Source organism: Ovis aries, chromosome 7 (genome assembly GCF_016772045.2).
Source record: "Ovis aries strain OAR_USU_Benz2616 breed Rambouillet chromosome 7, ARS-UI_Ramb_v3.0, whole genome shotgun sequence".
NCBI classification, from domain to species: Eukaryota; Metazoa; Chordata; class Mammalia; order Artiodactyla; family Bovidae; genus Ovis; species Ovis aries.
In genome coordinates, this window is record NC_056060.1 from 41,956,126 (window position 1) to 42,235,829 (window position 279,704).

Below are 279,704 nucleotides of genomic sequence, written 5' to 3' on the forward strand. Positions count from 1 at the left end.
AAATGTTTGAGAAGGACATTAAGCACCCGTAGGGAGCAGAAAATATACACCAGGAAGAGTAAATGTTTCTCATATTTAGTTTTAAAGTTTAAAAAAAAAGTGTTTCTGTTTGGTTTAAATGATTTAAAACAGAGCTTGGCCAGCATCAATGTCTAGAGTCAAACTTTCTGGTTCAGAAGTGTCACCATTGCTATGCCTCCTCATAAGCTCACTGCTGCCCCCGCGTGTCTTATCTAAATATCACAACACAATTTTCTACTCTGCAAATAAATGGTGGAAGCCCTCCACCAGTCTGTTTTGCTCCCATGACAATAAACAGTACAGAATTAACGCTTGTGAGTGAGAGCTGTGTAACCCAGGTGAATTTTCAACAAGTCTTTAGTTTTGGAAGGCTTCATTATATAGTGTTTCTCTCTCTCTTTCAATTCATTGTGCCTTTGATGAACTGATACATTTAATCCTTAGAGGGAGTGGTGATGATTATATGAATGATGTTAGTCCTACTAATGATACCCTTTCCAGAAAAACCACATGACTTATTCATTGATGTGCATTAGATTTATTTTACAGCCTTCAACAGAAATCTTATATTCAGCATGATTGAAGGTTTGCATCAAGAGTCTCTGATGTGAGATAACTTCTGATACAAGGCTCAAACAAAACACACAACAAAGTGTAACCTCCCTGGGCTCACCTGGTACCTTTATCTTCAGTGGGGAGATTGGATCCCCATTTTGATGTGGACTAGGCTGCTTTTGTGGGTGTGTGTTAAACACCAATTCTTCCTGTTTCTGGCTTATCTGTCTAGTTTATCTGAGTGGCTTCTTGCTCCACAGAAACTAGGGTCACAAAGAATATCACATTGTCATGGGTGGAATTTGGAAAATGCCTTCCATCTTGAATAGATGAAGAGGCTGCTCCCTTATGTGGAAAGGTTGAAATAGTCTCCTCCCCAGCATGCACGGAGGGGATGGCTATTTGCTCCCAATATTCCTTCCAGAGCCTTCCCATACTGCAGTGGTAGCCTTGGTGTCACTTCTCAAAGTCACCTGCTGAAGCAGCCTTCTGTGGTTCCTGAGTGCTTATTTATGGGTCGTATTGATTGTTCACTGTTCAGTCCAGGAATAGCTCTGAGGGAGAGTGCTCAGGTTTTACTTCCTTCAAAACAATCAAACAAGTTTGATCAAATTCAGTGCCCACATAGGACCCACTGGGGAAGATTCTCTTAGACCCAACCCCATGTCTACTCCCAAAGGAAAGTTGTGAGGGGTGTGGTCTGAATGGGCAGCCAGGATTACTGAAAAAAAAAAAAAAAAAAAAAACAGCTCTTGATGGAATGTTCATCATATTTTGTAATTCTGCCAGTCACTGATCCTGTGAACTAAGGTCAAGATCAGCTTTACTGCCCCAGAGGGGAAGGCTGAAACTATGGGATACAGACTGAGATACAAGTTCAGTGTTTCTGAGCCTTTTAAATTACTCTGACCAAAGCCTACCCTGTATGGCATATATGGAGATATTGAACTCTGAGAGCCAAGGTACCAGCTGAGAACCAGGCAGCAGGGGCTCCAGAATCTCTACAAGGAAGGAGCTCTGAGGAATTATCTGACTGAATGTGGGTGCCGGAGAGAATGTCCAGAGGTTGCATGTGCATTTAAGCACAGTTTCAACTGTGTCTTTATCAGAGGTTGCTCTGGGGGCTGTTGATGGAGTTGCCTACTGAACTGCATTGAAAAGACCAGTCCTCCAATTTTTCAAAGAAAAGGCTCTTTCTATGTATAGAGACCTGGTGTGAAGTGTTTAATCAGTCTAGGTTGAAGTCTTCAACAGAGCAAGTGATCTGTTGATTGTTTGACAATTTTAGACATTTCGGGGCGGGGTGGGGGAGGGGGAAATGCCACCAAGACTTGAGACTTAGCAGCTTAGCCTGGAGGGGTCCATTTCCCCAAGTGCCCTCAGGAGGGAGGCAGAGGAGGATCTGGAGTTCAAACTGACCTTTAGCCTTGTGCCCCTGCCTTTGTCACTGACTTCTGCTGTGTCCACCCTCCCTGCCAGTTGGGAGCATGCTGCTTGTATTGCTGTATGTGTGATTATAGAGCAGCAGGGGTGGGTCAGGCTCAGCACAAGTTTTTTTAAGCTACAGGATGAATACAGTAGTATCTCCTTGGATTACTGATTTTTATTTAGAGGTTGGGGAAATGTTCTATAAGAGAAATAATGATACAGAGTCTGAATTAGTTAAGACTGAATTCTGCTAGAAGTAGCAGAAAAATCCAAAGTGTCAGTTGCTTAAAGAAAATGGACGTTTCTCTTTTTCTTACATTCAGAAGTTTGATAGGTAGTCAGCTCAGAGCTGGTAAGACCTTCTGCAGGGCGAGGATGCGGGCTCTCTGTTGCTATTTGGCCTTGAGTAGCTTCCATCCTCAAAGGCATCTCATGGTCCAAAATAGCTGCTGGAGAAGAAGCCTTTGAATTTGTATTCCAGACAGCAGGAAAAGCAAGTTCTTTAGGGACACTTCCAGAAGTCACATTGATCACTCCCTTTATGTCACATAGCCACAACTATCTGCAAGGGAGGTTTGGAGAAGTGATCTTTGTTGGAGGAAGATGTCTACCATCTGAAATTTGATAGTCCTTTGATTGTGTAAGAAGGGAAATTGAGATTGGGGGTCATTTTAAGCAGACTCCCGGTGATGCTGATGCTACTGGTCCACATGGACTGCATTTTGAGTAGCAAGGGACACAGAACTGCATGAGCCAGCCCCTGCCGACCCTACCTTGCCTCCTTTCTCTCCCCATCATCCCCGTGCTTCCTTCTGGTTGGAAGTCTGCTCACAAGTCTTGTCATTAAAATCTCAGCTAAATTAGTTTCTCTATGACCCAATTTCAATTTGATAGCACTTAATCTGAATTTTTATCATGTATTTATCTGTTTGTAGGATTGGGACTTTTTGTCTTCTCCCTCTAGAATGTCAGCATCATGGGGGAAGGGAAGATATTTGTCTTCTCAACACTGAATCCCGGGCACTTTCAATAGCACTAAGAACATATCTAGAGAAATAGTACAGATGAACCTAGTTCCAGGGCAAGAGTAGAGACACAGATGTGGAGAATGGATGTGTAGACACAGGTGGGGGAAGGGGAGGGTGGGATGAACTGGGAGATTAGATTTGACATAAATACCATGTGTAAAACAAATACCTAATGGGGACCTGCGGGGTAGCACAGGTTGCGCAGCTCAGTGATCTGTGATGGCCTAGATATATGGGATTGGGGGTGGGTGGTAAGAATGAGGTCCAAAAGGGAGGGATATCCATATATACATATGGTTGATTCACTTTATTGTACAGCAGAAACTAACACAATGTTATAAAGCGATTATACTCCAATAAAAAAAAAAGAACATATGCTCAAATGTCTGTGGGATAAATGAAGAATGATGCATCTCCCTAACTATAATATTAGTTTTGAGATGACAGGCCTTATCTTTATTTACACTCTCCCCCACAGTACCTAGCAGGGTGTAATATGTACAGTAGGCATTTGATGAATGTTGAGTGGGGTCTCACAAGAGAAGGAATACCTGTCAATTCCTCAGATGGGTCAAAGGTAGAGTAGGGCATGATGACTACACAGAGCCAGGATTTTGGCTCTGGGTAGGGAAGGTGAGAACAAGCGGTGGGCCCTGTAATGGCTTTCACAGCAGAGCTTCCAGCCCTGGATTCTTCCTTTCTATCATCATGCAGTTTAGAATTTTATACATGTGAATCAGAGGATGCCAGAGGGGGTTACAGAGAATGCATGAGATGTAAAGATTGTAATTGTGTGGTACTGGACTGATTGCAATACAGAGAGATTCAAGTTTGGCAATTATGCAATTACTCATTCATGTACTTACGAGCACCTGCTTTGTGCCAGGTGTTATGCTAGGTGCTGGGGATACTTACAGCCTGTGTGCATGACATTTTGTTCCACGCTGGACAAAGTAATGTCAAGCCCAAGGATTCCTAATTCCTATGGTGCAAGACTATAAGGTTGCATGTTAAACACTATAGCCTTTCTGCTTAACAATTGTTCAGTGGGTCACCTCCCAATACTACTCGCACTCATGACTGGATTAATGAACCGATGTTTGCTAAGTCATCTGTGATTGCTGGGTTGGGTGGGCTCCTTTGTGAGTTCCCACCCTCTTTGATTCTCGGCAGGAGGGAGAGGGAAGAGTACCCCCACCCCGACCTTCTTATGTTCCTTTGTCTCACACACAGTAAGGAAGGGAGGGAATCCCCTGATGACATCAATTTTAATTCCTTTCAGTAGACCGTGAAGTAGAAGAGAGTTTCGGCACAGCCTCCTCTGTGTGTATACTTGTTTATATACTAGCATTTATTAGTAATTAAATTTCAGTGTTAGTCTGTAAGCCATAATGCTGATAATCATCTTTTTAAATTAATTCATTTGGATATGGCTAGGAACCAGACAAAGATACTATCAAATACATTCATTAATAAATAAGATCAATACTGTGAATTTGTGGGTTAAAAATCTTAGCTTCAAAAGAAGAGTTCTTGTATCTATGATCTCATTTCACACTACATATGATTATTTTAAAACTCCTCTCTAGGGGCGGGTTGTTCCACACATGCACAGCCCGGGTGAGGATAATGAAGACCTGCCTCAGGCTACCTGACTTGATTCTGCACCACAAGTCAGCAAGTACTCCTGTCTGGGTCCCCTTGGGTCTCTCCCTGCTTGTTAAAAAACTAAAGGCAAAGATGAAAAAATATACTAATTTCAAGATGTGCTGAGAGCACACACTTGGGGCATGAACAGGGGAGCTAAGGAAATGAGGCTACTTTCAGGATCGTCTTTGGAGACAAATAGAGACGCACACAAACTCAGGCACAGACGACGTCAACTAATATTAGGCATCCAGAAAGCCCAGAATTGGAAACCTTTAGTCTCTTGGGACTGAAAAGCCAGTTCCTGTTTATTTTTTCTACAGCTGTGACTTATTTCCTGTCTTCAATAATTTCTCTATGCATGTGCCTTCAAGAAGATATTTTTACAGATTCTTGCCATATCGGTTAGCTTTTCCTGTAAGACTTCCTCTGGAGTCAAAGCCCCATGTCTCTGTTTCCCCTATGACTGGAATGTGGACCAGGAAAGTGCTCTAACTCTGAGCTTGTTCGAGGGGCATTTAAAGAACAACTCAAGTAGAAGAAAAAAAAGAATCCTCGATGATGACTCTCTTCTCCCCTCCCAGTGTGTCTTGTCCTGAAATCAGCTGCAGTGTTTCCACTTCCCAAGAATTCAGCTGCGTCACAGGGTAAAGATAGCTTCAGAATCTCCTACCCGGATGTCTAATGAGACAACAGGACCCTGTAGGTGGTGGTGAATTCCTTCACCCTGACTGCTCACAAAACATTAATGACTAGCCCGTGATTAACTGTTTTAATTCTTTTCTTTTCAAGGGTTAGTGGGAGGACCAGTAACCCAGCTTACAGCTTGGCCATCACAGCCCTGCCCCTGGGGATGCTCTGACACAGCTTTAGTGTCCTACTAGATCCGGGTGCCCTTGGAGAACCAGCCTCACCTTGCCCTGCTCTTCTGAGTGTGCAGCGCATGCTACGTGTTCACATGCAGTGGGTGCTCAACACACACCGAATGAATGCAGCTTATCACCCATCGTTTGGTGTCGCTGAGTCTCATTTCCTCCATGTAAACTGAGAATATCAGCAACTGATTGTTTATATATCTTCCAGTCTGAACGTTCTAAGGGTCCTTTTGGACAGCCATATAGAATTATATCCCCTCTCCAAAGCTGTTTCTAAGCAACAGAATAGTACTTCCCTGAACTCCTTGTTTGACCTCTTCAGCCTACAGAGATGTTTATCACTGAGCCTGCAGCACTACATTATCTGTAATACATATTTTTCATCTGGTGACACATCTCAGATTGGTATTGAGCTTTTCATCTGTGTAGATCCTGTTCTTTCCTACCATTAGAGTGTAAGCTCCCGAAGCCAGACATTGTATAAAATGTGCTCTGTAAATGTTTGTCAAATAAATAGATAGCACATCAAGAGATCATCTTAATTTTATCCAGAGGAAATTCTGGGCTTAAGAGAAGCAGAATAATTCAAGGGTGAATTCCAAGCTTGTAGTCTGGGAAACTTGTGTGTGATGATGCTGTTCTTCAAGAGAGAATCTCGCAAGAGGAACAGGTTTGGAGGAGGGTGTGGAGGAGGTAAGCTTAGTGACAAGCTGCATTCTATACCTCCTTCTTGGAGATTTTCGAAGAACATTATCCAAATCATTATTTGAGATGAGATCCTGGCCAAAGGAATGTATTTTACTGTGTGTAGCCTAGAGTTCCCCAAATAATTGGACATGACTTCGGACACACTGATATAACATAAGAAGAGAAGCAGGGCTGGGAAAGAAGCCTGCAGAACAACTAACTATTAAGGAAAGTCAGGAGGAATTTGAAAAGGAGCTGTTAGAATGGCTGTTACCAAAAAGACAAGAAATATGAAGTGTTAGTGAAAATGTGGGGAAAATGGAACCCTTATGCCCTGTTGGGAATGTAAATTGGTGTTGAAAATGAAACTACCATACGATCCAACAATTTCATTTATAGGTATTTATCTGAAGAAAATAAAAATATTAACTCAAAAAGATATGTGTCCAGTGTCCATTGTATCTTTATAGTAGTCAAGACATAGAAACAAGCAGTGACCATCAATGGATGAATGGATAAAGAGAATGTGATATATATATATATATATATATATGTATATATACACAGTAGACTATTATTTAGTCCTTAAAAGAAGGAAATCTTGCCATGTATGTGACAACATTGATGGACATTGAGAGTATTATGCTAAGTGAAATAAGTCTGAGAAAGACAAAAGACAAAGGTCTCACTTACATGTGGAATCTAAAAATAAACAAAAGCTGAATTCATACATACGGAGAACAGACTGGTTGCTTCTGCCAGAGGTGGGAATGAGGATGGATGAATGGGTGAAGGGGTCAAAAGATACAAAACAATCTTCCGGTTATAAAATGAGTAAATCCTGTGGATGTAATATACAGCTTAGTGGCTACAGTTAATTATACTGTATTATGTATTTTAAAATTGTTAAGACAGTAGATCTTAAAAAGGTTCTCATCACAGGAAAAAAAATTATAGCTGTGGTGATGGATGTTAATGAGATTTAATGTGGTGATCATGTCAAAATATATAAAAATATGGAACCATTATATTGTACACCTGAAATTGATTTAATGTTTCATGTTAATTATATCTCAATAAAAGAAGAAGATGAGAAAGATGTGGGCTTGATCTCTGGGTTGGGAAGATTCCCCGGAGGAGGGCACAGCAACCTACTCGTATTCTTGCCTGGAGAATTCCCATGGACAGAGAAGACAATCCATGGGGTCGAAAAGAGTTGGACACGACTGAGTGACTAAGCACAAAGCACAAAAAAGAAGAAAATTCAAAGTGAATAAATACTTTCCTTCCAAGAAAAAACATTCTCCAAGTAATGGAAAAATCAGTGATTTGTTGCTTGCTATGTCTTCGTTCCTCAAACACTTTCTCACCAGTGGTTTACCACCACAGCTGTATAGGACAGCTGTTTGGGACACTCTTTTCCTCTAGAATAATCTGAGGTGGTAAAATTAACCTATCTCTAAGTTGGATCTTTTTTCCTACTAGAAGCACAAATAACGTTCAGCTATCGGTTTCATACCCATAGCCTTGTCTTGCCATTTCTATGACATCAGAAAGGATGTGTTCACTTACGCAGTTTATCTGTGCATTTCTTAGGTCACTTGTCTACAAGTCAGGCTGTTTAAGGTATAATTTATGTTTAGTCAAATTCCACCTTGGAAGGTTTCCAATTCAGTGAATTTTGGGAGCGTGTGCAGTCATGCAGTCACTGTCACACTTGAGAGGTAGGCAGTTTCCAGCAGCCTAAAATGCTCCCTCGTGTCCCTTTGTAGTCAACCCCTTTCTCCAGGTCCAGGCCCTGGCACGCCCCTTCCCACAACTGTATTGATTTCTGTCCTGAGGGCCCTCTTCAATCCCTATTTTGTGCTATCATTTTATCTGCAGGTAAGTGTCTCCGCCAGACAGGATCCTGCTTTGTGTCCCTGTAACACCAAATGTGGTGCCTGGCACCTAACCTGTACACAGGAAATAGGTGCTTAATGAATAAATGAATCACTTGCTTTTTATATTTTGCCAAATCATTGCAGACTCTGCTCTCTGACTTATAGGATGTGTCTTTTGAAAAGGGGCCATTAATGCTGGAGAAAGTTTTCTACCAGGACTTTAAAAAAATTTTTTTATCTTTTAATTGGAGGTAAATTGCTATACAGTGTTGTTTTGGTTTCTGTTGTACAAACAAGCAAATCAGCCATAATTTTACTATATATGCATATATATACATATATATGTATATATATCTCCTCCCTCTTGAGTCTTCCTCCCCTCCCCCCATCCCACCTCTATAGGTCATCACAGTGTCAGGCTGTTTTCTCTTAAGGTTTTAATTTATACAGTCTTTAAAAGAAAAAAAGGGCCATAGTGATTTCTAACTTCAGAGATTTTGCTGAGCATTTCAAACATTTCCATAGACTTGGGGCTTACAACTTTGCTCAATCAGCACATAGGCCTCTGAGCTTTCAACCTGAATAAACAGATGGACATAGAATCTGGGACCAAAAATATCTGCTCTCTCTCCCTCCCTGTCTGCCCCCCATCTCTGATCCCTCCATCTCCACAAGGCATGCCCCAGGGGATCCTCCGGAGCTCCCCAGAATAAGACCTAGGAGATTCCAGACCCACTGATGAATGACTCCAGGTATGGAATCTGATGCTGGCATAACCTTTCTCACCACGCAGGGTGTGACCCACCTGCAGCTGGCTCATCAATCAGGCTTAGAATCCTTTAGTTCTTCCTGATCTGAATCGGTTTCTATCTTGATGTGCAGCCAAAAGTTGACATTCCTAGAGCAATTCCAAGAAGCAGTGAAGAAAGCTCCTCCTCCTCTGACCACTTATCTGAAATTGCCCAGCCCTGCAAGGGCTTTTGGTGCTTTGCTCCAGTCTGGCCAGTTGCACTTTCTGTGGGTGAGCAGTCCCCCCTTGTGCCTTCTGCTCAACTGGCAAAGCCCCCAAAGCTTAGACACACTAGAGACCACATTTTCCCTCTGAGAAGGCTGCACCTTGCCTCCCAGATGTAGTCTTGGTGCTGACATCAAATTGCTTTCAGGTGGAAACTCATTCTCTTTTTATCCCTTATCGTCACACTTTGCCTGGTGGCTTCCCTGGAACAGCTTTAGCGGAGGACAGTTTCTGCTCCCAGGAGACAGTGCGCTATGCAAGCATAAGCGCATTCCCACCAAATCTTTCAAAGCCACAACTTCTGATGCAAGAGGGGTGAGTTGGGGGGGGGGCGGTTTCTGCTACCTGCAGCTAGGTAAACAAAACACCAAGAAGGTGGTGAATTTGGACACATGGAGGAACTGTGTAGTTCATAACCCTGCAGACAGATAAAGTAGTAGTCAATGGAAGTGAGCCAAAGACATTTTTACTATAGTAATGATGACAGGTGTGTGTGTGTGTGTGTGTGTGTGTGTGTGAGAGAGAGAGAGAGAGAGAGAGAGAGAGAGAGAGAGAGAGAGAGAGAGAGAGAGAGAGAGAGGAGGGAGAGAGAGGGAGGAGATGGGGGTTGGGAAGGGAAGATTCCGGAAAAGGGGGAAAACAAAAGGGAGAAAGAAAAAGAGGGGGTTAAAGTGGAGGAAAGTGTAGATTCTTCAGGAGGGTCTTCTAAAGCTGTAACTCTCAGACTTTTATTACTATCAGAGTAAGAAATGTATTTTAGTCCACCCAGGGCGCGCACACACAGAGACGTACAGGATGAAATAGAAATGAATTCGCGCGTGGCCTGCTGGAAGAGTAAGGCACTTGTTCCTATCACAAATCTCTACGTGCGGCCGAGGGTGCGCGAAGACAGCCCGGCTCGGCTGCGCCCCGCCCTGCGCTGAGTAGGACGCCCCGCAGCACCCGCCGCAGGGCCCCGGGGTAGTCGCCGCCCTCGCGGGGGAGGAGGGAAGCCGGGGCACGGCTCCCGGCTCCCGGCTCCCGGTTACCTGCGAGAGCTCCTGTGGTGGCGGATCGGGACGCGACGCGGGATGGAGCCGGGCGAGCGGGACTCCGTGGCCGCATGGTGGCACATGGTCGTGCGGAACCTGCGGTGAGTGCGCGCGGCGCCCTGTGCGCCCCGCGGCCCGGGATGCGGCATGGAAGGTACCACCCAGCGCGGACCAGGGGGCTGGTGGCCCCGCGCTGACTCTTGGTGCTTCGGAGGCCCCCAGGGCTCTTGCACGGCTGTTTCCTCAGCCCCTACCAGGGCCAGTGAGACTCAATCCTATGATTTTTCAGGAACGTGTATCCCTTTGGTGCTTCTGAAATAGAGATTATAGAGATTCCAGAGAGCTGGTTCAGGTTTCTATAAATCTCTTAACTGCCTTGACATTTTACTAACAGCGGGATAACACCAGTGACAATAATAATCTGTGTTGTCTTGGATGGCATTCTGTTAGATCAAGGGCCTATCTGTATAGATGGGAAGGGTCAGAAAACCACCTCCCTGCGTGTGAACTCTGCCGTGGAGTTAAGGAAGACCTCTCCACGATGCTAGAGACGCACAGTACATCGCAACCATGACTAGCTCAGCAGGTTTTAAATTTTCTTCCTTCCATGAATCCTTGGCTTGAGCAGTAATCTTAGACTACCTGAATCAACCAGCAAGCAATATGCTGCCAGTCTTGTTGCCCTGAATCCAGGTATTGGTTGGAGAACCCAGACCCACGAGCCTGGGTATCTTGTTTTGTTTTGTTGGTGGGGGAAGGTATTGACTGTTTTGTATACTTTTCTTCTTTGTCTTCCTTTGCTTTGTTTTGCCTAACTTTTGTTGACTACAAAATATCCAAGAATCACATCCAGGCATAGAAGACCTCAATTTGGAAAATCTGAGGGGCTAAGACAACCCTGATTCCCTGTCTTCTCTTCCTGCTGTGGCTGAGGGCAGGGGGCAGAGTGCAGCTCTCCCTGGCTGCGCAGTGCAGGCTGGAGCTCCCTTTTGCATTGGATCCGAACACCAGGCCCAATGTCCTGACTGGCTGCACTTCTCAAACTTCACAATCATGGGCCTTACATCCCTGAAGCAGCTGTTTTGGGAAAGCTGGCATTTACCACCTTTTACTTTTGAGTTCTTTACAGAATGCGTGACTGGTTATTTAACACTTATTTGACAGAGAATCAAAGCTGCTTTGTGATTTTAGAGAACAGCCCACTTTGTTGATAGAGGAGTGGAGATGGGGCGTTGGGGATCCTCTGTTACTTCTACACGTGTGCACGCTCAGTTGCTCATTCATGTCTGACTCTTTGGACCCTGTGGGCTTTAGTGTGCCAGGCTCCTCTGTCCATGTGATTTTCCAGGCAAGAATATTGGAGCAGTTGCCATTTCCTCCTCGAGGGGATCTTCCCAACCCAGGGATCAAACTCTCGTCTCTTGTTTTTCCTGCATTCTTTATCACTGTGCTACTTGGGAAGTCCCTGTTACTTCCAAATACTAATTACTAAAAATAGGTCTTGAATGTCTCCTGAAAGAATAAAATACTTGAGCATTTCTTTATCCGAGCGGAAAATTACTGATCTAATTTAGATCAGGCTGAGGTGCAGACTGAAATCCCGCATCTTAAGTCCTTTTTGTTTCATGGAGCCTGATTAGATCAGCAAACATTCCTGGAGGGCTCCTTGTGTGCCTGGGATGGCCTGTAGCCGTGGATCTATTGTGATGTGTCATGAGATTCAAGGAGAACATTTAATCATGATATTTACAGTGATTATTTTTTAATGCCTTGGGAATGGATTTATTTATCTTACAAAAGTCTCATCAGATGTAGTCACTTCTTAACATGGATGGGCCCAGCAGAGTAAATCTCTTGCTGCTGATTTTCTTTGAATTAGAAAAATGGAAACCATGCTCAGGAAAGAAGTTGGGGGAATCCAAAGGGCTATTTCCCCTTTTATTTGTCCCTACTTCACTTCAAGCCTTTACATTTCTAGATGATACTTAGAAAATCCCTATGAGAAGGCTGACAAACTTTTCCATCCTCCCCAGTATATTAGTCATCTACTCCCTATCAGATATTTACCTAGGCTCTGGGCATGCCATCATAAATGAGACAGGCAAAACCCCTGCTCTTGGGTAGCTCACATTCCTACTCAAAAGAGAAGGAAGCCCCTCCCTGTCCCCCAAAGCTACCAATAAGTCTTGCCTCCTTCTAGAAATACACTCTTTTCTGTTCTCACCCTGTCATTCTATGGATATTTATGACACTCAGCCCAGGGCTGCCCTGATGGTTCAGTGGTAAAGAATCTGCCTGGAATGCAGGAGGCACAGTTTCGATCCTTGGGTTGGGAAGATCCCCTGAAGTAGGAAATGGCACCCCACTCCAGTGTTCTTGCCTGGAAAATCCCATGGACAGAGGAGCCTGGTGGGCTATAGTCCATGTGGTTGCAAAAGAGTCAGACATGACTGAACGCCTAAACAACAAACAGCAACAGCCCTGTGCTAGGCAGAGTGGAAAGTAAAAGCAGCATTAGCTGGGACGTGGTTCTTATCACTGGGGATACAGGGCTAACAGTGAGAAAAAAATCAGCAAAGAATTAAGGGTCAGACTCTGGCCCTGACTATAATTAGTGGGAGGGGTGAAAAGAGAGGGTAAGTCACCATGGGAAGATCTGTCTAGAGAAGATTTGAAAAAGAAGGGACACTTGAGTGGATGTGAAGGAAAGAGAGGGTCTGGTTGGGTGGAAAGGAGGGGGGAGAAAGAGGAAACTTGGTGTTTGGTGATCAGTATGTGTTGGTGGGATGAATGGGCACAGGATGCCCGTGCAGCATGTCTTAACATTTGGAACTGTTGTCTTGCCAACTGTGGTCAGAGTTGGGCTTCCCAAAGCTGGTACTTCTGAGCATTAAGCAGGAATGATTGGCCCTGCAGCAGCTCAGGTTCCAGCGCCAGTAAGAATCATCCAGTTAGGTTCTGCGGCCCCTGCGGGATGCTGTGCAGTTACAGCCGCAGCTGATCAAAGGGTAGGCAAAAGAACACCGAAGCATCAAGGTGGCTGTTTGATGTGCTGGCCGTGAGCGAGGATTGGACTGAAACCACATCCTCTGCTCAAATAAGGTCTATTAGCCGCTGGTGACTTTTGATCCCCTATTGATCTAGGGGAAGTCAAACTGACAGCCCCCTAGTTAAAAGGAGCTGGTGTGCATTATTGATGCTCGGAGGGATCTGGTCACTGTGTTCTCTTCCCGCAGTGCTTCTCACAGAAGTGCCTTGAGCTATTTGAGAGAAGGGTCCTGTATGAATTATTCTTTAAAAACAGAAGCATATTTCCCTCTATTGCCTCTGCTCCCCAAGCACCCTGCTACCTTCAAAAGGCAACTTAGTGGGAGACTAACACGCAGGGTAGCGGGAGTTCAGAGAGTCAGGAGAAAGAAAACCGGATCCAGCCAACTGGAAGGAAGCATAAGAATTCAGTTCTGCCTGTCTGTCTGCGCTTGATCTGTGGCTCAAAGTGGCTTCTTTGGGTTTTAGTTTCTTATCTCTAAAATTGGAACAACAGTGTCCTCTCCTTCCAGCCACCTTCACAGAGGCTATTTTAAAGTATGAAACAATCATTTTCATTTCTTTTTTTGCTGATTTTATGGGTATGCAGTTGCCCACAGCTGATGTATTTGAAGAACTGTCCATCACCCTTAGCCTGCTTATCTTTTCTGCTCCCCACAGAATTGCTGGAAATTCATTAGAGATTCATTATCTTCTGCCTCCATGCCACTTCCAAATATGTATAAGTGCCCTGGTTTTTAAGTTATTACACTAGAGGGAGGGTTTTTTAGAGGTCTTTCTTTGATGCTTTTGGTATCTTCTGAGAATATGGAACAGGATGGAAGAAGGGAGTGGGAGGAAGGAGGGACCCTGAGAGAGGCAAGGATGCAGAAGAGACAAGGATCCTGATATAATTTTCTGTAAGAACTGGACTTGGCTAGAGCCCAGTCTCATTCTTGGGGCTCATTTTTGCTTCAAGGATGACGAGGAGAACTCACCAGGACTGTGACAGCTAGAGATCATCATGGAACTCTGGATTCTCGTGGCTCTGCCATTCACTGGCTGTGTGACCTTGGGAAGGGTACTTAACTTTTCAGCCTCTTCATTTGCAAAGTACAGGTATTAACCTGTACATGTAACATCTTCTAAGATGCCTCTAGCCTAGCAGAGAAACCAGGACACGGAAACAGTGCATCACACATGCTTTCCAGCCCCCACAACCTCATAATTTGATTACATCGATGGTCTTCCCGTTGACCTTTCACGGTAGGAAAAGGGATTCATTGAAGGAATGATGTGATCAAAAATTGGGAGTGGAAGGTGGTGACACTGGCTTCCTGTATCCCTCATTTCTAAAAGGTTCGGGAGATGCTCAGCTCTCATGGGAGATGTGACTAGAGACAGAGGTGGCCCGAGTGAGCCCTCATGGAAAGATCATAGGTTGTCTGCTGGTGGCTCCCAGTTTGGATGGTTCATGCCACTGGGACAGTACAATAAACAAGATGTGTGTGGCTCACCCTGCACCACCCACTCTGTGTCCCATCACCTGCCCAGGGCCTGCCCTGCACCCCACCCTGCTCCTCACGATCCCACTCACCTCAGAAGTGGGTTTTTTTCTCGCATTGGCTCATCTTTTCCCAAGACTCAGCCAGAAGGAGGGGGGAATCTGACGATTATTCATTCACTGCTTTAGGCTAGTACTAATAATGGCTAGCACATACGGCACTGAATTGTGATTAAAAACTGCAGCAGCTGTTAAACGGTCTGAACCTTGTTTCCAGCCTTGGCTTCCTGTGGGGTACACTGAGAAAGCAAGTCTGACTTGGGTGCATCCGTGTCCCCGCCTCTCCTATCCCGTCATATCGGGGCTTTCTGAGCAGCTATTGGGGGCTTGATTGTCCTTTCCTCTCCTGGTTCTCCCATAGTGCCTGGTCTGGATCTGCCCTAATTACATACAGTTCTGTAAAGGATTTTGCTTAAATGCCAGCTTGCCTGTAATTCCCAGTGTCAGTCTGTGGAATTTGATTTGGACGTTTGAAGGAAAAACAAACCAAGACAAAACTTGGACTGATTTTGAATACCTTATTTGTTTCACAATATCTTACAGATCTTTCCCACACTCCTGTTCCACACTCGGAAGGAAAATTGCCACTCTATGTGACAGCTTTACAAGTAAATCATTAAAAGAACACATTTGCCCTCCTCTGATGCACATGCTGATTTTTGTAAACTTTTGTAAGTATGTACCTTTTGTGAATCTGCCTTCATATTTTTTTCCCCAATTAAAGAACTCACTGCCCTTACAGTTATGACATAGTGAGAAAGATATGTCACCATCTTTGTGGCTAGACTTAAATTGTCTGGAACCTAATTATATTGCCTTTGGGGTCTAGGATGAATCCTGGTGAAGTGTTGGGATAGATAGAAAACCATGGCCTTGTGGGCGGGATTTCAGTCCTGGAGCTCAGTCCTCAAATTAGCTGTTAATCTGGATACGTTAGTGCTTTCTGTATTCTGTGCCTTTTCCTCTTTTTGCTTGTATCCCTAGAGAGAGACAGGTTGATGTGAGAGATCCGTTTTCCTGTGTTTCTATTGAAGGCTGTGTTAGTGTGGCACGTGGTTCTTCTGGTCACAGGTGGTGCTGTCACCTGCCTGTCTCTAAGTGTTATGTTGACCTTGGACATTTTGGGGTTTGTGGCTAGTGACTATGTTTCACTTAGTGCAAAAGGAATGCGTGACTTAAGTAGCAGAACACTCATTACTGGGACTTCCCTGGTGGACTAGTGGCTAAGACTCTATGCTCCCAATGCAGGGGGCCCAGGTTCGATCCCTGATCAGGAAACTAGATCCCGCGTGCCACACCTAAGAGTTCAAATGCTGCAACTACAGATCCCATAGGCTGCAAGGAAGACTGAAGATCCTGAGAGCCACAGCTAAGACCCAGTGCAGCCAAAGAAAAAACATCCAACCAAATAAAACAAACCTCTCCGCCCCAAAACTCACGACCCCATGGACTGTAGCCCACCAGGCTCTTCTATTCATGGGATTCTCCAGGCAAGGATACTGGAGTGGGTTGCCATTTCCTTCTCCAGGGGAACTTCCCTACCCAGGGATCGAACCCAGGTCTCCTGCATTGTGGGCAGGTGCTTTACCCTCTGAGCCACCAGGGAAGCCCCATTACCTTCTTCTATACCCTCCTATTTTTCAGATGAATGGTCTCCTTTGCTTTTCACTTGAAGCAGGGATAAAGTGGAATAAACTCTGTTAGGGGCTACCACACTGGTGCTATTTTTAAGTCTAGCTTTAGAGTATTTGTGGGGGTCAATTCTTCTGCGGGCTAGTCCTAGTTTATAAAATAAAATACTTCGGTTGGAATTGAGTGTAGTGCTTGTAACTTAGAAACATGTCAAACATGAGGCTAATTACTTTTTTGGATTGTGATTAAAAGACATGGACTTTGATTCTGGGAGTTGGTAATGAATTCTACTTTCTAGTCAAAGCACCATTTCTTGTGGATTTAAAGAAGCCAGAGTTGAAGATTCCTCACACGGTGAACTTCTACATCAAAGTCGAGCCTGGGGTAATTCTGGGAATCTGGTGAGTGTGCTGATTGGACGCTGGGGTGCTTAGCGGGCGGGGCTTTCATGTTACAGGGCACAGGTGGGCAGCGCTGTGTTACTTGCCTGTGGAGAGGTCAGTGTTCCTTGGAGGAAGCTGTTCCACACACCTTCCCTTTGTATTGACATTTGACCTGCTTAAATTTGCTTTTTGAGAATCTTACTTTTCAGGTGCCTTGGGTTGTTCTCTTCCTTGCCTTATTCCTTGTGTGATTATCTGATTAATGTGTGTCTTTTTTACGGGACAATAACTTCATAGGTGGGGACTTTGTTAGTGGGTTTTCATTGCTCAGCATGGTGCTTGGCAAAGACACTCCATAAATATTTGTCCAACAAGGTCATGCGCATCCTACTGTCTGTCTGCTGTGCTAATCTCAACATTTTCTTCTGTTTGGTCCTCCCTGCTTGTTCTTGGCTGCCAGTTTTCCAGTGCCTTCTTGGATATCTCACCTCCCTGAGTTTGAACATGTGACCGTGGAATATTTAGCAACCAATATGGGTTCACATAACTTTTTTCTAATCTGTAGGGTGCAGTTCCACTGATAGTGCTGGAATTTGAAAATATTTTTATTCTTTGCTCTTGCCCCACCCGCCCTTGGCTGAGTGAGTCAGCTGTCTTCAGGACCACTTATCTAGCTGGCAGTGATGCCTGTCTTTTTGGTACGGAGGCCTGGAGGGTTTGATATCAGACTTTTTGCCTCTAAGTGATTGGAGGATTGAAGATTCGTCATCATGTGGCCAGTTCTCCAAGTCCCTCGGTGATGTGTCATATGGTAGTATTTCTGTTATCAGAGTTCATTGATTTAACAAGGCGAGAGGGGGCAGGAACTAGAGCTCACTCAGGTGTTTAAAATCACAAGGTCACTCAGTTTCTTGAGAAGAATAGCTTAATTTCATATTTAAGTTCTTTTCTCCTACCCAGACTGGTTTCCCTTTAACTTTTTTCCAGCTTGTTTCTTCAGCCAAAATAGCAGGTGGCAAATACCTACTATCTTTTACTGGTTTCCACTCAAAAGATTGCATTTCAATAAGCCACACCTAAGAATTGCAGTTTTGGAAGCATAATTGGTATAGGAATCAGAAGAACTAAACCGTAAATGGTCCAAAGGGGTTATCCCTGGGCATGGGGGAGGTGGGCTAGGGCAGTAATAATTTTCATTATAAGATGTTCATGGTATTATATTTTAATTGGTACCATGTGCATATATTGGCTGTGTGCGTGCTAGGTTGCTTCAGTCGTGTTTGACTCTTGGTGACCCTATGGACTGTAGCCCACCAGGCTCCTCTGTCCATGGGATTCTCCAGACAAGAATACTGGAGTGGGTTGCCATGCCCCCCTGCAGGGGATCTTCCTGACCCAGGCATCAAACCTGTATCTCCTATATCTCCTGCAGTGGCAGGTGGGTTCTTTACCAGTAGGGCTGCCTGGGAAGCCCATGCGTATATGACTCAGATAAATTTTTGTATATAAATAGATTAAATATTTACATATAAAACTATAACTTAGTATATATTCTGATAATTACTATGGGCTTTCCCAGGTGGTTTTGTATATAATATGTTTTATATACATAAAGATGTATCTGATTGACATCAGGAGGTTTTAGACTGTTGGCGAGGATAGAGAATTCTTCTCTGTGTCCATGTTGGCTAAAACCTTGCCTTACTTTTCAGGCACACGGTTCCCAGCTGCCGGGGGGAGGATGCTAAGGGGAAGGGCCGGAGCTGGTATGAAGCAGCCCTCTGTGATGGCAACCCAATTATTGTTTATCTTCATGGCAGTGCACAACACAGGTCAGTGCCTTTGCTTGGATTTTTTTTTCCCCTCAAACAGAGCAAAAGACCATTTTATTCCTGTCGGGGAATGAAAGGCAGAGCTGTTTTTAACTCTGTAAGCATCCTTCCACACATTTGTTTCCATTTGTTGGAGGTCAAGGGTGTTCTGGCAATATAGGCTTCTCTTTAAAAAAAAAACAAAAAACTATATATTCCACATGTAGAATACTGTGGATCCTTAACTGGAAGGGAGACAAACTTCAAAATGTGGATACTGATTTCAAAGAAGAAGGCAGTGTTGCTTTATTCTGTAAGAGTGTTGGGAATGATGAACTGAAGCCATGGATGACTTGATAGGAAACATACATGAGGTATGGAGGATAAGGAGAGTTTCCACACAAATGGTCTTCTCACAGAACCACATGGAGATTCCTTCATATAGCAGTGAATTCTAAAAATCAAATGTATGATCTCCAGGAGAGATCCCCTAGAATTCTGATCCCAGGCTCTGGGGGCCACCTGACTAATTCTAGCCTGGAATACTGATGCCTCAGCCCACTCCTATCCTCCCAACCTTGCTTTGTAACAAAGAGTGCCTCCTGGAAGCCTGACTCTGCTTTGATGCACTGCCAGCCCCTCTGTGGGCCTGGGTTATAACAGTGGGTGATGAATATTGGCTCTGACTCGGCTCTCAGCGTGGGGGAGGGGCGACGCGCCTCAGAGACCCACAGACCTTGCCCAGTCTCTGGGCGGGGGACACTTCAAACTCAGCGACAAGCTCTGGCCTCTGCCCCTCAGCTCCCTCGCCTCTGTCTCTTTTACTCACTGTGTTTTGTGTCAGACAATGGCTTTCTCAAGCCTTGCCTTTGCTCAAGGTGCCTTCTTGAGGTTTATGCCTTAGAATCACATTTTACTGAGATTTCTTGTGAAATCAACGTTTTTCAACATTGTTTAACATTATTCCAATTGTGCAAACTTGGGTATGGTGCTACATTGCACTCTTCTTTAATGTGTCCTCTGGGTCACACTATCCCGTCTGCCCTCTGAGTGAATCGGCTCTTGCCCCCAGTCTTCCTAGATTTTCTGGCTTGGGGCTAGCTACCTTCCTCTGTCCTGAAGTCTCAGCTTGTTTCCAGCAGTACTGAGCTGGAAGGAGGCCAAATGACAGGTCACAGGGAACCTAGATGAAAAGAGTGGTTCTAGACTTAGGATCCATAGAAGCCTCAGAGGGTCCGTGAACTCCCAACCTCGAATTGTACATGAAATTTGAAGAGTCGATACATTTTTCAGGGCAGTGGGTCCATAGCTTTAATTATAGGTTCCAAGGGTTTCATGACTCACTAATGTTTAAGAAATGTGGCTCTAAAAATTCAAATGGTTTTTAAAGACTCCTCTGTCTTTTGAGTCATCTTTTTCTCCCTTTTGTTGTGGTTCATAAAGAGCAGACTATGGTTATTTGGAAGAAGGTGTTTCTTGACCCTCCAGGGTTGTGAGTTTCTCTCCTCACTTCATCATGTCCTTCATGGCAGAGCAGACAGGATGTAGGGAGATCTCACTTTAGTGAACTTGACTGTGTCATCCCTTTTCCTGAAAAGCCACTTTCTGGGACTCACGTTCCTTTGGCTTCTAGAAGTATTCTGAGAAATAGGTTTTGCTGTGCAGCAGTGCAAGAAGATGGATCGTCAGCAGTTCATCAGATGCTTATGTGGTGAAGCGCTAGTGGTCTGGGCAGGCGGTGCTCACTGTGGGGAAGGCGGGGAGTGGGGAGCCGTGGGGAGTTCACCCTGATGCAGGCACAGGGGCTCCAACACCAGGAAGTAGTGCCCTCTCCCCTGGTTATTTATTTGTCTTACCTGAAAAAGAAAGTGGTGAGATCAGATGCCAGCAGCATGATAGTGATTTTTGTTGAATGTGTCATCATAATTCCTAATTCTTGCTTTTTCTTTTAAACCTTCTCTACAGGGCAGCTTCTCATAGACTGGAGCTAGTAAAGGTATGTCTGAAGGGGCCTCAAGGCACCAATTTTACATCTCCACTTATTCTCTCCTGGGCTACAGCCCTAAGATCTTCCTAGCCTACAGCCTGGTTATTTCCTGAGAGCTCCCTGGTGTGGGGGCAAGGGGGTGGGTGGTGGTGTTCTGGGACCTAAAGTCCCTTGAATGCACTTCTTTTCCTAAATTGACCTTGGGGGATTGAGACAGATGTGAATGTCTCTGAGTCTCAAACACTTTCACGGATTTGTTCCTTTCATCACCAGATGGAGTTGAAGACACATTTCTTTGCTTTTTCTGAGGGCTGGGTTGAGAAAGTGTATTAAGTGCAGAAGCCACCCTTTCTACCGGGAGCAACCTTTCTGTGGTATGGGGTAAAGACAGAATGTCTGTTCTTACATCATTCAGGCCCTTCTTTGGCCCCACAAAAAATTCAGCAGAGGGAAGGTGGCCAGCTGCAACTTGGTGTCCTCACCAGCTGCTACAGGCTGTGGTTTATTGGGGTGGCCCCTGCACTTCCCAGCATGAGGACGATGGCAGGCTCTTCCCCTCACCATGTCTGACTCAGAGCTGGCTGGTGAGCTACTGTTAGCCCTCCCACACTCCCGTGAGGTGGTTAGGAATCCCTCCCTCAGGTGATCTGGCTGCTTGTCTTGTTATTGATCCCCAGACCTGATCTCTCCTCCCACAAGCCAGCTCCCACCCCAGAGTCCTTTCCTGATTTAACAGCATGAATGGGGTCCAGAATCCTGTCGGGCTCAGCACTGTAGCACCATCTTCATCCCCCTTCCCCTCTTCAGACAGGGCCATCCTCTCCTGTCTACTCCCCTCTCCATCACCCCGTGTGGTGGGTGGGCTGGACTACCATTTTGCCTGGGGTGATGATGCCTATTAATTTTTAGTTTTGCTTTCTACTCTGAACCCCTCTTTGTCCTTTCCAAGTGGGAGGGTGTGATGCTGATGACTGTGAGAATATATATATTTTTTTCCCCTTCTACTCTTGGCAAAACTCAATTGTATGTCTCCTATGTCGTAGGTGTAGAGGTGAAGAGAAGCCAGATCCTCCTGGTGGTGGGTGGGATGTGTAGGGATGCTATGATAAGACTTCTTCCTCCGGGTAAATTCTGGATTCCACACACCATAGTCATCATTTTCCAGCCTGACCAAACTTCCTTAGCTCTTCATTGTCTCCTTTGGATAGGCAATTTCTGTTAACAATTAAGTCCTTATTAAATTGTCCTTCTTCTCTCTCCCCCTTTCTCATTCATTCATTCATTCATCACTTCAATCATGTTTCAATCATGAAACATTTACGTGCTGTTCCCACCTAGTTTTTAATCTCTATGAAGTTTTTATGTTACTGATTGTTTCTCTATGTAATTTTATGTCATGCTCTTTTATTATTTTAAGAATGTTCTTCGATGTTTTTCCATAGTTGTCATAGTCACCAACTTAAATGGTGCTCATTCTCCATTATTTATAGACAATTATTTATTTACTTAAATATTCTACTCCTCTTTGATACAATTTTTTTTTCTAAATTCTTTTAGAATAGTATTGCTACAGAAAACTGTAAGCAGGTAGTTTATGCTTCTTTTGGAATTTTTCCCTAGAGATACATTCTTGGGAGTAGGATCTGTTGTTTAAGTTGATTGTCAAGTGGTTCTTCGACTTAAGGAACCACAAACAACACATGAGTGTTCCAGTTTCCCTGGATGCTGAACTGCCCTGTGTCTTGGATAACTTGTTTGGAAAGAATGTAGTTTAAATGTTAGAAAGTTTCATTTAGTTCTCCATTATTAGTTCAGTTGTATTTAAAGTTCAGTGTCTCACATCTAAAGGTTCCCTTGGTGGCTCATACAGTAAAGAATCTGCCTGCAGTGGAGGAGACCTGAGTCGATCCCTGGCTCAGGAAGATCCCCTGGAGAAGAAAATGGCAACCCACTCTAGTATTCTTGCCTGGAGAATTCCATGGACAGAGGAGCTTGGTGGGCTACAGTCCATGGCATTGCAAAGAGTCAAATGCAACTAACAGTTTCACCTTTCTCTTTTTCCTCCCACATCTAGGCCTGGTACAGGAAGCACAGTGTTTGAACCCAGGCAGGCCCAAGTGTGATCTTGGGTCTGTTGCTGTGGTTCAAGTTCTGGCCATTTGGATGTGTGTGAACAAGTTACTTAAGTTCTCCAAGGCTCAGTTTCTTTATCTGTAAAATACAGATAATACCTACCTTGTAAGACTGTTGTGAAAACTAAATAAAATTTTAGAAGTGCCTGCATAGTAAAGTTTTATCCCCCTTTATCTCCCTTCTTGTCATCTGTCATTTGTATTTTTTCATTAAAAATTATGTTTTTATATTCTTTTCTCATTTATCTATTCAGGGCTTGAAAGTGGTTTCATGTAATCAAGTGATTTATTTTTGATCAATATTAACTCTTTATCTGTTCATACTTAATATGAATATCTTCCCATTATTGACTGCTTCTACTACAACTCTATGTAGCATTCTTACCTTCAGGAAGTTCCTACAAAAGATATTCACTATGTGGCTCAAACAGTAAAGAACCTGACTGTAATGCAGGAGACCTGGGTTCAATCCCTGGGTCAGAAGAACCCTTTGAGAAGGAAATGCCAACCCACTCCAGTATTCTTGGCTGGAGAATTCCATGGACAGAGGAACCTGGCAGGCTAGAGTCCATGGGGTCACAAAGAGTTGGAGATGACTGAGTGACTTAACACTTTCAAGGTGCTTTAAATTTATTAAATTATATTTTTGGCTTCATTGCATCTTCCTTGCTGTGTGTGTGGGCTTTCTCTAGTTGCAACAAGCAGGGGCGCTACTCTTCATTGCAGTGCACCAGCGTCTCATATTCATGGCTTCTTTTGTTGCAGAGTGTGAGCTCCTAGTTGCATGGGTTTCAGCAGTTGTGGTGCACGGGCTTAGTTGCTCTGTGGCATGTGAAATCTTCCCAGACCAGGAATTGAACTAGTGTCCCCTGCCTTGGCAGGCAGACTCTTAACCACTGGGCCACTGGGGAAGTCCCCAAGGTACTTTAATACATCATCTCATGCAATCTTCCAACCATCTCATGTAATACTTCCGCCTGAAAGTATTGTTTTTCACTTCTCAGAATAGATTACACAAATGTTAATCTATGTAATCTATGTTACCAGCTTGACCAAGGTCAGATAGCTGGTAAGTGACAGAGCTAGGGTGTGACCCAGGCTGTGTGATTCTGCTCTGCTGTTCTTTCCTGCTGAGTCTGATCTTGAGTTTGATGTCAAACACCAGATTTCAGAAATGGATCTTTTCTCCACCTGTTAACCATTACCACCAGGATTATGGAAATGTTGAGGAGGTGAGGCCACCTTTTTGTTTGCATCTCCTAATTAAAGTGATAACAGCTCCTTTGTCATCCAGGTGCTGAGTAATGGTGGCTTTCATGTCTTGTCTGTTGACTACAGAGGTATGTGTTAAGAACAGTGTACAAAAAGTTTTCAATAAGCAGGGGACTTTTGATGGCCTCATTTTGGAGGTAGTGATATTATGTTTGCCCTTCCTCGTGGGCAGGGTTTGGGGACTCGACGGGTACACCCATGGAGGATGGACTGACTGCAGATGCAGTTTGTGTCTACGAGTGGACCAAGGCGAGAAGTGGTACCACCCCTGTGTGTCTCTGGGGCCACTCTCTGGGGACAGGGTAAGTGGGGTCTGAAGATGGGTCTTTAGGTGGATCCTTGGGGCGTTAGTGTCATATCATAGGCAGCAGTGAGCAGCAGGAGGACCCCTGAGCTGGGAGACAGTTTCTCTCAGGTTCCACAAGTGGCAAGTGTCCTTACACCCAGCTTGCTTGTTTGTAATTCAAGGGAACGTGTGATGGCTATCTATGGCTATCTGTGACACTGACGCCCATTCCAGAACTCTCCTTGAGAGTTTTAAATGAAAGGATTCTTGTTTAGGGTCAGTGGACTCCCTTGAAATCCTGTGCAAGATTTTGTGTTTATGCACATTTGAGGGTCAAGAGCTTTCATCAGATGCTCATATTGGAGGTTGCATTTTATACTGCTTACTTGACTGTTAAGTCACTGCTTCACATGTGTACTAATTTTCATTTCTTTACAGAGTTGCAACAAATGCTGCAAAAGTTCTAGAAGAGAAGGGTATGATAAAATGCTTACATGGTATACTTTCTTGGCTTGAGATGGGAAAATAAAAACAGTGAAGAGACTATTGTGTACAATCTTAACACAGAGATACCTACAAGCACCCCAACTTTAGGCAGATCTGGATACTGTAATGAATTTTCTTTTTTGGTATTTAAAACAATAGCTGGTTTTCAGAGGCATGAAATTAAAAGTAAATACTAAGGAAAGAGGTAAAAATTACCTTAAAAGAGCCATCATGTGAAGTGATAAATAAGTATTGTATGGAGTAATCTGCTACAGGAGGGGAAAATTATACTTTATGCAATAGTAGGCAAGACTTGCTTTCTGCAGCCCTCCTTATGTAATATTTATGTCATTGTTTCTCAAAGTGTTCTGAGAACTGCCTTTATCAGAATCTGCTGGGGGTGTTTGTTATAAACACAGGTATCTTGGATCCTGGCTGTCTTCATGAACTAGATACTCTATGAATAGGACTAGGTGATTTGATTCTGATATGCATTGAAAGCTTATAATCACTTGCATTATATCTGAAACTTTACTTGGCAGTACAGGTCAGGGTGAGTTACGTAAACATTTTAAAGCGGGTCACCTGCTATACACAATCTTAATTACTTATGGAAATAAAGCAAACATCATTTCATTGTTCCTTTAAGCTCTATGGCTCCTTTAGTGTTGACAATGCTGAATTACCTGAACTAAATTCCCACATAAGTGAATACTTCACTTCCTGGATAATGTAATTATCCTAGAACGTTTTAAATCCATTAAGTGCCCAGCTTATGAACTTTTGCTACCATGTATTTTAATTTTCTCTATATCAATAATCCATAAAACATTATTATTCTTATGTTACAAAGTCAATATTTAGATTTACCTCCCTTTTTTTGCTCTTTATTATTTCTAACATGTCTATGCTTCCATCTGGGATTTTTCTTCTACCTGTCTGTTGGTGAGGGATTCTTTCAATTTTGGCCTGAAAATGTTTTTATTTCCTCTTCACTTTTAAAGGGTATTTTTACTGGGCATAGAGTTCTAGAGTGGCAGTAAAATAAATATTTCACTATTTTACCATTTGTTATTTTCAGTAAGTTATTTTAAAGTCCATGTATGGTAACTTCAGCATTTGATCTTTTGTTCTCAGACAGTGTTGGCCAATACGACCTAGTCAGCTTCTGCAGAACACTCTCCCTTCCTATAATACTTTGCTTTCTTAAATTATCCAAGTCATGAAAATCTGCTTGTTTTAAAAGGTAGTGATTTTCTTTATCATGTGCACAGAAATGTTAAAAATGCACATTCTCACATTTCCCACCCTCAAGATCCTGACTTCTCACTGAAGTCTGGTGTGGGGTCACTACTTTACATTCACAAATTTAACAATTTATTATGATTCACAAATGGTTTTGATGCAGGCAGTTCATGTACAAGACGAGGATCCATTATTTAGGAAAGATGGTATTTAAATATGATAGGGGAGTTCTTTCTTTTTCATTATTTTTCAAGGATTTCCAGCTGATGCAATTATCCTGGAAGCTCCATTTACCAACATATGGGTTGCAAGTATCAATTATCCCTTGTTAAAGGTGAGTCTCATACATCTTTACAAGATGTCAAAGTGCAGGCTGTTTCTTAACCATTTTTTCTTTCTTAATTAGTCTTATATATTTCTGTTATTCTAACTTGTGATAGGTTAGTAGCCAGTTATTATTAAAGGAGGGCACATGGCTTTTGTATTTTTAGTTCTTTTATTTCCTTCTAAATAGATTGAGTGGCTTGTGTATGTGCTGTGCTAAGGCGCTTCAGTCGTGTCCGACTCTTTGAGACCTTACGGACTACAGGCCGCCAGGCTCCTCTGTCCGTGGGTTTCTCCAGGCCCTACTCCAGGGGATTTTCCCAACCTTGGAATTGAACCCGCACCTCTTATGTCTCCTGCATTGGTGGGCAGGTTCTTTACCACTACCACCACCTGGGAAGGCCTTGAGTGGCTTATTAAGAGCCAAAGCTTTTTTTCACTGGCCCCCCTCCCTCAATTAACTAAATTACACCTCTTCTCTTTTATAATTTTTTCATAGATAGATTTGACTTAGGTTCACTTATTTACTGTCCCTTTTCAAAGTGAAAACAAACCTTTCATATGTCATTTTTAGCCCTGTGAATGTCAACCACATATCTTTCATTATTTTGTGATAAGAAAGTCTCTAAAGAGTTCAAGAAGCTGCCAAATGGTTTTACATGGCATCCCAGGTGGAGAAGACAATCTTTCCAAGAAGATAAATTAGAAAAGATTGACTGACAAGATGTGTTTTTTTTAATCTGTTGTATCTGTACCATTAGCTAAATTCATAATTTCATCCCATGTCTCATGCTCAATTGCTTACAGTTACACCTCTATATAAATGTTAGTAAATGAGAGAGGGAGAAAAAGGTGAGATTCTTAGAGGGGACCTGTAGCCCAAATTTGTAAATTGTTGATTACTGTTGGAAGGCATCCTAAGGGTACTTAAATCCAACTGTCTACCCTTGGAATTTTTCATACAGTAAACCATCATAGAAGTTTCTGGAATTTGCTTAACTATTTCAGCTTATTACATCCTGGGACGGCTAGTTCACAGAACCACATAATCTTAAAATGCCTGTATACTCTAAACTCAACTCATTACAGGAATCCCCTCTACAATCCAAAATATTGAATGCTGAATAATTTAAGATTCAATAAATCATTAATTGGTTCCAGACAATTAAATATTAATTTAAAGATAGTTAATTGACATCTGTTACTATTACTCTGAATAATTACTAATAAATTCACTAGCTTGTAGACATGTTACAGTTTAGAAACAAGTTTACCATTTACTTTTTTTTGAAACTTTGTTAATTCTGAAATTGAATATGATAGAGACATCTATGATTTAATAGTTATAAACCGAACCTCCATGTAACCACCATTCAAGTCAAGAAATCAGCACCACTGGCACTCTGGAAATCGCCTGTAATGTTACTTCTCAATGCAGTGAGCCTCACCTCAGGTGTAATCCTTAGTCTGAAGTTTATGGTAATTATATTCTGCTCTCTTACTGTGTTTTCTATTTGTGTCATCTCATCTGTGTTCTTTTGCCTCTACTTTCTGGCTTTCTTCTGACTTGGCAGTTGTTTCAAGGAGCAAAGTGGTGTTGAGTGTGAGGCTCACCTCTCTGGGCATCTGTTCTCTCTGGGGTCTGGACCACTCGAGACCTCACTGCCTTGGTAGATCTCTGAAACCTTCACAGAGAGGTTTTAATATATTTTCTTTAAGAACCATCACTCTGGTGTCAGACTTCCTGGTTTTTTTTCCCCAGGGCGTCACTTAACAGCTATGTAACCTTGGGCTAATTGCTTTTAATGCTTCATTAAATCTATTCAAGATTATTTTGATAAATAAATTCACATATGAAAAGCATGTGTAAGAGTGCTGACACAGAGTAACCACTCAGTGGCCATTAGTTGTTTTTATTAGCAGTGGAGTGCCGTTGATAAGGCACTGTTGACTAAGAAAGTGTAGGTGGTATCGGCATAGGTCCTAACCCTTAAGAAGTTTTCTGCAGTTGGGGAGATAGGGATATAAAGTAGTGACATGGATTTCCATGTATCACTTTGGAATCAATTAGTTGGAATAGGAAGGCAGCGTGGCATAGTGGAAAAAGACTCTGGGCTTCATAAAGCTAGATAGGTTTGGGTTTGGGTTCAAATTTTGTTTCTGCCACTAACCAATTATGACTTTGGTAAACTACTTCCCTTCGTTGTATTTTTCCTATTTTTATAATGAGGTTGATACTGCATAGGGATTTTGTGTATTTGTATCTTTGAATTAAGTACAATAATCATGCAAAATATGGGCACTTAACAAACACCTGTTCCTTTTTCCCACTCAGGTACAAGTAGACTAAGCTAGGTGTTGGGGGAGGGCCCAGACAATAATTTCAGGGACAGGAGAATTCAGCGAAGAGAAGGGTCTTGTGCACAGGTGTGATCATTGAGGACTTACAAAGAGATGGGATCTAAGCTCATTTCTTAGTGAGGTGAGGGAGAGGGAGAGCAGTTAGGAAACACAGACAGGAGGGGCGAAGGAGAGCCACGGCACACGGCCAGAGTGGGGCGATTCTGTCTTAAAAGATACTCGAGAGGCACGGAGGACCTCTAAGTAAGAGCTTTTACATTCATCTTCCTTTTAAATCCTCACAGCACCTGAGCCTGGCACCATTGCCTCCACGGAGAGCTGAGGGAGCTGGAGGCTCAGTGGCTTGCCCCATTGCCACTCGCCCTGTAAAGAGGAAACAGGACTCAGTCCTACCTTTTCTAACTCCTGGCAGACAGTTTTTGGGATGAAAGACTGTGGCCAGATGTGGATGGCCTTGCAGCCAAGATAGGAGCTGTTTGTTTTTCTAAATAGATAGAGTTCCACTCCCTACAATCTGTAACAGCAGATTTAAAGAATATTTATCTGGTGCAATTCCAGAACCGAGAGGAGGCAGGGAGACCAGCTAGGAGCCCCTGGAGGGGAGTTGGACCTGTAAGTCCCGAGGGGTACCCCTGGCTGGAGAGGAGTGCAGGATCACGAGAGTGGATGGACTGAGGCCCACTTTCTCCTCCTTCCTCCGGAACCTGAGATGAACTGCTAAAGGGCTTCTCTTATTGAGCTCTCATCAGAGGAGTCCTGATTCGGGGGTAGAAGAACCAAAGACAAAGGAAAGAGAAGACAAGAAATCTTGCCTTAGCACTGATAAGGGCAAAGGAAGGGAGGGAAGGAGAAGCAGTGTTAGAATCTCCAGACCGCACCTGAATGTGGGTCCTGTGCTTTGTGACCATGCCAGAAACACAGGCCAGGCAGACCCTGGGGAACCACGCAGGTTCCCGCAAGCAGCAGGCCCACGTCCAAACTGTGAAGCAGAAGTTTGTCTTTACTGGCCTCAACCTGCATATTCTGTACCCATTGCCCTACCAAGTGTGAAAATGTGAAAGTATTAGTTTCTCAGTTGTGTCTGAATCTTTGTGATGCCATGGACTGTAGCCTGCCAGGCTCCTCTGTCCATGGGATTCTCCAGGCAAGAATACTGGAGTGAGGTTGCCCATTTCCTTCTCCAGGGGATCTTCCCAACCCAACAATTGAACCTGAGTCTCCCGCTTTGGCAGGCAGATTCTTTACCACTGTGCCACCTGGGAAGCCCCATGCACTGTCTACTTTATCATGTGTGATTTCTTTTTTCTTCCTTCTTGTATTTTCCAAAGTATGGAAGTGAAAGTAACATGAATTGTTTTTAAAATCATAAAAGTTATGTTTTCCAAAAAAGTTTGGTGTATTTAGAAAGTCACTACACTCTATACTACTACAGTTCATAGTGAGAACCTCTAACAAATGACATAGCTTTAGGCCATATTTTAATTTTTTTCCTTTTTGAAAAATAGATTTACCGGAAACTTCCAGGATTTTTAAGGTCAATTATGGATGCCCTGAGGAAAGACAAACTAGTCTTTCCCAATGATGAAAAGTAAGTTAATCATGTAAAGATGTCCTTTATTAGATTTCGGGGGGGTAATTATCATGTGACTTACTGAACAGGTAGATGAGAATTCTTAGATGGGCAGTAGGATATGGGATAAAGTGTCTACAGATTTTTAGTATTTGTATTATGTTTATGTCTAATTAATAACTTTACCAACTCAGTACTTTTCTCTGAAGTTATGAAGGGATTGGTAGCTTATGGTGTTTTAGGACCTTTTAAAGGTCCTGTAGGGTCTAACCTAGCATTCCTTGGAGGAGTCTCTGACTTCTAGGCCTTATTCCCCACGTAACCAAAATCCATACACCATCCAGCCGACTACCAGCAGCAAGTCCAGTGACTAGAATGTGGCAAGCTAGCTTCTCACAGTTGGAGAATCTAGGGTGCTTGCAAACAGGTAGTTGTTATCAGTAGGTTTTCCTATTTCAACACACTTGAGGAATCTGACATCCGAGGAGTAGCAGTGAGTCACTGTGGCAGGGTTGGCTGGTATCAGGATTTGGGAGGGGCCAAGGAAGGGCTTTTGCCATTCTTCATGTCATGGCCTTTTTGACTTACCAAATAGGAAGTTGACCAGGAAGCTAGTCGGACCTGTTAACATCTCATGTCCATCCTGTACATTTATGGGGAAATGTAAATAAATTGCTACAAAGAGTTCTCTTTGGTCTTGTGGTAGTTCTTATTATTTTTTGGTTTTGTTATTATTTTTTTTATTTTAATTAAAACATTCCACATATTATGAAATATGGTAGAATAAGAAAAAAGTGAAGTTCTTTTAATTCTGTACAAATTCATTTTTTTTGTTATTTTCAAAAATCACATAAGAATAAATTAAATACCTAATTAAATTATATGAGTAAATAGAAGAATCTTGGCTGGGAGGAAAATGTCATTATATGAAGCTTATTATATATAAAGTTGTTATTCCTGGTGAGGGACAGAAAGAGTGTCTTTTATTTTGGGTGAACCTCATGTTTTGCTAAAGCCTGAACTTAGAAGAGGAGGAATCTCAATGTATTTCTTGAACTGAATACTTTTCTTCCACTTGTTCCTAGTGTCAAATTCCTGTCTTCTCCCCTTCTCATCATACATGGTGAGGATGACAAAACAGTACCTTTGGAATTTGGAAAAAAGGTATACCAAGCTCAGTGGCTGATGGAAACATATTAATGTCGCCATTTTCTCAGCCAGCCAAAATTTGATTAGTGCCGAAAGAAGGGTCTCTGACATTATAAGGGATTCCGTGCACCCTGAGTTGCTTGCGGCCTGGTGTATACAATAAGTATCAGTGTGCTATGCTGTTCAGCTCAAAGGAGTGTTTGTGGGGGATCATGCTTCCTCATCTGGGGTCCGGATCAGCAAATGTAGAGAAGATCCCAGAATGCTCTGGGAACTTCCAGGCCGTCTTCCCTGCAGTGGCTCTAAAAATAGGGATGCTGTTCCTTTTTTTAAAAACAAATAGTGGGGGTCCACTGAAGCCCCTTGTCCCCCTGCAGGGAGGTGCTGGCAGGGGGACGATTAGGTCTTGTCACTGTTGTGTGTGCTGTGCAGCTTTCCTTCCTTGGTTGTAGAGGCAGCCACTCAGAGATATGCAGGGTGCCACGTCACCAATTAAATGGAACTAACTCCCTAAGACAGTTGTTTCTGTACCCTTTCAGGAAAATTAGCCTAGAAAAACAAAACGAGAGCTTCAAGGATCAGCCTTTGAGTCCTTGTCTTTCTGCCCCTTGCAGCTCTACGAAATTGCCCACAATGCATATAGGAACAAAGAGAGGGTGAAGATGGTGATCTTTCCTCCTGGCTTCGGACACAACTCCCTTTGTAAAAGCTCTGCACTGTTACATACCGTGAGGTAAGAGTTGTTTTGCTAAATGCAGTGAGGGCTACTCTGGCTTACTTAGACCATGTGGTGGGAAAGGCATGTAGGATCATCGAGGTCTTTTTCCTGCAGAGATTTCCTGAGCCAGCAGTGGGCGTGAAGTCTGAGAACAGCAGAGAGCGAAGACTTGGTCTGGACACCAGCTGTGATGTGAACTTTTTATGTAAAACTGTATCGGGCTGCTTGAGTGAGCTGAACCTACTGACATTTTTACAAGTCACCTGCCATTTTAGTAAGGGAAAGAAAGCATGGATGTTGGGCATTATGGAATGTTCTTGTTTATCTTATCATAGTCTGTTTTGGGGAACATGCAGAAACATCACCGTGGAGAATGAGAACTTGGTAAAAATTTGATTCCATCTAAAAATGTACAGTTAACCACATTCTGAGGATATTTGTCGATAAGGTGGTCTTTGATTTGGACCTAGACAGCAATATAAGAAAGATGCTCCAATAGTTAAACAATTTGTATTTCAGTTTAGTGAATTTAAAAGGCATTAAAAAGCTCCCCGCTGTTTTCTAGCCTTCTGAATAGCACTGGGGAAAGTCCTAGTCTGCTCCCCAATCTGCTACAAAATAGAGAGATATGGCACTCATATAGCCTTTGGAAAGTGACACTTTATTAGCCCTAGTAGAGTCATACACTTTCCCTTCCAATTTCCAGAGATACTTAACTAGATTATTATTTAACAAAATGAAACAAAATCAAAGAATGTTGTAAAAATGTTCAAGTCCAGTAAGAAGCTATTTTTTTCTCAGAACATTTTACGACTTACTTTCCATTGGCTTTGTTCGCCCCACCGCTGGGTTCACCGGACAGAGAAATCTTTATGTCAGAAGGCTCCATGTTCCAGATGTCCCGGGCGTACTCCTTAATCGTTCGGTCACTGGAGAATTTCCCCGAGGCGGCTATATTTTTGAGGACCATGATGTTCCAGGCCTTTGGATTCTGTAAATTACACACGCATCTAAGGCCCAGGGCCTGAGTACACACCAAGCTGTATGACAGACATCAGGCCAAGCACATCCAAGAGTAATTCAGGGGGAAAGTGACAGGAGTAAACTGTAATGAGTCACAAGGACACTTGTTTCACAGCTGGGAGCTGGATAGGCAGCCTGTGCTGTTCTCCTATTTAAGGTTGTTGTGCTGTGCTAAGTTGCTCCAGTCGTGTCCAGCTCTTTGCAAGCCCATGGACCATAGCCTGCCAGGCTCCTTTGTCCATGGGGCTCTCCAGGCAAGAATACTGGAGTGGGTTGCCTTGCCCTCTAGGGTATTTAAGATTATATTTCTCTAAAATGAAAAAGAAAGTATTTTTCACTCTCAGAGAAACCTTAATTGATCATTTCTGCCATAGTTACAATGTTCTAGCATGTAAGCTGTATTTCCTATCTTCATTTTGAATGAAGATATCTCAGCTTCCTTTAAACTCCAGGGGAAAGGAAGGGACTAACTTCCATTTTCTGCTAGATGCCATAAAAGAAATTTACCCTGTGGCTCGTGGTCAGAGCTCAAGAAACACTACTTTAGAATGTTAGCTGTCACACAGGCAAACAATCCCAAAGGAGACTTTATTCACTGAATTCTCTTTCCTCAGTTTTTTCTGAAGGTAGATACTCCAATAGGTTTACACTGAATCCCAGATACTCCACTGGGGTTTGAAAATAGGACCAATTAAGGTTTAAACTTAAATAAAAAAATATATGACTATATATCTAAATAAAATACATCTCTCATAATTTTATGTAAAAAAATAAGCTATTTATTTTATAGCCTCATGATTTTGTAAAGGACTCTAAGAAGGAGTTTGATGGCAATGACTAGAATATTATTTGAAAAAGATAGCAATGCATTAAAAGCACTTAAAAACTAAAACTGTGAGTCTGAAACTATTCACACTTCAGAAACTTACTAAAATAAGAAGAGAATAAAGGCTTCCTTTTTTCGTGTTCTTTATTTAAGGGGATAATGACTAGACTTCCCAACCACATGGGCCATGTTTTCTACGCCTCAACAGTGCAATTATTATTAAGAGTAAAAGCTGCAATTTGCACTAACAAGAAAGTGGAGCGGAATGTGGGGCCTCTAGGTGGGCATCCCTTGGATCAGGGCCATCATTTTAACAGAAGGGACTACTGTGCAAACCCCACATTCACATTTGTGCTTACGTTCACGTATATTTTCCTTTCCTGCTCTGTTTCACTTCTACTTTTCCTCAACATTCTTTCCACACACGAGCATGGGTTGAGGGCAAGAGGAAGAAGCTGGAGGTGGCCATTCTCCTCCTCTGTCTTTGCATTCCCAGAGGCCGTGTGTGGCTGCTTTCTCCAGTGTTCCGGGAGCTGGAAGTGAGCTCCTCTGCTTAACTCCAGCACTGCCTCTGCTTGGGCAGCATGTAAAACTGGCTTATATACACTTAAGGGGGGCTGGGATATGCTGTAAAGCAGTATGGGCCTTGAATGATCCTATTTTAACACTCTAGTGGGATATGTGGGATGACTGTAGGAACCGCCTTGTCACCTGGCTTTGGAAAAGAAATATAAATGTCAGTGAAGTAGGTTTCTGTTGTAAGCAGTTACTGATATGTCCCAAGGGCAGGAGGGGGAGATTGTAGGAATTTCCATGGTTCTGCTATATAATGGCTTTCTAGCTGGGGAGCAGAAATGGGGACTGTGTGGGCAAGAAGGCAGCGCTGGAGTCTTGGCACAGGGCCAGCTTTCTCCTGTATCTGTTCTCCTGTGGTTTCTGCAGTTCGCTAAAAGTCTTTCCTATCAGAGATGATCACCTTTCCATATGCTTACCAAATGTACCTAGAGGGCTGGGCTATTTGGTAACGAGGCATGATTTTGCATATGGAGGGTTCCTCACATGGTTCTAGCCTTTTTCTCTTTTCTTTCCCTCCCTCCCTCCCTCCCTCCCTCCCTTCCTCCATCTCTCTCTCTTCCTTAGTATAGTCTTTCTTGTTTCATTCCTTTTTTAAAAAAATTTAAATATGAGCCCCCTCTCTTTCCATCCATTTATATTCTGTTCATATAGCACCACTCCACGGATAGCCCAGGAGAGGTACTTATTTTGCAACTTTCAGATACCCTCCAGTATTCTAAGTCTCAGTCTAAGAATCCCTTTAGCAGATTTTTCAAATGCTGATGGTGATTCTACCCACTACTAGGTCAGAATCCCTGAGGGCAGTAGGCATCTGTACTTTGAAGAAACTGCCTGGTGACTCTGATGTGCATCTGCTTAGGGGCCTTGGCACCAAGGAGGCTCCTTGAGGGGCCACGGCTTTGTCCCTGCTGGGTCTCAGTGCTCAGCACGGTGCCTGCCTTGGAGGAGGCACTGGTGTCTCTCTGCTGAATAAACGAGTGGGTAAAGTGAGTATTTAACTTGGCTCTATACTCTTTAGTTGCTAGGACATGCTTGCTACATGGTGGGTGCTCAATAAATACCAAATAATTTGTGACTTTTTATTTGGATATTAAAAAAATTTACAGCTGCTACTGAAATGTCAAATCCCTGAACTTGGGAACAGTCCAGTTTTTATCTGAAAAACCAACATTGCTGCCTCACTTCCCTTTTTTGATTGGTTAGTGGGATCCTGTTATTTAGAAAAAGAAACTAAAATTTTAATGAACGGTAGTAAACTGGCATCGTTTGTTAAGTCTCAGCCTTGAACTCACCATGTACAGCTGGCTGACTTTTTCTTGACATTTGACGTAGGCTTCATAGTCTGCAAAAACTTTAAACCTGTTTTTGTGATTAAAAGGAAAAAACAAAGCATCAAAAAGCTTCATTAACAGATGTGTGTTCAGATTCCATTGAAAATTCTCTTTTGCTTAATGACAGGCATGGCTAGCTTACCAGTCTGATATTTCTATTCGTAAGGGTTTCAATCAGCCCTCAACCTTTCTATGGGTCTTTCCACAAGTAAGAATGTTATCACATGGATGCATTTGAAAGCTGGGTACACCACAGGAAGGAGAAAAGGAATACCATATTTGTGGATCTTATTCTTAAGTCTTCCTAGCACTGTTAGTGGAGAATACCTACTTTTTCTTTCTAAGCCTAAGTTAGTTTATCAGATCGCAGATCCATGCTAATCTACATGGTTATGTTATAGTTGATTTAAGAAGTTCTCATCCTTTTTCCATGGCCCAAGTAGCACCATCTTCTTGTGGGAACTCACCTGTCATGATAAAACAGCATGTTGACTAAGTCTTTGAAGAGGTCAGGCTGCTTGGGAGAAAAAAAGCCCTTGTCAATTTGATCAATGGCCAGCTTCAGCTCTGGAAGTGCCTCATAATATTCTTTTGCCTCATACCTGTGGGGTAGGTGGTGGGGGAATAATAAGAAAAGGTTCTGTTAGTGTTTGTGATGAACAGCACACTAGCTGGTACATCAGTTGTGAAAAAGGCATTCAAAAATACTGGCATTTATAGTCATAGAGTTCAACAGGAGTATAAGTATAAATAATATTTAACTAGATCCTGATATTTTCCCCCCACTAAATTTGATTAGTTCCTTGTAACCAAGACACTAAGGACAATAGATAATAAAAATCCTAGTCACAGAGCAATAGTCTAATCTGGTAAATAAAGTAAGATTCATTTCAAACAGACTTTATGACTCTAAACAAACAGGTGCTTTTTGGACCCACAGATCCCCAGATATGTTGCTACTGGGCAAAATTTACTTCCAAGGGCTGGGAATATATTTGACCTCCTCCAAATTTTGTGATTCCCATGGTTCCTTTGAGTGGCACTCTTTATTTACTTCTCATTTGAATCCAGGTTAATAAACTTATCCAGATACTTAGCAGAACAAGCATTCTGGGTGCTTCTATACAACCAGGTATATTCTCTACTGCCTTTTAATCCATCTCTTAGAGACCTTAAAGGAACACTAGACGGTTAAATTATAGGCAAAACTTCAACTCCACACTAATTCAGTTTTTTGATCAAAGTAAAAATCACAGATGAGGGCAAAGTGAGTAGCTCACGAGGCCAGCTCTGCCACAGCTGGTAGCAAATAGCAAGGAGCCCGTGTACCTGTGCCCAAGCTCCTTTAGCTTTCACATGCTGGGCAAAGGCTTAATCTGCAGTCAGGAAGGTCCCCTGACTTATAGGAGATGTTCTGCAGCCATGTCCCATGTGACCCAACTTGATGGGACACCTGGGTGGGGGAGGCAGCCTCCTGGGGGGATATACATGCTCAACAAGCAGGACTGCTGTCTCACCCTTTCTTGTCCAAAGCAGCCACGTCCTCTACTCTCATGCCGAAGATGAACAGGTTCTCTTCCCCGGCTTCCTCGGCCATTTCCACGTTGGCCCCATCCATGGTCCCGATGGTCAGGGCCCCATTCAGCATGAACTTCATGTTGCCTGTCCCTGAGGCTTCGGTGCCTGCGGTGGAAATCTGCTCCGACAGATCTGTGGCTGGAATGACTGCAAGCAAGGCGTCAGGGATAGAATGAGTGGTTCTGTCTCTCTGGATCTGCTTATATCGTATTAAGCATTCATCTAGCTCGTCTGTTTTGATCATTAAAGTAATACATGCACATTAAGATAAACATTCAAATGGTGTAGGATGGATCTCATTCTTCCCCTCAACTCTAGCAACCACTCTTGCCCACTTCTGATGTGTTATCTTGGTGGTTATGCCCACAACGCTAAATAGGTATATGCTTATATTGTAGTACCAGTTCATGGGGTCACAAAGAGCCAGACATGACTGAGTGACTAACACACTTTCACACTGTCTCTCTGCTACAAAAGTTGACACTACTGTGAAATAAAATTCTATTTTATGGCAGGACAAGACAAATTTAAACAAGAAAAAAATTTTTCTGCCTTTTAGTCTCCTCTCTCCCCTCTACTGTGCATTGTGTATCTTGGATTATGCATGGACCATACCTCTCCATCAGCAGAAATATCCCCATAGAATGTAAATTGATACAGCCACTATGGAAGACAGTATGGAGATTCCTTAAAAAACTGGGACTAAAACCGCCATATGACCCAGCAACCCCACTCCTAGGCATATACCCTGAGGAAACCAAAACTGAAAAAGATACACGTACCCCAGTGTTCACTGCAGCACTATTTACAATAGCTAGAACATGGAAGCAACCCAGATGTCCACTGACAGATGAATAGATAAAGAAGTTGTGGTACATATACACAATGGAGTATAACTCAGCCATAAAAAGGAGTCAGTTCTAATGAAGTGGATGAACCTAGAACCTATTATACAGAGTGGAGTAAGTCAGAAAGAGAAAGATAAATATCACATACTAATGTATATATATGGAATCTAGAAAGATGGTTCTGATGAATTTATTTGCAGGGCAGCAGTGGAGAAACAGACATAGAGAATAGACCTATGGACACAGGGAGAGGGGAGGAGAGGGTGAGATGTATGGAGAGAGTAACACGGAAACTTACATTACCATATGTAAAATAGATAGCCAATGGGAATTTGCTGTACATCTCCAGGAACTCAAACAGGGGCTCTGTGACAATCTAGAAGGGTGGGATGGGGAGGCAGAGGGGAGGGAGGCTCGGGAGGGAGGGGACATGGGTGTACCTATGGCTGATTCTTGTTGATATATGACAGAAAACCACAAAATTCTGTAATGCCCTTCAATTAAAAAATAAATAAATTAAAGAATAAAAAGAAATATCCCCATAGAGAGCAGCATGCTCCTAGCACCAACAAGACAGATCCTTAAAAGATAACATTCCTTCTTGATCTTGTTAGGACCCGATGACCTACTACTTTGTACTTGGCAGATCTGGATTCTGTAAACTGTCAGTAATATGGCATTTAGTGTAGAGCTATGTCTCAAAAAAATTTTATAGAACTGCTTTGACTTCTAATGGGTGGAACAGTTCTCAGAGCTTTCTGATCTGCAGTTCATGGGTTATAATCCTCAATTTGGCTTGAATAAAATTTTCCATTTCTTTCTTAGATTGATTGATTAATTTTTTCATCCACCTTACACTTTTCTTCTCCCCCGTCTTTCATTCAGCTTCTGTTATGGTTTTATTTCTTCTATTTGATAACTTTATAGAATGAATATTGAAACTTCTATTTCTTGATCCTTAAAATTCAGAATCTCTCCTTTAGCATCTGAGGAAACTGGATTGCGTCATGCCTGTTACTTCTTATCACCTTCCTTCCACTTGGAAGGAAGTGTCTGCCTGGAATGCAGGAGACCCGGGTTCGATCCCTGGGTCAGGAAGATCCCCTGGAGAAGGAAATGGCAACCCACTCCAGTATTCTTGCCTGGAGAATCCCATGGAGGGAGAAGCCTGGTAGGCTACAGTCCATGGGGGTCACAGAGTCAGACACGATTGAGTGACTTCACTTCATTTTACTTCACTTCCACTTTGACTGCAGGGAAATAAGACACAGGCAACTGAGGCATACCTGTGGCTTGATTCACACAGAAATACTACCTGCAGCATCCTTCCCACCCCACTCAATAAAAAGCATAGGGCTTTGAGAGCTTATTTGTGGATTAGATATACCTTCATTTGCATCCATAAGAATCTGGCTCTTTGTTCTTTATGCAGACAGTTCTTAAATTATAACATCAGAGGACCCAAAAACACCTCAAAAAGAGAAAGGTCCCTTTTCAATTTGGGAAAAGGATTAAGACACAGTTGGCACCTGCATGTGGATGATGCTTTGTGATACAAACAAGTAAAGGTCCCAGGGGAAGACAAAGGGATGTGGCTTCTTGCCAGTTGGGCTGTCCCCAGGTGGGGATGCCAGGCTTGTTCTGCGTGCCTGTCTGAGGCACATCTAAACCTAGGGCTTTGGCAGCCTGACACATGTCCTCACTCCCTGCTGCCACCTGAACAAATGACAGCCCTTCTTTCCAAGAAGTTACCAGAACAATACCTGGGGACTGGGGAATTGGTGTTCTACTGCAAAACGGGGGCTGGGAACTGAAGATCTCTTTTTTCTTTTGTAGAGCACAGTCTGTACTTTATCAAAACCTCAGGGCCACCTCATCCAGCACCCAGCTTTGACCAGCAGAGAATAAAATGTGCTTGCAAATGTAACCTCTGATGTGGACCCTGGGGACACTCACCTCAGTGTCAACTGGGCCACCTTAAACATTCTTAGCCTAGGGTCTTATTCTGCCTAAGAATGGCACCTTCTATCCTAAGTCACGGGCTCCCGAGGCCAGTGGCTCCATTTTCCTGTAGTGTGTAATCCATCCCTAGACTGTGACCCAGCCCCCATGGTTCGTGAGGACTGCACTACCTTTTTCTGCAAGAGACACTCTGTAGTTTTCCAGGAAGATGAGTTTCAACTTGCTTCCAACCATAGGGTCATTGTTCACCACCTCTGCCACTGATGTGATCAGCTTTATGATAAGTTTGGCCATGTAGTATCCAGGGGCAGCCTTGGGGAAGAGTGTGGACATAAGAGAAGGCAGGCATGAGGAAGTGGAGAAACGGCAAGAGAGGAGAGCCCCCACGTCCCCAGGGAAGAGAATCAAACTTACTTTGCCACCGATTATAACTGTTCTGGGCACGAATAGCTTCTTTGGGTCTTTCTTAATGCCTGAAAAAGATGGAGATAGGGGATGGAATCGATGACGGTGGACAGCAGGGGTGCTGAGACCCACACCTCTGGGGGGCTGGCTGGGGGCTGCAAGGCCGACTCACGGTTGTACATGGTGACCACGTGCAGGCAGTTCAGGAGCTGTCGCTTGTACTCGTGGATCCGCTTCACCTGCACGTCGAACATGGAGGACGGGTTGATCTTCACTTTGTACTCCTTCTCCAGGAACTGAGAAAACTTCAGCTTGTTCTCCTGTTGAGATAGAGCATGGGGTCAGAGCCCTTGAGACTCAGAAGGAACCAGTGCAGGGGGTGGTGGTGGTGGTCTGTTTTTAAACACTGGAGCATAAACCCTCCAAGTCAGTGCCCAGGAAAGAATTCGTGCAGGGAAGCCTCACCTGCTTCACGTTGGAGATCTCGCGGAGGAAGATGTCGTCGCCCAGGAAGCTGTTCAGCTTCGTCAGCTGGCTCAAGTCCTTCACGTAGTCCTCCCCAATTTTCTTTCAATTTAAAGCAAAAGGTGACTTTAATCAGAGAGGGCTGTCAAACCCACATGAGCAGTTTCTCTCCATCTGTGGTGGGTGCTCACATTCCTAAAACTCATCTACACCCCACAGCACAGAGAAAGGCTTGACTCACAGAAGATGCTAGAAATGCTGTGTGGGAAGAACACTGGCTAGTTCCTCACATGCAGTTTCAGTGGTTTCTGTTGGACCCCATGGACTGTAGTCTGCCAGGCTTCTCTGTCCATGGGATTTCCCAGGCAAGAAAACTGGAGTGGGTCGCTATTCCTCCTTCAGGGGAACTTCCTGACCCAGGGATGGAAACCATGTCTCCTGCATTGGCAGGTGGAGTCTTTGCCATTGCTGCTGCTGCTGCTGCTAAGTCGCTTCAGTCGTGTCCGACTCTGTGTGACCCCATAGATGGCAGCCCACCAGGCTCCCCTGTCCCTGGGATTCTCCAGGCAAGAACACTGGAGTGGGTTGCCATTTCCTTCTCCAATGCATGAAAGTGAAAAGTGAAAGTGAAGCCACTCAGTCAAGTCCGATTCTTTGCGACCCCATGGACTGCAGCCTACCCGGCTCCTCTGTCCATGGGATTTTCCAGGCAAGAATACTGGAGTGGGTTGCCATTGCCTTCTCCATCCTTGCCATTGAGCCACCGGGAAAGCCCATTAATTTCAGTGGTATTAAGTGTTAAAAACAGAAAATCTACAAAAAAGGGTGACAAAAACTCAGTCATTTATATGATCTTTGTTATCCTCTTTTATTAAATAGGGGTATCACCTGTGTATCATGAGTACTGTTAACCAGGGCTAGTTACATAATGTGTGGGGCTTCCTTTTCTGAAATTAAGATTTTTAAGATGGCTACAGCAGAAAATGAAACCAAGCACAGTGCACGTGGGGCTGCACAAGTTGCTGGCTTGCGCCTGAAGCCAGCCCTGCCGCAGGCTGGATTAGCAAATTGTAAGTGTGCTCCCTGCCTCCCGCATTCCAGTCCTGCCCGGCTTCCCCTCAGCACTCCCTGGTTGGTTACCTCTGCTATTAACTCTGCCAGGCCCGGGTTGCAGAGTAAGAGCCAGCGCCTTGGAGTGATCCCGTTGGTTTTATTCTGAAACTTGTCTGGTTCTAGCTCACTAAAGTCCTTGAATCTGGAGACAGAAGAGATACATCACTGAACTTGGCTGGAATGGCAGGTTCCTGCATGCTGGAGGAAGCTCAGAGTTAGATTTAAGCAGCACAGTGTAGGCTTAGAAAGATTAAACAAAAGTGTAGGGAGGGGCTGACAGCAGCTACTGCTGTCATTCTAAAAATAAATCCATTTGCAATTCAAAATAATGACAAGAAAAAAAGTCTAAATCACCCCCATATGATTTCCTGGCACTGACATATAGATCAGACTTTTGAGCAGAATAGTTTTTTTTGCTCCTAAATCTAGAATTAGGATGGTTAAGAGAGGAAGGTCTTTTCCTTTTACAGAATGGTTCTTTGCATAGGAAAAAAAACCCAAAAAACTTTTAAACATTTCATGGGGCCTTTCCTCATCTCCAGTGGTAGCCCTGCCTTTACTAGCGCTGTTCTGTTACTGAGCAATGTGAGATCCACTGCGACGGGGACGGAGGCTCACACTTGGGTCTTCACGATGTCTGAGTGGATTTTAGCCACGCCGTTCACAGCGTGGGAGCCCACAATGCAGAGATGGGCCATGTTGATCCTCTTGACTCCTTCCTCTTCTATCAGAGACATCCTTCTCAGACGGTCAACATCTTTAGGAAACAAGGCAGCAATTTTCTAGGCAAAGGAAGAGAAAGGCCTTACTGATCACTCAGGTTTCTGACAACCCTGGGGTAACATCATTCACTTCCCAACCAAAACCTTCCATGCAGTAAATACAAAACTTCACTCCCACAGAGAGGTGCTGGGATGTTAGCCCTGGGGAGATGCCATCCCTCCACTTCCCAATATTTTCAAAAAGGTGTTGTTAACAGAGCCCCACCCAGACTTGAATGCTTTTGATGTATCAATGACAGATAGATGTTTGGGCCTCAAGTAACAGGGAAGACTGTAGCTACCCTTAACATCTCTAGACCTCCTTCTCCAAAGGGTTATGAATCTGTCAAAGTGACTTACATCTAAGTGCTTCTGATTTATCTCGTAAATGATTTGCAAATGTCGAGGAAGCAAATTCTCCACCAGCTCTACAGGCCAGCGCTCCAGGGCTTCTGGGAGCACCGTGTGGTTGGTGTAGGCGAAGGTCTTCTGGGTGATCTCCCATGCCTGGGGGACAGGGGGTTGGGGTTAACGGGGTAGGGTTGTGTGTGTCAGCTGCTTCCCTCTGCAGAGAGGCTGCCCGTAGGTGCACCCCATCCCTCAGGCCAAACATTTCCTCAACTCTGGCCTGTCTGCCACAGGATTATTCTATCTGCAAGTATACTATTAGGAGGTTCCTGAATGGTATAGGTAGTGGGAACATGTTTTCTTGGGGGTGGGAAAAAAAAGGCAACAAAACTGTCCAATAAAACTTAAGATAGCATGCTGATAAATCTTCTCTATTATCCTAACTTGTCTTTTGTTTCTTAAATAGACAAAATTTGAGGAATAAAGCTTAAGCAATGTTCTGAGAAAGTACAAAGTATGATTAAATTCAATGGGGACACTTTCAATTAGCTCTAATCTGAGGCTAGAGAGTTTAATTTAGAATCCTTTTAGACAAAGAAATGGGAAACACAATATAAGCCTTGATATAGCTACTGAGCTGTGTCCCATTAGCAAGGTGTTTATTTCTTAGTCTTACTCGCTCCAAGAACTGAGAAATGTCAGCACCAGTGCAAAGTTCACCTTTCCTTGCTGTAAGTTATCAACAGTGACTTATTTTAAAAAACTGTAAAAAGGAGCTTTTGGCAAACTCTCTCAATCACAGATATTCTGGTCACTCAAAAGAAAAAGAAGCCAAACTCTCCAGACCTTGGACCAGGGCAGTTTTTCAATATCCACAAAAATCCTCATCAGCTCAGGGATGGCAAGTGCAGGGTGGGTGTCATTCAGCTGGATGGCAACCTATAAGGGGAAAGGAGAGCAACATGAAGGTGGCCGGCGGCCCATCTCTGTCTTCCTTGTTCTTATCCATACATGCACCAAACAAGCACCTACCTTTCATGGGACGCTTGAAGTACACTGTAGCTACGCAACTTTTTAAACAGTTGAAGTCGATTAAAAATACTCTGTCAGTTTCAAGTGTACAGCATAGTGATTCAGTTATATATATACACACACACACACACTTGTTTTATAGGTTCTTACAAGCTATTAAGTGACTTCCCCATGCTATACTGTAAATCCTGGTAGCTTATCTGTTTTATGTGTAGCAGTGTGTATCTGTTAATCCCATGGTCCTAGTTTGTCTCCCCTCATCCGCTTCTGTAACCACAAGTTTGTTTTCTACGTCTGTGAGTCTGTTCTGTTTTGTATACAGATACTCTGATTTTTTAGCACTGAGACAGCTGATGAGTAAGTCTGATGGAAGTCTTGATCCTCCCCGTGATTCCCACCTGCATTCAGACTGAGTACTTGCCTGATCTGGGAAGGCATCAAACGCAGTTTCGGCACTATTGCTGGAGTCAAACTTGGAGGCTTTGAAACGTCGGATGACATCTTGCAAGGTAGCAGCCACCACAAAATACTCCTGCTTCAATCTTAGCTCCTTCCCTTCAAAAAACTTCAAGCCAGAGAGATTGAGTGAGAGAGTTCACACTAGGAGTGGCCAAAACATGACTGGTATCGCCTGCTGAGGGGCCTATAACATCTAGGGGATGTCTGGTGGAAGATGGCAGGTTGAAGGCCAGGCATTAGCCTCCTGGAGCTCCGTGAAAATGACAGTAAGGATTTTAGAAAGGCATACTGATAAAGGATGAAGGGAATGGAGAGAAGACAACAGCAACAACTTTCAGAAGCTGAAAAACAGGTGGATAAATGGTAATTGAACCAGAATATGCAGGAAAGCTGATTCTTGACCTAGTGGGGAAAAGCCAAAGGAACAGCCCAGTGTACACATCAAAGCTCCCCAAAGGCCCAGAACCTGTCAGCATTGTGTGCCTTTAGATATAGGGATGAAGAGAGGGTAAAAAGTTAGTTGAGAGTCTAAGAAGCAGTTGGCCTCAGACCTCATCTCCAGTTCCCTCAAATGAACAGTCTCCTTTGCCACCTCAGGCAGAAGGTGGAGATCTATTCCCTGGAGATGGTTAAGCAGGTGCAGGTGGAGGCAGGGGTACCATCCCACACTAAAATGGGGGAAGAGGGTTCAGTGAAAGTGTATGTACTGAACGCTGGTACTTTCAGCCTTCTTCTCCCAACCAAATTTGAGAACACAGGCAGTTAGTGTTAATTCCACCGAGGAAGACAGCTGCAAGCATCTTCTCCAGGGAATCTGGCCTGCCCAGAAGAGAGAAACTAAAGACATGGACATGCAGAGCTCCACCAGGAAATGGCCCCAACAGGCCACAGGACAGTGAAGCCGAATAGATAAATCCCAACCAGAAGTACAGAGCTCCCCAAAGCTTGCCAGTACCTCTTTCTTTTAGTGGGCACTTAAGGGCCATTAGCCATCTAAGAAAAACTTCCAAAAGATGTTGAAATAATAAAAGTTAACTTAGAAGAAACAGAGATTAAAGAATGACTATAAGACTACTATCAATAATATACTCAGATAGATTAGATATTGTATTCAAGGAATAAGAATAAGATGCTTTAAGAAAATATCTAGAGCAAAAAAAGACTACTCAAAAATTAAAACATGATAGCCAAAACGAAACAGATTGAGAGAGTTGTGATTGCCCATAAGGTGAGTAGGAAGACAGAGATGATAAATAAAAGACAAAAGGTAAGAAAATTAAAGAACCAGTTGAGGATGTTTAATAATTCCAGACCATTCCTCAGAGAGCTGTAGTCCTGTGTTCCCAGACTGAAAGGGTACCCAGGCGTGAGGAGTGAAAACAGACTCACACCAAAGCACCTCCCCCTCTAAAAAAAACTTTCAGTACATTTTAGTACACTTGGAGATAGGGGGTTTAGAGGGGGATAGAAGGAGAGGAAGAGGGAAACTAGAAGTTTCCAAAGGGGAAAAAAGCAGAATACAAACAACAGATCAAGAATTCAAATTGCACTGTATTTTTTAACAACATCAAAAACTAGATTAAAAAAAAAAAATCTTTGTGTCTTTGATATCCAGGCAAACTACCAATGTGAGGGGAAAAAAAGACCTCTTTCAACATGAAAGGTCTCAAAAAAATTGGCCTCACATACACCCTTTCCCAGGAAGCCCTAAGCATGTGTACTATCCAAACGAGGGATCAAACAAGCAAAAAGAAAACGTGGGATCCTGGAAACAAATGACCTCAGAGAGCGTAAGAGCACAGAGGTCCTTAGAACGGTAGGAAAGTCCCTCCAAAGATGCCAGTGGAGCAGCCAACCAGGAGAGATCCAGAAGGGACTTCAGAAAGACCGAGTCAACAGAATACTGAAGGTGTTTGAATATATTGAGAGGAAATTTCTACAACTTTGGTAGAGTATAGGATAGGTTAGGGCAAAGTACTCAGAAAACCAAGCCAACAAAACAAGCATCAACTCCAGGAAAAACAAAAACTTTTTACAGAAAGGAAAAATAATGACATGAAGATACGGACGGGCATAGATCAGCTGTCTGTAGTGTTGACAGGTCATAATAATGTAAACACTAATTGAAGAGCTAGTGAAAATTACCATGTGATTACGCTGAGAGACTGTGTGCTGTGCTTAGTCGCTCAGTCATGTTCGACTCTTTGTGACCCGAGTCCACCAGGCTCCTCTGTTCACGAGAATTCTCCAGGCAAGAATACTGGAGTGGGTTGCCATGCCTGCCTCTAGGGCAGATTCCTCTGAAATGTACTGAAGTTACAGTACAGTTTCTCCCAAATAAAAAATAACATATACCATTAAGTTCCTGATAATGCTGCAGCAAATCCACTTACTCCTCCTTGAGACAGGTTTAACAGCAAGTGGATATCTAGTCTTAGGACCATTTATGTCCTAGTCCCCAAGATCCTTATTTTGTGGCATCTTTGTGGAGCAGACTACTAGTTTGGTTGCTACTGAGATTATTACTTTATTTATTTATTTATTTTGAGATTATTACTTTAAAAAAATCATTATAGCTTACAGAAAATTATTTTACTCATGGAGAAGTTAGAGCTAAGTACATTTAAGTCCACTAAGAATCGATAGTAGGAATCGATAGACTGAATTTGAGATTCAGTCTCAAGTGGTTTTGTTTTTTAAACTAAGTTATTTTTAGTGTAAATTTAGAAACAGTCTGCAGTCCATGTGCTGCAGTCCATGGGGATGCAAAGAGTTGGACATGACAGGGTAACTGAACAACAGCGACAGGAATGATCACCTGTAAGAAAAAGTTAAACAAGATAAACCAGTGGCATAAGAAACAAATGTCTGCTGCTGGGTCTGTTCTGAGGTCCATGACCCCCACCTCTCCTGGGGGCAAAGGGGCAGAGGAGACCCATGAGTGAGGGGAAGAGGACAGGCAGAACCCTTCCATGGGCTTCTGATGACGAGGATGAAACTCCTGTTTGGAAAGGAAGAAGTGCTTCATCCCAGCTGCACCTCATCGTTTATATCCAGATTTTGTTTTGAAATACATGGACAGAGCCTCCCAAATAAGGATGGGTGAAACACCAGTTCTGATTTCATGAACTGTACAAAGTTGTTTTCCTTACTGGGATAGGAGGGGAAATCTAGACAATGCAGGATGCGATATGGAGATTATTCCTCACTGACAGGAAGAAAAACATTAGTAAGTATGCGCTTTATGGCTCCTGAATAGGCACTTGTGAAATAAGCCACTTGTTTCCACTGAGAAAGCCAGCTTGACCACTCACATTATCATTGGGATAGAGGACCCGGGAGATGTTCTCGGCCAGATTCCGGTCCAGCACAGCCTGAATGTAGTCTCCAACATTAACTGAAGGAAATGTTAGAAAAATCAATAAACAGACAGGCCAGCTGCTGTCTTTAGAACCCCCATGATCTCATCTGATGCTTGCTGAATACCCTGCTTGTTGACTACCCCAACCTTTTTGGGACCAGGGACTCATTTTGTGGAAGACAATTTCTCCATGGACTTAGGGAGGGGGGGATGGTTTGGAATGATTTAAGCACATTACATTTAGTGTGGATTTTATTTCTAATCTAATGCCACTACTGATCTGACAGAAGGTACTGGTCCATGGCCCAGAGGCTGGGGACTTTCTGCCATGTGGGGTTCCTAAAATTCCTAAAAATTCAAAAGGATTTCAGCAAAACTTCAAGCTCTGATTCACAGGAAAGTCTATGAAGTTCAGACTGAAGGACTGTTTTAACCGTGTTCTCCATACCTGCTCCATAAAATGCTTAGTCACTAAAGAGTTCATATCAGAAACTCAGCTCACTTTCATTCTAATTAGTAAAGAAAAAGATTAAAGACACACGAGCCCATGCTGTACTCACAGTCTCTGAGGTTAAAGTCATTGGGCGCCCGAGCAGACCAGAGGCGCATGGTGTTGACGGTGTTGTTCAGATACCCAGGCACTGGGGTGTCATATGGAAGGGCCAGGACCACCTGTGGGGTGAAACCAAAGCAGCTGCTCACTGTTGCCCACATAGGAGGATGTAGGTTGCACAGAGCTGGGAAACAGCAATGGGAATTTGTTTCCTGGCTCCATCACCAACTCAGATCGTATGATCCCTAAACCAAGATGAAGCTCCCAGGACTGGAGTGTCCTCCTCCCACTGAAACAATCTGAATGGCTGGAATGACCCAGACAGATGGACCTCTCTATCAGTTTCATGTTGACTTCCCTTTGTGTCCTTTGCCCTGATCTGGATGCAAATCTTTTGCATTTCAGATCAAGCCATTGCTCTAAGAATAACAAAATATGATGTGCCAAGTAGCAAATGTGAATCTGTACCCATTAAGAATAGTAATCAGGATAAGTTTCATGTTGGTTATTCAATGATCTGATTTCAAATATGGTGAAAAATCAATGGAATAGGAAATGTATGAAGATAAACATGACATACCATGTTTAAAATGCTATGCTAGAGTTTTCACAGTTGCATGAAGAAGAGGTATTTTAGTGATCTAACAAATCAGCTGATAATTAGCTGAGACGGGTCTAAGAGGTGAGCTTTGGAAAATTTAGCTCAATATTTGTGATGGTCATGGAAATAGAGAACAGGAAGATGAACTGTGTTTTTACATGACTTTAAAATTTTTGTGAGAAAAGACACTTCTATTCCTGCCTCATCAGAGTCAATCTCTGAGGAAGGGCAACGACAGAACGGTTGAGATCGTTTAGTGCAACTTACTCATTGAGGGGTCCTTCTCTATGAGGGGAACGAGGCTGAGACGTGACCTACCCAAGGTCACAGACAGTGGTAGTGTTGAAAGCTAACCACAGATCTCTTTAATTTGCTCTGCTCAATTATAAACGAATGAAGGACTTTAGTCTATATCAATGACATACATTCAGTCATACTTTCATGATCATAATCATAGAGTAACAAATCACACTGACTTGAATATCTTTTACTAGGAAATTAAGGTCTCTGGAGATTCTTAAAGCAAGCTGTGATCAATCAGGAAGTCATTTACAGAGTGGGACTGAGGCCGGATTCAAACATGACTCATCTTCCTGACCCTGGCAGCATAACTGAGGCAGCTGGGGAAGCGCATGGCTCGGAAGTCCTTTTAGAGAACTTTGGGGAGAAATCGCCACCTTGGAGCTGACAGGGGCTGCACCTTCTCCAGGATGCTCTTGTGGTGGTGGGAGCAGGAGAGCCGGGACCCCCGTCGGGAGCCTGGGCACTCGCTCAGAGCTGTGGTGCAGTGTGAGGCTCTTCCTGAGAAATCCTTCTTTCCTTCTCTCTTCACAGGTATCACACCTGTGCAGTCTGGACGAATTCCCCCTCCTCCTGTCCCCTTCCCCCTAATGTTTCATAGCATTTCTGCAATAGGTCACTTGCACTTCTAATCCTCCCTGCCGTCTGCTTCCCTGAGGACCTGAACTGACACAATAATGACACAGACAGTTCAATTTGCTGGAAGCCCTCAAACAGGCACACACCAGGTCTGACTTCATGCTCTCTGACCTCACTAGTTACAAATCTGGGGGCTGATCAGGCAATAGCATCAATCCATAAAGTTCTGCACGAGAAGGGTGAGCTCATTCTTTATTACATCTGCCCCATAACCTTGCCTTTGTGGGCACAGAAAAATACACTCTCCCCAACTGGATTTCTAGATATATTATGAAACTGTCTAGAGGCACTTTGTAAATACATCATCAGGTCATCATAAGGTTATCAGTGGGACCTACGGAGTAAACAGAATGCTGCTAGGATTGAATGTGTAAACTGCACACATTTAAATAGATCAGAAACCTGGAAGTTTTAGACATCAAATACTTGCTAGTTTAATACTCAAAACATGTGAGAATTCTTTGGGCATATTAGCAATTGATTTGTTGCAGTTTTCCTGATCATATTTGTAAACAACTGTAACTCAGACTGTGGTCTATTGTTTGACCAAAATAGAAGTGGAGGAGATATAAGGAAATATCTTGAAATCACATATTAAGTTATTCCTTATATCATTATATATAATGACCTATTTTAGCTTCTAATCCATTACTTCATATGCTGCTGTTGCAAAAAAAAAGACTTTTTAAAAAAAGTCTTACTTTTCTGAACTGTGACTAGCTTTGCATGGATTAGCAAAATAAAGCATTAGTTTAAAAGTCTGCTATAACATGGGTCTTGATTCTTCTAAGATAAAATGAAGCATTTATTTATGAAGATTAGTCCACAAACCAACTGAATGTAGCATTACAAGACTGAGTTTTGCCCCTGATTTTGCTATATAACAAAGAACATTTCCCTGGTCTTTACTATTTTCTTTAAGCTTTTAAAGAATGGCCAATGAGACATCTTTTCTGGCTTAAGACTATATTTACTAAACAAGTATCTCAAGTGGAGCCTCCTGACTGGACAATGCAGTCCAACAGTGCTTAGGGGTTTTTTATCAGGAAGTATGAGAACAGCAAGGCACAGCTCCTCCACTGAAGGGGCTGAAAAATAAATTGTTCAGTAACAGGGTAACACTCTACTCTGCGTGTGTGCATGCTAAGTTGCTTCAGTTATGTCTGACTCTTTGTGACCCTATGAACTATAGCCTGCCAGGCTCCTCTGTCCATGGGATTCTCCAGGCAAGAATACTGGAGTAGGTTGCCATTTCCTCCTCCAGGGGATCTTCTTGACCCAGGGATCAAACCGGAAAACTGAGCCTCTTATGTCTCCTGTAATTGGCATGCTGGGAATGCTGGGCCTGGGACAGGATCTGCCCCTGCCTGCCCTCGGGCTAGGGGCAGGATAAATACACGTCCAGGAATTAAGTCTACTTGGATTGACACCAGAATTATTTCTCTAGCAGTGATCTGGCACATAATAACAGCATGCATTTTGCAATATTTTGCATTGCTTTTCTTGAGTTTGTAATGAAATTTTTTGGTAATCCGTTGAATAAATACTTCAATTTTAAAATATTTACCCCTTAGAATTTAAAAGTCAATGTACATATGGCAGTGGTGTGAGGAATGACATTTAACTTTATTCACTCTTGGTTTCAACAACGGTATGTAAAACTAGAGAGCTAAGCATGCTGGGATTATAGAACTGATAAATCTCTGATAAAGTAGATGATGAAATGACTCTGGTAAGTCACTTGACCTTAGGGAAGTCACTTCTCTCTTGACCTCAGCACCCTGGTCTCCAAAATGAGTGGGTTTCACTAAGAGAAGTAACCCATTTCTTTATAAAAATACATTGTTATTCAATATACAATACACTATACTGAATACCATATACACATCATACTGTGTTGTCCTCTATACAACGCTCAGTGTGAGGACTCTTGAAATACCTGGGTGTCGATCCATTTGGTCCCGGCCTCTGTGTGCTCTACTCTTCCGTAGAAGTGAACAGGCAGCATGAACTCAGGGCGGGCCTTCTCCCAGGGGTTTCCATGCCTGAGCCAATCATCTGCCTCTTCTATCTGCAAAAAGGACATGGCTTATAATTTGTTTTTCAGGAGATGTGGACCTACCCTTCAGTTATAGCAAATCAAAAATATTTTTGACTGGATTAACTTAGTACTGCTTTGGCAAGAAAGATGTTGGTTCTGTCAACCTCAATTCATCTTTGTTATTATCATACAGCCTAAATCAACAATACTTGGTAATATTGCTCTAAACGTTTTATATATATATTATTGTGTTTAATCCCCATAGCAATCCTATAGGAGGGAACTTACAGCTTCTCCCTTTTTAAAGGGAACTATAATTGCTCAAAGTTGCATGGGCAGTGAATGATGCAGATAAGATTTGACGGTAGGTCTGTGGGTTCATCAGTTGAAGAATTGATGCTTTTGAACTGTGGTGTTGGAGAAGACTCTTGAGAGTCCCTTGGAATTCAAGGAGACCAAACCAGTCAGTCCTAAAGGAAATTAATCCTGAATATTCATTGGAATGACTGATGCTGAAGCTGAAGCTCCAATACTTTGGCCACCTGATGCTGGCCTGACTCATTGGAAAAGACCCTGATGCTGAGAAAGATTGAAGGCAGGAGGAGAAGGGGACGACAGAGGATGAGATGGTTGGATGGTATCACCAACTCGATGGACATGAGTTTGAACAAGCTCCAGGAGTTGGTGATGGATAGGGAGGCCTGTTTTGCTGCAGTCCATGGGGTCACAAAGAGTCAGACTCAACTGAGTGACAGAACTGAACTGAACTGTGGGTTCTAAAGCCTGTGCCTTAATAATCTGGGAGGCAACTGTCTAGCTTGAGGGAAAGAGAGGCCTCCCAGTGGTGTTTACTGTTGGATACCTGGACCTGATGGGTCCTACATCATGATTTTCTGTCAAGAGCTTTGTGCCTAGAAAGCACAGAATCAGTGGAGAAAAGCTACTCATAGAAAGCTCCCTTATTTCAGTACAGGTACAGAACACTATAACTTTTTTTTTTCCATTAAAAAAAAATTGAAGTATAGTTGAATTACAATATTGTGTTAGTTCCAGGTGTTCAGCATAGTGACAGTGCTTTTGCAGATTATATTCCATTCAGTTCAGTTCAGTTCGGTCGCTCAGTCATGTCCGACTCTTTGTGACCCCATGAATCGCAGCACGCCAGGCCTCCCTGTCCATCACCAAATCCCAGAGTTCACTCAGACTCACATCCATCGAGTCCGCCATGCCATCCAGCCATCTCATCCTCTGTCGTCCCCTTCTCCTCCTGCCCCCAATCCCTCCCAGCATCAGAGTCTTTTCCAATGAGTCAACTCTTCGCATGAGGTGGCCAAATAATTCCCTGTGCTATACAGTGTGTCCTTGTTGCTTATCTGTTTTATGAATAGTAGTTTGTTAATCCCATACCCCTAATTTGTCCCTCTCCTCTTCCTTCTCCCATTTGGTAACCACAAGTTTGTTTTCTATTTCTGTGAATCTATTCTGCATATGCATTCATTTGTATTATTTTTTAGATTCCACATACAAGTGATAACATATTGTATTTGTCTTTCTCTGTGTGACCTATTTCACTAAGCATAATAAGCATAATATTCTCCACATCTAACCATGATACAAGTGGCAGCATTTCTTTTTTATGGCTGAGTAATATTTCATGGCATATGCATATCATATCGTTGTCCGTTCATCTGTTGATGGGCACTTGGGCTGCTTCCATGTCTTGACAATTGTAAATAGTGCTGCTATGAACACTGGGGTACATGTATGTTTTCGAATTAGTGTTGTCACTTTTTCCAGATATATGCCCATGAATGGAATTGCTAGAACATATGGTAGTTCTATTTTTAGTTTTTTAAGGATTGTCCATTGGGTCCCATAGTAGCTGCAGCAATTTATATTCCCACCAACAGAACACCATTACATTTTGTAGTCTTTGTTCAATTTAAACCTCACGTAATTTTGATCTGATAATGAACTATTACTTTCAGTTCATTTTGAAAATAACACATATTAACAAGGTAAGGAATTTATTTTATTGATAATTTCAATGTATACCCATGCAGTTACGTCAGTTTATAACAAAATATTTCTTATATAATTTTTAAAATCAGAATTTGTATTTAGGGCATCCTGGACATCAAATAAACTTTATTTTCTATAAAGAAACATAAAAATACCAAAACAACGACCAAACATACGGTGGGAGGGGGGTACATTTTTAAAGATATTATTAGTGAAAACTTCAAAATATTGTATATATATTAAAAGACGGAATTGTGTTCTGGCAAGAAGGGAGGGTTAAGGTTTTTTAATACAAAGTTCTCTTGTCAATGAGATTACCCCAAATATGGTTATTTTACCTATTTGCTTCATCACCCTTCCCTCATAGAAAACTCAGCTTTAGTTTAAAGAGATATTAATTATGAATTATCACACAATACTGGATGCTTCATGATCACCTACATATGAGTTCAGTGTCTGCCCCAGGCAGTGTGGAGAGAGGTGAACAAACACAGCTAACTTTTGAGATATTAGATAAAACATTAATGTCAACAGCCAGACAAGCTAACACATATCCATTTATTCAAACACTGATCATGACTTTATATTGGGAATGTCAGTAAGCTGCCCATTAACAGGAACTACCAGCAACATGATGAATGAAGAGGGGACTCACAGAAACAACATCTTTAGATAGAAGGTCTGCTGGAGACAGGAGAATGTAGCAAATGCAGGAGGAAGCCTAGGGAAGGCTGGGCCTAGATGTGAGCTAATCAGTAAAATGCATCCTGTTCAAATGCTGAGTCTCAGGCAGTATTTGCCTTTAAAAGTCTGCATCTTAACATGAAGACACTGGGTACATGGTGCAGCCAGGAGCTATATGGTGATACAAAGTCAGGAACTATAATTCAGATCTGAGACTTCCGCTATCCCCGGCATAAAGAGAACAACAAAAAAGACAATGAAAATTTAACAAGGAAAGGACAGAATTTTTATCAGTTGATAAGAGACTGGTAAAGTTAGAGCCCACTAGCTCATATTAATAACTAGAAACTTGATGAAAAATAAATGAGAATATCCACAAAGCATCAAACATCCTTAATTACAAAACACTTCGTGCTGCACTTAGGCAAGGGGGCAGGTTCTGGGTTTCAAATACTGATTAATGTGAACACTAATCTCTGTAACAAGAATGAACCTTAGGGCCTAGATGCCTCATTTCAGCATGCAGGACTGTTGTTAATATACACCTTCAGGCTGTACATGAACCAGGAGGACAGTGAGGCAGAAACAGCTTTCCTCTCAAAAAATGTGCACAGGTTAAGGGGCCAACATATTTTTGGCTGATAAATGCAGCAGATTCAGACTGTTCTCCCCTCAAGCAGAATGAAATGCCCATAGAAGAGAAACTGAACTCCGGGCTTCCCACCGCCGGCCCCTCCCGTGCAAGTCCGCGGCTACATTTGCCCTTTTGAGGACACACTGTTAAGTGATAAGGGACTGACTAGTCAGCCAGTCACTCTCAGTGCAATCCAGTGTTGGTCTGATTTTTCCCCAGCAAGTAATGGCTGATTTTAATTCCACTGGGTTACTTAACACATTCTGTAGGAGAATAGAACTCCTAGCTTGCTATTCTTTATTGAGTTTCTTCTTGATTTTGGCAAGGAATCTGTCAAAAATTCCCTCAATTATACAAAGCTTGTTTTTTAAGGTAAATTGAAGCATAGATGTTTCATAAACACAAGCTGGTATGAGCGGATCAGAAGAGAAAGAGAGAACTGCCCCCCACCCAATCCACAAAGGCTGTGGGGTGGTGATAAACCTCCTCTATCCTGCTTCCTTCCAACAAATTAGCCTGTAAATTTAGATTTCCATGTAGCCAGTGATCCCTGAACGCCCCAGCTTGCGGAGCCATATGAAGAGCAGGGGCCAGATGGGAGAAGAGCTTTCATTTATATCCAAGTGGGCTGTTTGGATGTGAACATCCCAGATGAAAAGGAGCTGAGATAAAGCAAGCAGAAGACTTGGAGTGGGGAGCAAAGTGCCCCTCTGGGTAGGGGTGAGGAGTGTGTGGCAGCTGGATCTGGCATCTTCCTAGAGAAATTACTCAATGGAATCTATTCCTGCCAGCTTGGAAGCAGAGGTCAGCTCAGGGTCTCAGTCAGTGATTGAATACTAAGAAATGCTTTTCCTCTCAATTGTGGGCTACACAGGACATGAAGAACCAGTGAGTAAAAATCAGGTGGTGTCAACAAACTTTGCTGTCTGATGAAATCAATCACTGAAAAATGTTTCTGGGGAACACCGAGAACTCAACAATGGCCACAGGAAGCTTGCTGGGTAATGTGAACTGAGCATGGCTAGTCAGAGCAGGCTGGTCACGGGCTCTAAGAGACAGAAGGTTCCAGCAGATGGCTCGATTCAACTCTGAGATTTCTACTGCCAGCATACTTTTCCACCCAGAACTTGAGCACGTGACTGTTCAACTTTTAATGTGAGGCTGTCGCAATTGTCTTTCCCCCTTTCCCTCCTAGCGTCCAGTCATTTTCAGAGAACTATTCCTGATAAGGTTTCTATGATCCCCAGTAGAGTTCAAGGGAGGTCAAGCATTTTAGCAATAAAATTATTTTCTTTGAGGGCAGGGTGGAGTTCACAAAGAACACTTTGTTCCTGCAAATCTTCCTTGAAGAGCGCCTTCAAAAACTGAAAGTCCATCACCCTTTAAAAATCTTCCTGCTGCTACTGCTGCTAAGTCGCTTCAGTTGTGTCCGACTCTGTGTGACCCCATAGACGGCAGTCCACCAGGCTCCCCCATCCCTGGGATTCTCCAGGCATGAACACTGGAGTGGGTTGCCATTTCCTTCTCCAGTGCATGAAAGTGAAAAGCGAAAGTGAAATTGCTCAGTCATGTCCGACTTAGCGACCCCAAGGACTGCAGCCTACCAGGCTCCTCCGTCACTGTCCATGGGATTTTCCAGGCAAGAGTACTGGAGTGTGGTGCCATTGCCTTCTCTGAAAAATCTTCCTAGCCTGTGCAATTTTCATCAGCCTTTTCTATGGTATGAGCAACCCTGTAGCTGATGTGAGCCGGGGACTGACCATGGGCTGAAAAAGCATGTTGCTTTCCTGAAAGATATATGTGTGTGTATATATATATATATATATATATTTTTTTTTTTTTTAATGGAAATAGTTTCTTTTTTATGGTATGATGTATTTTATCTTTGCTCTTTAAAATCCCATCCCAGTGAGCAATGGCTATGGTAGATAAAATTAGGTGCCTTTCTGACTCAATTTCAAGTTAAAACAAGTGATAAAGGATAATAGTGAAGCTAGCTTTGAAGACTAGCCAAAGCCATTTGGTCTCTCTTTTTCCCTTAAAACACTGGGGATGTATACTTCTTGGGTCTCACAGGAGAGAAGGGAAAGTTTCCTGGAATAAGGCCATTTAAAGGTAGCAAAGGTCAAAGGTGTGAATAACAGAGTGGTCTTTCATAACACTTTGGGGAAAACGCACTTGAAAGAATTTTCTTGAGATTGAGCAGCTGAATTTAAAAAGAAATCTTTCATAGAAAAGTAAAAAATAAAATCCTTAAACATTGTGGGGCATAATGAGTACCACACAGGATACAAAGACTGAGAATGAATACCATGTATTGCTTGGTTATGGTGTGTTAAAATCTTGGTCCTGCTGGAAATGCCCGCCAAGCTAGGCTTCTTACCATGTAACCCTAGATTTCTTCATTGTAGAAGGCAGCCAATTATTTTTTATAACTTTTTATGATTATAAAATACACATTTCTTATAGACTCTGACTCATGTAGAAGAATAAAAGGATAGTCAAAGTCACCCATAATCCTATTTCCCAGAGGTAATTAATTACTACTGAGCCTTTGAGATATGTATATATATATATATATATATACTTTTTTTCCCTAGCATTTTATCTTTTTTGTTTCCTTTGGATAGGTCATACTATTCACATGATCTTATATCCCTTTTTTTCAACTAACATAAACAATTTCCCATTTTACTATAATTAATTGAAAACATAATATCAATGGCTGTATTAATATATTATACAATGCCACAGTTTGTGAAAGTATCCTCCTTTTATTAGGCAAAATTAACATTATTGAGTACCTATTTGTATGCAAGACATTTTACATATTTTTATCATAATTTTGGGAAGCTGGCATCTCTATTTTGCAGACAAGAAAACCCAGGTTAAGAGAAGTTAGGTAACCTAATCAAGGCAGCATAACTCATAAGGGTAATGAGTTGTAATTAGGCCTCATATTAGAAATGAGATCTCAAATTAGAGCCCAAATGTTTTTTCCTACCCAATACTGCCTCCTAATTGGTTTAGGAGTAGCTGAAGATACCAGTCCCATCACTTGATGGCAAATAGATGGGGAAACAGTGGAAAACAGTGGCTGACTTTATTTTTGGGGGCTCCAAAATCACTGCAGATGGTGATTGCAGCCATGAAATTAAAAGATGCTTACTCCTTGGAAAGAAAGTTATGACCAACCTAGACAGCGTATTAAAAAGCAGAGACATTACTTTGTCAACAAAGGTCCATTTAGTCAAGGCTATGGTTTTTTCAGTAGTCAGGTATGGATGTGAGAGTTGGACCATAAAGAAAGCTGAGTGCTGAACAATTGATGCTTTTGAAGTGTGGTTTTGCGGAAGACTCTTGAGAGTCCCTTGGACTGCAAGGAGATCCAATCAGTCCATCCTAAAGGAGATCAGTCCTGGGTGTTCAATGGAAGGACTGAAGCTGAGGCTAAAACTCCAATACTTTGGCCACCTGATGTGAAGAGCTGACTCATTGGAAAAGACCCTGATGCTGGGAAAGATTGAGGGCAGGAGGAGAAGGGGACGACAGAGGATGAGATGGTTGGATGGCATCACTGACTCAATGGACATGGGTTTCGGTAGACTCTGGCAGTTGGTGATGGATAGGGAGGCCTGGCATGCTGCAGTTCATGGGATCGCAAAGAGTCTGACATGACTGAGTGACTGAACTGAACTGAATTGAAGATGCATTGGTGGTGGTGGTTTAGTAGCTAAGTTGTGTCAGACTCTTGCAACCCCACGGACTGTAGCCCACCAGGCTCCTCTGTCCATGAGATTTCCAAGGCAGGAATATTGGAGTGGTTTGCCATTTCCTTCTCCAGGGATCGAACTCAGGTCTGCTGCATTGCAGGCAGTCTCTTGAATTGCAAGCAGATTCTTTACCAACTGAGCCCACCAGGGAAGCCCCTGAAGATACACTGGTCCTTAACAAAATTTGGAAGTTTGTCTTTCAATAGGTTTCCAATATTCTCCTTCTGGGACTTTCCTCGATGCAACCTCTCATCAAATCAAATCTTTTAGTATCTACTTTCTTTGGCCCAGAAAGTGTCCAAATACTGAGGGAGGAAAAAACAGATGGTGACGACACTCAGCTTCTCATCCTTCCCCTCCCTGGGGATTAGCTCTAGCCTAGGTCCCCCAACCCAATGCCTGAGTGCGCTGCCTTTGGACTGACTCTTAGAACTCTGACAAGGGCTCAGAGAGGTCAGGCTTTTTTGAAAATCCAGTATCTTTGGGGTATGGGTATGAGACAAGGATAGGGAGAAAGAGAAAGCCTAAATCACATTTAACCTCAAGGAAAACTGTCCGTGCACAGACAGCTATATGACTGTAGCTCAAAGGATTACTAAAGATAAACAGAAACAAATACTTAAGAACTGGTTTGGTTATATGAAAATAAAATGAGGGTCATTTATATGGATTAATTACTATTTGTGCAATTTCCTATGGAGCACTATAATTACACATATTAAATATGTGTCAGATTTATTTGATATAATAGTTAACAAGGCTGCCTACTGTTATCTTATATAAAAAAAAGCAGAAAACTGAGTTTATATATCTAATAAGATAGGCACATTAAGATGTGAGTTTGAGCAACCTCTGGGAGATAGTGAAAGACAGGAAAGCCTGGCATGCTGCAGTCCATGGTGTCACAAAGAGTTGGACACAACTGAGTGACTGAACAAAAAAGGCATACTAAAGAGGGCAAGACTCTGCATGTAGAAAAGAATACTGATTGTGACTGGGAAATCTGGGGATGCAGATTTACCAAAAGTGTGATCTGAGGTGACTTTACCTCTTAAGAGCCTCAGTTTTCTCACCTACAAAAATGGTGACATGCTTCCTATCCTCAAGGGCTATTGGGAAAGATCATGAGTCAAAAGACATGCTCCTCCATTTTGCATGCTGCAGAGATAGGACATTGCCCATTACAGGTGGTCTGCATTAAGGTACTCAGTGATAAGTATCTTCATAGCATCCCTATGAGTCTGGCACTGTAAAAGATGTTATAGGTCTGGTGGTGAATGATACTGGTGATACTGGCAGACTCTCAGCTCTTAGGGAGCTTACATGGGGAGCAAAGTGGGAAGACTGACAGAATTCATCAAATGCTACAGAAATTAGTAATACCTTCTGTTACATTCTGTAAATTATAAATCATCCAGAACATCAAGGCAAAATTTTACTGACAAAATTAAAAAATATGAGTCACATACCTGCCATCCATCTCGAATCTTCTGATTGAAGATTCCATATTCATATCGGATGCCATATCCATAAGCTGCAAGCCCCAGAGTTGCCATGGAATCCAGGAAGCAGGCTAAATTAAGCCGAGCACAAGCAAAAGACAGAGTTATCAAGGTAAGTAAAAATGTGTCTTTCTCTAAAAAACATGGCAGCCACAAAACATTTTTCTATGAGAAACCATATTTGTATTTTAAAGCACAGAGACTGCTGCACAGTGAGTATTAATTTTTTAAAGTCACATTTCCCCAATTATAATAAAATAAATACCATAGAAAAGTTAGAAAATATAAAAATGCATAAAGAAGAAAACAAACATCATTTATTATCTCACAATCTAGAAACTACTACTGCGTACATGTTGGCATTCCATTTGAGAATAGCTAAGGAAACTGGTCTGTGTTAGACATGTCCTTGTCTCTTGCACTGCCCTTTCTAGGGAAACCTGTCTCCATGCCCCCTTGCTTGAAAAGACATGTATTATTTACATGTGACCCGTCTGACCGACTGGGACATCTATGGCAGACTCTCCTTCTGGCTAATGGAATTCCAGTGTTGTTCACATACCAGGTTATGCTTCAGGGAGGCTGGACCTGGAAGTGAATATTGCTTGACTAAACTTCTAGGCTAGTCGAGTAACTCTTGACTAGATTCTTCATGGTAATTCTATGTCCTTCACCAGTTTTGGTTTTGGCCTCAGCATACGATGAGTCATTCTATCCAATGAGAGCTGCTAAGAGGTCTGCTGGGTACAGTTAAAGAGTCTCCTTACCGCTGCTGTCTTTTTTCCATGAAAAGTCAAAAGAACCACAGAGATGCAGAGTCCTGACTGAACTGTGCTGTTGAATAAATAAACCTTGGAATGGCCAACCTCTAGAGTTGTTCTGTGATAATACACGGCCTTGTTGGCTGAATTTCTTTCTAACTTATTTTATTTTTGGTTCTGTGTTGCTGCACTCAGGCTTTCTCTGGTTGTGGTAAGCAGGGGCTACTCTCTAGTAGTAGTGCACAAGGTTTCTCACTGCAGTGCCTTCTCTTGTGGCACAAGGGTCCTAGAGTGCAGGCTCAGTAGTTGTGCACAGGCTTGGTTGCCTCATGGTGCATAGGATCTTCCTGGACCCGGAATCAAACCTGTGTCCCTTGCATTGGCAGGCAAATTTCTAACCACTGGACCACCAGGGAAGTCCAGGATGCATATTTTTAATTTAATGCTATTGGTATTATATTTTTAATATTTTCCTCTATATTTGTTGAAAGATAATTTCTGGATTAAAAATTCAAACTGAATCCATACAAAAAAGGATATTCATTAATTAAATTGAACCAATCATGCGAAGAGTTAACTCATTGGAAAAGACTCTGATGCTGGAAGGGACTGGGGGAAGGAGGAAAAGGGGACGACAGAGGATGAGATGGCTGGATGGCATCACGGATTCAATGGACATGGACATGAGTTTGAGTGAACTCTGGGAGTTGGTGATGGACAGGGAGGCCTGGTGTGCTGTGATTCAAGGGGTCGCAAAGAGTTGGACACGACTGAGCGACTGAACTGAACTGAACTGAATAGTACAACAAGTGTATCACTGCCTACTAGTCAATCAAAAAGCAAACTGTCCAATGCACAAGATGATAACACAAGGGCTAAACAACTTAGGTCCTACCACACAAGTATGTGAATTGAGCAGTTGTGAACAGTGAAGTGAAGGGGCCACTGTGGAAACCCTTCAGGGCACAGGAAGCATATGGTTAGCTTTGGGGTTTGAAGCAATGTTGCCAAACTTTTTAAGCAATGTCTCTTTTGTTCAAGTTCCTTTCTCTACTGTCTGTCTGTCTGCTGCTGCTGCTGCTAAGTTGCTTTAGTCGTGTCCGACTCTGTGTGACCCCAGAGACGGCAGCCTACCAGGCTCCCCCGTCCCTGGGATTCTCCAGGCAAGAACACTGGAGTGGGTTGCCATTTCCTTCTCCAAAGCATGTAAGTGAAGTCGCTCAGTCGTGTCCAACTCCTAGCGACCCCATGGACTGCAGCCTACCAGGCTCCTCTGTCCATGGGATTTGCTGGTCAAATCACAGTGCAGAGCCAAAAACAAATACATGTACTACTAGGTCACACCTTGCACTTCTCCTAGACAGTCTGCTGATTCTATAGGAATAGTCGTACGTGGCATCTGAGAAGGTGTCAACAGCCAGACAACACAGCACATTCACAATGTCTCTTACCAGCAAGCCTCCCAAGACCACCATTGCCAAGCCCAGCATCTTCTTCAATTTCTTCTAACTCCTCCATATCCAATCCAAGCTGGAGATGAAAGGAAAACAACATTGAATGTGGATACAAACAGGCCACTTCAGAGAGAGCAGTCATGTCCTAAAGCTCTGGGTTGGGCATCGAGGTTCATCTGTGAACTCAATCCTTCCAGGTCCGTCAATGCTAGAACTGACATCAGATAACCCCTGCAGATGCTGGTGACTGAAGATGCAGACTGTCTGTGAGGGCACAGCAGCAGACTGGAGAAGAGTATGGGCTCTAAATATCCATTATGACTCTGTTATTAATTAGTTACATGACCCTGGGCAAGGTACTAAATCTCCCTGACGTTTATCTCCTGTTTAAAAATGAGGACATGGGGGCAGTCCAGTGGTTAAGACTCCATGCTTCTATTGCCAGGGGCCTAGGTTCAATCCCTGGTGGGGGAACCAAGATCCTGCAAACTATGCCATACAACCAAAAGAAAAATAATAAAACTAAAAAAAAAATTAAAATAAAATGAGGATAATAGTATCTGTTGGAGAACGAAATAGAAACCCACTCTAGTATTTTTGCCTGAGAAATTCCATGGACAGAGGGGTCTGGCGGGCTGCAGTCCACAGGGTCGCAAAGAGTTGGACACGTCTTAGCAACTAAAATAAAACAATGACAATAGTATCTATTTCATTTAGGACTGTGAATTAAATGAGATTACACAAACAAAGCACTCAGAATGATTCCTGGGTAGATATTCCTCAATAAATATTGGCTATTACTATTTCTTAGTTATTTTTTTGTTGTCAGGGTAAAACCTCAGAAATAGTCTAGTACTAAGTCCACACTACCTGGACTAAATTTGAAAATTACGGAAAGATATGAGGTCAGATTCTCTGGGATGGACTAAAGTTCATCTTTTCATGACCGCAACGTATTTACTCACTGAGGTCAAAGGTTGTTAACCCAAAACCAGTTAGTGAGTTGCTGCCTGTAAGATCTGGGGCCAGACTGCAGTCAGGGAAACCTCAGTCCTGTGGTCCAGCTGGGATGGGCCTAAAATCCTCTACTTCTCTCTGGGGTAGATAACAGATTGTAAGGGAACAGTCTCGGGGAAGATAAGTTAGGAGTTTGGGATTAACATATGTACACTCTACTACATATAAAATAGGTAAACAACAAGGACCTGCTGTATAGCACAGGTAACTATACTCTGTATCTTGTAATAGCCTATAATAGAAAAGAATCTAAAAAGGGGGGCGACAGAGGATGAGATGATTGGATGGCATCATTGACTCAATGGACATGAGTTTGAGCAAGCTCTGGGAGTTGGTGATAGACAGGTAAGCCAGGTGTGCTGCAGTCTATGGGGTCGCAAAGAGTTGGACATGACTGAGCAACTGAACTGAATATATATATATATATATATATATATATATATATATATCTGTCACTTTGCTGTACACTTGAAACTAACACAATATTGTAAATTAACTATATTCAATTTAAAAAAGAAAGAAAGAGAGAGACTGTGAGAGGCTGAGGAGCATCTATAACCTTGGGGATGGATGGAATTAGTTGACAGTCAGCTCTCTGTCCTCAAGTGTTAGAACCAACACAGCCAGAGGCCACTAGCAACAGTATGGACTCATATCAAAATTGTGTAGTCCTAGAGATTGCTTTTGGAGAAGGCAATGGCAACCCACTCCAGTACTCTTGCCTGGAAAATCCCATGGGCAGAGGAGCCTGGTAGGCTGCAGTCCATGAGAGTCGGACATGACTAAGTGACTTCACTTTCACTTTTCACTTTCATGCATTGGAGAAGGAAATGGCAACCCACTCCAGTGTTCTTGCCTGGAGAATCCCAGGGACGGGGGAGCCTGGTGGGCTGCCGTCTCTGGGGTTGCACAGAGTTGGACACGACTGAGGTGACTTAGCAGCAGCAGCAGCAGCAGAGATCACTTTGGACTACTCATCTTATCATGAGGAAACTGATGATCAGATAAATTAAAAGACCTGTCCTCTGCTGCCTAGATAATAATCTAGCCCATGCCTGGCTAATGATGGTCCTTTGTGAAATGATTGCATTCTTATCTGAAAGTGATGCAATCCATGAAATTAGATATTGTTTTACATGGAAACATAATATACACACTTAAAAATGCATGCTTAAAGTGGATACCCCAGTTGCCATGGGGCTGGTTACCAATTTGAATTCCTATCTTTATATCAAAAGTTGCTTTCTGGTACAAGTCTTGAAAACTGCGTCTTCTAAAGAGTTCAAAAATGGATCTGCCTCTATTCATTGTTAAAAGGGCTTTCAAATTTGCTCCTGGTTCACTAGAGTACTGGGGTCCCTGTGACGCCAACTGCTAATACCCTAATAATTAGGGTTAGGGTTAGGGTTAGTGCTTAGGATTTGTAACACTCTTAAACATTCGAGTCTAGAGTAGGCTATACTCCTTGAGCAAGGAGTCACTTCATCCCACCTGGTTGGATTCTGGTTCAAAGGAAGTATATTTTTTCAGCTGATATCAAGGGAAGCAAAGAAAAGGGAAGCAAAGAGGAGCTGCAATTGTTCTTTGACACGGAATGCTCTGCTAAACAACAACCCCATGCCAGGACAAAAGCAATTTAAACAGTCTCTCATCTAGAGTGCATCTTTGCAAATACACATTCCTCCCATCAACCACATCAGAAAAGTTAATGACTATTTTTGGTAAGAATATACTTGAAGGTCAGGAGAAGACCAGTTAAATATGTTCATACAAACAAATTAGCACATCAGGTTCAAGACCTCAAGCTTCTCATTTAAAGAGGAAGTGTATTTTTACATCTCATGAAGCAACGGAGTAAGTATGACAACAGAATTTTAAAAGCTTATTAATTTCAGATAATGTCTTGATATACAAAGAACAGTCAAATTTTGATCATTTTTAAAAAGTAGATAGGAGTCCAAAGAAAAGCTTGTGATTCTGACAGCAGGGACTCAAGTACCCTTTAAAGGCTGTCCAGATGCAAATTTCTAAACCGCAATTTGTTGTGGAATGCTGTCAAAAACTGATTGCAGAACGAAATTCTCATGGGGCAAAACTAGTTCTCTAACTGTGTTCCTCTTAAACCAGAGATCAGTAGTAATATAGTGTACATTTCTAATAGTTTGTAACAGCCATGTCTACAGAAACAATTTTTCATCTTATTTTTTTCTTTCTTTTAGGGAGGATGATCTCTCCCCAAGGTTCCTGAGTTGAACCTGACATTTAAAGGGAGAGAATGAGAGAAATACAGAGATAATGTACCTGGTAGATGGCCTCGTCACAGGCATTCTGCAGGCCAAGGTTGATCATGGTGTTCTGTAATGTTCGGCCCATGTAAAATTCCAAAGAGAGGTAATAAACCCTCTGAAACAAAGAAAAATGATGTCATGTGAACAGCTACAAGGCCACCCTTACTTGTCAACATAAAAACACAAGGTAACCAATAAAAAACAAATAGGCAGGACTACTTTAACTCAGGTTCAGACAAGACGCCTATAGATGCATGAAGGGCTAAAGAAAAGTTCTACTGACAAAATGGAAAAACCATCTTCTATCCTGGTTTTGGTAACACTTAAATATCTTTTACTCCCAGGGGGTGGGGGGGGGGGAAGCAAACTCATTCAACTAAGTAGATTCAGTGTTTTGTGGGTTTTTTCTTCTGATTCACAAGCCTCATGAAAAAGTGTATGTTTTGGGTAAACAGCAGTCAGAATGACATAGCTCATCACTCATCTGTAAAATGTTTCTAGGATGATGGTCAGGTGGGCTTGGCTGTGACTGTACCTCAAGTCATCCAAGAAACACGAAGTTTAACTGCTTTCAGACACATCCACTGGCTACAAAGTAGTCCTTAACTGTTAGTGCAAGTAATATTATAATTAAATATTTTAGGATTAAAATTACTCTAGAAAGTCTATGAATTGACAATAGTTTCTTCTGAATAACAAGGTTACTGGGGTTTGTTCGCAGTGAAATGGGACACTTCTCTATCATCTTAGAAACTATTTGCCTTTGACATGGTGAAAGCCAGGTAAATACAACTGGAGTTGAAAGTGAAAGGTGCAAAGCTCATACATTACTAAAATCCTAAACTATAAGTACAGTTTACTAATTTAAAAAAAGGATCATTAACTTTATCACCCTCTTAAAAAGGATTTGGTCAAGCAGAAAATACTAAAAAAAATATGAATACAGTTCAATATAAGGAATGCTTATTATAATAATTAACTCATTAGTTATACATATATACTTAAAATGTTATAAGAAAATGTCAATTTAGAAATCTCAGTTTTCCCCATTTTCATTTTATGTAACAATTGAATTTGAAGTCTCCTATGGAGAGTCAATATGTCATTTAATACTATTTTCCAGAGCACATCATTATTACTTTTATCCAAGTTGCTTGAATATCTATAATGCTATCATTAGGGCTCTCATTAGTTTATTAGATACCTTTGTGAGTTAGGAAAAGGGGGCAGATGCAGGCCAAAGGGGTGCAAGTTGCCACTCACCCCCATGACTGGTGCCCTGGTACCACTCACAAAAAGGAAGAGCTTCTCAAGCCACAAACATCCATTTATGTAACATCAGGGCAATTATTTTCATTCTTCTCTGTGCGCATTTTCATGATCTCTATAATAAAACCACTATGTATGGCGTTTTTACTTTTTAGTGATCTAGAAAAAGCTTGCTTATAAACACAGTATATATATATATCAAGCACTTGCAATTGTGAGATCATAGCCCCAGGAATAATGACTACATCTGTGTTAATTTTCTTTCTCTCCCTCTTAAGAATTCTAAATTAGCATGAATTTAAGAGTTTTTCAGATATTTCAAGCTCTTCCTAAAAAAAAAAGTTGCTGCTTAAAATAAAGCATTTTTAAATAAAGTAATTAGAGAAGCTTGTTGCATGACAGATTTTCCAAAGACATGAATTTAAGCTGATTTCCTATTTTTCCATAAATAAATTTTTGGGGGCGGGATTGAGCCTTATATTTGGGGATACAGAAGACCTTAAAAAAATTGATCTCCCTCATCCTCTTAGTTAGTGGTCTCTATTAAACATTTACAACATACTTCTGGTAGTGAAATATTTGAGCATTGCCTATATATGCTATAGATTATATACATGCACTACTATTATTAATCGTATGTATATTTTACAAAAATAGAAATTTTCAAAAGGCTTATAAAGATAAAATAAAGAAGACAAAACAGTATGTAATATTTTAAAAATAATTTAAAATTTTCCTAGCATTAATTAGAGGCCCTGGTAGTTCTGGGAAGGTGTAGAGAAAAGACAGCAACACAATTGAGCCTTGCAGGGCAGGTGAGAACTGGGCAGAGGCACCTGGTGGGAATGGCATTCCAAAGGAAGGGTGCAATGCTGGCAGAGGCCCAGAAGTGGGGAGATGAGTACAAGGATGGGGATGGCAAATCGGGTTGGTGGGAGAACATGGTAAGCCCAGGAGGGTTATGGGAAATAACCTCATCTAGGATGTGACGGACCTTCAGTGCTAGATTAAGAGGACTGTGCCAGACAACCAGAGCCAGTGCTATAGATCTGAGCAGAGGGCACTTTAGGAGGTTTAATGGGATTGCAAACTCAAATGCCTTCAGGGGCCAGGCTGAGAACAACGAGGAGTAGTGGGCCAAGAGCTGGGTTGGACATGTCCTGCCCAAAGGCACGGAAAATAAAATTGCTTAAAGATGTCTAACAGACCAAACAAAATAAGTCTGCTAGCCATTTATTCAGTTGCATGCTGCCAAGTTTAACCACTTCTGGGGAGCAATCACTTAGAAATCTAGTTCTTGGGAGAGCAGAGATCAGGGACTCAATTAGGCAGAGAAGGGAGAATGGAGGAGAGTGGGTTATTTCAAGGCAAACTGCAGAAATCAACAGAATTTGGTGAATTGCTGAATGAGGAATACAGGAAGAAGTCAAAGGTGAAAGCAGAGTGTTTTGTCTGGATGACCTGTCAGGATGACAATGCCATTAGCATTAGAAACACAAGAGCGGGTGGGATTGGGAGGGATGATGATTCTGAGTTTTTAACATGCTGAGTTTGAGGGAATAAGGGGAGATCTAGTTATGATCACCAAGCACTTATAAATGTAGGAATGGGGTCTGAAAAGGAATTAAGACTAGAGATCCAGATGTGGGATTCATTTGCAGTTGCCAGGCAGAAGGGGAGGTGGCAGAGAAGCTTGGACACACCTACTGGCTCTACTCTGTGCTGAGGGCTGGGACCTTTGATTAACACGTGTGGAACGGATCTTGTTCACTTGTATCACTACCAGAATACCTGGCTTGAATGCTTGCCCAGTGCAGAAACAAGAGGAGAAAACTATGAAGTCCCAGTTAAGTCACTGGAGAAGAAACATACAAGGCGAGCGTGTATTCTATGGCACTAAATGCTTTTGAAATGTATGTGTGTGTCAGGGGAGGCGGGAGTTCTAAAACACGGCTCACCATCGCACACTCCAGCTTAAAATCTTAAAGAATAATTTTTAATGTAGGTGCAGTTCTCTCTATGCAAATTAAAAATGCAGTAAATATATGCATTCGCAAAGAGTCAGACACGACTGAGCGACTGAATTGAATTGAATTGAAACATATGCATACATAAAGCGTTTTCTAGGATATATTTTGGGGCTTCCAAGGTGGCACTAATGGTAAAGAATCTGTCTGCCAGTGCACAAGAAGGCAGCAGTGGTGGGGTTCAATCCCCGGGTCAGTGAGATCCCGTGAGGAAGGAAATGGCAACCCCTTCCAGTATTCTTGCAGGGAGAATCCCATGAACAGAGGAGCCTGGCAGTCTGCAGTCTGCGGGGTCTAAAAGAGTCTGACACCACTGACCGCAGTGCAGCAGCAAGAAAATATTTTAGCAGTTGCTACCTTCCGGTAGAGGCCTAGTCATCAGGCGTGAGGAAGTTACTTTCCATTTGAAAGTTTCATTAGAGCTGCAATTTCTCACTCTGAGGAATATTTTGCTGAGGGGCTCTTTGAGCACTTGGAATATGGACTATTCTTTTTCATGCTTTCTGTGTTAAAACAATTTGTAATAAATGTTTGGGCCACCGTCTCCAGGATTTACCCATTTTTCACTCTTTCCAATACACTCTCTCGCCCTTATTGGGCACAACACAATCCTCGCTGCCAAGTCCTCCTCCAGCCCCGGTGCGGGTAGGAGTGGTTTGTGAACGGCGGTTCCTTAGCAGTCCGAGGGTGGCCTGGCCCTCCCCCAGCCAGCAGGAGCCAAGTTAGTCCAGGAGCTCCACACCCTACTCCAGGTACTGGGGTGCGGGGGAGGAGGGGCGGGTGGTGGTGCGAGGATACAGAGCTCTGAGCGTGGCTCCGGACCTCTACCCCCGCCCCCCCTACTCCCCGCATCCCTTCGTCACACTCGGGCTGTGCTTTCGACCAGCCCGGGTCTTGCACGCAACCCCCATCTCATCTCCTCCTCTAAAAAGGTTCTGTGGGCTGTGATGAGCCTTTCTCCGACTCCTGCCCCACCTGCCCCCTTAAATCTTATCACCATTTGCCGACCTCGGCAGGTCTCGGCTCCCTAAACCTTCAGCTCCCCACTCCCCCAACCCCGCACCCCGCAAGGCAGGTTTTTATCCCCTTTGTTCTGGATCGACTGTTTGGGGCCTAGAACTGTGCCTGGCATTCAGACTGGAGCCGCCAGCTCTCTCTAGATTAGATGCTGAGAGTAGATGCTCCCCAAAAGTTTGTGAAACCAGTGGACAGGCGAGGGAGGCTTGGGCTTCTGCTCCAGGAGATCCCGGGGACGGGAAGCGCAGTGGTTAGAGTGGCGATGGCGCTCGGATAACCGAGACTTAACTGGGGTGTTGGCAGAATGCCAGATCTGACCCCGGCTGCACACCCGCCGCCCACACACTCTCCCCCGGACTTCGCGGGGTGTGTGTGTGTGTGTGTGTGTGTGTGTGTAGGGGGAGGATCGGGGTTAGGAGAGGTCACCCCCAGGGCTCCACCCATCCTGCCGGGGCCATCGCCCCGACGCTCGGTGGCCGCCCTCCCATAAGGGCAGGACGCCGCGGAGGGCACCGGGGAGCGCCCGGCGGCCCCGCTGCGCGCGGGCAGTACCTTGGGGCACTTCTCGTAGTAGTACTGCTGCGTGCGGATCCAGCGCCCCACCAGGTGGTCGCGCACCGTGTGCGCCAGCGCGAAGAAGTAGTCGCGGGGGGTGGCCACGTTGCGGTCCTTGACCAGAGTGAAGTGCAGGTGCCGATTGAAGCCCTTCTTCAGCTCGGCCACGTTCTCCACGCCCACGATGCCGCGGATGCTGATCTGCCGCCGCTTCTCCTGGTCGGTCAGGGGCTTGGCCATGGCGGCAGCGCGCAGGCGGGACGTGCGGCTCCGGACCGGCGGCGGGACAGGGGCGGAGCAGCTCTACGCCGCTCGCCGCTTTTGAGTCGGAAGAAAGTGTGGGGTCCGCCCCTGGGCGCGGCGGCGCCGCCCCGGGTCCCTGCCCGCCTGCCTGGGTGGCGGAGGGAGGGCCCGGCTCCCCCTCTCCCTGCCTCGGGACTCTGGGCCGGCGGGGCGGGAGCGACGGCCCGTGCCAGCCGGTGGGGACCTCTGCGGGCGAGAGTCTGCGCACCCGCTATGCCTGGATGGGGCGCCGGTGGGCGCTGGCGGCTGGAGGGACCTCGGGCGAATCCTCTTGGCGGTTGAAATGGGATCTGTGGTAACTCACGGACGCTCCCTTCAGGATCTGTGGAAATGAGGAGGCGGGGAGAGTGGGGAGAGGAGGGACTCCGTCCTGCTTCCCCGCGCCGGAGTGTTGAGTATAAGAAGAATGTCTGGTGTGAAAGCGCTGTAAGTAGATGGAGTGGGAGTGGGTGGGTCCCTAGAGACAGAGAAAGGGGTTGGGTGGGGGGTGGGGGGAGCTTTCTTGACCTAAGAGAAGGTATTTTTGGCCTAAGCCATTTTGTGATCTAAGCTTGGCCATAATATTTGTCCTTGAACAGGTCACAGCAGTTAACGATCTTGAGGGAAGTAAGAGAAAGCAGGAACAAAGGGAAAGCAGTCAAGAAAAAATAGTTCGGTGATAAAGAGTCCTAGTTCCTCCTCAAGCGACATACGTAACAATCTGATGCTCATCTTTGAGTTCTGCAGGAGCTAAGGCCCCCACTCAAATGGAGGATGGAAGGATGGAGTGGACCCCTGTGACTTCAAGTAACTAAAGCTAGACTTTTGCCAGGCCTTTGCCGATTTCTCAGCCCAAGCCCTTTCATGAATATACCTGTGCCTTTAGCTTAAAATTTCCCCAGTTTTGCTATTCAGAGAGGCACTGGTTTGGGAAAGATCCTGTGTTCTCCTTAATTGCTGCAAATAATAAATCCTTCCTTTTCTGCATCCTTGGCTTGGTTGTGTCTTTTGGCTCAACTCCCACCAAGAAGAGAACACAATTTTCAGGTACCAGCATGTTGCTGGCAGCCTTTTGCTTTACAGAGGTTTATTTGTTATGTTACTATTATTGCTGTTATTTCTCACCTGGAATGGGTTCTACCACAAGCTTCCGGAGAGTCAGCACTCTTATCTCAGTTGTCACACATCCCTGTTAGTTCTTGGCATCGCCCCCATCTAGGGTCAGAAAAAGAATCCTAGGGCACCCCCTTTGCTGTCATTTAGTTTTTGAGGACCCAGGAGTTCAGAGTTCCTAACTCTTAGACTCATGCTTTGTTAAGAGGATGAGATGGTTGGATGGCATCACTGACTCAATGGGCATGAGTTGAGTAAACTGCGGGAGCTGATGATGGACAGGGAGGCCTGGCTTGCTGCAGTCCACCAGGTCTCAAAGAGTCAGACCTCACGACTAAGCGACTGAACTGAACTGCCTTGTCAAAGCACTCAACTGTTCATCTGTAGAGACAGGTTAGTGAGAATCAAAGAAAGTCCTGAGTTGGACCTTCAGACTGATTAGGTGGCAGGTGTTTTTACTTTGTCCCCTTGTTTGAACTATGTTTCAAATGAAGGCAGGGTGGAGGGAGGGAAATGAGAAGGTGTGTCCTGTAATAGGAAGGGGTAACTCACTGGGCTGGTTGCCTTGTTTACATGAAACAAAGCAGTCTGTGTTATTTGGCAGTACAGCCTGATCTTTGCACTATTCACCTTCCAGCTTTGAAGGTATTTATTTGTGTGTGTGTGTGTGTGTGTGTGTGTGTGTGTGTGTGTGTGTGTGTGTGTGTGTAAACCTTGGCAAAGGCAAACAAATGATATTTTAGGATGTCAGAATCTTTTTCTTTAAGCTGGTTTTAGAAAAGGCAGAGGAACCAGAGATCAATTGCCAACATCCGCTGGATCATGGAAAAGCAAGAGAGTCCCAGAAAAACATCTGTTTCTGCTTTATTGACTATGCCAAAGCCTTTGACTGTGTGGATCACAATAAGCTGTGAAAAATTCTGAAAGAGATGGGAATACCAGACCACCTGACCTGCCTCTTGAGAAATCTGTATGCAGGTCAGGAAGCAACAGTTAGAACTGGACATGGAACAACAGACTGGTTCCAAATAGGAAAAGGAGTGCGTCAAGGCTGTATATTGTCACCCTGCTTATTTAACTTCTATGCAGAGTACATCATGAGAAACGCTGGACTGTAAGAAACACAAGCTGGAATCAAGATTGCCAGGAGAAATATCAATAACCTCAGATATGCAGATGATACCACCCTTATGGCAGAAAGTGAAGAGGAACTAAAAGCCTCTTGATGAAAGTGAAAGAGGAGAGTGAAGAAGTTGGCTTAAAGCTCAACATTCAGAAAACGAAGATTATGGCATCCGGTCCCATCACTTCATGGGAAATAGATGGGGAAACAGTGGAAGCAGTGTCAGACTTTATTTTGGGGGGCTCCAAAATCACTGCAGATGGTGATTGCAGCCATGAAATTAAAAGACGCTTACTCCTTGGAAGAAAAGTTATGATCAACCTAGATAGCATATTCAAAAGCAGAGACATTACTTTGCTGACTAAGGTCCATCTAGTCAAGGCTATGGTTTTTCCAGTGGTCATGTATGGATGTGAGAGTTGGACTGTGAAGAAGGCTGAGTGCCAAAGAATTGATGCTTTTGAACTGTGGTGTTGGAGAAGACTCTTGAGAGTCCCTTGGACTGCAAGGAGATCCCACCAGTCCATTCTGAAGGAGATCAACCCTGGGATTTCTTTGGAAGGAATGATGCTAAAGCTGAAACTCCAGTACTTGGGCCATGTCATGCGAAGAGTTGACTCATTGGAAAAGACTCTGATGCTGGGAGGGATTGGGGGCAGGAGGAGAAGAGGCTGACAGAGAATGAGATGGCTGGATGGCATCACTGACTCGATGGACATGAGTCTGAGTGAACTCTGGGAGTTGGTGATGGACAGGGAGGCCTGGTGTGCTGCGATTCATGGGGTCACAAAGAGTTGGACACGACTGAGCGACTGAACTGAACTGATGGTATTAATTTATTTTAGAGACAATCCATCCCAGAATTGAATTCTGAGCCCCCCAAATCTTAATACAATTTATTAATAGACTTCACTGTTAATAGTAGGCCAGAGCTGATTATTTTGGGTTGATGTGGTGGTGGGGGTGGGAGTCTAAATGCAGCTCTCACCATAAAAATAAAACTTTAGATCTCACAGCTCTGACAAAATATCCAGGTCCCTAGGCCTGGATCCCTTTAGATGCTAGGCCTTTGGGGGCAGAGCCAAGACTGAGTTACAATATACAATACCTGTAGTACTGATGACCTGGAATAGGAAAGCATTTTAGAATACACAAGGATGATGGTTTGGCCATCTGAATGAGGCCAGAAATGCCCTAAATTAACAGTGAGAGCAACATCAAAATAGCTGATCTTACAGAGAGAATAAACTAGTAGTTACAAGTAGAGAGAAGGAAGGAGGGAGAGCTTAAGATATATAAATGCTATGTGTAAAATAAATAAGCAACAAGGATATATTGTATAGCAGAGGGAACATAGCCATTATTTTGTAATAACTTTAAATGGAGTATAGGGCTTCCTTGGTGGCTCAGATGGTAAAGAATCTACCTGCAATGTGGAAGACCCAAGTTCAATCCCTGGGTCAGGAAGATCCTCTGGAGAAAGGAATGGCTCCTCACTCTGATATTCTTGCCTGGGAAATCCCATGGACAGGCGAGCCTGGTGGGCTCCAGTCAGTGGGGTGACAGACAGTCAGACATGATTGAGCACCCAACGCTTTCAGTTTCACACACTTTAAATGGAGTATAATCTACAAAAGTATTGAATCATGTTGTATACTTGAAACTAATATTGTATGTCAATCATACTTTAATTAAAAGTAAATTTTAAAAAAGTTGATCTTAAAATAACCAGGCCTCTGTGGTAAAGTTTGAGGGGAGGCTGAAAAGGCAGATCTCTTGACAAGTTAGATTATTAAAAAAAAAGTGTTTAAAATCAGTCTTTTAAAAATATAAATTTATTTATTTTAATTGGAGGCTAATTACTATACAATATTGTATTGGTTTTGCCATACATCAACATGAATCTGCCACAGGTATACATGTGTTCCCCATCTTGAACCCCCCTCCCACCTCCCTCCCCATACCATCCCTCTGGGTCATCCCAGTGCACCAACCCCGAGCATCCTGTATCATGCATGGAACCTGGACTGGCGATTCGTTTCACATATGATAATATACATGTTTCAGGGCCATTCTCCCAAATCATCCCACCCTTGCCCTCTCCCACAGAGTCCAAAGGACTGTTCTTTACATCTGTGTCTCTTTTGCTGTCTCTCATACAGGGTTATTGTTATCATCTTTCTAAATTCCATATATATGCATTAGTATACTGTATTGGTGTTTTTCTTTCTGGCTTATTTCACTCTGTATAATAGGCTCCAGTTTCATCCACCTCATTAGAACTGATTCAAATGTATTCTTTTTAATGGCTGAGTAATACTCCATTGTGTATATGTACCACAGCTTTCTTATCCATTCATCTGCTGATGGACATCTAGGTTGCTTCCATGTCCTGGCTATTATAAACAGTGCTGCGCTGAACATTGGGGTACATGTGTCTCTTTCAATTCTGGTTTCCTTGGTTTGTATGCCCACCAGTGGGATTGCTGGGTCATAAGGCAGTTCTATTTCCAGTTTTTTAAGGAATCTCCACACTCTTCTGCATGGTGGCTGTACTAGTTTGCATTCCCACCAACAGTGTAAGAGGGTTCCCTTTTATCCACACCCTGTCCAGCATTTATTGCTTGTAGACTTTCGGATCACAGCCATTCTGACTGGCGTGAAATGGTACCTCGTTGTGGTTTTGATTTGCATTTCTCTGATAATGAGTGATGTTGAGCATCTTTTCATGTGTTTGTTAGCCATCTGTATGTCTTCTTTGGAGAAATATCTGTTTAGGTATTTGGCCCATTTTTTGATTGGGTCATTTATTTTTCTGGAATAGAGCTGCAGGAGTTGCTTGTATATTTTTGAGATTAGTTGTTTGTCAGTTGCTTCATCTGCTATTATTTTCTCCCATTCTGAAGGCTGTCTTTTCACCTTGCATATGGTTTCCTTTGTTGTGCAGAAGCTTTTAAGTTTAATTAGGTCCCATTTATTTATTTTTGCTTTTGTTTCCAATATTCTGGGAGGTGGGTCATAGAGAATCCTGCTGTGATGTATGTCAGAGAGTGTTTTGCCTATGTTCTCCTCTAAGAATTTTATAGTTTCTGGTCTTATGTTTAGATCTTTAATCCATTTTGAGTTTATTTTTGTGTGTGGTGTTAGAAAGTGTTCTAGTTTCATTATTTTACAAGTGGTTGACCAGTTTACCCAGCACCACTTGTTAAAGAGATTGTCTTTTCTCCATTGTATATTCTTGCCTCCTTTGTCAAAGATAAGGTGTCCATAGGTGCGTGGATTTATCTCTGGGCTTTCTATTTTGTTCCATTGATCTATATTTCTGTCTTTGTGCCAGGACCATACTGTCTTGATGACTGTGGCTTTGTAGTAGAGCCTGAAGTCAGGCAGGCTGATTCCTCCAGTTCCATTCTTCTTTCTCAAGATTGCTTTGGCTATTCGAGGTTTTTTGTATTTCCATGCAAATTGTGAAATTATTTGTTCTAGTTCTGTGAACAATACCGTTGGTAGCTTGATAGGGGTTGCATTGAATCTATAGATTGCTTTGGGTAGTGTACTCATTTTCACTATATTGATTCTTCCAATCCATGAACACGGTATATTTTTCCATCTATTAGTGTCCTCTTTGACTTCTTTCACCAGAGTTTTATAGTTTTCTATATATAGGTCTTTTGTTTCTTTAGGTAGATATATTCCTAAGTATTTTATTCTTTTCATTGCAATGGTGAATGGAATTGTTTCCTTAATTTCTCTTTCTATTTTCTCATTATTAGTGTATAGGAATGCAAGGGATTTCTGTGTGTTGATTTTATATCCTGCAACTTTACTATATTCATTGATTAGCTCTAGTAATTTTCTGGTGGAGTCTTTAGGGTTTTCTATGTAGAGGATCATGTCATCTGCAAACAGTGAGAGTTTTACTTCTTCTTTTCCAATTTGGGTTCCTTTTATTTCTTTTTCTGCTCTGATTGCTGTGGCCAAAACTTCCAAAACTATGTTGAATAGTAGTGGTGAAAGTGGGCACCTTTGTCTTGTTCCTGACTTTAGGGGAAATGCTTTCAATTTTTCACCATTGAGGATAATGTTTGCTGTGGGTTTGTCATATATAGCTTTTATTATGTTGAGGCATGTTCCTTCTATTCCTGCTTTCTGGAGAGTTTTTTTTTTTACCATAAATGGATGCTGAATTTTGTCAAAGGCTTTCTCTGCATCTATTGAGATAATCATATGGCTTTTATTTTTCAATTTGTTAATGTGGTGTATTACATTGATTGATTTGCAGATATTGAAGAATCTTTGCATCCCTGGGATAAAGCACACTTGGTCATGATGTATGATCTTTTAAATATGTTGTTGGATTCTGATTGCTAGAATTTTGTTAAGGATTTTTGCATCTATATTCATCAGTGATATTGGCCTGTAGTTTTCTTTTTTTGTGGCATCTTTGTCAGGGTTTGGTATCAGGGTGATGGTGGCCTCATAGAATGTGTTTGGAAATTGACCTTCCTCTGCAATTTTCTGGAAGAGTTTGAATAGGATAGGTGTTAGCTCTTCTTGAAATTTTTGGTAGAATTCAGCTGTGAAGCCGTCTGGACCTGGCCTTTTGTTTGCTGGAAGATTTCTGATTACAGTTTCAATTTCCGTGCTTGTGATGGGTCTGTTAAGATTTTCTATTTCTTCCTGGTTCAGTTTTGGAAAGTTGTACTTTTCTAAGAATTTGTCCATTTCTTCCACATCGTCCACTTTATTGGCATATAATTCCTGATAGTAGTCTCTTATGATCCTTTGTATTTCTGTGTTGTCTGTTGTGATCTCTCCATTTTCATTTCTAATTTTATTGATTTGACTTTTCTTTTCTTTTTAATTTTTATTTTTACGTTATTTTACTTTACAATACTGTATTGGTTTTGCCATACATTGACATGAATCCACCACGGGTATACATGTGATCCCAAACATGAACCCCCCCTCGAGGCTGGCTAATGGTTTGTCAATTTTATTTATCCTTTCAAAGAACCAGTTTTTGGCTTTGTTGGTTTTTGCTATGGTCTCTTTTGTTTCTTTTGCATTTATTTCTGCCCTAATTTTTAAGATTTCTTTCCTTCTACTAACCCTGGGGTTCTTCATTTCTTCCTTTTCTAGTTGCTTTAGGTGTAGAGTTAGGTTATTTATTTGACTTTTTTCTTGGTTTTTGAGGTATGCCTGTATTGTTATGAACCTTTCCCTTAGCACTGCTTTTACAGTGTCCCACAGGTTTTAGGTTGTTGTGTTTTCATTTTCATTCATTTCTATGCATATTTTGATTTATTTTTTGGTTTCTTCTGTGATTTGTTGGTTATTCAGCAGCGTGTTGTTCAGCTTCCATATGTTGGAATTTTTAATAGTTTTTCTCCTGTAATTGAGATCTAATCTTACTGCATTGTGGTCAGAAAAGATGCTTGGAATGATTTCAATTTTTTTGAATTTACCAAGGCCAGATTTATGGCCCAGGATGTGATCTATCCTGGAGAAGGTTCCGTGTGTACTTGAGTAAAAGGTGGAATTCATTGTTTTGGGGTGAAATGTCTCATATATATCAATTAGGTCTAACTGGTCTATTATATCATTTAAAGTTTGTGTTTCCTTGTTAATTTTCTGTTTAGTTGATCTATCCATAGGTGTGAGTGGGGTATTAAAGTCTCCCACTATTATTGTGTTATTGTTAATTTCCCCTTTCCTACTTGTTAGCATTTGTCTTACATATTGTGGTGCTCCTATGTTGGGTGCACATATATTTATAATTGTTATATCTCTTCTTGGATTGATCCTTTGATCATTATGTAGTGTCCTTCTTTGTCTCTTTCACAGCCTTTGTTTTAAAGTCTATTTTATCTGATATGAGTATTGCTACTCCTGCTTTCTTTTGGTCTCTATTTGTGTGGAATATTTTTTTCCAGCCCTTCACTTTTAGTCTGTATGTGTCCCTTGTTTCGAGGTGGGTCTCTTGTAGACAACATATATAGGGGTCTTGTTTTTGTATTCATTCAGCCAGTCTTTGTCTTCTGGTTGAGGCATTCAATCCACTTACATTTAAGGTAATTATTGATAAGTATGATCCCATTGCCATTTGGGTTTATTGTTTGGGGTTCAAGCTTATACACCCTTTTTGTGTTTCCTGTCTAGAGAAGATCCTTTAGCATTTGTTGGAGAGCTGGTTTGGTGGTGCTGAATTCTCTCAGCTTTTGCTTGTCTGTAAAGCTTTTGATTTCTCCTTCATATTTGAATGAGATCCTTGCTGGGTACAGTAATCTGGGCTGTAGGTCATTTTCTTTCATCACTTTAAGTATGTCCTGCCATTCCCTCCTGGCCTGAAGAGTTTCTATTGAAAGATCAGCTGTTATCCTTATGGGAATCCCTTTGTGTGTTATTTGTTGCTTACCCCTTGCTGCTTTTAATATTTGTTCTTTGTGTTTGATCTTTGTTAATTTGATTAATATGTGTCTTGGGGTGTTTTGCCTTGGGTTTATCTTATTTGGGACTCTCTGGGTTTCTTGGACTTGGGTGATTATTTCCTTCCCCATTTTAGGGAAGTTTTCAACTATTATCTCCTCAAGAATTTTCTCATGGTCTTTCCTTTTGTCTTCTTCTTCTGGGACTCCTATGATTCAAATGTTGGGGTGTTTAACATTGTCCCAGAGGTTTCTGACATTGTCCTCATTTCTTTTAATTCGTTTTTCTTTTTTCCTCTCTGATTCATTTATTTCTACCATTCTATCTTCTACCTCACTAATCCTATCTTCTGCCTCTGTTATTCTACTATTTGTTCCTTCCAGAGTGCTGAAACTCCAGTACTTTGGCCACCTCATGAGAAGAGTTGACTCATTGGAAAAGACTCTGATGCTGGGAGGGATTGGGGGCGGGAGGAGAAGGGGATGACAGAGGATGAGATGGCTGGATGGCATCACCGACTCGATGGATGTGAGTCTGAGTGAACTCTGGGAGTTGGTGATGGACAGGGAGGCCTGGCGTGCTGCGATTCATGGGGTTGCAAAGAGTCAGACATGACTGAGTGACTGAACTTAACTGAACTGATTGCATTATTCATTACATATTGATTCTTTTTTATTTCTTCTAGGTCCTTGTTAAACCTTTCTTGCATCTTCTCAATCCTTGTCTCCAGGCTATTTATCTGTGATTCCATTTTGATTTCAAGATTTTGGATCATTTTCAGTATCATTATTTGGAATTCTTTATCAGGTAGATTCCCTATCTCTTCCTCTTTTGTTTGGTTTAGTGGGCATTTATCCTGTTCCTTTATTTACTGGGTATTCCTCTGTCTCTTCCTCTTGTTTATATTGTTGTGTTTGGGGTGGCCTTTCTGTATTCTGGCAGTTTGTGGAATTCTCTTTATTGTGGAGTTTCCTCACTGTCGGTGGGGTTATATAGGTGGCTTGTCAAGGTTTCCTGGTTAGGGAAGCTTGTGTCGGTGTTCTGGTGGGTGGAGCTGGATTTCTTCTCTCTGGAGTGCAATGAAGTCCAGTAATGAGTAATGAGATGTCAATGGGTTTTATATTGAAGCTCAGGGCTGTGTTCCTGTGTTGCTGGAGAGTTTGTGTGGTATGTCTTGCTCTGGAACTTGTTGGCCCTTGGGTGGTGCTTGGTTTCAGTGTAGGTATGGAGGCGTTTGATGAGCTCCTATCGATTAATGTTCCCTGGAGTCAGGAATTCTCTGGTATTCTCAGGATTTGGACTTAAGCCTCCTGCTTCTGGTTTTCAGTCTTATTTTTACAGTAGTCTCAAGACTTCTCCATCTATACAGCACCATTGATAAAACATCTCCTTTCGAAGACAATGGGCTGCTTTTCTGGGTGCCTGATGTCCTCTGCCAGCATTCAGAAGTTGTTTTGTGGAATTTACTCAGTGTTCAAGTGTTCTTTGGATGAATTTGTGGGAGAGAAAGTGGTCTCCTTGTGCTATTCCTCTGCCATCTTAGGACCACCTTCCTAAAATCAGTTTTGAAATGATCCAAAAGGATACATGTATCCCAGTGTTCATTGAAGCACCATTTATAATGGCCAAGACATGGAAGCAACCTTAATGTCCATCAACAGAGGAATGGATAAAGAAGATGTTGTGTATATATATATACTCAATGGAATATTACTCAGCCATTAATAAGAATGAAATATTGACATATGCAGGAACATGGATGGATAAAGAGATTGTCATACTGAGTGAAGTAAGTCAGAAAAAGATAAGTATCATATGACATCCCTTAGTGCTGAATATAAAATGAAATGATACAAATGAACTTCTTTACAAAACAGGAACAGACTCTCAGACTGAGAGAATGAATTTATGGTTGCAGGGTAGGGGGAAGAATTGAGGCAAGGGATAGCTAGTAGTTAGGAAGTATGGGACTGACATGTTCAAACTGCTATATTTAAAATGGTTAACCAACAAGGATCTATTGAATAGCACAGGGAACTCTACTCAATGTTATGTGGCAGCCTGGATGGGAGGAAAGTTTGGGGGAGAATGGAGAATGTATCCATTCATGTATATGTGTGACTGAGCCCCTTGCTATCCACCTGAAACTATCACTACTTTGTTCATTGGCTATTCTCCAAATTAAAATAAAAAGTAAAGAAAAAAATTGGTTTTGAATATCTCTAGGATGGTCACAGTGTTAAGCCAGTTTTGGGTCATTCACAGGTTGGTGTGAAACAGCTCAACAGGAGATGGAAAGTAGAGTAGAGCAGTGAGATGAGGGAAACCTAGGTCTGAGTAGATCTTCCTCCCAGGGGGGTCTCAGCAGCAAAAGGGAAAAGAATTGTCTGGTTTCTTAGGTAGGGAATGAGGAATTGGGGTGTACAAAAGAAGAGATGGAAGACACTAAAGGCAAACTTTCTATTTCTTAGTTCTGTTTAAGACACTTTCTAATGGGTGGATCCTAGGTCCCCAGCTACTTAGATGGACTAAATTATTATTGAAAACCCAGGATAATGATAAACTGATAAACACACTGTTACTTCTGTAGCTGGTCAGTAAACCTGCACCCCTGAGTTACATATCTCTCAAAATGGAAAAACTATTAACAGTGGGATGTCCAAACTATAGTATGGGAGGAGGGAACCTCCAAGCTTATGTGAAAGGAGTGACTTAGTGATTTAGGAGGAACCATAGATCCAGTTTTGAATGACAATGGATCACGCTGTTGGGACTTCCCTGGCAGTCTAGTGGGTAAGACTCCTTGCTTCCACTGCAGGTGGTGTGGGTTAGATTCCTGTTCAGAGAATTAAGATCCTGCATGCCCTGTGGCACAGCCAAACAAAACCAATGAGTCACATTGTCAGAGTCTTTTTCACTTCTCTTCCAGTCTTTCTAGAAAGTATTTGGTGTTAGCATGTCTTTAACATTTGCTAATCTGCATTTTTAACAGAAAGCAGCTCCAGAGTCTACACCTTCTTCAGGTTTTAACATCTAACTGGAATTTAATAATATTGTCTTCCATTTATGGTAAGTGATACTTTATCATTTAACTCTCACATAAACTTTGCTTTTTAAATTTTAAGTTAAAGTGAATTTACTTAAAGAAAAATTATTACTTGGGTGGCACACAGGTTGACCAAAAAGTATACAAATGTAACTGAAGTTTGGGAAACACAGAGTTTATGGTCTCCTGGGTCCCTTTGAAATCTAACATCTGCTCATTTTGTACTGGTCTAGGACACCAAGGCCCAGAGAGGTGAAGTTACTTAACCAAGAAGATTACTATCTTTGAAAACATTTCCTTCAGTTTCTCCTGACTAGAAACACCCAAAACTGTAGTTCCCTGAGAAAGTATCAGACTTAAGGTCCTCACGTTTGTTCATACTTCTCTTGGCAGTGATGACCCCTGTAATTCCTGTTTCTCAGCTGCGGCTTCCCCACGGCTACTCTGATGAAATGGCCCTTGAGAATAGCTCAACAATCCATGCACACCTCATAAGACAAATATAAGTTATACTCACTGTCAGAAAAGAACATGAGCAAGTGCGTCTGAATCTTCAGAGAAGCAGATGCTAAGACAGGATTCAACATGCAAGGATTCTGTTAGGGCAAATGCTCCTGGGGAAGAAAATGGGGAGGGAACCAAGTCAGCCTGAGAAAGAGTGTCAGGCTGTGATGTGAATCTGACTCCCAGTGAAGGAGAGAGGGAGGGATCCACGAGAGGGAGCATCCCAGACTGCCCTCAGTTCCAGGAAGATCCAGCAAGGCCACTGGCAATTCTGGAGCCAAAGTCAACTGTTGGGAGTCCCCATGCTCTCTTGTTAGGTGAGCTCCCCAGGGAGGCGTGGCACCTGCACAAGCCTAGCAAGGATATCTGCAGCCCTTGATCAGTTGCGTTCTCTGCAGTTGGAAGTCTGGGAGGCCCATTCTTGTGGCTACCAGCAAGATATCAGATAACAAACATAGGTTAGCAGCCACTATATTCCAAAGTAGGGCTTACCGTGTTGGCATCCCACTTTCATCAAATACACAACTAGCATTTTCCGAAAGCTCTGGTTAGGCTCTTAATGCACATTCCTTCATTGAAACCTCTTACCAGCTCTGTGGGCAAGTTTTATTTTTCGTTTCATTTTATAGATGAAGAAACTGTGGCTCAGAGAAGTTAGGTAGTTTGCTCAAGATCACTTAACAGGTAAGAGGCTGAAGAGGTTTTCACATATTTGTGTTGTGTTTTCCTTCTTCCAAAACGGGTTTGGGATCGGTTGAGTAAACCTGAATTCTCACTGCACCTTAGCTGACCTAGTTATCCTGTCCCTTTAGGTTGTTTTGTACTGTTCTCAGGCCTTTGACCTACTTCTAATCAGTTCTGAAATCCAGGGAAATGCCAGAAGTCCAAAGTGGCCCACAAAGGGGCATTGGCACAACAGAGATGCTCAGTGTAGAAGATGAGCTGAGCTTTGTACCCAGTGAATGAATTTAAGTACATTTCACTTGGTATATTTAATGTGTGAATCTGTCAACCAAGATTACTGTCTAGGCTCTGCTGTTTTAAATATTTAGTAAGACGATTGAGAGCCTGGATTTATTATGCTACTGAGTGCCGTCTGGATCTGGGGATAGCACACTGAATGCATTGCATCTCTGTAATTGGCTGTAACTGAGACCATTCATTTGTTACTTGAATATATTTGGCTTGTTTTGGAAGCAATTGAGTGTTCCTGGCACTTTCGGATCCTGTTATATCTGATTTGCTCATTAATACGGTACTTTGGTTTGTTAGGCGTGGTCTGGTGGGAGTTTCTGAAAAGCAGGAAATATTTAACAACTCATTTCTCCCTATGTCTCATTCAGTGGATGGTTTTAGTATGCCTGTTATAGAATATGCTGGAGAATTGCTTAGTGCCTCAATTTCAACTTCTGCAAAGTGAGGTTAATGCTCTCTGTTCTCCTCACTCCCCAAGGCAGCTAAACTCAAAAAAGATCTGAGTAGAGAAGTGTTCATAGAGACACTTTTCACAATAGCCATAGGGAAAGTGAAGTCGCTCAGTCGTGTCCGACTCGTTGCGACCCCATGGACTGTAGCCTACCAGGCTCCTCTGTCCATGGGATTTTCCAGGCAAGAATACTGGAGTGCGTTGCCATTTCCTTCTCCAGGAGATCTTCCTGACCCAGGGATCACACCCGGGTCTCCAGCATTGTATGCAGACGCTTTACCATCTGAGCCATCAGGGAAGGCTCAATCTTTACCATCTGAGCCACTTAGGAAGACCCACCAGAGAAGAGTTAGGAAATGTTAAAAGCAAAAGATATCAACTTTGGGGTTGGGGTTATATTTTGAAATCTTAGCCAGCATTTCCCTTTTCTCCTGGTGTTTTACTTTTCCCCATCTCCCTTGAGGAGCCACGCTAGCTTGCGCTCATTGCTGATGAAGGATGTAACCCCTCTGGTTTGTTGCTGCTTGGATTGGCTCAGACAGTAAAGAATCTGCCTGCAATGCAGGAGACCTGGGTTCCATTCCCAGGTCAGGAAGATCCCCTGGAGAAGGGAATGGCTACCCACTCCAGTATTCTTGCCTGGAGAATTCCATGGACAGAGGACCCTGGCGGGATACAGTCCATGGGGTCTCAAAAAATCGGACATGACTGAGAGACTAACACTTTCACCTAGGTTAACATGTGCGAGACACATTGAATGAGAGCCAAGAGTCTGGGAAGACTCACAAGAGGGAGAAGATAGCACAGTGGGTGTGAGGGCAGCAGAGATTTCACACTCTTAGCGCAAGGAGCTGGGAGGGAGCCTGCTTCCTCGGGGAGGCAGCAGGAATGCCAGGCAGCAGCCTGCGATGTTCTCAGCTTCTTTGGAAGATTGAGGGGAGGAAGCAGCTGCTTGAAGTCTTTCAGTAGTCAGGGCTTAGACATGGTCAAAGACTCCCCACCCCCAGGGAGGCATGAAGCAGCCTGTGGGTGAAGACCGGATGAGAAGGCTGACTCAGAAAACACCCAGGGGAAGACTTGTCAAGGCTTGGGTTTCCCACCTCCCACCACCACTGGTGCTTGGAGTGAATGGGCCAGTGAAAGTGAGGTCACAGTTTCCCTTTCCTGGAGGATGAGAGTTCAAATTAGAAATTTAAATTATATGTAAAAAATAAAGCTGCATTTTGTACACACCTGAGTTTATGCACTGTTTGTATATGCTTTTCCATCTAGTATTATTACTAATGCAACAAGACTCGTGTTTCAGAAAAAGCTTTCACCTTGTTATAGGAATGAATGAGAAGAGTTCTGGGAAAGTTTTGCAAGGAGATATGAGCCAATCCTGACTGAGGAAGGGAAGTAAGAAGTGTGCTAAGCCTAGGGTTTCAGTAGATAATCAGCGCGCAACATGGACTAGAGACAGCCTCTCTGCCACCTTGTCTCAGGGCCTTCATCGTGCTGACCTGAGTGGGTCCACATTTTGACTTATATATGCATAATAGATTTATTGCAGGGATTACCTATAAAACATATAGCTGCTATGCAAATATTACTGTTTTTTTTAAGACTTTTGTTTCCTTAAGGAGTAAACTGAAGGAATCACAAACAGCAAGTTCTCAAATGCAAACACTTTAACTTCCCTGAGCTATTAATTATCCACCTTTAAAACTCTAACCAATAGGATGCTTGGACATTTATCAGCTTAAAACACATTTTTTTTCAAGTCTGGAGCCCAGGAGTCTGGATGATGTATTAAAAGTTGATCCCATGCACAAGTTCTGGGCTTTTCTTTTTTGGATTTCTTGTTGTCTAGATGGACTGAGTTCATCTGATGCAGTTTTGCATAGCATACCCTATCTCTGTTTTTCAAATTCAATATTTTAATTTATTGATTTATTTTAAAAATATTTAAGCATTTACTATGTGTCTAGCCTTGTACTGGGCATTTGGTAAAATCAGTGAACCAAACAGATGACAAAGTAGCTAGACACCTTGTTTCCCATTCCCTGGTTTCCTGGGAGCTGACTCCTCTTCATCTGCCTCCCCTCTCCCATTTCTACTTAAGTAGAAGTCCATATACTTATTGTGGGAGTGGTTATTTTATAACAGTGACTATAGGACTCCCCTTTGGTCATGTGCTTGGTGAAAGAAGGAACTGGAAGTAAGGACCAACTTGGAAAGTCAACAAATCAAACACTTAATGAACACCTACTGTGTATGTCCACAGTATACTATGTTCACTGTTAATGGTCTGAAGAATACAGGCCATGATCTCTGCCTTACCAAGAACTTTTAAACTATGTTAAGGCACCACACTCACATGAAAATACAAGGCAGAGTATGCTAAAGGAAAAAATAAGCCCAACTTTAAGTGCTAAGTTTATAGGGAGGAAAGAGCATCTTGTATTTGTCTTGAAGCTACATGACAACAGCTGTTTTTCTTTCTTCTTGGAAGTGCTATTTCCTCTTCTACCCTCTTGAATGATAGTATATTAGTCATTGAATCACAGTATATTTCCAGTTTAAGATGAAAACGTTAAACTTCACTCCACCCATAATTTTTATGACACACCATCTATTATATTTTTGAGATTTAAGTGTGAGAATTGCAGAGACGAGCTTATACCAGCAGGTGGAGGAATTTGCTATTTGAACTCATCTCAGGACATCAAGTGGTTCCGCAAAGGATGTGACTGCAATTTAAATTATTGCTTTATTTCTCTTTCTTTGTTTCAGATGTTTATGCACCAAAACACTCTGAACAAATTACCTATATTCTAATGAAAAAGGATGTACATATTTTTATAACAAATTACTTTACTGTACAGCAGAAATTAACACAACATTGTAAATCAACTATGCTTGAATAAAATAAAGGAAAAACGTCAAACCCAAATTACTTGTACTCTGAAGAAGATGAATTAAAATTGGTTATTTTCGTCACTCTATCCAGAGCACAAAGTAGATTGCACTTTCTCCATTTCAAAGTCTTAGATGTTAATATATATTGACATCTAAAGAAATAATTTCAACTTCCCAGGTGGCTCAGTGGGTAAAGAATCTGCCTGCAGTGCAGGAGATGCAGGTTCAATCCTTGGGTCAGGAAGATCCCTTGGAGGAGGGCATGGCAACCCAGTCCAGTATTCTTGCCTGGAGAATCCCATGGACAAAGGAGCCTGGTGGGCTACAGTCCATGGGGTTGCTAAGAGTCGGACACGATTGAATTGACAGCACACACACAAAAAGAAATAGTTTATTCTTATAGAGAACATTGGAGAACTCTTTTTAAACAAACATACGACCTTAACATTCTTATGCTAGATGTAGAACACACTCAGAGTTGGATGTACTGGTGCCTTGGGCTCCCATGTGAGTCAAGCGTCTGAGTTTGCAGGTATCAGAGTAGAAGTATCTCTATACTGGTTTATCTGAGGTCTATCGTAGGTTTTCAGGCCTGTCTGAGCACATCAGTGAACTGATGAGACAGGGCTGAGTAAAATCAATACACCTGGGGGAGCTGGAATCATCCGGGGAAGAAGTCATGCCCTGCCTGTTGCTGGGGCAAGGGCATGTCCAGCAAGCTGCGAGAGTCTTGGTGGAGGCTGAGAAGCTTCCTGGGCAAGAGTTCACCCTAAGGGTAGAAGGAATCTGCTGATTAGCTTGTGCCAGCAAGAAAAGCCCTAGTTGTCAGAGGAGAGCAGTAAGTCTGATGGGGATTGTACTAGTTTCTTGATAACATGGTCTGAGTGTTTAGAAGCATGATTCCCATGAGTAGATAGAAGGCTGTTGGTAAAAACGGAAATAATTTTCTCAGCTTTTAAAAAAGTTCTCAGATTTAAGAAATACGATTTTACCTTCTCACCTGAACAGGTGACTCAGTTTCTTGTGCTTCACTCCTGCACAGCTTGCCTTCCCAGGTTGCTCAGCAGTAAAGAATCTGCCTGGCAATGCAGGAGTTGCAGGATACATGGGTCCAATCCCTGGGTTGAGAAGATGCCCTGGAGTAGGAAATGACATCCCACTCCAGTATTCTTGCCTGGAAAATCCCATGGACAGAGGAGCCTGGCGAGCTACAGTCCATGGAGTCGCAAAGAGCTGGACGGGACTGAGCAACTGAGCACAGCAAAGCAGCTTGCCCAGCTTGCCTGACCCAGTAGGGGAGGGTCTAGGGGAAGTGCTTTGTTCAGAGGGGAGAGGCATTGCCCGCAGGACTGACAGTGCAGGGAGACACCTTCTGGAGACTCTCAGAAATACAGGGCTTGGTGTGCAGGGTTGGAGGTTTGGTCCTGAAAATGGGAGCAGGAAAAAGTGACATTTGTATTGCAGTTAATGAGATTCCTCTGACTCAAAGGCTCATAAGATCTGGAGAAATAAACATTACATATATACTGTTGGCCAGGTTCTTAGAGTTATTGAACATTTACTGAAACAACCATAATAACTATGTCTGTCTTTTCTGTATAAGCTCTTTGTAAAATCCTCCATTTGGGTCATATGTTTATAGCAGCTAAACAGACTTACAGACAGGTGTATAAATCTTAAGTATTTACCACAGTGAATTTTTACAGTTTAATAACGTGCAAATTCTGCTAAGACAGATGCAGGATATTAGAAGCAGCTCTGAAGCCTCTCTTGTGCCCCTTCTTGTCTCCTTTTCGAAAAGCTACCCTGATTTCCAATATTGTAAATAACTTTTGCCTGTTTTAAGCTTTGTATAAATGCAATTAATTAAACATTTATTTTGCCTACCTTTTTTTTTTTTACTCAACATTATGTCTGTAAGTCTTATGTTCTTACCAAACTTTGTAGGTTTTCTTTGTTGTATAGTGTTTCATTATATGAAAGTAGCGCAGTTTTATCCATTTAAAAATTTACTCATTTTTAAATTATTTCACTGTTGGTGGACATTTGAGTTGTATCCAGTTTTGATTATTATGAACAAAGCTGCCATAAAGATATTGGTACATGTTTTACTGCACACATGTCCTCCTTACTATTTCTGTTGGGAATATAATTGCTAAATCTGATCTATAGATTTAATGACTTTTATTCTTCCCAATGTGGAAAATGTGGTTTAGCTATACATGTTCGGTTCTCTTGCTGTAAAGGGATTGAAGTGATGAAGAAAGTGAATTTGACTATGAAGCTATTAATATTACTGGAAAAAGTTGGCATTACTTAGAATAGCCAGGTACTGACAAATTGGGTACTTAATGTTGAATCCTTATTCGTTATCATAAGCTGTGATAAGCGGTAAGAGTGTACACTGTTGTACTGCTCATGTCAAATTGAAAAACATTTAGGATAGTTTTCCACTGCTACCTAGAATATGTTTTTTTAAAAAATATTTTTATTTTAATTGGAGGCTAATTACTTTACAATATTGTTTAAGATTCCTCCTCCTGGAAGCTAATTTTTAATATTAACCTTAGGAAGATATGCTTGGAAAGTAATTTTCAAAAATTGTTTCCATTCATCAGTAGAGATGGCTAAAAGTTAATTGCAGCGCTATAGTTTGTAGCCTTTGCTACTGGAAGCTGAGAAACATCAGTTGATTTTCAGAGTTTTTAGTTTTAGTTTATCAGTTGACAAATCTTGAGTTAAGTATTGACCATTGTGTTTCCTGAATTTATCTATGAAGACTGAATGGAAGGGAATAACACCAAGTTTAGGTCCCAGGAGAAAAATGCTCTGTGATGTGGGCCTTATCCAGAATCCTATGGCCAAAAATATCCCCGGGGTCAAAGTTATCCAGTGGATCTTGGCCCTTCTCTGTAGACTCTAATCTACAGGACCAACACTCAGATTTGCTGGAAACTAACATTTATTTCTACTTGGCTTTTAATTATAAAAAAAGTATGTGTTTATTCTAGGAAACTTGGAAAGCATATAAAAATATAACAAAACTCTCATGTAATAGCAGTATCCTTTGTTAATACATTTCAGAATATTTTCTTTCTGGTTTTAAATTACCAGATTATTTTTTCACATAACTCATTTATTCAACACATGTTTTTGAGAGCTTCTTATGTACTGATGGCAAGACTGTATACAACCAGAGATCCAGCAATCTCTTACAGGGTTTCCAAGACTTGAACTTACCCAGCAGAATCTGGAAGATCAGAGGTGGTGAGGGCCAGGGAGAGGGACCTCTGGGAGAGACAGTGCAGAAAGTCGTTGTCATAGCAGCCCTGAGACATCTGTTGCTAGAAAGGTCTGCTTACAATATTGGCTCTTGTCTAGCATCTGGGAAGTTGGCTTTCAGGAGTTTTCCCACCATTCCCTAATGATAAGGATGGTTCACTGTGTCTAGACTGTGCAAATACCATGGTCATGCTGAAGACCTGCTTATCTTTTGGGACTCTGGGATTTTGACATGTGAATGGCTGAGAGTTCCTACATGACTGGCCTCCACTAAAAACCTCGGATGGTGAGACCAGTGAGCTTCCCTGGTAGACACTCTGCACGTATTGCCAGGTGTTATTGTTGGAAGAATTAAGTACATCCTATGTGACTCCACGGGAGAGGACTTTGGAAAGCTTCTTCCTGGTTTCTTCCAGACTTTGCCCCATGCACCCTATTCCTTTTACTGATTTTGTTTTGTGTCCTTTCATTAATAAACGGTACCTGTGAGTATAACTACTCATCAGTCCTGAGATTCCTTCTAGCAAATTACTGAACATGAAGCTGTCTTGGGGGACACCTCATATGGTGATCCCTCCTTGGGAGATTAAATTACCTGGTGAATCATTACCTCTACTTTTTTTTTTTTTTTTTAAATTAATTCTACTTTTAAGGGCTTCCCTGGTGGCCCAGTTGGTAAAGAATCCGCCTGCAGTGCAGGAGACCAGGGTTTGATCTCTGGGTCAGGAAGATCCTCTGGAGCAGGAAATAGCAACCTGCTCCTGTATTCTTGCCTGGAAATCCCATAAACAGAGGAGCCTGGTGGGCTACAGTCCATGGGGTCACAAAGAGTTGGTCACAACTGAGCAACTAAACCATCACCTCTACTTTTATGCTGGCCTTTAGGGTAGAGCTGGGAATACAACTCCTTGAGGGAGTCTCCTTAAATGCGATGCCATAAGAATGGAGATGTGGTCAAGGGAAAAATGTCCCAGGAGGGTTGAGGAGGCTGCTCCTGAGGAATAGCCACTTACTCAATCCACACTCTCCCCTGTCCCGAACAATTCTATTACAGAGAAACAGTCTCACTGGTGTGAAAAAAATTGCAACTGAAACCATTCAGTGTAATTTGGGGGGGCTCTGAAGAGCTCCCATACCATAGTCCTTAATGTATCAGTGCAGAGAAGAATTCATGGAGAGCAAAGTGGTAGATGAGAAGTGATTTATTAGAATAGGACGCTTATGAGGCTTACAAGTGGGTGGGCGAGAAGAGCTGAGCCCTGAGAACTTACTTGGCTACAGTTTTACAGTCAAAGGAAAAGTGGGGATGCCAGGAAGAACTTCTTTGTCTTTTCTGAGTAGACGTGTTTTATCATCAGCTCCTCCTCCAAGTTGGGCAGGGAAGTTTTCTTGTCCCTATGTAGTCAAACTAGGTTCACCAATTATTGTGTCTTATGTGTGAAGAAAGCATAGCCTAGGGATCATTAACTTACTGAGTTCACTGGGCAGCTTTTGGGCCTCATGCCACCATTGTTTTATTGTTTTGGGGCACGTCTCATGTTTCTGGTGTATGGTTTTGTTGCTAAGGAATCCTGCTTAGTTTTGTGGTTAAGCAAACCTACGTTTTTGAGTAATCATTAACTTACAGGGGTCGCCCATATTTTTTCTACTTATAATCTCCTAGTGGGATTAGCTATTTAATCACCTATGTATTATCCCTTTACTCTGTCCCTATGACAACTACCAATAGAGTTCAATATACCCTCAACACAAATATAGCCAAATGCTTAAGGAAAGCCAACAGCCTGACAGGTATGGATTCAATAGACAGAACTGACACACAATTGGTTCAGTTCAGTTGCTCAGTTGTGTCTGACTCTGTGACCCCATGGACTGCAGCACACCAAGCTTGTCTGTCCTTCACTATCTCCCAGAGTTTGCTCAAACTCATGTCCATTGAGTTGGTGATGCCATCCAAGCATCTCATCCTCTGTCATCCCCTTCTCCTCCTGCCTTCTATCTTTCCCAGCATCAGGGTCTTTTCCAATGAGTTGGCTCTTCTCATCAGGTAGCCAAAGTATTGGAGTTTCAGCTTCAGCATCAGTCCTTCCAGTGAATATTCAGGGTTGATTTCCTTTAGAATTGACTGGTTTGCAAAAATAGGAAGTCAAGAGATACCAGGAGTAACATGTAAGTCTGGCCTTGTAGTACAAAATGAAGCAGGGCAAAGGCTAACAGTTTCGCCAAGCTAACACACTAGTCATAGCAAACACCCTTTTCCAATGACACTCAATCAGAAGAGAGTTAATATAGGAAACAGAGGAAAACTTAAAATTAAGTACAAATACGTAATACAATTTAGAAAATTTTATTTATAGAGTTCTCCTTACTGAGTGCACTATATTCATTGGGAGAAACACTGCATGTGTTAACTGGGCATTGGCTTTATTCAGTCATCCCTGGGCATTCTGGTTTACTCTCCCATCTCCAGATCACTTCTCTCAAGCACTGAGGTACTTCTCACTTAAAGTTGGCACTGGTTTGTAGAAGTTAGGGAAGCTTCTCTAAAGACTTGGCAAGGAGGGTGGTAATAGAAGAGAATTAACTCACAACACAGGAAATACCTTGAAATCAGATATTACACATCAGAGCCCATTGGACAAACACTGTCAGAGGGAATTCCTTACTGACTCTTTCTTTCCTTAGGTCCTATTCTGCTTCTAAATTCCTGGAGACCAACCTTTTCAATTAGAGTGTTTTTTATCCACCCCCCCCCCCATCTCCTCTTTCTCTTCTGACTCCCTCTGCCACAAGTTCAATCCCATGGTTGCCAGGAGAAAAAAGAAGTCCTTTAAAATGAAACAAACAACCCCCTATCCCCAAATCTTATCTGCACAAAGATGAAACCCTCACATTACTGCACAAAGCAATTTAGCTCCATACTCTTGCAGTCATCTTTGCTGGGCTGAGGCTTTCATTTCATATAATCAGAGGCCCCTTTAAAGCATTTTAACAAAAAATGGGGGAGAAAGGAAGAAAAACAGCTATTTTCATCTAAAGCAGTTGTTTACAGTGTTAAACAAAACTTGAGACTTGAAAATTCTTTAAATCTATTTTAATTTTATTGGAGTATAGTTGCTTTTCAATGTTGTGTTAATTTTTGCTATACAGGAGAGTGAATCAGCTGTATGTTTATATATCCCCTCTTTTTTAGATTTGCTTCCCATTTAGGTCACCACAGAACATTGAGTAGAGTTTCTTTTGCAATACATTAGGTTCTCACTAGTTATCTATTTTATGCGTGTGTGTGTGTTAGGTCGTGTCCGACTCTTTGGCAACCTTATGGACTATAGCCCATAGGCTCTTTGTCCACGGAATTTTCCAGGCAAGAATACTGTGGCAGGTTGCCATTTCCTACTCCAGGGGATCTTCCCAACCCAGGGATCAAGCCTGCGTCTGTTGCCTTAGTAGGCAGATTCTTTACCACTGGGCCACTTGGGAAGCCTTGTCTATTTAATACATAATATCAATAGTGTATATATGTCAATCCCAATCTCCCAATTCATCCCACCCTGCCCCTATTCCCATCCCGCCCTTTTTCTCCTTTGGTATCAATGTTTGTTCTCCATGTCTGTGTCTGTGTATCTGTTTTGCAAATAAGATCACCTGTACCATTTTTCTAGATCTTTAAGTCTATTTTTGAGGATCCATGCAATACACATAACTTTGAAATGGAAGGTTTAATTTGTTACTCCAAATTCCAGTGGAACAACTTGCATGCAAGGGAGGAAGTTGAGCAGCCCTTGGAGGAGGTAATGTGTAGATTAATGCTTCTTTGTTATTTGTTAAGTAAAGCAGAATGGTTAGGAGTGAATGCCCTAGGGGGGCATGCACATAGGGGGTTCAACTCCCAGCTCTGTCACCACCAGCTGTGTGACCTTGGGCAAATTACACAAACTTTGTCAGGAAGATCCCCTGGAGAAGGGAATGGCAACCCACTCTAGTATTCTTGCCTGAAGAATCCCATGGACAGAGGAGCCTGGGAGGCTACAGTCCATGGGGTTGCAAAGAGTCAGACATTGCTGAGCGACTAACACTTTGCATGCTTGTGTGTGCATGCTAAGTTGGTTCTGACTCTTTGTGAACTTATGGACTGTAGACTGCCAGGCTCCTTTGTCCATGGGCTTCTCCGGGCATGAATACAAGAGTGGGTTGCATGCCCTCCTCTAAGGGATCTTCCCGACCCAGGGACAGAACCTGCGTCTCCTACATCTCCTGCATTGGCAGGTTTCTTTACCACTAGCGCCACCTGGGACGTCCTGTGTAGATTGGCATGAACTATAATATATTCAAGTTACATAAATCTTTTAAAAAAGTTATTTAAAGCTGAAACCTAATTGTATGTTGAGCATTCTCCATGGCAAGGATCAACAGAGCTTAATCAAGAAGAATCCTAAAGAGGTGCTGTATTAGGCACACAACGTATTTTCTAATTCACAATAGTCCTTATAATAACCCTATGGTATAGGCATTATTATCTTCAGTTTATGACAAACTTACGCTGCTGCTAAGTCGCTTCAGTCGTGTCCGACTCTGTGCAACCCCAGAGATGGCAGCCCACCAGGCTCCCCCAGTCCCTGGGAATCTCCAGGCAAGAACACTGGAGTGGGTTGCCATTTCCTTCTCCAATGCATGAAAGTGAAAAGTGAAAGTGAAGTCCCTCAGTCGTGTCCGACTCTTTGAGACCCCATGGACTGCAGCCCACCAGGCTCCTCCATCCATGGGATTTTCCAGGCAAGAGTACTGGAGTGGGTTGTGCTGATTGAGACTAATTAGCTTATCTGAGCTCATATTAAATAAGTAGTTGCTCTGGGTTGAGAAACCGGTTTTTGTGACTCTATAGCCCATGTTGAGACAGATTTTCAGATCAGCAAGGCCCAAAGAATAATTTAAAAAAAATCAACAGTGTGGCTCTTTATGCCATGAGAAAAAAATTCCCAGCTCTGTTTTGAGTAGCTTAGAGGCAGCAATTTCTGTATTCATTGCTTGGAAATTTTTATTAGGTAAAATTGGCTGTGGCTCCAGTTTCGACTGAGTTATGGAAGTTCTGTTGTTTTCTGAGCTAAATAAACTTGTGAGTGTTTAGTATCCTGAGCTATAAAGTCAATACTGAAGATAACATCCCCCTTCACTGTTTGTTTTCTGCTGGGATTAGAAATGAGCTTCCTTGCTTTCTACCATTTCTTAAAGTCTTGCTTTTATAAACACACAGACACACAGATACACACACACACCAAAACAACTACCTGCCCCCCACCACATCCCAGAAATTAAATGCACAGACATAGGCAGCATTCATTAATCCAAATACGACATAAATATAACCTACCCTTTTGCTTTTCTTGTTGGCTGCACCCATCCCCACCTTTCTGCAAACAGCACTCAGCTTGGATTTAGTGGTTGGGGTCCTAGTCATGGCATCAGTCAAGAGGCAGACACTGGAACAAAGTCAAATCAGACACTGCCTTTCTGGAATCAAATCTCAGCAGAGACTAAAACAGGAAATGTTGAGGAGTGTTTCTGCAGTCTTGGGGCTTGGAGGCCATTGCTGATCAGGTCCTGCCCCAAAGCTTTTACCCCTGGCTCCCTCCCCCACCCACATGCTCTACTTGTTCAAACCTCACTTCCTCAGAGAGGTCAGTGGTGACTATCCCAAACCTTCTATCTCCACTAGCCTGTTCAATTTTTGGTATAGTGTTTACTGTTTAAAATTATCTTGAGCTTTATTTACTTATTATTTGCTTTTCTCTGTTAGAATATCAGTTCTAATAAGGTTGAGACCTTGACTATTTCATTTGCTAGTATCTCTAGTTATTATAACAGTGTTTATAGGAATTAATAGGTGCTCATTAAATACTTATTGAATGTGTTGCATGGGGTACACCTTCTGTGCAGAAATCACAGTGGCCTATAACCAAATGGTTAAGTGCATGAGACTTGGAGTTAGACTATCTGGGTTCAAATCCTGGCCTGCTGTGTGGCCTTGGGCAAGTTACTTAACCCCTTTGTGCATCAATGTCTCATTTCTAAAATGGTGAAAATAAAATTATGTAAGTAAAACGAAGATTAAGCAAGATGATTCACTTACAGCCTTTGGGCATTGCATGGAAAATTATAAGATTCAGTACATAGCTACTATATTATTAGAGTATTTCTCAGTTGTAAGAAGCTTTTGTTGTAGATTGTAAAATTCACCACTGACTTAATATTAGTTCTTTTGGAGAAAACCAAAACCAAATACAACATTAAAAAAATCTAATTTATGACAGCACATATTTATATTCAGAAATACATGAATACTTTCTTTTTCAGAATGACAGTCACAGTTGGGGTCTAAAGTGGCTCTCACTCTCTCTCAAGTATGGCCCTTGGCCATACATGTATGTGTAAGAGTCAGGTCACCCTTGCTGATGATCTAGACCTTGTCAGCATCTTTGTGATGCTGCAGAATTATTTATTTGTTTTTAAATTATTTATTTATGTATTGACTGTGCTGGGTCTTTGCTGCTGCTTGCAGTCTTTCCCTAACTGCTGCCAGCAGGAGCTACTCTTATGGTGTGCAGGCTTCTCATTGCAGCGGCTCCTCTTATTGCAGAGCACAGGCCCCAGGGCACATGGGCTTCAGTGGTTGCCGCACTTGGGCTCAGTCATTGTGGCTCATGGACTTAGCTGTTCCGCAGCATGAGGGATCTTCCGTGACCCCTGCATTGGCAGGCAGACTCATCCGCTGAACACCAGGGAAGTCCTGCAGAATTATTTAAACACATATCGAAGAATACTGTGGGTTCTGTGGGATTTTGTTTGTTTGCATTTCCCTCTTGGTTATTTTGTTTGTATTGTCAGTAATTGAATTACACATAACTAAAGAGTTTTTGGAAAGTAGCTGGAAGCTTGTGACATATTTGGACATCTGAATGGTAGCTCTTAGCACATCAACTGGTCCTAACAACTGAAAATCTGTGATTTGGTCTCAGAACTTTGGCAGTTTTTATTGCTTTTAATCACATTATCCAGTGTGCAATTGTTATATATTTTCTTTTCTATGTTACCTTGTAGGGGAATCTTTTAAAAGATCTTTCAAGTAACAGTTATGATGGAAATTTAAATCTACCAGTTATCAATGCAAATAACTCCACAGAAGTAACAGACTGATGTGCTGATAGACTCTCACCCACACATCTTATTAATTTTCCAAGTGAAAGTCGCTCAGTCATGTCCGACTCTTTGTGACCCCATATACACTATACAGACTATACAGTCCGTGGAATTCTCCAGGCCAAAATACTGGAGTGGGTAGCCTTTCCCTTCTCAAGGGGATCTTCCCAGCCCAGGAATCAAACCAGGGTCTCCTGCATTGCAGGCAGATTCTTTACTAACTGAGCTATCAGGGAATACGTCCAGGCAATAAAAACTGTCTCTGAGTACATGCCACCCACTCTTTCCTTTCCTGCATTCTCAACCTTGGCGGCATGTTAGAATCACCTGGGGAACTTAAAAAAAAGCCCACATTCTCAGGCTGCGGGCTTCCCAGGTGGCGTTAGTGGTAAGGAACCTACCTGCCAATGCAGGACATGGGAGAGAGGTGGATTTGATCCCTGGGTCAGGAAGATCCCCTGGAGGAGGGCATGCCAATCCACTCCAGTATTCTTGCCTGGAGAATCCTATGGACAGAGAGCCTGGCGGGCTATAGTCCATGGGGTTGCAAAGAGTCAGACGCAACTGAAATGACTCAGCATGAATGCACGCACCCAGGCTGCATCTCTAACCAGGTAAATTAGTAGCCTGTTAGCAGTATTTTTACAATCCTCGGGATGATGTCAATGTGCGGTGAAAATTGAGAATCACCCCTTTACCAGTGGCTAGTGAGTTTCTTTTGACACATGTAAGCTGTATCTTCACTGAAGAGATGTTAATGTGTGGAAAATAAAATAACCCTTGCATCTGAGGAATAAGAAAATAGAATATTATTATTATTATTGTTATTATTAGTCTAGCCCTGAGAAGATTCAGACCATGAAAAATATCATATTGAGTCAGACCCACTTGGAAGGTTCTATGTTCTTCTGTTATCCTTTATTGTATCTTTGAAAGTTCCTACTAGGAATGTGCCCCAGTGGTTAAATTTCCTCTAGTAACTGCCAAAGACTTGAGAAGGGGATTGAGGGTGAAGCCTAACACCTGAGACATCTAAAGAAAAAGAAAAACCCCTGTGAATTGCATCTGACTCTCCTCGTTGCTGAGTGTGCCCTGCATCCTGTTCTCTCTTGTTCCCATTAGACCCCTGAGGTGGCATTCTGACTGCCCCTGAACTAGCCCTCAGAGCTTCATCTGATCCACTGGGATTCTGTCTCCCCAAGCAATGAAGGGCAGACACTCAGGTTCTCTTAACATCAAGGAAACGTGTACCCTCAACTTGGATGAAGGACAATTAACTTACACACAGCGCACATAACTATACTAATGTTTTGATTCTTGGTCCTAGTTGAAATCTTGAAGACATGGAATTTAATAGTCCAGCATGGAGTTCTGGCTGATCCTAAGAAGTTTTTAAGATGAACCGATTTCCTTGTTTTAAAAAAGTCCCATTAAAAAAAACTGAATTATCGTTGATTTACAACATTGTGCTAATTTCTCCTACACAGCAAAGAGACTCAGTTATACACATATATACATTCTTTTCCATGATGGTTTATCCCAGGAGACTGGATACAGTTTCCTGTTTTATACAGTAAGACCTTGTTGTTTATTCATTCTAAATGTAATAGTTTGCATCTGCTAACCTCAGACTCCCAGTCCACCTCTCCCCCTCCCCTTTTCCCCCTTGGCAGCCATGATTCTGTTCTTCATGTAAGATGGACCGATTTCTTTCTGATACTTTTTTTTCCCTGCAGGCATAGCAGGTCTAAGTGCTTAGCAGATAGTTTGCCTATTCAGCAAAGCTCATGTATTGTTAACTATGAAACCAACCTCCTGAGAAGCTGCAATTAACCTTCACCTACTTATCATTTTAAGCTTGGCAAATGATAAGATTGGAAGCTTATTTCTTTACATCTGACAGTCACACTTCCCACAGGCAATTAGCAAAATATATTGAGTGGAGTGGTCTTCTCACAGATCACATGTAGAAATCAGCCTTTACAGAAAGAACATTTAGGATCCTCATTTACTTCAGATGATTTTCTCATTAGAAACAACTATTAGGTTGAAAACACAGTCCAGAGTACAGAGTAGTTCACATTTAATACCTCAATCTTTCCTTAAAAGGAGTTTGTTAAATGGCAGCATAACAATAAATCAATACATTCCATAAATCTATATCACTAAAAGTGGGTTTAGACAGGATAAAAATGGTCCCAGTTAATTAAAGAAGAAAACAGATGGCTAAGGTATATGGGTAGGGATAACACAGGAGGGTTTAAAATGTAAAATACTGGTTGGAGAGGAGGTTTAAACCTATTGTATAAACTTCCTTGCTCCTTGAAACAAAAGCTATGACAAACTTAGACAGCATATTAAAAAGTAAAGACATCAAAAGTCCATATAGTCAAAGCAATGGTTTTTCCAGTAGTCATGTATGGATGTGAAAGCTGGACCATAAAGAAGGTTGAGCACTGAAGAATTGATGCCTTCAGATTATGGTGCTGGGGAAGACTCTTGAGTGTCCCTTGGACTGAAAGAAAGTTAAACCAGTCAATCCTAAAGGAAATCAATTCTGAATATTTATTGTGAGGACTGATGCTGAAGTTGAAACTCTAACACTTTGCCCACTTGATGCAAAGAGCTGACTCATGGGAAAAGACCCTGATGCTGGTAAAGACTGAAGGCAAAAGGAGAAGAGGGCAACAGAGGATGAGATGGTTAGATAGCATCGCCAACGCAATGGACATGAATTTGAGCAAACTCTGGGAGATAGTGAAGGGCAGGGAAGCCTGCCACGCTGCAGTCCATGGGGTCCCAAAGAGTTGGACAACCACAACAACATTGCATAAACTAATTTACAGTGATTTAAGCCTCCCTGAGAAAGATCAGATGAATATTTGCTTTTTGTTCTGGTCTATTAAAGTTTTAACTATTTAATGTTTAACCCCTTAATATCTGAGCTGTGATATGATTTAAAATATAGTTCCCAAATGGCTAACCTATTTTCAAATAATATTTTCAACATTTTGGAGTAATTTTCACTTCCTCCTTTGTAATTCTTTGTTCAACATTCACTGAAGTCTGAGTTATCCTGTAGCTGATTAAGTCAAACTATATACCATTTTGATTATTGTGGCTTTGAAATAGATTTCAATGGTGTCATATAGGTGAACTTTTTCTCAGAATTTCCTTGCTTATCTTCTTCCATTAATTTTTTTTTACTTAATTTATTTTAATCAGAGGATAATTATTTTACAATACTGTGGTGGTTTTTGTCATACATCAACATGAATCAGCCATGGGTGCACATGTGCTCCCCCATCCTGAACCCCACTCCATCCCTCTGGGTGGTTCCAGAGCACTGCCTTTGAGTGCCTTGCTTCATGCATCCAACTTGCACTGGTCATCTATTTTACATAACTTCCAGTAATTTTTGCAGTAGAATTTGACAAAGGCATTTTTACACACTGTCTCCCAAGCAGATGATAAGAATCGCTGTTGACACTCAGAATCTTACGGAAGGGACAGAACTGACATCATCACAGAACATGTGACACTTTCATAGAAAAGTGTTCTTCATAACACTCGACGTGAAAAGACCTTCATGACACTCGACGTGAAAAGACCTTCATAACATTCAACAGGGGACACACACAGTTTGGAGTGTTTTACATTAAATTTTTGCTTTCACTCTCAAAACAATGTTTCTATTTCCACTTTACAGACATGGAAACTGTGGGTGAGTTTTCAGTTTGCTCCAGGGCACACAGCTGGCACCCCTTGGAACCAGGCCCAAGGGCCAGAATTCAGACAGTAACTGCCAGATGCTGTGCTTTCAGTCACTATGCCTGGCTACTCTCAGGCTGTCTGACAGTGCAGAGGGTAGAAGTAACTTAATAATTATATGTAACATGTCTTTCATCTCTACTGCACATAGCACTTTTACGTAGCTTGCCTTGTTTGTGCTCCTTTCTTGGTTCAGAACATATAGACCCATAGCTGGACATGTTGTTTGTTTATCTGGCCGTCCTTGGTCTTAGTTGTGGCGTGCAGGATCTTTAGTTGCAGCATGTAAACTCTTAGCTGTGGCACGTGGGATCTAGTTCCCTGATCAGAGACCAAACCCTTCCCACTTACGGAATCTTAGCCACTGGACCACCAGGGAAGTCCCTGGACATATTGTTCTTATTGGAGAATTTAAGCCAGGGTGGAGAACAACTCACTGGTTTATATCTTCATGAAGTTTCTCTCATCATGGTGGTTTCTTTAGCTTTATGGTTTCCTTCATCATGCACATTAAAAATTGTGGCCATATATCAAAAGGCAGTTTGTAAGTTGTTAATAGGTAATTGAAGTTAAACATTATTCAGCCATGCTTGTTAATGAAATTCTAATTTATCCTCATTACTTAGAGAATTTTATAAAAAAATGTTGGCAGGGGGGAAAGGGCAAGAACACCAAAACATTAACCCTTTTAGATTTCACCGTAAATGCTTATTTCTACCTGGTGGGAGAAGGACAAAAGCAATGTGGGCAAGATTCATACCCACCGGGGTATGTGAGAGCTATTTTGAGTTGTTTCCTTAGCGGCAGCCAGGTTTTCCACTCTCGCCAGCTCTGTGGTCAGGAAGGGAGCTGGTTAAAGTCCACGGTAGGAGGTCAAGAGCAACATGTACAGGCAAGCTTCACCACATAGCAAGGGGAAGCAAACCAAAGCCCTTTCCCTGACTAAGGGAATATGGGAAGAGGAAGAAAAAGTCAGGCCAGGAGTTTGGCTTCTCAGGCCTCGATGACCCTCCGCTTCTGCCGTGGGCTTTATTTCAGAGGACAGGTTTGGGGAGATAGGAACCTAGACTGTTAGGTAGTGAGGGAGGCTGTAAGGAGAGTCCTGGACATGTCCAACATGGCCTCTCACCCCTCTAGAGTGTACGACTCAGTGATTTTTAATATGTTTATAAGGCTGTGCAACCATTACCACTATCTAATTCTGTGGTATCTGATTCTGTACCTGTAGCTTTTCTTAGCACATCTGTAGCAGAACAGAGCTATTAGTTCAAAGGACCAGGCTGATGTTTCTGCATGTGTAATTAGCAACGTCCAGTGTTCACTCTGTTTTGATACTCCAAATTCTGTGTGTATCCAAAAAGCTGGTTCTTCAGAAAGACACGATTAAGGTAGCCTCAATTATGTGTGATGTAGCATGTCAGACCCCAGGTTCCCTAACCACCAGTCTCAGTGGAAGTAGCTGGCTCATATATTTGAAGAATATATGCAGATATCTTCAGCATATTCATATAAATTATAAGGTAGTGTGATCTAAGCACTTCTTTAATTACTATAGTTTCTTTGATTCATAATCAGAAATTCTGACTCCGTAGAAAGCCCTTCTTTCTCGTCAGTGAGTTAAGTAGATGCGCAAAAGATAAGCACACACATAGAGACAGAAAAAGAGGATCTCATTTCCAGAAAATAGGGTGATTTCTTGCAAATCACTTAATCACTCCTATGAGGAAATAGGCAGGGGATCAGAAGTTCTATTAACCTTAGCACCAGGGAAAAATTAAAACATGGCTAAAGCATCCCAGTAGTTAGAGGAGAGAAAGGCAGAAAACCAGAAGATAGGGCCAAGGAACAAGAACAAAGTAACAGGGTAGAGAGTGAGGAAAGAAGAGAGCAGAAACCTGGATGGATACAGAGCAGAAGCTCCAACAACTGTCAGAGGTTACATTCAGAGATTATAATCTGGACCGAATTGTTATGGAACCAGGTTCATCTTGCCTGAAGCACAGTGAACCAAAATGCTGAGGCTTTTAGCAAAGCAAACGGGGAAACAAATCTTAAACCCGTCTTCCAACCGAAGGCAAGGGGCTTGGGATATTTAGGGCATAAGGAAGGAGGTTGGGCTGGGGCATAGGGCTTGAGGGGCACAGGGAGGGGCATGTGGGGGGTATGGGGCACATGGAGGGGTGTGCCCGGGAAAGGTGATAGCCAAAAGGTGTGATAATGGTTATTCTGCCCAGCTGTAACTAATTACAGCCCTCTGATCTGGAGAGGCCCGTGGGAGCCCTAGGGAAAGGTGATTGCAAAAAGGTGTGATAACGGTCATTCTGCCCAGGTGTAACTAATTACAGCCCTCTGTTGTCAAAAGGTCACCAAGGGGGACACCTGCCTGCACATGCCCAGTTGAGGGGTCGGTCGGTGGTCCCATCCAGTCTTAATAAACTCAGCTCCAACTCAACACAGCTGATGCCAAGTTCCTGGAAAACAACTGCCACAAACATCTTGCAGTTTAGGCTGCTTACTGCTTGGAAGATTTGCAAGTCTTAGAACAGCAATCTAGATTGGTAAAGGCAGGTGAAATGGATTTAAGCCATGCTTTCAATATGTTTTTAGATGATGTTTTCCTTTTAATATAAACCCAAGGCAGTTCATTTTAAAAGGCTAATAAGGGAGATGAACAATGTTGTAATTGTTTAAAAACAATCGTATTGCTCAGCCACTCTAAGAAATGGTGAAGGAACCAAGTTAGAAAAAGTCAGTGACATTCTATCTTGCAGGACAAGTTTGCGGCTCTTCTAGGAGCAAGTTTGTTAAAGTTAAGTCCCCAGTGATGGGAGGCATACCCTTAATGGCATCAACTGTTAATATTTTATATGAAGCTAAGACTGAGGAGGTCAGTACTGCCAGGAGACAATGCCAGGCTCCTGAGGAGACGGGAGGAAGTACATATGCTTTCCCCAGTCCTGGGGGACCTTCCAATGACACCTTGCTGAAGAAATATTGCTCTGACAAAGGTAAACTGTCGTCCCAAATAGGCCAAAAACTATGATATTCTAAAGAGACATAAAATGTTCTCTCATAAAAATCATTTATTGGTACACCAGAAATATCCATTTTCTTTCTAGTACAGGAGCTATATGCATCTATAATTGCAATTCTGTGTGAACTACGTGTTACCAGTCACTAGAAATCTAATTAGCAGGATGAATTTAATAAAGAACAAGAGTAACTATGAGTCTACAGCGGCCCAGCCATCAAGTCTCACTGGAGAGTAAATCAAATATCAAATTAGTGTTGGCCTGCAACAGAGTGGTTCTGTAGCCAAGAAAAACCAAGGTGGACACAAACAGGATAGCACCCATTCAATAAATTAGGTACACTTAATTAGAAAAACACCACAGCAGATAGAAATAATCTAAATAAAGCACAAAGTAAACTATTAGCTATTTACATATATTACTTTTTGCCCAAACTTTAATTTGCTAGCTTTCCCATTCTACTGCTTTTTTTTCCACTACTTTTTTCTTTTTTTCATGGTGAATTTCTTGACTCCCTGGCAAATATTTAGACAACTAACCAGAACTTCTTTCAAGGTCCAACATTTTCTAAAACTTCATGTCAAACAAAAGAATCTGAAAGGAAGCTTATATAGGTCTATCTCTACATGGAAGTAATACGTTAATTATTCTGCTGTTTTGCTATTATCTCTGTTAAGAGCAGAGCAGTGACCTACAATTTCATTTTCCTTCCAAACATTATTTGAACTAGTCCAGAAAGGTGGGTTGTGAACGGCAGCTGAGTGGATGGACAGTTCACCTGTGACAGGCACAGAAAGCGAGTCTAAACGGAGACAAGAGCATTAATCCTGAGAATGGAATGCTGTGAGCTGCAACTTAAGATCCCCCATTACTGAGAATGAGAGCGCCTCCTTCTGGTTATTACTTTTTTTTTTCACATTAAGTTTTTAAGGCTTAGTATCACTGCAGCATTAACAAATAGGAATGCTGACATCCTTTCTACTAAAGAAGGGCTTTGTGATGAATGGCAGCAGGTACCATAATTAAAATAGCACAGTTGGAAAGGCATTGAGTTGGTATGTTTCTGGTGCTATGGCCAGACTGTATGGATTTTTAGCATCATTCTGGGGGATCTGAAAGATCTTGCCAATGAGCTTCTTTGGCCCTTTTTATTTCCTTTCTAGTACTAGTAACAGTTTGCAATAGTTTTATTTTTGGTTTGTTCTCCTAGGACAATATAAGCTCCAGGAGGGCAGAGACCACACCTGTGTATTCACTATTGTGTCTCTAGCATCTAGAACAGTGTCTGGTCCATAATAGGTTCTCAATTAAAAACTTGTGATAAATAAATGAACCAAATCATGAAGTCCCCTGGCCTGCCTATGTTTAGAGACTTTCCAGTTTCAATCAGTGACCAGGGTTTCTGACCCATCCTAATGACCCAGATGTCCTTTGAGCCTACACTGCTATGAACCTCTATGCAGTTGTGTAGCTATCATTTTTGTGCTTCAATGGATAGTAAAACTTTTCATTGCTGAAAAGACTAGCTATGCAGAGGTAACACTGCATGAGAAGTCACAGGGTAAGAACACTCAAGAACATTCTAAATGGCAAGCTCTAAGTTCAGCTCATTCTTCCCTACTTCTCCCTACCACCTACCTCTTTGACAGAGCTTAAGAAAAAAGTTATTAGGAGAATTTTCTCTTGGCAGTGCCAGTTCGTAACTCACCAATGACACAATCAGAAGAAAAACAAAAGATAACTCACCTACATAAAAATTAATGTAAATAAAAGCAAAATCTGGGTTTGGAAACAAAGTGACATGGTGGGCTGTCTAGATCCTCTGTTGGTTAGAACTGCTGACTATGGAAGAGAAAGCAGGCTTTACAGCAGTAGAGAGGCTGGAGGGAAGGGTGTGTGTGTGGGGGGGGGCGCTGTGGGTACGAGGACCAGCGTTTCTCCTCCTCTCCCTCCAGGTCTGGCTGAGCTCCTTGCGGTCACTCTCAGGCGGGAGGTAAGAACAGGCAGCTGGCGCCTCCACGGCACATTCTTAGGCTATTGATGCTCTGCTGGAGTAGAAGTCGGGGACTTGGAGCCCCGTGTGAAGCGTGACCTAGGGGAAGAGACTGTGAGTCCTGGAGGCACTTTAGGAGCCCTCCCCCTCACCCCCCAACTGGACCCTCTCCCCGCTTAGGAACAAGTGGGCTTGTTCCTAATTCAGAAAAGGATCTGTTCACTTTTCTGTAACATCTGTTCTAGTAGACATCACAGAGAACTCCAGTCGAATTCAGCCTGTGCTAAGAACCTGGCCACCATGCTGGGCTCCCTGATCCTGGAGACACTTGATAATATGATTCGAATCCACCTGCCTCTTCAAAGAATTCTGGGGAGATTGTGTTCCTTATGACTGAAGAATGAGGCATTGATTTGCAGGTGGCAAAGCCTTTTGGCCACATTGCAATGGTCACTGCCATATCCATGGATAGAGAACAGATGAGCAGACAACCCTTCCCCTGTTATTTGTCCCCTAGTTATTTCAATCAGGATAAGCCTTTCACTTTGGGATGGCCTAGATGATTGCCGAGAATGAGGAGACATGGGCACTTAAACTATTTCACTGATTCCTGTCTAACCTCAGACCTCAGTGGATGGCTGCACCAATCAGGCTAGAACCATTTCACGCAGTGCTCTCTGTCATCTCTCTCCACCTTATCCCTGTCTTCCCCAGTCTAAGAGTCTTTCTCTGAAGATACTCAGAACATCCCAGAAACCTCTAAAGAGCACTGAGTACAATAGTCTTTGCAAGGGAAACAGCTAAAAAAGCAGAAAACTTTGAATGAGTGTTTTCGAAAACACACTTCTAGGGAAATCTATGGCTTTCTTTGGTCCAATGCAGAGCCAAACTCTTGATGGATTAGATTTCAGCCTTCCAGAAAAACCCATCAAGTTGCAGCAAGAGAGAAGGGCAGAGGTCACTGGGTTGCAATCACTTCTATTGCACATACTGATAAACAACAATGGTTTTTTAAAATAGCTCCCAAGATGGCAGTTCTGTATACAACAAAAATTACGAGCACTGTGTTGATGCTTAAACCCTATCTATCTTTCAGCACCCATCTGCTGAGTGAAGCTCATAGCCAGTGTCAAGTTCCAGCTCAAATCGGAAGTGAGCGCTCCCATCTCAGCAGTGGCTGGTAGGGCACCCTCTCGCACATGCCCTGATCTGTTCTCCCACCGCCCCCCCATCTGCCCCAGCTGTGGTTTCCTGGCCCTTCTTTCCCTGTGTGAAGCCCTTCACATCTTAGAAACTTTGCCCTGGCTGTTCCCTCTGCCTGGAAAGCCTTACCCAGCTCACTCCCTCACTTCCTTCAAGGCTCAGCTCACCTGTGACTGCAATAAGGCCCACCTATGCTGACCACCCTGCTTAAGACTGCCACTGCCCTCCCTACCCTGGCACTCTTGGTTCCCCACCCTTTCCTTGTCTTCTCTCCACTGCATATTGCCTTGCTGCTGTTGTTTAGTCGCTAAGTCGTGTCTGCCTCTTTGCGACCCCATGAACTGCAGAATGCCAGGCTTCCCTGTCCTTCACTAACTCCCAGAGTTTGCCCAAACTCATATCTATTGAGTCAGTGATGCCATCCAACCATCTCATCCTCTGTCACCTCCTTATCCTCTTGCCCGCAATCATTCCCAGCATAAGGGTCTTTTCCAATAGTGCCTTCTAATACACTATATAATTAACACAGCAATTGTGCGTATTATTTACTGTGTCTCTTGTAACTAAAATGCAAGCTCTAAGAGGGCAAGATTTTCATTTTTATGTTTTCACTGATAAACAACAATACTTAAATACTTCAGTAGTGCCTGACATATCAAAGGCACTCAGTAGATATTTATTGAATGAACAAATAAGGAAACCCTGTTGTTTATATTTACAAAAAATCATTACTAACTTGCAGGCAGGGACTATGTTTTCCCTCCCTAACAGAAGTGATAAGTCTGCAGTGGAGAAGCCCCAGATTTCTAAGCATCTTGTTAGCACTTCAGGCTCACACTTTCACTTCTCAGGAGCTCCTGGGGCTTTGCGGCAGTCATTTCATTTGCTTTCAGGCCACCGGTTCAAGAGTTTCCTTTCCACTAGAGAGGAATCTAGGGCTCAGGAGGACAGTCATTAGCCTGCCACCAGAGAATCCCAGTTTCCCCTGCTGCTGTTCACCAAGCTGTGTCTAAATACAACGAAGGGGCTTATGCTGGTCTGGAATTATCTCCCTTGTCACGTCCTCCCACCCCGCACCCCTCTCCTCCGCGTCTTGGTCTGGGCCCTCCAAGGTGGGGGACTGAGCTCACCGTCCCGCGGGCAGCCTCACAAATGGAGCAGCCGCTCACCTGCACGTTCCTGTTCAGGCTGACTGCCGGGAAGAACAGGCCCTCCACGTTCTCAAACGCGATGGGACCTTGCTGTTCGTCGTTGATAAAAAACGTCAAGGTTTTTCTATTGAAGTCGAGGAGGACCCCAATCGTGGCCCCCTTTGTGATCCCTCCCTCAGTTCTGTGGAAAAAGAAAACATAGGGTTTCACTTGCCCGTCCTTCCAGAAGCTCCGTTTGTATGGTTAAACCAGTTATTTCTTAATCTGTTTAAAATTCTCATTCCCTACCCCCAAAGCCTTCTAACACACTTTTCCTCTTAGTGACCCCTCCTCACATACAGTTTTAACGCCACAGATATACTGTTTATCTACTTATGTGCCGCATGTATAGCTGTGTTGTGCGGTGCTCAGTTGCTTTAGTCATGTCTGACTCTTTGTGACCCAGTGGATCATCATAGCCCTTCAGGCTCCTCTGTCTATGGGATTCTGGGATTCTCCAGGCAAGTATAATGGAGTTGGTTGCCAGGCCCTCCTTCAGGGGATCTTCCCACCCAAGGATCAAACCCACGTCTCTTATGGCTCCTGCTTTATATAAAAAAGTCTCCTGCATTGGCAGGCGGATTCATTACCACTCACACCACCTGGGAAGCCCATGTATATAAAAAAGTAAGATCTGCTTGCTCCCTGAACCAATTCTCACGTTGAAAATACACAGGTTCACTGCGCTGCTCTGCTATTGCTAAGAGTGAACCCCTTCACACAGTCTCCACAGGGATACACAAGCATCAAAGGCCAGGAACAAAAAGTAGCCTTTAGGCTACCAGAACTTTGCCTCGAGCTGTGTCTCAAGTTGTGAATTAAGCGTCATTCAATCCAAAACGATTTAATTTGAAAGTCAAAGTAAAGAGGCACTTAAGCTGAACCTAGAACACAGGCATGAAAAATTAGATTTGGGGCCTCATGCTGTTCATCAATCAGAAAAACTCATTCCAGAAAGATGGGAATTTGGGGCATACTGAAATTGAATTGAGAAGCTGGAGGCTCTCCATAAAATGGCAACATTGAACAAGAGGAATCTTCTCTCTGTAAGGTGAAATAATCGTACTTTAGGAGCTGGAGTGATTGTCACTGGAAACAAATTGTGTCTTATGCTTTAACTGATGGTTTCATAAAAAGCCATTAAGCCTAGACAATCAGATCTGTCCTTTTCCTCCTCACTGAGATCTAGCAGTACTGAACTTCAGCCTCACAGACCTGTGAGAGTGTTTTTCTTTTCCCCTTGGGATGCAGAACACAGATTGTGCACAGTCGTTAAAAACACCGGGGTATCAATGGTGTCTTGGCAGTTCCTCAGTTTCAGCAATGATGGCCCTGGTGACATGCAGTTTACATGCAAGGGGACGTGTTCTGCTTTAAGAAACTGTTTCTCTGCATAGTATGGCAGTTGTATTATTACCCCTTCATTCCAATATAAAGAAGTTGAAAGGGAAAAGTAAGTGGGGTACATGGGTGATGGCATCAGGGAGCTGGCGACAGAGGGTCCCTCAGATGTGAATCCCTGAAGGTAACAGCTTCTCTACACATAGTAGGTAGGATTTGTGACCAGGCTGGAATGGCATGTGTGTGTTGCAAGTGAAAAGGGAAAAAAATGAGGAGTGAGTTTTTTTCTTTCCTGTTCCTGAGAACCAGGAAGATAAAGATAACAGTGAGCAGGCCTGAACAGTACTAGCTTTTTTTTCACTTTAACTGCTCCTAAAAGCAGAGACATTACTTTGCCAACAAAGGTCCATCTGGTCAAGGCTATGGTTTTTCCTGTGATCATGTATGGATGTGAAAGTTAGACTGTGAAGAAAGCTGAGTGCCGAAGAATTGATGCTTTTGAACTGTGGTGTTGGAGAAGACTCTTGAGAGTCCCTTGGACTGCAAGGAGATCCAACCAGTCCATTCTAAAGGAGATCAGCCCTGGGTGTTTTCTGGAAGGAATGATGGTAAAGCTGAAACTCGAGTACTTTGGCGACCTCATGAGAAGAGTTGACTCATTGGAAAAGAGTCTGATGCTGGGAGGGATTGGGGGCAGAAGGAGAAGGGGACGACAGAGGATGAGATGGCTGGATGGCATCACTGACTCGGTGGACATGGCTTTGGGTGAACTCTGGGAGTTGGTGATGGACAGGGAGGCCTGGTGTGCTGCGATTCATGGGGTTACAAAGAGTCGGACATGACTGAGTGACTGAACTGAACTGAACTCTGTAACTAAGTTTGCTTCTTTTGCCCCCTAACTCTGCAGGAGCTACACTTCACACCTATTTTCCTTTGACTCTATGCTAGATACATCCCCTATCTGGTGTTTACCCTTGTAACACCCTTCCCGTTGTAGTTACACATCAGAAAGAGGGCCACAGAGCCATGGAACTGCCAGTCTCAGGTGCTGGGTTACTGACACCAGCCAGGATGACTGCCTTTGAAACAACACAAGAGGAAGAAATCCAGATCCTAACACCTTTGTTCCCCATCTTATAGAAGCCCCTAGACTCCCCATGGTGGGGAAGGCATGAGCCTACTGTGTTCGCCTTTCCACTGGCTGAGAATTTGAAGCTACCTTTCTATTTCCTCCAAACTCTGTCTCTGTATTTTTCATCTGGCTTTGGTGGGCAGAGAAGGCCATGATTTTGGCCAGCAACGTGTTCACTTCAAGGGACAGTGGACCAAGCACGACTGAATGCAGATGTAGAGAAACTATCCAAGGGAAGAAGAAGTGGAGGCCCTAGGAGGCCTACTGGCTAGAAGGGAGGCAGTGATGAACACACAGAAAAAGCTGAGACAGTGGAGCCCACTGCCTACCACTGCACGACTCACTTTCCTTCTGACTGAATATAGCTGTAGTTCCCCACACCCCCATTCCAGACACCAATAAAAATGTAGCTTGGGGATGTATTTGAGAATAAGGTGGACCATGTTCCTAAAAGACACTTCTCTACCAGGAAATTTGTGAAAAATACATTTGAGGAAGAAAACACAAACCAAATGAAAAAGGAAGTCTAAAGAAAATGTTATAGTATGAGTTAAATTATAATTGTCTAGATTTTGGTGGTAAAGGAAAACCGAAAACAATTCCTGTGTTCTCTTTCCCCAGCATACTGGGTGCTCTGAATCCATATAATAATAAAAGGGTTCTTCAACTATAAAACTATCCAAACTGGCATCCGTAAGATTTAAATATATCATAAATTTAAAAAAAAACCCATAAGATTTAGTTTAAAGTGTTCAATACCATTTAACTACTAAGAAGAACAGTGGCTTCTATTTTCAGATGCCTCTAATGGGAGGTATTTTTGCCTGTTTCATTTAATCATGGGAACATTTCTGCATGGAAAAATATGATTTTCCTAATTGGTGGATTTAGAAACTGATGTTCAGAAAAACTGAGTATCTTGTACACAAGTGCTTTTCTGGTAAGTTGTAAGACTGTGTTTTAGAATCCTGGAATGTTTTTCTATAATAGATATTCATGAGGATTCTTAGTTTGCAGCCCTAAGTGGACTACAGCAATGAGGGGTCTAAGAAAGTGCTCATGTCCCTATCATTATGCAAAAAGCAAAACACCAGGATGGACTTGGCTAAGAGGAGTAGAAGGCCTACTTAATAAAAATGGCCTGCCCGACTTCCTTCATGTTATCTATTTAATAGGTCTCTGAACTTGGGCTATCGTTCTGGACCAGAAGCCAACATGAAGAAGGCTTGCTTGCGGGGGGCTGCAGGGTACCTGTTGGTGTGCGAGTTGTTGTGCATGAACCAGCTCCGGTTATTGTCCACATACATTGCCCAGGCTTTGTCGTCCTTTCCTAACATCACATCCTTCATCACATCGATGCGAGCCACACCGAAGGCGGGGTCGGGGTGGTTGTCGTAGCGATCCACTGTCAGCTCCCAGTAGTGGACGCCCTTGGAGAAACCGGTCTTCCCCAGAACCACGCGGTCATCGTAGCTACTGCAGGTCACAGTCAGGTTGTCATTGGAGAAGATGATGTCAGAGTGTGCCGAGCCAGGGTCGAAAGCAAACCAGGCCACTGGGGACAACAGAGGGGAGGGTGGTTGGTTACTAAGATGGACCCAACAAGTTCACACTGTAATTTAGTCCTGGGCAGGAGAGGAGTGTTTTGTCCCATTTTCATGCTTCCATGTGGGAAGGAAGTGTCCAGAGCCAGAAGGGGCCATGAGTGAGCAGACAGGGGGCATGTCCTGGGACCTGGGGCTCTCTGCACCCAGAAACAGACGGATGACACATGACCAATCCAGCAGGGTTTACCTGGCTCAGACTGCACTCCCAACCAGGTGATCCGGGAGTGGAGTGGCATCAAGTCCCTTCACCCAGTGACTGGCAGAACAGTACACCAGAGACATAAGGGGAGAGGGATGCACTAAGATGCCTGTGTAACCCTGAGACGGGAAGGCTAGTAACTAGAGTCCTAGATGGAGGAGGGATAAAACACACTCAGTGAAACACGGAAATACGCCTTCCACAGAAGTGCTCAATTTAGTTGTTTTGAAGATTTCCTCAGTGTTAGTGAAAACTCAGAAGCTTTGGAGCTATCAGCAACAGAAACTAGTTCTCATGAGTGATTGAGACTTGGATGTAAGACTGGTTGCTTCCTTCACCACAAATACAGTGTGTGTGTTATTCTTAAAACATGTAAAAAGTATTGGCGATTAAGTGCAGATGGAATGATGTCTTTGTATACAGTGCTGTGTCCGGGTTCTAAATCCCACCTACCAAGAACCTCCTCTGGACAGACGGAATCGCTGATTTATCAGACCTGTGAACCACCTCACATGCATTTTGGTCTTTGCTATTGGTAACAGAATAAGGTTATTCCATACCTGCCAACAGCTTTTTAATGTCAACTGTTGTTGTCATTCCAAGTGAAAGGCATGGGAGAGAGAAATAGGAGGCAAAATTGACACTGATAAGAATACATGTCTCTTTTGATAGACTAACACCAAAAAAGGGCTAAGTTTAAAACTGGACACTACAACCATTGGTCTGATTAGTACCTTTTGCCCAGAAGTTTTCTGCTTATAATGAGTGCGTGCATTGTTGTACAAGAAATCTGAGGGAAAAGTAATCTTCTTTGAGGTACAAAATTTAAAAAGACAGGCATCTTTTTCATTTTTTCTAAGTATGAGAGAAATTGCTATAATGGGATTTGAATGACAATTCAACAATTTTATTGACATAGAATAAGCTGCTACCATTTATTTTGTGAAGGGAATGGAGCATACCAAGCACATAAGTAAAAGATAACAATTACAATAGGTATACTTGCCTAATTGAGAGTAAGATGTAGATTGTGTCTCAAAATTGCATCCTATAAAGAGATACTACACATCAAAGCTATGAAACAACAACCAACTCAATAAAGATTATTTGTATACACGTAAAAAGCACCAGCTGAATAGTCACCAGAGGCCTGATTCATGAAAAACCAAAGCCCTTTTTATGTTAGTTTACTTGCTGGAGTAAAAACTGCTTCTCTTCTCTTTCAAAATGAATAGTAGATCTTTTCTTTTTAATTTAATAAAGTCTCTTCCAATTGTTTCTAAACTGTATAGCTTAAATTTTTATCTTATTCTAAGTTTAAACTTTTCCATTAAAGTTTTCATATTCAGAAGAAAATGAGAAGAATTCATCCAGTTGAAGTGTAGAAATCACTGAATCTTGATAAAGCTGCATTCTACATCACTATTCCATGTTCTTCTGGTTGTGCCAAAAGGCCTTTATTGTGACTTGGGCCTGAGTCAAATGATAATTATAGAGTTAAATATGTGATGTAATCCATATGTTAATAAAGACATCTGGTAATTATTAATAATGACATGAAATAAATGTAGTAAAAACAAAAATGACCTCCTCTCTTTCTTAGATTGTTTTACTACACCATCCTTTTCACCTAAGGGAGGGGAGCCGGCATGATGGCTGATGGGGGTGGAGTGACCTCAGAAATACATTAGAATCACCCGTGGGACTCTTGTACCCACCTCCCCCTTCCTTAATATTTGGATACTCTTAATTACCTCTTCCATGAGAGGCTTCATCAGGGTGGAGGAAGCATTCTAGTCTTAAAATGTTCAAAGGCGTGTGAACTACAATTTAAAGTGGTGTCAGTGACTGAAATGTATTTTTGATGAGCACCAGAATATCTCCTAGAAAGGATCATTTAATTTTTTTTTTCAACTCAGTAAGGCCTTTATGTACTCAATGAAGGATAATACACTGAATTAAAAGAATTTTGAAAGAATTAAGAAAGCACCTTAGAAGGGACTAATGATTGAATTAAAAACAAAACGTAAAGATTATGACCTTACTTTTGGTTACTTTTTCTCTGAGATGAATTCATTTGCAAAAATGGCTGATGACTTGTTTAGTTTCTATCAATTATCATCTCAATTCCTATTCACAGGTGAGAACTTAGTGAGTATGAAACACATGGAGTTTTAAAACTGTATCTCATCCAGCTTTGGAAATAAATCTGTAGAACGTGAATAGGGCTTTAAATTTTTTTAAATGAATCATGCCTTGTGCAAATCTTTTTCAAAACAAGCTTTCTGAAATCTTTTTACACTACTTTAAATACACCATCGTACATTTAAGGTTCAACGATACAACAATGGTGTCAATTACAGCCATCAAATATCCCCAAACCCACATTTCATTTTATTCTTGAGACAATGTACATTACAAAGACTATAACAATATTTCAGTACATTAGACACAAGTGAAGAGAGTTCCATAACAAAGCATGTTTAAAAGCCAATAGTGCACAGAGAAACAAGAGGAAACATAAAAGCACAAAGAAAAACAGTCATTTTAAAGGGAGCTCGAAGTCCCTGCATCCTTTTTGCACTGTCATGCTGAGGCCTTCTTCATTCCAGGATGTGGGATGAGCAAACAGAATAAAATAACAAACAAAAGAAGCCTCTGGAAATGTAAAATGTGCATCATGTGTAGCCCTGATTACAATATAGTCCTGAAGAGATCAAATAGGTCTGCGTCTTAGATATTTTAAGATTCTATTTTCTAGACAGAGTTCACAGAATAGTATCACTAGTCCAGCTTGAAACCTGAAACCCTGTCACAACCCTCACAGCTGTGGGAAACTTCCGGAGGCCTAACTTCTCAGTGACTCCCATCTTTGGGCCTTAGGCTAATTCAGGCTTTCTGATTTAGCTGGTGATTGTTCCTTCCTTTTGCTTAGAAAAAATCAGCCTTGAGTACACTGTCTGACCAGTGAGCAAGGCTTTTGCAGAAAACACTTTCACTTTCTGCTCTCTGGTTTGCTGCTTTGCATGATGCATTCTGCTGTTGGCAAGTTTTTTACTTTTTTCAGTAAAGATCTCTTGAGTCTATGTTTAATCAGACCACTCCAGGCTGGATGCACTGATCCAGTCTCCCAGACACAGCTGGTTTCCTGGATACAGCAGGGTTGCAAACCTCCCAACTAAGGCCACAGCGTCCCCTCAGCCAGCACCTGTGCGTGCTATGCCATGGCATGTGATGACAGAGCGGGGTTCCCACGGTGGGGGTACCAGCTTGTGCAAAAAGAACAACTTCACTCATCACTTTTCAACACCATTATATACACTGACCACAGCTCGATGTTAATCCTCACACCACACAAACATGAATGCCACAAGTCTCCCATCATCCAAATGCTCCTCATACCGGAAGCAGGCCACAGACATAGAGATTAGCTCACTGCCCTCCGCACGCACATGAACAGCAAGAACAAAACAGGTATTTCCGAGATGCCTTCAAGGCACAGAGATCAAGAGGAAAGTTCAGACGAGCTTGGCTCACCCGGTGCATTGAGAGACTGTAAAGAGGAATGCAAGCTCAGCTGGTGGGGTGAGGATCGGAAATCAAAGTAGGCTCTCCCGGGGAAGCTGGGTTGTAGATTAAGGGTGGAGGAGAAAGGACTCATTCTACGGAGCGGCAATCTTTCCGAAGGCACTGGAAAAGGGACTGTCTGTTCTTCTGAGTCTGTGTCTAAATGTAAGATCAATGCAAACTAGAGATCAGAAATCTGCCACCTGCCGTGCACGCTTCCCCAAGACCTGCCTCACGAATGCATTTTCACAAAGCCTCATCCACCCCATAGAGGCCAATGTGGTTTAGGGAATTCTCGGCAGGACAGAACTCAAACCAGAGGATACTTCAAACATCACAAACGAGTGTCTTCATTTTTCCCTTGATTTTTATGGGTACAGAAAGTATTGGAAGTTTCCTTTTAATTAAATATCTTTAGAGTTGAACCTAGAAACCTTAAATTTACCCATTGATGACCAAGAGATCAATATTTTACCCTCTTCACATCTGTTGGATATTACTATCTGTACAACAATGGTCTCTGAAAAGGTTTCTATTTAGGAGGTGACAGTTTTTACTAACTCTGTGCTGTTCCATATGTCCCTTTTTCTCTCTTAATATATACATTTCTGTTTCTAAATGGACAAGATGGTTTGTCTATACCAGCATACTCAAGACTTGCTCTTTAAATCAGAGAAGGACAGTGGGCTGAACAAGTAACTAGGGAAGGAGCCTTACCTGTGTTTCTGAATTAAGATCAGCCCTGAGGGGTGCCCTTGAATATCTCTGGATCTCTAAGAATAAACGACCACGGGCAATGGTGAGGTACATTGGTCCTTATTGGCAAAAATGTCTTTGTTTTCAGAGAGGTCTGGAATGAAGATGGCTATTATACCATAGTAAGACATATCAATTGCTTCATCTAGTTTTAGAATTTAAAGTAATTTAGAGGTAGTTTCTCACCTCTAAATTACTGAAATCATTCCTTTCTCATTTGTTAAACAATAGGTGGTTGTACGCTGTCGATTGATCTATTTAAAGACACATGTTTTACCAATTGGGGACTTCTTAGAACTCAATTTAATAGTAACAAATCAGGAAATACAGAGAGCATGATGGTAGAATTCTAATTCCAAAACACCAAGGGAATTTCTTCTCATTGAAACAATAATTTTGTTTTGGTGGCTTAAGTGTTCCTGGGAATATTTTTCTGGTTTGAGTCTATTAGCATGTTCCTCTGTACTGAACATATCCTTCCTTATTCTATCAAAATGCTGTTCCATGCATGCTCAATGTAGCATATGCGTGTAGACGGGATCCTATTTGAGAAGCTCAGAGCAGGGCACTGGCAGGTTTCAGTTTAATACTGCCAACCTAGCCTCATTTTCATTTTTGAACTTATAACATTAAAATTAGCTTTTCAGGCTACTTGTTTTTAGCTTTTCTTTTCTTTAATAAGGAAAGTACAAACAAGGTTTTCAGAGAAAAGGAACTGCTATTTATGGAGCTGAGGCATTGTGTTCCCAACAATACATTCCAATTTTCTTCTACCTAAACTTCATATGGTTGGAATAAATCAGCATGTGTGACCATTTCTTATTAAGAAATAATTTATAATTATCTCAAAGGAGAATTAGTCTTTTAGTTTAATAGAAAAAGTTGAAAGACAATTGCACAACACCACAAACTAATATGGGCATCTTTTACGGGGAGAATTTACAACTGTATTTATCTCAGTAAAATATTTTTAACAAGAAATTTCTTAGAAATGTATTTTTCACCAGGTGATAACAATTAACTCATTATATTTAAAATACTTGTTGCTCCAATAATTAAGGAAAAGGACATATATAATGAAATGAATTCTGGAGTATACTGAACCCCCGAGTAATCATCTGAAAACCAGTGAAGAGACGTGTACTATATCCAGACTCAGGGAGCAAATCCAACCCCATCATACTCACCTCTTCTATTCTCAGCACCAGGAAGAAGCACCTAGAGTTGGTGATGGGACCACTCTGCAGGATGGGGGCTGAGGGCAGCTATGGTTATTCACGGGGTTAGTAACTGAACACTAAAATGGTTAGTTTTTCTATCCTTTGATGTGAACCATTATTGATGACCCAGTTTTCCTTGAGTCCTCTTAGTCTTGAGCCATGTTCTCTATTCAGGCAAGCTTACTTAATATCCATGTTACCCAATCATTCCATCTCTGCTCTGAGTTTTTCTTACCTGTGGTCTCCCATTCCCTACCAGCTGGGCTCTTACCTTGTACTCCTACCCCATTTTCTCTAAGAAGTTTTTAAAAAAATGTCCTACTGCTTCATGAAAACTGTCCAAATGAAGCACGAGAGAGAGAGAGAGAGAGAGAGAGAGAGAGAGAGAGAGAGAGCGAGCGAGCGAGCGAGAGAGCACTTGATCCCAGCAAGATGCTTTGTGCCTTTCTCCCTCGGCACAGGGTGCAAATGTCAGGTCAGTTGCCTATAGGTCATCTAAACCACTTGATAATACCTTAGGGTGCAGGAGTCTTAGAGGGAAGACACTTATCTTGATGTCAGCTGAGCAGCAATAATAAGCTTCCCCTTGAAATCGTCTAGGTTAGGGATCTCATGGCCTCTGGGCAGCCCCCTCCTGTTGTAGTTATTGCTTACATTGTTCTGGATATACCACTTTGGGAGCCCTACTTCTCAAGTGTAGCATTACTATCTGAGGCCATATTCAAGAGCAGTCACAGTTCCCTTTAAAAATAATCACTTTTCTGGGATAAATAGAGTTATTTCCAATTTTTCGTCTAAGGTATGGATCTCAAATCTTTACTCTCCTTATCATGCCCCTCTGGACATGTTCAAAGACATGAACCAAAGACAATAAGACAATATTGGGAACAGTAATGCTACACCCATGTTTAGCCAAATCATACCACTCACACTGAGCATACACACAGCTATGGTGTGTATTCTGTTTTATACCCTGGGATGCAGAAAGCATGTAAACCGACTTCTTTCCCTTCCCTCAAAGCACAACTACTGAGACCTGGAGAAGACTTTTCAGCCATTAATATTCTACTAGTCGTGACAAAGAGGAATTGGGTCAGTGTCTTTTTCAGAATACGTGATATGAAGCTATGGTTTAGGTCATAGCTGATATTCAGGATAATCATTATTAATTTTTAACACATTGGTCACTACAGAAAGACAAATAGCTCCTTAAATATTTTAAATTTCTTATGTTTTATCACATGTAGTGATCCTGTCTGCTGAAGAGCTTTAGTAAGCAAAAGCAGTTTAGCCAAAAGAGCAAAAGAATGCCAGCTGAATACTGGTGTAGCAATTTTGGGCATATCAGTAACTCTGGGAGAGGGAACAGTCCCTCTCCCAGAGGGAGAGTGCTTATAATGGGTATGTGTCAGGACACACTTTCCCTCAACTTGGTCAGTGAGCGTCATTTTCCTCTGGTCTTTGCCTGGACTGCTTTCCCTTTCCACCTGGAACTGGCTGATTCTGGAGTTGGGGGCCTCTGCTTGAAAGAAACAATCAAGAATTATCAAAGCAAAGATTGACTGGGGATCAAACTAATTATTTACTGACTTTTGGGCTTGAGGCAAAAAAAGGATATTTAAGTGGTGTATCTCTTTTTGACTTACTGAATATTTATTTTTTCATTAGCAGACACTGTATTAGAACTGAGTAACTAAATGGGAAACACTTAGAGAAAATCTGTCTTATACTATTGATTTTTACACTTTTGAAGACAGAATTTCTCAACTGATTTCAACATGTACAGTGCACTAGAGATTTCTACGAATGTTGTAGACTCTTTGGAAGTGTGTAGTCTTTGACGTCTTAATTTTGGAATTCAAAGAGGAAAAGCAAATTGACAGGTACATTAACCCAGCTTCCTTTATGCTTGTGTAGAATTCTTAGTTATCGTCCTGTCTGGTATGAAAAGCTTCATAACTTAAGCAGCCTTTGGATACTAGTTCAACAAAATGGTTGTATTTCAGAGCAAAATAAGGCAAAATATGTCACTACGAGTTGCACAAGCAGCATTAAAGATGAGTTCCAGTTCAATTATAAATAAGCTGTAAAATAATTTGCTTTTTTGGGAGGAATTTAAAGAGACTAAGAAATGAATGAAGAAGGTGACGTTTCCTTAAATGATCTAATAAGTACCCCAAGTCACAATTATGTCCCACTGGTACATAATTTACAATGAAAGGTGGTATTTTAATCTTTCTTAAGTGTGGCATTAATTGCAGTTGAGAAGTGAGAAACAAATCTGTTTTGAAAATCTCCTTTTAAAAGAAGGAATGAAACACCCTCTTTCCACCCTGGGACAGTTGTACACTCTGTCACCAAGTCCTCCATTCCAATTTAGAACATCAGGGCATTATTTATAAGGAAACTGTTAATACAAAAGATTGGGTGCAAAAGATTCCAAAGGACTAAACTGCTCTCCAGAGGGTCAGATAGAAAGTGCATTCCCCAGAAGCAAAAATAAGGTTTGGATCCAATTCAGTCCTATGAAAAATCAGTTAATTCCCTGGGATGTCATACATGTTGTCAAAATTAAAAGGAACAAAATCTCTTTTTTCTCTGGGCTTTGAAAGCTATCATTATGCCTCTCACTTTGGATTTTGTAAAATCTACCCAAATTTGTTCAGGTATGATTTACCTACCTTGAAGAATTTGTCCTGGAAATGCATATTCTTCTAAGTAAACACAATTTTGGGGGGAGATGGTGGGCTGATGCTCAGAGTCAGAGAGAGTAAAGCACAGGCAGACAGGAAATATCTCCAGTGGACCGTATACTGTTCTTTATTTGATCCTTTATTAACTATTCCTATTAGTGTTGAATTTTCAGTATCACAGGCAGTCTGTAAGAACCACCCTGAAGGATACAAGAGGTGGCTACACTTGTTTATAGCATTTGCTGAAATAATTAACAGCTTTCAGCAGTAATTTTGAAGAAAACCAGGGTGTATTAATTGTAAAGAATTTACAATTCTAAGTTTACAATTCTGTTCTAAGTTTAAAGTGTTAGAGACAAACAACCCTCTGCGCCCCCCAAACAAAAACAAAACCCTGAAGTCCAGAAAGATTAAGGAACTCATTTAAGTCACACTACCAGCTGTGATGTGATTGGATAAGGACACAGGCAGATCAATTCCTGGTGGATACAATTTTGGGGGTGGTAAGGTCATTGCTCTCTTTTGTGCCTTGGAAATGTATAAAATGTAAGGTTGATGCTATAGGCCATGGGGCATGTATTGGTGGTCTCAGGGGTGACCCAGCTTTGTGCAGCTGATCTAATTATCATTCTCCAAACCCTGCATTATACTGAGGATGAATCTTTCTTATCTATATATAGAGTAGTTCTGGGACTGTGGTGGATACAGATTGAAAGGCAAACACATCACTCTACCCTTTGGGATTCTGGCCACATGGGATGGGTAGGCTGAGAGCAGATGACGTTCTTTTTCTCCCAAAAGGTTACATCTTCTCCTGTGGGATGGGTGGGGGATATCTTAGTGCAGCAAGGTTTAAGAGTACAGTAGCTACCCTGGCCCCTGATTACTATAAAGTATCTGCAAAGAGATTGTGAACAAAGGCATCTGGGGTCAGGCTGGGCCTATGTTCTGCCTACATTCTGCCTGCATCACTGACTATTCTCTGGGTTATTTCCTATGATGTGTGGGAGAAGGCGCTATCACACTTGAAAGGGAACTGTGATGCTGAGAGTCTAATGGGGGAGAAAAGGGCATTTTAATCTTTATGAATAACCTCTTCTATGTCCCTTTTTTAGAAAGCAATTTCTAAGATATCATTTTAAGAATCCCAACCCTTTAGTTGTCATTAGATAAAACAATCCTGGAAAGTGTTGGGCAGGTGGCTCCTGTGGATGTTCAAGAAAGAGGATTCTTGAGAGCACATTTCCTCTGTGCTCTGAGCTCCTGTGTGTGGGCAGTGCTGGAATTTACAGCCTTATCTAGAGCCTGATTCTCTCATGATCACTGATTATTCTTCCCACTTGGCCTCACAGTCAAGATCTGGAGGGCTGAGAGCTTCTGTGAATAAGTAGCTCTTTGGTTTCGACCTGAGCAGGGCTCCCAGTTCCAGATCTCACTTGGTGGGGTCCTTCCAGGACCTCAGAGATGCAGCTCTGACATCCTTTTCCTTCCCAGGCAGCAACTGGCCACTGCCAGCTGAAAAACGTCCACGCTGGGAAGAACCTCAGCCTGGGCAGGTGTATGTATGTGCGTGTGTTAAGGAATGACAGCCATTCCCACATCTCTTTCTTAAAGTAGGAATATTATTCTTTAGAACAAAACTCTAATGTGACTCTTTGAAAGTGTTGAAAGTCCTATTGCTGCCTGGGGTTTCTGGATGAATACGTGAAGCAGCTACACAGTACTGCTTCCACAAGCTGTTTTCAGACATTTAGCAAATAGACTTAGGATAGTTTTCTCTCTTTCCCTCCTTTTGGTTGAGTGCAAATAGCACTGTTCTAATGTCAGCATCAAAATGTACTGCACTGGGCATTGGAGCTGAAAGGCTTGGGCCTGACACATCATTTATCCTCTCCTGGGCTCCATTTTGCCATATGTAGAGTGGGAATAACAACAATAATATTTTCCTCCCAGAGTGTGGTAGGTAGAATAATGACCTGCCAAAAAAAATGTCCATGTCATAATCCCCAGAATCTGTGACTATGTCACCTGATATGGCAAAGGGAACTTTACAGATGTGAATAAATTAAGGATCTTGAGATGGGAGATTATCCTGGACAAGCAAGGTGGGCCCAAGGGATTTAATCACAAGGATCCCTTGTAAAAGGAAAACAGGAGGATCAGAGTCAGAAAGAGATTGGAAGATGCTATGCTGCTGGCTTTGAAGATGGAGGAAGAAGAATGAGTCAAGGAATATAGGTGGTCTCTAGAAGCCGGAAAAAGAACAGAACAGATTCTTCCCTAGAACCACTTCCAAGGAATGCAGTCCTGCTGATGCTTCACTTCTAGCCCAGTGAAACCCATTTAAGATTCTGACCTCTAGAATTGTAAGGTGAAAAATTTGTGTTGTTTTAAGCTACTAACCTTGTTGTAATTTGTTAAAGCAGCAATGAGAAACTCAAACATAGGGTAAATCTGGAATGCTACAGCAAGAGAACAGAAGAGAGGTTTAGACACTAGTGATGGGTACAGAGGTACAAAGTCTATATAGTGGTCTTAGAATAAACAGAAAAGAATCTTTATGTTTTCCTTAGGCCCTTACAGAAAACGGACTGCGTTTATACAATTCTTCACTGAATTTCAGTATCCTAAAAATATTTGCTGACTTTCATATTGCTGTCATTTTTACAGAATCTTTTAAAGGATAATGAAGAAAGTTCTTAGAAGCTCTACACAAAATGAAGTAGGGCTTATTATCATAGTATTTGGTGAGGGGAGAGGGAAGTACTTACATTCCATAAAGCCTTGTGAGATATACTTGAATACCCTGTTACCAAGAGTTCCAGAATATATACTGACTTTTAAATGTATAATGTGGAAATCATTCTAAAATACATTCGTACTTACTGACTTTCTTAATCTGAGAATATGCACCAAGAACATTCGCTTTTGATTTTTTGGATTTTTCAGTTTTTCCAGTTCCTCTCTTTGGTCAAGGTTGCCAATAGCCTCGATTCACTTTTATACCAAATTCTTCTTCTCTCCTCTAACGTGATGCCTCCAATCTGTTGCACTCTTTGCAAATGAGTCAATGAGCTCAATGGAATTGTGGGTAAACTAAGAGTAAGCGAGAGCCAAGGGACACCAAGGGCTCTGCTGTGAGAACATCACAAAAGCTTCTGTATCTTTTTTTTGTTTGTTTACCAATCATAGGTCATTGTTGCTTATATCTTGATTCTAAGATGACTACCCATGTTGTAGGGTGGATATCTTGGTTCTGGAGAGATGGGGGGTACCGTAGATTTTTGCCACCCTGAGCCAGGTGCCATGAGATTCAGGGAGGAGGAAGAATAGAGCCCATAAACTCTAGGGCAGGGCCATGCTATGCATACCTGTGATCATGAAATCAGCTGCTCAGTTAATGTTTTTGAGAGAATGAGGATTCTTTTGCAAAGTCAGCTCAAGGCATATTTTGAAGTCTCTGCCTTGCATACAGTTATTCCTTCTGTTTAGATTTCTCTCTCTCTCTCTGAGAAGTCTTTCCTTCCCTTTATATCATACTCATTTTCCCTTCAGGATGTTGTATTTCATGCCACTATTAGATGTAAGACAATCATATTTTCTATGAAAATATGAATTAAAAACTTTCTCTTAGAAACGTTTTTACTTTTAGAAGAAGCTGCTTGTTAGTTGAAATTAAACTCTAAATACTAGAATTAAGGTGATATTAAAAATGGAATAGCTCATACCTTTCTTGTGTAAAATCTGGAAGCAATTTGCAAACATAGATCAAGAGTCTTTAAAATGTTCATATTCTTTAGTAATTCTTAGAATGTGTCCAAGGAGCATGATCTTTTTATGCAAAGGTTTGTATTTTTTGCACAGAAGGTGCAACTCTCTGTGCTTTAATTTCCTGAAGGATTGGTGAGCTGCAGCTTCTTTTCTGCTGAGAAGGCTGCATGAAGTCGCTCCCTAGCTCTGAGAGCTGAGGGGAGTCAGGGAAAGATCTTTTACCAGCCAGATAATAGTATTAGTGAATTATTTGAGTGCTAGGAATATTATCTTTGGTCTATCTTTATTTTTTTCTCCAGATTTGAAACAAAGGGGAAAAAAAGTACACAGTCTGTTTAGATAGGTAGGAGAAAAGTAGGGGGAAATAAACAAAAATTTTCTGTCCTATTCTCACCCATGTCTAAATTTTTTTTGGCAGGAGAATAGACTTCAAGACACAGAATAAGCCTGAGGACTTTATTAACAGAGCCTTGTTATATAATATTTTAAATAAATACTCTTTTGCAGATGGTTTCAGAGACTGTCCCACAGCCATCACAGATATTAAATGAATCATTTAGAAATATATATATAAAACCAGGCTATGGGCCTTATTTTAAAATTTCATTAAAATTCTTAACTGCCTACAGTTAAGCTTCTTCTTCAGTCAGGATACTTTGGTTTAGATCTGCAGCTGGCCTTATTCTCATGGCAGTTTTAAGTCCATTCCCAAGAGCTTTGCTTTTAGGGAACTAACTAGACTTGAATTCATGTAATAATGTGTTTTCCTTTCCTTATCTCTTTTGGTAACACATTCTTATTGTTTTCCTGATTCCCTTATACAAATCATGTCTTCCTTATGGTCCCTTTTCCTTTTCTCACAGTGTTTATCACAACTTGTAAATATGCAATATTTGTGTGTCTATTTAAGGCCTGTCTCTCTTCCTAGACTGTGAACTCCGTGACATCTGGGGTGACCTCTGCTCAACCTTGTATACCCATATCATAGCATACAGCAGACACTTATCAAATAATGCCCAACAAATAGACAAATATATTTGCTTTTGAAAAAAAAAAAAAAGGTAAGAATTCACAACGAACAATGTGGACCTTTGCTCTCCCCCACATAACGTTTTACCTTTAGGTCAGCAGAAGGTTTTGTGATAGTTCAAAGGGTAAAGTGACAAGTGATTTCAACCTTGGACTAAATGCATGAAAATACAAGTTAGACTTGCTATCACATATGCAACTGTACCCTTCTGTGATACAGACTTTTTATTTTGAACCTTGGAAAGGGGTTAATTCTTGCCAAAAAGAACATAAAAGATTTTGTTAAAGTAGAAAGCAAACCAACCATCCCACCCACAAGAGCAGCAAAGAAAAAAACCTCAAAAGTGAACCTTTTCAGGAATGGTAGGAAATGAGGTTAATAAAGTATAAATTCATTTAATGTTATCAAAACTCTGTTAACAGCATTTTCTCATTGATTTCTAAAAAACAAAAATGAGGTATAATTCTTTAGGTCTATATTTTTCTCAATGGTTACAGATTGAACAAATCTCTCTCTCTCTCTTTTTTAACAAGCTATTTGCTATGTTATTTCTTGCTTTCTAAATCTTGTCTTACTGTTGTAATGAATTAGAATGAGGGAGAAACAAATAGAACAAACCAAAGTTATGGAGAAAGTATGTGTGTGAACTTTATTTCATCATGAGAAAATCACTTCTGTGCAGTAACAGAGAATACTGACATCTACACGATGATAGGGTGTTCTTTGTATTTAGATACATACCTTATATTTGTACACAATATATAAAATTCATGGAGGAAATTAATTTCTACAGTACAGTTTCTTTGTTGGAAGAGGACTTGTTCCGTTAGTTTCTTTTAGAAAATGACCCCCAGTTCTGTGACTGTGGTACCAAGGATCGCAGTTCCAATCCTGTAATTTATTAGACACCATAATCTTATGAACATTAATCGAAACTTAGAAACTACATCCTCCTGCAGGATGAAAAGAGAGATGTAAGTGCTCAGGCTGCTATGTTGTAACTGATTTTAGCAGAATAGTATGATTTCCATGATGCATTATGAATAGAAATAGTTTTCCCTTAGGTCTGGTGAACAAAGATTAACAACATTGCTACAAATTGTCTGCCTGCTCTGATGGCATGCACTTCACTCTTTAATCAAACTGTTGTATACACACATGGGAAACCAGGCCATCCCCCGTGAGGCCCTTCTGCATGGCACCTAGGAAGGCTCCTGGAGGGCTTTAGCACTTAGCTTTGGGAAGGCAATTGCTCTCAAGCTGGTAATTCTCCTCCCAGAGAGAAGCTGCCAAAATGAGGGTCCCAGAGGAGGCTTAGCTACCACATCCCTATAACCCGAGTCAGGGTAGGTCACGTGGGTTTGTCCCTTTCATTGAATTCTTCTCTTTGAGTAGCATCACTCAGACACACAAGTGCTCCCTAAGTGTGGTTTTCACAGCTAGGGGCCTTGCAACCTTGCCGTGGGATTTAAGTTGTGCTTGTTTTTAACCATGTGAACCATTTTAGAGGGTGACCGGCACATGCTGAGGTTTGTGGGAAGTGGGAGAAAACGCCACCACAATTCTTTCAGCTAACATTTTGAATGTGAACAAAATCAACAGAATTAGCTCTGCAGAGGGAAGTTATGGAGAATGCCATGGGACGGGGGTGGCTCCTGTGATTAAAATGACACCCAGAAGGTCGGAAAATGCTTTGGCACCGACCACAAATTCCTCACCATAGGTTGAATTTCATGTATAATGATTGCTTTTAGAGTGAAAATGTGAAGTGGCTCAGAGGTTATACCTGGCCATCAAATCCAAGCCCCTCTCCTGAGATGGGTGGCTTGCCTCTGATGACCAAGATATTTACAGTATAGCCAAGAAGCAAAAGTTTTCTAGAGATGGACCTGTGCAGAGGGCCCAGGCAGGCTAACCAAGCCTAGAGGGACTGGCAGAGGTGAGAATGGCCAGGTAATGCCGGGGTGCTGGTCTCCTCCTGTCTGGTGCCCACAGGGAGCCTGGTCCTGGTGCATGAAGGTTAACCAGGAGTGGCCAACAGGCCCTCTTGGCACAGCCCTGGGCCCCATACCCCTTGGAAACACATTCAATTGGATAAATCCACAGCTGGAAAAGACCTTGGCCCCACCCTCAGACACGAGCAAGTGCTACAAAGCAGTTTAGAATCCTCTGGGCAAAACTGGCCAGTGACTTGTGTCGTGGAGAATGGGAGCCTGCCCTAGAGCCTAAGTAACATTCGCCTCACACACCGCGGCACATTCAGGCCTTCACTTGTCAGCTTCTTCCGCTGTAGCTTATTTAGAGTGTTATCAAAGGAAGCCGCCGGCCCAGGCCTTTGGAGCTGCTGCTGTGGACACTTTGGTCTGATCCCGTCCACACACCATGAGCTCTCTAAATGCAGGAGAGAAACAGCGGCTCTGTGCCAGAATGCAGGGCAAGTCATGGAAACACTTGTGAATGTGGGCAGTGGTGGGGTTACCTCCGGGCTTGCCAGCCATTCTAGATGCCTCGCAGTTCTCGCTCTGAGGGATACTGCTGAAGGGCCTTACCCTCGGACGTCTGCAGGACCAGCGTCTTGCTGTACTGGCTGACTCCTGTTTTGTTGAAGGCCTTGATGCGAGCATTGTATGTGCTGTTGAAGTGAAGACCATCCACCGTGCACATGGTCTCCTTTCCAACATATACTTCCTGTGGGTCAGAAAAGATCGGGCCACCATTTAACTCTAAACTTGGCTCAGACAGTAAAGAATCTGCCTGCAGCGCAGGAGACCTGGGTTTGATCCTGGGGCTGGGAAGATCCCCTGGAGAAGGAAATGGCAACCCACTTCAGTACTCTTGCCTGGAGAATTCCATGGACAGAGGAGCCTAACAGGCCACAGTCCATGGGGTCACAAAGAGTCAGACATGACTTAGCGACTAATACAATACTTTGTTCTAAGTTATTCAGGAGGCAAGTGTTGCAGGATGGATAAGAGAAGGTGCTTTGGGGTCCGCCTGATCTGACTCATCCTGTGAAATACTGGGCTCTGAACTGACCTCTTTTAGCTTCAGTTTCCTTCTCTGTAAAACTGGGACAAAAATACCTATCTTATGAGGTTGGTGTGTAGATTATATAAGGTCATATGTGCAAACTGACTAGCGTAGTGCCTTGTATTTAGCATGGGTCTGTCAGCTCACTGAATGCTAGTTATTAGCAAATAGGGCTTCAAAGATTAAAACCAGGTATTTGGGGTCACAGGAGTCAGACAAGACTGAGCGACTAAACCACCACCACCACAGATAGCACTATCCTTATTAAGCTGGCATAATATATTATATATAATATGATATAATATATTCAGTATATTATACCTACTGAGCTCTTTATTCACCAGTATGATTTATATTTAAAAAACAGGTTTGGAAACATGAATGTGGTCTCTCCGGTATGTTTATAATCCACTGATAGCTTCAGGAACTGGCACAAAGATGACATTCAAAGCAAAAGAGTTTCAAAGTGCAGGAAGGGAAATCATGACTTTTCAGATTTTTCCTCATAGTACAGAGGGAAGAGGGAGGAAACAGGGAAGGGAGGAAGAGTGATATTTCAAAAGTTTAAAATAAATACCAGCATAATGCATCGTTAGCATAGGTTAGGTATTTACCTCCCTCTTTAGCTGTACATGTTGCAACATTATGCTGATGTAATGAGTAAAGATAGTTTGAGCCCCAAGCACAGCCTCAAATTGACAGCTCCTTAGGGGGAATGCAAGGAAGACTGGCGGCTGGGGCTTCAGTATGCTAAGAATTTTATATGAATGATTCAAGTGGCTCTTAACATCAATGCATGAGGCACATGTTATCATTATCATCTCCTTTTTACAAATGAGGACCTGAAGGCTCAAAGAGGTGAGAAATGGGCACAGTCCCACAGCTTTAGGGGCGCGGTCGGGGCTGGAAGGCAAGCAGCCTGACTTCAGAGCTTGCAGGACTGCAGGTACTTTCTCTTCAGAAGGGAGGGGCAATTTCTATTCCGGGACTCCTTCATCCTTCTTCGATGGGACAAGGATGAAGGCCTCAGATGAAGGGTGTGCAGGCCCTGCTGGGTTGGGTCTGAGGCTCTGAGTTGGGTCCTCTGTGGTCGTCACCAGTTTGGTTAAGAAGTAGGTTTGGCAACCCACTCCAGTATTCTTGCCTGGAAAATGCCATGGACAGAGGAGCCTGGTGGGCTTCAGTCCCCGGGGTGGCAAAGAGTCTGACTTTGCGATTAAACCGTCAACCATCAGGTTCTCCACTTACCCGGAACTGACCGCCGTTGCCGTCATCCAGCTCCAGAATGTATCCTTCCGCGGGCACCGTGGACAGAGGCGGCTGTTTCCAAGACAGCGTGGCGCTGTTGTTGTGGGTGCAGCAGTCCTCCAGCTGCAGGATGGGAGTCGCTGGGACTGGAGAGGAAGCTAAACAGAAATTAGTGTAACCCTGACTTCTGTGGAGCTGTCAACACGTCAGCATCTAGGAATGCTCAACACCCACTTGTAAACAAGTGGCTGAACTAAGTTTCTAGCCTGGGGAGCGAGGGGACCTGAGTAGGATCTGCCTCACAGAACCTCCAGGCGTGGCAATGTTTCTTCACTGGTGCCTTTCCAAGCTCACAGCAGCGTTTCCTACCTTAACCAGAGAGGAGACGACTGCTGTATTCTCATCCACTTCAGCTTGGAAGGCCTCACCTCTCAGGGTCATCCACTTCAGCTTGGAAGGCCTTACCTCTCAGGGAAATGTTTCCTGTGGTGTCTGGATTTCCCATCTTGCCCACTAAAGCCTTTATAGTTCATCTATAACATGGTTGATACATGTATCGTAAAGTTATTCTGAAACTTAAACTGCATTTAATAAAATGGGGACTGCCTATGCCGAGAAACAACTCTGAAACCACTACGTAGGTGTCTAAATTTCTTTCATTTTTTATTAGTGATTCCACTTAAGATTTTGTGCACATAAGTAGCTATAGCTGTGGATTTTTGAAAATTTGGTACCAAGGGATACAAAAGTGATTTCTCAGTTTTTAAACTTCTGAGGAATTTGACAGCATTCTTTCCAGGTAGCTATGCCTTGAAAATGGCACTAGCCCAAGTGTGTTTTTGTGTTGGTGTTTAGCAGTCAACTGTGAGCCGGAGAATACTATGGGAACAGATGGGGGCTAGCAGGGAGGGTCAGAGTGTCCTCCTGACCTTGTGAAAACCTGTCACAGTGTTACTAGTCTCAATACCCCCCTCCCCCTTCTGTGCTGAGTCTTGTATGAAACCTGCAGATTAAGAGCACCTTCAATCATACAGACATACAAATATCAGGGAATGAATAATCCTAGTTCCTAAGGTATGAACTCCGTTGATGAATCTGGGAGCAGTGTTTTCACTAACTGCTTAAAAATTGTTTTCAGCACTAAAACATGGTTTTATTTTTGTAGCACTTTTAACATGGGAAAGAATGGTTTGGACCACGTCCAGGGACATTCAGATGAACAAATGTTAATTGTGGAATACCTGGTATGCTATACCAAAACTGAACTCAGACTGTCATGCCCTAAATTAAGTCTGTTCCTTGCCAGTCACCCCAACTAAGAAGAGAGTTACTTTAACAGTGGCTTAGAAAAAGGTTTTATGGTGGATAACCTAGAAAATAAAAGAAGGGACTAGAATATAAGAGATGTAAAGGTGAAGCAGGTCTATTATACTTAAGAAGGCTGATACATTACAAGAAAACCATGTCCAAGTTAACACATCAAACAATTAAATCAAAATTATGACTGGTGAATTGGAGGTCATCAGTTTATGAAAGGAAATCCTGTTTTGAGTTTCAAATGGAATCTTATCAGAGAACAATGGCTTTGCAGCCTCAGAGGTCCCAGAACATCTAGATTTGGAGGAAATGCACTGCTTTAGGCTTCCCTGGTGGCTCAGATGGTAGAGAATCTGCCTGCAATGCAGGACACCCAGGTTCAATCCCTGAGTTGGGGAGATCCCCTGGAGAAGGGAATTGCTACCCACTCCAGTATTCTTGCCTGAAGAATTCCATGGACAGAGGAGCCTGGCAGGCTACAATTATGCTGTCAAAAAGAGTCGGACACGACTGATTAACACTTTCACTTTCATTCACTAAATAGACTACAGGACTGACTGGAAGAGGTGGCAGAAGACAGAACTCCTTTGAATGATTCTATACATAATAGATATCATCTAGGAACCTGTTCCCCTGGAGGAGGGCATGGCAACCTACTCTGGTATTCTTGCCTAGAGAATCCCCATGGACAGAGGAGCCTGGTGGGCTACAGGCCATGGGTCTCAAAGAATCGGACATGACTGAGTGACTAAGCATATCACAGAAACCTGTTACTTAACTGGAGGTTAATTTAAGGTCACTATTTCAGTTAGAAACTTACTTTGTCATTTAAATTTTTTCTATAGTAAAAGAATACCTCTTAACATATTAACAGTGGAGTAAAATCTGACCCTGAATACCCTTTAGAAGGGCTGATGCTGAAGCTAAAGCTCCCGTACTTTGGCCACCTGATGTGAAGAGCTGACTCAGTGGAAAAGACCTGATCCTGGGAAAAATCGAAGGCAGAAGAGGGTGAGAGAGGATGAGATGGTTAGATGGCATCACTGATTCAATGGACATGAACTTGGGCAAATGCCAGGGGATGGTGAGGGACAGGGAAGCCTGGTATGCTGCAGTCCATGGGGTCATGAAGAGTCAGACACGACTTTGCGACTGAACAGTAACAACAACAAAATCTGATAAATTTAAGCAAATTGTTCTTCAAAGGGCTTCTAGAGATAGGCAGTCAGTCTCCCTGGGAAATACTTGCTCTTAACTGTTGGTATTGCTAAGGGCCTTCCATAAAATAACAACTCCTTGGACTTTCTTTATTTCATTATCTGCCTTATCAGTCTTCATTTTCCCTTTTTTCATGTTTCAGGCAAGTCTACATTTCACCAGTTTTAAAATCAACAAATAAGATCCAGAAAATGGTTTCAACTTGAATCACACAAATGCTTTCAATGTCTCTGATAAGAAACTCAAATTTCCCACATAGTCATAGGTATAATTAAAAGATTCATTGAAATATAGTGTCATGTGTAATTAAAACATGTGAACTTCATTTGTAAGTACTCAGTGCGATACACTTTCAAAGGACAAGGAGCTAGAAAAAAGTCTAACTGGTCTCTAATCTTCAGATCTTAACACTATCCCAAATTTAAACAAATGAACAAAACAAACAAAAAAAGCAAATTAAGAGAGAAAGAGAGGGAAGAGAGAGAGATGGAAGGAACCTGGGAACATCTGCATGTGTCTAAATCTATTTCTCAATGTGCTGAGAATTATTTTTTCTTTTTCCTTATTTACCCCAAAGTGACATTGCATATAAAAGGAAATGTGATAAAATTACAGTCTTGTTAACAAAGACTAAGGCTGGCATTTCAGAACAAGAGATTTTATACTGGGTTTTATATCTTTGTTACCCCTCTTCAATTTATTAGGTATAAAATAAATGGTTTACAAGAATCCAGAGTATTTTCAAATTGATTTATCTTATGCTTTGGAAATGGATAGCATTACAGTTGCTGGGCTGAACTCTGAAAGAAAAGGTTTTGTTTTATTGAAATTCCTATAACTGGAGCTACCATAACTGTCTTAACACATTCATGATCATTCCTGGACATCTTTATTTTTCCTAAATAACTAGTTTCCCCTGATCTGATGAGAATTCTAGTACCCAGTATCCTCCTAGCCTGTGAAATCAAGTTTCCGGCTAAAAATTCGCTTAGACACAGAATGGTAGCTGTTCTTACTGACTTCCTTGGGGTCTGGAGGAGCCTCATCTCAAAATTAAATTCTGCCACTGTGGCCTGTTCATACCAAGGTTTTCAAAAGTCTTACCTTTTTAAGGTCATTCTAGTGCAAATGATCTCTCATGATTTTCATATTTACTTACTTTTCTCTCTAACCCTTCAGACTGACAGCCCTCACACCATCACGAATTCCTCTGTGCGGGATAACAAGAGTGTGGTGAGGACAAGGGGCAACAGGGAGCTGTGCGGAGCCGCGAGAACATGTGCGAGGTGGAAACACTGCCGAGGGCCAGGCTGTGGGGAGGAGCTTATGCGTCCATGCATTTAACTTTCAACACCAGCCCACAAGGTAGGTACTGTGATGATCTCTATTTGTAGACAAGGGAACTGAAACACAGGAAGGATTCAGGGTGAGGCAGTGGCAGAGTGGGGTTTTGACGCCCAGCAGGTTGGCTCCATGGGCTGGATGTTTACATCACTGCCTCTCCAGTCTGGGGCTCAGGAATAGTGAATTAGAGGGAGAGTGCAGGCCTAATTCCAAGAGCAGTGTTTCTTCTCAGTCCCTATAATGTGAACGATAAAGCTTCTCAAGAATTGCTGGTATAGATGATAATAGTTCACCTTCAGAGCTGTAGTGGCTGGGAGAGCAGCTTTACTGTCATCATCTCCGAAGGTTCCTTTGTGGACTGTCATTCCTTTTTATGATGGTTGAACAATACAAATAGCATCTGAGGAAAGTTTAGACTTCAGCACAAGAATGGGCTGTTTCTGGAAAGCTGGCATCAGTACTTTGCTGAGGATAAACTTGCACACAAGGCTCTGAGGACATGAATTCCAGGCCCCCAGAGCATGAACAGATTTCATGCAACTTCCCACATGTGGGGGCTTCCCTGGTGGTTCAGTGGCAAAGAATCTGCCTGCAATTCAGGAGATGCAGTTTCGATCCCTGAGTTGGGAAGATGCCCTGGAGAAGGGAATGGCTACCCATTCCAGCATTCCTGCCTGGGAAATCCCATGGACAGAGGAGCCTAGTAGGCCACAGTCCATGGGGTTGCAAGAGTTGGGCACAACTTGGCGACTAAACCACCACCCCATGTATGCTCATCCCTATCTCTGCCAAACCCCTGGGTCTTCTTTTTCCGTGATCTATAGGAGAATCTGTTTAGATCACATTGTCCTTGCCCATGACCTCGGTGCATATTCAGGGCTTTTTAACATTCAACATGAGTTAATGGAGATAAATGTGTCCTTAGGTGAGTAGAGGCACTCAAGAGATTGATATCTGTTGGTCTATGTGTTAAAAAGGCTTGATGGACTGTCAGGTCAATGTATCACCCAGGGTCAGAATGAACACCCTGACATCTGGCGTTTTCTTTCAGCGCTAACTCATGAACCTTGGGATACTTTGTGTCCTTAAAAATTCTGGGGTAATAATATTTTTCTGGGAGAGAGTATGTATCTGGAATCTATCCTGAGCCAAGCAACAGAGCCCTTGATAGACTGGCAAAAAAGATATGAAAATTTCCTTCCCATGACCAGGTAAAAGTTGAAAATAGCAATTTAGGATTAAGGAAAAAAAATGTTTCTATTACTCTATAATAAAAACAGAAAACAAAGTTTAATTGGTTGTTGTCTACAAAAGAAAAGCCTGAGAGATCAAATACCACTGCCAGTAGTCTGGAAAGAGGGTAAGATGATTTTCTAATCAAAATGCAACTGGAAAAAGGCCCTTACATTTTGTGATGTTTGAACAAAGAGGGTACCAACATTCTTCACTCAGATCTCAATTGCTTGAGGGGGATATGGAATCCAAAAGAGCAGATCAGTTAAATCCTTAGCTAATAAGAGAATAATTTTAGACAATGCATTTTAGTTGAGTAGCAGATGCTGTGAGAATATTTTAAAATGGGCAAGAGACCTATCTTCTCTGATGTTAAAAAAAAAGGCATCTGAGATAAAATTTCAAAATCTGAGAGATTCTCAAATTTTGAGTCAGGAAGTAGACAGATATTTTAGTTGTAAGTTTGCGTCACAGACTTAAATGCCTATTTCAAGTAACTTTGAAAATATTAAACTTTCTACTAATCCACTTAGCACAACTAGAAATTATATATTAAAACCAACATATTGTTGGTCTTACAATGGTCAGATTAACACCATTTCAAGTGCTGCTTAAATTTGGCTATTATTACATGGATATGAGGGTGCAATTTCTTGAGATGTTTTTCCTGACTGTGAAGCTCAGTTTGCTAAACTGACTATGAATATCCTAAGAAAATAAAAAGACCAACAATACACTAGGCATGGTTGTGTATGTGCTAACAGACATCAAAGGGGCAAGCAAGAGAAGTCTTAACTACAGGTAACTGAGTTCTGGGTCATGACCTTTCAGCTTTTTCTCTCCTTTAAAAGTGTGACAGATAAAAATTATTCAGATTTTAAGGAGGACTGGGCTCTTACTGAATTAATTAAATTTAGTGAACACAACACACACACACATAAACATATAAATTAACTCCTCAGAGGGATACTTATCAGAAGTAAATTCACATGAAGTATTAAAAAGAAAAGGAAAATGGAACAATCCAGTCTCATACCAAGTGGCCTACTGTATTAACTTCATACGTAACTGTCTTGGATAATTTTGAATTCTAGGTGAGTTTTTGCTATAAGAGTGTTCTGCACTTTGGCCTTTCACATGCATGGCATTCTCTGCTGTGTGTACAGTCATGTCCACAGTTACGCTTGTGTACAGCCCTAAGTGGCCAAGTGATAATGCTTTAGGAGTGTGATCTGTGATGCACAACACGTGAACCTGTAATTGCTACTTCCAAGGAAGGGCCTGTTTACTCCAATACAGTTGTTACCACTGTGTCAGCTGGCGTGGACTCCACCATGGCAGATGGACATCTCTCAGAATGGATGGGGGGGGAGAGGGCTTTCAGCTGATTAAAGCATCTGAAAGCCCTGAGGCCGCTATGCTCTACCTACCCCTCCTCCTGCCCCTTCGCCAAGGCTAATTGGATTGACTCTTTTTTTTTTTTCTTCTCTCTTTCACCAAAAGCCCTTACATTGCCCTTTTGTGACACATTTTCTCCTCTGAGCTACTTGTGACATAACCTTTCAATGATTCTACCTTGTTGAAGGAACTGGGGACAAAAAGAGGCTGATGAAGGGGGCTCTGCATATTACTGGGATGGTGGCACACCACAGGCTACCATGTAGGTGTTAAAAATTTTTTTTAAAGCCTGAAAGCATTGCTGCAACAACAACAAAAAATTTAATTTCTCAAGATTAAGAGAAGAATTCAGTTACTTCTTAAAGAAGTGGCTTAGTAAGGCACTAATTTTACAGCACAAACTAGAAGTTGTAGGTGTGGGTTCTGGAACCACGCTCCATGGGTTTGAATTCTGGCCCTGCCAGTCACTAGCTGAGTGAGCCCAGGCAAGTAACCCAGTCTTCTTGCACCTCAGTGTCCTCAGCTGCCTACTAGGATTGGGAGAATAAAATGAGTTAATCCATGGAAAGCATTTTGTAATCCATGGAGAGAGTATGTCTGATTTGGTAGGCAGCCAGTAAAAGCTAAATGTTTTTGTTACTACAACAAAGCATTTTTATTTACAATCTATACACTAGTTACTTTGAAAATTAATAAAGGCATTATCCCAAAGCAATAAATATTAAACAAAAAGATGAGGAAACTGAAGATAAAAGAGGACAAAACCTCATTAAGAGGATGAGAAAAGTACTGTACATTACCCGGGACAGGAATGTGTGTAGTATAAACCCCTAACACCTGCGGGGTTATATGGTTCTGTCTAATAAAAGGACGTATGCGGATTTTTCTTAAGACACAAAACTTCTAAACCATTGGATTCTAAGTTATTTATTATATGGATGCTTAAATTGGGAGAAGCAAAGAGCAAATCAATTGCTTTAGTTTTAAAAAAGATCAGAAAATGACAAAGTCATGGAGATGGAAGCCAGATCAGTGGGGATGGGGGACTAGAGGGGCAGATGAGGGAGAGCATTGATGGAGTAGTTCTGTATCCGGACTGCAGAGGTGGTTACACTGTGATGGCATGAACTACACATACGCACACACTGTACTGATGCCAGTTTCCTGGTTTTGATGTTATGTGACAGTTATGTCAGATGTAACCATGAATGGAAACTGGGTGAAGGGTATAGGGGACCTCTCCTTACTATTGTTGCAACTTACTGTGAATGTATAAGTTATTTCACCATAAAAAGGTTTTCAAAAATCAGAAATATGTTTCAAATGGGCTATTACTTACACTGCCATAAAAATATTATTGCATGGTTGGCTTGAATTTTTACCTTTTCTTCAAAGAGTTCTATTCCTTAAGATAATTTTAAGTACTTGTATGTCCCCTCAGCAGATACTACAAATCTTGAGATCTTGCCATACCTCTTAATTTTAGAGACCAGAAAATTTAAAATGTTAAAGTTTTTATTACATACTTTCATTTTCCTTCTGTACCCAGGCTCTCACTTTCCTGACCAGTATAGGCAAGCCAATTCTGATCCTCTCAAATTCCTGCTAATCCACGATCAACTGTCTGCCACTCTCTCTGTCCTTGTAGAAGCAGTTTCAATGCTGAACTCTCTTGATTTATATCAATATATCGGGGTTACCGTCTGTAACAAGATGTTATTTATGTACAGTGATGTTCTCTCTTTTTCTTCCTGTAATGCTGAGCATGTGAAATCTCTTATGTCTCTCAAAAAGGCGAGCATTGAGTCCATCTGATTTATCTGACATTCCAGCTACAAGGATATACATTTCCATTACACAATAAGATGGGAGCTAGTCCAGATTTTTGTTAACACTAACCAGAGGGGTGTGTGTGTGTGTGTGTGTGTGTGTGTGTGTGTGTGTGTGTGTGTGTACTTTCTCACCTCTCAGCTGATTTATAAACCTGGTGGCTGCCTTTTGTTTGCTGCAATCTGCAAGCTGCCTTTACCCTGCTTCCAGCAGGGAGTTGCTCTGACTGGGTGGGGCACAGGCACGCACCTTTCATCTGCACGAAGTCGAGCTGGTGGATGGACTGCAGCAGAGGGCTGTTGTCCAGACTCAAGTCGAAGTCCGTGGTCATCCTGGGAGTGAGTGTGCCTTTCCCCCACTGATCCTCAGTCAGGTGCACTCTCCTTATGAGGGCGTCAGAAATCTATTCAAACAAAGAGCATAGCCTAAGAAATACAACCCCACACTGGGCACCCAAATGCTCTTTGGCTCTCCCAGAGTGCTCCACCAACTGCCTTGGGACCCACATCCTTCCTGTCTCTATGCAGGCAGCGAGGAGCTTCTGATGATGAGAGTAACCTGTGATTTATCGTGAAAATCTGAATACTTCTGGGACTCAGAGGGATCACTATATATAACTAGAAGCTGTTAGTTGCTCTATTATATCATCTGGATACATGATCATGCTATTTATGACTGATTAGTTAAAAGCCAACAACATTCAGTAGTGATATGTTAGCAATTAGTGAAATCTACTAGCACCAACAATCATAGGTTTCTGATATGAGCTATGGGTATCATGTCAAGACCTAAGACCTAATGACTTTTATTAAGTGGTTCAGAGAGGTTGCATATGATCATCTGTAACACAGGATTTCCTGTATGTCATCTTCATGCATGATCTCATTCTTTGGTAGAGGACTTTTTCATTTCTTATATTTAGGCACCCCCCTCATCATTCTTGGCCAGTTTGGTAGAATGTTAGTTGAAAGGAAGCTACATGCTCCTTAATCAAAGGTCCATTAATCACTGGGATCAAAAGTTAAGTAAAATTTAGCTGACATCACAGCATGTCATTAAAGCAACACTAAAGAAACCATGAGACATCCAAACAATGAAAAAATTTCACTCTGTTTGGGAAATCACTGACTTGCCAGAAGGAGATGTAAAAAAGGGAGAAACGTGTATACTTACATTTCTGACAAAACTGTCCAAGATATTAGTAAAGGGACCCAGTTCTTATGCAAGGTAATAAGTTTGCTTTGGAGGAACTTAGAGGGAATTATGTTTTCATGATCAAACATAAACAAAAACAAATTTAAAAAGCCTTTTCAGTCTTGTAGCCCATGATGGTAGAGTCTTCTGAGAAGCAGTGAAGTTCCAAAGGCACCCACATCCATATGGCAACACAAAGGTGGGTTCCACTGTGGAACGTCCCATACCCAGCTAGGTCTGTTGGGAGTCTGGCCTTGACATCATAGAGTCAGTCTCACGGAACACTGAGAATCTGAAGCAGAAACTAGTTGACACTTACCTGCAAAAAGCCACTAGGATCATTTTCCTTAATCACCTCCAGGCAGTACTCCATGAGACCCGTGGTCTGGCGCAGTTTCACTGTGCAGTGAGAGATCTGATCTCGAACCACCTAGGATTGATGAGACAACAGAATGGTCCAAAGCGGCAGAGCATAGAAAAGAAAGCAAACTAGGACTTTGGAAAACTTCTTCAAACCAGAATCCAAGAGCATCATGAAGTGGAACTCAATTTATGAGAATTTTCTGTGGCAGCGTCTGCTGGGAACAACGGCTCTGGAAGACCCATTGGATAACGGCTCTTACGGGGCGGGATCTGTTACAATGGAGCCATCAGAGAGGCACACGGCTGTTGGGCCTCTGGGAAGCTGGTTACCTTGGTGCCTCAGGGGACATCTTGGTTCCATCCTAGGTCTCCATCACTCCCCTCTCTGGGAGCTGCTCTAAGTGGGAGGTCATGGGAGGGTCTGTTAAATGACTGAGTGGCCGGAGGTGCAGCTGCAGCGTCTGTTCTGTGACACAGCCACCCACCATCTTTGCTCACCCTCTACCTGTCCCTTCTAAAGAGCAGATATCACCATCGGAACCCAGATCCTCTCTTGTTCTGATTCTCTTTTCCCTGAGTGGGTGGTAGGGTAAGCCTAGAAGTGGTTGCTGAAAGACAAAGAGCTAATGACAGCGAGTCAAACAAAGACGGATACACAATCAAGTTATAATCTACTTAGCATCACTCACTGCCTCATTTGGGAAAGCAGTTTTAAAGGCTATTTGCTCAGTGATGAGTCTGCCTGACCTAGAGAGGTATCTCTCTGAACATGCAGGTTCTGCCTCTGGGAAGTTATCTTTGCGTGTCAAGTGCATGACACTCCTTGAAAAATTTCTTTCTTTAGAAATGCTTGTCTTCTGTGTCCGTGCTCAGTGACCCAAATCCTAAAGCAGGTTTTGAAGCATAGAACTGAACAAGGGCTTTCTAGGAACCTATTACTCACCTTGGCAAAAGCCTCAAAGAAACCCCCCAAATCCCCACAGCATTCTGGATTTTATGGGTAATAACTAAAATGGGCTTTAATAATAATTATTTAAAAACTTTCCCTTATTCCTTGTTCAGTTTTGATTATAAATTTATTTTCCATGAAAGACGATTACATCCTGTTTCAAAAACAACAGGAAGATAGGTTTTAAAAAAGCAAATAGTCTCACTACTCCAATGCAAATTTTTAAAGAATTTGGTGTTTCCTTTTAGTTTTTCTCCTTTGAACTAGATTTAGTTATAGTTGCAATTACAGTATGTGACAATTTCACCTCTTTCCCATTTAACACCATATCATGGGCATTTTCTGTGTTGCCACCATCAAAAAATGTTACTGACTACAAAAATACTGTTATTGAGTGGGTTAAATTTATTTAACCTTTTTTTTTTTAGTTTTTTATTTTTTAAATTTTAAAATCTTTAATTCTTACATGCGTTCCCAAACATGAACCCCCCTCCCACCTCCCTCCCCACAACATCTCTCTGGGTCATCCCCATGCACCAGCCCCAAGCATGCTGCACCCTGCGTCAGACATAGACTGGCGATTCAATTCTTACATGATAGCATACATGTTAGAATTCCCATTCTCCCAAATCATCCCACCCTCTCCCTCTCCCTCTGAGTCCAAAAGTCCGTTATACACATCTGTGTCTTTTTTCCTGTCTTGCATACAGGGTCGTCATTGCCATCTTCCTAAATTCCATATATATGTGTTAGTATACTGTATTGGTGTTTTTCTTTCTGGCTTACTTCACTCTGTATAATCGGCTCCAGTTTCATCCATCTCATCAGAACTGATTCAAATGAATTCTTTTAACGGCTGAGTAATACTCCACTGTGTATATGTACCACAGCTTTCTTATCCATTCATCTGCTGATGGACATCTAGGTTGTTTCCATGTCCTGGCTATTATGAACAGTGCTTCGATGAACATTGGGGTACACGTGTCTCTTTCAATTCTGGTTTCCTCGGTGTGTATGCCCAGCAGTGGGATTGCTGGGTCATAAGGTAGTTCTATTTGCAAGTTTTTAAGGAATCTCCACACTGTTCTCCATAGTGGCTGTACTAGTTTGCATTCCCACCAACAGTGCAGGAGGGTTCCCTTTTCTCCACACCCTCTCCAGCATTTATTGCTTGCAGACTTTTGGATCGCAGCCATTTAACCTATTTTTGACAAAGTTCTTTCTAATTTTTTGACAGTTAATTCATTCAATACTGATCTTCTGTTAATTATTTTATTGTAATAAAATATATATAACATATACCTTAAACCATTTTAACTATTTTTAATTGGATAATTCTGTGGCACTAAGGAAGTTCACATTGTTATATAAACCATTACCACCAACTATCTCCAAAACTTTTTGTTCTTCCCAAACTGAAGCTCTGGACTTATTAAACAATAACTCTACATTCACCCCTCCTCCCAGCCTCCGGCAACCACCATTCTACTTTCCGTCTCTGTCAACCTGACTACTCTAGGTACCTCATCCACGTGGAATCACACAGTATTTGTCCTTTCGTGACTAGTTTATTTCTTTTATGTAATGTCTTCAAGGTTTATTCATGTTGTAGCTTGTGTCAACACTTTTGTCGAGACTGAATAATATTCCATTATATGTGTATACTACATTTTGTTTATCCATTCATCTGCTGATGGACATCTGTGTTTCTTCTGCCTTTTGGCTATTTTGAATAAACTTATGAACATAAGAATACAAATATCTGGGTGAGAGTCTGTTTCACTTTTTTTTTTTTAGGGAGGGGGTGGTTCATATACCCTGAAGTGGAATTACTGACATGTATGGTGACTCTATTTTAATTTTTTTTGAGAAATCACCATACTACTTTCCACAGTAGCTGTATCACTTACATTCTCACCAACAATGCACAAGGGTTCCAATTTCTTTACATTCTCACCAACACTTATCAGTCTGTTTTTTTTTTTTTTTTCCAAATAGTAGCCATTCCCTCGTGGCTCAGTTGGTAAAGAATCCACCTGCAATGTAGGAGACCCTGGTTTGATTCTTGGGTTGGGAAGATCTGCTAGAGAAGGGATAGGTTACCCACTCCAGTATTCTTGGACTTCCCTTGTGGCTCAGCTGGTAAAGAATCTTCCTCCAATGTGGAAGACCCGGGTTCAATCCCTGGGTTGGGAAGATCCCCTGGAGAAGGGAAAGGCTACCCACTCCAGTATTCTGGCCTAGAGAATTCCATGGGGTCACAGAGAGTCAGACACAACTGAGCGACTTTTGTTTCTTTCCCATCCTAGTGGGTGTGAAGTGGTGTTTCACTGTGGTTTTGATTTGCATTTCCCTAATGACTCATAGGGCTTACCTGGTGGCTCAGAAGGTAAAAAAGCTGCCTGCAATGTGGGAGAACTGGGTTTGATCCCTGGGTTGGGAAGATCCCCTGGAGAAGGCAGGAGAACCCATTCCAGTATTCTTGCCTGGAGAATCTGCACGGACAGAGGAGCCTGGCGGTCTGCAGTCCATGGGGTTGCAAAGAGTCGGATATGGCTGACTGACTAAGCACAGCACAGTTTCTCATAATCTTGAGCATCTTTTCATGTACTTATTGTATATCTTATTTGGCAAAAAGTCTGTTCAAGTCATTTTCCATTTTGAAATTGGGTTGTTTGTTTTTGTTGTCTTTTGACAAGAATTTGCAAATTTTCATGAAGTCCCAATTTGTCTACTTTTTCTTTTGTTGCCTATGTCTTTGATGCCATATCCAAGAAATCATTGCCAAACCCAGTGTCATGAAGCATTTGCCCTATGTTTTCATCTAAGAGTTTTATAGTTCCAGTTATTACTTTTCAGTCTTTGATTCATTTCAGGTTAATTTTTTTGTACATGGCTTTCGGTAACTGTCCAACTTCATTCTTTTGCATGAAGATAGTTTCCCACCGGCATTTGTTACTAAAACTACCTTTTCCCCATTGCACGGTCTTGGAACCTTTGTCAAAAATCACTTGACCATGTATGTGAGAATTTACTTCTGGGCTTTATTCGATTTCCAGTGGTCTTCTGTCTATCTTTATACTAGTACAGTATTTTGTAGCTTTGTAGTACATTTTGTAATCAGGAAGTATGAAAACTCCAATTCTGCCCCTCTTTTTCAAGCTTGTTTTGGCTATTTGGAGTCTCCTAATATTTTGACAGATGATTTGTTATTGCTTTTTAAAATAAAAAAATAAAACATAGGATTTAAAATCTCTTTATTGGAATTGGTGAAAGAAACCAATTTTGATGTGAAGATTGTTTTGTGATTTTGATTAGGGGGAAAGATCACTTTTAAGTCCACTGGTTGATTTATTTTCTTCTAACAAATTTGGAAAACTCAGCAGTGGCCACAGGACTGGAAAAGGTCAGTTTTCATTCCAATCCCAAAAAAACGCAATGCCAAAGAATGCTTAAACTACCGCACAATTGCACTCATCTCACATGCTAGTAAAGTAATGCTCAAAATTCTCCAAGCCAGGCTTCAGCAATACGTGAACTGTGAACTTCCTGATGTTCAAGCTGGTTTTAGAAAAGGCAGAGGAACCAGAGATCAAATGGCCACCATCTGCTGGATCATGGAAAAAGCAAGAGACTTCCAGAAAAACATCTATTTCTGCTTTATTGACTATGCCAAAGCCTTTGACTGTGTGGATCACAATAAACTGTGGAAAATTCTGAGAGAGATGGGAATACCAGACCACCTGACCTGCCTCTTGAGAAATCTGTATGCAGGTCAGGAAGCAACAGTTAGAATTGGACATGGAACAACAGACTGGTTCCAAATAGGAAAAGGAGTACATCAAGGCTGTATATTGTCACCCTGCTTATTTAACTTATATGCAGAGTACATCATGAGAAATGCTGGACTGGAAGAAACACAAGCTGGAATCAAGATTGCTGGGAGAAATATCAATAACCTCAGATATGCAGATGACACCACCCTTATGGCAGAAAGTGAAGAGGAGCTAAAAGCCTCTTGATGAAAGTGAAAGAGGAGAGTGAAAAAGTTGGCTTAAAGCTCAACATTCAGAAAATGAAGATCATGGCATCCGGTCCCATCACTTCATGGGAAATAGATGGGGAAACAGCGGAAGCAGTGTCAGACTTTATTTTTTGGGGCTCCAAAATCACTGCAGATGGTGACTGCAGCCATGAAATTAAAAGACGCTTACTCCTTGGAAGGAAAGTTATGACCAACCTAGATAGTATATTCAAAAGCAGGGACATTACATTGCCGACTAAGGTCCGTCTAGTCAGGCTATGGTTTTTCCTGTGGTCATGTATGGATGTGAGAGTTGGACTGTGAAGAAGGCTGAGCGCCGAAGAATTGATGCTTTTGAACTGTGGTATTGGAGAAGACTCTTGAGAGTCCCTTGGACTGCAAGGAGATCCCACCAGTCCATTCTGAAGGAGATCAACCCTGGGATTTCTTTGGAAGGAATGATGCTGAAGCTGAAACTCCAGTACTTTGGCCACCTCATATGAAGAGTTGACTCATTGGAAAAGACTCTGATGCTGGGAGGGATTGGGGGCAGGAGGAGAAGGGGACGACCGAGAATGTGATGGCTGGATGGCATCACGGACTTGATGGACGTGAGTCTGAGTGAACTCCGGGAGATGGTGATGGACAGGGAGGCCTGGTGTGCTGCGATGCATGGGGTCGCAAAGAGTTGGACACGACTGAGCGACTGAACTGAACTGAACTGAACTGAACATCTAGTATGTTTCTGTCAAACTAACACCACTGTCTGTTGGTCTGGGCTCAAGTGATGCAAATTATTATATTATATTTTCATTTTATTATTTTACTTTAAAATCAGGAGGTAAAGAAAGGTTAAGTTTCTGCTTCTTGGGGAAAAAGAAAACATCCATAAGTTAAGCACTTAAAAAAATGCAATGCAGGGGACCTACAGCTATCATACTACTCATCTCTGCTATATGACACTTGACTAAATTGTTCCCAGAAAGTGTTTTTACATTTTAGCAGCCAGTGCATCAATGCTGCTAGGCAGCAGAAACCTCAGCAGTCACCTTTCCCTGTCCGAATGGCAGTTGCCCTAGGACTATATAGAAGTGACTAGTACTAAAATTCCGAATAACAAGCACAGGCTGGATCTGAGCACTACAACCCAAAGTAAGCCTCCTTTTGAGGCGAAAAACACTGAACTGTGTTTACTTGCCAGAACATTCAGCTCAATGATAATTTTATGACCAAAATGTGCTGAAATAAATATATTACTCAGGCCTCATAAAATTCTATGTCTGCCTCTATAAATTTCCTTCTCAAGCAAGGTTTATTTGGTGCCAAAGGAGCTGTGGGAGTGCTGGGGGCTCTGATTACTCTTAAGAAGCTTCATTGTTGTGCTGCCAAAGAGTCTGTGAGTTTCAGGAGTGTTTGCTGTTGGCTCCTGAATTCCATGGTTCAAGCTTCTTGGAAGGACTCAATATCCTGCTTGGCTCGCAACTCCCACTGTTGCTATAGTGCATGCTGGTTCATTTTTAAAACATTTTAATCAAACATTTTGCTATGATCACTGTAACCTGTGATAAAATTCACTGTTAAAAATGAAACAGTGGGGTTCCCAGAAGTAGCATTTTTGGGTATTTTATAATTAACTTTTAGTTTCTCAATTAATCTAGCAAGATTTCCCATATTATGGCAATCAGCCAGATAATTAAATCTTTTAAGAGTATAAATATCTTTTTCTGTGAGTGTCTTCATTTAGCTTTCTTACTTGCTACCTTCTACACTTTGTGTTATTTCTACTTATCAGTACTATTTACTTCTACATTATATATTTTTTAATGAAAAACAATTGGTAGGAAGTCAGGCCATGTCACTTTTTCTTTGAGTTCTCTATTTCTTTGCAGTGGCTCTGATGCTCTGGAGAAACCCTTGGCACTGTGTTTTCAGCTGGCTGGATTTAAGGAGTTTCTAAGGAAATGTACATGTTGCAGGAGTGACATGAATCAGTTCAGTTGCTCAGTCGTGTCGGACTCTTTGTGACCACATGAATTGCAGCACGCCAGGCCTCCCTGTCCATCACCAACTCCTGGAGTTCACCCAAACTCATGTGCATCGAGTTGGTGATGTCATCCAGCCATCTCATCCTCTGTCGTCCCCTTCTCCTCCTGCCCCCAATCCTTCCCAGCATCAAGGTCTTTTCCAATGAGTCAACTCTTCACACGAGGTGGCCAAAGTACTGGAGTTTCAGCCTCAGCATCAGTCCTTCCAATGAACACCCTGGACTGGTCTCCTTTAGGATGGACTGGTTGGATCTCCTTGCAGTCCAAGGGACTCTCAAGAGTCTTCTCCAACACCACAGTTCAAAAGCATCAATTCTTCGGTGCTCAGCTTTCTTCACAGTCCAACTTTCACATCCATACATGACCACAGGAAAAACCATAGCCTTGACTAGATGGACCTTTGTTGTCAAAGTAATGTCTCTGCTTTTTAATATGCTGTCTAGGTTGGTAACTTTCCTTCCAAGGAGTAAGCGTCTTTTAATTTCATGGGTGCAATCACCATCAGCAGTGATTTTGGAGCCCAGGAAAATAAAGTCTGACACTGTTTCCACTGTTTCCCCATCTATTTCCCATGAAGTGATGGGATCAGATGCCATGATCTTCGTTTTCTGAATGTTGAGCTTTAGGCCAACTTTTCCCCTCTCCTCTTTCACTTTCATCAAGATGCTCTTTAGTTCTTCTTCACTTTCTGCCATAAGGGTGGTGTCATCTGCATATCTGAGGTTATTGACATTTCTCCCAGCAATCTTGCTTCCAGCTTGTGCTTCTTCCAGCCCAGCGTTTCTCATGATGTACTCTGCATATAAGTTAAATAAGCGGGGTGACAATATACACCCTTGATATACTCCTTTTCCTATTTGGAATCAGTCTTTTGTTCCATGTCCAGTTCTAACTGTTGCTTCCTGACCTGCATACAGATTTCTCAAGAGGCAGGTCAGGTGGTCTGGTATTCCCATCTCTTTCAGAATTTTCCACAGCTTATTGTGATCCACACAGTCAAAGGCTTTGGCATAGTCAATAAAGCAGAAATAGGAACTAGGAAATAGTCTTCCAGTCTTCATGTGTGTTAAGGTCTAAACCAGCTCTTAGAGGACAGTTAATTAATCTGTGGTCCATTGTTTCAGAGCAAGCCTTCAAAATTTTATCAGCAGTCACCATCTGTTTTGGATGGCAAATCCTATTGATCACTTGAAGAGTTTTATTTTGTTAAGTGGCAAATTTATAAAGGTCGTTTTTGGGGGGTCAGGATATGATACTGTACTTATTTGGAAAAGGAGAATTTGAGAACAGACTGTATGTCTCTTTGAATGCTTAGACTTTTTAGTAGCAGAGGGTAACCCATGACAGCTGATATAGTACAAATGTGAAATTTTGTTCAGTCTGTCCAACTGTATTTTCCACTGCATCTTGAACAGGTCAGTCTCCCATCACTCAGCTCAGGTGATACAAAGAGCAGCTAGAACTGAGATTAATTAAGGGGAATTTCATAATTTTATCCAAATTTCATCTGTCCATCTTACATGTGGCTCTTTAAAATTTTTTCTTCAAATCTTCTTTTTAATAAATACTTTTCTCATAGTATTTTCTCTCATCGTGGGGTCTGGAGAGACATCACTGTTGAATTTTTAGTCTAAGTAAATACCAACATTCTCTCAATGTTTCAAGACATTCTATCTTAATATAGATTTCCATCACTGTTTAAAACAATTTCCTCTAAGTATAATGCAATTCTTTTTTGTTTTTCTAAGATATAAGTACTTTCAAGAAACAAACTTGAAGAATTTATTCTACACAGGTCCCTTTGGTCAGTGGAGATAGTTTTCTCTATGTGTTCCATAATGTCCTGTCTCAAGATGACTAACTGATACTTGGAATTGACTCACTGGTGATTTTTGGTGAAGTGCTTTGACCAATAGATTCATCTAGTAAAATAAATAATTCTCTTGATTTTCCCCTAGAGTAAAATATTATCTCCTATATTATCATTACATTCATTGAAACTTAGGTACACTTAATGAAGAGCATTTTAAACTTCTTACACACCACCATTCTCCCACATGGCTTATGGAAATATGCAAACATTTCCCCCATTCTCTTGATACTGTCTTCTGTAGCAGTATTATTAATTTAACCACCTCAGCGACTAGTCATTTCAAAGACAAATCTGATGCTTTGAGTTTTAATCCATAAAAGGATCATTTAGGCCTATTAAGTAAATAAAACACATGCCTGTCTTTCAGTAAGGCTTGAGATTTTAACAGTAAAACAGTGAACTTTCAGTCTCAGAAGTGTGAATGACAATAAGCATTGAGTGGAATATCCAAAGCATGCTCTTAGTGCATAGAATACTGTATCCTTGCACAGAGAAGTTAATGAAGGAAGAAATACAAGCCATTTGGAGAGAGAAGCATCCTGATGTGGCCCCACATACACAGGAGAACATTTATCATGTACAGCGTCCCACAATAAAAGTGTTACATCCAGTCTGGTGGTGTTTTGTAGGATGTGAGAAATGGTTTAGTCCATCATCTGTGAAGTATGCTTTAATTGCCTTCTGGAGCTAAGTGTGTCTTTCATATATGGACTCAGGCAAAGCACATTAAAGAAGTTCTGTGACTGCCCTTCACTGTCATTACCAGAGTGGGTCAAGGGTGTTCAAAGGCATGTCCCTGAATCATGGTGAGCTCCAGGTGTATGCTGTGGCATCCTGGTGATTCCACGGGCAACTTGGGCACTCTGTTTCTTACAGGCCCTCTATGGATTTTGCTTCTACACGTGGGAAGCAGAGGACCATGGAGTTTGCCAAATGAATTCCCAATTAATGATAGGCTTATCATCAATAAATAGCTCTGGTTAAATTATTAGAGTGGTCCCCAAAAAAGTTCTGCTGAGGGCAGTCAAAAATTTTAAGTGTTCCAGTATGCCTAAATTTTTTCAAAGTCTTCACTGTAAAGAGCTAATGGAACGTCTTGCCAGTAGTTTTATTGTAATTGAGTGGACTTTTTAGTTTGTTGCTTTTCTTTCTAGTAATGACTTTTAACAGTCAAATCCTACCTAATATTTTTAAATTCTTTGTGAGCTTGGGCAGACCTTTCCTTCCCTCCTACCTCTCTTCCTCCTGCCTCCCTCCCATCTTCTTTTCTTTCCTTCCTCTTCTCTCTCTTTCTCTCAACCTGATCAAAGGATTATTTACCTATTATGAAGCTGACAAAATGGCTAAAGTAAGCCGATAATATCCCTAGTGTAAATCTGTACTATTAATAATATGCCCATATAATTAATTCTTCTTTTTTTTGCTAACATAATGGGAACAAACAGCAAATACATGGTAAATAATAACAAAGATAATAATGACAATCATGATAATGAGTCTAACAAAACCCAATTGGATTCAAAATCAAGCATTCTATAGACAATTACAACTGGGACATGGAGGCCCTCTATAAAAGGAGGCGCTCTAATAAGCAGTAAGTTTTATCATTTTTATCATTATCCCTCAGCATTCTCACTGAGTAATGTCATTGGTATGTTAACTTACCAATCACACACGGAAATTAAAGATTAGATTTTTTCAGAATGTATTTGAATAACTATAACTACTTTTTTTTCTTTAAGAGGATCTAGACTTGCAAGGGACCAAGAAGACATCCATCACTTAGTACTATTCAACACACAAATTCATTCTAAAATATTGGAGAAAGAACACTTGGAAGATGACTGTGGAGTTATTTCAAATCTGATCGCTACATAAATAACAATAATTCTCAGATATTTCTTTGGGCTTATCAAAAGAAAAACGACATTTGTAAAGTTCCTAAAAAGAGCACAGATCTTATTAATGGCACTTTTAAAATGTTGACACAAAGTCCCTGTGAGGATCACAGACAATGAGGATATTTTAAAGCCTTATTTAGCCAAGGAAGACCTGGGAAGGATGTTGACACAACACACACAGTTCAGACATGAAACCTAGGGGCCCAGCTGCCTCTGCTGATAGAGGGAATATTGTCCAAGGCATTAAATGTGACTTAATAATAGTTTTTGAAAGCTCAAAAAGCATTTTTTCCCTCCAGTAGCTTTCTGACATTTGATTAGTTTATCACATCCTGAAAATTTAGGTATGTGGCTCCCAGTGTTTTCTTAAACCACAGAATAGTATTACTGTCATTTAGACAGTGTTCCTAATATAAGGTCACATCTGTATATGCCTCAAAGTCTTGTTTTTAGCTTTTAAAAATAGCCCATCAAGCTTAGTGCACTATTTTGTGTGGTAATGAATTATACTCAAGCCACCATTCCTAGGTTCAGAGATAATTAATCACACTAGGTTAATTCTTCAGTAGGAACTCTGGTATTATGGAAAATACCAGGAGCACTTACTTCCTCCGTGTTCTGAGTGAGCTATATTTCCAGTCTTCCGGTGACTGCAGTTCAGTTTCTAAGTCGTGTCCAACGCTTTGTGACCCCATGGACTGCAGCACATCAGGCTTCCCTGTCCTTCACTATCTCCCGGAATTTGTTCAAACTTATCTCCACTGAGCTGATGTTGTCATACAACCATTTCATCCTCTGTCGCCCCTTTCTCCTCCTGCCCTCAGTCTTTCCCATCATCGGGGTCTTTTCTGGGAAAGATACCCAGTGATAACAACAGTAAAGCTCACATTTTGAGTACTGTGCTCTAAGGGCTTTACAATGCCCTAGGTGATGCTGACCACGTCTAGTCCTATTTTCCACACAGGTGAAGGAAATGGAGCTGTAGACGTGTCCACGGTTAGAGACCCAGTAAGTGATACAGTGCTCACACCCTGTTCCTTATGACCCAGAATCTGGGCTCCTCACCACTCGGCTCCATCTTGCCTCAGAACCAGAACTGCTCCATCTGCTCAAGCAATCGGTTCTTTCAGAGAGGAGCCTGAGTGGATTATAAAGACTGTCTTTATGCACATGGCTTTCCAGCTCCCTTAGCCTTTTGGATGGCTCAAGAAGAGAAAGTTGCCAGAAAAACACACACACAACTCTCCTCTTTGTCAGCAAAAAGCAGGCCCCCAGAGAACTCTGCCAAAGGGAAGCGGAAGACCATAAGATTATCCCCTCCGGACTGTGAGTGATGGGCTAGCCAACAAAGACAGAAAGAAGCACTGTGCCTGGCAAGTGATGTCTATGAAAGGCCAGTCTTTTCTCACAAATCTGAGTAGCAACTGAAGTGACAAGAAAGGAAAGAGGCAGGAGGAGAAAAGCAGAGGGAGGGAGACGTGGAGGCTGGCATCAGCAGTCACGGTGACGGCTGCACTGCCTGTTTTTAGAAGCAGTGACAGATACAATCAGCTGCAAACAGCAGAGAAACAAATCACAGAAGGCAGAAGACAGAACAGCTTTGCTGCCGTGGGAGACAACCAGCCACCTGTCTCTGGTTTCTGTCGCCCTTTGGGATCTAGGGCAGGGAACTCCACCCTAGGCAGGGTGGAATGAGGGCAGGCAGCTGCCTCTGCTCAGAGGTCCCTGACCATGCAGGCCACCAGCACCGATGGACTGATACCGGCCATGGGGTCCTTGCAATGCATTGCAGCTGTCCCTGAATCATCTCCACCTGCATCACAGCATAGCCTAGGCTGGTGGCTTTCATGCCCCTCTGCACTTTTTGATTCGGATAAACGATGTTTCTTCAGTCCTGGCTCCCCGCATCTATCCAGATGGCTGCCCTTACGTCTCTCCCATAGAGAAAACCAGGAGTCACCACTATAGTCACCCTATGACTTAACACAAACTGTTAACCGTGTTCTGTTTAAAGATGTCAGGGAAGCATCTGCCGTGCTTCACAAAAGAGATGCCCTTTAAGGAAAAAGTTAAAACTTTATGGCTACAGATTAAAACGGCTGGTCCACTATCAGAGGGAAAATCCCAGCTGTCCAGCTCATTACTCATAGACAGCTGTGAGTTTACTTTAGATACTCTCTGTGGTACAAATGACATCTTAAGTTCCACTATAACAATAAAGGTTCTGGGTTTCTGAAGGGCGCGAAAATGAAGGGCTGTAGTGATCATCTTTTTAGTAATGTCAGAGCAGGTGATGGAAACAGAAAGCATCCGTCGGTCCCTATGACTAACTGCATAGAGCAAGACTAGGGTGCATAGTGCCGCCAACCTCTTCTGCCCTCATAGCCTGGCCACTTCCTGCAGGTGAGGATGCACACCACCATCAACACATGTCTCCCAAAGTCTGGGCTCCTCCAGTGCCTGCTTTTCCATGATGCTCTCTGTGACCCCTTCAGCTGGAAGTAACTTCGCCCTTCTCACAGCTCTAATGACATGCACAGCCTTCTCCTGGAAACTCGCTCTCTATCTGTGCTGGAACCATTTGTGGGTGTGACTGTTGCTGCTGCTGCTGCTGCTAAGTCGCTTGAGTTGTGTCCGACTGTGCGACCCCATAAACGGCAGCCCACCAGGCTCCCCCGTCCCTGGGATTCCCCAGGCAAGAACACTGGAGTGGGTTGCCATGTCCTTCTCCAATGCATGAAAGTGAAAAGTGAAAGTGAAGTTGCTCAGTCATGTCTACCTCTTAGCGACCCCATGGACTGCAGCCTACCAGGCTCCTCCATCCATGGGATTTTCCAGGCAAGAGTACTGGAGTGGGATGCCATTGTCTTCTCCCATCCACAGGACTGGAAGCCCCTAATTCTGAGTCACCTTTGTGTCATTCTTCCCCTGCCCCTGAGCCCAGCACTCGGCTCCTAGCAGGTGTGCATTAGGTAGGTGCTGGCTAACTGGGAACAGGATTAGGCATGTCCCCACATGCCTTCTCTCTACACTGTACTACCAGCTGTAGGGTGCCACAGTCCAGAATCTGGACTCTGAAGCCAGGTTAACAGGACAGGAATTCTGGGTCCCAGGACCAGTTCTCAATAGCATGGTGCCATGGTTTCCTCAATAGCAGTAATAATGACCTCCCAGAGGAACAGAGGAGTTGAGCCCTATAACACAACTTGTATAGTGCTTCTGCAAAGCAAGTATCCCCAAATGTTAGCTCTTACTGCTACGAAAGCCAGGGCTTGGTCACCAAGGATCCTCATTCTGTGTTGCTACCTGGTTAACTATAGAATCACAGACCACAGTACTTCTAGATTTTAATTCAGATAAAAAATGGTGACTTCAGAAGAATTTTTCATTCAAGCCTCATCTGACTATCTTAGATGAACAGGCTTATGGCTTTAAATCCATCTCCCAGGTTGTCACAGCTAAATGTACAAGGTTAACATCCACATAGCACAGCCTTCAGAAAACGTTTTTTTCTGAAGTATCTTTAACACTGCCTTACTTATCTCTCTCACATTTTAGGAATGACTATGTATGTTACCACGAAACACAATCCCATGGTCCTTTATAGAATTCAAAAGAAAATAACTTGATCATAGACACTAAGGGACAGGAGCCTGGAAACTGACAAGCTAGAGAAAATCATTCAAGTAAAACTTGGCCTCATTCAGTACTTTATGAGACAAGTACCACACAGGTCACTGGAAGGGGCGGGGAGGCTCCTGAGGAAAGCCCAGTGCTCCCTCCATTACCTGAAGTTCAGCGTGAAGCCTTCATGGGGCTGGGGTTGGTGATGACCCCTGGGGGCTTGTGTTCATTCTAAGACAAACCTGAGAGGGTCTTCCAGTTAGATTCATCATCAGGAAACAGCGACTGCCTCCCTGGAAGGAGCAGTAAGATCCCTAGTCTTGGTTCACTGTTCAAGCCCACGAACTAAGGCTCTCTCAATGTTCACTCGCTGGGTACTTTTCTTTCCTAACTTCTGGTTCAGATTCCAACTTCAAGACATGCAATTTTCTTTAACAAAGAATCTGCTAAGCCTCTCCATGATGCAACTGCTCTGTTTCGTCACATCAGGAACATTCAAAGGGACATGACCCCGATACAGCACCAGCGAGGTCAGGCTGGCCAAATTCACTGTAGGGCCCAGCTCTCATGAGTCCATCCTGGCTTGGACCCCACAGTCACAGCTCAGCCTCCTGTCTGCCTCCATGACACATGCAAATTCAGAATGACAGGTAGGTAAGTCACAAAGGCAGTGGAGAAAGGTATCTATTCCAGCGACACTGCCCTGGCTTTGGGGAAGGGAAGAAGCCTGTATGTGGATCCAGATGTGTACTGGGGAACTGCGGGTGAGGAGCAGCAGAGGAGGGAACCTAAAGAAGGAAACTAGTGTTGGGGTTTCCCTTGCCTTTGGATAGAACTGTTAAGCTTCCTTGGGGAAATACTTCTCGTTTCATGCTGCCTGGCTTCCCATCTTCACAGGGGAGTTCTCTGGATCCTGAGTCTTGGAGCATGGTGGCCACAGATTAAGGACTGGGGACTCCACTGCTCAGGACTTAGCATTGCCATTTGCTACACGTCTTGATGAGGTCTCATGCCCCAGACAGCAACTGGTTCCTTGCCTTATTTCTAGTAAACATGAACTGGGCACTGGCCCGGTCACCAAGTTTTAGCCCCAAATCTTGTAATGTCTGTTCTCTTAGTTTTTCATTTTGAAACTCTCCCTTGGTCCTCCTACTGGAATCCCACACTTTTAGAAATGGGACCTCCTCTTTTTCTCCAGGGACTAAAGCCTGTTCCAAGCCTGCTGGGGATATCTGCTACTTCCTGCCAGCCACCAGCCCCTCCAAGGCTGTGTCCACTCTCAGCTGTACAGTATTGAAGCTCCCTGACGCTGGTTGCCTGACCCCAGCAGAGAACCTAAGGTCAGACCTCACTTCTGCCTCCACCCCAACCACAGGCCAACATGGCACACTACCCACCCACCACCTGCTGGCAGCTACCCTGAAGCTTGCTGGGCATGCATGTGCTCCTGCTGGCTACTTCTTGCTTCCTTCTGCTGGGTGGTGCCCATCTATGTCTATCCAGCCTGCTCTCACGTGTTGTTGCCCTGCTTCAAGGGGGCAATAGATGGGGAAGCAGATGTCTCTGGGAGGACCAGTCCTCCTGCCAATAGGACCCCAGACCTGTGATCAACTGATTCACTGTGTAATGACCAAAGTCTGTACAGCTGTTCAGTTACACAGTTTGCTTCAGAAGTGAAGACAAATCTTGTTTGTTTTCTGAAAAGTATAGATTCCATTTCCCAATTCAAAAATACATTTGCCTCTGCATCATCATTCTGTTTAAAATTTCAACCCCCATCCCTAGTATTCTCTATCCATTTCTCCTTATTTTTTCTTAGCATGTTTTATGAACATACTGGATATTCTGCTTACTTATCTTGCCTTCTGTTTATTCCTTCTGGTAGAATATAAGCCCCATGAGAGCAGGGATTTTGATTTGTTTATTATGTATGTACCCAGGGCAATTTCTGGCCTAGAAAAGTCACTCAGTGAGTATCAGTGATGTAAAGAAAGGAGTGAGCACCGAGTGAAGGGGCATGCCTGCTCCTCATTGGCCACCCAAGGCTGTGGGCATTCAGCTGTCCGTCATACCCCAGAAGCCTGGTCTCCCGCCCCCCACAGGGTGCAGCACTCACCTTTAGCTTATGCTCATGCTCCTTGTTGACACGGGCAAGCAGCTGGGCTTTCCTCCTGTTGAGGGCGTCAATGAGGGCATCACATTGCGCCACCAGGCAGGCCTCAAACTCCACGCTGTTCTCCTGTGTGAGAGAGCACAGTGTTCAGCAGCAAAGTGACCGGGTGCTTCGGGCTGCCAGAGACAGCAGAGCCCCAGTCCATTTGTGGGGGGAAGGCCCTGCTGAAGGGAAGGAAGAGGAGCCCTGCCCACAGTGCACACATGCATTTTATAAATAACAAAATAAATTTTATTCTGCAGTGGTAGCGTTTCACTTTAGATTCAAAGAGGTAAATGTTACTTAATACATTTGTTTTTATCAAGAGGAAATCATCTCTGCAATTTGCATTATATCAAGTAAAATAAAGTTTTAGTTTGTAGAGTTGAACATGAATTGTTTTGAGAGCTGGTATATGGCCAGCTGTGCAGGGTGGAAGGTGGCATTCAGAAAGGCTGGTTGCCGGAGGGAGTTGGGTATTGTTGAGGCATGAGAGCGAAAGAATCACTGAATTTACAGGCAGAAAGAAGAAAGCAGATGGCAATGGTCTTCAATATTAAACAATAATACAAAGACAATAGAAGTTTAGATGAATAGTCATGGGCAAAACACTTGCTCCTTTCATTAAAAAAAGCAGGTAATAGTGCAGGTAGGCAGTGAAGAATCACTGGTATATGAAACAGGCATCAGCCTGCTGTGAAAGTCAGTTTGTGGGAGAACAGTAACCATACTCTAAATGGATCATAACTTTCCATGATGTTTAAATTGAATGTTGGATCTAAATTTTTTTTTACGTGCGTGTGCAGTCGCTCAGTCATGTCCAACAGAGCAACCCTTTGGACCGAAGCCTGCCAGACTCCTCTGTTCATGGGATTTTTCAGGCAAGAATACTGGAGTGGGTTTCCATTTTCCTCCTCCAGGGGATCTTCTGGACCCAGGGATCGAACCCGATCTTCTGTGTCTCCTTTACTGCAGGCAGGTTCTTTATCCACTGAGCCATGCTATAGACATTTTTCAAAGCAATTCTCTCATTAAATTATAAGCATTCATTAGAGGTAATCCTTTCAATAAGTTATATATGTAGCTATGATTCTCAAACCATAATCTGGAAAACAATTATAATTTACAGCCAATGAGAGCTAAATACTTGTTACATGTACAGTAACAGCACTGAAAAAATAGTACTCAACTGAGTAAGCTGTAAAATTTGGGGAGTTAGAAATGAAGGAACAGCTTAGCCTATCAAATTTAAATTAATTCTCAGTCATTCAGAACTGTGTCTCCTAATATAAGGATTAGTAGTTAGGCATTAGGTCACTGTTTCAAATGCAAGGTCTTCTTTGTATAAGGCATGCATTTACAACTGCTTGAGCAATCACTTCTACAAATATTAAGTTTTGGCTTTCATAGTAATTTGCTTTCGAGTTCTCACAGAAGACCCCTGGAAATCATCACTGCAGAGCTCTCTAACCAAGCAGGTTATTATTGGTAGGGAGGGGGAAGCTTTTTCAGTAAAGGCTCTGATAGATTAAAAGAAAGCTCTGCTCTAACGAAGAGGTGACGTGCAGGGGTGAACCTGGGGCTGCACACTTTATGCCAGCAGGAGCAAAGAAGGGACCAATTGATAAACTTTGTTGTTTTGGAAAGCAGAAGGAAATATACAACTGTTAGCTTGCATGTCAACACAGGGCAAAAAAAAATCAGTGTGAGGGGCTCTAGAAGGCTGGCTTCCATTTAAAAAGCCATTTCTGCCTTGACATCAGTTAGATATTAACTCAGAAAGTCAAGCTACTGGAGGCCAGCGCTCAGGTTATTTCTGTGAGGCAAACCTGAAAATGTAAGAATATTAAACAGTGCAGAAGGTCATTATTTTAGCATTTCATGCAATTTAATGGTTTCTCCCCTTCAGCTCTGGTAGGGAGTTCACAGGCTCTCAAATGCCAAGTGATTTGTTGGTTACTGTGTCCACATAAAGCAATCTGAAATTATAGTTACCATGGGATCATGGTTGAAAAACATTTAAGTATCTAGGTAGAGGAGAAGCATTATTATGGGATAGGAAGGAAGGAAAGAAAGACATAAAAAAGAGAAAATGTGACCTGTTTGTTACTATTAGATAAGATATAATTTTTGCAAGGTGCTTTGGGAACATATAGATTTAGAAAACTCAACAATAATGACTGAATTCACAAAGAAATAGACGTCTTTCTGAATGCATGGCAGCAAAGAATTAGGAGCTCAGTGTGGAAACCGGGGTTATGTCCTTGGCTTGTTGGGGAAATGTAACCATCTTGAGAAGGGGTATATTTGAAGTTGGTCTGTATGTGTGTTTGCATGTATTAGAACAGAAAGAGCAGAAAAAAAATATGTAGGAAATTTCCTAGGAAACATAAAAATAAAAGATAAGACAAAGAAACACCCCACTCCCAACCCCAGGTACACAGTTAACATCTTAGCACGTGGGCTTTGCTTTCTGCCTTGTTTGCTGCCAATACCTGGATCTGCTGGACCATGTTGCGCAGCTGCACCAGGAACTCCTTGGCTTCCTTGGCCCTGTCTGACAGCCCGTTCAGCGCCTGGGAGAGCTGGCTCTGCAGAGACAAAGAAGGAAACCATAGAGCGCTCATCGCAGAAGGCAGCCACACAGAGTGGTTTTCATCCAAGAGCCCTCACCCCTTCGGATTCCTCTTGTCTCAGCCGGGCCACTGAGTCAACACCTGTAACCTGAAGATTCTGGTAATAACAGCATCCCGACTCCTTCCAGAGGCCCCTGAGGAGCGTTTCCTCTGAGGCAGTGAAAACTTCTGGCTGTTGTAGTCAAAGGCACTTACCAGATATCTGCCTAGAAGTCCCTCATCTTATTAATTACTTAATTAATTCAATAATGGTTTATTTAACTTTAAATTAAAAAAAATAGTGATGCAGGTGATCTGATACTTATCAACACTATTTAGCCCAAAGTGCTACTGGGATGAAAGCGGAAAGAATGAAGAGTTAACAGGATGAGAGAAGGAAGGTGAGAGCACCTGTGATGCCCCGGGTCACTTATATGTAATGGCGAATACAAAGGGCAGGATGAGGCTCCTTCTCATCAGCCTTCTCCCAAGCACAGGTCCTTCTCCCAGCACAGCCCACCCCACCTCCTCTCCACACTAGCCTCCTAAAGCAAGGTGTACTTCTTCCTTTCCACACTGCACTGGGGACCCACAGCTGCTTGATGAGATCTAAGTGGAAGCTGGCTGGAGGCTGGAGGGCTGAGAAAGCTTCTGCTTTTCTGCTAACATGGGACCAGTGTGGCTGGTGCAGCCCCTTCCCTTTTGCTCCCAACTTTATGGCAGATGCTTTGGGACTCTCAAGAAGCGAAGATCAACATGGGAAGGGAGGATGGTGAAAGGAGACAGTGCCAGGTTCCATCGGCATCTTTTAGCATCTTAACCAATACCTGAAGTCTCCTACCACCAGGCCTCTTGTTATGTGGGGGACAAGTTACCTCCTATAGTTTAGTCCTTACACAGAAGCTCACCATTACTTGCAGTCATTACCAGTGTACTTGATACAAAATTCCTCCCCTAGCAGCTGCGGCAACACCCCTCCTGGAAATTACAAACTCCTTTCCCCACATCCCCTTCTTTGAAAATGAATGCCTTTTCTCCTCCTTGCCAACATGATGCATTATCCACTCATCTTTTTAGTAAAAGGGTAGAATCTTAAAATTGTATTTCTTGGTTGTATGACGGTTTTTTGCTTATATGTGAATGACTAAATAGGAAGTCAGTCACTGAATCTCTTTAAAAATGTGCATGCTGCATGCCACTGTGGGGTGGGAGAGCACAGGCTTCAGAAGGGTTCAGATACTCTCCTTCCCTAAGCATGACCTTGAGAAAGTGACTTCTGTCAGAGTTACTCCAATGGAAAAAGTGGGAAAAATAATGTTTAGTGGTTGGATTATTGTGAGGGCTGAGTACATTCATCAATGTGATGGCTCCTGCTAACAAAGAATCATGGTAAGGGAAACCACTCCAAACTCATAAATGGTGCCAGTGACTGTCTGTTCATATCTCACACATAGCTCTACCTCATCCATAAATAAGGATACTATAGTTTTTGGTGCTGTGGGCATTGCATGAGGTGTTGTATATAAGCCAAGAACCCTGCTGGCACATGGTGCATGCTTAATAAATGTTGGCTGTTATTAACTCTTATTCATCTGTTCCTTCCTGCTCATAACCCTCTGTGGACTGACTAGGGTGGGATTTGCAGGGCAGATTCCTGGAACAGGATCTGTTGGAGGATACCCTCATTGCTTGTACTTTGATTGAGGTACTTAGACTCCAGGAGTCTAAACCAAGACAGCCTAGGAAGAAAAGGAACAAAGTGAGCTTACAGTTGCTGAAAGGGCTACTCAGTAATTGAATACTAGGTCCCAGCTGCACTATGCGCTGTGCTGTGCTTAGTCGTGTCTGACTCTTTGCAACTCCATGGACTGTAGCCTGCCAGACTCCTCTGTCCATGCGGATTCTCCAAGCAAGAATACTGGACTGGGTTGCCATGCCCTCCTCCAGGGGATCTTACAACCCAGGGATTGAACCCAGGTCTCCTGCACTGCAAGCTGATTCTTTTACCATCTGAGCCACCAGGGAAGCCCACGAATACTGGAGTGGCTATCCCTTCTCCAGGGGATTTTCCTGGCCCAGGAATCGAACTGGGATCTCCTGCACTGCAGATAGATTCTTTACCAGTAGAGCTACCAGGGAAGCCCCAGCTACACTCTAACTCAGGGTAAAAAATTTCTTCTCAAGAACTTTTTCAGGAGCCCAAGAGATGAAGAGAGTCTCATTTGGAACAGAGGGCAATAGAATGACAATCATATTCTAAAGGAGACATTATGTTATTGTGACTTTAGAATTCATATTCCCTCTTTTGCTGAATGAGTCAGAGTTTGCTGGGCTACCACAGTTTTCTTCCCCCTTTATTGCAACCTATGCCTTAGTTATCACATTTGGAGGTTTGAGTAGAGGGTCAAATTCATTCAACTACACAAAGCTAGAGCCACCTGGTTTCTTAGAGTCCAGCCTTGTAAATCAAGGCATCTGTATAATAGAAGTCAGACCCGATGCCCAATAAGAACTGTTGATCAGGTGCTGGTATATACGTAGAAAAAAATTATACTATAGTACAAAATTATACTATAGTAGACAAAGAGTCAAAAATGACAGAATGATCTCTGTTTGTTTCCAAGGCAAACCATTCAATATCACGGTAACCCAAGCCTATGCCCCAACCAGTAACACTGAAGAAGCTGAAGTTGAACAGTTCTAAGAAGACCTACAAGACCTTTTAGAACTAACACCCAAAAAAGATGTCCTTTTCATTATAGGGGACTGGAATGCAAAAGTAGCAAGTCAAGAAACACCTAGAGTAACAGGCAAATTTGGCCTTGGAGTACAGAATGAAGCAGGGCAAAGGCTAACAGAGTTTTGCCAAGAGAACACACTGGTCATAGCAAACACCCTCTTCCAACAACACAAGAGAAGACTCTAAACATGGACATCACCAGATGGTCAACACCGAAATCAGATTGATTTATTCTTTGCAGCCAAAGATGGAGAAGCTCTATACAGTCAACAAAAACAAGACCGGGAGCTGACTGTGGCTCAGATCATGAACTCCTTATTGCCAAATTCAGACTTAAATTGAAGAAAGTAGGGAAAACCACTAGACCATTCAGGTTTGACCTAAACCAAATCCCTTACGATTATACAGTGGAAGTTAGAAATAGATTTAAGGGACTAGATCTGATAGACAGAGTGATGAACTATGGACAGAGGTTCATGACATTGTATAGGAGACAGGGATCAAGACCATCCCCATGGAAAAGAAATGCAAAAAAGCAAAATGGCTGTCTGGGGAGGCCTTACAAATAGCTGTGAAAAGAAGAGAAGTTAAAAGCAAAGGAGAAAAGGAAAGATATAAGCATCTGAATGCAGAGTTCCAAAGATTAGCAAGGAGAGATAAGAAAGCCTTCCTCAGTGATCTATGCAAAGAAATAGAGGAAAACAATAGAATGGGAAAGACTAGAGATCTCTTCAAGAAAATTAGAGATACCAAGGAACATTTCATGCAAAGATGGGCTCGATAAAGGACAGAAATGGTATGGACCTAACAGAAGCAGAAGATATTAAGAAGAGGTGGCAAGTATACACAGAAGAACTGTACAAAAAAGATCTTCACAACAGAGATAATCACAATGGTGTGATCACTCACCTAGAGCCAGACATCCTGGAATGTGAAGTCAAGTGGGCCTTAGAAAGCATCACTATGAACAAAGCTAGTGGAGGTGATGGAATTCCAGTTGAGCTATTTCAAATTCTGAAAGATGATGCTGTGAAAGTGCTGCACTCAATATGCCAGCAAATTTGGAAAACTCAGCAGTGGACACAGGACTGGAAAAGGTCAGTTTTCATTCCAATCCCAAAGAAAGGCAATGCCAAAGAATGCTCAAACTAACCGCACAATTGCACTCATCTCACATGCTAGTAAAGTCATGCTCAAAATTCTCCAAGCCAGGCTTCAGCAATACGTGAACCATGAACTTCCAGATGTTCAAGCTGGTTTTAGAAAAGGCAGAGGAACAAGAGATCAAATTGCCAACATCCGCTGGATCATGGAAAAAGCAAGAGAGTTCCAGAAAAACATCTATTTCTGATCTATGCCAAAGCCTTTGACTTCGTGGATCACAATAAACTGTGGAAAATTCTGAAAGAGGTGGGAATACCAGACCACCTGACCTGCCTCTTGAGAAATCTGTATGCAGGTCAGGAAGCAACAGTTAGAACTGGACATGGAACAACAGACTGGTTCCAAATAGGAAAAGGACTACGTCAAGGGTGTATATTGTCACCCTGCTTATTTAACTTCTATGCAGAGTACATCATCAGAAATGCTGGGCTGGAAGAAGCACAAGCTGGAATCAAGATTGCCAGGAGAAATATCAATAACCTCAGATATGCAGATGACACCACCCTTATGGCAGAAAGTGAAGAGGAACTAAAAAGCCTCTTGATGAAAGTGAAAAAGGAGAGGAAAAAGTTGGCTTAAAGCTCAACATTCAGAAAACGAAGATCATGGCATCCGGTCCCATCACTTCATGGGAAATAGATGGGGAAACAGTGGAAACAGGGTCAGACTTTATTTTTTTTGGGCTCCAAAATCACTGCAGATGGTGATTGCAGCCATGAAATTAAAAGACGCTTACTCCTTGGAAGGAAAGTTATGACCAACCTAGACGGCATATTAAAAAGCAGAGATACTACTTTGCCAACAAAGGTCCGCCTAGTCAAGGCTATAGTTTTTCCAGTGGTCATGTATGGATGTGAGAGTTGGACTGTGAAGAAAGCTTCTGTTGCTGCCGCTGCTAAGTCACTTCAGTTGTGTCCGACTGTGTGAAACCCCATAGACGGCAGCCCAAAGGCTCCTCTGTCCCTGGGATTCTCCAGGCAAGAACACAGGAGTGGGTTGCCATTTCCTTCTCCAATGCATGAAAGTGAAAAGTGAAAGTGAAGTCACTAAGTCGTGTCCTACTCTTAGCGACCCCATGGACCGCAGCCTACCAGGCTCCTCCATCCATGGGATTTTCCAGACAAGAGTACTGGAGTGGGTTGCCAGAAGAAAGCTGAGCACCAAAGAATTGATGCTTTTGAACTGTGTTGTTGGAGAGGACTGTTGAGAGTCCCTTGGTCTGCTAGGAGATCCAACCAGTCCATTCTAAAGGAGATCAGTCCTGGTGTTCATTGGTAGGACTGATGCTAAAGCTGAAACTCGAGTACTTTGGCAACCTCATGCGAAGAGTTGACTCATTGGAAAAGACTCTGACGCTGGGTAGGATTAGGGGCAGGAGGAGAGGGGGATAACAGAAGATGAGATGGTTGGATGGCATTACCAACTCAACGGACATGAGTTTGAGTGAACTCTGGGAGTTGGTGATGGACAGGGAGGCCTGGCGTGCTGTGATTCATGGGGTCGCAGAGAGTCGGACAAGACTGAGCAACTGAAGTGGACTGAACTGAGACAAAGAGTGTTGGCCTCACCTACTCCCTGGATTTTATATAGCAAAGCAGTATGTAAGCGGCAAAACTCAATTTGTTTGCAGATTTCTTCCCTTTGTGTCTATATTTAGGCCTTCTTCCTGGCTAATGATTGTTCTGGTATTTGATAAACAACTGCATTATAAGATAAATATCTAGAAACCTTTCTCTTAAGCTTTGCCACCTTGTAGAAATGGAGCAGCAGACAATGAAAAATCCTGGAAACTATTTATCACCAGAAAATGCTCTTCTTCTATGGATTTAAATGTATGTTGCTTTTATAGGACAGTCTTCTGATCATATTTATAAGCCACATCTGATGTGAAAGAACATTATTATTCATTTATTTTGTTTACCAGGAGCATTTGAATTCCTGCTATATGCTACCAGAGATGTTCTGTACTCAGGACCACAGAGCAGCCCTGTAAATTTATACCAGAACAGAGAAGATGCAAATATTTAGTGTGTATTTTCAGCTGTATATGTAGCCATCAGAAGCTGTCTGTAATGCCTACGCAATAACATTCTGATGTCTTGGATATTTGTTTTCTCATTTACTGAAAAGGTATCATGATTAGAAAGTGAATGGGAGTGTGAAAATGATGTAGCCAAAGAAGCACCGACAGATCTCCAGTCCAGAGCCCTGAGCATGCTTGGAGCAGCCAAGATCGCCCAGAAAGATGGCAAGTTGTTCCGAGCTTGGAGGAGAGAGACAAAGAACTCCACCCCTTTTCTCCTTCTCTCCTGCTTTCCCCCTCCAACTCCTCCTCTGACTGGCTCGCCCAGCCTCCCAAAGGAGTATATGCTAAGAGAGATCTGAGCGCAACCTGGGAGCCCTGTGGAGCATGTCTCAGAACCACAATCACTTAGGCTCAGGAACCAGGTAATGAATTCAGTGCATGCGCCCAGCTGCCAAGCTTTCCCAGACAGGAAACCACGTCTTCATTCCTTTTCCTGCCGTGAACATTATTCATCTGTCATTTCCCCCCTCAGTTTATTAATACTATGAATACTGGATGGAGACAAATTAGAACAAATGAAAGGACACTCCCTAGCTGTCTAGGATCTGAAACTACAAGCCCGAGATGGGTCACAAAGAGTCAATCAAGAATCATACAAAATAGGTGAGGTGGCAAACAGGCAAAGGCAGCTTGGTGGCCCCCAAAACAACCTTACTCCTTCCTGGGCAGCTCTGACATAGTGCACCCTGCTGCAGACTGTGGCCTAGCCTCCTGCTTCCTGGGTACCAAGGTCAACACAAAACACAGAAATGAGGATCAATGGAATACTCTTCTGAAGGAAAGTACTCCCTCCCAGAAAATAACAATTTTTCTTGAAGAATACTGATTTTTGAGTCTTACTATATTATTGATATTATATAATTAAAAAGTAAAAACAAGAAACTCAAATGTTGTCAACATACTGGTCATTTCTTAAATACCAGGGACTTTGATGAGCACTTTTAACAGATGTCCTATTCAACTCCAGTCACTCCCCTGCCAGTTTGCAGAGGCTCAGAGGTCTGGATACTCCTGAGTTAAGGTTTTGCCACTCACATATGGAAGAGCCAGAACCCCATGATTGGAGACTGGCTGGGACCCTCTTGCCTTGATTTGAGAACAATCCCTAAAGGTCATCCCAGCTCCAGAACTCCCTGCAGGAATTGGTGGAGGCCCCTGCAGGTCAACTCCTCCCTCTGCTCAGTTCTGGTCATCTCACTTCCTTGTAGATGGATCTATGGAGACCACTGGGCAACTAACCATCCCTATTCAACTCTCCGAATCTGTGTCCAGGGCATTCCATCTAATAAACAATTTTCTAGCCTTCAGTTTCTTCATCTGCAATATGTGGTTAATAGCAGTATCTGTATCATAGGACGGGGGAGACTGGTGAGACTTATGTACTATATAAAGTTCTATACAACACCTGGCATATTGTAATCATTTAATAAGTAGTAAGTTTTACAATGAGAACTGTGTTAAAACACACATACATAAGTCATTAAAATACTTAGTCGTGTCACATGTCCCAGTTTGGGGTGTGGTCAATTACAGTTATCCAGACAGCGCGGTATATTGTAGCATTCACAGTTGTTTGTTCCTTGCCATAGGACTTGGGGGACCTCCTGTAGGTGGAGCATGTGTCCTGCCTGTGTCCCTGCCCTACTGTCACCTTTGGCCATGTGATTTACTTTAAACCTGAAGAGGCCTTGTGATTTTCTGCTAGCTTTTTTCCTCTTCCTCTTTGTCACACAGATCCAGGCGTGCACTGATAAACTGGCCCTCATAAAACAAAAACAACAGATGAAGTTTGATTTGTAGTGTCTGCCAATTCCCACGGTTCATATACGTAGTTGATTTTAGGTCACCAACATGGCATCACTGAACAGAGCTGGGGAGAGATGTGCATCATCGACTCTTTCGAGCTGGGGCTGTTATGAGCCAGGTCGGAATGCCACAGGGCATATCCCACACGGTGGCTGGGGGCCTTAGAAAGAAGACATGTAGAATGGAACTTGAGACTACTTCCCATGATATAATGAGCAAGAAATCAACCTTTGGTTTATAAGCCACTGAGATTCGGGGACTTGTTTGTTACTGCAGCAAAACTAACTAATACAGATAGCAATTATAATTTTCCATTCATGATTTTAATTTAATCAACCTCCCATTTTTAGCATGGACCAGTCACAGTGACTCATGCCAGGAAAATTATGATAAAGGAGACAAAATCCCTCCTTCAAGGAACTGTCACTGCATTGCAAATACCACCATTCTGATCTTAATAATATCACATTTAAAAGTTCTCTCCCATAGGCTTTCTAAAGAAGCAGAGGAAGACTAGAATATTCTAATGACTAACAACATAAATGTAGCCTCTCCACTTATGTGGGAAAATGAAAAGCGTCTGCTTTCCTAGCGAGACTCAGCCAGTTCTGGCCAGAGTTTGAATTTCAGAGATAATCTACACGGACTGTATCCACCAAACTTCAAATATTTCTCCATCTTAGACAGAAAACTCTCAAAATGGAGATGCAAATCAACATGGCAGGTTTTTTTCAGCAATGAAATAGAGGAGCCATTTTTTGCCTCAGAGCAGAGCAAAAAAACTGTTGCCTCACCCCAACGTTCATAGTTCCTTGGTGGAAATTGATTTGCTACATCTCTGTGGTTTTTGCTTAGAGTGCTGGAAGCCGTGAAAGAATTCATGCAGCAACTGCTGTGACTGAAGGCTTGAAACTTTAATAAAGTGGCAGGCACACAGGCTGGAAGGTCAACACCACTCTGCTCAAGGCTGAGCAAGCCTTTCTATGGATATTCTAACCCACCACAGGCGTGTTGTCAGGCAGTTACTAGGTATTTACACCCGAGAATCAAAAATATGCCTTCCTTGGGCTAAGTTTTTGTGCAAATATTGGATTTTACATCCTGGAGATGGATTATAGGACAGATCTCCTTTGTGCGTGTGTTGCCTTTTCTCCTAGGTAAATTCAAGGGCCCCAAATAGCAGACTCTGAGTCCTTTTCTAGAAAGCTGTATGGATCCCCCAGCTGTCTTCACATTCACACTGTTCTGTTGTGTTGTTCCAAATGGTGTTACAGCATTCTGCTTTGTCTGATACTACCAGGGAACAGCTGAAGCAAAACAGATTGAGATCTGTAAGTTTTCAGTTCTTAATAGTATTTAAATGTTCCAGATAGAAACTCTCAGTTCTATAATTAGGACTTTTCACTAAGCAGTTTAAAACATGGTCTTAGAAATATATATGAAAAGGTAAAAAAAAAAAAAGCACTAAACTATTTTTCATATAGAAATGCTTTGTGCTTTTCAGAGACTGAATTGTTAGGTGCTCAAAAGAGGAATGACTTATTCTTTCCAGTTTCTTGGCAAGAGTAAGACTTTTATTTGTTTTAAGAAATAACTTTCCCAACCTTATTTTAAAGGCAGAACATGTTCATTTCACAAAAACAAGAAAGAAAGAAAAATCAGAAAATTAAGAGACTTAGAAGAAGAAAAGAAAAACTTCAGTCTCACCAGAGACACACTACTTATTAATAGCCTTCATTAATAATGAACCCTTGGTGTTTATCTTTTAAAATTTTGTATACCCTTATAATTAAATATGTATGTCTCCATACAGTGTATTGGAGAATGCAATGGCACCCCACTCCAATACTCTTGCCTGGAGAATCCCATGGATGGAGGAGCCTGGTAGGCTGCAGTCCATGGGGTTGCTAAGAGTTGGACACAACTGAGCGACTTTACTTTCACTCTTCACTTTCATGCATTGGAGAAGGAAATGGCAATCCACTCCAGTGTTCTTGCCTGGAGAATCCCAGGGACGGGGGAGCCTGGTGGGCTGCCGTCTATGGGGTCGCACAGAGTTGGACACGACTGAAGCGACTTAGCAGCGGTAGCAGCAGCAGCATACAGTGTATATCAACAAAATGGACATCAGGTTATATACTCACTGATGTCTTGAAATCTGTCCTTTTCATTTAATATGATATAAATATTTTTCCATCTGACCAAGTACTCTACTGCATATCTGACTAATAGCTAAATAACACTAATCGCTAAAAAACACTCTGGTAACATTTACTACATGGCAGGCAAAGCTTTATACATCTTAACTCATCTTTTTTCACAAAACAGCCCAGCAAAAGTAGATACAATATTATCCATATTTTTTATAGGTGAGAGAATGAAGGCAAGGGAGGTTAATTGTCCAACATCATAAATTTGCTAAGAAGCAGAGCAGGGATTCAAACCTAGGAAGCCCGCAGCCAGAATCTGTGCTATTCACTGATAAACTGTAGGATAACCCAGGGTGTAGGCACATCACAATTTATTTAAAGAATCTCCTATTTTAGCCTATTTAGTCTGTCTCCATCTTATTGCAAAGAGCTAAATAAAATTCGTACAGGAACTATGTGAATACCTTCTTGATTATCCCCATTTCCAAAAGTGAAACTGCTTGATCTGCAAACTTTCCTAGAGAGTTTTAAAAATCATGTTATCAAAATGTCCCTTTATGTGATCATCTAACTTACACTCCTGCTGAAGGTGATATATAGGTAGATATTCTTGCCTATATATCTCACTCCAAACATTATCATTTGTATTTACCTTTGTGATCTGGTAGGCAAAGAATGGAATCTAATTTTTTTAACCTGCATTTTAAAATTACCAGGATGGATGGGTGAGTTTTTTTTTCTTCAAAAGCTTCTTATTGATATTTTCCTACTTAAGGGGCAAGTTCCCACCAGTATTATTTGTGAAGCCCTTAGTAGAGGTCCTAACCGATGGGGTGCTACCTAAGTGTGTATTACATAAACTAGTTTTTTTCCACTGCTGATGACTAGACAAGGCTGGCCTCACTGCACGTATTTGCTTACCTAGAAAGCCTTAGAGATCCAAAACTGGACAGTGATCTGGAAAATTCAGGTGGGCCAGTGAACCGGAAGTGAAATCATAGATTGTTATTAATAACTTGAGTAGATTATGGTCAGAATGTCTGATTCATAAGATCTCTACTGTTTTACATGTATAATTATTATTTTGTGGACAGATACAAGTACATGATAGCCTCTGGTAAACATGCAATGAGCGTAAGAGAAGAATATACTTTCTTTTTGTGGGAGAGAATATATATAATACAAAAATGATATGTAATATAAAATTTTGTAACATATTTGTAAACACAATTTAACTCGTTAATTGCATTATTCAGATATCCTAAATTTTTGTTATTTGTCTCCTTGGACTGCAAGGAGATCCAACCAGTCCATTCTGAAGGAGATCAGCCCTGAGATTTCTTTGGAAGGAATGATGCTAAAGCTGAAACTTCAGTACTTTGGCCACTTCGTGTGAAGAGTTGACTCATTGGAAAAGACTGTGATGTTGGGAGGGGTTGGGGGCAGGAGGAGAAGGGAATGACAGAGGATGGGATGGCTGGATGGCATCACTGACTCGATGGATGTGAATCTGAGTGAACTCCGGGAGTTGGTAATGGACAGGGAGGCCTGGCGTGCTGCGATTCATGGGGTCGCAAAGAGTCGGACACGACTGAGCGACTGAACTGAACTGAACTGACTTACAATATTCTAAAACAAACAAGTAATCAAATTTCCCACAAAGGTTGTCTTTGATCCCATTCTCCTTTAGTTTTGCTTTCTGTATTTGTGGCTCTGTTGTTTATTAAATCATATTTAATACCTTTTAACATTAGAGCTTATCCTTTTATGTTTCACTTAGTTCTTTTGATCTTGAATTCCATTTCATCTGATATTGCTATATTTATACCCTCCTCTCTCTCATACAACTTTGCTCCTTTTTTATTTCAAAATTATATTTGTTTTTAACTCTATCTGATTTTTTCCCACTGTCATTGGGAAATTTGAGCTATTTACATTTATTGTATTAATTGATATAGTTGGCTTTATTCCACCAATATTATTTATATTTCTATTTGTTATAATCTATTTTTCCTTTTTAAAAAATTTGTGGCTTTATCACATTTCTTTTAATATCTTAATCCCACTCACCAATTAATTTGGATGGTTTGCTGTGCTTTTCCATGTTACCTTCCCATCTTGTCATCACATGTCAACCTACATTTGTCCATTACTGAGTAGAAATTAACTAATAACTTTGATTCACCTTTCCTACTACAGTCCCCCAAATGCTTCGCTTAATGTATCTCTCAGAAATTAAGAAATGCCATTCTAAAAACCCTTGGATGAAACTGATAATTGAAACAGAATTTATAAATTATATAGATAGTGAGGAGAAGTAGTTTGTAAAAGTATATTACATTTAAAAATATGATTATTTGGAAGAGGTAGGAAACCCTAATACTGATTATAATAAGGTTCCTATTAGAAATTCTATTCTTAGATGGAACTTGGAAAACCAGCAACATTTTTTCCCTTTTCCCTATCCTGACCTCCTAGACCCAGAATAGAATCTTTTCCATCTCTAATACACTTTCAAAGGTAAGTCACAGTGGTAGCCAGACCATAAAGGAAAGAAAAGGCTTTTTTTACACGTAAGTGCTTATATAAGGATGGCTTGGGCAGCTGTTCTTATGTTCTGAACATTCAATGATTTCAGTGTCTTTTTTCCCTAGTATTACAAGTTGCACGGCAGGATGCAGCGGTCTCTATCTCTTTTTAAATTTTTTTTTTTTTTACAACATCAAAGAATAGCTAAGCTAAGTAAGCCTATAAATGAGGTTGAAATAACAAGTTTGCTTTAAATGTTACTGGTAAACAAATACAACTGGTGGCATTCCCATCTGCTCTTCAGCCTTTGTGACCCTTTGGGAGGAATAAAAGCCACCCTGTGACATCTATACCACTGAGCAGCATTGGGGAATGTTCACTCCAGTGGAGTACCTGTGCCTCGTAGTGTCACTGAGAGCAGGGCTCAGCCACCAGATTCCAGGTGAGCTGGTTCAATTTGTGGATATCAATTCTATTTCTTGATGTTGTAGGCAGAATAATGGCTCCTTGAATGTCCATACCCAAATCCTTGAAACCTGGGTTATCTTACCTCACATGGCGAAAAGAACTTGGCAGATGGGATTAAGGTTTTGCACCTTGATTCTAAGAGATCATCCTAGATTATCTTGCTGAACCAGCCTAATCACACAAGTCCTAAAAAGTAGAGGATCTTCTGGGCTACAGTCAATGAGCCAGTTGTGACTATAGAAGAATCAGGTGTATCTTTCTCCTTCAACCTGTTATGATCATCAGTTTATAAGTACCCTGAAGTCTCAGCGCACCTGAACTTTTATTTATCTTGGAAAATCTACATTTCCCAATGGGGTCATGGGGAGGTTGGGAAATATTAATCATGACATCTGAATTTTTATTCTGACCATAGGACCCCATGACAACATTGAGGCAGATATTAACACAGGTTCTTTAACAAGCTTCTTTAGAAAAAAGGGCGCACAAGGAGAGACCCCTGCACATCCACTGGACTGGGAAAACTAGGTGCTGGTGAGGATGAGAGCCTCACACGTGCTATTGAAAATTACACGGCGAAACCACCTGGGAAACTGGTGCTTTCGAGGAAAGTTATAAGATACCCGACATGACAGCATATGTCCACAAAGACTTAGATAAAAATGTTCATAGCAGCTTTATTTATAACAGCCTCAAGTTGGAAACTGCCCAAATGTCTATCAACAGTAACATGGATAAATAAATTCTGTATATTCATACAATAGAACACTGCTTAGCAATGAATACATTCAAGCTAATGATATACATGAGACATAAATGAGTTTTAAAACATTATGTTGATTAAAAGAAGTGAGACAAAAAGACAGATACTGTCATTTATGCAAAATTCAAGAACGGAAAGAACTAATCTATGATAATGGAAGTCAGGAAAATAGTGACCTTGGTAGGTAGGAAGATTGGAAAAGTGTTTTGTGAAATTCTCTGAGGGAAGATTATGTTCTATATCTTGATCTGGGTATTATATATATATATATATATATATATATATATATATATATATATACACACACACACATATGTATTAATAGATGTAAAATTTATAAATATAAAATATAAATATAAAAAATTCATTGAGCTATAAATTTAAGGTTTGTATATTTTACTGGAGAAATTTTATGCTTTTTATTTTTAAATGAATTTTTTCCCCCAAGGATAAATCTTGTATATAATTAATCTGTTTTCTAAGACCCCATGATGTGGGATAACTTTTTTTTCCTAAAAACAACTTAGTGTTTTTTCAGATGACCTTATTTGTTTTTCAACTGAATCTCTGAATTTAAATAGATACGTATCAAATCCTCAAGAATCTTATAACTGACTACTAAAAATATTTCACTCAATTTTCTGTAACACTTGATATTGGGAGCTGTTGCTGCCTTGGATGAAGACTGTCATCTCTCAGCCTTGCCTCTGACCACGTTGTCATTTCTCTTCTGTTGCAGATACCCAGCAGCACCTGAAATCTAGCCACCTGGCATCCACTTACTCTGTTGTATATATCCACTCACAATGATGCCACTTTAATTTAAAAGATGTATCTGGTTTGATAGATAGTAAGGTCCTACTGTATAGCACAGGGAGCTAAATTCTGATAGTTCCTCTGATAAATCATAATGGAAAAGACTGTAAAAAGGAATACATATATATGTATAACTGAATCACTTTGCTGTACAGCACAAATTAACACAACTGTACTTCAATAAAAAATAAAAAGATGTGTCTGGTTGAAGGTCCTTTAAGAGGAAATGTGTGCCTAATCTGAAAAGTGGTAATTTCTTAGAGGGAGCAGGGATGACTAGGGCTATGGAGCGAAAAATGGAATGGCTTACACCATCTCTGCTGGTATCTCCACCAACCCTCAGAAATGTTCTGTCCTTTTAGGAAGGCACAAATACCGTAAGGCTTGAAATACACATGTTCTTTCTGGTCAACTTATGATACTATAAGTTTGTAGGAATAAGAACTTGTGAACAGACATGCTTGGTTTGACTATGAATTTGAGATGCACACGATCCTTTCATTTTGATGACAAACCCACATATTACTTCTCTGACATTCTTAACATTTAACTTATAAAGCTTAAATACAAAGAAATTGAATTATCCTTAACATAACTACCATGGCTTCAATTATTCTGGAACAAACTAAAACACAATCTTACTGTTCTAATAAATGATCCTCGTCATTGGCAAGAGAGAAACTCTTTGGGTTATCTTAAATAGCTTCTAAAACATACTTTGGTTGTTTCCCCCCAGTACTGAAAGGTTTGTTAGGATCCAGTATAGGCCAATTTTCCATCCAAAGTAAAATCAATAGTGATCATCGATACTGTTCAGAAAAATAGATCTAAGCCATGTCTGATTTCTTTTCACCCTTTCCCTCGGCATCTTTGTCAATCCATCTCCAGCAAGTGAATTGAAGCTCCAGCCTAGTGAAATGGGAATGGTTTCCATGACAACAGATTTTTGCTCTGTTAGTTAGAATCTAAGATTTGACTCCCACAGAAATAAATCTCACTATGGGAATTGGTTGATTTTATAAATGACTAAATAACTGTGCAATCATTTCCAAAGAAAAGCCTGTTAAAAGCTTGTGCGAGCAAGGATGGGTTATGTGAGGTGACTGCTGAATCTGCCACTGGCATCACACAGACAGAGCAACGTGCACGGAAAAACCTATTCAGAGCTGCAGTTTGCTCCATTCTGTACCCGCCAAGTGTGGGCTGCACAGCCTGGCCCTCCTGTGAATTTCAATGATGTTTTCATCTGAGGTAGAGGGAACAGATTTGAGAGCACCTCACAGCAAATGACAAGTGTTCACCCCCAAATGTCTCTCCTCTTTTTCCCAGAAACTATTAGTTCCCTGAAAAGAAGAAATTTCCAGAGCTGTTCTTAAGTATGATATGAATTTAATTGCTTATTATCTATTTCTCTGTTAAAATTAGGTGCTGCTTTTGTCTAAGAATACACTTTTCTCTTTTACCGTGATTTCCCCTTCTTAGTAAAATCATTTTATCAATTAAAAATAACTTAAATATATTACTTATTATATATATTAGAAATATAAAGAAACATTCTCAGGTTTTTAATTTTTATTTCAATACTTCACATGACATTATGTGTTTCAAATAAGGTTTTATAAACATATTTCCTAATAGCGTTTATACAAATCATAATGGTTAATTCTGATTTGTAAGAAAAAATTATTATCAATCTCATTAGTCACTCAGTCTTGTCTGATTCTTTGTGACCCTCAGGCTCCTCTGTCCAAGGGAATTTTCAGCCAAGAATACTGGAGTGGGTTGCCATTTTCCTCCTCCAGGGGACTATCCTGACCTAGGGATTGAACTCATGTCTCCTGTTGCAGGAGGATTCTTTACCTGCTGAGCTACGGGCAAGGCAGTATGTAATTAACAAAGTGAATTTCATTCCTGAGCCCCCTAAGCCACATTTCCTTCTGAACACAGGGACTTACTGCTGGAGCAGCAAGTTCTGTTGGAGTGAGGTGGTGTCCTCAGCATAGAACTGAAGAGGGAATGGGTATGTGGCATTGAATAAGGATGCTGATTGTTCAAGACTGCGATGAGAACCCTCTGCAGAGTGAGAATTTGATAGCTTAATCAACCCCTCTCTCCCCAGCCTGTGATGCACGATGCTAAGCGGGCTAGTTTTCAAACGCCATTGAAAGTATCCTATTGCGATTCCTCAGTGCCCCACCTTGTCACTGTCCCCAGCCAGCAGAAGACAGTTACAGCTTAATCTGGTAAAGTCTGCCTCTCTGTGTTGTGCAGCTTCCTTGTCCCCCTAGCCTATCCCCTGATGCCACAACTTCTCCTTTCTCCTCTGAAAGCCAGGAAGGATCAGACACTAGTCTGATCCTTAAGAGTGATTGGACAAACATCCTATTATCCTTTCATTGAAATTCATTCACATTAAAATTTTATCTAAACTAAAGATTTCCATTTTAAATCTTTTATTTCTGGTTGTCAAATGAAAGACTTTGTAGTTAAGGAAATTTTTGGTAATGTTGAGAAAAGTGGGAATAATTTTGGTGAGCAAAAGGGACCTTGAAATTAGTTTTACAGATGTGCTTGGCCACAAAGGCAAACCTGAAATGATCTTTATAGGATAAAATTTCTCTCCTCCCACCCCTCCCATTGGACAACTTCCTCCTTAGGGTGAGTGCAGCTCTCTGAAGCCTTTGAAGGCCTGTTCCTATGGCAGGTGCAGATGGAGGAATTGGTGTCCCTTCATCTTGAACCTTTCCCAGGAGCTGAGACTGCTCCACTGCAGTCCTGCCTGCTTCTTCCAGACCTGGCCTTAACCTTCTGGGGGTGAACATAGGGCTAGCCTCCTCCTCTGCCACTTTTAATTATGTAAATATCACACCTATATATTCCTGGCACAAAACATTTAGCTTATTGTTAATAAGGTTTTTTTAAATTTAAATTTATTTATTTTAATTGGAGGCTAATTACTTTATAATATTGTATTGGTTTTGCCACACATCAACATGAATCCACCATGGGTGTACACGCGTTCCCAATCCTGAACCCCCCTCCCATCACCCTCCCTGTACCATCCCTCTGGGTCATCCCACTGCACCAGCCCCAAGCATCTTGTATCCTGCATCGAACCTAGACTGGCGATTTGTTTCTTATATGATATTATACATGTTTCAATGCCATTCTCCCAAATCATCCCACCCTTGCCCTCTCCCACAGAGTCCAAAAGACTGTTCTATACATCTATGTCTCTTCTGCTGTCTTGCATACAGGGTTATCGTTACCTTCTTTCTAAATTCCATATATATGCATTAGTATACAGTATTGGTGTTTTTCTTTCTGGCTTACTTCACTCTGTATAATAGGCTCCAGTTTCATCCACCTCATTAGAACTGATTCAAATGTATTCTTTTTAATGGCCGAGTAATACTCCATTGTGTATATGTACCACAGCTTTCTTATCCATTGGTCTGTTGATGGACATCTAGGTTGCTTCCATGTCCTGGCTATTGCTTATACGAGGTCCCAACATGCATGCATTATATCTCCTATAATGTTTCTATCTCTGAATTTCTAAGAATGTGATTACTTAAGATTTCCCAGGTGGCTCAAGTGGTAAAGAACCTACCTGCGAAGCAGGAGACACAGGAGATATGGATCTGATCCCTGAGTTGGGAAGATTCCCTGGAGGAGGGCGTGGGAACCCACTCCAGTATTCTTGCCTGGGAAATCCCATGGACAGAGGAGCTTGGTGGGCTACAGTCCTTGGGGTCGCAAAGAGCTGGACACAGCTGAGTGACTAGGCACACACACACGCCTGAGACTGCACACTTCAGATGGGACTTGAGCCCAGCCAGAACTCAGTTTGGACTTGAACCCATGGGCTGGGACTCAAACCCACTGCCTTTTAATTGATATCACATACCTGGTCTCAGGACTTAAAGAAGATAAGCTTCTTTATGTCTCAGGACAGAAAGAATCCAGAATGTCATTATAGAATGTTCCATAAAAAATCAGTTTTATGGGAATTGTCTTCTTAATGGTTTCTATATAGAATATAATCTTCTGCCTATTTCCAGTTATATATTTAAAATGACAGAACTCCAGTATGCTGATGGCTAATAGATTTAAGAATGGAGAGAGGTGAGGTATTGGGGAAGAAAGAAATCAGAGGGGGTAGAAAATGTGGTCTCATGGGCAGAGCATCAAACTGATGGCAGGGGTATCAAAGAGGGGAAGGCAGAGAATGGTGGGACCAATGGAGAGAAGAGAAAGGTAAAGCCTTGTGGAGAAAACATGGAGAACAAGCTAGAATCAAAACACCAGACCAACTGGGGCCGTGCTGAAACGCTTGTTAACTCATAAGCTCTCTTGGCTAGTTCCATCTAAAGCAGTTTTATGTGAAATTTGGGAGGAAAGCAAATATTAAGATTTATAACTTTTATCTGTTTTTATTAGATGTACATACAGAACTAATCGAACTCCAACTAATTCTATGACTGCTTTTCAGTTCTCTGCTTGTAGAATGAAACTGAGAAGAGGTGGTGGCTCTGAAATGTGTCAAGGAGGGTAGAATGACATTCTCTAGAATTCCCTTCCCTGGATGTCCAGTTAGAGTGGGCCACAGGGAGATCCTTGAGGGAGATTTGGAAGAGGGAGGGAATTGTCATTTCATAATATCAGCACAGTGAATATCTAGCTCTACCAAGTTGGATTCCCCAGTCATTGCACATTAAGAGCTTTTCAGGGTTCAACTGGATGTCTGGCAGCTTACGGAAGGATCATCACACAGGGTGTCCCTGCCATGTGAACGTTTGACTGCAGAGGTCAGGTTGGATAGCACGCCTGTCCTGAGAATTCTCACCTCACAGACTTTACAGACAGGAGTCATGTACAATGTGACAGCCTAGGAAGAGAGTCACTAGGGCTCTTCCCCAGTGAGAATGATAGCAGGGTGCTGAGCATGTCTTCCCCCATATTTTTAAGCGATCTTCTCAACAGAGCACTGATAAGACAGTTCACACATTTGTCTGTCTGCCTGTCCATCCATCAGATCCTTCTATTCAGTGTGTCCTATGTCAAGGTCATTGGTTAGTTAGTAAGGGCACAAACACCAACATGACCCCAGACTCTGCCCTGGAGAAGCTGGTGATCTAGGATAGTGGAAGTGAAGTGAAGTGAAAGTCACTCAGTCACGTCTGAGTCTTTGCGACCCCATGGACTATATAGTCCACGGAATTCTCCAGGCCAGAATACTGGAGTTGGTAGCCAGTCCCTTCTCCAGGGGATCTTTCCAACCCAGGGACTGAACCCAGGTCTTCCACATTGCAGGTGGATTCTTTGCCAGCTGAGCCACCAGGGTAGCCCCTAGGACAGAGGGCAGGCATGCAAACTTACATGAATGCCCAAAAATGTTATGGCGTGTGAGCGAGTACCATGGACTTAACAGAAGGCAGTGCTTGGTTCTCCCGTGGTGGGTGTGGGTTAAGAGAGCACCAGGAGGTAAAAGCTCAAGAGTGTCGCATTCCCAACAAGCAGGGCTGTGGAAGGGTAAGACGGCCTGGTTTGATTGGGAACTGTGAGTCGCTCAGCATGGCTGTAGCTGAAAAGAGAGGAGATGTGGTCCAGAGATGTCTTGATGTTCTTTCTCTGCTTCCTGTAGTAAGCAGAGCCATCACTACTCAAGTTGTTGCTAAATTTCTTAAACAAGTAAGCATAGGCATTACTTGATTTTATTCTGCTGGCTTTCAGAAAAGGTCTGAACTCTCATCTCCTTCAGTTCAGTCGCTCAGTCGTGTCCGACTCTTTGCCACCCCATGAATCACAGCACACCAGGCCTCCCTGTCTATCACCATCTCCCAGAGTTCATTCACACTCACGTCCATTGAGTCAGTGATGCCATCCAGCCATCTCATCCTCTTTCGTCCCCTTCTCCTCCTGCCTCCAATCCCTCCCAGCATCAGAGTCTTTTCCAATGAGTCAACTCTTCACATGAGGTGGCCCAAGTACTGGAGTTTCAGCTTTAGCATCATTTCTTCCAAAGAAATCCCAGGGCTGATCTCCTTCAGAAGGGACTGGTTGGATCTTCTTGCAGTCCAAGGGACTCTCAAGAGTCTTCTCCAACACCACAGTTCAAAAGCATCAATTCTTCAGCGCTCTCAGCCTTCTTCACAGTCCAACTCTCACATCCATACATGACCACAGGAAAAACCATAGCCTTGACTAGACAGACCTTAGTCGGCAAAGTAATGTCTCTGCTTTTGAATATGCTATCTAGGTTGGTCATAACTTTTCTCCCAAGGAGTAAGCGTCTTTTAACTTCATGGCTGCAGTCACCATCTGCAGTGATTTTGGAGCCCCCCAAAATAAAGTCTGACACTGTTTCCACTTTTTCCCCATCTATTTCCCATGAAGTGATGGGACAGGATGCCATGATCTTCGTTTTCTGAATGTTGAGCTTTAGGCCAACTTTTCACTCTCCTCTTTCACTTTCATCAAGAGGCTCTTTAGTTCTTCTTCACTTTCTGCCATAAAGGTGGTATCATCTGCATATCTGAGGTTATTGATATTTCTCCCGGCAATCTTGATTCCAGCTTGTGTTTCTTCCAGTCCAGCGTTTCTCATGAGGTACTCTGCATATAAGTCAAATAAGCAGGGTGACAATATACAGCCTTGACATACTCCTTTTCCTATTTGGAACCAGTCTGTTGTTCCATGTCCAGTTCTAACTGTTGCTTCCTGACCTGCATACAGATTTCTCAAGAGACAGGTCAGGTGGTCTGGTATTCCCATCTCTTTCAGAATTTTCCACAGTTTATTGTGATCCATGCAGTCAAAGGCTTTGGCATAGATTGGAAATAGATGTTTTTCTGGAACTCTCTTGCTTTTTCCATGATCCAGCGGATGTTGGCAATTTGATCTCTAGTTCCTCTGCCTTTTCTAAAACCAGCTTGAACATCTGGAAGTTCATGGTTCACGTATTGCTGAAACCTGGCTTGGAGAATTTTGAGCATTACTTTACTAGCGTGCGAGATGAATGCAATTGTGAGGTTAGTTTGAGCATTCTTTGGCATTGCCTTTCTTTGGAATTGGAATGAAAACTGACCTTTTCCAGTCCTGTGGCCACTGCTGAGTTTTCCAAATTTGCTGGCATATTGAGTGCAGCACTTTCACAGCATCATCTTTCAGAATTTGAAATAGCTCAACTGGAATTCCATCACCTCCACTAGCTTTGTAGTGATGCTTTCTAATGCCCACTTGACTTCACATTCCAGGATGTCTGGCTCTAGGTGAGTGATCACACCATCGTGATTATCTCTGTTGTGAAGATCTTTTTTGTACAGTTCTTCTGTGTATTCTTGCCACCTCTTCTTAATATCTTCTGCTTCTGTTAGGTCCATACCATTTCTGTCCTTTATCGAGCCCATCTTGGCATGAAATGTTCCCTTGGTATCTCTAATTTTCTTGAAGAGATCTCATCTCCTTAGCAGTACAGTTTCTCTTGAACCCAGTAATATGTAAGGCAAGTTGTCCTTTAAAATCCAGTATAAGATTTCCCTGGTGGTCCAGTGGTTGAGAATCTGCCTGCCAATTCAGAGGATACAGGTTCAATCCCTGGCCCATGAAGATCCCACATGCCGTGAGGTGACTAGGCCCATGGGCAACAACTATTGGGCCTGCGCACTGGGACTCGCCAGCCACAACAAAAAGCCTGCGCGCTCCAACTACTGAAGCTTACACATGCTAGAGCCTGAGCTCTGCAACAAAAGCAGCTACTGTAGTAAGAAGCCCCTGCACTGCAGTGACAGTAGACCCAGCAGACCAGCATAGCCAAAAATAAATTCTTTTAAATCCATTCAGTTCAGTTCAGTCGCTCAGTTGTGTCCGACTCTTTGCGACCCCATGAATCGCAGCATGCCAGGCCTCCCTGTCCATCACCATCTCCCGGAGTTCACTCAGACTCACGTCCATCGAGTCCGTGATGCCATCCAGCCATCTCATCCTCTGTCATCCCCTTCTCCTCCTGCCCCCAATCCCTCCCAGCATCAGAGTCTTTTCCAATGAGTCAACTCTTCGTATGAGGTGGCCAAAGTACTGGAGCTTCAGCTTTAGCATCATTCCTTTAAAAGAAACCCCAGGGTTGATCTCCATTACAGAATCCTATTTACCCTTAAGTTTTAACTGTTTGATATATCATCATTAAGGCAATGCTCCACTATTTCAGAAAGCCTCAAGGATTATTGATTTTGGCACAATCAACCAACAAAGGCAAAGAAGGGCTGGGCTGGACTTCTGAATTCACAAATCACACCAAACTTTACCTAGTTTAGCTAAGTACTATGATAAGCTTTTCTTATTCTTTCATCAAGATTGAAAAGACTGATTATACTGGGTCTCACTGTGACTTAGCATTTAGCAGGTATACATGTTGTGGAGCCCTGCCCTTCCTAATCCTCCCAGACATGCTCATTACAGTGCTGCTAACACTGGTCAGAACAACTTGGGAATGGCCTTCAGGAAGAGGTAATATCCCTCTGTTTTTTTCATTTGCTCATTCAACACACATATACACATAGAGTAGCACTTACTCTAGGGTAGACACTGTTCTGTCTATTGGAGACAGGTGGTGAACAAAATAAGTTACTGCCCTAGTAGAATTCATATACTGCCGAAAGCAAAAGAACAAAGCTTGATTATCTGTATCTAATATATGATATTATATATATGGTCTGTCTAGTCAAGGCTATGGTTTTTTCAGTAGTCATGTATGGATGTGAGAGTTGGACTGTGAAGAAAGCTGAGCACCAAAGAATTGATGCTTTTGAACTGTGGTCTCTTGAGAGTCCCTTGGACTGCAAGGAGATCCAACCAGTCCATCCTAAAGGAGATCAGTCCTGAATGTTCATTGGAAGGACTGATGTTGAAGGTGAAACTCCAATACTTTGGCCACCTGATGTGAAGAGCTAACTCATTTGAAAATACCTTGATGCTGGGAAAGATTGGGGATGGGAGGAGAAGAGGAGGACAGAGGATGAGATGGTTGGATGGCATCACCGACTCAATGGAGATGAGTCTGAGTGAACTCTGGGAGTTGGTGATGGACAGGGAGGCCTGGCATGCTGCAGCCATGGGGTCGCATAGAGTTGGACACGACTGAGCGACTGAACTGAACTGATCTGATGGTCTCCATCTCTTTCTACCCATCTATCTATCCACCCATCTATTCATCTATCTTCCTACCCATGATGTCAGGTGGTGACAAGAGCCTTGAAGGAAAACAAAGTGAGGTAGAGAGGAGAGAGAGAAAGTGAGTTTGTCCATGGGCAAGCAGTGAGGACTCACAAGGAGAGCCTTTCTCAGAAGGTACCCTTTCAGTAGAAACCTGAATAAAGCATGAAAGCAAATCAGGTGACTATCTCGGAGAAAACTGATCCATGCAGAGGGAATGTGCTTAGTAGGTTTGAGAAGTGGCAAAAAGATGAGTGTGAGGGTAGGAGAGGGGTTCATAGGGAAGGGCCCAGTCACATAAGGCTTAAAATTTTTTTAAATAATGTAAATGTATTTATTTTAATTGGAGGCTAATTACTTTGCAATATGGTATTGATTTTGCCATACATCAACATGAATCTACCACGGGTGTACATGTGTTCCCCATCCTGAAGCTCCCTCCCACCTCCCTCCCCATACCATCCCTCCGGGCCATCCCAGTGCACCAGCCCCAAGCATCCTGTATCATGCATGGAACCTGGACTCGTGATTTGTTTCATATATGATATTATACACATTTCAATGCCATTCTCCCAAATCATCCCCCTACTCCCTCTCCCACAGAGTCCAAAAGACTGTTCTATACATCTATGTCTCCTTTGCTGTCTCGCATACATGGTTATCGTTACCATCTTTCTAAATTCCATATATATGTGTTAGTATACTGTATTGGTGTTTTTCTTTCTGGCTTACTTCATTCTGTATAATAGGCTCCAGTTTCATCTACCTCATTAGAACCAATTCAAATGCATTCTTTTTAATGGCTGAGTAATACTCCATTATGTATATGTACCACAGCTTTCTTATCCATTGGTCTGCTGATGGACATCTAGGTTGCTTCCATGTCCTGGCTATTAACACATAAGGCTTTAAAAGTAAGGAATTCTTGAAAGTAACTGATGGAAAGCCATTAGACAAATTGATATTACCTGATTTATCAATTACATAAAATAGTTATTATAACCACAGGAAATTCTCCCCACGGAAGACAGTATTTTCCAAAAGATGGCCATATCTATATATTTATCTCTTTCTACATGTACTTCTAACAACGCGACCCACCAAGAGAAGTGGTCTGTGTTTGCTCTCCTTAAAGTTGGAGAGAGTCTTGGGATTGTCCCAATCGCTGGAGTATGACAGAGGGAACTTGTATACCTTCCAAGGCTAGGTCATAAGGAGGATAAAGCTTCCTTCTGTGTGGTTTCCAATCTCTCACTCTCTCTCTCCCCTTTCTTCCCTTGCTCTCTCCATGGATACTCACCATAGGAACTCACCTGCCAGGCTGTGAGGAAGCCCAGACCGCTTGGAGAAGCTGATGCTGAGAGGCTTCCTGCAAACAACCAGCCACACAAGTAAGCCTCCTGGGATAGCATTCTCCAAACCTGCACAAGCCTTCGGATGACTTTGACATCAGCTAACATCTGACCACAACCTCATGAGAGACCCTGAGCCAGAATCACCAGGCCAAGCCACTCCTGATTCCTGACCCATGGAAACTGCAAGAGATGATGAATTGTTTTTAGTCCCTAAGGGGTGTCACTGAGGGCTAGATCATGTAGGGCTTTGTAGGTCAACGTAAAGAGCCTGGATTTAGTTCTGAGCCTGATGGAAAGTCATTGGAGAGTTTTTAGTAAGGAAATGATAGGCTCTGATTTACCAGTTTCAATAATTATTATCATAACCAGATAACAACAGGAAACCCTCTTTGTCTCTGAACATTATATCTTTTCTCCTTCTTCCTACCTCTTCACCTCATCTCTCTCACTCAGTTTCTCTTTGATGTCCCTCTCCCTTGCCGTTGCTCCTTTCCTTTCTCTCCATTACTCACAATCCTTCCCTCCGTGGCCTCCTCAGTACCACTCAGAGGAGCTGCGATTCTCTCAGCCAAACCACTGCTCTGGAGCAAGTGGTGAAGAAAAATTTGGTGTGGGTGAGGTGAAGGCAGGCAGGGCTTACCTGGCAGGCCTCTGCTGCACATCGAGGTTGAGAGATTCTTACACAAAACACCCAGGAAAAGATGCACTCACCTAACTTGCCAGTGTGGGTGTAATTAGCAGAGGAGTATAGTGCAAATAGCTAAATCATCCTAAACTTGGACTTTAGTGTGGGCTCCCCGAAGAAAAGATGGAACAGTCAAACAATCCATACTTTTTATACAACAGGCACAATGGTCCAGCTACTGAATTCTACTAATACCTTATCTGGCTTGTCATTAGATTAATTCTCTCACCATATATTTCCTTCAAATCATTAGGTGGAAAAAAGTGGGAAAAAAGTGGTGGAAAAAAAGACCTATAAATGTTGTAAAGCAATTTGCCAACTTTCTAACACTTGAGGAGATTCTTTGCAAATAACAAAAGGGCCAAGGTTTATAAGAAAGATTAATAAGAATTGCTTTTTAGTTAATAAAGACTCTTTAAAATCTTTTTACCCCCTGTTGTGTGTCTGCTGGAATTCCTCTTCTCAGGGGAATTAAGTTTGATCATCAACAGCCTAGTCCTTTAGTGTTTTAGCTATTGTTGTTATTAGCAACATTTAATTTGTGTTTAATCCCTATGGGTTTGATTTTTGAATGGGAAAGAGACAGTGATTCTGTTACCTGAAGCAGCACAATCTGACAGCTCATCACTCTTAAATTGATACAAGTCCTTGTTTTCAAAAGTAGAGTTTTGATGTAGGCACGGAGGTTGCCAAGATTCTCTAACTCAGTTTAGCTACTGTCACTATGCACTCAGACTCTATTACTTAAGCAGGTTCCTCTTCAACCCTCATTTTTGCCTCCAGATACCGATATCACTGGCTATAAATCTCTAAGTGTTAAGAGTTAGGGTTTGGCGGTCACATCACTTTATTATCTACCTGCAATGCAGGAGACCCCAGTTTGATTCCTGGGTCTGGAAGATCCACTGGAGAAGGGATAGACTACCTGCTCCAGTATTCTTGGGGTTCTCTTGTAGCTCAGCTGGTAAAGAATCCACCTGCAATGCAGGAGACCTGGGTTCGATCCCTGAGTTGGGAAGATCCCCTGGAGAAGGGAAAGGCTAATCACTCCAGTATTCTGACCTGGAGAATTCCATGGACTGTTTAGTCCATGGGGTCACAAAGAGTCAGAGGTGACTGGGCAACTTTCACTTTCCCTGATGGCTCAGCCGGTAAAGAATCCGGCTGCATTGCAGGAGACGTAGGAGATACAGGTTCAATCCCTCGGTCAGGAAGATTCTCCACAGGAGGAAATGGCAACCCATTCCAGTATTCTTGCCTGAAAAATCTCATGGACAGAGGAGCCTGGTGGGCTACTGTCCAAAGGGTCGCAGAGAGTCGGACACAACTGAGTGACTTAAACACACACATCACGTTATTAGTACACAATGTAAACCCCATGGGTTTCCCTGATGGGTCAGATGTGAAGAATCCACTGCCGAAGAAAGAGATGTGGATTTGGTCCCTGGGTTAAGAAGATGCCCTGGAGAAGGAAGTGGCAATCCACCCCAGGATTCCTACCTAGGAAGTCTCATGGACAGAGGAGCCTGGCAGTCTACAGTCCATGGAGTCACAAAAAGACTGACATGACGTAGCGATTAAACAACAGCAACAATGAACCCCTAACTTCTCCCTGACACTGATGGAGAGAACTTGTCATATATCTGTAGACTAAACCAACAAAAAACTCAGAATTGAAAAGAATCTTGAAAAATATTTTGCACAAAGCACTGTTATTGCATATGTATGAAATGTTTTATTAATGATATTAAGATGAACTTTATTTTAGGTATTCTCACAGTATTTATCAGACTTTTAAGGGCCCCAAGGTGAGTCAAGCTGTCAAGTCCATTTCCTCCCAGTCCTGAGGGGAATCCTCTGTTTTTTTCTGATAATATCTTTTAAAGAGCTTAGTCTTTATGGAGGGGTGTGTGTGTGTGCGCGCACGTGTGTGGTGGGGGGCTCTTATTAATGGGAAGAAATGCCCTGTGTACAATGACAATAGAGTATGAAGCTTCAGTGAAAATGCAGAAAAGTTCATTTGACTCAATCTGTAGTTCATAGTTTACAGTCTTCGGGAATGTTTCAGACAAACAAGCTCAACTGCAAAATTGATCAAAACAAGTATTCTTAGGGACGAGAGGGGTTATAAATTATCACCCGAAGGTAAAGAATAATATTTATAGGCAAAGCTGAATCTACAAGGGTCTGTTGTTTTAAAATCTTTAATAAAGGAAGCTGTCAATTTAGTCGGCCATGATCTCTAAAGATAGATGAATGGTGAACCTGAATTTTATTTTATTTTTTTAAGGAGTTTTAAAAATTTTAATTTAATTTAAAAAAACTTTGTATTTTGTATTGGGGTATAGCTGATTAACAATGCTGTGATAGTTTCAGGTGAACAGCAAAGACTCAGCCATACATGTATCCATGCTTCCCCCAAATCCCCTCCCATCCAGGCTGCCATGTAACATTGAGTAGGTCCTTGTTTGTTCTCCATTTTAAATATAGCAGTGTGCCATCATTTAAAAGTGGACATTTAATTTCCAAATATATGGGGTTTTATGGTATCTTTGATATTATTAATATTTCTTATTTTGATATTAATTTCTTATTTAAATGCTTTCTTCTCCACAATCATCAGATGTGTTTTTTCAGTCTTTTGACTTCACTGAGGCTTTCAATGACTAAGTCAAAGATCTCTCTTGGTAATGTCACATTGTACTTGAATATGTGGGTTATTTCCAAATATCTTTTGATATTGATTTCTAATATAATTCTACAGTGATAAAAGCACAGACTCTGTATGATTTCAATACCTTTAGACCATGAAATTTCTGTACCTTGTTTTATGTCCCTGGATAAGTTCCAGTTGATTTATAGTCTATGGGAACTGAATCTGTATCCTGCTGTTTTGTGAAAACTGTATAATTCTTAATTATGTTGAATTGGTCCACAGTGCTTTTAAGGTCTACTATATCCTTCTAGTTTTCTGTCTATTCATTCTATTAATCTATGAGAGTTTGATATTGAAATGCCAATGAAAAATCATTTACTTACTTAAAAAAATAATTGTAACATATAGTAGGGTCTGTATTTTCCAAGTCTCGTGTAAATGTGTTATCATACATTCAGAATTCAAAAAATAAAGAAGAAAAAATATAGATCAGTGTGTACAGGCAACCATAAGTTTGTTCTCTAAGTCGGTGAGTTCCTTTCTGTTCTATAAGTTTGTCTGTATCTTTTCTTCTTGGATTACACATATGAGGGATGTCATATGATATTTCTCCTTCTCTGTCTTACTTCACTCAGTGTGACAATCTCTAGGTCCATCCATGTTGCTACACATGGCAGTATTTCACTTTTTTAACAGCTGAGTAATGTTCCATTGTGTATAGGTACTACATCTTTATCCAGTCCTCTGTCAGTGGGCTTTTAGGTTGCTTCCATGTCTTGGCTATTGTAAACAATGCTGCAGTGAACACTGGGGGGAATGGATCCTTTTGGATCATTTTTATCTCTGGATTTATATGCCCAAGAGTGGGACTGCAGGGTCATATGGTAGCTCTATTTTTAGTTTTTAAAAGAATCTCCATACTGTTCTTCATAGCAGCTGTACCAATTTACACTTTCACCAACAGTGTAGGAGGGATCCCTTCTCTCCACACCCTCTTCAGTATTTATTGTTTATAGATTTTCTGATGATAGCCATTCTGGCTGGTGTGAGGTGATGGCTCATTTTAGTTTTGATTTGCATTTCTCTAATAATTAGTGATTCAACCTGAATTATAAAAATTCATTATCTTAAAATTTAGTAATTGAAGTTCAGGGAGCATCTCAGAGTTAGTTAATCTTTCTTTAGAAATAATTTTGATATCGTTTTGAGAGTATGATTTACGACTCACACAGAAGACACTGTGCTCATTTGGCTTATTACTTTGAAGTTACCTTAAATTATTGCACTAGGTTTAAATGTCATCAATCCTAGGAAGCACCATCATTTTATGTTCCAAGAAGGAAGAAAAGCATTGCCAGTTAAACTATGAAGCAGTTTTTTCCTTTTTTAAATGACATGAACTATAAGTCATATCCTGATTGTGGAAATGGAAAAATGTGTGTGGTAGGCAGAATAATGGCCCTCAAACATGTCCGCATCCGATTCATATATGAATATGTTAGGTATTCATATAGATGAATACATGCAGATGGAATTAACGTTGTTAATCAGAAGATGGGGAAATTATTCTGGATTATAATCACAAAGGTCTTTGCAGTAGAAGACAGAGGCAGAAGAGTCAGAGGGAGATGTGACCTCAGAAGAATTGTCAGAGAGGAGCAAGGTTGCTTTGAGAAAGGAGATAGGGACATTAAGTCAAGCAGTGTGGTGGCCTCTAGAGGTTAGAAAAGGCAAGGAAATAGATTCTCCTCTAGAGCCTCCATAAGGAATGCAACCCTGCTGACACCTTGGTTTCAGCTGGGAGAGACCTGTATTGGATTTCTAACCCACAGAATTGTAGCAGACAATAAATCTGTGATGGTTCAACCCATAAACTATGCATAATTTTTTTATGGCAGGGATAGGCAGCTAATACAATGTACATCTTAGAATCCATGACTATAACTTATACAAATTTGAAGATTATTATATTTATGTTTTATTAGATATATAAATTTATGAGACTTATTCAAATGTTATTAATAAAACAACTTTAGACAAGACTGAAAAACTGATTATGCACTCCTCTGCCATAGGGGACAAGCTTCATTAGGGTGTATAAATTCAGATAAATATGTCCAGAAACCAATTTCATTACTCAGCATTCCACTTTATGTCTCTGACATTTTGCTCATTTCTATTTATTACAGACATGAAACAGCAAACTATTACAATGGGACAAAATAATGCCTATGCATTCATAATCCCTGATCCAGCTGAAAAATTAGAATATTTCAGAGTATTGAAACCTCTCTAACCAGATCAGAAATTAGTTTTTAGTCAGTGAATCTTTATTATATAATGGAATGAAAAACATTAATTGATATTTATTTGGCTTCAATATTTTAAAATAAAATTTTTTGTGTTAGTCCTTAGTCTATCACATAATACATTCATTCCATACAAATGCATAGTTTGCAACGGTACTACTAATCCAAAGCTGAATTTCTAAAAACAAAACAAAATAAACAAATATATCTTTGAATAATCCCCAGCACCAGATATACTACACTCCAGATCCCAGATCTCATAATCTCATGTAAAAAACTTGACATTAAACAAATGAGTCCAACATTTTCCTGGCAGTTTGAAAATGTCACCTCACATGGGCACAGCGAGCTAGCCTTCAGAGGGCACAGTACTCTGAATACAAAATAGATGACCTAGGTATTGGTTTAGAGCAACAGCTCAGCAAACTACCAAAGAAAATTATTGTTTTGTATCCTTATGCCACTATCCTTCTTTCTAGTTTCATAATCCGAGGATCTTAATTGTATGTAGCTGGTCCAAGATCTTGGTTTTTCCTGGCCAATAGTGTTTTCTTTTTATTTCTTTGTTTCCTCTATCATTGTTGTCTTGTCATACATTATGTAATCTGCCCAAGCCTTTCCCTGATCTCCTTCAAATTGAAGGTCACTGTTTCCAGCTTCTGGGATCAAGAAGCAAATATTATTAAGGTGAAATAGAGATTTAAGGCAATATTTTCTACCTTAATATTTACCTGACTTGGCTAAGCTTCTGCCCATCAGATTAAAAAAAGGAATAAATGAGCCCACCTCCCATTCATTAACAGAATTGTTCTGGAGACTTCACTTTTCAGAGCATTTATCGACAAGGCTCTTTGGGTAGCCAGCATAGCACTTTAGACGTACTGTATCTGCATGGCCATGGATGCTGTGCTCTAAGTCTTCCCATCCTTATTTAATCACCCTAAAACTCCCCACTCTTTGACAGAAATCGCTGCTCATACTTTCAGTGGGAAGTAAATTGCTTGGGTGGTCTCAGCAGCAAATGACTGAACTAATGAATTGTTCTATTATTGTTATTAGCCTGATTATTTGAAGCGTCACTCATTTTACAGGATTAAGATGTTTCTGTTTTCTAAAAATAACCCAAGGAAATTTACAAATATTCTTTTTGTTGTCCTCAAGAAGGTTATCAAGCAAATCATATTATTTCCTCTTGAAGATGAAGGAATTTGTTTTCTGGAACTCATTAAAATTAATATTAAAACTTGAGTCACCTATCTAATAGTAATATTCTATCTGCTAAAATAAAATACATTAAATTTAATATTACTGCTTTGTCACACTTAACATTTTTTTCTTAGATTTTATCTTTTAAATCTGCTTGCCAACTGTTCGTTTGTGACCCACTGAAAATATGACATACATGGAGAGAATAGCACTGTATAATATATCAGCATATTTCAGAAGATATGAAAATCAAGTTTTATTTTTGTTATAAAATAAAAATCTGGTCTTTTAATCTGAATTTATCTTTCTTCTAGTAATATAATCTGTTGACTAAAAAGACAAATCACCAAGCTTATAAAATCCAGCAATTAAAAAAATTGTTTTTGAGACCAAAACATTTGTGTACGGCTAAACCATCTCTCTGGAATTCAGTAAGAAAGAAGAGGTAGGTGGAAAAGATGTCTACAGAGTCACAAGATACACAAGGTTATCCAATAAAAGATCAATTCAAGATAATTTGCTTAAAGGGGAGAAATTTGGGCCCTGATTCCAAGACAATTTAGTCTGATTTTAAATTGAATTCTAACAACTTCCTTTATTTATTTTTGAAGTCGACAACTCATTAAAAGTAACATTTTTATAAACAGATTTCAGCAAGAGGCAACAGCAGATCACCTTTCAGTAAAGCGACTGAAAAGTGAAAATGGAGAAAAGTCCCACCGTAATCTAGGGGCCTGGGCTAGCACCTCTCAACCTCCTTCAGTAGGGCTGAGGGGTCCTTGCAGTACAGCACAACACAGTCTTGCACTGGAACTCAGACCTGAAATTGATCTAGTCCAGACATAACCACTGATTATCCGAGTGTCCTGAGCTAGTTACTGAGGTGCTGTGAGCCTCACATGCACAGAATGGGAAGACTTATTCCTGCCTTGACTACTCTATCAATGTACAGGATGGGAAGACTAAATGAGATCACAGTATCTATTAGTGGTAAAGAACCCGCCTGTCAATGCAGAAGATATAATATATGTGGGTTCAATCCCTAGGTTGGGAAGATTGCCTGGAAAAGGAAATGGCAACCCACTCCAGAATTCTTGCCTGGGAAATCCCGTGGACAGGGGACCCTGGCAGAATACAGTCTATAGGATTGCCAAGAGTCAGACACAACTGTAGTGATTTAGCATGCATGCTTGTATTAGTTAGGTTATTGATTCAGCTGCATGTGGATTCTTTCCACCAGAATCAAGACTGTATTTCTCAGCCTCTCTTGCAGCTTTGTGTAGCCCTAGAACTAACTTCTGGCCATCGCAGTGGTGAGAACGCAGGTGTGATGGTGAGAATGCAGGTGCAGTGATGAGCAAGCCTGGGTCAAGAGGACAATGGCAATAAGACCAAAGGGGCATGGTTCCTGATGATATGCTCAGATATACTCAGCTCAGACTTTTATAGAAAAGAAGCAAATTTCTATCATGTTTGAATGCCTTCAATTCAGCTGCATGTGGCGTGTCTCTATCACACTAAATCAGGATGACCTGTGAATTCTGGATGGGATTTGCTATTTTTGAAGAATAAGAAAAACATGGCTGTTTCTTAAACTTAAAAATTATATTCTTATCCCTCCACATACAAGTAAAAATTCTCATGATGGTCTGTATTTTTCTTCAGAGATTGTAGTAGGAAACAAGGATTGTGGAACCCACGGGCTGACTATATAGTTCTCCAAGTTTTCTAGGGCAGGTCAGAATGTGCTTTTAAGGAAGAAGTGATGAGATGGAAGTGTAGTTGGCCAGGCCTTGGACTAGCTCAATATTAGTGCAAAGCCCCCTCCTCCCCATAATGGCTGTTGGGAAATCAGTTCTCTCCTCCAAGGATGGAAACAGTGGAGCACAGAGGATCAGAGAGAGGGAGAGGGCAGAGATTTTTTTCATTTTCCCTAAATACCACTTCTGCAACATCTTCTGATGTTACCATGGTTACCACATGACTTTTGAGTTAATTTCTACAGAAACAGCAATTGTGGACACTGATAAGCATAGCGTTTACCCACGAGCCTTCATTAAGAATAGGAAATACAGGCCAACTGCTAAAAATATACATGATGGGATAGTTTTGTCTTTCAACATTTGCTTTTGATTGTTTACCACAAACTGGGGACACAGAATTGAGGACACAATGAAAAGACAGGGGGAAAATACAGCTATGTGAGGGAATTTAATATTTCTCTACTATGGCTGCGGACATCTAACGATCAGTATAGCTTCTTTAGAATACTGGTGACTAGCAAGACCCTAAAACCAGGTTCCAAATAATTCACTGAGTGGAAAATGTGCAATAAATTCTGTAAAAAGAAATGTTTTATCCTAGTTTCAAGATTTTTATGGCTTTCATTTTAAAAAAATCCACTAAACTGGAATATGGGGATGAATCACCTCCTGCCTGGAAAACTTCAGAATTTGTAATGGGTTTTCTAGCTTCCTGTTTCCTCCTTCTGTAAAAAAAAATGCACTTGACTGGGAGGATAGTCTTCAGAAAGCATTTCTATCATATTATTTATTTGACAAGAGTCTAAATATTATTATTTTTGGGGTCAATTCTCACTCTCTAGATTACCTTTGAAGTCCTCCATTGGCTAATCTTCCTGCTGCCATCTCGTCAACCTCTACTCCTTCATTACTTCTTAGGTCAACATCAGAACATACTTTGCACATATCATACTTTTCCTATTTTTATAGAACTGCTGCTGCTGCTGCTAAGTCGCTTCAGTCGTGTCCGACTCTGTGTGACCCCATAGACGGCAGCCCACCAGGCTCCCCTGTCCCTGGGATTCTCCAGGCAAGAGTACTGGAGTGGGGTGCCATTGCCTTCTCCTTTATAGAACTATACAGCTGCTTTTATTCAACATTAAGTTTTTGAGATTCATTCATACTGTTACATTTTCATTCCTTTGTGTTGATGAGTAGTATTCCACTATGTGGATATTCCACAATTGTTTATCCATGCTCCTACTCACAGACATTTGGGCTGTTTACAGTTTTAAGTTATTATGAATATGACTACTATGAATATTATTGCAAACATATGCTTTCATTATTCTTGGGTAAATACCTGAGAATGGTATTTTTGATTCATAGTGTAATAGTGATCAATTCATTATTGATCTGTGTTTAAATCTATGAGAAATTGTCAATTTTCTAGAAATCATTTATTCTCTCATCAGTGATGGAAGAAATTTCTAGTTGCTTCACACCTTTGCTAGTATTTGATACTGTCAGTCTTTTTAATTATATAAATAATGTATTAAGTATAATGTAAAAATAATTATAATGTATAATATAAAGTGGGGCTTCCCTAGTGGCTCAGTGGTAAAGAATCCACCTGCAGTTCAGGAGATCTGGGAGACATGAGTTCGATCCCTGGGTCGGGAAGATCCCCTGGAAGAGGGCATGGCAACCCACCCCAGTATTCTTGCCTGGAGAAGCCCATGGACAGAGGAGTCTGGTGGTCTATAGTCCACATGGTCACAAAGAGTTGGACAGGACTGAGGCAACTGAGCACATAACATAAAATGATATATTATTGTGGTTTTAACTCATATTTATTTAACGATTAATGACTTTTGAGTACTTTTTCATGTGCTTAGTGACCATTCCTCTGCTTTCTTTGGTAAAGTGTCTGTTCAAGTATTTGTCATCTTAACATTGGATTGTTTGCCTTTTATTGCTGGAATATATATACCAGATTCAAGTTCTCTGATATATGTTTTATATCTTGATGCCTTTTGACTTACAAAAAAATTTTAAATTCTGATGAAATTAATTTCTATACTGTTTTTCTTTTAAGGTTAACACTTTCTGTGTCCTCCTTAAGAAATTTTTGCTTTTTGAAAACTGAAAATATACCCTTCTGTGTTGTCTTCTAGAAGCTTTATGGTTCCAACTTATACTTTTAGGTCTAAGATCCAATTTAAATTACTGGGAATATCCCTAATTCTTTCTGGAACATTCTAGGAAATTTCTTTCTTCTTTCTCATGGGGAAACTTAACTCTCACTCCTGAAATAGTGGTCTTCATACTTTGTCTTATTACATGAGGAAAAAAAAAAACTGAAGGAGGATAAAGTAATTAGACTTCGATGACAAATCTTTTTGGTATGTCTGACCCCCATCCAGTCATCCAAGGAAAGTTCCCTAACCTCTGAAATAGTGAACTATTCTTTGTATTTTTCTATATGCTTGCCATAGAATCAGTTATGGACTAACAGATTGCACTCCCGTATCTAAATAAGGATTTAAAAAATAAGACAGCTCGCCCAGCACATAGGAGGAATTCAATTTTTAGTGGACAAGGTTCTGAAAAAAAAAACACTGCAGATATGGAACAAAGCTTTTCCATGGAGATAACACAAAGAAAAAAGAAGCCTTACCTTTGAAAACTTTTTAAAAATTCATATTTAATACAGAATCAGAATGACTTTTTCAGGTTACTGAGGTTTCAACTCCTTTCTTTCTTACAGACTATTTGAATAGCTCTTACTCTCATTTAAGAAAGAATTGTTCTCTTTTTAAAATGTATTTGCATTTGCATTAAGTGTTTGCTCTTAAAAAGTCCTTCTGCCTAAATTGCTTCCTAATATTGCTAAGCGACACTATGAAATTTGTACAAAATCAGATGACTTGACAGAGAGCAATGTACAGTGTAGAGAAAGCAGAGGTAGCAAATCTTTTCTAACTAGCACCTCTGGGCCCCAAGGAAAAGTAGCTTATTTCAGAATTCAGATTTTTTAGTATCTGTGAGTTAAAAAAGAAGAAATATTTAAGACAAGTGAGTAATAAGAAGGCTGCTGCTGCTGCTGCTGCTAAGTCACTTTAAGTCGTGTCCGACTCTGTGCGACCCCAGAGATGGCAGCCCACCAGGCTCCCCTGTCCCTGGGATTCTCCAGGCAAGAACACTGGAGTGGGTTGCCATTTCCTTCTCCAATGCATGAAAGTGAAAAGTGAAAGTGAAGTCGTTCAGTCGTGTCTGACTCTTAGCGACCCCATGGGCTGCAGCCTACCAGGCTCCTCCATCCATGGGGTTTTCCAGGCAAGAGTACTAGAGTGGGGTGCCATTGCCTTCTCCGAATAAGAAGGCAGATAACTCAGTTGATGAGTGGGCAAATTACTTAGCTGACTACACATAAAAGAGGATACTAAAATGATCAGAAATCATACGAAAATGTTCTCAATACCACTGGCTATCACAATACTGATAACACTATACATGTGTGCTTAGTTGCTCAGTCATGTCGAATCTTTGTGACCCCATGGACTATAGCCCACCATGCTTCTCTGTCCATGGGATTCTCCAGGCATGAATACTGGGATGGGTTGCCATGCCCTCCTCCAGGGGATCTTCCCAACCCAGGGATCATACTCAGGTCTCCTGCATGGTAGGCAGATTCTTTGCCATCTGAGCCATGAGGGAAGCCCAAGAATACTAGAGTAGTAGCCTACCCCTCAGAGAAGGCAGTGGCACCCCACTCCAGTACTCTTGCCTGGAAAATCCCATGGACAGAGGAGCCTGGTGGGCTGCATGCAGTCCATGGTTTGCTAAGAGTCGGACACGACTGAGCAACTTCATTTTCACTTTTCACTTTCATGCATTGGAGAAGGAAATGGCAACCCACTCCACTGTTCTTGCCTGGAGAATCCCAGGGACGGGGGAGGCTGGTGGGACGGGGGAGCCCCTCCTGTCTATGGGGTTACACAGAGTTGGACACAACTGAAGCGACTTAGCAGCAGCAGCAGCCTATCCCTTCTCCAGGAGATCTTCCTGACCCAGGAATCAAACTGGGGTCTTTTGCATTGCAGGCAGATTCTTTATCATACCTCTATATATCTACCAGCATAACTAAAGTGAAAACACAATTAATAGCAAGTGTGAGTGAGGATGAAGCACAAGCTGGAATCAAGATTGCCAGGAGAAATATCAGTAACCTCAGATATGCAGATGACACCACCCTTATGGCAGAAATCAAAGAAGAACTAAAGATTCTCTTGATAAAAGTGAAAGAGGAGAGTGAAAAAGTTGGCTTAAAGCTCAACATTCAGAAAACTAAGATCATGGCATCTGGTCTCATCACTTCATGGCAAATAGATGGGGAAACAGTGACAGACTTTATTTTTTGGGGCTCCAAAATCACGGCAGATGGTGACTGCAGCCATGAAATTAAAAAACACTTACTCCTTGGGAGAAAAGTTATGACCAACCCAGACAGCATATTAAAAAGCAGAGTTATTACTTTGCCAACAAAGGTCTGTCTAGTCAAAGCTATGGTTTTTCCAATAGTCATATATGGATGTGAGAGATGGACTATAAAGAAAGCTGAGTGCCAAAGAATTAATGCTTTTGAACTGTGGTGTTCAAGAAAACTCTTGAGAGTCCCTTGGACAGCATGGAGATCCAACCAGTCCATCCTAAAGGAAATCAGTCCTGAATATTCATTGGAAGGACTGATGCTGAAGCTGAAACTCCAATACTTTGGCCACCTGATGTGAAGAACTGACTCATTTGAAAAGACCCTGATGCTGGGAAAGATTGAGGGCAGGAGGATAAGGGGACAACAGAGGATGAGATGGTTGGATGGCATCACCGACTCAATGGACATGAGTTTGAGTAAACTCTGGGAGTTGGTGATGGACAGGGAGGCCTGGCATGCTGCAGTCCATGGGGTTGCAAACAGTCAGACATGACTGAGCGACTGAACTGAACTGAACTGTGAGTGAGGATGGGGGGTATTGCTGGTGGGAAGGTACTATGGTACCACCACTTGGGAACACTGTTTGGCAGCATGTGCTAACGGTGAGCTTATGTGTACTTGATGCTGCGGCTCCCCTCTTACAGACATAACCCATGTAATTGCTTATGTGTGTGCATCCAAAGACATGTACAATAATATTTATAGCTGCACTACTAGTAATAGCCAGTACCTGGAAACTGCCCAAATGTCCATCAATGGTAGAATGGATAAATTGTGGAAGATTCCTAAAGTGGAATACTATAAAACAATGAAAATGAATGATTTAAAACTACATGCAACAATATGAATGAATCCAACAAACATAACCATAAGCATAAAAGCCATGCTGGAGTGTGTGCTGTCTGATTATATTCCTGTGAAATAGAAACCAGGCACAATTAATATGCTATTAGAAGCCAGGATGCTTATTACCCTTGGCAGGGGCAGCTGGCGGTATTGACCGGAAGGGAGCACAAGGACGCCTTCTGGTGGCTGATAACAATGTTTCTTGATTTAGTGCTCATTATACGGGTGTGCTCAGTTTGTGAAAATTCATTGAGCTGTACATTCACAATTTCTACACTAAAAATTTCTGTAACGTTTCTTTTCTTTTCTTTTTTTTTTTTTTTGCAGCTGCAGGCCTAAACAATTCTAGAAATAATTTCAGAGAACTTTCAATCTGGTACTTCCTCTGGGGTCTGACACAAGCAGAAGCATTAACAATGAGTGGTGATGTGCTGGAGCTGGCTGGTTCTGACTCTCTTCCCAACTCCAAGGTCAGTGCTTTCAACGTTAGGGAAGCTTGAAGTCAGACATAGCAATGCTGCACACCAGTGCTCTACATTTTTCCCCAGTGCACTACAGAATCACAGCAATGACCACCACAGAAACCAAATACCCATTTCTTCTGCATAAATAATAACCACTTGAAATTGAATAAATTTGGCATCTAAAATGAACATCATCCTTAGAGGATTAGCATCAAACTGGCTCTTGCCCTGAGATAAGGAATCCACATCAAGACGCAAACTTAAAAATCCTCATGATGGAGAAGTGAGAAGGCAAGCGCATATTCATCCATTGTTTTCACCTTTTATCTCTCTCAATCAAATCTGAACCCTCATTTTAGGAAGTAAATAAAGCATCTTTTTTATTCCTTTTAAACCACTCCTCTCCACCCTGTCCTTTTCTTTCTCTGCAAGGAGGCAACAATGAGTGTCATCTACAGACAAAGGTCATTACAGACCCACCTGTGGGATGTTCTACCCGGGATAGGGGGGCAGAGGTCACAACTGGGTGGCATGCACTCCCCTCTCTCCACCTGGAAGCCTCTGCCCATTCCTCCATACACTGCCAGCCTCCCTCTCACAGGGCACTGGAGCCCCTGGGGCACTTCCAAGGCCAGGGTAATAGGAAGGGAACGGAAGATGCCGTAGCTATCCGGTCCATCTTCTTTTGATCCCCAGGTATTGAAGCCCCAACTGAGAAACTTGAAATAGTAAGAAAATTAAAGTGTCTCTTCACAAAGGCACAAGCAGCAGGTAGCAGACAGTTTTATCCAAGAAACTCTTGTCAGGGACTCAGAGAGAGACATCAATAAATCTAGATCCCAATTAAACCTGACACCGACGGTGACTCTAGCTCTCATCTCATCTTTACATCCTTATTCTATACATAGGAAGCTGGATGTCCAGGGAAGCCAAGTGGGTTGCCCAAGAGGTAGACACAAGGTCAGAACAGGGGCCTCTATCTCTGTGTCTCTTGCTTTTTCTAATATACTTGGCTGCCACTTTTCTCAATTCCCAGTGGACCCTCTCCCCGACTCTACTCCATGTTATTATTTCTGAAATTGGGTGTACCTTGTAATTCTCTTTAAAATTCTTTTTCTTGTTTATCACTTTTTTTCCTAGAAAAAAATTGAAGCCTGTTATTAATGTTGGTGTCCTGGAATCTATGAAACATTTACATTAGAAAAATATATACCAAAGATTTCTTTGTAGGAAATGTCTCTTGTACATTTAAAATATGATTTTGTTTACATGAAGTTTTCAGGAACACATGCCCACTTGGGGCTGCATTTTGGAAGCACTCCTTAGCAGCTTTTTGCCTGTCAATCTTTTTTTCCAATTTTGCAGTCCTTCTTGGAGTCATGGCCCAAATTCCTCATAAACACCCAGAGGTGAGTGGGAGTCAGGAAGCCTTGGAACAGCCACTGGGGAACAACAGACAGCAGTGTGATGGCCCAGCTGCCCTTGCTCTCAAGCCTTTTTGGGGGTGGGGTCTCATCTATCTGAATTTCTCATTGCCCGCTCCTGACTAACCCAATGTGATGGTGAATTTTGTGTGTCAGTGTGCCTGGATCACAGATACTTGGCTCCACATTATTTCTGGGTGAGGATGTTTAGGATGAGATTAGCATTTGGATCAGTGGACTGAGAAAGCTGATTGCCCTTCCCAGTGTGAGCAGGCATCATCCAGTCCACTGCAGACCTGAACAGAATAAGGTGGAAGAAGGGAAGGTTCACTCCCTGTGACTGACTGCCCCAGCTGGGACATTGTTCTTCCCCTGCCCTCAGGTTGGGGATCACACCATCAGCTTTCCTGGTCCTAAGACTTTCAGACTCAGGGTGAACTACACCACCAGCTTGACCATGTCTCCAGCTTGCAGATGGCAGATCCTAGGACTTGTTAGCCTCTAACTGTGTGAGCCAATTCTTAAAAATAAGTCATATGTATAAATGACTTATTTCCGGTCCCACTTAACAGGAAACAATAGCTCGCACTAATCATGCACTTATTCTGGTCAGGATCTGTTCCAAGGGCTTTGTATCTATCATTCCTTTCATCTTCACAACAGTCCTTAGAGATCAATCTGATTATTATCTGCATTTTACAGATGAGAAAACCAAGGCACAGAGAGGCCAAGTAACTTCCCCAAGTTCACGCAGTTAAATGGTAGAAAATCTAGGGTTTAAACCCAGGTAGTCTACCTCAAGGTCCAAGTTTTTAAGCCCTCCATTGTGTTGCCTGAATAACAGCAGACCCAGGAACAGAACTCAGCTCTTCTGACTCTATACCAGCTCTTCTGGACCAGTACCATGCAGGCAGTTCCATCATAGCTTTTTCATGAAAAGGCCTCTCCAGCTGGGCTCTAGTCCTTTGGCTTCAACTTTCATTATAGCACTTGCTATGTAAGGGCTTAGGGATTCCCTAGTGGCTCAGATGGTAAAGAATCCTCCTGGCATGTAGGTAGACCTGGGTTCAATACCTGAGTTGGGAAGATCTTCTAGAGAAGGGAATGGCAACCCACTCCAGTATTCTTGCCTGGAGAATCCCATGGACAGAGGAACCTGGTGGGCTACAATCCATGATGTTGCAAAGAGCTGGACACAACTGAGTAACTAAGCACACACACACACACACACACACACGGACTTAACTAGAGACCAGTTCTTACATTCTGTCAAGCTCCTTCTGTTTCTTGTTCCTCCTATTTTATTGTCTGTTACCTAGATTCCCACTGTGCCTCTCAGATTCTTCTAGCTTATATATAGTATTGAAATCCTTATCATCATTTGTTCTCAGCCAATGAAGCACTGATGCGGCAACATCACAATGGCACATAAGATTAACTGTTTTTAGGAGCAGGAAGGAAGGAGTCTCATGTATCCTGTAGGTGATATGGTGGCCTCAATAGGGTATTTTAAGGTTTGAAGTAAAGTGATCATGAGCTGTCAGACTTTAGTCCTGGCCCCAAGTCTCAACTTCAACGTGCATGAAACCCTCCTAAGCCAATTTTAATGATGATCATTGTTAAATCAAAGAAACAGTTCCTTGTGGAAAAGTCACTGATATGATATCACATCTCATAGCACAGTTCAAACAGCAAATCCTGTTCTGGCAACAACTGTTCCATGATGTTGGTTTTAATACATCACCCAGAACCAGTTCTTTTCAGAGTTAAAATGGTCACATACCATTATCTGTGTAACCATTATCCAGTCCTCTTTCTGGTGTATAAAAGTGCTTTGTTTATATGATCAAACTGGAAATATCCCTCACTGTATGAATTTTACATTCAGCTATTGAGTAGCCGAATAAACCTGGAGCTAGGTGGTGACTACACAGCCAGTGGTCTCACGCTATAACATCAGTGCCCTAAACTTGATTCAACAACAGTAAGGCCCTTACTCAGCCCACACTGGGCCTTGAGGAAGTTAAGTGAGGATGGCACTATGAAAACAGACCATTTAAATTCCTTAACACGGCTGGGAAGACTAAAGAACAGCAGGAACATAGGGGATGTAGTAGACCACTGATAAATATGGTTTAATCCCTGAAGAAAAATCATGTGATATGAACAAATATGAAATGAAATTAATTTTCAAATCTAATATTTATGCAAATTTTATACCAATTGCTTCAGATTGGATTTTTCTAAAAATACTGGGTTAATTTTTGATGGCTATATTTCACAATAATAACCTCTTGTACATGCAGTTTTTAAAAACTTAATAATCAACCATAACCCCAAGGCAATGGCAACCCACTCCAGTACTCTTGCCTGGAAAATCCCATGGACGGAGGAGCCTGGTAGGCTGCAGTCCACGGGGTCGCACAGAGTCGGACACGACTGAAGTGACTTAGCAGCATAACCCCAAACCATCATAACACTCAAATTAAATGATGTAAATGCTAAGTTGATGACTTTGTTTTCATAAAAGTAAATAGAAGACCTAAGGGAGTGAAACTATAATATAATTCCTCTCAGAGGAGAGGAATTGACCTGTCTTTGGCTAGCCTCCAAATTGGGTAATAATCTTCTATCTACTAATTCATTCTTTCCCAGTTTTGCAGATGAAATTTATAAATTATGCTTTAATTCCTGCCTTCAATGTAAGCAGAGCTTCCAGGTTCTACTAAATATCTGCCATATTTCATTTCAGTGGTGGCTGTAAGTCAATGAATTCTGTGTTTATACTTAGTTAAATCATTTTATGGCATGTTTCAAAAGAAAAGTGTTATGTGAGTTCATTTTTACACAGCCCAGATGTATATGTCGTAGTCTTATTTTAACATTACAGGTGATCGGCCAAGTACATTACAGTAATCTATTGCTGGGATCGCTGCCAGCCCTGAAGCTGCTATCCATGAGGTATGAGCTGAGGAGCTGTCAGCACTGGGACCTTTACTGGGACGGAAGCCAGGGCTGGGAAAGTCAGAGTCAGGCTGGAGGCAGAGGGTGCACAAGCCAGATGGGTTGGTAGAGAGACTCCCTGAAGTTTCTTGGTCAAGGTGCTGGATGAGCAGACTTGACACACACTGGTCAGAGCAAGGCATGGAGATAACCAGGAAGGAAGGCACAGTCATTGCAACCAAACTGGGCCTGCAGACAGGCAGGCAGGAAACCAGCAGATTCACAGGAGACCACAGCAGGAGGGGAGCGGAGGAGTAGAGGGGGCTGGTGGTCAGTAAGGTGCCAACAAGATGGCAAGCAGCGCACCAGAAGCAGGAGAGGAGCGACAGGAGACTCTTTTGCTGCGTCTCATAAGCTTCTTTTGTGCTTTTGGCCAGAGGAGGAACCAATCAGGGAAAAGCCATGCTGCAATGCAGCAGTTCTCCCTTCAAGGGACAAAGGAAAGCCTGTTTCTACAGATACTTCCTTTCCCAGCCTTTATGCTGAATTCCTACCATTAGATAGATCTTTTGAGCAAAGGCACTGTCTACTGAAGGCCAATGTTTAAAAAAAAAAGGACTACCTGGTGGAGGGAGCACAAGATGGTGGAGAAGTAGGTGGATGTGGAGTACATCTCCAGCGGTACAAGCTGCAGATTAAATCCACATGATCAACTAGGAAGACTCTGTGTCTATAGAATATATAAGAGGTCATTGAGAGTTCCCACAAGAGAAAACACACTAGTTCTGATAGCTCTGAACACTGGAGGCAAGAACACATAGGAGCAGGACGTGATTAGAATCTGAGCTGTCCCCACAGCAGGTCCAGAGATCAGCACAGCGTTGGAGGACATCCTGGAGGTGAGGTGGACTGTGACTCCCAGTGAGGAAAAGGACTCTGACAGCAGTGACTCAGGAAAAACATTTATTATTCTTATGTTTTAACTTGTTCTGTAGATTCTTCTGGATTCTTTTTCTTTTCTTCCCCCCTCTGTTGTAGTTGTTGACTTTAATGGCACTATGAAATCTAATTAAGCCTTTGAGCTTTTTTTTTTCTCAGTCACATTTTTTATAGTTGTTATAAACCTCTGCCTCTACATTGGGCTTTTGCAGTTCTGTGGAGTTTTCCTTTTTTTTTCTTTCTATTTTTTTTAAAAAAATTTTAATTTATTATTATTATTTTTCTACATTTATTTCCTAGTTTGTTTTTCCTACTGTTCTTTTCCCCTTGCAGTTAATCTTAATGTATATAAATCTTCTTTTTTTTTTTTTCCTCAGTCACACTTTTTATTGTTATTATAAACCTCTGTCTCTATGTTGGGACTTCGCAGTTCTGTGGAGTTTTCCTTTTTTTTTTTTTCTTTCTTCTTTTGTTTTCTTTTCTATTTTTCATAATTTTAATTTTTTTAACCTATTATATTTTTCTACACTTATTCCTTGTTTGCCTTTCCTACTGTTCTTTTGCCCTTCCAGTTAGTCTTAATGTATATAAATCTTCTTTTTTTTTTTTTTCCTCAGTCACACTTTTTATTGTTATTATAAACCTCTGTCTCTATGTTGGGACTTCGCAGTTCTGTGGAGTTTTCCTTTTTTTTTTTTTCTTTCTTCTTTTGTTTTCTTTTCTATTTTTCATAATTTTAATTTTTTTAACCTATTATATTTTTCTACACTTATTCCTTGTTTGCCTTTCCTACTGTTCTTTTGCCCTTCCAGTTAGTCTTTAATGTATATAAATCTTATTCATCTACCTCTATTTAACTTTGCATATCTATTCTATCTTTCTTTTATTTCTTTCCTTTCCTCTCACTATTTTGTTAGTTTCATTTTCATTGCTTTATTCCTTAATTGGCACCTTTCTTTATCTTTGTTTTCCAGTTTGTGCTTTAGTTCATTCTGTTCTGGTAGATATAATTTTTGGTTTCCTTTGTTCACCAGGTCAATCTATTGTACTTTACTTTTGTTGGACTGTTGTGATTTTCCTTATGGATGTATCTGTATATGTGTATATTCCATTATTTTAATTACTACTTGCCTGATTTTGTAACTGCCATTTGTCTTGGGTTCATCTTTGGTTTCTGGTTCTTGGATATTTGCTTTAATCTCAATGCCATAACAAACCACTTGTGGAATCTCCGTTCCCGACCAGAGATCAAGCCCTGAGCCTTTGGAGTGGGAGCACTGACTGACTACAAGAGAACTAATCCTCGTCGTCGTGAAGTTGCTCAGTCGTGTCCGACTCTTCATGACCCCATGGGAGGATCAAACAGTGAAAACTCACACAAAGGAAACCATTTGAATACAAGAGCTGGCCAACCAGGTCGGCCGACCAAGACATCACCCAACCACCAGTAGCACCCTGTGTAGGACTCCTCATCTAAACTGAAGTGAAGTGAACTGAAATCGCTCAGTTGTGTCCAGCTCTTTGCAACCCCACGGACTGTAGCCTACCAGTCTCCTTGGTCCATGGGATTTTCCCAGGCAAGAGTACTGGAGTGGGTTGCCATTTCCTTCTCCAGGGGATCTTCCTGACCCAGGGATCAGACCCGGGTCTCCCACATTGTAGGCAGATGCTTTACTGTCTGAGCTACCAGGGAAGATCCATCTAAACAACAAACAAAATAAAAATACAAACCCAGTCATCAGCAGTCAGGATTACCAACTCACTCAGCCTTGCCCATCAGAGGAAAAACAAACAAACAAACAAAAATTCAGCACAAATCTCACCCTATACGAAGCTTATACAAACCACTGGACCAACCTTAGGAGGGCAGAAACCAAAAGGAAGAAGGAATTCAACCTTGAAGCCTGGGAAAAGAAGATCTCAAACACAATAAATTTAAAAAAATAATGAAAAGTCAGAGAAATACTACACAAATGAAGGAACAAACTAGAAATACGTAAGTCCAAATAAATGAAGAGGAAATAGGCAAACTACCTGAAAAAGAATTCATAATAATTATAGTAAAGATGATCAAAAACCTTGAGGACAAAATGGAAAAAATGCAAGGATCAATTAACAAAGACCTAGAAGAATTAAAGAATAAACATACAGAGACAAGCAAAACAATCACTGAAATTAAAAATACTCTAGAAGGAATCAATAGCAGAATATCTGAAGCAGAAGAACGAATCAGCGAGCTGGAAGATAAAATGGTGGAAATAACTTTTGAAGAGCAGAATAAAGTAAAAAAAAACAAAAAGAACTGAGGATAGTCTTAGAAACCTGTGGGACAATATCAAATGCACCAACATTCAAACTATAGGGGTCCCAGAAGAAGAGAAAAAGAAAGCATATGAGAAAATTTTTGAAGAGATTATAGTTGAAAATTTCCCCAACATGGGAAAGGAAATAGTCAATCAAGTCCAAGAGGCACAAAGAGTCCCATACAGGATAAACTCAAGGAGAAACACGCCAAGACACATACTAATCAAACTAACAAAGACTAAACACAAAGAAAGAACATTAAAAGCAGCAAGGGAGAAGCAACAAGTAACATACAAGGGAAACCCCATATACTTAACAGCTGATCTTTCAGCACAAACTCTGCAGGCCAGAAGGAAATAGCAGGATATATTTAAATTACTGAAAGGGAAAAATCTACAACCAAGATACTATACCCAGCAAGGATCTCATTTAAAATTGATGGAGAAATAAAAAGCTTTCCAGACAAGCAAAAGTTAAGAGAATTCAATAGCACCAAACCAGCTTTATAACAAATGTTAAAGGGACTTATATAGTCAAGAAATACAAGAGAAGAAAAAAGATCTACAAAATCAACCCCAAACAATTAAGAAAATGGCAATAGGAACATATATATCAACAATTACTTGAAATGTAAATGGATTAAATGCTCCAACTGAAAGACACAGATTGGCTGAATGGATATAAAACCAAGACCCACATATATGGCGTCTACAAGAAACCCACTTCTGACCTAAAGACACATATAGACTGAAAGTGAGAGGATGGAAAAATATATTCCATGCAAATGGGAAGCAAAAGAAAGCTGGAGTAGCAATCCTCATATCAGACAAAATATACCTCAAAATAAAGAAGATTACAAGAGATAAGGAAGGATACTACATAATGATCAAGGGATCAATCCAAGAGGAAGACATAACAATTGTAAATATCTATGCACCCAACTGGAGAAGGCGATGGCACCCCACTCCAGTACTCTTCCCTGGAAAATCCCATCGATGGAGGAGCCTGGTAGGCTGCGATCCATGGGATCGTGAAGAATTGGACACGACTGGGAGAATTCACTTTCACTTTTCAGTTTCATGCATTGGAGAAGGAAATGGCAACCCACTCCATTGTTCTTGCTTGGAGAATCCCAGGGACGGGGGAGCCTGTTGGGCTGCCGTCTATGGGGTTGCACAGAGTCGGACATGACTGAAGTGACTTAGTAGTAGCAGCAGCATGCACCCAACACAGGAGCACCTCAATACATAGGACAGACACTAACAGACATAAAAGGAGAAACTGACAGTAACACAATATTAGTAGGAGACTTTAACACCCCACTCATACCAATGGACAGATCATCAAAACAGAAAATTAATAAGGAAACACGAGTCTTAAATGATACATTAGATGAGAGGGATCTCATTGATATCTTCAGGAAATTCCATCCAAATACAGAAGAATACACTTTCTTCCCAAGTGCACATAGAACATTCTCCAGGATAGACCATATCTTGGGTCACAAATCAAACCTCAGTAAATTTAAGAAAATTGAAACCATATCAAGCATCTTCTCTGACCACAAGGCTATAAGACTAGATATTAATTACAAGAAGAAAAACTGTAAGAAACACAAACACAAGGAGATTAAATAACACATTTCTAAATAACCAACAGGTTACTGAAGAAATCAAAAGGGAAATCAAAAATTTCTAGAAACAAACAACAATGAAAACATGACAACTCAAAACCTATGGGATGCAGCAAAAGCAGTTCTAAGAGGGAAGTTTATAGCAATACAATCCCATCTCAAGAAACAAGAAAAATATCGAATAGCCAACTTAACTTTGTACCTAAAACAACTGGAAAAAGAAGAACAAAAAAATCCCCAAAATTAGTAGAAGGAAAGAAATCATAAAGATCCGAGCAGAAACAAATAAAAAAGAAATGAAAGCAATAATAGTAAAGATTAATACAACTAAAATATGACTCTTTGAGAAGATGAACAAAATGACAAACCTTTAGCCAGACTCATCAAGAAAAAAAGAGAGAAGAATCAAGTCCACAAAATTAGATATGAAAAAGGAGAGATTACAACAGACAACGCAGAAATACAAAGGATTATAAAAGACTATTGTGAACAATATGGCAATAAAATGGATAACCTGGAAGAAATGGATAGATTGTTTAAAAAGTTCAATCTTCCAAGACTGAACCAGCAAGAAAAAGAAATTATCAACAACCCAGTCACAAGCACTGAAATTGAAGCTGTGATCAAATATCTCCCCCAAAACAAAATCCCCCTCATCTCCCCCAAAACAGGACCGATTGGCTTCACAGGAGAATTTTATCAAACATTTAGAGAAGACCTAATGCCTATCCTTCTAAAACTCTTTCAAAAACTTGCAGAGGAAGGAATACTTCCAAACTCATTCTACGAGGCCACCATCACCCTGATACCAAAACCAGACAAAAACAGCACAAAAAAAGAAAACTACGGGCCAATCTCACTGATGAACATAGATGTAAAAATCAACAAAATTTTAGCAAACAGAATTCAGCAACACATCAAAAAGCTCATACACCATGATCAAGTTGGGTTTATTCCACGAATGCAAGGATTTTTCAATACACATAAATCAATCAATATGATATACCATATTAACAAATTGAAAGATAAAAACCATACGATTATCTCAATGGATGCAGAAAAAGCCTTTGACAAAATTCAGCACCCATTTATGATTAAAACTCTTCAAAAAATGGGCATAGAAGGAACCTATCTCAACATAGTAAAGGCCATATATGATAAGCTTACAGCAAATATTTTCAATGGTGAAAAACTGAAAGCATTCCCCCTAAGATCAGGAACAAGACAAGGGTATCCACTTTCATCACTATTATTCAACATAGTTCTAGAAGTCCTAACTACAGCAATCAGAGAAGAAAAAGAAACAAAAGGAATCCAGATCGGAAAAGAAGAAGTAAAGCTCCTACTGTATGCAGATGACATGATACTGTACATAGAAAAGCCTAAAGATAGTATCAGAAAATTACCAGAACTAATCAGTGAATTTAGCCAAGTTACAGGACACAAAATCAATACACAGAAATCACTTGCATTTCTATATACTAACAATGAAAAATCAGAAAGAGAAATTAAGGAATCCATCCCATTTGCCATTACAACAACAACAAAAAATTAAATACCCAGGAATAAACTTACCTAAGGAGTCAAAAGAACTGTACACAGAAAATTATGACACTGATGAAAGAAATCAAAGACAATATAAACAGATGGAGAGATATTCCATGTTCCTGGGTAGGAAAAGTCAATATTGTGAAAATGACTACACTACCAAATGCAATCTACAGATTCAACGTAATCCCTATCAAATTACCAATGGCATTTTTTACAGAACTAGAACAAAAAATTTCACAATTCATATGGAAACACAAAAGACTCCGAATAATCAAAGCAGTCTTGAGAAAGAAGAATGGACTTGGAGGAATCAATCTTCCTGACTTCAGATTATACTACAAAGCTATAGTAATCAAGACAGTATGGTACTGGCAAAAAAAAAAAAAAAAAAAAAAAACCAGAAATACAGACTAGTGGAACAAGTTAGAGAGCCCAGAAATAAACCCATGCACCTATGGGTACCTTACTTTTGAAAAGGAGGCAGGAATATACAATGGGGCAAAGACAGCCTCTTCAATAAATGGTAGAACTGGACAGCTACATGTAAAAGAATGAAATTAGAACACTTCCTAATACCATGCACAAAGATAAACTCAAAATGGATTAAAGACCTAAATGTAAGACCAGAACCTATAAAACCCTTAGAGGATAACACAGGCAGAACACTCAATGACATAAATCAAAGCAAGATCCTCGGTGACCCACCTCGTAGAGTAATGGAAATAAAAACAAAAGTAAACAAGTAGGACCTGATTAAACTTAAAAGCTTTTGCACAGCAAAGAAACTGTAAACAAAGTGAAAAGACAACCCTCAGAATGGGAGAAAATAATAGCAAATGAAACAACTGACAAAGGATTAATTTCCAAAATATACAAGCAGCTCATACAACTCAAAGCCAGAAAAGACAAACAACCCAATCAAAAAGTGGGAAAAAGACCTAAACAGACATTTCTCCAAAGAAGACATACAGATGGCTAACAAACACATGAAAAGATGCTCAACATCGCTCATTATTAGAGAAATGTAAATCAAAACTACAATGAGATACTACCTCACACTGGTCAGAATGGTCCTCATCAAAAACCCTACAAACAATAAATGCTGGAGAGGGTGTGGTGAAAAGGGAACAGTCTTGCACTGTTGGTGGGAATGTAAATTGATACAGCTACTATGGAAGACAGTATGCTGCTGCTGCTGCTAAGTCGCTTCAGTCATGTCTGACTCTGTGCGACCCCATAGACGGCAGCCCACCAGGCTCCTCTGTCCCTGGGATTCTCCAGGCAAGAATACTGGAGTGGGTTGTCAATGCCTTCTCAGGAAAGACAGTATGGAGATTCCTTAAAAAACTAGGAATAAAACCACCATACGACTCAGCAATTTGACTCCTAGGCATATACCCTGAGGAAACCAAAAGTGAAAAAGACACATGTACCCCATTGTTCATTGCAGCACTAATTACAATAGCTAGAACATGGAAGCAACCTAGATGTCCATCGACAGACAAATGGATAAAGAAGTTGTGGTACATGTACACAATGGAATATTACCCAGCCATAACAAGGAACGCATTTGAGTCAGTTCTGATGAGGTGGATGAACTGAGAACCTATTATACGGAGTGGAGTGAGTCAGAAAGAGAAAGATAAATACGGTATTCTAACAAATACATATGGAATCTAGAAAAATGGTCCTGAAGAATTTATTTGCAGGACAGCAATGGAGAAACAGACATACAGAATAGACTTATGGACATGGGGAGAGGGGAGGAGAGGGTGAGATGTATGGAAAGAGTAACATGGAAACTTATATTACCATATATAAAATAGATTGCCAGCGGGAATTTGCTGTATGGCTCAGGAAACTCAAACAGGGGCTCTGTATCAATCCAGAGGGGTGGGATGGGGTGGGAGATGGGAGAGAAGTTCAAAAGGAAGGGGATATATATATACCTATGGCTGATTCATGTTGAGGTTTGACAGAAAACAGCAAAATTCTGTAAAGCAATTATCCTTCAATAAAAAAATAAACTGAAAAAAAAAGGACTACCTTATTTATAATGGAGGAACATTATTCAATAGTATAGAAAGAATGATGCTGAAGCTGAAGTTCTAATACTTTGGCCACCTGATGCAAAGAGCTGACTCACTGGAAAAGACCTTGATGGTGGAAAAATTGAGGGCAAGAGGAGAAGGAGGCAACAGAGGATGAGATGGTTGGATGGCCTCACTGACTCAATGGACATGAATTTGAGCAAGCTCAGGGAGAGAGTGAAGGACAGGGAAGCCTGGTGTGCTGCAGTCCATGGGGTCACAACTGCATGACTGAACAACAACAACAGACGTATAATTTCCCCTTAAAGAGAGAATGAAGATTCCCAGGTGGCTCAGGTGGAAGAGTCTGCCTGAAGTGTGGGAGACCTGAGTTCGATCCCTGAGTTGGGAAGATCCTCTGGAGAATGAAATGGCAAGCCACTCCAGTATTCTTGCCTGGAAAATCCCACGGATGGAAGAACCTGGCAGGCTATATAGTCCATGGGGTCACAAAGAGTCGGACACAACTGGGAGATTTCAATTCAATTTAAAGAGAGAAGAACAACGTTAAGGTAAACTTTGACAGTTATAGTCATGGAATGTGGAAAAAACTGTGATTATACTTGTCTGAGGGCATGAGAGAGCCTCTAAAAAAGAGGTGTTAGTTGCATAGTCGTGTCTGACTCTTTGTGACCCCATGGACTGTAGCCCGCCAGGCTTCTCTGTCCATGGGATTTCCCAGGTAAGAATGCTGGAGTGGGTAGACGCAGGGATTGAACCTGGGTCTCCTGCATTTCAGGCAGATTCTTTACTGTCTGAGCCATCAGAGAAGCCCCAACAGAGAGAAAAGGTGTTTCCATACACAGCACACATAGAAGTAACTGAAAATAGGTCCTTGGATGTTCAGAATAATTACTATAGTTCTAAGAAATCAAAGCCTTTTTTTTTTTTTTTTGTAACAAACTGTGTGATTCTGGTAATTTACTGAAGTGTTTGGGGATTTATTTTTCTGACTTTTGAGGGGGTTAGGCAAATAATCTCAAATACCCAGTATCCCAATTCTACCAATTTATAATTCTCAAATACAGGGGAAGGGCCCACCACTTTGACACCCTAAGTGACTTTTTCGAACACCACCATGGTAACCTGCAAGTAACAGAACCACAACACCACTGAAACTTAATAATATTGAACGCCAGTGAACTCCAGCACCAAAGTCAGGAAGAGTGGGACCCGAGGCAAAAAGGAGGCACAGCCACCATATTCAGGGACTTTGATGATGGAAATGTTTCCTCCTCCTGCTTTTGGATTTTTCCACGTTTCCTATTTGTCATGAGCCAGTCCTGGTAGAGCTTATCTGAGCTCTGCTTCAGACTTGGCTGACAGAGGTTACTGGGTAAGGGAGCAGTAGGAGTTCTGGAAGGTCAGTCTTGACCAGTTTTTTCTTCCTCTCATCTCCGTGTTGGCTTTTTATTTCCTGTGTCTCTGAAGGATGAGTCTCACGTTTCTATTCCTCTTATTCAAACAGTGAATAAATATCAGAATATAAAGAACTCTTACAACTCAACAATAAAAGAGAACTTATCTAATTTAAAAATGGGCAAAATCTTTAAAAATGATATGAAGCTAGGCAATAAACACATGGAAAGATGTTCAACGTCACTAGTCATTAGGGAGTTGCAAGACAAAAAAAAAAAAACAAACCACAATGAGATACTCTGTCAACATCAGCTTGGATGGCTCTAGTCAAAGAGCCAGATATTAACATGTGTTGAGGATATGGAGAAACTGGAGCCCTCATCCATTGCTGGTAGGAATGTAAGATGATGCAACCTCTTTGGAAAACAAGAATCAAGGATACTCTCCATGCTGCTGCTGCTGCTAAGTCGCTTCAGTCGTGTCCGACTCTGTGTGACCCCACAGACGGCAGCCCACCAGGCTCCCCCATCCCTGGGATTCTCCAGGCAAGAACACTGGAGTGGGTTTCCATTTCCTTCTCCAATGCATGAAAGTGAAAAGTGAAAGTGAAGCCGCTCAGTCACGTCCGACTCTTAGCGACCCCATGGACTGCAGCCCACCAGGCTCCTCCATCCATGGGATTTTCCAGGCAAGAGTACTGGAGTAGGGTGCCATTGCCTTCTCCAACTCTCCGTGCTGGAAGCATTAATTTTATCTTTGGCTTGGTAATTTTTAAAATTACTATAAAATATTTATGTGATTTGCCAACTAATACCAATATTTATTAATATGTTTTTACCTACATAACAGGACCTTGAAAAGTGAAAGTGAAAGTGAAGTCGCTCAGTCGTGTCCGACTCTTCGAGACCCCATGGACTGTAGCCTACCAGGCTCCTCTGTCCATGGTATTCTCCAGGCAATAGTACTGGAGTGGATTGCCATTTCCTTCTCCAGGGGATCTTCCTGACCCAGGGATTGAACCTGGTCTCCCACGTTGTAAACAGACACTTAAGCGTCTGAGCCACCAGGGAAGTCCTTATGTCAAGTCAAACCTTTCTACAAACTTTCTGTATGCAGTGACCAGAGCAAACATTCTTTCTTCAGGTGGAGAGGTACCATGTTTGAACGGTAAGGGGATGGTAGTTATGCTCTGTACACTTGCTTATCATGTTTGTTAAAGCTAGCTTGGAAATTTAGTATTCATACAAGTATATATATTCTATATTTTTTGTTCCTCAAAGTAGAAAGTAGAGAAAAGTTTATTAAATTCTGAATAATATTTTAGTTCCATCAATGGCAGATTTGCTTCCATAATGGCACAAGGGGCCAGATAACAGGAGCTGAATGCAAACATGCAGCTTCTTCATACTGCATTGACTGTGTGCTAAAAGCTGTTTATCATATTTGCTTGCTAAGTCTTGGCCAGATGATTGATAGTCAATAAAATCAATAACAATTGCTTGTTAAAAGCACCATGGATTTATCTGTGCCATGTAAGATTTATTAGACTGAATGGAAGACCAATTCTACATTTGAGTTTTTGTCAATAATGTGCTTGGATAACATTTCATAGATGTGGAGGGGGTGGCATAGCATAAGTGGCATGCATTTTATCAAGTGCATGAACTGGTGCATCTGGGTGATGGCATAAATATCAGTAGCATAATGTAACGGACTACATACCTTCATAGTAAAGTCAGCTGTTGATTGTTTGCATCAAAAATAGTATATTATGTTATAAAGTCATTTCCCTTCAGCTTTGAGTGACTTATAATTATAACTGAATCTGGGTATATTTGACATTCTGAGCATTTGCTCCCTATCAAGTCAAAAAGCCTATTATGAAGACCTGCCTGGGGTAGAAAAACTGTTTACTCCCCCATATTCACATTTACTTCTTTTTGCAACTGGTTTTGTTCAGAGACTCGATAATGTCTTAGACTGATGAACAGCCCAGGTCACAGCGGCATGACCCTCTCACAGTTCTTCCTGGAGTGTGGCAGAGAGTGATAAGTATTTGGTGTCAAACAGTTGCTTCTTAAAATGCAAGCTGCAAGCAAAGTAAGAGAAAAGAGAGGATGAAGAAAAAGCTCAATAAAGCTGAATAGATGCTATCTGGCTGGAAAGTCAGCTTCAATGAATAAATCAGCGGTAGATGAGGATTAACCATCTACGTGTATGGGCTAACGACAGAATGTGTATTCCCACACCAAAGCACAATGTTCAGCATTCTGCTTCCAAAGCTAATTCTCCAAGGAACAGTTTCTTCTTTGACCACAGCTATTAGTATAAACTGTGCAGTGCTGGTTCTATGCAAGCCTTATGAAAAACAATTTTATTTGGCTGGACTTTAAACCATTCTTAAACAATGAGCTTTCCCAGGTCATATATTCCTTTTAATGTTTATGGTAAAAGGAAGGTCAGGTCTTTTCCTGAATAGGAATATACTTTCTTAAAAATTTTTTAAATTGAAGGATAATCGCTTTACAGAATTTTGTGGTTTTCCGTCATACATCAACAAGAATCAGCCATGGGTACACCCATGTCCCCTCCCTCCTAAGCCTCCCTCCCATCTCCCTTCCCATCCCACCCTTCTAGATTGTCACAGAGCCCCTGTTTGTGTTCCCTGAGTCACACAGCGAATTCGCATTGGCTATCTATTTTACATATGGTATTGTAAATTTCCATGTTACTCTCTCCATACATCTCCCTTTCTCCCTCTTCTCCTCCCATGTCCATAGATCTGCTCTCTATGTCTGTTTCTCCATTGCTGCCCTGCAAATAAATTCATCAGTACCATCTTTCTATATTCCATATATATGTATCAGTAAATGATGTTTATATTTCTCTTTCTGACTTACTTTACCCTTATAATAGGCTCTAGGTTCATCCACCTCATTAGAACTGACTCAAATGTGTTCCTTTTTAAGGCTGTGTGGTATTCCATTATAATATGAACCACAGCTTCTTTATCCATTCATCTCTCAATGGACATCTAGGTTGCTTCCATGTTCTAGCTATTGTAAAGAGTGCTGCAGTGAATATTGAAGTACATGTGTCTTTTTCACTTTTGGTTTCCTCAGGGTATATGCCTAGGAATTGGATTGCTAGGTCATATGGTGCTTTTATTCCTAGCTTTTTAAGGAATCTCCATACCATCTTCCATAGTGGCTGTATCAGTTTGCATTCCCACCAGCAATGTAAGAGTGTTCCCTTTTCTCCACACCCTCTCCAGCATTTATGGTTTGTAGACTTTTTGATGATGGCCATTCCAACTGGTGTGAGGTGGTGAATACATTTATTTTTTTAAACCATCCCAGCAAAAGGTACAAAACAAGTGAGTTTAAACTGAAAGTCAACGTGGAGTTACTGCTTACAGGTTTGAATGCATTTTTATGTTTCCCATAGGATAGACTTATAAATGTTTTAGATTTACAGAAATATACTTAATATGCCAAACAAAGCCACTTTTTGTTTTATATCACTTTTGCCTATAAATTTTAAGATGATTATTTTATTAGAAGAGGACAGTGAATTCCTGGCTAAGCTGATAGAACCTTACTGCCTATCTGTTGCTTGCTTGTTTCTGACAAGGAGACAGAGGTACCCAGCACACTTCCGAGGATCTGGTCTAAGGAATACTCAACATACATGTCTCTCCCTTCCCTCCACCCTGTATTTTCCTCATTAAATTTATTTTGTCACAAGAAAACTTAGGAGACAAATTACTTTTAATTTCTCACTAATTTTCATACATGAGAACTAAAAGATCTCAGTTATGTCCTTGAATTTGTAAGACTGCAAATTGTGCTTTGCAGATCATATGTTTTCTGTGATTATCAGAAGGGAAGACAGAATAAGCAGTTCCACACAGGAGCTCTGAAGTCAGACAGCCTGGATTCAAACTCTGGCTTTGCCTTTTAAAGTCAGAATGACTTTATAAACTTTTTGTGCAGGAAGATATGTGAATCCTGAAGATTAGATGAAAAAGTGGCTGGAAAGGGCTTAGTGGCTGGCATACAGTAGGTACTCAGTATATTTTTTAACAAAAAGTGTGAAATACAGGTTTTCAAATTTAATTCTTACTGTCAGGCTCATAGGAGAAACTTAAAATATTGGGATATATATGTGTGTGTGTGTTAGTCACTCATTTGTGTCTGACTCTTTGCAATCCTGTGGACTGTACCCACTGGGCTCCTCTGTCCATGGAATTCTCCAGGCAAAAATACTGGAATGGGTAGCCATTCCCTTCTCCAGGGGGATCTTCCTAGCCAGGGGATCGAACCCAGGTCTCCTGCATTGTAGGCAGATTCTTTCCCATCTGAGCCACCAGGGAAGTCAATATATTTGCTAAGCATTAATCTTCAGATTTTTCCCATCAAACAAACCTTCTAAAAACATCTTCTGAGCATAGGAAATGGGGCAAGGCTGTGGAGGCGGGCTCCCAGGAGCTGGGCCTGCCAAGCTTAGTGGGGGTGAGGTGATGATCTAGTCTTAGAAAATGGTGGAGGGAGGCCTGGTGGACAGGGAGAGGGCTGGTGAGGAAGCTGGAAGGCCAGGAAGGTCAAGAAGGAAGAGGTAACTTAGATAGGCACACAGGACCATGGCTGGATCTGCAACATAAACCAGAAAAGTTCAAAAAATGGCAAAGTCAAACAGAAGTGAAATGAAATGACAACTTCTCTGGTGATGTCAAGTATATTCCGTGAAGTCTGCTTGGGTTTTCTGCGTAACCTTACTCTGAGATAGTTCTTACTTTAAGACAGGGACCCAGTTTCAGGTTAGGATAAAACTGCTGTCAGAACACCTCAGTACAATGGTTTTTTGCTTTGAGATGTCTTTTGGGATGAATTAGACATGCTGTTGACAAACCCTAGAGGGTCTCTGATAATCTGGGTTCACTGATGGTGGCCATTCCATACTGACTTCTCTTCCAAGGTTAAAAATCGATCCTGAAGATCACTGTGGGGATATTAGAAAGCCTGGGATGCAACAGGCAATGCACGACTCTTTTGACACATTGCTCTGCTCTGGTGTCACAAAAGCAGCATTAGTTTTGACCTTTTAATATTGTCCTTTTTGGTTTTGCTTTGTAAAAGGGCTCAGAACAATTTGTTTCCATTTATCACAATTTAATGAAAAACTCAATCAAGCCAGTCATTTGGCATCATGTATATAAAACCTAGCAGTAGTCAGAAGCAAATCAAAGCAGTAATTTTTAATTATATTACATTAGTATTACTGATGTCCAAAATCATCTTTCAGTTATTTATAACACAAAGAGAACCAACTCATAGTAAATATATGTACATAAATACTATAAAATTCATATTAATTGCTTTACCTCTTTGTCTTTGCCTTTAATATTTAAAAAATTAGATAAATGTAACTTAATATTTTATCAAAAGATTAACATAGGATTTAAGGATAGGCTGAGTAGGGACATTTATCCACAGGCTGGAGTTTTAGAGTCGTCTACTCTGCACACAGGGGCTTCCCTGGTGGCTCAGACAGTAAAGCATCTGCCTGCAGTGCGGGAGACCCGGGGTTCAATCCCTGGGTTGGGAAGATCCCCTGGAGAAGGAAATGGCAACCCATGCCAGTACTCTTGCCTGGAAAATTCCATGGACTGAGGAGCCTGGTGGGCTACAGTCCATGTCGTCGCAAAGAGTCGGACACAACTGAGCAACTTCACTTCACTCACTCTGCACACATAAGAAATGAAGAAAACCGACCTCCTTACTGACTTATTGGCTAGTCACTGCCTAGAATGGTGTTTCCCAAACTTGTGTTGAAGCAAAAAGAACTTCTACAACCTAAATGTCCATCAATAGATGAATGAATAAAGCAAATGAGATATATATGCGTTTGTGTGTGTATATATATATATACACACACACATATATGTCATCATCAACTCTGGTGCTCCGCTTTTTAAGCATCTCAAGCAATTAGTTCTGTAGTTAAAATGCAGAAGATCCAGGGAGAGCATACAATGGAATATTATTCAGTATCCTCAGATACAATTGTTTATATGTGATAAATCTCAGTTGCAAGTGGCAGAAAACCAATACAAACGAGCTAAAGCAGAAAGAAGGGGGATGTTTGTTGATTGACAAAACTGGAAAGGCAGGAGTGGGTAGCTGGCCTTGTTTATGAAGGCCAGGGGTTCAAACAGTGTTTTCCGAATTCTCTGTTTCTTCCTGCTGTATCTCTGTGGGTTGCCTTACTTTCTTCTACTAATATAGGAGGAAGAGGAAGAGGCAGGGATACAGACAGCTCCTGTCTTTTCTTCTAGCTGCAACAAGTCAGAGGAAAGCAAGGCTTTTCTGTCCCTGACTCTGTTAGCTATACACGGTATCTATAAACCTCAGAAGAGGATTCTTACTGGATGGGCTCCTGCCATATGCTCATCCTTTGAATTATCAGTTGGCCAGAGGGGTAAGGTGTGACGGCTTGCCAGGCCCATGTGCCATGCTCTCCCACTTGGCCGGGTAAGGCAGAGCCCTGGATTGGCAGCCTCACAGAGTGACAAGGACTAGGCTGAGGCAGGAATTGATGGTGAGGAGAAGCACTTAACTAAGTAAGAAGAACACTACTGTTATGAGACCAAAATATAAAAATCACAAAACACTAAATTCCATGGTTACCATAAGCTCTTCTTTTCTTCTAAACAGATGGAATTATTAAATGAAACTATACAGTTCCTTCGGAGAAGGCAATGGCAACCCACTCCCATGGATGGAGGAGCCTACTAGGCTGCAGTCCATGGGGTCACTGAGGGTTGGACACGACTGAGTGACTTCACTTTCACTTTTCACTTCACTTTCACTTTCTGGAGAAGGAAATGGCAATCCACTCCAGTGTTCTTGCCTGGAGAATCCCAGGGACGGCGGAGCCTGGTGGGCTGCCATCTTTGGGGTCACACAGAGTCGGATACGACTGAAGCAACTTAGCAGCAGCAGCAGCATACAGTTCCTTATACTCTCAACCCAACCACATACTTTAAAAGAGACACCTGAAGTGAATGCAGAATCATATTTTGGCACTTTTTACCATCCTCCTTCCACTCATGACCCCTCAGGGCCAGGACTAAGGTGAGGGGAGTGAGGCACTTTCCTCGGGTGTGGAATTGAAAGGGGTGCCAAAACCTCAGTAGTCAACAGAAATAATATTTTAATGTGATATTTTTAAAAAATAAAAATGAATGCCAAAAAATCTATGATGAAGAAAAGATCAAAATCTTAAAGACAGGATCAATACTACTGATTTTCCCTTTTGATTTAGGCTCCAATATGGCTCAGCATGGCACTGTCATTGATCAACATTTAAAATGTTGATATTCTGCTCATCGTGAATTTTTTTGCATTCATCTTTGTGTTTTAAGATACTGCCTTACAGGACTTCCCTGGTGGTCCAGTGGCTAAGGCTCTGTGCTCCCAAAGCAGGGGACCTGGATTCAATCCCTGGTCAGGGAACCAGATCACACATGTCACAGAGAAGAGTTCACAGGCTGCAACTAAAGATCCCCCATTCCACAACTAAGACCTGGTACAGCCAAATAAATAATTGCTTTTAAAAAAAAAGAAATAAAGATATCGCCTTATAATATTTTTATCCTGATTACTGAGTTTCTGGCACCCCCTTATGTTTTTCACCCAAAGTGAGTGCCTTACTTGTCTCATTCATGTCTTCTGCATCCACTTCACCAAAGGGGTAGGCAGTCATCAGTAAACCCTTCACTCAAGCTGAGTCAATCACATTCTTTCTCTAAACTTGAACATGAGGCCTAAGAGACACAGAGACACAATCCGATGAGAGTGGACACCTGAGCTGCAAGTGATGCTGCACTGGAGCTGGAGGAGTCGTGTTGGGCCTTGTGCAGGCCAAGGAAGCCCGTTCAGAGACAGAAGCGGGCATGAGAATCAGGCATGTGCCAGGTTGTATTATTTGTTCAAAATATTTTCTGCCCTCTTCTACAAGGCCCTTCTCTGGCGCCTCTCTACTGGAAGAGTGAATTTCCTACAGCACGGATGTCAATCTTGGCCACATGGTTTGTTTTAGCCAATGGACTGTAAGCAGAAGTGACATGCCATGCCTGAATGGAAACTTTTAAGTGCCACTGAGTGGATCTGCTTTGCTCCCTCTCTCTGCCATAAGGCTGGCATGTTCCAAACATATTTTTTCAGCCTAAGTTCAAGAAGTTGAACTTGAAGCCGTGCATCTGAAAAAAATGAGTCATATAACTTATCATTTTAGCTTTGTAATCGAAAAACAAAATATCTTTGTTTATACACAAATAAATCTTTGTGTAGCGTTCTTGTTCCTTGGGTTTAATTCAACTGACTATTCTCTCAGGACCCGTTAGGATCTGGCTCACTCTTTGAGACCATCTTTAAGAAAAGTCTTTATACTGCACCCTGTGCTCTTTAAGGAGCAAGCAAAGTATCCCAAGTTGGGGGATAGGATTTCTATGCAGTAATAGCTCAGAGCTTCCCTGGTGGCTCAGATGGTAAGGAATATTCCTGCAATGAGGGAGACCCGGCTTCAGTCCCTGGGTCAGGGAAGATCCCTTGGAGAAGGGAATGGCTACACACTCCAGTATTCTTGTCTGGAGAATTCCATGGACAGAGGAGCCTGGCAGGCTACAGTCCATGGGGTCACAAAGAATAGGACACAACTTGGTGACTAACACACATACACATACACAACAACAGTTGACTAATGAGACAATAACTTCTGTTTTATGCAAAACCTTCTATTTTGGCAAACTAAAATTACTAAGTTACAAACATTATAATTATTTTTTCAAAATACTGTCATAAATATAGTTTCAGCTGCTTTACATCCTGTGGGTAGGAAGCACAGAGAGGTTATAGATTTGCCTAAAGTTACCAGTAGGTAAGTGGAAAAATCAGGTCTGGAAGCCAGAACTTCATCTAGCTCTTTCTGTTTTTGCCTCAGCACAATGAGAAACAATCTATTCCTCTGTAACATTCTCCTTAATACTTGAAAGAATGTTTACATTGCTTCAGAATGTTCTCATTATACATGAAGTAAATTTTTAACAATTTAAGAACATGTATGTACGTTACCTGTTGCCTTTACCATAGGAGCATCTAGGTTATACTGTGTTTACTGCTGATGTATCTAACTGAACACCACTTTAGTTACATTAAATAACACATTTATCACACAAATGTTTGAGGAGATGCTACCACACTACAAAGCTGGTATTTCTTTCCCAGAATGCCTTGAAGATGAATGCATAATAACTGATGGTTTATTTTAAAACGCTTAAATTACAAATACTTATTTAAGAAAAAGAAACTAAGAGAGAAATAACATTTGAGACAAGATTTAGAATGAACAGTGATCAGGGTAGAAAGGAAAAGAAAACTCTAGCTCAACAGTAAAAACACGAAAGAATTTATAAATATATTACTGAGTCAGTGATTGATAAAATACATCAGGAATCCAAGAATAATGTCAAATTTAGAAATATGAATTGCTAAAATTACAAAGTAATAATAATGGTTCCAATTGCCTATATTAAAGTGCCTACAAAATCTTGTTTTGTGTGCACAGCATTTCTCTATACTAACCTAAGTTAGATAAGGAATAGAGAAAGTACTGATGCTAAATAAAAAATGTCACCAGATATTTTTCCTACAAGGACACTTCCTATATTATTATTTTTCATGGATTTCAAAGGCCTTAGATATCTGAAAAGTAAATCAATTTAGTCAATTGACAACTAATGAGTTTCAACCAGTTGTTTTTAAAAGCACTTAAAAGATAAACTTCAGCCACTTTGTCTTGTTTCCTGAGGGAAACACTTATTCACACAGTTTTATCACTGGAAATATTAATGAAAACTTTCAGATCTGTGTTGATAACTAACTGTCCAACTTTGGGAGAACTACTTAGTATAGTTCTTTGCTCTCCTATATTCTGAAGGACTTAGGAATTCTGGCTCATGAGTTTTTTGTGATGATGGAAGACAGACTCTATGAGAAAATCGAACGTTAACACATCAGCTATCTTATTAAGCAGACATGGTGAGGGAATAATGTTTGTTGTTCATCTAACAGTTGATAAATGAATGGTAAAATCTGTCATCCTCCTGCCTTATATTTCTTGGCAGTTTAATCATTGTGATATTGAGAAAACAAAAATTGTATTTACTATTTTGAAGAAATATACAAAAGATCAGAGAAGAAAATTTTTTTAATGAACCAATATTCCCTTCCTGGTCTACTTATGTCACGTCTTAAGGGCTTTACATTATCCTTTTTTAGCAAACATCCAAATTTCAATTCTATCTACACTACAGTGTCTACTCACAGCTTCCATTACTGATGAAACAAATGATTTAACATTTCTCTTTTTTTAATATAAATTTATTTAATTGGAGGCTAATTACTTTACAATATTGTAGTGGTTTTGCCATACATTGACATGAATCTGCCACGGTGTACATGTGTTCCCCATCCTGAATCCCCCTCCCTCCTCCCTCCTCATCCCATCCCTCTGGGTCATCCCAGTGCACCAGCCCTCAGCACCCTGTCTCATGAATCGAACCTGGACTGGTGATCCATTTCACATATGATAATATACATGTTTCAATGCCATTCTCCCAAATCATCCCACCCTCGCCCTCTCCCACAGAGTCCAAAAGACTGTTCTACACATTTGTGTCTCCTTTGCTGTCTTGCATATAGGGTTATCGTTACTATCTTTCTAAATTCCATATATATGTGTTAGTATACTGTATTGGTGTTTTTCTTTCTGGCTTACTTCACTCTGTATAATAGGCTCCAGTTTCATCCACCTCATTAGAACTGATTCAAATGTATCTTTTTAATGGCTGAGTAATATTCCATCGTGTATATGTACCACAGCTTTCTTATCCATTCGTCTGCTGATGGGCATCTAGGTCGCTTCCATGTCCCGGCTATTATAAACAGTGCTGTGATGAACATTGGGGTACATGTGTCTCTTTCAATTCTGGTTTTGATTTAACATTTCAAATCTACATGGGGCTTGATGGAGATTTAAAGGCTGCCTTTGGTCTTAATGAATAAAGTATAGGTTCTTCTTCACAGAAAATTAATGCTGTAGTCTGACCATCCTAATTAGTGTATGCCTGTAAGTCCTTTTTCCCAGACAGGGTGATTAATTTATTAGCTCCAACAATATGGTAATTTGTAGCGCAATTCAATGTAGGCTATAGTTAGCAGTTTAGGAGTGAAATCATAATAGGAAGAAAATATTGGCCATGAATTAAAATTTTGAAAACTTTCAAAATTAAACATCATTTAAACAATTTAAATTGAAATGTTTAAAAAGTGGCACCCCTGCCTGGGGTGGGGCAGAGCTCAAATTTGTGCTGAATTGTCTCCATCAGTACTAATACAGTTCAGTAGGCTATATGTGAGAACACAAATAACTGTAAATGTGGATCACATTCAATCAATACTGAGTTGAGCTCCCTGACTGCTGAAAATGGTGATGCTTTACTTTTTCTTGCTTTAAATGAATTATCAATATTTCCCCCCTTAACCCGAGGGCCTTTCTCAAAGGCTAGCTTTTCTGGTCTCCAGAGAGTGCCAAGAAACCCTGAGTTGGGGTGCCCACAGCTGATGCCTCTACTGCCCTGCCTCATTCTTGAGCTTGCAACTCAACGGTGTAAAGAAAACCTCCCTATAACAGTCCTGAACCCCTGCCTTGACCTTTGCACCCCCGACAAAGTGGATTTTTTAAAAAAGTAAAAGTAGGATTCATGTACATCTCAAGAGTGGTTCCCTTCCTCCTAACCAGTGTGGGCAACATTATAAAGATCTCTTTCCTCCTGAAGCTTATTTGTGTGTGTGTTTATCCCCTATTGGGGGAGCAATAGATAAACACAAAAGTAACATGTTAATTAAAATATATAGCATGCCAGTTAGTGGTAAGTACTACTGGGAAAAATAAAGCAGAGAGGGAACTAAACGAATCACAAAGGTCTCACTGCAAGGGTGACATCTGAGTAATGATCTGAAAGAGGCAAAAGAATGAACTATTAAGATACAGGGTATTTGGTCTGGGGCTGAAGGAGTATCAGAAGCAAAGGCCCTGGGGTCAGGGGGGCCTGGTGTTTGTGGAGGGACAGCAAGAGGGACAGCCGGCTCAAGCAGAGGGGGTGGGAGGAAATAAGGTCGGTGAGGCCAAAGAAAACAGGTCATGTGAGGTCCTGGTGGACCTTCCTAAGGACTGTCTAAGAAACGTGGGGGGAACGGAAGGCCTTTGAACAGGGGAGAGGCATGACCTAACAAGTTGTTAAAGGCCCTGTTCTTGAGGCTAGCTTTGGCGGCGGTGCCATCAAAAGACATCAGAAAGATAAATTTGGTAACAGGTGTCTCAAAGTTTGCACAGACAATTACTGATAAAGGAAAACGGCTGAATTCTGGACAAACGGGTGTGTAGGCGGTCAATAGGAGGGGTTACCCTGAGAAACTGGAAGATGCACCTGCCTAGATTTCAGGCCGCGACCGCGCAGAAACCTCCGGTCCTGCTCCTCCAGCCCACGTCCTCTCCGCGAGGGTCAGGGCCTCAGCCTCCGGCCGTGTTGCCATGGCGACTACAGGATTTTTTTTTTTTTTTTTCCTTTCTTCCACCCTACTCCCCACTCATACACCTCCTGAGCGCAAAGCACCCGGATCCGCATCCTTCCAGCGCGGACGCTGGGATGGGCCAGCGCCTACTAATCAGTATTCCGCTCGCAGCGTGTTTCCCGCCCCCGCCGCGACTCCAGGCGCCAGCCTATTCAGCAGCTCCGCACCCAGCGGTCCGCGCCACCCAACCGCCCCCACCTCCTCCCCGGGGATCACGGCTGGAGCCCCACACCGGCTCTGCCCTGGAGCGTCCCTGAGAACAGCCGCGGGTCGGCCCAGTAAACGCATCGCTTTCCTACTCGCTGGTGGCGGCCCAGAGTTGCACGTCTGCGGCGGGGAGGGGGCGCCCTGCGCCTAGCTCGCAGGCAGCGTGCCCGGGGAGACCCGCTCTACGCATCCCCGAAACAACTCTCTGGAGAGGTTCAACTCCCCTGTGCGCCGTTTAAGGTCCCCCTGCGCTTCCTGCAATGCACCAGACGGGGGAAGCAGATATCGGAGGCACCTGCATTGCGCTCCCGTTGGGATGCACTGTGCGCAAAAGAGGGGGGGAAGTGTCATCTGCTGCAAAACGGAGGATCGGAGGTGCGGGGAGTTAGGGGTGGGTTTTCTTAGGACTTACCTTGTGCAGTTTCCACATGGCCCCTAGAGCCTTGACTTCGTGGCTGGAGTGTTTGCCCTCCTCCAAGCACTGGTAGCACACGGGCATTTTGCACTGCACGCAGTACATGCTGTGGTTCTCCAGCTCGTGGTCTGTGCAGGTGGAGACCTTTCGTGGGCTTAGCCGCCGGCTCACGCGGCCCTGTGCCGGGGGTACCAGGCGATGCTTGGCCAGAGGACCCCGGGGCGGGTGGCAGCGCAGGCGGCACGGGTCACAGTAGAAGACATCGCACTGTTCACACATGACGGTGGCTTCCTTGGGTGCCTTCTCGCAGAGCTGGCATTTAAGGGCAGCCGCTTTGCTCTGCTGGTAGCGGTCAATTACCCCTTCCAGGACGCGGTTCTTGGGGAAGCCGCGGAGCCCCCGGTCGTCCAAGATGAGGCTGCGGTGGCACTGGGGGCAGGTGATACAGGAGTTGCGGGGCACAGAGGCCAAGGCCGGTGACAGATGGGTGGCCGGTGGCGGCATAGCCGGGGGGAACACACGGACGCCGTTGGGGGACTTCTGGCACGGTGTAGTAGGGGCGCTGGCGAACCCCCCGTAGGAGCCATAGCCGCTGTCCGCCTCGCTGTACAGGCTCATCTTGTCCAGATCCAGATAGTCATAATCAGAGACCCCGGAGCCCGAGGCCCGTCGGCTCTGGGGGGACTCTGACTCCGGGGTCTGTACCAGGATGTTGCGGGCGCACGCCTGACATATATTGTGAGAGCAGGGTAAGATGATGGGCTCGCGATAGAAGGAGCCGCACACGGGGCATTTTAACTCTTCTTCCATCTCTTCCATGGGGATCCGGCTGGGAGCGAAGCAGCTGCGGCTGCAACGGGCGCCTGAGCTGACGAGGTGGCCGGCTGGCCTGTCGTGTCCAGCACCTTGGCCAGCAGTGGCGGCGGTGGTTTTGGCAGTGGCGCCTTCTCGCGTCGCTTAGGCGCCGACTCCCAGCGAGGCGCTCTCTCTAAGAGCCACCGAACCTCGGCGCCCAGAGCCAGCCGGGAACGCCCCCTCCTCGCACCTTAGTCCCGCCCCAGCCTGTAAACAGCGGCCGATTGGACGGAGAGCGAGAGAGCGAAGCTCTCATTGGCCATATGCCCCATCCTTCTCCTCTTCTCTGCCGGTCACAGGGGGTTTGGTGGAGGATTCTGAGGATGAGGGGAGTTTTCATTCCCGGCTGCATGATCTCGGGAGGCGGCCGGCAAGCGGAGGCGAAGGGACCGGGAAGGAGGAATTAGGCGGGATGACTCATCCCTCGCCCCTCTTCCTTCCGACCTCCGGCTCAGTCTCCCGAGAACGGAGCGTGAGAAACCCCTCCTCGCAGGGAGGGGGCTGGCAGAGGGGCTGATGCCTGTCGCCCGCGTTTGCGTTTGGCTTGCAGCTATGGTCTCCGCGCCGACCTCCCCTCGGCGGGTGCTGCACCACAGAGGAGACGGCCCTTCTCCTTCCGCTGCTGGCGCCTCACCCAGACCTCGGTTTCTGTACCGCAGCGGGGACTTTCTCCCCAGCTCAGGAACCCGCGAAAGCCGGTCCCTGCGCTCCAGCTTCCGGGGACCCGATGGTACAGGCCTTGAGCCCTGGCAGGAGTCAACTCTTCTTTGTCTTCTTTCTGTCCTAGTTCCTGCTGTCTAAAGGGGGACTGACTATCGATTTCCTAGTTGCTGTGTGACTTAAACTAGGGACTCACGTAAAGCTCAGTATACTAGTTAAAATCTATGCCCCCTTCATTTCACGCTGTCAGTACAAACTCGGCCCAGAGGCTTCTTACGGTGTGATGTGACTGTGTCCCTATATCCCCACTTCAGTCCCGGTTACCTCAAAGCTATCCTCTCACCATGCTGTCAGCACCTGGCCGAGCTTCCACAAGAGCAGCAGAATCTGGTTCAGTTGAGGCAGGATTGGGTTGCTTATTTCTGAGTGCCCACAGTTCAGTAAATGGATCACTGTGTCACTGCAGAGTCTCAGTGTGTGACACCAAATAGCGTCTACCACAGCTTCCAGGATGGTGGGTTCTTCCTGTTTCTTCTAGTGAAGTGCATAAGGTGATGGTGATGGGGGGATGGGGGCGGGACAGGGTAGTTCTAGTGTCAGTCCTTAAATATTAAGCACTCTTCTCTCTCTCCCCAGTCATCGCTGGAGATAACTGGTCCTGTCCCTTGCTTGCAGAACTGCTGATCTGATGATGATGTGTGTGTGTGAAGTCGCTCAGTCGTGTCCGACTCTTTGCTATCCCATGGACTGTAGCCTACCAGGCTCCTCTGTCCATGGGATTTTCCAAGCAATAGTACGGAGTGGATTGCCATTTCCTTCTCCAGGGGATCTTCCCGACCTAGGGATCAAACCCAGGATGGAGGACCAAAAAAAAAAAAACACCCCCAAATCCACTTTTAAGTTAAGTGACATGGTGATATGCTGAGGTAGTAACTTATTTCAAGTAGCACATGGCTGCCTTTTGCTGAATGATTCGTGAAGTAAATGACAAAATTTCTTTCCAAGTTTTAACAAATCTTCCAATTTTCCATCTTCCAAAAAGATGACTTCATTGCAGCTCATTTAAACCACTCTACTGTGCTGTGTGCGGAAGTGGGGGGGGATAGTTTTTATAGCCCTGCCGGCCCATGGGGAAATAGACCAATAAACTAGGTTATCTTTCTAACACCTTTCTTCAATTGCAATAAAAACAGCACCTGATCATTGTTTGGGGGGGAGGGGGGAAGTTCTCATTGTTATTTAAAGTTATGTTAACTACAAATGCTATGTGATTTTTTTATTGGAGTATAGTTGATTTCTATGTGATTTATTTTTAGCTTTTAATTAGTTGAGTCCAGAACATCCAAAGGCCTACTTACTCTGCTTACAGAAATTGAAAGTTTTCATGTGAGTTTGGAACATCATCTATTTGCAGGATACATCTAATTTATAAGTCCCAAGAGAATTTACTAATAAACAGTTCAGTTCAGTTCATTCCCTCAGTCGTGTCCTACTGTTTGCGACCCCGTGAATCACAGCACGCCAGGCCTCCCTGTCCATCACCAACTCCTGGAGTTTACTCAGACTCACGTTCATCGAGTTGGTGATGCCATCCAGCCATCTCATCCTCTGTCGTCCCCTTCCCCTCCTGCCCCCAATCCCTCCCAGCATCAGGGTCTTTTCCAATGAGTCAACTCTTTGCATCAGGTGGCCAAAGTATTGGAGTTTCAGCCTCAGCATCAGTCCTTCCAATGAACACCCAGGACTGGTCTCCTTTAGGATGAACTGGTTGGTTCTTGCAGTCCAAGAGACTCTCAAGAGTCTTCTCCAACACCACAGTTCAAAAGCATCAATTCTTTGGTGTGCAGCTTTCTTCACAGTCCAACTCTGACATCCATACATGACCACTGGAAAAACCAATAGTTAGTGATTAATAAATTGTTAGAAAGGAGTGTTAGTGCCACTCATAATTAACAGTCCTTCAAATGACTTTTATATGGATTTGGTCAATTGTAGCAGCCTTAGCCCAGTGCTTCTGACATTTCAAGGTAAGCAGCTGTTACTCTTTTTATGAGTTTGAACTTTCTTATCACAGATCACCATTTGCTATGGATTGAATATATCTTAGATGATGGTATCTGGGGGTGTGGCCCTTGGCAGGGCCTTCATGAATGGGATTAGGGCTCTTAGAAAACTAGCCCAAGAGAGCTCCCTTGCCCTCTCCCATCTGGTGAGGAAGCAGATCTTCACCAGTTACCAAATTTGCCGATATCTTGATCTTGTACTTCCCAGTCTTCAGACCTGTGAGAGATATACATGAAATATATCAAGATTTCATTGCTAGAAATATTGATTATGTATTATTGATTTGTTAGGTCTATTTGGTCAGGACTAGCCTAGTCAAAATTCTGCAAGCCAGGCTTCAGCAATACGTGAACCATGAACTTCCTGATGTTCAAGCTGGTTTTAGAAAAGGCAGAGGAACCAGAGATCAAATTGCCAACATCTGCTGGATCATGGAAAAAGGAAGAGAGTTCCAGAAAAATATCTATTTCTGCTTTACTGACTATGCCAAAGCCTTTGACTGTGTGCATCACAATAAACTGTGGAAAATTCTGAAAGAGAGGGGCATACCAGACCACCTGACCTGCCTCTTGAGAAACCTATATGCAGGTCAGGAAGCAATAGTTAGAACTGGACATGGAACAACAGACTGGTTCCAAATAGGAAAAGAAGTATATCAAGGCTGTATATTGTCACCCTGCTTATTTAACTTATATGCAGAGTACATCATGAGAAATGCTGGGCTGGAAGAAGCACAAGCGGGAATCAAGATTGCTGGGAGAAATATCAATAACCTCAGATATGCAGATGACACCACTCTTATGGCAGACAGTGAAGAAGAACTAAAGAGCCTCTTGATGAAAGTGAAAGAGGAGAGTGAAAAAGTTGGCTTAAAGCTCAACATTCAGAAAACGAAGATCATGGCATCTAGTCCCATCACTTCATGGGAAATAGATGGGAAACAGTGTCAGACTTTATCTTGGGGGTTCCAAAATCACTGCAGATGGTGACTGCAGCCATGAAATTAAAAGACGCTTACTCCTTGGAAGAAAAGTTATGACCAACCTAGACAGCATATTCAAAAGCAGAAACATTACTTTGCCAACAAAAGTTCATCTGGTCAAGGCTATGGTTTTTCCAGTGGTCATGTATGGATGTGAGAGTTGGACTGTGAAGAAAGCTGAGCACCAATGAACTGATGCTTTTGATGCTGTGGTGTTGGAGAAGACTCTTGAGAGTCCCTTGGACTGCAAGGAGATCCAATCAGTCCATCCTAAAGGAGATCAGTCCTAGGTGTTCATTGGAAGGACTGATGCTGAGGCTGAAACTCCAATACTTTGGCCACCTGATGCAAAGAGTTGACTCATTGGAAAAGACCCTGATGCTGGGAGGGATTGGGGGCAGGAGGGGAAGGGGACGACAGAGGATGAGATGGCTGGATGGCATCACCGACTCGATGGACATGAGTCTGAGTGAACTCTAGGAGATGGTGATGGACAGGAACGTTATGATTCATGGGGTCACAAAGAGTCGGACACCACTGAGTGACTGAACTGAACTGAGCTTAATCAAACCCAGGAGATTTAAATGACTATCATTTTTTTAGTTTTCATGCTGTTCCAGGCAGTGAGTTAATAATTGATGGCTTATTTTTAAATGTTTAAATTGGAAATCTTTAAGAAAAGGTAAGAGAGAAATAACATTTGCGATAAGATTCAGAATGAACAGTCAGTAATTTGAGTAGAAAGGAAAAGAAAATTCTTGTTCAACAGCACAAACACAAAAGAATTTATGAATATATTACAAATATATACTACAAATATATTACTGACTCAGTGATTGATTAACTCACATAAGTTAGTTAATTTATTTACATGTATTATCTACTTCAATCTCTGTGATAACAAGAAGAGATGGGTATAAATATCCCTATTTTAAAGATGAGTAAACTGAGGATAAGCAAAGTACTAAAGGTCAAATATTGGTGAGGCTAGGATTTCTTTCTTTTTTTGTTCATTCATTCGTTCAACAAATGCTGAACTTCACTCTCTGTCAGGCCCTGTGTGTAAAAGATACCAAAAATGACCTTTAAAAAATGTTTTTCTATGCTTATTCTCCCTGGAGAAGCAAATGGCAACCCAGTTCAGTATTCTTGCCAGGAAAATTCCATGGACAGAAGAAACTGGTGGACTACAGTTCATGGGGCCGAAAGAGTCAGACACAACTGAGCAATGAACACACGTGCTTATTCTACTTACCTTCCCTGATAATTTATCATTTTCTTGAAATTTTTTCTCTAAAATATTGTATGTATTTCCCCTCATGTTGCAGTATTTGGCCATAATGTACTTACAGCCCTCCAATGAATTGTGTTTAAAGGAAATAAAGACCTGAATGTAGTTGATGCTATAGAAGTACTATAGGGAATATCTTCTCTCTTCCAGCTGGTGATCAGACCATGCCCTGAAGCACAAGGATTGGTAGGGTTGACTGTAGATGTTCTCATTTGTGTGAAATGCCTCTGAAACTTACTAAATTCTTCACCCAAATGATGTTCCTTAGCGATAAGTTTCAAGCAAATTAAGCTGAACTAGTGGCTTTTCCATTTTTTTTAAGACAAAGGTTTTTCAATGAAAAATTTAAGTGCTTTCCTGTTTACTTTTGATTACAGTGCTTGATTATTAACACAAAAGTCTCTGATTCTACAGAATGAATACTCAGAGGAGAAAGAATTCTCTCTTCTCCCCACATTCTTTTCTAGAGTCATCAACCCTTAGTTACAGGGGCAAAATTCCCTCTTTTGGCCATATGAGAATAATCCTCCTTCCATAAATGCCTAAAAAGCAGGATAACTATAGGAAACAACTATGGTCCGACCCTAGATAACAGACAGTGTAGGACTATAATTCCTGAGAGAAGAAAAACAAAGAGGTAAGCCCTACCTTTAATCAGGCTTTCTACCAGATTGTAAATTCCACACTGACACAAGAAGGAGGAATTCTAACAAAGCCCATCAATCTCCCTGAATTGAGAAGACAGGAGATTTGATTTTTAAGAAGGTGAAGGAAGCTAGAATTTGGAGAGAGGAAAGAGCTAGACAAAGTTTCAAGGAATCTGAATGGGGATTTGCTTGGTGTTTGGATATCCTATGTGCATGTACAGGGTGAATCTCTACCAGGATGGGCAATGACAACTTCCGAGGAAAGAGCAATTATTGGAGTTGTAATGTAAACAATTCTGACAGCACACACAGAACCAGGTATCATTCATATTCTCTTCAGCCAGAATGAAGAGAACTCATTGAATATACAAAAAATCAGTTGTATCTGTATATATTAGCAGTGCACAATTAGCAATTGATATTAAAACTATACTATTTATAACAGCATCAAAAATCATGAATTTGAATTTTGACACTGACAACTACAAAACATTTCAGAGAGAAATTAAAAGCAACTTTAATAAATGGTGAGATACACCATGCTCATAGACTAGTAGACTCAATATTGTTAAGATGGCAGTTTACCCCAAATTGATCTATAAAGTCAATGCAATTCCAATGAAAATTTTCAGAAGACCTTTTTTGGGGTAAGAGACTGACAAGCTGATTGTAAAATCTACTTGAAGATATAAAGAAGAACAGCCAAAAGTATTTTGAAAAAGATACAACTTGAAGATTTATATTAACTGATTTTAAGCCTTCTATGAAGCTATAGTAATTAACTGTTGTGTTAATGGCTTAAGGGTAGAAATATATATCAATGAAACAGTATAGAGTTTAGAAATAGATTCATGCTGCTGCTGCTGCTGCTGCTGCTGCTAAGTCACTTCAGTCATGTCCAACTCTGTGCGACCCCATAGACGGCAGCCCACCAGGCTCCCCCGTCCCTGGGATTCTCCAGGCAAGAATACTGGAGTGGGTAATAGATTCATAGGTATGGTCAATTAATTTTAAATAAAGATTATAAATAAGCTTATGGAAACATCTATTTAAGTTAAAAATATCAATAAAGTTACAAAGTTTGAAAAGTGAGGAGAGATGCTAGCTTAGTCTTTATATGCTGTTCTAGGTTATTTCACTTTTTCAACAATCATGTGTTGAAACATCTATTTAAGTTAAAAATATCAATAAAGTTACAAAGTTTGAAAAGTGAGGAGAGATGCTAGCTTAGTCTTTATATACTGTTCTAGGTTATTTCATTTTTTCACTTTTTCAACAATCATGTGTTATAACTTGAAAAATATCTAAAAAAGAGTTCTTAGAAGTTCAAAATAATTTCTGAAGGAGTGTGAGCACTATTACTTGGAATTCCCTTTCTCCTATCTAGTCTTCATTGTTACATGCCAGAGTTTAAAAAAAATCTCATGTTTCAGATCTTAAATTTCGGAATTCTACTTTACATATGCTGTTACAGTATTAATCTGACTTTATATCATTTACTGTATCCTAATTAGAAATCAGAGCTATTAATACTTTCTCCTAAGTGCCTAATACAGTTCTAATGCCATTGTTCTCCGTGATGTTCTCTGGAAGTGTCTTCCTGGATAATTTCTCTACCTTCTATAAGTTTTCAAATATTTTACCCCTATCTTTAAGAAGCAGATAGTTTGCTTGGAAAATTAACTTGTCCATAGAGTTTTTCTTTAGGTGTTCGTAAACACTGCCCCAAGCTCTTCTCCGTTTAAGCCTCAAAGTCAGAAGTCATTCACAATTTCTTTTACATTTAGCTGTTACCACTTTTGGTAATGCTGGAGGACCAGTATAGGAGAATACAGGGTACCGGAATTCTTCTGTTAGGATTTTGAGTTTGGGAAACTGAAGGACAGAGTATGTTAATCGAAGGTGCTAAACAGAAAGGTCACGAAGTATACTAGAGACTAGATTAGCCAACACAGTTATATGGAAGCTAGTTTCAAGGAACTTGTCTGGGGGAGCAGATGTTACCAGTGCTTAGCAATACCTTTTCCTTCCTGGATATAGGGGAGACTATGAACCTTTTGTTTTTAGGCAAGACTTTGTTGGCCAAAGAAATATATGCAGAAGTGATATGTGTGACTTCCAGACTGGGTTCATAAAAAGCTCCCACACAAAGTTATGTATGGAAAATGCGTTGAGATATTATTGAACCATGGATCAGAGCTGCCTGGATCACTGAATCTGCATACAGAAAACAGCTGTCAGAATTGGTGATTCACTGCCTAAAGAACAACTAAGGAAAATTAGCTTTTGCTGTGTTAAGCCAGAGGTGTGAGAGTTGTGTGTTACTGTCACACAGCACAGCCTAACCTGACTAAAACAGCAGTGAAGAGACATGAATAGAGGAGATAGGCAGAGACAAGTCGTGAATATAGCCTTCAAAAGAGACAGTGCAGAAACCTGTGAGTTTTTGAGAGATTTTTTTTCTAGCCAAGGGAGCATGCTCAGCTGAGACACAGGGGAAGGCTGGGGAATTAATGCCTGTGGAAGCAGCCCCAGCAAGTAATGCTGGGTGGGTGAGGGGTTGGTGGATAAATATCTAGGTTCCTTACGTCTCTTGGTTGAGATCATTTTGAGACTTGCTTCACACTGTCTCCAAGAGGTCTCCAGTGGGATCAGTTTACCTGCCCAAGTGAAAGTGAAAGTCACTCAGTCGTGTCCAACTCTTTGTGATCCCATAGACTATACAGTGCATGGAATCCTCCAGGCCACAAGACTGAAGTGGGTAGCCTTTCCCTTCTCCAGGGGATCTTCCCAACCCAGGGATCGAACCCAGGTCTCCTGCATTTCAGGTGGATTCTTTACCAGCTGACCCACAAGGGAAGCCCAAGAATACTGGAGTGGGTATCCCTTCTCCAGCCGATCTTCCTGACCTAGGAATCGAAATGGTGTCTCCTGCATTGCAGGCGGATTCTTTACCAACTGAACTATCAAGGAAGCCCTACCTGCCCAAAGTGGCTTAAAAATTCACCCTTTAGTGGGTAGCTTCTTGTCTTCTTACTTCATTTCCTTAACAGTGTTTCTTAGGATCATCCCCTAAATAAAATATTTGCACTTAAATTCATGTCTCCAGATGTGCTTCCAAACCAAAATAACCATTTTGTGTGCATAAGTAGGGAATGAAGGGAAGGAAGCCTCATCTCATGAAATTGTCGCTTACTCCTTCATTTTTTTTGTGAAGTTAGGCCCATTATTCCTTTTTTATTACCTAATTTCAAACTTCAGTTGGTTCTTCTTTAGTTTTTATCTTTGTTTATGCATCGTTTTGTTCATACATCGTTTTTCTGATTTCCTTTAATTGTTTAATCTGTGTTCTATGCACAGTGAACTAATTTTGAATTCTTTGTCAGGTAATTCATAGATGGATTGCTGGGTTTTATTTTAGGGTCAGTTTCTGGTGATTTATTTTGTTCTTTTGACTGGACCATATTCCCCCACACACACCTTTTTTGTTGTATGCCATGTAATTTTTTTTCCCTCTGAGAGTTGGATATTTGAAAAAACAGCCACCTCTCCTAATCACTACGGAATAGTTTTGTACAAGGCAAGACCTTTCCAATCAGACTGACCAGAGATTCTGGGAACCTCTCAAACATTTCCCGGGAATTCATGTTCTGTGGGCTTATGCAGGTAATTTCCCAATAAGAGAGGTTTGCTGGCTTACTGTTTAGGAGCTTGTAATCACTTGCTCAGGCTTCCCAGGTGGCTCAGTGCTAAAGAATCCACCTGTAGCGCATGAGACACAGGTTGGATCCCTGGGTCAGGAAGATCCACTGGAGAAGGAAATTGCAACCTATGCCAGTATTCTTGGTTGGGAAATCCCATGGACAGAGAAATCTAGTGGGCTACAGTCCATGGGGTTGCAAAAGAGTCGGACACGACTTAGTGACTAAGGAACAGCAAGAATCTCTTGCTCTGTTTGTGGGACTGCAGGTCTGGTGCTGCAAGTCCCAGAGTTCTCTTTTGTTCTCCATGATCCCCAGGCATCAGAAATATCAGGAAGACAGCCAGTCCCTTGGGCAGCCTTAAGAACTCAGAATGTTAGATGTACATCCCATGCCTTTCTTTCCCTCCCAAGGAGAAGCCACGAATTTGGTGTTTCCTCCCTACTGAGCTACAGCTGTGCCAGATGAAGTGAGGTGAGACTGCAGAAAGAATGCACTGGCTTTCCTGACCCATTTCAACATGGCTTACCTGGAGTACTGCAACTTCTTAACTGGTTTCTGGAGTTTTCATGAAGGCATTTGAGTCCATATATTGTTGTTGAGTCAGAGTCTCTGCGTGGGAATGAGAACTGGAGCATCCTATTCTGTTACCTTTCTGATGAAATTCTTATCTTACATTTTAAAAATAGAATTTAACTTGTTTATATTTTACCCCATATAATTTTTGCTTTTAATCCTTAAAAACCTTTCAGGAGCACACAGAATAATAAAAGTACCTGTTCTTTAGAAACAGACCTATATGATTTAATATAAGACCTATATGATTTAATAGAAGATATTCACATTCATTATCTAAATTATTAAAATTCTCCAAACTAATTCAGATAGACATCTTAATTTTACAAAAACTGGGACTTAAAAAAATCCTAGTGACTTATCCAAAGTTATGGAGCACAGCCAGAACATTAAGTCAGGAATTTTTGCATCTGGTTCAGTTCTCTTTCCCCTACGTTGAGCTAGCAGAAAAGCCAGAATTGTTGTTTATATATTCTTTTCATGTTGGTAAGAGAAAGAACAAGGTAAGACAATTTGTAAAGATCTTGGACTTGAATATAAAGACCTAGATGTACTGATTCTTTCAACTTGGTTGCTCCTTGAAAATAAAGCAGATTACATTTCCAAAATTAGATTTCTCAGGATTGTATGAGCTATATGATCTTGTGCATGTCCTACACTGTGTGGGTCCTAAATTCTCAGGTCTTAAGAATGCCTAGATGGTTCCTTGAAGCTCTATGGAACTCTGGCTTTAGTATCCACATTAAATTTCTGGGAAGAAGAAGGAAGGGAAAGAGAATGGGATGAAGAAGTAGTATATCGAGGAGGGGTGAAGGGGGAGAGGAGGAGGAGGGAGAGGAAAGGAAGGGGGAGGAAGAGGGGGAGAAAGAGAGGAGGAGTCGGAGGGAGAGGGGAAGAAGGGGGAGTGGGGGTGGGGGCAAGGGGAGGAGGAGCACATGCCTTGTAGTCTTCAAGGAAAAAATGTTTCAGATCATTTTCTCCTCAGTCTGAATGAGAATGAGAATAGGATCTGGGGGACACTTAATACTTCAAGCATCCTGTACAAGGTTTTGCAATAAGTGAAAAGTAAGAACCACTTGTTACACGGTAACATCTAAATAAGATAAAATAGAGTTCAAACTTATTTGGTAGAAGAAAGTTGCTAAAATATGGCTGAAGAACTATTAGACATTTCATTATTAATTTCTGTTCTTTGATATGAAGTTTCTCTCAAATGTCGAGAAGAAAATATTTGTGCCTTAAAATAAAATACAAGTTTAATATAATAACCATATTGATTAAATATTTAAGCAGAGAATAAAACAGAATAATACATATGGCATGGTACCTATTTTTTTACCAACACTGTATTGTCCACCTGCCAATGCAGGAGATGCAAGAGACCTGGGTTTGATCTCTAGGTTAGGAAGATTCCCTGGAGAAGGAAACGGCATCCCACTCCAGTATCCTTGCCTGGGAAATCTCATGGACAGAAGAGCCTGGCGGACTAGCCCATGGGGTCGTAAAGAGTCAGACATGATTGAGCATAACCCTGGTAAGTGACTTTATAGACACAGAGATGCTTGAAGATTAAGTGGTGTGCCCAAGTTCATGAAGATGGTTTTGGGGTATAGTTCAGTTCATATAAAGGAGTAGCCAAGCAAACTGGTAAGATAATATTTTGTTGTCCTAATTTCTAATAGCATTCTACTATGCAACGTTTTCTTAGCTTCAGTAACATTTATAGGGTAGTCACATTGAGATGCCAGTTTTTATGAAGTGGTTAATATTTATTGCTCTATATTTCTCTTCTTTGATGCTGCCAATGAATACTATGTTAGAAGATTTTTATGCAGATTCTGGGTTAGTTCTACTTACTGCTGGTTTTTGAGCTCTGGATTTTCCAATTTTACTGATCTACTTCTGAGGAGAGCCTGAATGAGTAAGATCATTTTTCTTGCTCCAAATCCATGATTCCAATCTCTTTGAATTGCTTGAAATCACCTCTTAATTTACTGGCTGTTAAATTATTTTATAACACTTCACAAATTTGGATGTACATTTGGTTCTTCACTGCGACCTCCAATTATCCTGGAATAATTATTTGTGCAGTGTAGATGACAAATAATTATCTATGGGTTGAATGAAAGCCCTCTTTTACATTCTTACAGATTTAATAACTGTAATACAGGCTTTTATTTGAGTGGCATGTTTCTTTGTGGTTTTGAAAATAGCTGATTCTCTAAAATGACAGTTAAAAAAAATTTGAGTAGAGATAATTATGGGTCTAATTTTTTAAAATAACACAATCAATTAAAATATTTATTGCTCATTTGCTGATTATGAGAGACAAACGAAAGATATCCTGCCCTCAGAGTGAATGTTTACTAGAGAATAAGACAAAATCACTCAAGATCACAGTATGAGCCTATGAGTGCTGTGAAAGGGTTCCATAGTGTCATGGGGGTCAAAGGAGGGAGCATGTGTGGGTGAGGTTATGAAGCCTTCATGGGTTGGATTTCAGAAGAAACAGCTAGGATGGGGAAGAACATTAAGTAGGGAACATAGTAAGCAGAGAAGTTGGAGTTTGGGGCTTTTGAAGATAAAATTTGTAGTGAAGGGGATCAACCCAGAGTCATTATTTTAGTGTATAGGACACAAAAACATATGAATGAAAGGAGAGGGATTTTTCTGAAAGGGCAGAAACACGTCCATGAGTCTTAGCATCCTCTGAAAGACTCAGAATAATTCCTTGCTAGCTAACAAAAATCTGATTATCTCCAGAGTCTAGACAAGGAAAGTGGAATTTATTTTAAGTAAAAAATAATATAGGTTAATTGCTTAAAAGAATAAATAGCTTAGAACCAAGAGTTGAAGTACTCTTACTTTTGGGGTTCCCTTTCCCTTTTATTATAGGGCCAAGGCAGGGTCACATAGCATTTATTCAAGTTATTCAAATATTGTAGTCTTTTCTATTTGAGTATCTCCATTCCAACTGCCATGTGCAGTGAAAAAACAACCATGTATATTGGGATCAGATAGATACAGATTTAGACCCACTTACTAGCCAAAAGAAAATGGGCATAAATTCCATGAGGACACTTTTTTTCTCATTGCTATATATCCCCAGCATGAGAACAATGCTTGGGATATAATGTATGCTTCCTAAATATTTGTTGGACAAATTAATGATCTTTTTGAACCTTAGTTTCCTTATTAATATATTGGGAAACATAATACCTAACTCAAGGAATTCTATTAAATTAAACAAGAAAATGTAGGGGAAATTGTCTAATACAGTATATATTTCATGTACCAGGTTTCTAAACATGACTTTCTGTTCATCTTCAAATCAAGATGCACTAACTGTATCTTTCATTAATTAATTGCTTTTTGATTTTTATGACTGTATATCTGGTTTTGAAAAATATGTGGTTTTCAATGACATGACTGACGAATTTAGTTTTACAAAAGTGAAAGCAGGCCAGTTGATCTAGACTTTGTCCATTAATGCAGCTCAAGTTAGAAATAAGTCACTTAAAGGACTAGCTCCTTTTATTCAATATAGATGAGACTCTTATACTAATAATTCCATTGAATTTTACAAAAATTCAATCCAATAAAATGTGGCCCAAGAACCATGCTAGATGTTAGGGATACAAAGACAAATAAGAAACTTCATTCTGTTTTTAGATTCAGGATAAGACTGGCAAGTGCCAAAGAGGAAATAGCTAGGCTTTGCCTGTGGGTCAAATGACCTTTGAGAATAGTTAAGATATGCCCACAAAAGTGGCTACAGTTAGGCCCATGACTGGATAGGCCTTTGAGTAGTAATAATTTGGCTCAACCTTAAAAATTAAAATCTCTATCACCATGCTTTAGATGATCAGGTCAACCTCTGGCTCTAGAGAAGGGAGAAGTCCTTTCCCATGCTTATTGCAAGAACCACCTCCATTCGTATTCAAAGATGCTTGGCAGTGCAGTGTTTTTTCCTGTCTCTAGAGACTGACAGGGAAGCAGCCATTCCCTTTAGGCATAAATAGGAAAAAAAATTCTTCTCCTGCTATTAAGGGCAAAGATAGACCCAATACATTATTAAACCGAACACTGAACATCTCATTTGGAATTATGTGCATTCTAGTTAATGCTGACAAGGCGGTTTTCTAGCAAACAAAGATGAGTATTTACTTAGTTTGGAGAATTTTATGAAAAAAATCTGTTCCATGGCTAAAGAAAAAAGAACTATCCCTCTTCAATGATACTTCCCTAGTTTAAGTCTCCATCACCTGCTGCGGAAACTGATTAAGCCGGGCGTCATAAGTGTCTGTGGTTTGTCAGTGAGTGCACATCTGTGAAGCTGCAAACTGGAGTCACATTTTGGTATCTCCCTTGTCTCATAGTCTGTTAATGAGTATCTACTCATTGCTTATGGGGAGCATTACATTATATTCATTGCTTTTAATTTCATGTTATTCCTTTAGTTATTATTCTAAGGGAATTCTGTGATTGAGCTAGTCATAATTATATTCTCTGGGGTTCTTTTGCCTGTATAATATAATAGATCTGCTTGTGAGAACATATGAAGATTTTATCAGGTTCTGCAAGAGACAGCACAGGACATTCATGGCAGCTGTCCTATCCAGTTATATCAATCCAAATTCCTCTGTGAATCACTAAAAAAATTCAGAGGATTACATCATTATCAGCTTTTGTCTTCTTTCATTAGTATAACCTAAAAGAATTTAAAAAACAAAAACACACTCAATGGTTGATAAAATTGACTGATAAATTACAGTGTGATGAAAGGAGAGCCAGTCAGTACAGAATAACACACAAAATCAGTGACGTAGGGAATCACTGAATCAAAGAGTACGGGTGTGCACTTGGAAACTGAATTCACCCATGCATAGCTAAGGTAGTCTAGGGAGAGAGGTCACTCAAATGGTCAGGGAAGCTTCTTGGAGACTGAAGGATGTAACACAATGAAAATCAAGCGTGGTCCTGTCTTCCACCCTCATGTTTCACTATAAGATTTAAACAGAGAGGCTGAGCTAAATGACCTATTGATTCATCATTACTTAAGAAAAGCAGAAAACAAATACACCTTTACGGAGTTCAGCAATTGAGTGAAAATATATATACAATAAGATGCCAGTTATAGCACTTATAAAAACTGCAAGTCAATTTTTCTTCACTCTTCTGCTAGACAAGGGGGAGATGTCAGGCTAATAGAAGCTTAGGGAACATGTCATTGTGGTAATTTCTGTTCCAATGGAGATGTTGAGATATGGTTTTCTGTGAGGCTCATGTAAAGAATTATTTACAACAGAGAATTTCACTTGAATTCAAAGGAGGTTACTGGCTTAGCCTCTTCTTGAGGAGAAAATAGAAGTCTAGAATAGAAAATCTTTCTCTATTTTTCTTTTGTTAGGTTACTTCTTACAGGATTTTAATGTATATTCATTTTGGGTGGATTTTGTTGCTATTATTATTTTGGCTGCTCTGAGTCTAGATTGCTGAGCTCTGACTTCCTCTCATTGCTGTGAGCGGGGGCTACTCTCTAGTTATGGTACACGGGCTTCCATTGAGGTGGCTTCTCTTGTTGAGGGCTTTGGGTTGTGGTGTTCAGGTTTCATTGGCTCGCAGTATGTGGGATCTTCCTGGACCAGGGATTGAACCTGTGTGCCCTGCATTGGCAGGCGTATTCTGAACCAATGGACTGCCAGGGAAGTCCCATTTTGGGTGAATTTTAGATTTGGGGAGATGCTAAATTATCAGGCTAATGATTCACTCAATAGCCAGGCTCCAGAGGCCTGCTATTAAGAATGGGACCTGGTTCTCCCCTCCTTTCAGCGTCTCTACTCAGTATTTCTTGAGTCTGTTGCACAATGTGATCAGCTGTATTACACAGGGAAATAGATGAGAGATAGATAACTCGAGGAGGGGAGGTGTAGTGGGCCCTGGGTACCAGAGAACAGATGAGTGAGCCTAGCAAGAGGAACGAGGAGGGCAAAACAGAGCCCAGGACTGCGGGATTGGTAGCATTATGGACTCAAGATTAATGAAAGGAGATATCTTGTGCCAGAGTTGGGGCAGAGAGACAAAAAAGGACAGATCTCTGCTGTTGAGAGGGAATGGCCAGCATAGACTGTGAACACTGGGAACAAGACTCAGAAGAAGGCTACCTCTGGTTTTCTATTTTGGCATTATGTACCTGGTGTTTCAACATCAGCTTTATTTCCATTTATAGATAAAAGCATAGGAAAAGCCTTGAAATATGCAGTAGATGCTAATATACTTACATCTGAAATCTGAGAACCCAGAGGTCCGACACAGCTCTATTCCTGCTTCCCTCAGGGATGCCAGGCAGCAGGACACATCACGTTGACAGTTTTAAATGATCTGTTTTATTACCTTTTGTTTTTTGAAAACTGTGGGGTCAGAGAATGGTATCAGTTTTAATGTTGTCTTCCTTCCCTATGTAGGGAGTTTTGATTGCTAGAGGAATCATTTATACTAAAAATAACTTAAATGTTAAAAGACAAAATGTTTATTTGAAATTTAATGTGCCTGACCTGAAACCAAAGTTATTAAATAACTTTCCTCCAAGTCAAGACATTTACCTAAGACCCTTCACTTAAGATGCTTTCTCAGAAAATAAGGAACAAGCTACTTCCATATTAGTATGAATTGTTTAATAAACTAGTGGTTTTAGCATACTTACTTAGTTATTGAAGTTTAAATTTTATTTAATTTGTTGGTGCAGACTCTTATCTGTCTCTTTCATTGCAGGATGGATTTTCCTTATATTTTCCCACAATTCTTATCTATATTTTGGAGATTAAGACCACACCTGTAGCTTCTGATGCCAACTCTATGGGAATTAAGGGCCCCTTAGGAGTGAGAAGCCACCATTGCAGTGTGATCCAGTAACAAATACTTTTTGAGTATCTGTGGTGTAAATACAAGTGATGTACAAAAGTACCCATTTCATTCATCTATATTTAGTTAAAATTCTACTTTAATAATAGTAATAATCGTACCGATGAAGTGCTAAGTGCCAGGTACCATGTAGACATTGTGCTAGCCAATAATGCATATTGTCTCATGTAATCCCCATACCCAAATGTTCTTCAATAGAGGAATGGATAAAGCATCTGTATTTACATACATACACTGGAATATTGACTCATTGGAAAAGACTCTGATGCTGGGAGGGATTGAGGGCAGGAGGAGAAGGGGACGACAGAGGATGAGATGGCTGGATGGCATCACTGACTCAATGGACGTGAGTCTGAGTGAACTCTGGGAGTTGGTGATGGACAGGGAGGCCTGGCGTGCTGCGATTCATGGAGTGGCAAAGAGTTGGACACAACTGAACTGGATTGGAATATTGGCCATAAAAAAAGAACAAAATAATGCCATTTGCAGCAACATGGATGGACCTAGAGACTGTCATATTGAATGAAGTAATTTAGAGAAAGACAAATATCATGTTATCACTTTATGTGGAATCTAAAAAAAATAGTACAAATGAACTTATTTACACAACAAAAATAGAGTCACAGATGTATGAAAACAAATGTTCAGCTACCAGGGGGAAAAAGGAGAGAAGGGGTAAATTGCAAAGTTGGGACTGACATATACATCTACTACTATGTATAACATGGAGAGTTTCCCAGGTGGCAAAGTAGTAAAGAATCTGCCTGCAAGGCAGGAGACCCAGGCTCGATCCCTGGGTTGGGAAGATCCCCTGGAGTAGGAAATGGCAACCCACTCCAGAATTCTTGCCTGGAGAATTCCATAGACTGAGGAGCCTGGTGAGATACAGTCCATGGGGTTGCAAAGAGCTGGACACTACTGAGCAAAAGAGCAAGCATATATAAAATAGATAACCAATCAGGATGTATTGTATCGCACAGGGAACTCTATTCAGTGCTCTGTAAGAATCTAAAAAGGAGTGGACATACGTATATGTATAACCGATTGACTTTCCTGTACGCCTGAAACATTGTAAATGACACTGTAGATCAACTGTACTCCAACACCACTTGTATTGGTCGGCTTGGGCTGCCGTAACCATATACCATACACTGGATGGCTTACACAACAGAAATTTATTTCCTCACAGTTCTGGAGGCTGGACGTCAAAGATCAAACAGAATTGGTTTCTCCTGAGACTTCTCTCCTTGGGTTGTAGATAGCTGTTTTCTCCTTGTATCTTCACAGTCTTCCCTCAGAACCTGTCTGTATCCTAATCGCCTCTTCTTATGAGGACACCTGTCACATTGATTAAGACCCATCCCAATGATTTCATACAACTTTAATTACTTCTTTAGAGGCCCTATCTCAAAATACAGTTGTCTTCTGAGTCATTGGGGGTCAGGACTTCAACATATGAATTTGGGGGGAACACAATTCAGCTCATCTCTTTTCAAGTCATAAAGACTATGCTTTGCCTATAAGAGGAAATATTAAGCCACTAATCATTGATACATATGAACTTGTTTTTGTACAGCTAATTTCCTGCAGAAAGATTTTGATGATGAAAATAATGGAGAAAGTTGGGGCACTGGATCCTTTAAAGAAAGAAGAAAAATGAGCAAGAAAGGGGAACCAGGGATATTAGAAAGCTGGCATCTCCTAATTTGCTATTTTTGGTAGGGCCAGATTTATGGAAATAAATTAAACACAAGTGTTACTTTCTGTTTTTATTTCTATATTTCATCTTTCTAGCTTCTTAACATTTATTTTCTCTGAAAGTGTCACTGCTATCCATCCAAGCCAGCAGGCTCCTCAGCTCTTGGAAAGGCTTCTCAATAACCTCATTGTCACTTCTGAAATAGTGTACACACACACACACCAGTTACAATCTGCTAGATTCTCTAACATTTAAAAGTAAATTATTAAAAAATTATAGTCCTCCATTGATTTGATTGCAATTCAGAAGTTGTTAGGACGTATTTGGAATAGTTAATATAAATTTAAAGGGAGCCAATCAGGAGGGATGAGTTTTTCCTGGTGAGTTCCCAGTTTCCATCGGAGCTGTTTCATGGAAAAGAACATATCAGAGGGTAAACCTGAGCACTGCTCACATCCTGCCTTCCAGAAGCCCTGATTTCTATCAGCGTAACCTCCTGGGAGCCAAGCCTGATGGGAGGGGGCGGGGCCTTCCCCTCTATCCTCATCTATCACGAGCAGGTTCTGCCATGTCTCACTCTTCTCCCACGCTAGTGAGTCTGCCTATGGAGGCATCCTGCTGGAACTGCCACTTTTCCAGAGGCAAAATTAACTACCAGTTTACTTTTGGACACCAAGTTCAGTGTTAATAACCCCGCCTGACAGCCTGTTAAGAGCTGCCTGAGTCAGGAAGGACGAATAGGTTTCAGTTTGCATGCCAACTCCAGATGATTGATTGTTACTGACTGTCTAGGAGAGGAGGGTGTTATATGAAGGCTGTGAGGCCATTTTTAAAAAGAAAGAAAGGCTTAATCAATTAGTGAGGTTTACTATTGGGAGAGAGACTAGTGGCACAAATATAAATTCATTTCCATCATTAATCAATTCAGAGCTGCAATTTACCGAGAGCTTACCCTGTGCCAGGCACCGGGCTCAGCCTAGTACATTCATCATCTCAGTGAATCTTCACAACTCTGCAGGATAGGTGATATATATCCTCTTTGTAAGGGTAAAGAAATGTAGGCATAGCGAAATCAAGTAATGAGTCCAAGATCACCGGGCTAGGTAGAACCAGAGCAGGAATTAGCACCCTGGCAGTCATAACATAGACTCCCTGAAACAATACACCAAATGTGTGGATTTGGATTTGAACTGAGGTTTCCACAAGCAGAGGTGCTCCAACCATTACTAGACAATCACCAGCAAGGGCCAGGGAGTGTCATTTCCTTACACATGTCCTCTATACAGCCTTCCTGGTTTGTAGGTGGATATGGAGGTAAAGGTGGGGTTTGGGAGAGAAAGACTTATCTTTCTCTAGTTAAGTCCACACATATTGATGAGCACCTACTCGGTGGCAAGAATTTGGGGATACAGCAGTTTCCTGCCTTCAATGAGCTTATGCCCAAGTGGAGAGAGACAGCCAACAAACTTAAATAACTTCAGACCCTGATAACTGTGATGGAGATGCTTAAACAGGGTTACAGGGTGGGACTGAGTAGGGGATTACTTTAGCCAGGGATGAAGGCCTCTTGAGAAAGGGGAAGAAGACAGCTAATGGAAATCTATGGACAAGCACCCCTAAACAGAAGAAGCAGAAATTGCAAGGCCCTGACGTGTAAGGAACTTGCCATGTTTGAAAGAAAAAGGCTCAGCTGTTTGCTATTACCTCATTCAAGACTAACATGGCCATGCTACAGGAATTGTCTGGAGTTTCCCTGCACAAAACCACTTGATAGGGGAGACAGAGGCAAGTGATTTGCCTTCTCTTTTCTCCTTTCACTCTCCAAATGTGTTGTGTTGATAAATCAGTGAGAGGTCACACATGCCAAAATCTTCAGCTTTGGGAGGGATTAAATTCATTTGCTGGGAGAAGAATAGAATTACTGTATGCCTTGCCTGTAGTTCCTAGTTCATTTTCACATACCTTCCTTTGTTTTACCCTTGCACTGGTCTTTTAAGATAGTTATTGGTGGTATCCCCATTTCAAAGATGAGGAAACTGAGGCTGGGAGAGATCAAATACTCAAGATAACTAATAAGGGGCAGAAGCAGAGTAGGTCGTAGTTAAGACCTTGGACTCGAGTCAGACAGATTGGGTTTTTATTTTTGGTTTCAGCTCTTACTAGTTTTGTAAACTTGGGCAAGTTCCTTACCCCTTCTAAGCCTCAGTTTCCCCATCTGTAAGGATAACAACAATGCCTTCCTCTCACAGGTTTTGTGTTAAATTAGAAAGGTACTGAAGATGCTTAGTCCAGGGCTGGGACCACAGCATGCACTGGGTGAACATATCCTTTGCTATGAGGAGGCAGCGAGCTGGGACTGAATTCCAGCATTTCCAGCTCCTCAGTACAAGGCCCTTCGTGTGTGACTGTGAATGAGTTATTCAACTGCTCAGTGTTTCTGTTGCCTCCTTTGTAAAGGATAGATAAAATACTGGTTACTCACAGGCTGATGTGAAGACGCAGTAACTTACTACACATCCAGTGCTTAGAACAGTGTGTGCACACAGTAATCTCCCTAAAGCAATGTACTCATAAAGGCTGAAAGATGGAGGTGGGGTGAGTTTAGCTAGCAGGCGTTTTTCAAGCAGCACTTGTCACTTCCATCCTGAAGGAACAAATACCGGCAGGAACCTACACGTACATCCTGCTCATCACCCACCTCGCACTATTGGGGGCGGCATTGAGGCTTGATTTGCAAACCTACCTCTGCCGCCTCTCCTGCACCTGTCAAAACTGTAGGGGCTGCTCAACAACACATGAAAAATCTAATTTGCTATAAAGTCATTTTTTTCCCCCCAAACACATCTGTTCATACTTGAAGGTGGCAAAAACACATTTGAGAATTTGCAATCCCGCATAGAGGGTATGAACTTGTCAGCTTGTTCTGTCAACAGGCTTGATGTCTCAGCCTTGTTGTCATCATAGAGCGGCTTGTTATCTGCCAAGCCTGATTGTTTCTCTCTCAAGGGGCAACTTGAAGGCTCTCTAACGGGAGGGAAAAGCTTTACCAAGCCCTAGAGATAATTAAAAGTCACAGCCCTTGACTTTGGAAAGTGGAAGTTTTGACCTCTGTGTTCTCAACTGGTTGAACTCTCAGGCCCTAAGGCTCTTGCCTGTTTCTCTCCTCTTGTCTCTGCACCTCTCCTTTTCTTTCTTCCCGTCCATGGCCTGCCTAATGGGGGTGGGAACTGGGTCAGCTTTGTTTGCCACTCTGTAAGTTTCAAATTAAGTTTCTATTTATTGTACATCTATCAGGTGCTTAATACATGACCTTGTTTAGTCCTTAAAAAACCCCTGAGGATTTGATTGGCCTACTTCATGTCAAAGCCAGGAATTTAAACCACAATGCTTCCTCTGAGTCTATGCAAAGAGCTTGCCTCTCTTGCCTGTTGAGTCATGGATGTTTGGGTTTTGTAATAGGGGACTGTAGTTTAATACTATACCTATATTTTGGACAACTGAGAAGGGTCAAATATAAGCAAGTAGTAGATTAAATAAAAAACAGGAGAAAATAATCCTAGATGCAGAAATTAAATTAGATGCATCTTGATGGCTTCTTGTAAGTGTCATTGAAGTGGAAGTGAAAGTGAAAGTATTAGTCGCTTAGTTATGTCGGACTCTTTGAGACCCTGTGGACTGTATTTAGCCCACGAGGCTCCTCTGTCCATGGGGTTTCCTAGGCAAGAATACTGGAGTGGGTTGCCATTTCACTTAAATAGATTTTATTAAAATCTGACTGGATAATAAGAAAGAGGTAGATCTCTGGCTGTGGGATCAGACCCAGGTGGGATCATATTTGAACTCTGTGTGTTGTCTTGGCAAGTCATCTAAATAAGCTAATGTGTGTAAAGCATCTGACCCATTGGTACTCCTAAATTAGTGTATACTTCCCTCTGTTTGAATCATACTTCTCTTTAGTGGATATAAAAGGGGACTTTTTCAACAACTTAAAGAACCACAGCATGAATGTAATTTTATGATGAAAGAAACAATAATCTTTCACCATGACCTGTCCAGATAGGTTAAAAAAATTATTTAAAAACTAAAACTAAGGAGACTAATGAGGCCTATATATATAAAATCACAACATCCTGTCATTGAGTAACAGTTGGTTTTGGCTGCCATTATAGCCTTTCAGTTAATTTTTTGGGGAAACCATTGCTACATAGTAAAAAAGAGATTGAATTAAATGAATATAATTTTCAGCTTCTTAGAGGAAGTTTCATTGGTATAGAGCATAATTGCCAGGAGAAAGAAGGTTATGTTTTGAATATGGGCAATGACTTCAGGAAATCCAGGCTGGACTTAGAGAAAGTGATGGAAACTGAGGTCCTTTTGCTTTGGGAGATTCTAGTTTCTTGTAATTGATGATACTCATGCCCAGGTCCAGTATCACGGAAAACAAATGATGCAGATGTGGGCATCTTTTTGTTTCTTTGTTAGGTATAAAAAAGGGCATGTGGACAAGTCTCTTTGGTAACCCAAGTGTCATAAAAAATTACTGGGGAATGTTACTTTTTCCATAGACTGACTTGGGGAAGAGTTATTTTGAAAACCATTCTCTTCAAGATGTTTAATTGTAAGTAAAAATAATAAGTGAAAATGTCAATTAATTTCATGGTGAAAAAAGAAACTTTAAAACAAAGATATGTTTAATGATGATTCAAGAAGTTTTTTTATTTCTTTAGAGTGACTGTTTATTTCTTCCTCTTGGCAACTTCTGCTATGTCAATTTTAGTAATAACATATGGATAAATATCACGTTCCATCCATTAGATAAATGTGATTTATCCTTTAGCTTTTTTAAACCACATGGTTGGTGGTTTTCACAAAAGGAGATGTTTTGCTCTTGCTAAATGACTAATGGTACACTTTGTTTTATATCACCAGAAGAGGAGAGTAATTGATTTAAATGCTTGTTTAGAAAGGATTTTTGAAAAAGCACTTCATCTTTCAAGAATGGGGCACCTGAAGCCTGAATGAAGGTCCCAATCAATTCTCCTTTGTTTCAGAAAATTGAAGGCTGTTTTAAAAAAAAGAACAAAACGCAAAGAAAAGACGAGGTTCTAGAAAAGGTATTGAGCAGAAAGAAAAGCTGATGGATTTAAAAGTTAGGGATTTAAAATGTTAACACTGGCATCTTCTTTTGTAGTATCTATTTTCTGTAGCCTTTTAAAAGTATAAAAGTGAGGACAGTGGGTTAAATCAATTTGTGTCACAGCATTGGAAAAAATGTTTGACATTTTTTCAAGATCAAAATAGAGGCATGTTCAACCCAATCTGAAAGCTTCCTGCCTTTTTTTTTTTTAATTCTTTTACCATGGGTAATGATTGTGGGTATATCTCTTTATCCTGAATTTGAAACTAGTTCTATGTCAACTAAGATCATGAACTGCTGTTGAAACTGGGATAGATTGAGAGAAAACAAAACCCCCCAAATTAGTAACTCGATATGGAATAATCTGAGAAGTCTTCCTGAAGGAGGAGAATGTTATATTGTGGGAATAAATCATATTTAATATAGATAAAGTAACTTATGTAGGTTGTTCTCCGATTTCTCTGTTTCAATCAATGATGATCTATCTATGAATCTACGAATTGGTCTATCTTGTGTATTTATACACATACACCATGCAAATATAAGATGCAATCATAGAGATGGAATTGCCAAATCAAGTAGCTTTATAAATTTTTGTAGATATTGTCAATTGTCATCTAAACAGTTCATAGAAATGTATATTCCTACTAACAGTATAACATCATAACATCATGAGAAACACTGGGCTGCATGAAGCACAAGCTGGAATCAAGATTGCCGGGAAAAATATCAATAACCTCAGATATGCAGATAACACTATCCTTATGGCAGAAAGTGAAGAGGAACTAAAGAGCCTCTTGATGAAAGTGAAAGAGGAGAGTGAAAACATTGGCTTAAGGCTCAACATTCAGAAAACTAAGATCATGGCATCTGGTTTCATCACTTCATGGCAAATAGATGGGGAAATAGTGGAAACAGTGGCTGATTTTATTTTTCTGGGCTCCAATATCACTGAAGATGGTGAGTGCAGCCATGAAATTAAAAGATGCTTACTCCTTGGAAGGAAAGTTATGACCAACCTAGACAGCGTATTCAAAAGCCGAGACATTACTTTGCCAACAAAGGTCCATCTAGTCAAGGCTATGGTTTTTCCAGTAGTCATGTATGGATGTGAAAGTTGGACTATAAAGAAAGCTGAGCACCAAAGAATTGATGCTTTTGAACTGTGGTGTTGGAGAAGACTCTTGAGAGTCCCGTGGACTGCAAGGAGATCCAATCAGTCCATCATAAAGGAGATTGGTCCTGGGTGTTCATTGGAAGAATTTATGTTGAAGCTGAAACTCCAATACTTTGGCCACCTCATGCAAAGAGCTGACTCATTTGAAAAGACCCTGATGCTGGGAAAGATTGAGGGCAGGAGGAGAAGGGGACGACAGAAGATGAGATGGTTGGATGGCATCACCAACTCAATGGACGTGGGTTTGGGTGGACTCTGGGAGTTGGTAATGGACAGGGAGGCCTGGCGTGCTGCGATTCACGGGGTCGCAAAGAGTCAGACATGACTGAGCGACTGAACTGAATTGAACTAACAGTATATGAGATTGTTTTCCTCATATTTATACAGGGTATTATAAAAGTTTTAAATCTTTGCTAATCTAATATGTGAAAGATAGTATCTTATGATTTTTAGAATTTTTTTAGTTATAAAGAAGATTAAGTTATAATCTTTTCACACATACAGGCCATCTGTGATTCTTTGTAAATTGTCAGTTCATCTCTTCACCCATATTTTTTAAAAAATATTAAGCCTAGCTTTTGTAATTCTTTGGCTTTTAACTTTGAATGTGGCTTCTTTCAACTTTTGATCTTTATTTACCTTTATAAGTAAATACTTATAAAAGTATTGTAAAATACTTTTTACTATTTTCCTGTTAGTATTTTTCATCTTTACTCCAAAATAATCTCTTGTGTTTTTTTTTCTATGTAAATTTATTTATTTCATTCCTTTTACTTTTTAATTCTCTTATTTTGTAATCAAGCTTTTGGTTGTGTTCTCTCCTTGGCCATGGAACTTTCCTATTTAACTCAGGAAGGCAAGGTAGACTGGAGGTCGCCTCTGTAGCTGCCCTGTTACCACTCCCATCCCCTTCATGAACCTCTTATGCTCTCACTTCTACCTGAAAACCTTAAAAAATAGCTGCACTTGCCCAGGACAACGCTAGTTTTCTCTTGGACAGATGGCGCTCTTGTTTTCCTGCAATGGTGATAGTTTTGATTACTCACACTATCCACAAACCATCTCCAACTTCTGAATAGTAGCAGGGGGTCTGTGAATGGGAAAGGAGATGAGAACCTGTCCTTTGTACTTATCCTTATCTGCACTGTTTGAGGTGTTTCCATAACCATGTAGTATTTTCATAAAATAAACAAAACCCAGGAAATCCTGTATTCTTCAACATTTATAGGCAATGGCCATGGGACAAAGCATGTCGTTAGTGTCCTACTTATGGCATGAGAATTCTGGACCCTGCTCTGATGTTGGTAGATATGTCTTGATAGATGCTCCTGGAATGTGGCACTACTGAACATCTGCACCCATGTGGTGGACAGACCCTAAATTGGCCCCCCATGACCCCGGTCTTCTGGTATTCATGGCCTGTGTAAACCCTTTTTCTTGTGAGTGAGACCCAGGACCCGCTTTTAACTGACAAGCTATGGCAAAGGCAATGGACTGGCAGTCCCATGACTGTGGACAGATCACACTGCTCGTTGTTGACTCTCACTTCTGCTTTTCTGCTGCCTTAATAGAAGCAAGGAAACTGCCACTCCTTCACCATCCTTCCTGAATCCTTGTCCCTGAACTCCTGTGGCTACAGTTTCAGGTCACTGCTCTGGCTTCCACTGACCTCCTTTCTGGCATCAGGGGGTGCCCCTATTTTGTGTATGTGTTAATTTGGTTTTTCATTTAAAAGAATTTTAATTGTATTTTACAAACCATTTCTAGGAGTTGCAGTGGTAGGATTTTCAAGGTTTCTTAATCTGCCATATTGCTGAAACTGGGTCACTCAAAAGTAAATTTTTCTAAACTTGTAAGTCATACTTCTTATCTCTGGAGGCCTTAAAGTTTTGTTTGGTAACAACCACTTCAATACCTCAAAGTGTCAGCATCACCCTGAAATCTCCTTCACTCAGCATCTCTACCGTCCACAAATCACAAGAATCTGGACACCACTTGGTAAAGTCCCACCTCTGCTCACCTTCAAATGCAAGTCCATGTATGAACACATGCTTACACATATGCATATCTTTACCCCCTGTCAACAGAGTTTCTGAAAGTGTTAGTCACTCAGTTGTGTCTGACTCTGCGACTCCATGGACTGTAGCCTGCCAGGTTCCTCTGCCCATGGAATTCTCCAGGCAAGAATATTGAGGAGTGAATACTGGGGTGGGTTGCCATTCCCTTCTCCAGGGGATCTTCCTGACCCAGGGACTGAACCTGAGTCTCCTGCACTGCAGGCAGATTCTCTACCCTCTGAGCCACCAGGGAAGTGGGACACCAATGGGCCAGAAGGTAGGCAGTGAGAGGTAGCATAATGAACTCTCCCTTGTTCCCTGAGAGTGCCTTGTTCTCTTGGGTGTTCTTTGAACTTACTATTCCCTACTTGGGCTATTCTCCTTCCTCCTACATGGCGAACACCTGTTCATCATTCAAAACCCAGCTCAGTTATCCCTTCTGCAGAGCTTTTCCTGCCCCTTATTAACTTGTATATCCTTCTAATTATTGGATTCATTACACTACACCGTTGCATTTGCGTGTCTATCTTCTTCACTAAGCTTTGAGGTCTTTGTATCTTTAATGCCTAGCAGGTTCCTGGTTCATAGCAGGCATTCAACAAACACTTACTGCCTTTAACTTATTAAGACTTCAGTGTGACTTCAGGGAAATGTATTGACAATAGGGATGGCAATCTTCCCCCATCACCTCAAAATTTGGGAAAGTCACCCAAAGGTTATGTACTTTTAAAGGTGTTAAAAGGGGGAAATTGCTGGGGATATAAAATGCTACAGCCACCAGGGGAACCAGTTTGATGGTTTCTCAAAAAGTTAAAGTTGGAATTAGCATATGATTTAGCAATTCTACTTCTAGTATATACCCCAAAGAACTGATACCGGAGACTCAAATAGGGACTTAACATCAATATTCATAATAGCATTATTCACAGTAGCCAAAGATAGGAACAACTCAAATGTCCATCAACAGTGGATCGGAAAAACAAAATATGTATACAATGTGTGTATGTTGAAAATACAGTGGAATATTATTAGGCCTTAAAAAGGAAGGAACCTCTAACACATGCAGCAACATGGATGTACCTTGAAAACACTATATTAAGTGAAGGAAGTCAGACATAAGAGGACAAATATTATATGATTTCAGCTATATATAGGCAAATTATATATAGAATAGGCAAATCATCAAGACAGAAGGTAGAATTGTGGTTGCCAGAAACTGAAGGGAGGGAGTAGTGGGGAGTTACTATTTAATGGATACAGAGTTTCTGTTTGGGATCATGAAAAAGTTCTTGAAATGGATGGTGGTGGTGGTGGTTACACAGCATTTTTTGTATACCTAATGTCACTCAGCCTGGTTCCAAATAGGAGAAGGAGTACATCAAGGCTGTATATTGTCACCCTGCTTATTTAACTTATATGCAGAGTACATCATGAGAAATGCTGGGCTGGAAGAAGAACAATCTGGAATCAAGATTGCCAGGAGAAATATCAATAACCTCAGATATGCAGATGATACCACCATTATGGCAGGAAGTAAAGAGGAACTAAAGAGCCTCTTGATGAAAGTGAAAGAGGAGAGTGAAAAAGTTGGCTTAAAGCTCAACATTCAGAAAACAAAGAGCATGGCATCTGGTCTCATCACTTCATGGGAAATAGATGGGGAAACAATGGAAACAGTGTCAGACTTTATTTTTCTGGGCTCCAAAATCACTGCAGATGGTGACTGCAGCCATGAAATTAAAAGACGCTTACTCCTTGGAAGAAAAGTTATGACCAACCTAGATAGCATATTCAAAAGCAGAGACATTACTTTGCAGACTAAGGTCCATCTAGTCAAGGCTATGGTTTTTCCTGTGGTCATGTATGGATGTGAGAGTTGGACTGTGAAGAAAGCTGAGTGCCAAAGAATTGACGCTTTTGAACTGTGGTGTTGGAGAAGACTCTTGAGAGTCCCTTGGACTGCAAGGAGATCCAACCAGTCCATTTTGAAGGAGATCAACCCTGGGATTTCTTTGGAAGGAATGATTCTGAAGCTGAAACTCCAGTACTTTGGCCACCTCATGTGAAGAGTTGACTCATTGGAAAAGACTCTGATGCTGGGAGGGATTGGGGGCAGGAGAAGAGGGGACAATAGAGGATGAGATGGCTGGATGGCATCATTGACTTGATGGACGTGAGTCTGAGTGAACTCCAGGAGTTGGTGATAGACAGAGAGGCCTGGCGTGCTGCGGTTCATGGGGTCGCAAAGAGTCAGACACGAACGAGTGATTGAACTGAACTGAATGTCACTTAATTGTACACTTGCTGCTGCTGCTGCTAAGTCACTTCAGTCGTGCCCGACTCTGTGTGACCCCATAGACGGCAGCCCACCAGGCTCCCCCGTCCCTGGGATTCTCCAGGCAAGAACACTGGAGTGGGTTTCCATTTCCTTCTCCAATGCATGAAAGTGAAAAGTGAAAGTAAAGTCGCTCAGTCATGTCCGACTCTTAGCGACCCCATGGACTGCAGCCCACCAGGCTCCTCCATCCATGGGATTTTCCAGGCAAGATTACTGGAGTGGGGTGCCATTGCCTTCTCCAGTTGTACACTTAAAAGTGGTTAAAACAGTAATATTTAAGTTGTGTATATGTTACCATAATATTAAGTAAGGTGGTCTCTCGAGGATGGGGGAAGGGTAAAATTCATCTAGAGAAAGGACCCACATCTGAGGGTCTGGCATCCTGTCCCAGGGAAGAGTTGACCTCTGCAATCAGAGCTTAATTTTGTTCTGCAAATTACTTGGGAATAAAGAGGGAAAGGAATAACCCTTTATTGCTTTTTCTGAAATGAATTTAGATTCAAATAATACTTCCCTGTACCATCTGGATTAACTCTTAATATTTCCAAGTAATACTATAGAGATCTAAACAGATTTGCTGCTTAACCAATCACTCTGTAGTTAGAAACAGGTAAATGTGACAGTATAACCAGACATTTCAGCCAACCTGGTTAAGCCTAGGTCAGTGATTAGCCTGTGCTGCATTTCCTGCACAATAGGGAGAGAAAGGCTTAAATCTTCTTTGTTGCAGGTTAACTTGAAGACCTGGGTCAGAGAATGATCACACTTGCCTCTCCAGAATTTCACCAGATAATCACAATGCAAACTGACAGAGGGAGTAGGAAAACACGCTGTATCTGTCTTCATTTGGCCTGTGTTAAATACAGACAGCATGTGGTCGCATTATGAACTCTTGAGACAGACATGCTTCTGGAGACCTTTCCAGTCCTGTTGCTGCTGCCATGGCAACTGCTGGATCTTTCTCTTTCAGCCCTTCCTCCAGTACTTGACCGTGAAGCGTGACTTCTGGTTAGCGCTCTAGGAAAGTCCCATTTTGTAGACGGCTGCAGTCTCTGAATATATAAGTGGAACTATGTCTTCTTGCTGCTCAGAGCAAAGCTGCTATTTGGGGTCTGAGCCTCTCTCTGTGGATGCCACTCAGAGAATCTGGGTTGCTCCTTTCAGGTAGGTGCTTATGTAACCTGGAGATGTTATGGGGCCTGCTTCTCTCCCATTGTGTGACTCCCCCAGTAGAAACATAACCACAGTCATGGTGGTGAGTAACTAGGGGAAAACACAAAGAACTGAATGATGTGCTTCTCCGGAGTTGTGTGACAGACAGGTTTGAGGGGGAGATTCTCAAGGGGTGATGTCATTATAGTGCTTCAGGGTAGAAGCAACAGCCAATATTGAAAAAAATCAAGCAGCAGTTCCGAAAATGTTGATTTCAATCTCCAATTTCATTAACACGATTTTCTAGGTTAGTGGATTAAATAGAATGGACAATCTAATGAGTGGATTTAAAGCATCTTTTTAGACTTTCTCTTGATATACAGTATTTACAGGTCACTGTGGCATGTGACTCTGACAGCTGTTGAGGCTGGAGGACCATTGTTCACTAGCAGTTTTTCATAAAGAGAAATGATTTTGTAAGACATTAGAAATAGACCTTTGTATTTAAAATGACTCCTTTCTTCCAATTTTCATTTATACATAATTAAAATTCAAAGAAGTGCATAAAAAGCACTTTTTTTTGGATCTAGGGATGGTCAGATCTTAATGTAGTAAAAGAAATTAGTTTTCTATATAATAAGGGCTTAGGAATTTGTAATTTATGGCCTTATCACTTTGCTGTGCCTTATATTTTTGCATTTCTTAGCACTGTGTATTAACAAATATTCATTAAATCCCTGTGAGCAAGATCCCTTGAGTTAAAAGACTGATATCATCATTGTCTTACCTACTTTGTCAGAAGAGAGAAATGAAGATGGATTAAGCTTGTTCTTTCCTTCCTAGAGGAATTTGGCTAGAATAATGATTCACTTGCCTAAAATTGGCTGGAAACATGGGAGGGAGGTGGAAAGGAGAGAAGAAAGCCTCTATGTTTTAAAATTTGACTTACATTCAGACTCCCTGGAGATTTGAAGGAAGGCAAGGCTCTGGGCTTCATCTTGACTTTGGATCATGTTGCTTCTGCTGATGACTATGTAAATAAATTTATAGCACATAACACATGCCAACTCACATGCCTCTTCTGTTTTCTTCTCACCACACTGCAGATCTGCCTTTTTGTGTTCTCGTGGTCTCCCTGGGACATTTGCCTCAGATGCCCTAACACCAAGGAGTCCTTTGATCAGAACAGTGGAGAGTGCAGCCCAGAAGCAGATATCTGGGCTCAGGGAGATGCTCAGCAGGGAGAATCCCAGAGCACCTGTTCCCAGCCCAGGGGTCACGTCACCTGCTACACCATGGACATCTACCACGTGACCCCTGGGAGTGAGGGCCAGTGCCCACAAAGTAGTTGCCATCATGTACCACGAGCTTCTCAAACCCTCTAAAGTGGCCATCACTCTTCCTATTGACCTTTCTCTTTGGGTTCAACTTTTTGTGGTTAGTTTTGTTTATTAAATCTTTACTTGATCACATTCTGTATTTGAGTAGAGTATCTCTGTTTTGAAATTGAAGTTCTATTTCATACTTTTCTTACAACACTTATTCCTACAGAACAGATAAGCAGGAAGAAAATTTGTTATTTTGAGGTTTCATGGAGAAATTAAGGAGGTGCAGGAAAAAGAGACAGTCTCTTTAGAGAGTGGAGAGAAAGAAATCAGACCTGTCAGAGATGGTAGGTGACTTTAAAAACAGTGAGGTCTGATTTATACATCTATACAACTATATATACATATATATATATATATATATATATATATATATATGAAATTCTTATGGTTCAAAACTCAAAAATTGGGATCTCCTTTCCACCTCATCCTCAATTTATCCAAACCACCTCTTCTACTTTCCCTGCCCTAGTAACAACTGTTATTTTCTTAAGAAAGTTTCCAGAGTTTCTTTGTGCATATCCAAGTAAATATGAATACATCTATTGATTTATTTGTTTATTTAACAAATTATCAAGTGTTCCAGGCAAAAAACAGAGAGATTCCTGTCTCCCCAAAGATGACATTCTAGCTGGAATTTATAGATTAGATATATTAATTTTATAGATGAAAATTTTAGACTCAGGTTATGAAAACTGGTCAAGGTCACAGATTCTAAGGTCTAATTCTGAAGCTAAAGGTTATATCGTGGTTTAGGCTCACTACAGTCTTTGCTTTGCAAGGTAAATACCAGGCTGAAGAGTCACGAGCCTTCTGTCCTTCATGTTTAAAGTAGCTGGGCCATGACTTTGAGTAGCACAGGTAAATGTGTATGTAATACATGGAATGCTATCATTCTGCGGTTGCTTACAGAATGTGTGATACTTGGCATTCAGCTTGGTATATTTTCCCTTTTGCTATAAAATATCGTACCAAATCCACCCCTGTGAGGCCATCAAATGTCCTCATTGGCTGTCAAATCTCTATGCTTTCCTGAAGGTTGCTAAGGTGGTTTTAAAATGAATTGCAAGGTTCCCACATAAAACTCATAGTCATTGTTTTGCTATGATGATAAAATAGTATAGTTGTCATTTGAAAGCTTTCCCACCTCCCTCCCCATAACATCTTTCTGGGTCATCCCCATGCACCAGCCCCAAGCATGCTGCATCCTGCGTCAGACATAGACTGGCGATTCAATTCACATGATAGTATACATGTTAGAATGGCATTCTCCCAAATCATCCCACCCTCTCCTCTCCCTCTGAGTCCAAAAGTCCGTTATACACATCTGTGTCTCTTTCCTGTCTTGCATACAGGTCGTCATTGCCATCTTCCTAAATTCCATATATGTGTTAGTATACTGTATTGGTGTTTTTTCTGGCTTACTTCACTCTGTATAATCGGCTCCAGTTTCATCCATCTCATCAGAACTGATTCAAATGAATTCTTTTAACGGCTGAGTAATACTCCATTGTGTATATGTACCACAGCTTTTATCCATTCATCTGCTGATGGACATCTAGGTTGTTTCCATGTCCTGGCTATTATAAACAGTGCTGCGATGAACATTGGGGTACATGTGTCTCTTTCAATTCTGGTTTCTCGGTGTGTATGCCCAGCAGTGGATTGCTGGGTCATAAGGTAGTTCTATTTGCAATTTTTAAGGAATCTCCACACTGTTCTCCATAGTGGCTGCATTTATTGCTTGCAGATTTTGGATCGCAGCCATTCTGACTGGTGTGAAGTGGTACCTCATTGTGGTTTTGATTTGCATTTCTCTAATAATGAGTGATGTTGAGCATCTTTTCATGTGTTTGTTAGCCATCCGTATGTCTTCTTTGGAGAAATGTCTATTTAGTTCTTTGGCCCATTTTTGATTGGGTCGTTTATTTTCTGGAGTTGAGCTGCATATTTTTGAGATGAGTTGTTTGTCGGTTGCTTCATTTGCTATTATTTTCTCCCATTCAGAAGGCAGAAGCTAAGTTTAATTAGATCCCATTTGTTTATTTTTGCTTTTATCAACACACAGAAATCCCTTGCATTCCTATACACGAATAATGAGAAAGTAGAAAAGAAATTAAGGAAACAATTCCATTCACCATTGCAACGAAAAGAATAAAATACTTAGGAATATATCTACCTAAAGCAATTTACAAATTCAATGCAATCCCTATCAAGCTACCAGCCACATTTTCACAGAACTAGAACAAATAATTTCAAGATTTGTATGGAAATACAAAAACCTCGAATAGCCAAAGCAATCTTGAGCTCTACTACAAAGCCACAGTCATCAAGACAGTATGGTACTGGCACAAAGACAAAGGAGGCAAGAATATACAATGGAGTAAAGATAATCTCTTTAACAAGTGGTGCTGGGAAACTGGTCAACCACTTGTAAAAGAATGAAACTAGATCACTTTCTAACACTGCACACAAAAATAAACTCAAAATGGATTAAAGATCTAAATGTAAGATCAGAAACTATAAAACTCCTAGAGGAGAACATAGGCAAAACACTCTCAGACATAAATCACAGCAGGATCCTCTATGATCCATTTGAAAGCTTTTAAGAACACATAATCTCACATAGCTTCCAGACTACTATTTGTCAGGTGACCAAATTCCTTGATTTGTCGCTGACTGAGTTTACAGGAGAGAGAACAAGTTTTCAGCCAAGTAGATCTGCTTTAGGAAAAAAATAGATCCCGCTCATTACATTGTAATGTAATGTAATTTACATTACAGTTGTACCTCTGATGTTCCTATCTCTATCTGAATTCTACGAAATCATTAAACTCAAGAAACATAACATCTTTATGGGCTAAAACCCACTTCTAGTCCAATGTCAGCTGCTTCATTTAAGTTACTGGAGCTGGACTGTCAATTCTGTGCAGCAATATGCTGCTGCTGCTGCTAAGTATTCAGTCGTTTCCGACTCCGTGCAACCCCATAGACGGCAGCCCACTAGGCTCCTCTGTCCCTGGGATTCTCCAGGCAAGAATACTGGAGTGGGTTGCCATTTCTTTCTCCAATGCATGAAAGTGAAAAGCGAAAGTGAAGTCGCTCAGTCATGTCCGACTCTTAGCAATCCCATGGACTGCAGCCAACCAGGCTCCTCCGTCCATGGGATTTTCCAGGCAAGGGTACTGGAGTGGGTGCCATTGCATGTAGTCATTTTTCTGTTATTCTTTCTCTTTGATTCTTAGAAAGCAAGAACTAAAATAAACTTAGCTTGTAACCCTGATAAGGAATTGACCCAAATACTTCTCCCTGTCATTGAAAATGTATTGATATTTTAGTGAGAAAACAATCAGCCTTAGAAGTGCTCCATTTTGCAGAAATGAAAGCTCTGAGAAACCGCTCAGTTAAGATCTTTTTATATGTGACTAATTTATTAAGTGGGTTTCCCAGGTGGTATAGTGGTAACGAAACTGCCTGCCAAATGTAGGAGATGCAAGAGAATCAAATGCAGGTTCTATCCCTGGATGGAGAAGATCCCCTGGAGTAGCAAATGGCAACCCACTCCAGTATTCTTGCCTGGAAAATTCCATGGAGATAAGAGCCTGTTGGGCTACAGTCCAGAGGGTGGCAAAGAGTCAGACATGACTGAACGATTGAGCACAAACACACTATTTATTAACCAAATGCATCTGTGATTCCAGAAACATAATTTTAAGAAATACATCTAATTATGGTTTCTCCATATGCCACATATTCACTTCATTTTTAGGTGCAGGCTATTAGTCACCTTCATATAAAAAATGGCTTTGTTTGTGCTCATTCATGCTAAGCTGCTTCAGTTCAGTTCAGTTCAGTTCAGTCGCTCAGTCGTGTCCGACTCTTTGCAACCCCATGAATCACAGCACGCCAGGCCTCCCTGTCCATCACCAACTCCCGGAGTTCACTCAGACTCACGTCCATCGAGTCCGTGATGCCAAACAGCCATCTCATCCTCTGTCATCCCCTTCTCCTCCTGCTCCAATCCCTCCCAGCATCAGACTCTTTTCTAGTGAGTCAACTCTTCACATGAGGTGGCCAAAGTACTGGAGTTTCAGCTTTAGCATCATTCCATCCAAAGAAATCCCAGGGTTGATCTCCTTCAGAATGGACTGGTTGGATCTCCTTGCAGTCCAAGTGACTCTCAAGAGTCTTCTCCAACACCACAGTTCAAAAGCATCAATTCTTCGGCGCTGAGTTGCTTCAGTCATGTCCAACTCTGTGTGACCCTATGGACCGTAGCCCACTAGCATCCTCTGTACATAGGATTCTCCAGGCAGTCATGTGATACATAGCAATGATATATGAAGGACAGAGATAGAAAAGAGTTTCTGACATTCTGTTGTGTTTTAAAAATTACTTAGAAGCAATACTCAGAAATATTCACTAAATAGTTGACAGCTTCAGTGTACATTTTGTAGTAAACTCCAGTTAGGTGACCAAAGATATCTCTCTATGGGAGAAAAACAAAAATCATAAGGGTAGAACCACTTGGCACTTTCTAAAAATCCTTGTAAGCTGCCAAACAGTTCTACCCTGCAGTGTAGACATCAAAACAACTGAAATCAATTATGTGATTATAAAGGCAAAGATGTCATTGTTATTATGATCATTGATACTAAGTCTAGGAAAACTGCTTTCTATTGGCTTTAGGTGCAGGCTCTTGGTCACCTGCACATAATAGATGGCTTTTTCATGCTCATTTGTGCTAAGTCGCTTCAGCTGTGTCCGACTCTGTGTGACCGTGGACCATAGCCCACCAGGATCCTCTGTTCATAGGGTTCTCCAGGCAAGAATATTGGAGTGGGTTGCCATGCCCTCCTCCAGGGGATCTTCCTGACCCAGGGATCAAACCTGCATCTCTTAGATTTCCTGCACTGGCAGGCAGGTTCTTTACCACTAGCACCACCTGGGAAGCCCAATAAATGGCTTGGTAACCATTTTTTAAAAATGAATGAATGTGTACACTTATGGCTGAAATGGAAAAAGAGTTGGAGGATCTTAAACATCAGAGTTGCTACATCAGTTAGCATTACAACCCCCATGCTAAAGAGAATCTTTCAGAATTATCTTCTCCCAAGTTATTTCTTGCATGAATCGTTCTAAAGTTCTTTCAGGCACAGTGGGACTCCCAAATGCCTATGATGTAAAGCCTCGACAATGTGTGAATGTGTAGGAAGTGTTTGTAAGATTTTCTTTCCCAATCATCTTGCTTTTTGGCAGATGACACAATTAAGGTGCAGTATGTAGGTGGACATCTTCTAAATTATAAAATATAGGAGGCTAGTGGGTGACTGCAGAGGCAATGGCGTTCACAAAGTAGAGAAGATCAGGTTTCTTATCTTCTCTTAGAAGAGTCTGAAAAGGCACTCATTCTTCCACAAATGTGATTTACAAAACAAAATTAGAGCATATAGGACCTTTTCAGTACAGTAAAAATTTGAAACCATCTTCTTCGTGGAGGATTCTATATAGTAGTATTGAATGGTTCAGTCCCAAGTCACTGAGTTAGGGAGCTTGCCACTGAGAGCTTAGCAGCAATAGAAACTTGATTCTCAGCCTTAGAGGCTGAGACCTGACTTTGTTGTTACACCAAGAGTGGATCCATCTCCCTAGGGCTGAGTTACTGGAGATTGATGTGTAAAATCAAAATGCCAGTTTCTTATTGAGCCATGAAACAAAACTGTCACAAAGGCAGGAGTCCTTACATTGACATGTCCAGCTAATTTTCTTCCTAAAGAAAATCAACAAGGGAAGTCAGATTGGGACTAGAAGATTGTAGGCCAAGCATGGATTCAGTACACAGAAAGTAAGACCAGCTGAGTAGCTGAAGGTATTAGGCTTAGGGGCAGCCAGCACAGATGTGTCCAGGGATCTGAGAGGTAAGTGAGCTGAGTGAAGATGCTGGTGGAGGCTGTGGATGGCAGGAGCTGTCTGCAGGGGACAACTCTTACACAGTTCTAGCTGATTGTTGCCACATGGCAATGTGGGATTTTTCTCAAAAAAAGTAATAAATGAAGAATTTTATATAAAATATTTACATTTAAAAAGTTTCCAATTAATTTGAATATTGGGCTCCCCAGAGAAGGCAATGGCACCCCACTCCAGTACTCTTGCCTGGAAAATTCCATGGATGGAGGAGCCTGGTAGGCTGCAGTCCATGGGGTCACGAAGAGTCGGATACAACTGAGCGACTTCACTTTCACTTTTCACTTCCATGCATTGGAGAAGGCAACGGCAACCCACTCCAGTGTCCTTGCCTGGAGAATCCCAGGGATGGGGGAGCCTGGTGGGCTGCCGTCTATGGGGTCGCACAGAGTCGGACACGACTGAAGCAACTTAGCAGCAGCAGTAGCAGCGGGTGGTGCAGTGGTAAAGAATCTGCCTGCCAAATGCAGGAGACATGGGTTCTGGGTGGGAAATATCCCCTGGAGTTGGAAATGGCAACCCACTCCAGTATTCTTGACTGGAAAATTCCATGGACAGAGGAGCCTGGCAGGCTACAGTCCAGGGGGTTGCAAAGAGTCAGATATGACTGAGCGACTGAGTACACAAACATATAAACACACACACACATTAAAAAAGAACCTAACAGAACCAGACAAACCCAGCTGGGAGCAAGTTTAGGTGTCCATACTCAAGTCTGTGACCTCTGCCTTGAGTTTTCAAAGCCTGACACATCTGGCTCATGTTAGGGGTGATCTTTCCATGAGACTCAAATAACTCAGAACCATTGGTTAAGGTTGTTGTGCCCAGAACAATGTGTAGACACACAGAGCCAACACTTGTCTAAGTGACACTCTTTCCTATATTTCTATGATGGATCAACATCACTGGTCCCACACACTTTGGTGAAAATACCCTTTAGGTATCATAATATATTCATTCTTTCACAGCCCAGGCTTGCTGACCTGACAGCTATCTGGTTTCTAAGCAGTTTTGTATTCTCAGCCCTTATCACACTATTGATTGTAGAGTTTAACCCTTCAGTTCAGTTCAGTTCAGTTCAGTCGCTCAGTCGTGTCTGACTCTTTGCGACCCCATGAATCACAGCACACCAGGCCTCCCTGTCCATCACCATCTCCCAGAGTTCACTCAGACTCATGTCCATCGAGTCAGTGATGCCATCCGGCCATCTTATCCTCGGTTGTCCCCTTCTCCTCCTGCCCCCAATCCCTCCCAGCATCAGAGTCTTTTCCACTGAGTCAACTCTTCACATGAGGTGGCCAAAGTACTGGAGTTTCAGCTTTAGCATCATTCCTTACAAAGAAATTCCAGGGCTGATCTCCTTCAGAATGGACTGGTTGGATCTCCTTGCAGTCCAAGGGACTCTCAAGAGTCTTCTCCAACACCACAGTTCAAAAGCGTCAACTCTTTGGTGCACAGCCTTCTTCACAGTCCAACGCTCACATCCATATGTGACCTCAGGAAAAACCATAGCCTTAACTAGACGGACCTCAGTTGGCAAAGTAATGTCTCTGCTTTTGAATATACTATCTAGGTTGGTCATAACTTTTCTCCCAAAGAGTAAGCGTCTTTTAATTTCATGGCTGCAATCACCATCTGCAGTGATTTTGGAGCCCCCCAAAATAAAGTCTGACACTGTTTCCAGTGTTTCCCCATTTATTTCCCATGAAGTTTAACCCTTAGTGAAAGTGAAGTCGCTCAGTCATGTCCGACTCTTTGTGACCCCATGGACTGTAGCCCACCAGGCTCCTCTGTCCATGGGATTTTCCAAGCAATAGTACTGGAGTGGGTTGCCATTTCCTTCTCCAGGGGATCTTCCCGACCCAGGGATAGAACTAGGGTCTCCCGCATTGCAAGCAGATGCTTTACCATCTGAGCCAAACCCTTAAGTCATTCTTTATTTCTCTCATTTTCAAGTTCCAGGGAGATAAATCACTGTACATTCATGAACTGACAACACTGCCTTATAAAAAGTACATCATTTTGTCAGAAAAATAATTTTCTCTTAGTGCTGGGATAAATTATTTTCCTTACCTTGTAATAAAAGCAATGGTCTCCCAGGTTGCTTATTTAAAAATAGAATCCATCAAATGGGCCATCTGTATGATATCTGTATTGCAGTTTTGAAAAGATAGAGTAACATCTGAGAATTGTTTAGGACAAAAGAAACTGCAGAAATGATTATTAATGTTTTCCTGTCTAATCACAGCTGGCTCATTAGCAATGCTATTTTTAAAAATCAGCAGCATGGTCATAGAAACATTTTCTTCTCAATTTGCCACACCAATAGGCATATGCTGCTGATGTCAGCATGACAAAATTGAGACATCAAGGCCTTAAAAAACAACCCATATTATTATGTTTTACTTTTGGTGCTAACTTGAGATTGAGCAGCTGTTCAAAAATTGTGGGAGGCATTTCAGAGACAGATTTTTGGTCTGGACCTAAAATTCTGCAGAATGGAATGGAAGGTTCTGTCCTATATGCTACCAATCTGGGCATCAACTCGTAGGCAGACCAGGTACTCAGTGGAGCCTGTGGTTCACAGTGCCTAGCTCTCCACAGAGAAGTGAAGTGTATTTTATTTGGTCAGTCTGATCTGAAAGAAGCGTTGGGACATATGGTATGCAGGGACATTTTATCTGACAAATGACACCTGGTCCTGAAGTCTTGGTTGACTTAAACAGTTAAGTTTTGGTTGACTTAAACAATTGTTCCATGGAGGGAGAATTTTCAGAACAGGTCATTGAAGAGACAGCTGTCTGAGTCATCTGTAAACAGGAACTTAGGGGTCCAGCTTTCTTTTGCTTATGAACCAGTCATCTAAATCATGTCAGTAATAGAAATTACTTTTTATGGAAAATTTCACACGTGCACAGAAGTAGATGGGATAATATAATGACTCCCCCTATGCATTCTGCAACCAGTCTCACAAATTATCAACTTTGGCCACTTTGTTTCATTTATACACCTACCTGCCATTTCTATTCCCAATGTATTATTTTGAAGTAAATCTCAGGCATTATATAAAATATTTCAGTGTACATTTTTAAATAATAAGATCTAAAATTAACATCTTTAATTTGCATCTAAAATTAAAAGATAATACCTAAATATCATCAAAGATCTAGTCAAAGTTCTAATTTTCCTGATTATCTGATAAATAGCTGATAATTGGTTTGTTCAAATTAGGATTCAAACAAGGCCCACAGATTGCAGTTGGTTGGTGTGTCTGCTAAAGTATCTTTCTCTCTTTTAAGACAATTTTATTAGACTATAAACATATAGAAAACTACCAAAAATATATGATGATTTATTTTTTATAAAAGTGAACAAGTTTGAAACTACAACCCCGGTCAGAAAATAAAACTGCACCTTCTAATTCAGAAGCCCTGTTCACGAGACTCATTTCAATGATGAACACTTTCTTCTCAATTACTTTTATAGTAATTGTTCAATTCAGTTCAGTCGCTCAGTCATGTCTGACTCTTTGCGACCCCATGAATTGCAGCATGCCAGGCCTCCCTGTCTATCACCAACTCCCAGAGTTCACTCAGACTCACGTCCATCGAGTCTGTGATGCCATCCAGCCATCTCATCCTCTGTCGTCCCCTTCTCCTCCTGCCCCCAATCACTCCCAGCATCAGAGTCTTTTCCAATGAGTCAACTCTTCGCATGAGGTGGCCAAAGCACTGGAGTTTCAGCTTTAGCATCATTCCTTCCAAAGAAATCCCAGGGCTGATCTCCTTCAGAATGGGACTGGTTGGATCTCCTTGCAGTCCAGGGGACTCTCAAGAGTCTTCTCTAACACCACAGTTCAAAAGCATCAATTCTTTGGCGCTCAGCTTTCTTACTTTGCAAATAACTTTATCACGCAATTGTGATAAAATGTCCCTGGATATTATAATTTAGTCCTATCTATTAAAAATGCACTTTAATGACTTAAATGAACTCATTTACAAAACAGAAACAAACTCACAGACGTAGAGAGTGAACTTATAGCTACCAGGTGGTTAGAATGGGGGAAGAAACAGGGAGTTTGGGATCGACATGTGCTTGTGTGCGAGCTAAGTCACTTCAGTCATGTCCAGCTCTTTGCGACTCTATGGACTGCATAGCCCACCAGATGCCTCTGTCCATGGGATTCTTTAGGCAAGAATATTGGAGTGAGTTGCCTCTTCCAGGGGATCTTACCGACCTAGGGATCAAACTTGAGTCTATATGCCTCCCACAATGGCATGCTGATTCTTTACCTCTAGTGCCACCTGGGAAGCCCTGGGATTGACATGTACACCCTGCTATATTCAAAACAGATACAGACAAGTTCCTATTGTATAGTATAGGGAACTCTGTTCAATGTTATGTGGCAGGCTAGATGGGAGGGTAGTTTGGGGGAGAATGGGTTCATGTATATGTATGGCTGGGTCCCTTTGCTGTCCACCCGAAACTATTAAAATCATAACATTGTTAATTGGCTATACTCCAATATAAAATAAAAAGTTAAAAGTGTATTTTAAGTTTTAAACTAACAGTCCCTTTCATTTCCTTACATCTTATCTGCATCCTTTGACCAGCAGGGTTTCCCAGTCTGGATTCTTCTGATTGCACACTCGTGGTGTATTTCAACATATTCTCTGTCCTCTGTATTTCCTGAAAATTGGCAGCTGGATCACACTGATCCTGTTGTCAAGGCAAGGAGGTGCTGGGTACTTCTGTAGGAAGCACATCTGGTTGTCTCCCCTGGGGTGATGTCAGCAGTCACTGATGATGCTTACTTCCTATATCTAGTCATTCACTTGGTTTGAAGAATGCAGATATTCTAATTTTAATAATCTCAATTTCATCTGTTAGTTGAAATACTATTATAAAGAGATTCTCCTCCTAATCTATTATTTGGTTACTCAGTTCAGTTCAGTTCAGTTCAGCCACTCAGTCATGTCTGACTCTTTGTGACCCCATAGACTGCAGCACGCCAGGCCTTCCTATCCATCACCAACTCCTGGAGTTTACCCAAACTCATGTCCATTGAGTCGGTGATGCCATCCAACCATCTCATTCTCTGTCGCCCCCTTCTCCTCCCACCTTCAATCTTTCCCAGCATCAGGGTCTTTTCAAATGAGTCAGCTCTTCACATGAGGTGGCCAAAGTATTGGAGTTTCACCTTCAGCATCAGTCCTTCCAATGAATACTCAGGGTTGATTTCCTTTAGGATGGACTGGTTGGATCTCCTTGTTGTCCAAGAGACTCTCAAGAGTCTTCTCCAACACCACAGTTCAAAAGCATCAATTATTTGGTGCTTAACTTTCTTCATAGTCCAACTCTCACATCCATACATGACTACTGGAAAAACCATAGCCTTGACTAGATGGACCTTTGTTGGCAAGGTAATGTCTCTGCTTTTCAATATGCTGTCTAGGTTAGTCATAACTTTCCTTCCAAGGAGCAAGCGTCCTTTAATTTCATGGCTGCAGTCACCATCTGCAGTGATTTTGCGGCCCAAGAAAATAAAGTCTGTCATTGTTTCCACTGTTTCCCCATCTATTTGCCATAAAGTGATGGGACCAGATGCCATGATCTTAGTTTTCTTTTTTTTTTTTTTTTTTAGTTTTTATTTTTAAATTTTAAAATCTTTAATTCTTACATGCATTCCCAAACATGAACCCCCCTCCCACCTCCCTCCCCATAACATCTTTCTGGGTCATCCCCATGAACCAGCCCCAAGCATGCTGCATCCTGCGTCAGACATAGACTGGCGATTCAATTCAAATGATAGTATACATGTTAGAATGTCATTCTCTCAAATCATCCCACCCTCTCCCTCTCCCTCTGAGTCCAAAAGTCCGTTATACACATCTGTGTCTCTTTCCCTGTCTTGCATACAGGGTCGTCATTGCCATCTTCCTAAATTCCATATATATGTGTTAGTATACTGTATTGGTGTTTTTCTTTCTGGCTGACTTCACTCTGTATAATCGGCTCCAGTTTCATCCATCTCATCAGAACTGATTCAAATGAATTCTTTTTAACGGCTGAGTAATACTCCATTGTGTATATGTACCACAGCTTTCTTATCCATTCATCTGCTGATGGACATCTAGGTTGTTTCCATGTCCTGGCTATTATAAACAGTGCTGCGATGAACATTGGGGTACATGTGTCTCTTTCAACTCTGGCTTCCTCGGTGTGCACGCCCAGAAGTGGGATCGCTGGGTCATAAGGCAGTTCCATTTGCATTTTTTTAAGGAATCTCCACACTGTTCTCCACAGTGGCTGCACCAGTTTGCATTCCCACCAACAGTGCAGGAGGGTTCCCTTTTCTCCACACCCTCGCCAGCATTTATTGCTTGCAGATTTTTGGATCGCAGCCATTCTAACTGGTGTGAAGTGGTACCTCATTGTGGTTTTGATTTGCATTTCTCTAATAATGAGTGATGTTGAGCATCTTTTCATGTGTTTGTTAGCCATCCGTATGTCTTCTTTGGAGAAATGTCTATTTAGTTCTTTGGCCCATTTTTTGATTGGGTCGTTTATTTTTCTGGAGTTGAGCTGCAGAAGTTGCTTGTATATTTTTGAGATTAGTTGTTTGTCAGTTGCTTCATTTGCTATTATTTTCTCCCATTCAGAAGGCTGTCTTTTCACCTTGCTTATATTTTCCTTTGTTGTGCAGAAGCTTTTAATTTTAATTAGATCCCATTTGTTTATTTTTGCTTTTATTTCCAGAATTCTGGGAGGTGGATCATAGAGGATCCTGCTGTGATTTATGTCTGAGAGTGTTTTGCCTATGTTCTCCTCTAGGAGTTTTATAGTTTCTGATCTTACATTTAGATCTTTAATCCATTTTGAGTTTATTTTTGTGTGCAGTGTTAGAAAGTGATCTAGTTTCATTCTTTTACAAGTGGTTGACCAGTTTTCCCAGCACCACTTGTTAAAGAGATTGTCTTTACTCCATTGTATATTCTTGCCTCCTTTGTCAAAGATAAGGTGTCCATATGTGTGTGGATTTATCTCTGGGCTTTCTATTTTGTTCCATTGATCTATATGTCTGTCTTTGTGCCAGTACCATACTGTCTTGATGACCGTGGCTTTGTAGTAGAGCCTGAAGTCAGGCAAGTTGATTCCTCCAGTTCCATTCTTCTTTCTCAAGATTGCTTTGGCTATTCGAGGTTTTTTGTATTTCCATACAAATCTTGAAATGATTTCTTCTAGTTCTGTGAAAATGTGGCTGGTAGCTTGATAGGGATTGCATTGAATTTGTAAATTGCTTTGGGTAGTATACTCATTTTCACTATATTGATTCTTCCAATCCATGAACATGGTATATTTCTCCATCTATTAGTGTCCTCTTTGATTTCTTTCATCAGTGTTTTATAGTTTTCTATATATAGGTCTTTAGTTTCTTTAGGTAGATATATTCCTAAGTATTTTATTCTTTTCGTTGCAATGGTGAATGGAATTGTTTCCTTAATTTCTTTTTCTACTTTCTCATTATTCGTGTATAGGAATGCAAGGGATTTCTGTGTGTTGATTTTATATCCTGCAACTTTACTATATTCATTGATGATCTCTAGTAATTTTCTGGTGGAGTCTTTAGGGTTTTCCATGTAGAGGATCATGTCATCTGCAAACAGTGAGAGTTTTACTTCTTCTTTCCAATTTGGATTCCTTTTATTTCTTTTCTGCTCTGATTGCTGTGGCCAAAACTTCCAGAACTATGTTGAATAGTAGCGGTGAAAGTGGACACCCTTGTCTTGTTCCTGACTTTAGGGGAAATGGTTTCAATTTTTCACCATTGAGGATAATGTTTGCTGTGGGTTTGTCATAGATAGCTTTTATTATGTTGAGGTATGTTCCTTCTATTCCTGCTTTCTGAAGAGTTTTTATCATAAATGGATGTTGAATTTTGTCAAAGGCCTTCTCTGCATCTATTGAGATAATCATATGGTTTTTATTTTTCAATTTGTTAATGTGGTGAATTACATTGATTGATTTGCGGATATTGAAGAATCCTTGCATCCCTGGGATAAAGCCCACTTGGTCATGGTGTATGATCTTTTTAATGTGTTGCCAACTTTTCCCCTCCCCTTTTCACTTTGATCAAGAGGCTCTTTAGTTCTTCTTCACTTTCTGCCATAAGGGTGGTGTCATCTGCATATCTGAGGTTATTAATATTTCTCCTGGCAATCTTGATTCCAGCTTGTGTTTCTTCCAGCCCAGCATTTCTCATGGTGTACTGTGCATATAAGTTAAATAAGCAAGGTGACAATATACAGCCTTGACCTACTCCTTTCCCTATTTGGAACCAGTCTATTGTTCCATGCCCAGTTCTAACTGTTGCTTCCTGACCTGCATACAGGTTTTTCAGGAGGCAGGTGAGGTGGTCTGGTATTCCCATCTCTTTCAGAATTTTCCGGAGTTCATTGTGGTCCACACAGTCAAAGGCTTTGACATAGTCAATAAAGCAGAAGTAGATAGTAGTATAGTTCAAATAGGAAGGCAGGATAGATTCTTTGTTTTTGTTTAAACCAGATTTAAAGACAATACGTTGATGTCCTATCACATTCTGTGTGCGAAAATCACTCAGTCGTGTCTGACTCTTTGCGATCCCATGGACCATAGAGTTCACGGAATTCTCCAGGCCAGAATGCTGGAGTGGGTAGCTGTTCCTGTCTCCAGGGGATCTTCCCAACCCAGGGATTGAACCTAGGTCTCCCTCATTGCAGGTGGATTCTTTACCAGCTGAGCCACCAGGGAAGCCATCACATTCTGAAGGTGATCAATTCTTTTTGAGCTTATAGATTTAAACATATTTGATTTGTTTTAACCCATCAAAATTATTATTATCATGATTGAAGCTCCAACTGTCCCATCTTTGCCCAGTGAAATCTTCAGGTGGACTGGGAGCCTTTTTGAGATGATCCTAACAGTCTTTGATAAGTTCCTTGGTATTTGAGAGACAATATATTCTAGGCCCTTCTCGTTATTTTCTGCTACAGACTTGGAATCAGCCATTTTCCCCCAGAATCTCTGGTTTCTTTTAGTGAGAAATAGCATTTCAAGACCACAGTTTGGGTCCTAGGAATGCTCACCACTAATAGCACAGTCAGTGTTTCTATTCTCATTCTCTTTGCCTATTTGCATATATTTATTTATATTTATATATGTTTATAACTTTTATATGATACATATAATGTAGATGTCTAAAAATATACTTTCCAAATCATTTAATAAGTTGCTAACAACATGATGTGTGCTAAGTCACTTCAGTTATGTCCAACTCTTTGAGACCCACTGGACTGCAGACCGCTAGGCTCCTCTGTCCATGGGATTCTCCAGCTAAGAATAGCGGGGTGGGTTGCCGTGCCCTCCTCCAGGGGACCTTCCCAACCCAGGGATCAAACCCACATCTCTTATGTCTCCTGCATTGGCAGGCAGGTTCTTTACCACTAGTGCCACCTGGGAAGCTCAAACATCATGATATTTCACCCCAAGTGACACTGTCAATGACTTTGCACTCCTATTATTGTCATTCATGAGAAATTTAACATTGCCTTGATAATGTCATCTAAAATAGAGTCCATTTATCTTCAAAATAGCATATATTTTAAAAATCCAGATGTATGCATTATACTTGACATTATGTCTCTTTCATTCTCTTTAATATAGAACAGTATCTCTCCATCTTTTCTTTTTTCTTTCCTGACACTGACATTTTTTTTTTTAGTTTTTTATTTTTAAATTTTAAAATCTTTAATTCTTACATGCATTCCCAAACATGATCTCCCCTCCCACCTCCCTCCCCCATAACATCTTTCTGGTCATCCCCATGCACCAGCCCCAAGCATGCTGCATCCTGCGTCAGACATAGACTGGTGATTCAATTCACATGATAGTATACATGTTAGAATGTCATTCTCCCAAATCATCCCACCCTCTCCTCTCCTCTGAGTCCAAAAGTCCGTTATACACATCTGTGTCTCTTTCCTGTCTTGCATACAGGGTCGTCATTGCCATCTTCCTAAATTCCATATATATGTGTTAGTATACTGTATTGGTGTTTTTCTTTCTGGCTTACTTCACTCAGTATAATCGGCTCCAGTTTCATCCATCTCATCAGAACTGATTCAAATGAATTCTTTTAACGGCTGAGTAATACTCCATTGTGTATATGTACCACAGCTTTCTTATCCATTCATCTGCTGATGGACATCTAGGTTGTTTCCATGTCCTGGCTATTATAAACAGTGCGATGAACATTGGGGTACATGTCTCTTTCAATTCTGGTTTCTCGGTGTATGCCCAGAAGTGGGATTGCTGGGTCATAAGGTAGTTCTATTTGCAATTTTTAAGGAATCTCCACACTGTTTTCCATAGTGGCTGTACTAGTTTGCATTCCCACCAACAGTGTAGGAGGGTTCCCTTTTCTCCACACCCTCGCCAGCATTTATTGCTTGCAGATTTTTGGATCGCAGCCATTCTGACTGGTGTGAAGCTGACACTGACATTTTGAAGAATCTGAATTGTTTTATTGAAAATAGCATAGTTCTGGATTAGTCCTAATGATTAGATTCATGTTAAACATTTTGGCAAAACTACTGCATAAATGATATTGTGCATTTCCCCCTGTAGCATGTGAGTAAGAGGTACAGAATATAAATTTGTTCTGTTATTACTGAGAAACAATTTGATCATTTGGTTAAGGCATGTCTGCTAGATATCTTCACCATAAACATGTATATTTTCCTTCTTAATTAAAAAAGAATCTGTGGGGTAAAGGACCTGTGGAGTGATAACTATCTTGTTCTCCAATGAACTTTCACCCAATTGTTTAAGCATCCTTTATTGATCCTTGGCTGAATCAATTATTATCTAAGGGTTACAAAATGATGATTTCTAATGAAATGATTTTGTGTCTATACCTTATGTCCATCTCTGCAAGTTACTCTCTATAAAGAAAATCTTCTCTTTCTCTTGAGTATCACTCAGGGAATCATGGACTTTTAAAATGATATTATTTAGTACATGAGTTTCCAGTAGTCATGTATGGATGTGAGAGTTGGACTGTGAAGAAGGCTGAGCACTGAAGAATTGATGCTTTTGAACTGTGGTGCTGGAGAAGACTCTTGAGAGTCTCTTGTACTGCAAGGAGATCCAACCAGTCCATTCTGAAGGAGATAGCCCTGGGATTTCTTTGGAGGGAATGATGCTATCCAGTACTTTGGCCACCTCATGCGAAGAGTTGACTCATTGGAAAAGACTTTGATGCTGGGAGGGATTGGGGGCAGGAGGAGAAGGGGATGACAGAGAATGAGAAGGCTGGCTGGCATCACTGACTCGATGAACGTGAATGTGAGTGAACTCTGGGAGTTGGTGATGGACAGGGAGACCTGGCATGCTGCGATTCATGGGGTTGCAAAGAGTCAGACACGACTGAGCAACTGAACTGAACTGAGAAACGCTGGGCTGGAAGAAGCACAAGCTGGAATCAAGATTGCCAGGAGAAATATCAATAACCTCATATATGCAGATGACACCACCCTTTTGGTAGAGGGTGAAGAGGAACTAAAAAGTCTCTTGATGAAAGTGAAAGTGGAGAGTGAAAAAGTTGGCTTAAAGCTCAACATTCAGAAGATGAAGATCATGGCATCCGGTCCCATCACTTCATGGGAAATAGATGGGGAAACAGTGGAAACAGTGTCAGACTTTATATTTTGGGGCTCCAAAATCACTGCAGATGGTGACTGCAGCCATGAAATTAAAAGATGCTTACTCCTTGGAAGAAAAGTTATGACCAACCTAGATAGCATATTAAAAAGCAGAGACATTACTTTGTCAACAAAGGTCCATCTAGTCAAGGCTATGGTTTTTCCTGTGGTCATGTATGGATGTAAGAGTTGGACTGTGAAGAAAGCTGAGTGCCGAAGAATTGATGCTCTTGAACTATGGTGTTGGAGAAGACTCTTGAGAGTCCCTTGGACTGCAAGGAGATCCAACCAGTCCATTCTGAAGGAGATCAGCTCTGGGATTTCTTTAGAGGGAATGATGCTAAAGCTGAAACTCTAGTACTTTGGCCACCTCATGCAAAGAGTTGACTCCTTGTAAAAGACTCTGATGCTGGAGTGATTGGGGGCAGGAGGAGAAGGGGACGACAGAGGATGAGATGGCTGAGTGGCATCATGGACTTGATGGATGTGAGTCTGAGTGAACTCCGGGAGTTGGTGACGGACAGAGAGGCCTGGTGTGCTGTGATTCATGGGATCGCAAAGAGTCAGACACGACTGAGCGACTGAAGCGAACTGAGTATGGCCAATGGCAACACTTTTGAGCTGGTTCCTTCAAAGAAGGAGTACTTGGTCACTACCAAGTATACTTTCTGTTTTTATGAATTTGGCTACTTTGATAACTCATATAAGTGGAATCACATAGTATTTGTCTTTTGGTTTTTCCCTCACAACTCGCATCCCATTTCTCATTTTAAAATGTGTTGTTACAGAACTGAAGGAACACAATGCAGATGAAAAGACTGACAGCATCATCAAGTTTCTTACACAGTTTCCAACCTACCAGAAAGATAAATAGTGAACAACAGCAGGACAAGACAGCTCTCCCCATTTTCTATCAGTAGTAATTAAAACTAAAAATTATATCAAGTAAAAACAAAATAAATATGGGGTGAAAAAAATCTTCTAGGTAAATGGCTTTTCCAGCCATTTTCTATTTTTTTCCTTGAATCATCACGTTATTTGATTATCTCTACATTTTAAAAAGATTCCCCAGAACTGCCCTTGAGGTTAAGCACATTTTTTATACCACTGGGCCAGTTGACAAGTGCCCTGCCTTAAGAGGAGAGGAGGATGGGGTTAGGAACAGGGAGAAAAGGCTACAATCTGTAGCCTCTGACCCAAGGCAACATGGCTTTTCAACCCTGGGGAGACTCCCTCAGTGACTGATTAAGAGCTATGTTAGAAATGTTCAGAGAACAAGGAAGAATTCAGTCCAGTTTAGTCTCTCCCCACTGAGCCAGAAGGGTCTCCAGTGCCTCTCCCTCCCACAAGCCAAGTCTCACCTTACATTCCCTGTCTCTTCTCATGTTAGATGCAGCTTGTCTGCAGATGCACGAAGAAGAACCACCCTCAGTGGGCATTGCAGGACTCTGTTGTCATGCCTCCTTCAGCTGGAACCACATCACAGCTTGGATGTGGGAAAAGCAACCCCATTCATTGATGTCCACCTCATAGCCCTCAGACTACAGAAGCAGCAGTACTGAGGCACATCCTCCTGTTCACCAGGAGTCAACTCCAAGCCCCAAAACAACAATGTCCTGCAGGTAATTCTGCATACCTACAGTGGGTGGAATAATAGACAACCTGCTGTCCATGTGAGTGGCTTCTCCTGGTGGACTGCAGGCTGGGTCCTGAGCCAGGTTATTCCCTTTGTAGGACTACGTGATGTGCTGGGGTTGAAATTTGCAGAGGATGGGGCAAATAGCCAGTGGGGGTATGCT

General features: G+C 41.6%; 3 protein-coding genes and 3 long non-coding RNA genes across 17 annotated transcripts; 4 read left to right on the forward strand and 2 right to left on the reverse strand.

Moving 5' to 3' along the window:
* Positions 1–10,101: 10,101 nt before the first annotated feature.
* Positions 10,102–34,032, forward strand: ABHD12B (abhydrolase domain containing 12B). Its single transcript, XM_042252320.2, has 13 exons — positions 10,102–10,271; positions 15,305–15,432; positions 16,692–16,794; positions 18,489–18,608; positions 20,553–20,583; positions 24,001–24,046; positions 24,151–24,280; positions 24,703–24,740; positions 26,250–26,329; positions 30,186–30,268; positions 31,336–31,414; positions 32,014–32,132; positions 32,232–34,032. Exons 1-13 carry the CDS (start codon positions 10,210–10,212, stop codon positions 32,257–32,259), a joined length of 1,047 nt encoding a protein of 348 aa, XP_042108254.1. The 5' UTR covers positions 10,102–10,209; the 3' UTR covers positions 32,260–34,032.
* Positions 19,873–71,625, reverse strand: PYGL (glycogen phosphorylase L). The gene is given in 21 exon segments (NM_001024861.1): positions 19,873–20,443; positions 32,936–33,108; positions 35,835–35,901; positions 36,341–36,475; positions 37,391–37,598; positions 40,432–40,573; positions 40,676–40,734; positions 40,839–40,986; positions 41,132–41,233; positions 42,272–42,386; positions 42,863–43,026; positions 43,366–43,512; positions 44,200–44,292; positions 44,807–44,950; positions 48,159–48,241; positions 48,766–48,877; positions 52,238–52,369; positions 60,922–61,025; positions 63,167–63,245; positions 66,488–66,589; positions 71,340–71,625. Coding segments are annotated over 21 exon segments (2,556 nt in total). The 5' UTR covers positions 71,583–71,625; the 3' UTR covers positions 19,873–20,439.
* Positions 71,626–71,771: 146 nt separating this feature from the next.
* On the forward strand, positions 71,772–82,495 carry LOC105615690 (uncharacterized). Its single transcript, XR_009601484.1, has 2 exons — positions 71,772–72,071; positions 72,224–82,495. It is a non-coding gene; the product is annotated as an uncharacterized LOC105615690 (long non-coding RNA).
* Positions 82,496–105,476: 22,981 nt separating this feature from the next.
* Positions 105,477–228,568, reverse strand: TRIM9 (tripartite motif containing 9). Of its 12 annotated transcripts, none has more exons than XM_042252316.2 (13): positions 227,556–228,568; positions 160,386–160,481; positions 157,855–157,977; positions 141,279–141,389; positions 140,015–140,168; positions 131,426–131,571; positions 129,697–129,835; positions 117,648–117,836; positions 115,117–115,158; positions 114,671–114,694; positions 113,556–113,859; positions 109,811–109,973; positions 105,477–107,537 (listed from the first exon to the last, which is right to left on the reverse strand). In XM_042252316.2, exons 1-13 carry the CDS (start codon positions 228,375–228,377, stop codon positions 107,475–107,477), a joined length of 2,376 nt encoding a protein of 791 aa, XP_042108250.1. In that variant the 5' UTR covers positions 228,378–228,568; the 3' UTR covers positions 105,477–107,474. The 12 variants fall into 12 exon arrangements, with proteins under 12 accessions (XP_042108250.1, XP_027827530.1, XP_027827529.1 ...); XM_027971729.3 differs by having other exon boundaries at positions 113,610–113,859; positions 131,426–131,583; XM_027971728.3 differs by having other exon boundaries at positions 131,426–131,583.
* LOC132660182 (uncharacterized) lies at positions 107,344–115,693 on the forward strand. Its single transcript, XR_009601485.1, has 2 exons — positions 107,344–107,438; positions 108,535–115,693. It is a non-coding gene; the product is annotated as an uncharacterized LOC132660182 (long non-coding RNA).
* Positions 228,569–258,658: 30,090 nt separating the features above from the next.
* LOC121819966 (uncharacterized) lies at positions 258,659–260,287 on the forward strand. The gene is made up of 2 exons (XR_006060372.2): positions 258,659–258,827; positions 259,922–260,287. It is a non-coding gene; the product is annotated as an uncharacterized LOC121819966 (long non-coding RNA).
* Positions 260,288–279,704: the final 19,417 nt, after the last annotated feature.

Coding starts and splice junctions, on each gene's coding strand:
- TRIM9 (XM_027971725.3), bottom strand. CDS start 228,377: ATGGAAGAGATGGAAGAAGAGTTAAAATGCCCCGTGTGCGGCTCCTTC. Junction 141,390..157,854: donor AGCATGAGCATAAGCTAAAG/GTGAGTGCTGCA, acceptor CATCAATCCTAG/GTGGTTCGAGATCAGATCTC. Junction 129,836..131,425: donor GCAACGGCGGTCAGTTCCGG/GTAAGTGGAGAA, acceptor TCTGACCCACAG/GAAGTATATGTTGGAAAGGA.
- ABHD12B (XM_042252320.2), top strand. CDS start 10,210: ATGGAGCCGGGCGAGCGGGACTCCGTGGCCGCATGGTGGCACATGGTC. Junction 20,584..24,000: donor ATAGACTGGAGCTAGTAAAG/GTATGTCTGAAG, acceptor TTTGTCATCCAG/GTGCTGAGTAATGGTGGCTT. Junction 32,133..32,231: donor GCACTGTTACATACCGTGAG/GTAAGAGTTGTT, acceptor TTTTTCCTGCAG/AGATTTCCTGAGCCAGCAGT.